We start from the raw sequence: 288358 nt of genomic DNA on the forward strand, positions 1-288358 counted from the left end.
CTATTGACCTGCCACAGCACGAATCCCTCAACATAAAACAAATACAACTTCTCAGGCTTAGTTTGTATGTGTGCTCATACTTAAGTGATTTCACCTTGTGAGAACAGCCCACTCGTTAAGGACAAGTAACCATTGCTCAATTTGAATTCTGTTTACTGAAAAAGGTGGTATTTAGACACACACTCATACACACACACACTCATGAACCCCCCCCCCCCCTCGCTCTGTCTTTTAATGTGAGGGATCACATTTGTTCCTGCAAGAAGAAAACAGTGGGTCCGCTGTGTGTGTGTGTGTGTGTGTGTGTGTGTGTGTGTGTGTGTGCGCCCAGCAGTGAACAGCATCTGAATGCAAGAGCCAATCAGAGAGCTGTATAGACACTGAGCCCCCCAAGTACTGCTGGTTTATAGGGCTCAGCTTCAGAGAAGTCACATGACTTCCCAGAGAGAGAGAGAGAGAGAGAGTGAGAGAGAGAGAGAGAGGGAGAGAGGAGTGGGTAATGTGGGAAGGAGGATGAGGAGGAGGAGGAGGAGGAGGAGAGGGAGGAGGAGGAGTGAAAAAAGGGTCAGGAGGGTGACAGGATCGCTGCAAGGGGTGAATTGAAGGTCTGGTAAATGAATGGAGCAGAAGGGAGGTAAAAAAAAAAGAAAAGAAAAAGCGAGATACTGCTGTTCTCGGAAGTGAAATTGTACAAGCTGGTCATGGTCTATAATTACAGCTGAATGAACAAATGAGAAATGACTGACTGAGGGGAGAAGTCAGTAAGTGGATGAATGAAGGATGAGATGGCACACAGGCAATGGTGGGTGCAGTTGATTACTACAGCGGGTAATCTTGATGGTCTGGTTAACCCTGCCTCATATTGTCACCACACTGCTTAAAGGGACAGTTCACCCGATTTTACAGCAAAGATTCTAGAGGTATCAAGACAACAGGATTGTTGCAGTACACGCAGTACCGTGCAAAAGTTTTAGGCACTAAAAGTAAAGTAGAGATGCTTTCATACAAAGCAATAAAACAGAAGAAAGCTAAATCAAATCCATATTTGGTGTGAGCACGCTTTGCCTTTAAAACAGCACCAGTTCTCCTCGGTACACTTGCGCACAAGTTTTTTTAATGTCTCTTCTGTCTCTTCATGTGATCCCAGACTGACTCAATGATGTTGAGATCAGGGTTTTGTGGGGGCCGTACCATCTGTTGCAGGACTCCTTGTTCTTCTTGTCGCTGGAGATAATTCTTTATGACTCTGGCTGTATGTTTGGGGTTGTTGTGATGCTGCAGAATAAATTTGGGACTGATCAGAAGCCTCTCTGATGGTGTTGCTTAATGGGTAAGACTCCAAACATCTAAAGTGACTAAAACTCTCACACGGTACTGAAATCCCACCACCCAAATACAATAGAAGTGAATGAAATCTTGTTTGTGGTGCTCAAAGCTTAAAAAAATCTTTTGTCCCTTTCCAGGAACAATTTTCTTGTTACTCTAATCCACTGAATCGGCTGTCAAGAGTTTTAATTGGGACGATTTACTGGGTAGAAAGTAGTTCCAGTAAAAACTGTTCACAACAAGTTCTTTGGACACATGGGATGCTTTTGAGTTTCGCAAAAGTAAATTTTCAATGCTTGGAAGACCATAAAAATAATTAATATCTCAAAACTTCAAAAATACAGCCAAAACTAAACAATATGGTCTGGAGTTCATGGTTTGAGTTAGGCTCCTTAGGTCCAATGAAAGGAAATCTTACTGTTACAACATACAATGATATTTCAGACAGTATTGTGCTTCCAACTTGTGGAAACAATTTCAGGAAGACACGTATATGTTTATGAGTGTATTAGTCTGGTATGGCAGAACTTGCACAGAGCCCTAACCGCAACCCTGTCCAACACCTTCAAGATGAACGAGAACGCCGACTGCGAGCCAGACGTTATCGCCCAGCATCAGTGGTTGACCTCACTAATGCTCTTGAGGCTGAATGGGAGCAAATCCCTGCAGCAAGGCTCCAAAATCTTGTGAAAAGACTTCACAGAACAGTGGAGGCTGTTATATCAGCAGATTAATGCCCATGGTTTTTGGAATGAGATGTTCAGCTCATGCTTATGGGTGTAATGTTCAAGTGTCCATATACTTTTGGCCATACAACAACCCAGTCCCCTAGAAATTACTGCAACAGCAAACACGTCTGGCTGAATAATGTCTTCTGTACATAACATAATGAGAAAATGTTGTTGCAAAAATGTTGATGCTGAACCTATGAGTGAAATGTTCAGGACAACGTATCTAGTTGTTGTTTATTTCCGACCAAAATATCTGATCTTACAATACAATATCCACTAGTAGAAAGCACAGTACAGCGTCATTCAATTTTTTATGGTTATGTTTAGGCACTGGCAGCACTTTGTTAAAGATCACCTTCAAACATGCGTGTCTGATATGGTTTTTCCATACAACAAAAGTGTAATTACCAAATTTAAGTCCTTAAAATGGCATCATCTCCTTCTCCCTCATTAAAAATCCACAATCTCTAACCATGTGGATGTTGTTTATTTCAAAAGTTTTCCTGCTGGACACAAGATGTCTCTTACTTCACTGTAAAGTCCATTCTCAGTGTTTGTGCACTGGAGGCTTCAAGTTCCCACATCACACTTTTACACGTTGAGTATTAAACCACGTTAGCTACCAAACTAGTTGTGATGTCACAAATCAAGCTTCTAGACCCACCTGTTGAAATCAGATTTTCAATGAGCGCAGAGAAACTCTCCACTTTCAGCAGATGGATGTGAAAACAGCCTCCCAGCCAAACTCTGCACATACATCATTCTGCACAGCGAAACTCAAACATTCAACCGTAGGAACAAGTACAAAAACATATTTTTGAGCGGAGGGAGACTTTAAAGTTAGGGAAAGATCATGTTCTTTGTTTAATACAGAAAAAAAAAAGTCTGCAATGACTTGAAGCACAAGCTTGTTAATATTTAAATGAAACAACAGCCTTTCACTAAACCTAAATGAACCACATGCAGGACTTGTTTAGACCCATTAAAGAACCAAAACACCACTATGGCACAGAGAACCCCCCCCCCCCACTCTGCTTTGAGAAAAAGGGAAAGAAAGAATTTGCACCACCGAGCCTCCCTGCTTCTTAAGAGCAATGTATATATATATGTGTGTGTTTGTGTGTGTGTGTGTGTGTGTGTGTATGTGAAGTAAAGCATGTCCACATGGCCCATGACATATGAAGTAGGGGGTTAGTGTGAAATGTGAAACAGATGTTACTCTTGTTTCGCAGGCACTGATGTCGACACCTTGACACTGCACTGGGAAGTGTGTGTGTGCGTCTTTGTGTGTGTGTGTGTGTGTGTGTGTGTGTGTGTGTATGTGTGTGTATGAAAAACCTCATTTGAGGGAAGGCTTCCCATAAACACCTGTTTTGTTCCGGTTAATATCTCTCGTCATGGTGAAGAAATGAGGAGAGAGAGAGAGAGAGAGAGAGAGAGAAGGGAGGGAGGGAGGGAGGGGAAGAAAAAGAAGAAGAAGAAGGAGGGGGGGTTGCGTGGGGGGGGGGTCACCTCCATTCCCCTCCATCTGTGAAAGAGAAGAGCTCATGTGGGATGAACACATTCGTTTATTCATTCAGCCCGTCTATTTTCAGCCCAGTGGGTTTATGGTTATTGGAAAGGCGTTGCCGTCTCGCTCCTTCCCAGAAGGAGTCAATATTTCTCCCTCTCCTTCATTTCTCCCTCTCTGCCTCTTTTTCTCTAATTCAATATTTTCTCCAAAACACCACTCTCCCTCCACGCACAGGCAAGGAATGCTGGAAGGCATTTGAGAGAAAACAAAACACACAACCAAAGACACAGAGAGCACATGCACACACACACACACACACACACACACACACTCACTCAGACACACATACACATACACACGTAGACAAATGTGCGAGGTTACAGAACACAGTGCCAACAGCGATCCCGGAAAACTCCTGCTCAGGACGTCCCCCACTTTCCCCCGTCTTATCGCAGTTATCCATCGCGGCTCTGTCTTGCTTACCGATGCATCTTTATCTCTCTCTCTGTTCACGGCTCTTGTCGGGCTCTTGAGACCGACTGTGGCCTTTTTACGATGCTGATGTTTGCTAATGACTTTTAATGATGACTTGTTATGGCTCATAAAACCTGGCTCTGTTACTGGCAGTATCAACTACAACATAGTGTGGCCCTGATAACACACACTGGGACTTTTATCAAGTGATTAAAATGAGAACAAGACAGCATGAGTATGCATGCGAGTGGGAAATGTATGTGTGTGGGGAGTGTGTGTGTGTGTGTGTGTGTGTGTGCGTGAGTGTGGACTGGAAAGGGAGGGAGGGAGATGGTGCTTGTGATGTGAATGTGGTCGCACCATTTGTAGGTCAGAAAGAAAAAGTGAGAGTCAGAGGGAGGAGGCAGCTGTTTTGTAATGAGCGCACCTCCCTCGTAGCCTGATCTCTGTCCACAGTAGATAAATTCCAACAAGCCTTTACCTCCAAATATTGACATAGACATGAAGGAACTGGGGCTTTATTGCAGATAAAAATAGAGGACAGGGCTGGATAAAACCAGTTTAGTTTGGGCTCCATCATGTCATGTGTGTGCGTTTGTGTTTGGGCGGGTTGGAGGGGGCGGGGGGAGATTGTGCAGGCGTGCTTTCACCTTTGTCACTCTCTACAATAAGATAAATTAAATGAGTTAGAATTAGCTTTACAGCCGAGTGCAGGGAGAAAAGGTCAGTCCAAAAGCAGGTTTGTGACCTGTGAAGAATTTGCGGGTGTCACAGTTATTTCAGAGCATTCGTGACAACATAGTGTAAACATCTCGTACACACTTGCACAGGAACAGACAGACACACACAGATGCACAGGGATATTTACGTACATACAAGTAGCACCAAAAGGGGTGGGAGGGTGGGGGCGAAAGCAGCCATTGCTGAGTGTTATATGAGGCAGTGGGTAGGAATATCTGGTACAGCTTCAAAATGGTTCCTTTCATACGTGTCAAATAGGAGGTTCTGTGTCTCCATTAATAACCGCATGTCATCTTCTGCTCCTGTCAAGTATAAGTATGGTGTCCCTCAGGGGTCAGCTTTAGGGCCAATTTTATTTTCTCTGCACATGCTTCCCCTGGGACATATTATCCATAGACACGGTGTTTCCTTTCATTGTTATGCTGATGACACGCAGATGTACCTGCCCTTTATAGCCACTGATCCTTGCGTGCTGAGTTCACTACGTATGTGATGTCAAAAACTGGATGTCACAACATTTTTCTGCAGCTTAACTCAAGTAAGACAGAGATCATAATAATTGGCCTCCAGCACATACAGCAAAACAAATCCTGCCATCTGCTGGTGTTAGAACACATTGAGCCTGATGCAAAGAATCTGTGTGTTTGGTTTGGTAGCAACTTAAAGGTATATTATACAGGATTTTCCTAAAAAACAATATATAGATTTATACAAAAATAATCCCACTCAATCATTATGACCCACTAGAAGTGTGTGGTGGTGTATTTATCTGCAGAGACTCTGCCCTCTGCCTGTATTTTCTTATTATTTTGCTGTGTTCAGGTGTGTTTCTGGGCGTCAACCTTTGGGCAGTGGGTGTGTAGCCCCCAGCCAATAACAGCGTGCAGGGTGTGAGGTCGGGACTCGTAGCTTAGCGATCAGGTTACACCGCTGTCTTCGTCTCTCTCCTGTGCTCCGCTCTGCTCTTTGTCTCTGTGTCATGGATGTATAAAGAGCTGCAGGTCCGTGTGTCTGCTTGTCCGAGGGCGGGGCTGAGCTACACACGCGCAGAGCAGAGAGGACCTTGCAATGCCGCACCCTCCCGCAGGGTTGTGCGAAGGTGTGGGCATGTTTATTTTGTGCTTTAGATCAAACTCGCCGTGAAACAATCAGAAAATATTTCATTTATCTGATTCATGGCTTAGTTCTCACTAGCGCTGCTCGCTCTCGTCATTCACTTTCTAGCTTGCTCAAGCAATGCAGCTCTCTCTCTCTCTCGCTTGTTGAACTAGGGAGGGGTCAACTTCGAATGCTGTGTGTTTACAAACACCAATCTACAAATCCTGCATGATATACCTTCCAGCAGCACACAATAAAACTTGTGCAGTCTTGTTTTTTATCATCTTAGATATATTTCCAAAATACAATCTATTTTATCTTTCAAAGACAAAGGGACCATTTTACATGCCTTCATCACCCCACGCCTCGAGTATTGCAACAGCCTCTTTACCTGCATCAACCAAAAATCTATCAGTCTGCTCCAGACTATACAGAATTCAGCTGCCAGGCTTTCAACAAGATCCAAGAGAAGTGACCATATCACACCTGTTTTAGCCTCATTGCACTTATTGTTGTCTTTTAAGGCTCTTCATGGCCTCTCTCCATGCAATATACCTGACCTCTCACATACAAGTCAGCAGGGAGCCTGAGATCCTTGGGCAGAGGTCTTTTATCTGTTCCTGAGAGGTGACAGCATTCACAATCAGAGCCTGAAGCTATGGAACGAGCTATTTAAGGAAAAAGTAAAGGTCCAGTGTGTAAAATTTAGTGGCATCTAGTGGAACAGACTTGGCAGAAATGGAATATAATATTCATAAGTATGTTTTAATTACTGTATTATCACCTGAAAATATTCCTTCCATTACCTTAGAATGAGCCTTTTATATCTACATAGGGAGCGGAGTGGCTCCTCTTCCACGGAGCCCGCCATGTTGCACTACCATGTTTCTACAGACTAAACCAAACACTGGCTCTAGAGAGGGCCTCTCGCATTTTTCGTGAGTTTTTCGTGAGAATCTCCCGATTTCATAGTGATACAAATGATATTTCTCAGTGTCTGTGTCGGGTATGTGTTGTGGTACCTTAACCAGCATGCTGTGGTTGCGTAAAACATACTGGCGGGTGGATGGGACACTACAGGCAAAGCAGTTGAAAATATCGCATTTCTACATGTTTATGCTTGTTGAACAGGTGGGTTTGATAAAGTACTTATTGGCTTTTTTACTGGCAATGTTTTTTTTGCCCAGCCCCCAAACCGAAAAAAACTCCTGTATTTTGAAACCTAAATGTTGGCAGGTATGACGGTAAGTTCTCCTACACGCTTGGGGGGTGGGGTGGGGGGTTGCAACCTAACTGCTAGATATCACTAAATCCTACACACTGCACCTTTAAATCTGTTCTTAAAACATATTTTTATCAGAGATTTTACTTGATTTTTATTGAGTGGCCTCTTGCTAGTGACACTAATTGGTTTTATTTGTTTTGTTTTCTTTTTTTTTATGATCTGCTTGATTTGAAGTTAGTTTTTGCCTTATGTGGAGCACTTGTGTGTAACGTGGGTTTAGAAATGTGCTCTATAAATAAATATTGTTATTATATATACAAAAAAATAACCAAATGCCACATAAAATATAAAGTATTCCGATAAAAGACAACTGAGGGAAAGTAGTGGAATACACCTGGGAATATTTTTTAGTAGTAGTGGCAATGGTTAAATCTGTTTGTTAGCAACCCTTAAATAAAATACCTGAACTAAATTTTACTGTTATTCTGATCTGTGCAAGTACCTGAGTATGTCCACGCTTCAAATACAGCAAAGTAATCTGAACATACCGGGGTAGACACAATAACATGATCACCTGTTCTGTATGAAATGATCCAGTGTCACAATCCTGCAATAAATATCACCTATATTAAAGTTTGCTGTGTTTAATTTTTGCTGAGACACTGTCAAAGAGTTGTTGATCTTTGTTGTTGTTGCTTGTTGTACTGGTACTTTTTAAATGTTATTCAGTCCAGTACCGTCTCAAAAAGAGTTGAATAAACACCTCCCTGACACAATCTGAACAAAATGTAAACATAAGCTTCAAGTTATTTTGTACATCCTGTGTGTCCTAAGAAATGAGGATCCATGTGTGAAGGGTTTGAAATTTCGTGGATAACATTACTTATTACAGTTTTGGCACAACAAAAGTTGTTTTGATCAATTATCCATTAAGTTGAGTTAAATTTTACATGTGAACAAACACTTTTTCTACGTAAATCAGTGTATTACTGTGTATTATAATTAGCTTTGTTTGGATAGTGGCTCCACCTTGAGGTCCACACTGCTATGTGCATGTTGATCGATCTGATCGGTCATCCATTAACTTTCCTCGCAGTCAATGATTATCGATTGCAATGATCCAAAGTTCAGCGCAAAAACACCTTCAATGAACATGATTAAAAGCGGCACATCATGTCTTTGAAAACATTTTGCTGCAGGCTTTTCTCGAAGTATTTGAACCACGGTGTCGTCGCTTCAAACAAGCCGCTCCGTGCGCGACATGCAGCCGCCGTGTTGGGACGAAGCTCCGCCAGAGGTTACTACACCTCCGGGAAGCCCAGGGACACCGGGTCTGGAAGGGCAGCCCGGGTCCAGGTGGTGGATCTCCGCAGCGACACGGTGACCAAGCCCGGGGCGGCGATGAGACAAGCCATGGCGGAGGCCGAGGTTGGAGATGATGTGATGGGGGAAGACCCGACAGTCAACGGTAACAGTAGCAGCGATGCTAAAATGAGCCTGTATGTGACCTTAGAGCGGCGGCGTTTAAAGGACCAGTTCACTGTTTTTCAAGTCAGGCGCCCTAATGAACATTGAAACAGGTTTTTCTTGCGGTAATCATTCCTCCTGTTCATACTGAGCATTAAGAACAGTGGTTATAAAACCTTTTTCATGTCAAGGACCTTAAACTGACACAAATTAGACCACAGACCCCCATCTGATAAGATTTTTGCTTTTAAATGTTTTATTACAGAAAGTCTATGAAACCCATGACCAAAATAGTCACAGATTCTGTCATTGTGTTACTTATGGATGGAATTATAGTGAAAATAAATGATTCCTCTGTTTGCTCGGGACCCCCTGAAACCCTCTCAGCCGTTCAAATGAGTTAAATCAAGTAGATATCTTTCAACGTTACAGTCTTTTTAGTGCCAAAGTCCCTTTTTTAGTTACTACACTTCCACTGCAGCTCAACAGGAAAACACAAAGAGGGAATTTGATGCTAAAAAGACTGTAAATGTGGCAGATATCCACTTGATATGACTAACTCAGACTGCTGAAGCCTCATATAAGCTTCAAATAAACTTTTAAATGCATTTTTGCACTAAATGACTGTGTGGACACACTTACATTGAAAGCACATTTGAAGGGGATCTTGTAGCAACCAGTATGAACAGGAGGAATAATTAGAGCGTTCATATGGACACCTGACTGTTGCTTTAGACGGACTTGAAAAATTGTGAACCTGTCCTTTAAAAGCCCAGAATATGTAAGAACTGTAGTGCACAAAATCATGAGTAGTGATCAAGCAGTGAATATGACACAAGATGTTGGCATAACTGAATCAAGGACTGCAGACTATTATTTTATTTATTTATGTATTTATTGGGACCATGTACAGTGTTAAACATAAATGTTACCATTTGATGTACTGTACCAGAGTTATCTTATAGCTCATTTTCATCTGCAGTCCGTTAGGCAGGTCACTATTAAAATATATAACAGCACAATAACAAACAGTACAAAGCAAAAAACACACAGGACACATAATACAAAATACAAAGCTCCACACAATATCATATTACATACACTCACAATGTCAACTAGATATAAGTAGCTTTATAGATGTTATTGAACCTGTTTGTAATGCTTTGTTCCTACTTAACCGTATATCTACATATCAAAACCCTTAATTTATTCTGAATCTGAATGAATCAATCTGTTTTCATTTAATTCTCCTAAAAGATTTGAATGATTATGCAGGTCAAAGCAGCAGCCTGAAACTCACCCAAATAGCAGAGAAGAAGAAGAAGTCTTGCATTGTTTGATTTTTGTTTTTTCAGAGTTACAGAAAATTGCAGCTAGTATGTTTGGGATGGAGGCCGCTCTGTTCGTCCCCTCTGGAACTATGAGTAATCTCATCGCAGGTGAGCTGTTCTAAGTTTGTGATCAACTGTGCTTTTTATTGTCTCGGTCAGTTTTTATGAGGTCAGAATGTTCATTTTGTGCGTGCAATTTATCGTGCAGTGATGGTGCACTGCAGGGAGCGAGGTGATGAGATGATTGTGGGCGATTTATCCCATTTACACATCTACGAGCAAGGAGGGAGCGCACAGGTGAGTTTAACGGAGCAGCAAACCCTTCACCGCATCTACAGAGTATTGTTTTTTTTTTATTTACTTGGCGGAATTCACTGTGTGTTTGTCGTGTTGACGCAGCTGGCTGGTGTCCACGCCACCATGGTGACAACCCTTCCCGACGGGACATTTGACTTGGAGCAGCTGGAGTCAAAGATCCGCCACGGTTACCCCGACCCACACTACCCCCGCTCACGCCTCATATGTGTGGAGAACACACAGAACATACAGGGAGGACGTGTGATGCCTCTACCCTTCCTGCAGCAGGTTTATTTTTCACATATATACAAGTGAAGTCAGGAATCTCAGCAAAGCTCACGCTGATAGAATAACTTTAACGCGTCGCCATGTGTGAATGCAGCAGTGATACTCGCCTCACTACGTCAGACAATTCAGCAGATGTGTTTCCGTGTGTTTCCAAGGTGCGCGCTATAGCGGACAAACATGGTCTGTCAGTTCATATGGATGGAGCCAGAGTGATGAACGCCGCTGTGGCCCAGGGGGTGACTCCGTCCACCATACTGCAGCACACACACACCGTCAGTGTGTGTCTCTCCAAGGTGGGACAGCCGAACACACACAGAATGCACCAGAACATACCTATTTCAGGAAATTCATGTGCAACTTTTGTAAAATACAAGTGAGTAGAGTCAAAACCAACAAAGAACTTTAAGACAAAGCCCATGATGCAACTGCAAATGTCTTTTTTCCCCAATAACTCAAAGATATTTAGTTTACTATCACAGAGAACTAAAGAAACCAGAAAATATTCACATTTAACCTCTCAACATCCACCGGGTCGCTGACGACCTGCTTAAGCCCGTTATAAGCAGCTTAGCGTCACGCAGTAATGAATAAAAGCAATTGGCACAATTTGGCCACTTGGAGACATTTTGGAGAGGTTCAGGGACACAAGTGACACCACAAAGTAAAAACTCACTCCCCTAAGGTCAGGCCTAGAGGTCTGGAGTTTTATACAGATGTGGATGACATGATGTAGAAGGTATGTGGTGATTTGCACAGTTCTGGCATAAAGCATGTCCTAGTTATTATTCAAATATGACTCATTATAGACGAGGACCAAAAACACTTCTTTGAGCCATATATTTGAACTGATGTAATTTTGATTGTGTTTTAGCAGCAAGCTAAATAAGCACATGTCCAGAAACTAGAAGATGTTACTTTTCAATTAAAGCCTAATACATGTATTTTGGCCTCACAGTTCTTTTGTTATAAGCTTTTCCATTTGGGTATGCGAAATGGGCGAAAATTCAAAAAAAAGGGTGGATGTTAAGAGGCTATGAAGCTGGAACCAGAGAATTTTGGCATTTTTTTCTTATGAAATGACTCAAAATGATTACTTTATTATCAAAATAGTTGGCTATTATTAATTTTCAATTAATCATACAGCTCTAGAGTCATATTATATTAAACTGTCTGGTTGTGTAACAGGGTTTAGGTGCCCCTGTGGGAACCATGCTGGCTGGACCCCGAGATTTCATATCCCGGGCAGTACGGTGCCGTAAAGCCCTGGGTGGGGGGTTGCGGCAGTCTGGTATACTAGCAGCAGCTGGAAAACTGTCTCTGCTGGAGATGATAGGAAGACTGGAGGAAGACCACCGCAATGCAAAAACATTTGCTCAAGGTGCGTAGCTCTTATTTCTCCGTAAAGGTTTATTCTGCCGTTGTGGTTCCGCTCGTGACTTCCTGTTTCTTTCTCCTCTCCCAGCTTTGCTAGACTGCGACCCTCCTCTGTTCGCCGTAGACATGGCAGCAGTGGAGACAAACATCCTGCGTTTCAGACTACAGGAACCCACTTTGAGTCCTTCTGAGTTCTGTGCCCGCATGGCCCAGGTTGGGGAGGGAGAGGAGACTGCGCTGGGACAGGGGATACAAGTCCTCATGTACCCTCATTTTGGAAATTCTGTACGGGCTGTGTGGCATCTCGGGATATCACCCGAAGATACCCAGCTGGCCATCCAGAAAATGCAGTTTGTGGCTTCTCAGTTTTTAAAGGAAAAACTCAGGGCCCAGTGAAACCTGATGTCTTCCCCTGATGTGTAATCAAATTTATAAAACTAATCTTGAATAATCTCCACAGACAAATCTAGAAAAAGACTCAATCAAAGGATACAGCACTTTGGATCACAAGTCTCTTTATATTAATACATGTTTTACTGTAATTTATATTCATTAAATTTTTACAAAACACTATATTTTGTCAAGGTTTATTCTTCCATGTTGGTTAATTTGCATACTCTGAATTTTTCAAGTCTGCCCAAAAACAATAATCAGGTGCCCCAATGAACATTGACACGTTTTTCTTGCTTTAATCATTTCTCCTGTTCATACTGACCATTAATAGATCCCTTCATAATGCACTTTCAATATGAGTGATCTATTCTCAAGTTTATCTGAAGCTAATATGAAGCTTCAGCCATCCAACTTCTTAAAATCAACTCATCATCTTTTAAAGTTACAGTCTTTTTAGTGCCAAATTCCCTCTTTTTGTTACGATCCTTCCACTGCAGCTGAACAGGAAAACACTGTCCGTCAAGATGCAAAGAGGGAATTTTAACTAAAATAACTAACTGCGGAAGATATCCCCTTAATTTGACTAAGTCAGATGGCTGAAGTCACATATTATCTTCAGATAAAACACATCTTTGCTCAAAATGGATTTTAGCCCCTATCACACCATATTGTAAGTGCATTATGAACAGACCTTCTAATGGTCAGTATGAACAAGAGGAATGATTAAAGCTAAAAAAAAAAACTGTTTTAATGTTCATTTGGGCACCTGATTATTGTTTTAAGACAGACTTGGAAAACTGTGAACCTGTCCTTTTGAAAAATATAGTAACCATGCTGCCACAAGGTGGCGCTTCTGTATCACTACCTGCTATATGGTGACTTCTAGGGAGACGCTGACAAGAGGGAAACGCCTATTTGTGTTATTTTTATCTTATCATTCTTTTTATTTCGCAGCTGAATGCTAAAAATGTATTTAGCGCTTATGTCTTATTAAGTATGAAGTAAATAAAAGTATCCTGGCAGCGGTGGGATTCGAACCCACGCCATCGAAATGACTGGAGCCTAAATCCAGCGCCTTAGACCACTCGGCCACGCTACCGATACATCTGCACTGGTAAGACCTAACTGTATTAATATGACTAGTACCCAATGTAAACAAAAATTAATTGTATTATTTTTGTGACAAACTGGACGGTTGGTTAGCTTTTCATTAGCTACAGACATTTTAGCCCTTCCCATAAGGCATTGCGTCACTATATGTTCATGTGCGGCGCCCGGCTGTTGTTTTTGATAACAGTTAACGTTAGATAATGTGAATTCAGAACTCAACTGATTAGCGGGATGAACGTTAACTAAGTTAGCTATAAATTACATGATGAATGGCAACGGTTGCTAACTGAAACACTGTTAAAAACAGTTACCAACATCGGGACGTTGGTTCTTCAAGTAAGTAACGGTTCGTAACCGTTATGTTGGTTTACTACCAAACACTTAACGTTACGTACGTTCGCTAAACTGAGTGAGCCTCATTCATACGAACAAACTGCAAACAAAATGCACGTACGAGTGATTTAAGAACATTTGTGGTATTCATCAATTTTTTCGTAAAGTTTTCTCCTAAGTATGAAATGTACGAGTGGTCCAGGTCTTGCGTACGAGTCATGAACAGATGATCTCTGCAGCAGTTCTTCACAGGGGGAAAACACACTTGTTTGACTTACAGTTATAATACCCTAATCTTAATTAATTTGGAGTTTAAATATGATACCGACATTAACAAAAAATAATATGTAAGTAAAACAAACTATATTAATGCAGCCCATCTACCATTCATCATCATGGCTGCCAATTTATTTACAATGTTTTTTTAGATTTTATGATTTTTATTGCCATATTTTGGTGCAGCAACTTCTAACCTACATGTGCTGTTGCTAGAAACTTGTCTCACTGTGACAGCTGCCTCTGTGTGTCTCTGCAGCTCTCCGTCCAGTATCATGTTGTGCTGCAGCTGACGGTGTAACATCACCTGTAGACCTATACGCTCTTCTCTAATATCTCTGTGACATGACCTCATCAGCTGCTCTGATGACATGTTAGCTGGATACATATTTTCTAATTGTTTCCGGTCTCCTTCTGTCACTCATAAATTTGTTTTGTGTTTATCTTCTGGTTTCTTAAAGCAGGAGGAAATTGTGCTGGTGTTTTTACTGTTTGGGGACTTTTTGTGAATGAAACTCGCCCACAAACGGAGAGGAACTTGGATCCTTATATGGTAATTTTAGAGGCGTGAATTATGTTAATAATCAAAACGCGCACCTCTTCATGAACAGGTGACAGTCACCTCATCAGGCAGTTAAGAGAGTTTGTTGGATCCATTCGTACGAGCAAACATCACAGAAAAAAGTCAGAGTTTTAGGATAAAAATACGAAAATGTTCTTGCATGAGGCCCATTGTTTGCATTCTGTCACCTATTAAAGGACAGGTTCACAATTTTTCAAGTCTGTCTTAAAACAAGTCAGGTGCCCATATGAACACTAAAGTAAAAGTAGAAATACTGTAGTCAAAAAATACTCCATTACAAGTAAAAGTCTTGAATTCAAAATGTTACTTAAGTAAAAATACAGAAGTATTATCAGCAAAATGTACTCAAAAGTAAAAGTACTTATTTTGCAGACTGCCTTCTTTTAAAGATCTATTATTGTACTATATTATTATTATATTGTACTATAATTATTATTAGTGTATTATAGTGCATTATATTTGTTTTTTATCACTAACAAATGCATGTAAGAACATTTTTAATGTTATAAATTATATGAGTGTATCTCTTTTATATAATAATAATAATAATAATAATAATAATAATAATAGTAATCATAATGATAATAATGATGATAATACACTTTAAACTACTTTATATACAGTTAGCTAGTTTAGTCCAGTGGTTCCCAACCTAGGGGTTGGGCCCCTCCAAAGGGTCACCAGATAAATCTGAGGGGTCGTGAAATGATTAATGAGAGAAGAAAGAAGAAAAAACAAAGATCTGATCCACAAATCTGTTTTCAGTTTTTGGACGATCTTTTTGGTGAAATATTGAATCATTTGAACATTTATTGAAATGAAACCATGTGAGAAGTTTAGAGGGAAAAATCACTATTTAGTGGAGCTGTTAACAACTCATAAACATCTGAAATGTGACCCCAACTACACACTGCTTTTTGTAAGACATCAAAAGACAAAAATATTGGAAACCACTGGTTTCATCTTTAACAATGTTTTGTATTTTAAAAGCTTGTTATGTTACCCATTGTGTCAAATCTTCATCTGAAAAGTAACTAAAGCTGTCAAATAAATGTAGTGGAATAGAGAGTACAATATTTCCCTCTGAAATATAGTGGAATGGAAGTATAAAGCAGTATAAAATGGAAATACTCAAGTAAAGTACCTTAAATTTGTACTTGAGTACAGTACTTGACTTACTTTCCACCACTGTTTATATTATAATTACGCAGGGTAAAATATTATGAAGAATAAAGTAATGGGATTATCAGTCAGACTCATCCTTATTTATTTATTTATAGTTTGTCCCTTAAACTTTAGATACATCCTTGGAGGTATTTTTACATTTCTAAGCTGAAAGTTCTTCGTCTGTTTATGTGCATTTGATATTTCCGACAGCCTCGAAGGCAGCAGGATGCAGGGGCGTGGCTGACGTCAGAGCTGTCAGTGTTGTACGTGCGGAGCGCTCACGTCGCCGTGGTGGACGGTAACCACATCCCGCTACAGTTGCCAGGCACGTCCCCGGACCTTCAGGGCAGGTTGGAGAACCAGGACCGACCCAGTCTGGTCTGGGAGGAGACAGTTGAAACTGCAGCTGCTGCATTTTCTACTTGTTTAACTTCAAAACTGAAACTGTGAGACGGAAGAAGACCGAGGTGACTTAAGTGAAACCGTCACAGTCTGTCAAGATAAAGTCATTAAAGGTGTGTCTGTGCCCCCGGGTGTAAGGTTGGTTGTTTATTTAATATGTGCATCCAACACATAAGACTCGTTTTTTGGGGTAAACTCTGCTGCAGCATGCTGTAACATAATGTACTACATCCATGGCTGCCTCTGCATGGTTTCTGTGGGAGCACGTTGTACCAACAGGAGCGCAGGAACTTAATGTATTGAGCTTTTGTTTGCATTCCTCTCTGCCAGCCAGCTGTCACTTTTAAAATCTGCAAGCATAATAACCTCTAGCAAAGACAGACAGCTGCTGTGCAAAATAGATGCAATGAGCTAAATTGCTTTTGTATGCTGATTGTCACCATTCATTGCCACATACAGTGAGTGTATATTTTGATTGAATTTATGCATATGATGGAGATGTCATGCTGCAGCCACTTCTAAGATAACACAGATAGCTTACAGATGGCATGAGCTGCAGTTATCAGCCACGATACAAGGCAGCTGCTACTGTCAGGTGACCAAATGAACATCCAAACAGGTTTTCCTTGCTGTAATCATTCCTCCTGTTCATATTGACCATTTGGACACCTGTCTGTTGTTTTAAGACACGCTTATGTGACTTTGCTTTCTCAGTCCACTCACACTCCTGTCTCCTCTCTCGTCAGCACAACAGCAGCCATCATGGAGGACGACCTGATGTTCGCCATGGAGGAGGAGGGCAGCGCCCAGAGACCCCCCGTCCAACGTAGCGTCCCCGGCAAGAGGACATCCTCCCTCAGCGACGCCAACGCCAGTGATGACGACGACGACGACGACAACTTCATCTGCTCCATCCTAGATGACTCCGCCAAAGAAATCTGTCACTACATGAAGAATCTGGTTTACAGCCGTCAGCTGTCGAGCTCTCTTCCTAAGAGCAACTTTGCGTACAAGGTGAGCCGTCGCCCTCCGGCCACAGGGAGATGCAAGGTGCACAATCTTACTAGGCGTGACAGGGAAGTGAAAAGCATCTGCTAATGTGTCAGGAGGGTTAAATTACATCGTTAAACACTTATTTTCTTTGTTGATGTTCTGTTTTGACACTGCATAATCATAAACACTCAGTTCTGCAGTTTGCTTCCTTATAAGGAGAGCTGATATGTTCACACTCACACACACGTACCAGTATGTGTGATATGTGTATCTGTTTTATTGAAGCGGAAAGCTGATCAGTCACCTTTCAACTGTACTCTCTAAAGAACAGGAAGTACCAGAGTGTGGTTTTCATGTCATGTGATGACGCTGTATGTAAACACGTCTCTCAGTGCTCAGAGTCACTTCTTCTACAGTACAAACCAGCAGTCAATTCAGGGCAGATTGCTCCTTATCAGACTGTGTTGCTGCCACTGTGTACCGGCCAACTGTCAGGATGAATGACCTTTTTAGTTTTATGTGTAGTGTTTTTATTTACAGGCAATTAATGTTATCTGAATTAATGTTGCATAATCTGTTTGCTGACGAAAAGCCGTCCGTTTTCTTTTACCCTTCTGCATAGAATGAAACAGAAACAGAAAAAGTGGCAGAACCTCGGTCGTACAGGGTTTTGTCTGAGAGCGCACGGGTATGTTACAGATTAAATTATATCTTCCTTCTTTCCCTCTTCACCAGTGACCATCTACACCTCCCTTCTTCCCTGCTCCACTCTGTAATTTACTGTCCTTTTCTTCACTGTTTTTGAAATGTCTTGTTGTTGAAATGTTTTTACTTTCATACCAACATGTTTTACACTTTTTTTCTCATTTCCCATGATTTTTTTTTTTTAATGACTGATTTTTTAAGTATTCTAATCAATGCATCTTCCTTTCCTCTAGAGTATAATCCCTTAATCAGGAGTTTATTAATCTGCACTAATAAACACTAGAAACTTTATATTGATGTTTGACAAAACTACACTGAAAAATGTGATGTTTTTGTGGATGAAATGTGCAAATCCTTCAGTGTTTTTCATCCTGAGAAATTAGTTTCAGAGAGCTGATTTTTTATCACAGATGCTGCCACTTCAAGCTTTTTTATATATATCTTTTATCTTCAAATTTTAGATCTAACAAGACATACAGAATACATACACAAACACAAACACACACAAACATGGCTCCAAATCCCCCTGCTGTCCCACCCACATACAACCTGAGAAAGAAGCTTACTCGAAAGACGTAGGTAGCAGTCAATTAAAATTCAAAAGAAAGAAAAATGTAATTAATTATAAATAAATACAACATAAACTAAGAAGAGACAGTATAAACAATGCTGACTTATTCACACACGGACAGTTTTATATCAGATCTGATACAGGCGTTGGCAACGTGTCCATATAGGTCAGATAGTTTTGCCAAATCTTTAAAAAGGTTCATTCATTTCTGAGAGTAATGTGACCTTTTCAAGTAGAATGCAACCGAAAGTTGTTTCAGGATGTGACAAAAAAATCCCAGAAAGAAATTGTGGTTAAAAAAAAAAAAGTGTATTTTTAGCATGGCTGTGTGTTTCAGTACCATACCAGCTTTACCATTTGATCCCTGTCACTGGGCTGCAATGTTTTGACAGCGTTAGAGAAGTCTCACGAATCCTGCAGGTGAGCGAGGTCTGAAACGAAAGAGAAATGTGTCGTTTGCTCCTCTTCACAAACAAGATGTGACACTCTATCAGTTAAAAACACGACCCTCACTACTGCTCTTCATGTAAATCCTTCCCTCTAAATATAAACATGTCCAGAATGCCTGCTGGACGGTGACTAGCGGTGGACGAGAGAGACGTGCTGCTGTGTGGTATAGGTTGGGTCGGGGTTGGGTTACTCGGTCAGGTTCACATACATCGCTACTGACACTTTGATTCATGGTTCCTAGTAAGAAAGTTATTTTTTGAACATTGCGCAACTGCAGATGATGACAAAACATCCCATGGTGATCACATTGGAATTCAAAACGCTTGACACCTTTTCAATACATTTATAGTGAGGTCTACTTATTAAAGTTGACCTGTTTACCTTAAATTCCCTCTTTTAATTCCTGACTCCTTCATTATTCTGTTGTTTTCATCTACCCCACCTTTTATTTATTCTCTAATGATCGTGTGCTTTCCTCCCGGTTTGTTTGTGTTTCAAAGTTATTTGTGTTTCTTCCTTCCTCATCCAGCTTTCTTGCTTCTTGATTTGCATGTTGTCACAACAGTTATAAACTAAAGATTACAGCCTCTATTTCACATTGAATGTGTCCCTGAGTTTTGTCTGTAGATTAACTGTATCATAGGCAGTTTATTTAGCTGTAAGCTGATTAAAAGCAAACACTTCCAAAAAGGAGGGGAAGCTGTTCAATGCAGACATGTGAAATTCTATTAGAAAGCACAATACAGGCAATTAGAGAGAGAAAGTGCACGTGTTGTGCAGAAAGAGCACAAAAAGACTCAGCCTTTTATTGTGCAAATTAAATTTCTCTCTTTTTTTTTGCATTGATTGGCTTCCCCTCTTTCTTCTGTGTGTTCTAGCTAATCTGTTTGGGAAGCTGACTCTTCTTTCTAATAGCATTAAAACAATCACTGTGAGCTAATAAGATGTGTTTCTTCGTCGTGACAGGAGACATGGAAACATGCGATCCGAAAGGCCAAAGCCATGCCCGACCCCTGGGCAGAGTTCCACCTGGAGGAAATAGAGACTGAACCCTGTATACGCTACAGGTATGAACAACTCAGCGTGGATGTGAGTCAACAGTACTCATTGTTTGTTTTATGGGTGGGACAATGTGACCACACAGCCTTCAGACGTTGAAATAATATCCCAAAGAGTGATACCAAAGTACCAAAACAATCTTTTTGCATGTTTGCATGAATGTAGGTCCAGAGAGAGACTTAAAGCATTAGTGTGGGGCTTTTACATATCAATGAATGTCCGTTATATTCAAGCCAAACAAGATCACACGATGCTGAAAAAGCTCATCACCACCAGGTAAATCTCTCTGTATTTCACAATATACAGAGTTTTTAAATCTGCTGTCTGTGGTGACATTCCCGCACTGGCCAGATGAATATAAACATGCTCTATGGGCCGAGCATGTGCAGTAGAGACTTCACCAGCCGAGCGGCTAACTTCCGGTTAACTCTCTGCTAACTTGAACGAGGATAAAATAATTTAATCATGCGGCTTTTCTAGACTTTCCAAATGTTATCAGACCGAATGGATCAAATTCTGAGAGTGAAACAAGTCATTTTGCGGGGGTTTTGCTGCTTTGGTCCAGTGCTGGCAATAAATAAGCAAATGATTCTCTGCTGTTGATCTGTTTACAAGTTCATACCAGGTCTGCACTGGTGCGCACTGCCTCCAGGAAAAAGTCATATGCTCAAGCTCAGAAGTCAAACACTGACAAAACCTTGCGCCCTCCCCCGCCTTATCAGCTTTTAAATTTTACTAAAATAACTACCAGCCATGTAAACGGAAGCATACACAGACTCACATCATGTTACACTCATTACTGCGTGAGAAAGTTTAGCTTGCTTTAAGCGGTGCAGGTGGTGACTAGTACATGTTTTCCCCGCCCGGAGATTACCATACTATATGTGTCCACAACACTCGAGCTTCCTTGTATTAGTTTGGAGCTGGGCGGGTAGTGAACAGGGAGTTTTTCTTGAACTGTTATGGCAGCATGTTTCACACTTGGCTCATATTTTGGTCAGTGGTGCTTATCTTAACTAGAGCTGCAACGATTAGTCTGTTAATCAGTTAGTTGCCAACTATTCCATTAATCGCTTTTAGTCATTTTTTTTAAAGAAAAATGTCCAAATTCTCTGATTCCAGCTGCTTAAATGTGAATATTTTCTGGTTTCTTTAGTCTTCTATGACAGTAAACAGAATATCTTTGAGTTTTGAACTATTGGTCAAGACAAAACAAGACATTTGTGGACGTCTTCTTGGGCTTTGGGAAACAGTGATCGACATTTTTCATCATTTTCTGACATTTTATGCACCAAACAACTAATCGACGAATCAGGAAAAACATCAAAGGTTTAATCAGTAATGAGAATAATTGTTAGTTGCAGCCTTAGTCTTAACAAATATTGCTGCTTCTTCACTGGGCTCATGAAGCACTAACATCCTTTTGTCCCATCCAGTTCTTTTTTATTTTTATCTCATACAGTGGGTGGAGTACAGTGAGTGCAGCAAGATATTGCAGCCAACAGAACGGCAACATAAACATACACATCTCTCACACAGTTCTCAGGCATCGACAGCGTTATATCAAGGCAGCCACATAACTGAATGGGCGTGGGCAAAAAGCAGGAAAAAAAAAATTCCTCTGCCTGTGTGTGTGTGTTTTAGTGTGTGTGTGTTTTAGTGTGTGTGTGTTGGGCCTGTTACATAACATACAGGGCTTGAACTCTATTACAGAGAGAGGAGGGATTGTCAGGAGCTGGGATTTGCCCTGGTGTTCTCTTTTCGTGTGCTAATTTTACCCACATGTAACCTCACTCCTCCTCCCCTTCTCTTATGCCCCCTGTAGTATGAACTTAATGGAATGAGAGTCACGGTACACCGTGTTCCCAGGCTGGGAAATGGATTGTTGGCAGTGAAGAGTGAACACTAGATTTTGGAATAGCGCGCTGCTCTTGTGTGGATACGTGAGCGAAGAAAGAAAGCTTCACGTACTAGAGTTTTCTAGTTCAATGGCGCTCAGGTTTCAACTGTGAAGACTTGCAGCTGCACCTACGGTACATGTTGTACTCATTAACTCAGGACACACACACACACACACACATCTGCCAAGCCAAACAGACACACTGACCCAGACATACAGCTCATTCACAAACATTTATCACCATATTGATTGGATGCGATACTTCACTGACTTCATGAATTCTCTAAACTCGCTCCTAAAACCCGCTCTTCACACTAAACTATCCCTAAATCGAAATCTAAGTAAGTGGGAAGAGTACTATACACACATGAAAACGCTCTCTCCTCGTTGTTTTGCGGTGTAGAGGAAACCAGCCGCTCTATGTGTGTCTCCATGATAAGAATTCATAATGGGCTGTTTGACAGACGAACTCCCTCACAGAGGCCAAAGAGTAACTTAGCTGATGCGATAGAGGCTGGAAAGTTTATGTTCCCCTTTAATAACAGAATTAGACTCTTGAGACTTTTATCTTGATGTGCTTTGTGCTGCGTTTATTGACTTTGTGACAGTAGGTACCTTTGATAAGGCAGCGAGGTCAGAATTGTCTAGTGTGAGTGATTTGTAATGTAACAGGTGTGAAAACAAAAACAAGTTCTGATAGCAGAGGAAGGTCACAGGATTTGCTCTGTGACCTAAAAAAAAAACGACCCACATATGTGACATTCGCACAGCCTCCTCTGCTCAAAAGAAGGAACTGAGTTACACCATAAGACTGAATTAAAGGATAAGGCTAAATTTTCCTTACTGTCAGCAAATTTCATGTGCAGAGCCAAACCAACAATGAACTGATCTATCCAAAGCCTATTCCTCTGTGCCGTAGACTTCCGTTGTTGTCCAATGACTATTAAAAACACAACAGAGATAACATTTTCAGTCCCAGGAGAGTAGTTCTGTGTAAGGCAGACGCCACTCCGTACACAACTACTCCCCCGAGACTTAAAATGTTGTTGCTATAATTAGTCTTTGGAGCCGTATCTAAACAAACTACGATAACCGTTATCTTTGGCGTGAAGGAACAAGTCACCCAGTGCAGCGGTGTGGCTCATTGACGGGTTTTTAATAGTTTTTGGACAACAACAGAAGACACAGGGGAATACGATATATCAGGCTTTGGATAAACACACAAATAAATAACATCAATTCATTGTTGGTTGTTGACAATCAGAACGCCATATCCTTTAAATAATAATGATAATAAGAAAGAACTGGAGCTGCAACTAAGTATTATTTTCATTATTGATTCATCTGTGTGTTTATTTTTTCAATTCATGGATTAAATGTTTAGTCTATAAAATGTGGAAAAATAGTTAAAAATGGCCATTACAACGTCCCAGAGCCAATGGTGACGTTTTCAAATAGCTTCTCTGTTTGGCCAACAGTCCAAAAGATGTTAAATTTACAAAAGAGCAGCAAAACCTTACATTTAAGAAGCTGAAACCAGCAAATATTTGACATTTTTGTTTGATAAATTACTTAAAAGGTCAATTGATTATAAAAAATTGGTGTTGACCAACTAATTAATCGTTTCAATCTGCCGTTTCAGAACACAAAAAGCAAACACTGTCATTAGATTGGATGAGGATTTTGAGAACACTCAATATTACATAATAAACAATGTAAGTGTTCATCTTTTTTTGACTTAATTCCTCTTCACAGGTATAACGCCATCACAGGAGAATGGGCTCAAGACCAGATCCACATCAAGATGGCCGCCCAGGTAACACCGCTCTCTAGAGAAGGATTGTTTGCCAATATTTAAGAGAGCCCTTCAGTTTCTTATCTCCTGACTAATTTAATTTCCCTGCCTGGTTTCTCACAGCCGTTTGGGAAAGGAGCCATGAGGGAGTGCTTCAGAACGTAAGTGGAACTATTTCTCTATATTCATCTGTTCTCATCCAGCGGTTATTGCCCTCGTGTTCTAGTACCGAAGGCTATCATGGTCCTTGTGTAAACAACGCAGAACAGTGTGGCTCTTCTGGGCTGTAGCCTATGAGTGGTGCAGGTCCACATTCCTTACATTTCTTGCTCCAACCCAGAAGAATATTCGCTGACGTTTCCACTACTCTCAGAGCCAAAGATGGTTGTGAGAGAATCACAGCAAACCAGCTCTGTAAAGTCTTCCATGACGGCACTGGGACTTTATTTTTATCTCATGGAAGCGTTGTTTCCCCCCACCATAGATCTTCACTGTTTGGTGAAACAGAATTTAAGCAGACGGTGTTAATGCTGCTCGACAGTGTTTTGGCTTTTGCATGACATCGCAGAATGAAAGAGAACAGGAATAATAGTCTAATTGTTAAGGTTTAATCCCTCAGTCAGTGGGAAATGTAAAAGAGAGGCACCCGTCCCCAATCACCCCCCCCTCCACCACCACCACCACCACTTTAGCTGCTTGTTGTTTGCAGTATCCCACAAAAAGACAAAACCCAGAGCATGAAAATAACTCCCTCAGTCCCTACAAGCCTAAACAAGTTAGATCCTAAAAAAAGAAAGTACATCTGAAACGTGGTGTTTTTCCTGTTGGACATCTGGGTTTAGAGCTGAGTTGCTCTGTGAGCCAGGGTCACTCTGGGCACATTTGAGATCTGCTCCAGTTGATGCTATGATCAAAAAAACATCTTTAATTATGTATTTTAATAAAGTTTTCTGCTGTGAGAGGGTCATAAATATAATCCAGATTCTGCTCACTGCTGTTATATCTGACTCTCGTTTCCTTTTCCCGCCAGGAAGAAGTTGTCTAATTTCTCACACAGCAGCAACTGGAAGTTGGCGTCTAACTATGTGGCCAAGCGTTACATGGAGACGGTGGACAGAAGTGTTTACCTGGAAGACGTCAGGCTGCAGATGGAGGCCAAACTGTGGGGAGAGGAGTATAACCGCCACAGGCCTCCTAAACAGGTAGAAGAGAGATGTTCAGCTCTGAAATGAACTCAATAGATGACAGAATATAGAAGAGAGAAAGATGATAACATTAATTACTGAGGACAATATGGACAAAATCAGTCATCATAATCCCTTGAAAGCACTCAGAGAGCTCAGCATCGCATAATCCTGTAATCCTTTTTAATTTAATAATGTGATGGTAATGACAGTGTTTTATTTCTAATTTTTTAAAATTTGCATCTGGAGATCTGCATCAATCACAGGATACATGTGTCAGATTTGTGTTTCAAGTGAATGCAGTAGTGAAAAATAGTGAAAATGTTTAAAAATGCCTTGTCTTGCATTATTATGAAGTCCGTTACATAAACCCTGGTACTTCACCAGAAGCAAATCCTCTAATCTTGTTCCTCTGGTCTAACTCATCAAATGTCATTTAAATCAGTGCCAGTATCCCAAACTACAGATAAATAAACAAACATGGCTGACAGCATAATGTTTTGGTGGATATAATAACATTGTGTGTTTTTTATGCAATATAAGCACATTGTACTGCATGTACTATATAAAATATGATCATTTTGATCATTAGATAATATTTCCTCATTTGTTTCATTGTTGGCACATAACTGTTGATGTTATGTTATGTTTGCATCACTTAGGACTGCAACTAATCATTATTTTCATTTGCGATTAATCTGCTGATTATGTTCTCCATTAATCATTTTGTCTGTAAAAATGTCAGAAAATAGTGAAACGATGCCTGTTATAATTTCTTGTGCCCCATGCTGATGTCTTCAAATGTCTCATTTTGTCTGATCAACAGACCAAAATCCAAAGATAATCAGTTTACCGTCATGTGTGACACAGAAACGCTTCAAATCCTCAAATTTGAGAAGCTGCAACCAGCAAATATTTGGCATTTCTGCTTTAAAAATGTATGAATCGGAGAAAGTGTCTGATCAAATCCACGATGTGTTTAACTCCTCAGGTTGACATCATGCAGATGTGTGTGGTGGAGATGATGAACCGGCCAGGTAAACCTCTCTTCCACCTGGAACATTACATCGAGGGCAAGTACATCAAATACAACTCCAACTCTGGCTTCGTGAGGGACGACAACCTCAGACTCACTCCACAGGTGGGTGTCGTTACTTTTTGCTATTAACACGTGTTCAGCTGATAATTACTTCATAATCTTCATCAATCATTCCCTTTCTGTCCGTCAGGCCTTCAGTCACTTCACCTTTGAACGGTCGGGCCACCAACTGATTGTGGTGGACATCCAGGGGGTCGGAGACCTCTACACCGACCCTCAGATCCACACAGACAAGGGCACTGACTTCGGAGATGGAAATCTGGGTACATCTCTCTCTCTCTCTGACAATTTATCATCAGTTATTAGACAGATTGATAAACTGCTGTGTGATTTTTTTTAGGTTAGAAGTGATTCAGAGAAGCTTCCACATTTGCAATAAGACAGATGCTAAAGTAAATTTTCCTGCTCATACCTGCGTTCCAGGTGTGCGAGGCATGGCGCTGTTCTTCCACTCTCACCTGTGTAACAAGATCTGCAAGAGTATGGGTCTGACGCCTTTTGACCTGTCCCCTGCAGAGAAATCCCAGCTGGACGGCACCAACAAACTACTTGTAATTTTAAAATATTACCATAATAGTATAAGTGTCAACCAGGGCCAGAAATCAGCAGCAGGTCAGTGTAGAAATACACTTAAAAATAAATAATATTACTCATTGGCATTAAGAAGGGTGAAAAAATGTCCCCAGAAATTAGGACTGTTCACAGTTTCCATATTAAGGCATGAATGTGACTGTTGTTCCCCGCTGTGGGAGCTTATGAGCGCAAATTTTCCTGTGAGAAGAATTGTTTTTTGTACAGAAAACAACAGTGTGTTGCCTAAAACAGTAGAGAGAAGAAGGAGTGTGAAATACATAAAGCCTTCCTCCAGTGTGTTTTGGTATTTTTACGATATTACGATTAGCCAAACTGTCTCAAAAACTTGATTTTGCATTCAGCTGTTGCTGAAACAGAACGATGACTATAGCAGAACACTGCAGTCACACGTCATCCTCATAAAATCTCGTTGTTTTTGTTAGTGTCACATAAGCTACTGATACAGTATCAGGCGCCTGAGTTTCAAACTAAATACTTGCTGCAGATGTGCTGCAACAAGTGATTAATGCTTAAAATAAAAATGATTTATTTCAATTAAATACTCTCCAACCAAAATTGGCATAGAAAATAAAAAACATAATGTGCTGAATTATGAGTTTAACATTTGATAAATTGTAGAATTGTATTAAATATCTGCAGAAACAAAAACCTTTCCTACTGCGCTCAGTCTCCAGTTCAGTTTTCTCACTATATTCTGCTTGTTATGCTTATCGACTTCCTGAATACGGTTTTCATCTTGTTTTGTTTTAGAAGTCAGCTCAGACAGTGCTGAGGGGTTGCGAGGAGCAATGCGGTTCTCCTCGCGTTCGCACCATGTCCGGAAGCCGGGCGCCTCCACTGTTATCCCGCCTGTCTGAGACTTCATCTGCAGACGAAAGCATGAGCGACGTGGACTCGATCCCCTGCTCACCTCTCATCTTCCCCTGCTCCCCGCTAGCTGCACATGGATCTATTGGCAAGTCCCCTGTCGGTACGTGCATGAACGCATTACTACATGAACTGTGTATTTGATGCAGTAAAGCATAGTATCCACATGGGGGGGAACTGCCAGTTGTAAATGTTTTATCTACATTTTACAGGCTTATCTTTTACTGGATCGTACGAAAATGATAGACTCAACAATAACAACACAGGTGACCACAAGGTGAGGTGAAAGATGGTGGCACTGAGAGCTCAACACACTGCAACTAAAGAAGACACAAGCAAATAGACAAAACATGGTGATAAAACGAGGAAAACAAATACAAATCTGCAAATACAGAATCACTGCAAGTTACACAGAACAAGAATTTCCAGAGAACACTATAACTGTACATTATATACACTTGGTCACACTTCATTAACGTAATCCATGCTGAAACTGTTCTTCTTACATTATATTTGGCTTTACTGCACATACTAGATGATGTTAGATGTCAATTGTTTTCACTGTGTGCTCTGTGTCTTTATGTACATCATATTGATAACCAATCGGATAAAATTCAAGTTAAAGTCGAAATGAAAGTCTTACTGAAATCGAAGGTGACTGCCGAAGCCAAGTATCACTGCAGTACTGCAATCTCGCCACGTAACTCATAAATCACTACACTGATCTCTGGGTTTCTGTCTGTAGGAACCGGATAGTGGCGGAGACAGCGGCTACCCCAGCGAGAGGAGGAGTGAAGGGGACCCGAATGACCACGTGGATGGGGTAAAGATTTCCATTTGACCTCCCACTGATTTAATTTCAGTCAGTCAGACAATTTCCAGGATTGATTTGCAGGATTGATTTTCTAGCAGTCAGAAATGGATAGAGGGAGGCCTTAAATATTGACCTAAATAACTCATACACCCCTTCCTCAGTTAACCTTAAAGAAACAGTGGCCAAGAAAAGGTATTTATGTTTGTTTCTGACATTTACCAACATGGTTAACAATAATTTATACATCTTATTGACTCATTTGAATTCTTTGTTTCCAAATTACCTTTCAAAATGTCATTTACATGTAGAACTATATTGTTTGGCTGAGTATTGTGTACTTTTAAGCAAATTTGTTAGCATATCTTAGCTACACATTCTTCTTCTCCACATTAAGTTTGACTGTTATGATTTCCTGACAGTAGGTTTCATAATGCATGTTGTATCGTCACGTAGGCCCATCACCGCTACCAAAGACATTATTCCGAGTCGGATGAGGACAGTGTCAGACGGGTAAACAAACAGTAGAGATAACAAACCTCATCCTCACCTTAATCATAATCATCCTCGCTTTAATCAGATAATCAAACTTTGTCTTCTCATTCTTGTCTTTCCTCACTTTGTCCTTCCCCTCATTACTTACATACCAATGAAAGTGGTTCCCCGCCTTTCCTCTAATTCAGCTCCTGCTACTCTTTGTGTTCCCTTATTAGAGGAAGATGGTAATTCCTCCAAGAGTCTCCGAAAATGTATATTCTGTCACTCCTGACCACGAATGGGTGATTATTTTGCATGGCAGGCCTCCATGTGCAGTCTTGTCTTTGCTGAAATATCACGATTGAGACAAAATGAGACCAAGCATGATTCTCAAGTTAAGATCTGAGTAGTTTAATTACACTGAGATGTCACTGTTTCCATTTCCTCACTGCTCTTCCGTTCAGCTGAGTGAATGAAAATAATCTGAAAATGCTAAATTAAAAGTGAAATTTGGAACCTGAACACACCATCTACCTCTCTGTTTCACCAACTCCGCCATCTTGCTCATGATTCTTGCCATAATGACCTTGTGTGTGTGTGCTTATATTCCCATGTTTTACATGATTTGGCACTGATTGACTGACAAGCCAGCAGGGATGTACTCCTCCAGCGATGAGCTCAAGGCTCATATGTGGCATTTATCAGTTCAAATTTACTTTTCTGGATGGGTACACCCCTGAGTGTGTCTGCAGAGTATGAGTTTTTTATTTTTTACTTGCACTTGATTTATTGTCATAAAATCTGGCTTTCTGATGAACTCGGTAAAGAACAGATATAACATTTTTTTCCCCTTTTTGTTTTTATCCTCCTTGTATCTTTACTGTCTATTACTATCCAGCTGTCAGAAGAGAAGTGGAGCTTCTACCATTCATCTCGCGCTCACATCCACCGACCTTCCTGTGTGGCCACTGAGGTGGAGCGACTCAACGCTCTGATGCAGAAGAAGATCGGCCAGTCAGTCCTCGGAAAGGTAAGAGAACACGACGCCTGCAAACATCTGATTGGTTGATATTATGTCAATAAAGATGATATATATGAATACACCACACACACATGTTGACTACATACTGATTTTTGTAGTCTTACCAGTCAAAAAGGAACACATATGGAATAGTTCTCCATATTGGGAAATGTGCTTATTCACTTTCTTGCCACTCTCATATCTGTCTGTTAAATATTAAATATGAAGCTACAGCCAGGAGAGGTCAGCTTAGTTTAGCATGATTGATAACAGGGGGAACAGACAGTCTGGTTCTGTCCAAAGGTAACAAACTCTTGTTTGTTTCATTCACACAAAAACTGAAATTTAAAAAGGAAAAGTTGTTTTTGTGCCATGACTTCCTTGTTTCTGGAGAAGTGTTTAAAACCTGTCCTCTACCTTTAGGCATCCTAGTAGCCTAGTGGGTAAGATCCATACCATACTGTATAAGCCAGTACTGTAATTTATGCTGCATGGAAAAGGCAAAGATGAAAGGGCAACATGGAACTTTAAAGTGTAAACTTTACAGGAAGAGTTGAAGATGAGTGAACTTCATAAAAAGTGAGCTGAACTTCAGCTGAATTGTGGCTCTACACTGATACCTTAAAAACTGGACTATCAATTAATCACTACTCATGGCAAACCACACTCTTATACTGTTTGCTTGCCTTTTTTTCAACAGTTTTTAAAGGTCCATTGTGTAGAATTTAGTGGCATCTAGTGGTGAAGTTGCAGACTGCAACCAACTGAATACCCCTCCCCTAAGCATCCCCTTCCAAGTTTGTAGGAGAACCTACGGTGGCTGCGAAACTTACAAAAAACATGAAAGGCCCTCTCTAGAGCCAGTAGTACTGTAGGAACATGGCGGGCTGCGAGAAAAGGACCCACTCTCTCTGTAGATATAAAAGGTTCATTCTAAGGTAACAAAAACAACAATTCTTATGTTCAGGTGATCATACACAGGTTAAAACATACCTACGAATATTATATTCCATTTCTGCCAAGTCTGTTCTGCTAGATGCCACTAAATTCTACACACTGCACCTTTAAATGGTCATTTCTTCCACCATGTGATGACAACAGCCCCAATTTTCCCAAATGCTGACAAGAACGACAGGCAGCAATTCATCAGGACGCCACCAAACACAACTTGGTCAGATCACCAATGACACCCAAATCATAAATATCATCAACTCAACTATCATTATTTGTGTCGCTGCCCTAAGAGATCAAGGTGATTGGCTGCTGAGAATCTAAAATGTCATGTGAAGTTTTGAATACGCTCATCTCTGCTCTGAGCTTGTTTTCATGGTTAGTTTCATGTGTTGAACATATTCTGGATGTCATTTGTTCTTGCCCAGGTCCATCTGGCGATGGTGCGGTACCATGAAGCGGGCCGTTTCTGTGAGAGGAATGAACAGTGGGATCAGGACTCAGCCATGTTGCACCTGGAGAGAGCCGCCCAGTGTGGAGAGCTGGAAGCCATCGTAGCCTTGGGACAATGCTATCTGCAGCTGCCTCATCACATCCTGCCAGACATGGAGGTGGAGGTACCACACGCTTTATTTTTCCCCCCTCTTTTATTTTTGACTTGGCTGTGTATGCACCTTTGAATTCTAACATTTGTATGTTGTTGGCAGGATAATGCAGGAAGCAGGATGAAAGGTTTCAAGTATCTGCTGCAGGCTGCTGAAGCTGGTGACAGATCTTCTATGACCACAGTGGCCAAAGCCTTTGATTCTGGATTAAATCTGCCAGCTGGCAGGTCAGTGAGAGTCAGGTTTTCAATTTTAAAAGTTTTGCTCACATTTGAATGTTTGTCGTCTATGTCCAAAACAACACAGGTATCCAGTTTTAGTAGTCAGGACAATACTGCCCCCTAGAGGGATTTCTGGAGTCTCGACTCTGCTAGTTTTGATGCTACTAAAGTCATTGATTTTTAGTTTGTTTTATTTGACAGATATTTGAGTATCTTGTTTTTTTTCTCTTTCAATCATACAGGAAGCAGGACTGGGAAGAAGCGATACACTGGTATGACAGTGTGTTGAACATGACAGACTATGATGAGGGGGGAGAGTTTGATGGGACCCAGGACGAGCCTCGCTACCAGCTGCTGGCCAGAGAGGCGGAGATGTACCAAGAAGGAGGCTTCAACCTCACTCCAGACCCACAGAAAGCAGGTTTGACTCTCTATGTTGATACAACAGATCTTACTGTGCACACTCACCACATGTAGGCTTGAAATGGGGCTCTGAAAAGTTTAGAAGTTTGTAGTTTGCTCTCTTATGGACAGCCGTGGCTGTAGCAATTACAATGGCTTCCTGTGTCAAACCTGAGTCAAAGCAAAAAAAAGCAACTGAACATCTTTTGAAACCTTTTCTGCAGCATGATCCACTGTTCACTGATTCGCATGTTCAGTATCTTTCCAAACACTCGTAGTTTCTCTTTCTCCACAACATGGCTAAATACACTATTTCCACATTGTGCTATTTTGTCAAGTCATATCTTCAAATCTCCACTGAATAAAGTGCATCCAGTGGTTTATTGGCAAAGGGATAATTAATGGAAAATACTGAAAACATGGATCAACTGCAGACAAGTGAAAACATGATGAAGGAGGGTTTAAAAGGTCATCGTAACTGCAGTGAATCCAAGCTGAGTACAGCTACAAACTTGTCTGAAAAAAATCCCAGGCAATTTCTTAAAATAATTGGGCACTGTAGTTTCAGCTAACTTTTATAAACAAGAGCAAATGGTGCATTTGCTGGGGATTATTTTCAGCTGCAGATTGATAATAGATTAGTACAGCTGCTGAAAATACACATACTGTGTGTGTGAGATTGAGTTAAAATAAACTACAGTGTGTATTCAGGAATATTAAGGAACATGTCTCCTATACAACAGTTAAATGGAGCTCTATGGTACAGAGGAATATGACGTATTAGGCTTTGGATACACAGGCAATACTTGTTGATTAATTCATTGTTGTTTTTGGTCTTTTCAAGGGATTTGTTGGCAGTAAGTGTTTTGCCCTCATTATGCGTGCACAGCAACAAACTAAACACACTTCCAGTAAAGATTGACGCATTTGAGGTTTTTACTGGAAGCAATTCTGAAACTGTAAAAACAGTATTAAACAAATTCTTTGATGGTGACTAGAAATGAGAAAGATACCATAAACAACACTCAGACCTGAAGTGCTGTTTATGGTACATCCCTAAAAAATGAGTCGGTACCGCAAAAAAGAAGCTGGATTCACAAGAGTAGACTAGACAAATTAGCTTTCAAATTAGTAAGTGTTTGTGCCAGAAAGAAACTAAATGTCAACAGTAAAGATTAACATATAATTACTCCAGTAAACATCCACAGAGTCCACAAGAGCAAAGAGCAAAAGCAAGAAGAGCAACATACCCCAAAGTTAGCCAAACAGAATGTTGCATCAGCAAAACATTGGCTCAAGATAGCTAGTAAAGTGGCTAGCTTAGTTAGCAGTAAGCTGACCATAGAAAAAAATCCTACTAAATCACAAATTACCAATCACAACGTAGCTGTAATGAAAGACTACATTCAGATAACGATCTAACATGGGGAATTTGTGGTGTAGATAAAAGACGCCTGTTAATATTTGTGTAGAAACCTGACTTTGTGATTGCTGGGTTATTTAAAGAGCTTCTGAATTAGCACATCAGTTAAAGTATGAAGACCAGAGATGAGAGCCGTTCATCAATTTATTGTCCGTTTCAAAGGATTTCCACTTTAAATAGTTAACTGTCACAGATGATTTTACCGCTAAAAGGCAAATAATATTAATTGGCTAACAAAAGGTACTCTAATATATCTTATTCAAATAGAACTAATGAACCATTAAACAAAGAAACAGCAATAACTATATATCAAATATTAATAACTTACTCAAGTATGCATCTGTGGTACAGTCAAGCAGTTCAGCAAACAAAAGGAAGAGACCGAGCAGGACCTGAACCAGGCCTCTGATCTGTTCAGGTGTGGTCTGTTAGGTTGAGGCTAAGTCCCGCCATCTAGGACTGGGCAGGAAAGTGGATTTTCCACAGCTGCTTAGTCAAAAATCTGACAAAATGGAGGACTTAAAGGTTGATTTATGGTAGGTCGCTCAACACTTTTGATAAGCGTCGCACGACTTCTGTTGAATGACACCTATCAAAAGTGTTGAGCGACCCACCATAAATCAGCCATAGCAACTGCTGTAGACCTGCACCAGTAGCTGTTGCTACAAGCATCAGAATGTTTAACTGAAACCAAACTGTCTCTGTGTGCAACATTTGATGCAAATATTGTCCCTGTCTCCATCTTAACCTCTCATACCATCCGTCTCTACAGGTGAACTGTTTACAGAGGCAGCAGAAGCTGCCATGGCAGCCATGAAAGGCCGGTTGGCTAGCAAGTACTTCATGAAAGCTGAAGAGGCCTGGGCCCTGATGGAGGAGTAATTGTGGACACATTTTTTTTTTAATGACAAAAAGGCCAGAGGAGTTATGTGTCAGCCAGGCTGGTTTTACACAGTCGTGATACAGCCTGAATGGTTACAGTTTACATATTTTTTATTACAGAATTTTTTCGCTAATGGTGCTTTGTGTGTTCAGACTTCGAGGATCAGACTTACATCTCCAGTTTTCTGTTCTTCCTTGTCTTGGTTTGTGAAACTCTCTTGACTCCTGTTTTCTTTAATTTCCCCGGTCTCTGTTTATCTTTTGGTTAAGTGAATGCAGTTGCGTGAAAGAGAAGGTCTGAAGAATTTAGAATAACAAAAGTGGCTCACTTACTTTGCCCCTAACATGAACTCACTTATATTGGAAGAATGTATGTTAAATGCTTGGAGTTTAAATCTGTAAAAAATAAAGTTTGCATTGCTTTTTATGGGTAATTATTGTCATTATTTCCTGCTCTTATCTGATTAGGCCTATAACTAGTTTCACAGTGAGACATTTTTCCCCCTTGACTTTCTTTAAATATAAGAAAATTAATCAACTCCTTTTTTCACCTGTCTTTGGAGCACATATTACAGTAAAAACTAGTATATTGGTTCCAGTTGGTTATACGTGTTTCTCAACACTAAGTTCCCTTTTTCAACACTTCAACACAGTCCTCTTTCTTACCACACAGCTCAATACAGCAGTTAATATCACTTCCAAAGTGCACTAATGCAACCAAAACACTTCATTCATGTCTCAGCATCAACTCATCCTACCAGAAGTTTTTTTTTTTTTGAATATTTGTCAGAAGTTTTTTTTTTTTTGAATATTTGTCTTCCAACAAGACTTTGTTACTCATAACACAATAACCTAAAAAACTTAAACAATAGGTAGCCTACCATTATAATATGTATCACTATTGTCTATTATGTTTTTTTTGTTGTTGTTGTTGTTCATTTTGTTGTTGTTGTTCAGTTGTTCAACATGCGATTACAAAACAAGACTGAAAGTGTGACATTACAGTGAGAAATACACCGGAAATGCTGCAATTGTGGACTTTTGAAATATGAAATTATTTTGGCGTTTTTGCATGGAGTATTTCTAAAATACACCAAAGAACAATCAAGCACTTCCAGTAATACCAAATATATTATGTATTTTCTTTTTTACAGAATATAGGCAGTATGAAATGAAGCAAAATTTGCTAAGTGCGACTTCAGTTAAAATGGGAATTAGCTGTGGTTGGTCTTTTTATGTCATGGTTTGAACTTAGAATTCATTTTTGTTTGTATGTAAACAATGGACTTAAATGGTCATTGAATGCATTTTGTGTCAAAAAAGTTACTCACAATCCAGTGCACAAAGACTGCTGCTGTAATTACATAATACGTAAAGAGTTTTGATGAAGAAGATTAGTACGGAGCCACCAAAGTCCCAAAAGGTGATACTGTTTTATCTTGTTCGCACAAGTTATTATCTTGTTGGAACAAGTTATTATCTTTTATGAACAGGTTATTATCTTGTGTGCACATGATCTGGATCTTGTGAGAACAAATAATTTACTATAAATTCATGTGTGGGAAACATTTAACCCTTTTTTAATGATTGAGTGTTAGCATTACCACCATGACAACAAATATAAAGCATTTTTTGTCAGTAGACCATCGGGATGTCTAGAGATAAGTCAGGCTGACCACTCCAAAACATAAATGATTATGAGCCATTAAAGTGTAACTGCACCCCTAAGTCTGAGGCTAACTCCAAAGAAAGATTGAACCTTTCACACTTTCTGATAAGTCATCAGGTCTGCAGTTATACTTGATAGGTCCATCCATCCATTTTCTGTTGCTTATCTGGGACCGGGTCGTGGTGGCATTAGACTGAGTAAGGTAACCCAGACATCCTTCTCCCCGGCAACGCCCTGCAGCTCCTCCTCGGGGATCCCAAAGCATTCCCAGGCCAGGAGAGATACATAATCCCTCCAGTAAGTTCTGGGTCTGCTCCAGAGTCTCATAACAGTTGGACATGTCCGGAAAACTTCCAGAGGGAGGCGTCCAGGAGGCATCCTATCAAGGTGCCCAATCCACCAAAAGTGCTTCTCCATGGCCTCCCCGAACTCCCCCCACACCCAGGTTTTTGCTTCAGCAACCACCTGAGCTTCAGTACCCATCTGCTGCTTCAGGAGACCCCTGGGTCTACCAGACCCGAAAGGCCTTCTTCTGCAGCTTGACGGCCTCCTTCACTGCTGGTGGACACCAGTGGGTTCTCGGGTTGCCACCCCGACAGGCACCGATGACCTTCCAGTTACAACTCTGAGCAGCTGTCTCCACAACTGAGGTCCTGGACATGGCCCACTCGGATTCCATGTCCTCAACCTCCTCCGGGATGTAGGAGGAATTCCTCCGAAGGTGAGAGTTGAGGACCTCATGGACAGGGGCGCCTGCCAGACATTCCCAGTCCACCCTACTCGTTTGGGTCTCCCAGGTCTGTCCAGCTGCTTTCCCTGCCACCTGATCCAACTCACCACCAGGTGGTGAAAGCTCTGCTCCTCTCTTTACCTGAATGTCCAAGACATACGGCCGGAGATCTGATGACGCAAGTACAAAATCGATTATCAATCTTTGCCCTGAGGTGTTCTGGTACCAGACACACTTATGAACAACCTTATGCTCGAATATGGTGTTTGTTATGGCCAATTCATGGCTAACACAGGAGTCCAGTAACAACACACCACTCAGGTTCAGATTAGGCAGGCTGTTCCTCCCAGTCAACTCCCTCCAGGTTTCTCCGTCATTGTCCACGTGAGTGTTGAAGTTCCCCAGCAGAACTTTGGATTTGCGGGGCTGCGCCCCATCCAGGGCCCCACCCAGAGACTCCAAGAAGGCTGGATACTCTGAACTGCTGTTCGTTGCATATGCGTAAACAACAGTCAGAGTCTTCCTCCCAGCAACATGTAGTCACGAAGAAGTGACTTTCTCGTTCTGGCGGAAGAACTCCAACACTGCTGCACTCAGCCGGGGACTCGTGAATATCCCCACACTTGCGCCTGCTGCCTCTCACCCTGGGCAACTCCAGAAAAGAGGAGAGTTCAGCCCCTCTCCAGGAGTTTGGTTCCAGAGTGGGTGCTGTGTGTAGAGGTGTGCCAAACTATATCCAGTCAGTACCACTCCACCTCCTGCACTAGCTCCGGCTCCATCCCCACCAGGGAAGGAGCTGGACCTAGTTTACAATGGCTGGGACCAGCATGTCCAGGTTCCTGCCCCAGCCTGCTGCCCGTTTGGCAACGCACCCAACCCCAGTCTCTATCCCTGCAGGTGGTGGGCCCAAAAGGGGGGCGACTCTTTGGGCTGTGCCCGACTGGGTCCCATGGGTCAAGGTCCGGCCACCAGATGCTCGCCGGTGAGCTCCCCTCCCAGGCCTGGCTCCAGGAGAGTGTTCCAGTCTCCCTCTTCTGGGTTAGGTTCCCACACGCCTGAAATGCCGCTTCATTGAGATCTATGATAAGTCTTGATAAGTCATTAATGAAAAATTAAAGTCTGCAGGAGACTGAGCTCAGGAGGAAGCACAGGTTGCCCCCTAATTGGAAGATTGGTAGTTCGATCCCCAGCATGTCAAAGTGTCCTTGGGCAAGATACTGAACCAATTTCTCCCGAAGTTGTGTGAGTGTGTGTGAGTGTGTGTGAATGAACATTAGAAACCCCTCTTGATGAGCAGCTTGACACCTTGCATGGCAGCCTCTTCCATGACTGTATGAATGTGTGTGAGAACAGGTCAATGTTGGCACGTAGTGTAAAGCACTTTGAGTGGTCGGAAGACTAGAAAGGCGCTATATAGATGCAGTCCACTTATCATTTACCACTTGTTAATAAATGGATTTTCGTCTGGATACCCTGCAGCCCTTTCGTTCTTCCTTTACATGCAGTTTCATTGTATGACATCCCCGAGGTGAAACTTTATCAGCTAAATTCTCTTCATTATATGGTGGCTGTGTGCATCTGAAATTGTCGGGTTTTGTGTTAGAGACGCGTATGAATTTATAGTAAATTAACTTGTACACACAAGGGAAAAAAAATCACCTTTCGGGGTTTTAGGGCAAAATATAAATGAGATTAGTGTAAAGTGAAAGGTGTGTGAAGAAAAACTGTGCAATACTTTTTCATATTTGACTTGTTTCGAATATTATGGTGAGATTCCTCTGCATGTTTCCATAAGGTAGCGTGGCCGAGCGGTCTAAGGCGCTGGATTAAGGCTCCAGTCTCTTCGGGGGCGTGGGTTCGAATCCCACCGCTGCCAATAGTCTTTTTCATACTCTGTGGTTATAATCTGCTGTACTCTCCACACAGTTAAATGACATGTATATACGAGACACTCAACTGTAACCGCTAACAAAAATACGACATTGCAGTTAAAATAACGGTCACTGTGCGTTGGACTTCGCTGTGCATTATGGGCACGCGCTCCTCCCCACGTGCCTGCGTGGAGTCAACATGGTACCGACACTAACTGACTTCAGCTGGGTTAGCATTAGCCGGAGTTAAGACACTCCTTCTGCTCCTTCAACGCACCACATTTCTGGGCTGAAGTGTGCAGGTGAGAGCGAAATCTAACCGGGATGCTGTTTAGGGAAAATGACGCGTAAAAACCAGGCCCGTGTGGTATTTTGACTGGCATAAGCTAACAAATGCTACGCTTAACTTGACTGCTAGTTCAAGGCAAAGCTACCACCGGCTATCAGCTAGTTTCGTTGCTCATACGATTGTTTATAGAAAGAGGAAATGTTGAGCGTGTTGCTTTTTGTCCTGCTTTCTTTTACAGGTGTTTAGATTTGTATCCGAGTTATATTTTAACCCGTAGTGTTGGTGCAGGCCTGTGACAAGTGGCTGTTTGTTTTCCAGCTTGCTAATGAAGCTAACGTAGCCAGTAATAGGACTTATTTTTAGGAACAATGATCTGCAATGAGTGTTATAATTGTCAGAAATCGTTGCCTGCCGTGTTAGCTATATATATAACATTTGTTACATAGTGTTTGCATGATGAAGAGTCATTTAATGTGGATTACATGTTCTTACATCATGTGAGATTTACCTCACAGACTGCTTGATCATGGTCTTGCTATTGACTAACTTAAAGGGGTTTTCATGGTTTACTTTCTATAATTGGTGAAATAAAGATAGAGGACTGACAACCTGAAACACCCAGACAAACATCCTAATGAGATCTGATGTAACCTTGATATGTTGAGTCACATTGGTGATGTTCTTGTTACTGCAGCAGCTGCCTGTCATCTGTTTTCTTTGTTACCAGTCTTTTTTTTTGGTCTGGTAGGAGCTTGTGTTTGTAGAATACAATTCCTGTGACTCTGACTTTGTGTTTCGTTGTTTCCAGGTTGGATCTCTAAGATCTGCTGCCGCTCCTCTCCTCTTTTATCTCCTCTTCCCCTCCTCGCTCTGCTCACATCAATATGGCCAGCGGGGATGATGATGACCCCATTATAGAAGAGGTACGTATGGGCTGGTTAAAGGAAAAGACTGGATGCGCTATAGACCTCCATTGTTGTGCAAAAGTGTACTTAAAAGTTTATCTGAGGCTAATATGAAGCTTCAACCATCCAAGTTAGTCAAATCCAGTAGATATCTTTCTCAATGTTAGTCTTTTTAGTGCTAAATTCCCTCTTTTCGATACTATACTTCCACCACAGCTCAACAGGGAAACACGGTCAGAGGAAACACAAAGAGGGAATTTGATGCTAAAAAGACTGTAAATGTGGCAGATATCCACTTGATATGTCTAACTCAGACTGCTGAAGCCTCATAAAAGCATCAGATAAACTTTTAAATGCATTTTGGCACCTAATGACTATGTGGACACACTGTGGATTTTGTCCCCCATCACTTACATTGAAAGCACATTTGAAGGGGATCTTTTAACAGCCAGTATGAACAGGAGGAATGATTACAGCGAGGAAAACCTCTTTCAGTGTTCATATGGACACCTGACTGTTGTTTTAAGACCCTTAAACACATAAGTAAACCACACCATATTCCTGACATATTCCCTCATTATTATGAACATGGGCACTGTAGTTTATTTGGAGCCAGAAATACTCACTAGCATACTAAATATGTCCCCAACAAATGCACTATTTACTCCTCTTTATGTAACATCTTAAGAAATTAAGCCCTTTTCAGACTAGAGTGGAATATGTGACATTGTTGGCTTAATCAAGTTGTTCAAAGTGATGGCATCTTGTCATTCGGACGTACTGTAGATGATTGTTGTGTTAATTTGTGGAGTTGACATGAATTAAAATTGAAAATATCATTATTACTTTGGTTATAAGAGGTTTTTTTTTTCTTCTGCTCCAGTAGAAGGTGAAACAAGATGTGCATTACTCTCTCTGCACGTTTTACGTTGTGCTGCTGCAGCCTTTACATTAACCTGACTGCATTCAATTCAGACTTGTGTCGTGTTGAAAGTGGAAATGTTACTCGGTTCGACCCACGTAAATGTGACCAGGGCGCTTATTCAGACGTGAGACCGACATGGTAAATTTCCAGTGAGACTGATGTAAATGGGTGCGTGTCTGAAAGGGGCTTTAGTCAGTATAGAGAGACTAAAGCACTGTTGGTTTCATCTTTTCTTGGGATTTATAATGCCAGTCTTGTCCTTTTTACATTAGTTTTTAGGTGTCACTTCTGGCATGGAGCGAACATGTGTCATGTGATCGAGTTTTAGACTGTTAGTCAGACAAAACAGTACATTTAAAGGCATCACTTTAGGCTTTCAGAAAATGTGACATGCCTTTTTTAAATATTATCTGACATTTAACACAAATTTGACACTATCACCATGTTTTCTTGCCACCAGATGCAAAAAGGTTATTTTACATTTAAACTTAAATATTTGTAGTTTTTGTCCTATTTTTTCCATCCCAGCCACTGTTTCCTGCCTTGATCTAAATTAAGCACGAGAAACATCAGTGATTTTGTGGTCATGGCTTCATGAATGAGAATATCTACCAGTTTGCAAACTCAGAGAATAACTTTGATCAATGTGTCTTTCAGATTGATGTGTATCTTGCCAAAAGCCTCGCAGATAAGTTGTATCTTTTTCAGGTAAGCGTTTCCTTTGTTGTACTTAATGCTGACGAGGACAAGTCAGTTTTTGAGCAGCTTCTCTAAAATTATCTAATGTCATGAGTCACTAATCACCTGTATTGTTTTTTTCTGACGCAGTACCCTGTCCGACCCTCCACTATGACCTACGATGATGTCAGCCACTTAACTGCTAAGATCAAACCCAAACAGCAAAGGGTAAAAAAGGCTTTTTTCTTTTGTTACAGCTCATCTTTTAAGGATTTCTGTTTCCTCTGAAAGTGTTTTGTAAATGTTCTTTCTACCACACGTTATACAGGTGGAGTTGGAAATGGCCATAAACACAATGAGTCCCAACTACTGTCGCAGTAAAGGAGAGCAGATCGCTCTGAATGTGGATGGCACCTCCTATGATGAAACCAACACATATTCAGTGTATGTCCACTGTTAAACCTTCGTATAACATTAACCCCTTGTATGCCGGTGTCCTATTAGGTCACTTTCACACCTTTTTAGTTCAGTTGATCTGCTGCCTTTTAGTCTGGTCTGGTTTGTGTTCATACGGACTTTTTTTATTTTTATTTTTTACAAACTAACCAAGAAGAGTAAATATAAAGTCACATAACCTGACAGGTAACTCATTCATTGGACAGGTTGGCAAGTCATGCAACACTTTACTGAACCTAATGTGAATCTCTGGTGTTACAAAGAGCTCACAAAAATAGTATTCATGACTACAACTGGACTTCATATGTCATAAATTACATCGACAGATATAAACAGAACAAAAAAGAAGCATCCCTGGATAACTGTAATTAGATAACATGACTGCTCTTGATCTTGTACCATATCACAGGAGATAATTACTGTGTGGTCGCTAAGCGTTTCACACTCTTTTCATTGACTGCCAACATACACGGAAGAAGTTATAAGCACAATTCACTGCTGTTTTAACTCTATTCGTCTTTGTTATTGATAAGAGGAAATCCTTGCACTCATGTGGTGATGTGCATATGATTTACCAAATGATCTTGTATATTTATATCCTTTCACTAATGGTTTATACAGATTACTCTCTTGATGATCAACAGATAGATTTAACAGTAGTTTAGCTCTTGAATTCATGCTTCACATGTCGACTACAACAAAATCCTGTCGTCGGTCTGCTTTGCTTTCACTCGTAAATGAACCGAACCAACCAGGTGAGGTGTGAAAGGACCCTTAGTCAGTGTGATAAATGTACGGTCTTTAATGGCATCAGGCTCGGCAAAATGGACAAAAGTTTTCCAGGATTTCACCCTTCTTGCAGCAAGATAGACAGCACAGTTAATGACTCTTCTTCTCTTTGTTTTTTTTTCCACAGGAAAATGATGGACAAACAGACGTTCTCCTCCATCCAGGCCACCACCAACACCTCCAGATACGCTGCCGCTGTGTTCCGCAAAGGTCTGATTATTCAGTCCACTGTATCGCCATGTTTGTGTTTTGGTTTAGCTGTATCTCTGCCTCTTGTAAAAAAAATCCACAAAGGTCGCCAACATGTTGACAGAGTCCATTTGAATCTTTATCAGTGTTAACGTTTCTTATCTTTTCTTTTTTTAGTGTTCTGTGTTTACAGTGAAGATAACAAAATATGTCAATATGACCGACTTCATGACTTACTAACACGAGTCCACAAATCAACCACTGCTGTCATTATTAATGCTCAAAATCAGGATTTAGGTCTTTAATTGTTTTCCTAACGATGTCAACAGGTGAGCTTCATGTCACACCTCTGACGGGAATCCTGCAGATGAGACCCAGCTTCTCTTACCTGGACAAGGCCGACAACAAAACCAGAGAGAGGGAGGCAGCCAATGAAGGTGAGTTTGTTTTTCATGTTTTCCAGAATAAAATACAAGACAGAGATAAGTGTATGTTGCATTTATTTGGTGTGATAACAGAAAATCATCTGCTTGAAACGATCTCACTTGCCCTCCACATTATCCTCAGATAAATAGAGCAAAATGCATTTATAAATGTTATTATAAAACTAATTTAGCAACAGAAATCAATTTCTTTTCTTTTTCCCATTTTCTTCAAAAAATAGCACCAATACTCATTAGTTAGGCAAATCCCTTGGTTGGGCAGATTTATTGACACTTTTTACACATAAAACAGTCGAGTTTGATGCTTTTATCAACTTTACTCGATACAATAAAGGTGTGATGACTGTTAAATGACCAGAGTCTTCTGTCTGCAGGTGGAGACTCCTCCCAGGATGAAGCTGAGGAGGAAGCCAAAGCCATTACGGTAAAAAAAAAACAACAACATGTGCACACATTCACTCTCTCAAACTCACGATCGCTCTGACTTCGTGCGCACATGTAAAGCCGTCATATCTAAATTTTTCTGCGCGTTTCTCTCCAGGTGAGGTTTGCTCGTCCCGAGTCGGAGCAGGCCCGGCAGAGGAGGATCCAGTCGTACGAATTCCTCCAGAAGAAGCAGGCAGAAGAGCCCTGGGTTCACCTGCACTACCACGGAGTCAAGGTAAGGGCCGCACTCACCATTAGGACACCACACTGTGTACTAAACTTTAATGTAATCACCTTCACCAAAATACATACTTACCCCATGTAATATCAAAAGTGATGGAGCTTCTACTTTCCTCTATTTAGTTTAACCTATATCTTCTGTTGATTGGTAATAAAAGGCTGCTGACATCTGATTTTAGTACTGTAAACATTATCTGATAGTATTGTAGCCGTTCTTCATCTTCAGGAGACGTTGACATGAAGAGTTGTCTCAATCAGTTGCATCTTTGTCATGTTTTTTAAATTCAGGACAGCCGTTCAGAACATGAAAAGCAGTACCTGTTCTGCCAGTCGGTGGACGCCTCAGAGAACTCTGAACTGGTCAAAACTCCTAAGTGAGTATGAACTTTACATTACTTACACTCTATATTATTATTTTTAATAGTTGTCTGTACTGTATTCTTTTGATTTTGGTAAAACAAAGTCATGATTGTCTTGCCTCACTTTAAAAATCTAACATTTTCTGCCACCAAACTTCTGTTTTTTTGTCGGGTTGCAAATATTATATGAATTAAAGTAAATGTTTGATGGTTAGAGGTGTTTTTACTGTGATTGGGTATATTGATGCTGTTTTAAAAAGTAAAAAATCTACCAAAAAGGATCATTAGTTCTTTTTTTGTCATTCTTTCATTCTTGATGCTTTCCTTCTGACCTGCTTTATCTTTATTTTCTTAGGGAGTATCTCGCAATGCTGATGCCACCTCTTGCAGAAGAAAAAGTGTAAGTGTTCCTCTTTCTTCTGACAAAAGATGAGAGTTTGTTAAACAGGTTCAAAGAGTCATTGACACTGTTTTCTCTCCAACTGTCCTTCTGTATATTAGTGTGAGGCCTGTAGGTCCGAGTAATGTGCTTTCAATGGCTCAACTCCGCACTCTGCCGCTGGGCGAGCAAGTCAAGACCCTGATGAAGAACGGTAGGTTAACACATTTAGATAGTAGGGCTGCAACGTCTGTGTTTTTTTTCAGAAATCAATCATTTGTGACATATACTGTATTTCCGATTATTTAAACAGCAGATTGTTAAGTCAGTGCAGTTTGTGTTTGTGCCAGACGGAGGCATCAAAGTATTAGTAATGATGAATACAGCTGCTTCGTTTCCAAGAGGATGGTTTTTCACTCTTTTTGGTTTAGGTTTAAAGTAATTGTCACCCAGCGGACTCTTTTTCATGTCCTGAACTGCATCAAATTTACACCATTTTAACATTCAGGCTGTTTGACCTTCCGTTAACAGAAATGTTTCCTTCTCATTGTCTCCACTCATCTTTAGTCAAAGTGATGCCATTTGCGAACCTGATGGGCTTGCTCGCCTCTGGTACCGACTCAACCGCAGTGCTGCGCTGCATCCAGCAGGTGGCGCTGCTGGTTCAGGGAAACTGGGTTGTCAAAAGGTGAGACAATGCAGCAGCTCCAACACAGATTAATTTAAGACTAAAATGTCAAAAAAAAAAAAAAAGGTTCACAGCAACTTTTTAAATGAGTGTAAATGTTTAATCTGAACTGCAGCCCATGCTGAGATGTAAGGCCTGTGTGCTCTGTGATTTAACATATTCATATGAAACACAGCGGCCTGGCAGATGTGTGATGTTTCTGTATGTTGTTTTTTTTCAGTGATGTTCTGTATCCTAAAAACACCTGCAGTCCTCACAGCGGCGTCCCTGCTGAAGTGCTCTGTCGTGGCCGGGACTTTGTGGTGAGCTGCTGTCACTGATTTTATTTTTTTGTTTGTTACTGAATTACTCAAAATTAAACCAATAACAGGCCTGATCATGTGTTTTGTGTGGTCAACATGATGCTGACTCATTTGTTTGTTCCTTCTTAGATGTGGAGGTTCACTCTGGAACGCTCTTTGATGAGAAAGGAGGTTACGTCCATCATCAAAGTAAGGATGAACATGACTAAAATAATAATTTACCAGAATATTCCTTCTTAGTAAAACTTAACACGGCCTAAGAGCTTGTGTTTTTTGAGCGAGCTTTGCATCTTAATCAAGGAGCCTCACCAGCATCTCAATGTTCAAATCAAATTTAATGTAGCTTTTTTTAATGAGTAGTTTGCAACCATTTTCTGTAATTTTTAACATTTTCATGGTAGAATTTTGTCAATGTTGTTAAAATCGTCTTGCTAAACTTTATTGAATGGTCACTGGACAAAACCGACCAGGGCTCTGTCTTCCGTTCAGTGTGAGCTCCATGTTGTGGCTGGTGAATTGATCCGTACAGCATGAACATGAACATTGCCTGCCGAGTTTAATCACTCCGCTTCACAACATGGGCTGCCTGGGAGGCTAATTTTATAGCAAATTAGGCCCTTGGGGTTTTTAACAGGAAGTTTTCTGTGGAGATGTGATAAACGGAAACATTTCACTTGTTTTTGGACCCAATCAATTTGTGTGCAAAATTGCATTTGCTTTGTCACATGGCAAGCGTATTCTTCTTATTTTAAAACTTATTGCAGACATATTACAGCTACAGCCGGCGGGGAGTTCTTTTGGGATTGTGGTCTAAGCAAAAACAAACTCCTCCACCTGGGAGATGCTCATTGTGATTTGCACTGAGCGTCTCCCAGGTGAAGGAGAGCATCTTTGAACACCTGCTCTAGCTTGCTTCTGTCACCTTGAGGCTACATTAAAACGTCTCGTTCATTCAGGTAAACTGAACTAACAAGTTCCTCCTCGTGTCGCTTTCAGCTTCCTCCGGAGGACGTGAAGGAGTTCTTGGAGCATGTGGCTGTGCCTCGGATAAACCGGGGCTGGGAGTTCCTGTTGCCTACTGATGAAGACTTCATTAAGAAACACCCAGATGTTGCCCACAGGCAACACATGCTGTGGCTTGGCATCCAGAGCAAGTAGGTTATACTCAGAAGCCAGAAGACTTCCTGATGATTAAGGAACAAGGAGTTTTTTTCTAGATAAGCCTCCATTCGCCAGTATATTCTTTTGCTATTATATATTTTGTGGACTGTTTATCAAGATTAATTTGTACAAATCTCTTCTCTTTTCCTTGAAGGTTGGAAAAGGTCTTTAACTTCTCTAAAGAAGACTTCATGCCAAAGAATTCCCCTCAGCCTGGTGTGTTGTACTGTTAATATATTGCAAATTAAACACGCAGCAGAAACGATGTTGCTTGAGCTGATGTCTTTATGTGTCGTTTTTCAGATGCTGTCCATGTCAGCGGGGAGCAGCGCCTGAAGATGGCTCAAGATCGTGCACAGGAAAAACAGGCGTCCCTACAAAAGGATCTGGACGCCAAACGAGCGGGAAGCAGCATCCACATCAAACAGGAACCAGTCAGTGACAGGGAAGACGAACCTATGGACACCTCCTCTCCCCCGTCCTCCTCCATCCCCAACGGTTCTATCAATGGTTACCCCAGCGCTACCTCCCCCAACTTCGATCATACTAACGGTAACGGAGGGAGTCCCACCAACACGCCTTCCCAGGAGCTGCAAAACTTTGTGATCAAGACTTTCAGGAAGCATTTTGTACTGACGCTGAATGAGTTTAAGAGGCTATTTAACCTCCACCTGGCTTCCATGCCGGCGGGGCACGGTGTCTTTAACTCCATCTCGGACCGCATGCTACAGGACGCTGTACTGTCCTGCCAGTGCAAACAGATAATGGTGCCTGTGAGTATTCAAGGAGGAAATGTGGGCAAAATTCAGGATTTACAAGGTTTTTGGATGTCCAGAGTCCAGTTGGAAGTCCGGATTCTCCTGTTTTCCTTCCTTTCTTCAGTCTTTTGTGTTGTTTAGTCACATGTCTATAAACCCATCTCAGCATTTGGAATTTATGCTGGCGTCGCTGTGTTTAGACTGACAGTAGTCCAGAAAAACATTGCGAAGGGCTGCATTGGTGAGGGTGTGTTGCAAAAGGTATGAGTTTGAAGGATTATCAGGTGCCAAATCATTGCACAGCGGTTTATATCGCTTTGAGGCAGGAAGTTACAACTCTGAATGGCAGCAACAGTTTTCTCTGTCTTGAAACTTTCTTGTTAAACAGCGTAGTTACCACTAGAGCTGCAACGATTGGTCGATTAACTGAGTAGTTGATCTGAAGAAAATTAATCTGCTACAATTTTGATAATCAGTTATTTATAATTAAGTTTTTGGGGTTTTTTTTAAGCAAAAATGTCAAAAATTCCTTGGTTCCAGCCTCTCAAATGTGATTTTTTTTTTTTTTTTCCTGATTTCTTTCTCTTATAATAGTAAACTGAATATCTTTCTTCTTTTTTTTATCTACTGCTGCGGCTGTAAAAAGGTGGATAAATTGTTTTGAGTGTCACACAACCCCCGTGAAATGTCTTGAAGAGCCACATGATTAAATTAAATTATCCTCGTTATTATCCTCAAGTTAGCAGAGAGCTAATCAGAAGATATCTGGAAGTTAGCTGACTTGGCCGATGGAGGTCTTTAGTGCACATGTTCCGCCCATGTAGCATGTGCTGTATGCATTCATCTGGCCAGCGCAGGAATGTCAAACCCGACACCAGATTAAAACCTCTGTATACACCTGTGATTATACGGAGGATTTACCTGACAGTGATCGGCTTAATCAGCATAGTGCAAACTCGTCCGGCAACGGCTGGAATGTAACGGACGTTCATTTATATGTAACAGGTCCGCACTGCAGGTTTAATATTGAAGCTTGTAATAATAGATATTAAAATAAATTAATGTAGAATCAACACCAAGGAAGTACATTTAAATTCAAATACTACAGTTTAATAGCATCTTTTTAACTTTGAACACAGATTCTCTCCTGTTGAATCACAGATTTCCAGTAGAACCATCAAGGCCGTTGACTGTCAGCTCGAAAGCCGTATTTCTTATATGCACTTAACGGAAATAATAACAAAACCCAGGACTATATGTTCAAGTGCCAGTTGAATTTCAAAACCATTGAGGCCATTATAATTAGATATAATCTTAGAAGGCAATAATTTCTTATTACTTATTACTATTACTAATATAAATGATTATTAACAACAATAAATGACTACAATAGTCCTGCAAATATGAAAAAGAGAACAAGGAAAGATTCTGACACAGTGGAGCGTTACTCCAGACAAGGTATCATGAAATGGTACCAGTGGATGCCTTAGGTCATCTAGTTTCATATGATACCAGTATGTTCACTCTAGCTTTAAAACTGAGCCCTCCTACAGCCTCTGAGAGACAGTAATGCATTAATCATGTTAATGTTTTTAATGCCTTAAATATTTTAAATTATTTCAAAAATGAACGCTTTAATTTTGACAGCACTAGTGTATTTATATCAATTTATATATATTGTGAAATAGCAAATAGTGTGATCATTCAATTAGAAACTATTTATAAAACAGAAACAGTATAGAACTATTTCTACTTGTGGACAGATTTCTATCTATCTATAGATATCTATATATATGTATATATTATCAAAACGCTCTACCTGAAGCAGGACCCTGTTACATCAAAGCGGCGGTTGCAATTAAATAAGGAGGCTGTGTTTTTGGACACAGAGCTACTAATCTGACCGCAGTCATTTCTGAGGCTGGATTATGTAATGACTTTCATCCCGTCTTGCTGAACTGCAAACTGATTTGTTCAAATAGGCTTGAACCAAAGGTCGCACCTTAGGAGCAGAGCAGAACTCATGAACCTCTTTAACCTGCACAAGCGTGTTTTGAAGCATCAAGATTACAGTCTCCCCTTTTGTCTTGAATGAAGAGCTGCTGCCGCTGCTCCTACTCTGGTCACTGTCTCGTTAAAAGTGCCTGCGGCTGCTGAATAAGGGGGTTTTCTAGCCGGCAGCTTGAATGCAGATATCAGTTTTCTCAAACAGAATAACGACATTAACGGTCGATTTGCTTGTGAGTGCTTTGTTGCATGAAAAGGAGTCGGTGCACTGAAGCAACGCAAACCCAGTTCTCAGGTTCCAAACGAGTTCTTGGAGCCACCTGATCCGTCTGTGTATTTGAGGTCTGCCGGTGTGTCCTCTGTGTTTTGACTAAGGTCGATGTTTGTAGGCTTAATATAGATTGATGTGGTCTGTTATCAGTCGTCTATTAGATGTGTTTTTCTTGGTGCGGTGTTTGCTTTTAGGGAGGGGAGTGGCGTGGTCTGTGCCACGTCCTATTGTTTCATTAAGCAGCCAGGTCTCTGCCAGGACCAGGCCTGTCCTGGCTTAGGTCTTATCCCATCTCTATCCTTGACGTTAGAGGATTTGAAGCGTCTTGGGGGGAGGGAATGGACGGGCGCCATCTTTGTTACGCAACAGCTTGTTAGCCTCAAAGCAAAGCTCATTACTGCTCAGCGAGGGGTTCAGCCAGGAGGTTGTTTGCAAACGTAGGCAGATCTGGAATCGGGTGACTCCACTTCTGTGCCGCTGTAAACATTATTGTTAAGATGCCAGACGGTTCATAGATCAGTTATAGATCAGTGGGTCGTGTCTGGAGGGTTAATCCTTTATTTTGGGGATGCTCAGTGGTCCTTCTGGTCACAGCAGTGTTTGGCCTGTTGTTGTTATGACTTCTCGTTTGGGTGAGAGATAAAATGAACAGACAAAGCAGGTGTCTGAGAACGGAAAGCAGTTTAACATGCAAGTAGCTATTAGTTAAAATGGTATGTGCACACTTGAATCAAGGTTTCGATGAGTAAGCTTTTATTATTTTATGTTATAAACGCCGTACACATCATTTGAAACAGAATCTCTTAGTTGTGACTGCTGAGAAGAGAGACTTTTACTTACTTCCCTGCTCAAACTCAGAGCATGTTGTAGTTTTGTGTGGCAACCTCCTGGTCAAATGTTTTTCTAACTTTTGCTGTTTCCCCTCTAAATTCAGTTTCCTACTCAGAGCACAGCATCCCCCGATGAACAGAAGGTGTTTGGTTTGTGGGAGACCGGAGAGGAATTCGACAAGGTAAACACACAGCTTCCTGTAGTCGTCTTCATATCCTCCATCTTGCACTGCTTGCAAAATTTTGCAGCTGAAACACACCCCAGACCACATGTCAAAACCTTCAGCGATCACTGAAATTCACCTGAATTTTAAAAAAGCCTTCGCAGCGTGTTTCAGTGTTTTGTTGTGGTAGGCTTGTTGCATCATTGCAACGTAACACAGGAGAAAAGAGGACACCTTTCTGTTGAATCAGCATAGCTTTGGGGTTTTTTTTTTTTTATCTCTCTCTCCTGTTCGTTTTTCTTCTTTAAATTGCAAATGGGAGGAAATGACAGTTGATGCTTTGTGGTCTTCAGTGCATTTCAGCTGCAAACGTCTGCAATAGACTTCCTTCTTTATAATCATCAAGGTGACTAAAGATGACTTTAGACAGAACTTGTTTCTGTGCGGTCGTCTGTGTTGCTGTTTCCCTTCAGACATAGTTTGTCATCACACTTATTTGCTGAGAGAGAGTTAGATGAAAAGACTGATGTCAATATGAAGCTACAGTAAAGAGATAGCTTAGCAAAAAGACTAAAGACTAAGATAAAATACTATCCTGCGCTGTGTGTGTGTGTAGCGTACACATGGAGGGCTCAGCCGTGCCCGCGGTGAACCACAGAGAGCAGAGTTAGAGTAGTGTGATCATAAGTGACAGCAAAACACAGTACAGACTATGTTTATTCACGTTATTGACCTAATTTATGTGTACTGGTTTCATTTCCTCTCAGTGAGAGTCTCTTCTGTGTTACTACTCTCCTCTGCTCTCTGTGGTTCACCACGGGCGAGGCTGAGCCCTCCCTGTGCACCGTTTCTTGGCGAGACGCAGTCCTGGAGTCTTGTCAGTGACACAAGGTTGAAAAAAAAACTCTTTTTGTAATGGTTTTTGTAATGAGTTTTGTCGTCTTTGGACAGTGTTTATTTTAGGCTCATATTTAAGGGACTTATGAGAGCAACATCTATCTTCTCATCTAACTCTCTGCAAGAAAGCGACTAAGCGTATTCCCCAAAATATGTAACTCTTCCCATAAACTCATTCATCGGTTTCTTTTCCTTCCTGCAGCACCGTCGGCTGCTGTTTGACCTGTTCACGAAGAACTACCGCGTTAGGAGGAACATGGTACAAGCCAGACTGGCAGAGGAGTTTGGAGACGTCTCAAAGGCCGAGATTGACCGGCTGCTCAAGGTGAGAGAGCCCAGAGGACTGCTGGTTTTAAAGGATAGACTCACTAGTGGCATCTAGCGGAAAAGGACTTTAGGAAGGAAATGAAATATATATATTCATAAGTATGTTTTAATTAATTAAAAACCTATGTCAATGTTCATTCGGGCACCTGACTTGTTGTTCCAGGAGTGCTGCAGCAGCCACGCAGGGATGTGGTACCTCAAGGGAACGATACAGTCCTGACACTGAGAGCCTGCCACCCTGCGGTCACCGTCAGCCAATCAAATCCTCTCCCGGGTGTCCAGCTGGGAGGGCAGTCTAAGAGATGAGAGCCAATCACAGCTCGCCCAGCTCTGAGGTCGGGGCGATCGGAGGACAAAGATGTCAGCCGTCTGCTCAGAACACGAAGCTTTTTCCTCGTCTCAACTGAAGCATTTCTGACATTTAACACGAGCACTCTGATGCAGCGCGGAGGATAGAAACTCCTCTCACACTCACACTGACAGCTGGAGTGTGAGCGGAAACGATGAATATTTAAAAAAATAAAATAAAAATGAAGACATAGCAAGTTACATATACGGTTTATCAATAGATTTGGGATTTCTGACTTCATGTTTGATGAACTTTATTTTTGAATTAAGCTTTTACCAGAGCAGGATGGTGTTTACTATTGAAAGCAGCTGCGGCTCAGACTGCTTTCATTTTTCCTCCTGATTTGTAAAAAAGAAAAAAAATGTGTATCACTTTTTAAGTTGTCACCAACGAAGCAAACGTTGTTTAAGGCCTTGTGCGTAGAAAACCTCAGAAGAAGCAAACCTGATTTTCCCTTTTTCATCCATTAACTTTACAAATATGACTCAGTTAAGGCATATCAAATGAATACTGTATTTATTCCACCCTCAACACACAACGGCTTTAACGATGGATGCTGCAAGCGCTTAATTAAAATGTGAAGAGTCAACATGAGAAGAGGGGGGAAAAAAAACCCATCTAGTGATGCAGAAACAAGCAAAAAGCCCTAAATGTCACTATGCTCGTGTTTATAGAAATTAAATCACTTTATGTTTGGCAATCATGGACCTGGAAACTGCTACATCAAATGTGGCTTTTTCTCACATTTCTGTATTATTCAGTCTAATGTGTAGTGAAATATAAAATTTAAGAAGAAGTGGATTAAATGGCTTGATGTTGAGGTTTGTTTTTTTCTCAGTTGAATGTAAAAAGTTTCAATTGGGTTTTTCTTTGAGAGAAACTAGAGTGACTTGATTTCGATCGCCAAATAAAGATGCAATTTGGAGAAAAGTTGTCATATTTTTATCATAAATCTGTCAGGATTTAATCCATTATATTGTAAAAGGAAAAAGAAAGAAAGAAAGGAACCGGAACTGACTCGTTCATTACTCAAAGTCAATAGGTGGATCGTGGGTGATGGGGGAGGTGTTGCTATGGATACGTTGGTGTATCGCCATGTGCTGCTATCTTGAGCCTCCATCTAAAGTGCCTCTGCCTCACAAGGCATTCAGGACAAACTCCCACCCGTTCATAAACGCCATTACAAAGACAGTAATGCTTTGATTCTCGTTGAAATACTTCAAGATGTTTAAGACCTTTATGAGTGGAAATGTAAATAAAGGCTTAATCAATAATGACACTTGCATTTTTTTTTTCATTGGTTTGTTACTTTGCTCAATAAATATTGTAATGTCAGCTTGTCTCGTATTTTTTTCCCGCATTTTACACTAAAATACCATTAACAGTGACGCTAAAATCTTATTTAAAGGTCCAGTGTGTAGAATTTTGTGGCGTCTAGCAGAACAGACTTGGCAGAAATGGAAAATAATATTCTTAATGTTTTAATTATGTGTATAATGAGCCCTTTATATCCACATAAGGAGCTGGTCATGATATTTTTTTTTCCTAGGGTGGTGAAGTCATGACCCGCCTTATACTGCCTGATTTGTTTACCCTGATATTTTTAACCTAATCCTAACCAATCTCACTCCTCACATTTATACCTAACCAACCCAACCAACGAAGGCAATGAGTACTAGCCGATCAGAGGCAGAGTAGGGCAAGTCATGACTTTGCCATCCTAGGAAAAATAATTGGTGAAGGTCTTCTTCCATGAAGCCTGCCATGTTGCTACAGTAGCCCAGACTGGACAAACCAAACATCAGCTCTAGAGAGGGCCTTTCGCATATTTCAGGGGTATTCAGCTGGTTGTAATCTCACTGCTAGATGATACTAAATCCTACACACTTGTCCTTTAAGTCACTCTGGATTTTTTTTTCATCATTAAAGTGGTGCTCTTGGTTCTTGATAAGATATGATACCTAGAAAATCTGCTTAATTGATTTTGTTAATTGATTGGATTCTTATTAATGGACCATTTTGATATGTAAAAGTACAGGTTTAAACAATAAAATCAATGATGGCTGAATACCATTTAGCATTATGTTAAGCTAACTGTTGTTATTTGGTCATTTAGTTTAATGTTATTGGAGTAAAGTTTAGTAATTTGAGGTTAAGAGTGTTTTTTCTGTGAACTTCAAAGTGTCAGGTCAGATATGTCGACTATATTCAATATTACTCCTTTTACTCTTCAATCTAAACAGGTCAGATATTAGCAAGCTAACGTAAGCTTTGTCAGTTGGTTCATTCAGCTAGCTAACGCAACAGTAGGTGTTTGTAGGTGTAAATATTTAGTAAAAACTAATCTCTATGTAAGAACTACTTCGTTTAGTACAACTGTCGTCACAGTGACCTTTGACCATCAAATCTTATCAGTTTGTCCTTGAGTCCAAGTAGACCTTTGTGCCAAATTTGAAGAAATCCCCTAAAGGTTTTCCTGAGATATCGTGTCATGTGAACGGGATGGACGGACAACCTGAAAACATAATTTTATAAAAAGCATTTTCTCACGGGTCTCAATGAGGATTTGATTTTAATTGTTAATAACTTCTTTTTTTCCTTTTTAATGATTTCCTTTAAGGCCGATCGATGTGTTGGGTGTGTTTAAAGTCCAGCAGGGTGTCTGGACGGCTGACATCAAAGCGCTTTTTTTTTTTTTATAACATCACATGATAAAAAACACATTATGCAACTCACAAAGTGTATCAGAGATTTATGATGTTCAGGTTTAATTGTGACACTGACTCAATAAATATGGTTCAATCACCATTTCACAATGCAGCGACTAAGCAAATAAAAAGACACAAACTTGCCATCTCAGCTTACGTCATGTTTTATGGCTCAGAGCAAGAGGTCCAACCATGAAACAGGTAAAAACTCAGCGTACATACATTCAGCAGGTTATTCAGATTTAGAAGATTGAAACAGTAGCACGTCACACTTTAACTACATATGACAGTATTATAAAGTGTCAGGGGAGCATTGATAATGCCTGTGCAATACTAAAGTGCATTTCAATGTGATTTTTTTTTTTTAGATATCTACAAACTATGTGCACAGTTTTAAGCTTAACAAGGACACAAGAATTACATCAGGCAGCAAAAAGCAACACAGAACTGCTGCTGTGGAAAAAGCTTCCAATCATACATGGCTTCATGAAACAACTGGCTAATATATCAGGAGGCCGTTACATGATCAAGTACATAGAGAGAGTTAATATTTTGGTAAACCTCAGAACTTCCCTTAAATATAAACATTCACTCACATTCACCTAACCTAACATACAATAATCAAGTATAATTTCATAGAGAGATGTTACAATTTCAATAATCCTAATATTTTTGAGCACCTTGAATCACCAGCTACTCACCAATATACCATTACACGCTATATTGGTCGCCCTTATAGGCAGGCAAAACTATTCCCAAAAAAAAAAACTTTTTTTTAAATAGTTGCAAGGAAAAAAAAAATTAAAGAGTTCACATTAGATCATAGGAGCTCAGTAAACAAAGCAAATAGCAGTTACAGCAGATAGCACTTTATTTTACAGACCTAACAGACCTATTTTCTAATAATTTTATAGAAAGTTTCCTGGAAAGAGATGTGTAATTTGGTACAAATTACAAAGAAAACAACCGTATTAGTTGAGTTTATAAGCAGTAGTTGATTTCCAGATGAATTACTTGAAATAAGGACATTTTATTCTACATATATATATTAAATTGTTATGCAACTGTATAATTGAATTTAGGTTTAAGTTGCAGTTACAGCTACAACGATTGGTCGATCGACAGAAAATTAAGCAGCAATTACAAGATAATTAATGAATTAACCATTTAAGACAAGCATACACACAAATCATGTGTTCCAGCTCCTCAAATGTGAACATTTGCTGGTTTTCTTAATCGTACAAATACCTTGTGCTCTGGGAAAAGGACTTTTTACACTATTCTCTGACATTTTACAGACTATACAATTAAAATAATCAGCAGATGAATCAAATGTTAATTGCAATCTTTCAAACAATTAATTGGATTTATTTAATAGAAAGTGTACCTATTTTCTATATAACTGGTCCCAATTTACATCCTTTCCAGGAACCTTCCCAACATGACAGTTACATGTCAGTATTTTTCTTAGAAATTATAGGAAACTACGAGCCCTGTAAAATAAAAGTGTGACAGATACAGCTTATGAAAAGAAAACTAGATTATTCCCCAGATATTATTCCTCAGGAGCTTGTTTCGATGAGGTAGAGTGATTGTACAGTGGAGACGGCGGCGTTAGGCACTGGTGTTTCTGTGCATCTGAGACGTGAGCTGGTGGTGTTTTGGCCTTCTTGTTCCTGCATCACTCGTATCTCTCAAACCCTTTTTTTTTTTTTTTTGCATAACAAATTACCATTTCTGGGCAAATAACATACAGTTAAGAGTAAGTTAGCATCTTTCTCTGCTGTGAAGGTCTTTCCGAAGTTTCCTCTGTAACTGGAAGACGATGATTAATCTCGCAGCAGGTCTGTTTTTCCTTTCTTTTTTTTTTTTTTTAAAAAGTAACTAATGCAAAATAGGCATCACTCCACCAGCCGAGGGTCTCCCTCTGTTTTCAATCAGGTCCTCTTTGGTTTTCTGAATGCGGGAGAAAATTTCCCTAAAAAGTTCCTTGTACTCCGGCTGGTGAAAGTCATCCTCAAAGTCCTCCATGTCTGCTAGAGCTGGACAAGCGGAGGCGAGGGATGCGGTCTGGACGGACTTGTGGGTCTGCCCGTCCTGCTCCTCCTCCTCCTCCTCGTCCTGCAGCCCCAGGTGGAAGCGGCGCAGCAGCTCATCGTACTTCACCTGCAAGGCACTGTACTGGGCATCCACCTCGTTGAGCAGGGAGATCCCGCGATACTTCACCACCTCGGCTCGGCGCACGCAGGAACACTCGTGGTCGTAGATCCTGTCGGGAGAGTCGGGTATCTGCGTCAACTTTATCAGACGCTCGCTGTCCCATCGCTTCAGGGCCCGGGGGCTTTTAGCTGCCGCCTCCCCTTCGTTCTCCTCCTCCGGGTTGAGGAGCATCGAGTCAGACAGCAGCCCGTGCAGCAGGTTGGACCTGGTGGATCTTGTGGAGGACTCTGATTTCCAGAGCTGACGCAGCTCCTCGGCCTCACGCTCCAGCTCAGACACTCGTTCCTGAAGAGAAATCAAACAGAAAAAGGGACTTTAGAGAAGACGAACTGAACTCTGAGTGCAACTGACATGTTTCATTTGGCCATGATGATGATGATGATGAAGCATCGTTGTGCTTCCACTGCTCCTGCCGATTTACTTTATTTAAGAAGACAATAAGCTGACAGTAAGAGTCTTTTTCATTCCTTTGAAATGATGATGGGTTTTATTTTTAGATCAAAGCCTTACACATGACCGTATTATAACTGCTGGGTGAAAACTGGGACTAAAACCACGTTGCATATTTGAGTTTCCTCGTGATTTTAAAAAGGTTTTCATGAAGCAAAGAACAAAACTACAGAAATAATACCCAAATTGTAATAAACCAGGATAACCAGATAGTTTCCTTACAGTCTTTCAAATTTAAAAACTCAACAAGTGTAAAACTCACATGTTGCTCACTTGACTCGTCATGTTTTTGTATGTGTGCACTTTGCAAACAAACACAAGGTGAGAGATATCTGTCAAACGTACCTGACACGCCTTCATCCCCGCCAGCTGCTGCTCCAGCGCTGCGTTCTCACCGGCGAGCAGCTCCGCCTCTCGCTCCGCCTCCTCCCTCCGAGCGCGCTCGCTGGCAAACTGGGTCTGGAGGGTGCGGAGGGACTGTCGCAGGGACGCCTGCTCCTCCTCGCGCCACGACACGTCAGAGGACTCCGGGTCTGAGGGTTCATCTGGGTCGTATTCAGAATACCTGCACAGAGTCACAGACAGTCATATTTATCTTCTTCTATATCTTTTATTATAGTTTTTTTTTCTGGTTCTAGTAACGTGTGCTAATAAAATCTACTGTCAACTATACTATAATTAGTCTATTAAAGGAATAGTTCAGCATTTTAGGAAAACCATTCTGATATCTGTATGCTAACCATTAAGCTCCAGACAACTGGAAGTTAGCTTAGCTTAGCTCAAAGACTGGCCACACGGGGAACAGCTAGCGTGGCTCTATCTAAAAAAAAAAGAAAAATCTGCCTACCAGCTCCTCTAAAGTTCACTAATTAACATGTTATATCTTGTTCGTCTCATACGAACAAAAATTGAAGTGTAAAAACAACAAGTACTGGTTTTACTGGGTGTTATGTGCTGGACTACTTCTTGGCCGGGCGCAGTGGCTTCCTGGCAAATAGTTTCCAAAATGTCCAACTATTCCTAAATCGATCATTCAACATAAAATATCAATGGGTGTACAAACAGAGCTGATGATACTAACAAATTATTCTTCAGTACCTCCAAAAGCTTTTTATGATACTTTTCACACTTCAACACAGTTTCTATTTAAACAAACATGATCAGGAAGTCGTCCAAAATACTCAGAATAACGGGAAGTTTGAAAACCTTCAGTTTCATGAAAACTGAGGAAATTTTATCAGTTGAGAAAAACCATGTGACAAAGTTTAAAGAGCTGACGAGTAAGCGGACACTGAGTGGATGATTTAAGACTGCTTGGGATAATTATTTGTGCCTCATGTGGTTTTTCCACAAAAAAAAGTTCAATTACATATTTAAAAATTCTTAAAATTACATTTACACAATTACAAATTGCTTCCAAAGTAGTTGTGATGTCAAAATCATGCTCTTTAACTGTTTATGGTGAGTTTTAAAAAGGTGAGAAACTTTCTCCCTTCAGCACATGAATGTTAAAACAAACTCTGAAGATCCAAGTGAAGTAACAAAAAGCAAAACTTTGGAGTGGAGAGGGACTTTATCTAACTATTACCTAACCTTAATCATTTTTATCTAACCATGCACGCTGACATTTTGTAATCTCTTTCACAACTGGCTTTAGTATTTTATCTGTGACGTGTGTCTGCTTAATTAGGGAAAAAAAAGTGAGAGGTGGAAAAATAAAGCACAGCGGAGAGAGAGATGACAACGGCATGTGCTGAAGGTCATGAACCAGGTACAAACACATCACACTGTGGATGCAAAGTATAACGTTTTATTATTTAATTCATCACTATTATTATTATTGGTGACTGTCTAGCAATCAGCATTTAGGATTTAAATAAATTAAACAAATATTTTAGATTTTATTTCTTGCCTATACATATTATTGTGTATATTTTTGCAAGTATGTTGGGTATGTATGATTTTATACCAGAATAAGTCAAACGACAACAGACAAAAACACTAAAACTGATTATGTAAAAACAAGAAGCAAGAGATAAGGCTGAGAAAAGAACACCAAGCAGAGAACTCAGCACTTATCAGCAGAACAGAGGTGATTAGAAATCAGCGCAATAATCAATCAGCAGCTTCAGGGGAGATATTGAGACACATTTGAGTCCTCCAGCTCAGACTCTGACCTCTTTCCCTCCAACCTCACCACTCACTCATTTATCTGCTGTGTTTATCAGTAAGATTTCCATCCACATGACCTGGATGTTTTGAGGGAGCAGTCCAAACAGGATTACACACACACACACACATACACACACACACACACACACACACACTTTCACACTCACACACACACAGACTAAACTCAGGCGGTAAATGAACCTGTCACACTACAGGCCAAGAGGAAGTTAACTCTGCGTGAAACAGTCAGAGTAGGACTGCTGTGAGGTAAATCTGTCCAACTGCCAGCAGGTAGGATTAGCACACATAGTGAGGCAGCGCTAATGCTCGGAGGATTTACTGCTTCCCTTTTTGAAGACACGTCTTACAAAAGAGCCTCTGGATCTGTGACAAAGCAATCATGATGGTTTTTTTTTTTTTAAACCAAGTTAAGGAAAGTGTTACAGTACAAAAATCTCAGGAGGTGTAAAGACATTTTTGTCCAGAGATGATTCTCGTTGGCTGAATCCAGCAACACAAGCGACCTGAACTGATAATTTCCTGCCATAATCAGCATGAAACATGATCAGTCATGTTGATGTGGCTGTTAACAAGTGTCTGTGCGTTAATTAGCAAGTATTAGGAAGCATGAGTGGTGTTGATACAAATTCTTGCAAGGCTGCAACAAACCATTACTTTCATTATTTATTAATCTGCTGATTATTTCTACAATTCATCAATTAATCGTCTAGTAGTTTACAAAATCCAAGTTCCAGAGCTGAAGGTGAGGTCTTTAAATTGCTAGTTTTCTTTGACTTATCGTCCAAAATACAAAGATATTCAATTTGCAATGATAGAAAACAGAGAAAGCAGTAAATCTTCACATCTGAGAAACTAAAACCAGCAAACAATCAGCATTTTTGCTTCATAAATTAAACAATTCTGTTAAACACAAAATTAATGTTGCTTAATTTTCTGCAGAACGACTAATTGATTAATATACGAAGTCGTAACATTTTTCAGTCTGTCTTCTTAATACATTTTTTCATGCAATACTTCATACATCAATCTGATCTGGACCCCATAATGGTCTTCACTGCCTGTCTGTCTGGTGTGTATAATATATCAGGCTGCAACTAATGATTTCAAGTTCAGATTTAAATGGTATCAATTAATCTTTCAATTATTTTTACTAAATAATGAAAAATCTCCAACACAATTTTCCAAAACCTCAAACTGCTTATTTTATCTAACCAACAGTTCAAAGATTTTCATTTACTACGATTAAAAATCTGAAAATCTTCACATTTGAGAAGCTGGAACCAGTAAATGTTTGGCATTTTTGCTCAATAAATGACTTAAACTTTCAATTAATCAAAACTGTTTTCAAATTTACCAACTGAATAATCCACTGATCTTTTCAGCACTAATGATATAAATAAAGTATTCAAGAGTATGCTCACCTGTTTTGCAGCTCTTTCAGGCAGGACACGCTCTGAGTGCCGCGAGGTGACCACATCTCTCTGTGCGGAGGCTTCTGAGGCTGAGAAGGACTCAACTTCATGTCTTCAACCTGATGTTGCAGCTCCTCCACCTGCGTCTGCAGCAGCTCCACGGTTTCTGTCAGCCTGAACAGAAAACACAGAGCTCTGTTAGGACACTAATGAGGGACTAAGATCTTCAGGTAAACTGGAGGAATCCAATCACTGTCTCACCCCTGGATCTTCTGCTGGGCCGTCCTGTTGTCCAGAGACAGTTTGTGGTTGTTCTGTTCCAGCTCTCTGGCCGACACGTCCAGCTGCTCGTACACCTTAGCATGCTGGTCGTTGACCTGCCTGAGGAGGTCCACCTGCTTTGTCAGGTACTGGAGAAGAGAAGATGAGACATCCAGATGTTTAACTGACATTATACGTCACACTATGATGATTGTGAGTTGAAAGATGTCATTACCTCAGCAAAGGGAAATAGTGTCTTAAACTGACAATTCTTAATTAAAAAGCTGCCTTGATGAGTTTTCAAAGTTATGTTTCCATTCAGTGTTTCTCATCTAAACACACTGTGTGTTTCCTTCATATCTGACAAACATGTTGAATCCTTCCTCATAAAATATTTAAAGTGGAGTTCAGGTGGCGTCTTCTGGGGTCTTGATTTGTCTGATCCAAACTCCGGAGCTCAAAGATTCTCAGTTTATCATAGAGAAGATTAGCGAGTATTATATTAGGGGCTAAAAATTATCAAATGTTTGGCATCTTTGCCTTTGAAAATGACTTGGACGATTGATCGACTATCAATATAGATGCAGATTGAGTCTCTATCGATTGATTGGGAAGCTGATTGTTTCACCTCTAATTTTATATACATCATATTTGACTAACGCTGTATCAATGTGCTACCATTAATGTCATTTACTTTTTTTGTTTGTTTTTTCTCTATAGTGCTATGTGCAGTGCTGTTTTGATATTGATGTGGTCATATCTTGCTAATTTTCCTTTTATATTTAGAAAAAAAAAAAACAGTATAAATATATTTGAAGAGTCTAATTTTTGAATACTAGTAAATTCTGCACAGTTTGCATTCATGTTTTCTTGCAAGCAATCTTCTTCACTGCTACATGTCTTTGTGCATTACCGCCACCGCTACTTGTTCAGCAGAATAGCGTGAAACGGTGTGCACTTTCATGTGTGTCTTTGAGCGTTATTGTGTTCTGTAGTGCTACTTGAAGTCGAAAACTCCACAGGGTAGCTTTAATCTGAACGGCTAAATGTAATGTTTTTGCTATATATATATACTTACATATCAGGAGACTCAACAGTTTATACTGATGAATATGGTGCTCATAAGGGAACCAACCCCTTTTGTTGCCATTATCAATTAGCTGTTTTAGCTGCTATGCTGCTAATTGCTACTTGCAAGGAATCTAAAAAGACAAATCTGAACATTACTGTAGATTTTGTTGCTTCTCATCAACACAAAGATCTCTTAAAGCTTCATCTGAGGTTCCTTTAAGTAACAGTTTCTTAAAGAACAGGTTATCTTATCAGTCATTGCAGACGGGAAACTTTGAACCTTTTGTCATGTAATCTGTCTGCTGAAAGTCAACAGACAGGAAAAAACAACAAAAAAAACACACTGAGAATCAACTTCAAAGTGACCACAGACCTGCTGTCAGCTCAACAGTTCAATGTCAAACCACAGAATGAATCCTGCACAGCAACACTGAACATAAACAGTACAAAGTCAATGATAACATGTATGTATGTCAACGATCGTTCTCACGACATTTCTGCTTCATCAAATGCCTTCATTCCAGTCAGTGGTGGAAGAAGTACTCAGATCCGAAGTATTATGAGCTTGATGTAGTGAAAGTATTGCAGTAAAAGTACTTGTTTCTTCCCTCTGACTGATATATTATTATATATGACATCATTAGATTATTAATACTGAAGCATCAGTGTTAGAGCAGCATGTTACTGTTGTAGCTGCTGGAGGTGGAGCTAGTTTGAACTACTTTATATACAGTTAGCTAGTTTAGTCCAGTGGTTCCCAACCTAGGGGTTGGGCCCCTCCAAAGGGTCAGCAGATAAATCTGAGGGGTGGTGAGATGATTAATGGGAGTTCTGATACACAAATCTGTTTTCAGTTTTTGGACTTTTTCTCTAATCTTTGATTTTTGCTGAAATATTGGATCATTTGAACATTTATTGAAATGAAAGCATGTGAGAAATTTAGAGGGAAAAATCACTATTTAATAGCTTTTTATATTATCTATTGTGTCAAATCTTCATCTGAGAAGTAACTAAAGCTGTTAAATAAATGTAGTGGAGTAGAAAGTACAATATTTCCCTCTGAAATGTAGTGGAGTGGAAGTATAAAGTAGCATCAAATGGAAATACTCAAGTACAAATACAAGAACCTCTAAACTGTATTTAAGTACAGTCTTTTATTGTCACTCTTTACTGAATCCAGTAAAGAGTGACAGTAAACGAGATGGGAAGCAGCTAATTAATTGTATCACAGGTCATGAGCTGGAGTCAGACCTGTGACGTCACACGCTTACAGCACAAGTCTTAAGAGATTAATTCTGTATGGCAGCAGTGACATGGAGGGACAGATTTAATGCCAGACATCACAGACTGACTCGACTACTCAGGGAAATTAAAACAAGTAGACAAGAGATCTGAAAAAAGCTGCAAGCTAAATATTGAGTTTCTATTTTAAACTAATGCGCGCAGACTTATAAGTCTGTACACAAGAGGACAGAAAGAAAACAACTATACAGGCTAAATAAACATGTGATTGTACAATTTAAAACCGCATTTAAGAGGATGTCAGTTTGACCAAACCAGACTATTCATGGTATCAGTGAATTTTAGATTAAAAAGACACAAAAAGTCAGTTTAGATCACGTCCAGGCTCTTTACCTCGATCTCTTGCAGTTGTTCCTGGTTGTTGGAGTACATCTGCTGCAGGCCCTGCTCCAGCTCCCGGTTCCTCTCCAGGAGAGTCTTCCCGAGCTCGGCTGCCAACTGCAGGTCTGCGGGAGAGACGGAGTGAGGAACCACAACTGCTACAGCCTTCATGGTTTAGTCTCACTGAGACACATCGACCTTTCAGTACAAGCAGCTTTGTGCGGTTTTGCAGTTGTTGGCAAGAATCCAGTAACCCACTTTTTCAAATTTGTGCAAACAGACATGAGATCAAATCAGAGCAGAAACACACATTTTAGTAAGTAAGGACTTCTGGTCATATCTGAAGCACCTATTACTTTACACTATTTTTAATGCAAATAGTATATTATAGTTATGGTTATATCTATAGTTTAGTTATTGAATTTACTGAGTTAATCTATTTAGCTGCTGTATATAATTTAGTGTTTAATTGGCTTTGTTTCTTTTACCTACCTCATTGTTTTTGTATTTTGATTTATGTCAAGCAGCTGCTGTTACACTTTAATTTCCATTTGGGATTAATAAAGCATTCCCTCCATCCATCAGTACTCTATCTATCTATCTATCTATCTTAACTAGCCTCTTGTTGTTTAGTCTTCCAGGCAGCCCTCTAAAGATTATTATTTAAAAATCACTAATAATTGGTAAAAAATGACACAACAGTGACGCAAATATGAACAATTATAAGGGACTAGTGCAGAGACAAACCCATCCGAAGATATGCAATAAAGCATGGAGGTGTGAATGATATCAAAGCCACTTCATTTTTTTTTCCCGCTTTGCCGCATATGTGAGTCCTGCTGACTCCTTTCTTTCTAAGGTGCTTCATTTTTTTTATTACTAAACCAGCTTATAGAACATCCTGACTGGAGAAACAATACATATCATGTGTTCACAAACCCTGATAGAAATTCCTATAAATGTAACCTGCTGTGCACCTGCAGGGCTCAGTGTGTGTTTTTAATGTGATGCGTTAATTAAACCTGCAGCTGTAATGTTTCTGATTGTTATTTGACTATAAAAGGATCGATATCTGTCAGGCTGCAGGGACAAAGACTGGAGAGGAAACGTTACCATGCTCAAGGTCTTGCTTGTCGTACCACGGTTCCTCCTCCTTGATCTCAAATTCTTCCTCCACGATCATGTCTGTCAGCATGTTTGGGGTCTAGAAGGAGCCGCGCGGCGTGAAGATCCTCCGGTACCGTTACATGACAGAGTCCGGGTGCGGAGACGGGTTCAGTCTGCCCGCCTGGAGCAGCCGGCGCCGGGCGGTGTGAGCTTCATCACCGGGGACCGGACAGACATCTGAACTCACTGATGATGATGATGAAGCTCATATGCGTTAGTAGCAGGGTTCCGGTTTGACATTTCTGAATAAAAGCCGTGTTGGTGAGCAGCTCATTAACTGAAGATAATTTAATTAGAGATAATTATGAATAAATGGAGGAAAATCTCGCATATAAATGCAGAGGCTTGAAAATCAACGTGATGGATTCACATCCAGCCCAATATTTTACATATTGTACCACATCAGAAACCCATACAAATTATATTTATATGTTAAATTATATATTTACAATTCAAATTGTGATGCATGCATATATACAAGCCATTCAAATTAAATCAATCAATCAATCAAATCAAAATTTCTGTTTCTCAGCATTTTTATGTTTTTGAATATTAACATATTATATATACTATAATGATATCATATATATAATATAGTGTGGTAGCACTTTTCAACGTGCTTTATACAATACTTTAAAACAGTGGTTCTCAAAGTGGGGTCCAGGGACCCCCAGGGGTCCTTAAGGAGGTTCCAGGTGTCTCCATCAAAAAGGGAATTCATTTATTTTCACTATATTTCCATCCATGAGTAAAACAATGACTGTATGACTGTTTTGATCATGAGTTTTATGCACTTTCTGTAATAAAACATCTAAAAGCAAAGTTCTTATCAGATGGGGGTCGGTGGTCTTTGTGTCAGTTTAGGGTCCTTGATGTGAGAAAGTTTGAGAACCACTGAGTTAAAAACAACATAAAAGTGACAATCAAGACAAAGCACAATCAATATGGGATCTTTATCAATAAAGTAAATATGACAAAGATGACACATAAAACAAACAACGAGATAATAAAAATTAAAAAAGAAGTTATATTTAAAATAAGTCTCAGTCAAATAACCTTTACAGTCTATAATTAACATATATTTTAACATGATCTCAGTGTTTACGGTCATTCTGCTTTCCTTGGCTTTTATGTTGAAGGTCAGTTTACGCAGTTTCCGGTGTGGTTTCCTCTCTCTGACAGTTTGAGCACCTCCTCCTCACCACACCTGCTCCTGCTCACTGGTTCCTCCCTTTGAAACCGCAGCGCACAAACTCTTAAGTGACCACCAGGAGGCGCTGCAGATAATTTCACCACCACATGAATATTATGATGATATTTACAGAATATTAATGAGCTGATGGTTTCAAAATGTTAATGATAGAAAAGATAATAACAAAGTCTTTCAAATCCAATAGTAGTAAACTGTACAGACACTGAATTTGTTCTGTTTTCTTTAATATTTATATTGATAAGAACAGCTGCTGCCTGTCATCATGAGACAACAAGCTTCCAATATACAAATCTTTTCTTCTTCTGGGTATTTATATTATAGATAAGAAGCTGGTAAAACATTTTGTAGGTGAAACAGTACTAGTACTCAGAGTAACATTGGTATTTGGTGCAATTTTACACTTGTTCTCTACATTTCAGGGAGAAATATTGTACGTTTCACTCCACTTTGTTTATCTACTCTGGAAAATCTACATGATAATTTTACATATGAATTGTATGATAAATTGTATGATGAAATATGAAGCATTACATCAAAATACATCAAATATTGTAACTTTGGAAGCCATGACTGTTTAGAAGATGACAGTACAAGCTGCTTCAGTTTTGTGTTATTTAACATTTTTTTATATTCTTAATAAAAATACTATTTCAGAGACGACACATATTTTACAGATTTGTAATCTCACAGAGCTGCTTTTGTTCTCGCCGTCAGGACGTCTGGAGGCGGTGGCTGTTAAACAGTCGAGCTGCTGACTGGGAGACAGAAGGTCATTACTGTCCAAGGAAATATAGAGAGAGCGGACATGTGTTTGTCACATTAGAGGGCCTCTGCTGTAGCTGATCCTTTAAAGGACGGGTTCACAGTTTTTCAAGTCTGTCTTAAAACAACAGTCAGGAGCCCAAATGAACATTGAAACATGTTTTTCTTGCCATAATCATTCCTCCTGGTCATACTGGTCGATAGAAGATCCCCTTATAATGCACTTACAATGTAAGTGATGGCAAAATCCACTGTCCTACTTCTGTGCAAACATGTATTTAAAAGTTTATCTGAAGCTAATATGAAGCTTCATTTGTCCAAATGAGTCAAATCAAGTAGAAATCTTTCAACATTTCAGTCTTTTTAGTGCCAAAGTCCCTCTTTTTGTTACTATACATCCCTCACAGCACAACAGGGAGACACAAAGAGGGACTTTGATGCTAAAAAATGTGGCAGATATCTACTTAATATGACTAACTCTGGATCACTTACATTGAAAGCGCATTTAAAGGGGATCTTTTAACAGCCAGTATGAACAGGAGGAATGATTACAGCGAGGAAAACCTCTTTCAGTGTTCATATGGACACCTGACTGTGTGAACCTTTAATAACAAGCAGCAAACACAAAGACACAAAGCTCTTCCAGAAAAAAATATCACTTCCTAATTTCCTCTTGTTTTCTCCGAAAGTAGTTGACTCAGACTGAGAGGCTGTAGGACACCAGCGGCTGAGTCATCTCTCAGAGTGGGAGAGTTTCCACTGTGAGTGGAGGTTTCTGGGCCTCAGAGGGCATCGACAGAGGCGGAGGAAGAGCTGCTCTCACATATTTTTTTTTCTGAAATCACTGAAATCTGCTGACAATGAGACGTTCCTCAGAAGCCGAGACATTTATCACCGCTTGTACTATTTATGGTGATATGCATGTGTCAGAATCATCCAAAACAAACCCAGATGAAGTTAATTTTATCTTTACAACCACTCACATAAATACAAATAAATATATATATAAATATATCTTAGAAAACTGGATATACTCAACTGTTTAAGCTACATAGTACCATTTCATTTTTCAAAGGAGGATTTAAATGGAAAAGACTTGTAAGCTGCAGACATGATGCTCCATCAGCTGGTGGCAGTATAGTCTCATACTTTGCTCTGAATCCCCTTTTTTAGCACAACGGATCCAACATAAAAGAGTCTTTTATCCAAACGAAGAAGACAAGTTACACAAACACACGCTGCTTTACAGTAGATTATTCATTTGAACACATTAGAAAGAAGGAACTGACATGAAATTAACACATTTTTCATGATTTTTTAAATTAGTTTCATTCAAAGAAATGAAAAATGATCAGATAAATTAATATATAACAGAGTGTTGATCCACACTACAGATAAAATCAAGTATTTGATCAGCTGCACAGTCAGATTTCATTTTCATTTTATCTGATACAGACACATGAAAACATTTTTCTCTGAGAAATATCCTGCCAGCTGATGATAAATGATGAGCTGCTCTGCATCCAGAAGATGATGATGATGAGTACAGCATCAACTTCTTCACCTTCTCTTTGTCCTTCTACTACTTACTGCTGATACTTTAATTTTCCCTTTTGTAAAAAAAAGTGTGTTGTAAGGTTCTTTCTTTCTTTCTTTCTTTTAATTTTTTTTATAATGTGTTAGTGTGTCATGCACATACATGCTCAGCCCAAATGGACTTAAAGCACCAAAATACAGTTGCAGTGGTGAAATATTTGTCAAACATAGACAAGAACAAAACATTACATTGCAAACAAACAACTTTGTCATCTGTACCAAAAGCTCTAGAAATAAAATCAGCCACACAAAAGGTTCTTAAAATCCTTCCTGAAGCTCCTGAAAACTCACCAGAAATTAAGGATATTTTACTAAATAGTGCAGAATTTAAATCGTTATATAATGAGCAATAAAACATAAAATGGACTTTGTCTTCAGTCTGACTTAAATCACATAACAAACAGTGTTTTGTCTTCAGGGAGATCAGTAAACCTGCCTGTTTCTGTGTTTCTGTTTCACAGAGATCTTCAGACTTTTGGATATATTCTGCATCACTTAAGGCTGCACACTGTTGTTTTTCATCAGACGATACGTCCTTAATTTAAGTTTGTACCAAACATTAACAGAACATCTTTATTTGTGCACCAGGAACAGTTTGTACATCATGAATGTTACACTGTAATCTGTAGTAAACTCTGTAATTTTACTGTAGTTTTGTCCCTTGTAGGGTTTTTTTGAATCTGTGGTTTGTGATTTATACGACTAATTTGTTTCACATAGGCTGCTGAAGACCTGTAGACTCTTTACTTGAACTATTTAAAGTAGTTTAGGTATCTTCATTTATAAGGCCGTGCTATTTACTCTCTACTCTTCTACACTCTTAAAGCTAATAACCATGACACCAGATCACAGAGCAGGTTGGCTTTAAAAGTTCCTCATATAAACTCTGAACTGGGAGGGAACTGGTTTCAGGCACTATACACCTCACTACTGGAATGAACCGCAGCACAGCTGGAAGTTAGAGACGCTTGTTCCTCTGAGGGACTTTGACGTATTACTGGATGATATTTTTCATAATGTTCATGATTTTTTAAATTAAATTAAATACACACAGGATCACAATAAATAATTGTAATATAGGATATAGGATTATATCTATATATAGGATTTTTAACAGTTTTATGTGTGTACAGTAGACACACTCTCATTCAAGAGAATGGGGAGGTGTGTCCAGATGTTTGACTGGTTCTGTATATATATATTAAAAAGGCTTTCCACAATATTTTGGAACCTGTCTGCAGGAATTTTCTCCCATTCAGCCACAAGAACATCGGTGAGGATGGACACCGATGTTGTTGGAAAGCTGTTGAGGCCAGTAAAGTTCACCCACACTAAACTGGGAAAATCATTTCACCCACTGTCATGTTGAAACAGTAAAAGGGTCGAACTGTTCCTACACAAGTTGAAGCACGATGTCGTCTAAAACATCATTGTATGCTTAAGCTTTACGATTTCTATAACTGGAACTGGAGGTGGCCTAGCTCAAACCATGAACACCCCCAGACCAGATTAGTTAATGAATCGATCAGTGAATCAACATAAATAACTGACAACTATTTTAATGATTGTTTAGGTCACGGCAGTGTCAGTTGGTTGGTTCACCATTTTGCTTCAGAGTGAAACATCTCAACAACTATTGAATGGATTGGCATGAAAGTTCGTACAATTATGATCCCCAGAGGATGAATCCTGCTGACTCTGGTGACTTCAGGTTGACGGTTGAGCAAAACTTGACAAGTATTAGATTAATTAGCAGACATTCATGTTCCCTGCATGTTTCTTTTCCACCTGAAATGTGCTAAAGGAGGACATTCATTTTGATTTCTTATTCTCGTGACTTTTTAGTCTGGTTTTGGTTCAGACTGAAATATCTCAACAACTATTGGACAGATTGCCATTAAATTTTATACAGCCATTCATGATCCCCGGAGGACGAATCCTAACGACTTTAGTGATCCTCTGACTTTCCCTTTAGTGCCACCAGCAAGTCAAAATCTTCACGTATTCAGTGAAATACCTTGAAATCTAATTGATGCATTGACACAAAATTTGGTACAGACAGTCATGTTCCCATTAAAATGAATCCTACTGATTGTGCTGATCTCCATCCTCAGCTGCTACACTAAGATGGTGAACATTGTAAACATTTATATCTGCTAAATATCCGCAGGTTAGCATTGTGATGTTAGCAACTCAGAGATGTTAGCAAGGCTGTGGAAGTCGTGTTTAATAGTTCATCTGCAGATATTAAACTGAGACATTTTTATGTGGGAAACCTGAAGGGAGATACTGGAGGTTTTCCACTATCTGACTTTATTTTTGCACCAGTTTATTCATCATTCATCATCACTACCCAGGATGAAGAGTCCAACTGTACATTACTATGTGTCACTTCAACCCAGGAACTGAGTCAGACCATATTCTTACAAACAGATTGTGTGAGTAGTCGTCGGCCGGAGCTTTCACTGCTTCTTGTAGGTGTTGGGACAGAAGTCACTGTTACGTCTCACTTTGTCATCAACCCCTCAGGCCAGATTATTCCAGCCGGGTCGGGGGATTAGAAGCTGTAACATTAGAAGGCCTCTTAGCTTCAGACATTTCAACTCTTAGATCAGTAACTTTTTCACATTAAGGACCCCTAGACTGACACAGATTAGACCACGGACCCCCATTTGATAAGAATTTTGCTTTTAGATGTCAGAAACTGTATGAAACCCATTACCACAATAGTCATACATTCTGTCATTGTGTTACTTATGGATGGAATTATAGTAAAAATAAATTATTCTCCTTTTCCCCTTTTTGCTGGTCCGCAGACGCCACTTTGAGAACCACCATCCTTGAGTTTGTGCTCTCTCCTTTTTTGCGCTCCACCCTCAGCGTCTTCCCTGTCTGTCCTCCACCATCCTGATTCCTCCGTCTGTGTTTTTTTTTTTTTTGTGTCTGTCAGCGAGATGAGAGAAAGGGCAGAGCAGGAAGCAAAAACTCTCTGCGGGTACTCGGCTTCTCAGAGCGATAAAATAACTGTGATCTTTTTTTTCCCCCCGCAGAATCAACACGCTGCTTGTGTTTTCTCCTATCTACACTTGTCACCCGTGGCATTTTTTTTTTGCTTTTATTGATGCTGTATTGCCTTTTTTTTCATTTCAGATTACAAGGGCTGTTAAATGCCAAAAAGACGAGAAGAACAGGACCCCATGTGCTGCTATAGCCTTACTGTTATTGAAAAATGATTACACGTGTATCTCAAATGCAAAATCATATTTTCTCTGTGGCAGTCAAAGCATCTTCAAGCGTAATGCGTCTGCAGCAATACAGAAGTGAAAGGAAGTCAGATAAACTAAGGAAGGAAATTGAAATATTACAGGAGAGAGGGCAAGCTAACAGGATGATTACCACTGTGCTCACCAACCCGTCCACACATTCCTCCTCATCCCTGCAGCGATCTGGGTTAGTGATGGTGTTTCTCGCTGCCTAGAGTGGAAGCAGTGACATTAATGGGCGGCAACAACCGGTAATGAGTCGTTAAAAGAGAGATTTGGAGCTTTACTGATCCGTTTCCATACCAACTGTCTCAGCTGTGGGGATTGGATCCTCTCGATTGTTTGGGGGGGGGGGGGGGCTGGACGAGGACAAGCTGGGGAGGGGTGTAATGGGATTTGAGGAAGTGCTTCTGGGAAGAACTTTAACACATGCACGCACACAATACATATGACAAAACCTCCGAGTGTGTGTGTGTGTGTGTGTGTGAGTGCTTGTTTTATCTTCAAAGCTCTTCCGTTTTTTGCAGAAATCCACCATGACAGCAGAGAGCACAGAGCCCGCAGCGATTTTAATTTGTTGAGATTTATTTTTTTCTTTTTTACTGATTCTTGTCCTCTTCCATGATTTTTTTTTTCTTTTTCTCCTACTGCCTTTTGTTCTGGAGTGTGTATACACAAACAGTCAAGGATGGGAGATATACTCACACTGAGAGGAGCCGCTGTGTTGCCATGACAACCAGGCGTTTGCAGAAATCAGAGTGATGCCAACTCTCATCCATGATTGCATATGGGCTGTGTGGAAGCAAAAGAAAGAAAAAGGAAGAGAGACAAAGACTCTGGCAGAAGCAAGCAAGCACTCCTGCACGTATGTGTAGCAGATATTACTTCTATAATGCACTAGTCCATCCACAGCGACCGGAATACACAGAACATGGAAAATTATAGGGCTGCAACAATTATTTTCATTAATCTGCACATTATTTTAACATTCAGTCAATAAAACATAAGAAAATGGTGAAAAAGAGCTCAACAAAACATGCTGGAGTCGGCTGGAGTCCAAGGTGACGTTCTTAAATGTCTTATTTTGTCAAACCATGTGGTCCAAAACCCCAAAATGGAATTAGTAAAACAAGGCAACAAATTCTCAAATTGAAAGCCTTGAACCAGCTAATATTTGGATTTTTTGCCTGAAGAATCACTTAAACGATTATTCGATTATCAAAATAGCTGCAGATTAATTTTCTGTCAATCGGTTAATCGACTAATCGTTGCAGCTCTAGAAAAATGACGTGGGAATGAAGAGACACAGAGAAAACCAGAGAGAGAGAAAGATGGTGATAAGAGAAACTGGATTTGGGTTAAAGATAGCAAACTGTTATAAGTGAACACTGACATCAAAGGCATAGTTGTCAGGGGGAATCAATGAAACTTTAAAAAAAAAAAAAAAAGTAAGAGAAAGAAGTTTAATTTCACAAGTAATCTCCCACCCTGGGGCTTGTGGGTAAAACAAAACTCTGTGAAGTAGATGAGTTTTGCTAATCTCTCTCACACAGCTTCAGGGGATCACGGAGGCACAGGGATAGAAAAGCACACTCGTTTGAGCTGAAATTTTATAAAACAGAAGCGTCTTTGCTTCTGTGCATGCATAGAGGATCGTCTCTCTGTCTCTGCTCTTAAACACAAGAACAAAAACATGTTTTTTAACAAGGATCCACAATCAAACTGAGTCTGAGAGGATGAAAGGCTTCGGCACTCACAGGCTGAAAAGAGAATGACAGACAGCTGTCTGCCGCTCAGATGTTTCCTGTTGTGAGTGAGCGGATGGAAAGAGACGTGGCTGATGTTGCATCAAAACACGGTGCTGATGCAGCAGACAGGAGGGATGATGGATGCTGTGTGAGTCTGGGAGATGATAAACTCCTGTTTCACTAAAGCCATTCAGTTTAGAGCTGAAATTATTAATTGATTAGTTTATCAACAGACAATTAATCTAATCTTTTCTGTAATTATTATGGCAACGTCAGTCGGTCCACCGCAGACTGAAATATCTCTTCAACTTCTGGATGGATTGCCATGAAATTTAAATTCATGATCCCTTGAGGATGAATCCTACTGACTCTGTTGATCCACTGACTTTTCCTCCAGCATCACCATGAGGTTGATGTTTGTGGTCCAGACTGAAATATCTTGACAGTTTTTGGATGGATTGTCATGAAATTTGCTGCAGATATTCAAAGTCCCTAAAGGATAAATTCTATTAAACCTGCATTAACTCATTTTGGCTATTTGGGTACAGAAGAAACCACATCCAGCAGTCACAAAGCATCATTCATTTGGACATTTGTTTCTGTCCACCTGGTGAATTTAAGTCTATTCCATCCATCCACCTGTTTTCTGCCACTTATCCAGTACTGGGTCACAGTGGAATCAGAATGAGTAAGGAAACCCAGAGATCCTTCACTCCAGCAACACCCTCCAGCTCCTCCTGGAGGATCCCAAGGCGTTCCCAGACCAGAAGAGATATGTAGTCCCTCCAGTGTGTTCTGGGTCTGCCCCGGGGTCTCCTACCAGTAGGACTTGCATGAGGAGGGAGGCATCCAGGAGGCATCCAAACCACTTCAGCTGGCTTCTTTCGATGCAAAGGGGTAGCAGCTCTACCCCGAGCTCCCCCTGAATTTAAGCCCAGTATTCACTCTCTTTTAGCTCTGTTTTTGGTCTCCACCAACTCCTGAGGGAAATATCCCAAGGTAGGGTACAGAGGGGTTTTTAGAGGTTTTTCTCTGTTGCAGTCGGACCGCTAAACAATGAGCTGAAACTCGCTATAAAGCTCTGTAAAGCTGCAGAGTCACTGATAATTCTCTGAGGTTCACTAAGAGCGATGCCTCTGACATTACACACTGTCATTTGATGCAGTGTTAATATAAAAAATATTGATTTCAGCCACTTCAACTTCAGTGCTCCCTAAACTTTCCATATATATACTTTCCAGGTCAAAATTTTTATTTGTCCGACACTTCGGTTTATGATCAAATTCCTGCAAAACAAATGAGATTTCCATCAGCCTCGGCTATATTTTGTGTTTGGTGCTAATTAGCAAGTTGTTGCATGCAACCTGTTAAATATCATCATGTCAGCATATGATGTTAGCACTTAGCTCAAAGCACATTGTGCTCTAACAGACTTTTTCAAGCATAAATGATAAATGATCCGGTTGCAGCTTCTCAAATATGAGGATATTCTGCTTTTACTTTGTCTCATGTGATAGTAAACGGAATAACTTTAGATTTTAGACTGTTGGTCATACAAAACAAGCAATTTGAAGTCTTTAGGAAATTGTTATGGGTATTTTCCCACAATTTTCTGTAATTGTAATTTACAATTAATCAATTAATCTAGAAAAATAATCAGCAGGGTCATCTGTAATGAAAATAGACCATAGTTGAACCTAAAATCCATTTCATTTCTGTTTTTTCTGAATGATTTTGCTGTGCTCCCACACACACTGCACCTTTCTTTTGATTGCGTTTTTTGGGATCTGATAACACACAAGCTAGAAAAAGCTGAGCTGACCACTTCTCTGCAGCAGCAGAGTCCAACTGCTGAGCGAAGACAAAACGTCCCGGCAGCTGGCTCTGTGTTTTTAATCTGTCCTGATCTGAAATGCTTCTTCTTGGATCATCTTCAAGCGCGACATTCTGAAGCGACACATTCAGGCAATTTTGTCAACAGCTATAATCAAAATGTGGGTGTTTTTTTTTTGTCACTGTCAGCCAAAATCTTTGCTATGCTGATTTTTATTTCACAGCCAGTTTCTGTTTTGGATGTTTCCTCATAAAGCTGATTATATTTTATCAGTTTTACAAAGAGGAGCTGCAGCAGTTAAGAAAATATTGGACTAATGGAGAACTAGAAGTGTTTTGCCACAGTAGTTTTAATTATTGAACGCAGACAGTGAGCAGGCCTTTGTAGCTCACTTTGGTGAACAGATATATTTACAAATGGGTGGCAAAATTTATTATGTTTTCTCCACTGATTTATTCATTGTTTCCCTTTAATTTGTCACCAATTTCTGCATATTTTCATAAGTTAGTCTCATGTCTTTTGTGGCTATAAAGTCCTGTTTCAAGTCCAATTCATGAACTTTTTGAGTCTTTAACAAGTCATTCATTACGCACAAATTTACAAAAATTCACTGTAATTTTAATTTTTTAACAGAGTAACAGTTATTGTAGTAAATTTACAGAAATAATGAATGCTTTTTAAAGTTTGTAAATGTCAGTTTCAAATAAACTTCATCACATTTAAGAGTTGATCTGATGTGCCATAATTACAGTTATTTGCAATTTCTGTTTTGCAGTTTTGCATGTTGCTAACCATTTTTTGCTGATCACAGCAGAGTCTTTTCTAGAGCTAGACTGATAAATAGGCCGGTGCTGATAGGTTACAAGATTTTTCAGGACAGAAATGCCAAAGATACAGTTTATATTTGAGGTAGGTTAGAAACATTGTCATTGTTAAAGAGTTTGCCCACCAGAGAGATGTGAAATATGTTGGTCACACTGCTGTAATAACCAAATTTAAAAGAATCTTTATCTAAAATGTTTATATGTTGTGGTTGTGTTTTCAAGAGAGAAGATAGATATAAGTATCAGCTTCAGGAAGCCAGTATTGGTCGGGTTGTTGTCTTTACACCTGAAAGTGATAAACCGAAGCATCATGTTGTTTGTTTGTTGGTCTGCACGGCCAAACGCACATTTCCCTCCAACATGACGGGCTGCTTTAGGAATGATTCAAAGTACAGCTGTTGCCAGGAAGATATAGAGTTTATTTGCTGCACATTTTTTAAAAGCATCGTTTTTCATCTTTGGACTTCTGGAGGATTCAAGTTATTCCAAATCAGAAGGCTTAAGTCCAAGTGAGGTCTTGAGTCATTGGTGTTAAAGACGAGTCATTTTTTATTTTAAAACGACGTCAAATCAAATCTGAAGTCATCAGACTCAGGTCCAAATCATGTTAAATTATGAGTCCGTTCCTCTAAACATGTGTAAGATGAGGACTGGAATGATTTCATGTTAAACTCATCATGATACCAACATTGATTTTATCCTGAAATATAATTTGGAGTATTTGTGTTGATTCCTTTATGCTCCGTATAATGTATAAAGTATGTGGTCTAGTAGGTTGCAAATGCACACGAAATATAGACTCTTGACTTTACCTTTGCATTTATTCCCACTGTAATGTTTAACATTACAGTATGTTATAATAATCCTATGGGAAAAAAGCCTCAATTGTTATCTGTTTTTCCTTTTGTTTATTCTACTGTTAACTGTATTTACCACCTATGTTTTCTTTTACGTTACATAGTATGTTTTTCAAGGCTGAATGCTCTCAATGCTCATATTGTCTCCACGTGGTCTCTTGAACTGTTCTGCAATCGTACGAACACGAACGAGCTACATACAATATCAGGAGGCGTAGAGGTCGAAGAGAAGGTGATCTATTTATTCAAGCTGAAAAAGATGCCGCCTTGTATTGTATATGCTGGAAAAACTGTTTGTTTATCATCGTCTTTACTGAGGAAAGCCACTGGCAACATGTGAGGCATCATATAGTGATGTTTAAAGGATAAGTTCACATTTTTTAAAGTCAGTCAGGAGCCCAAATGAATATTGAAACCGTTTTTTCTTGCTTTAATTATTCCTCCTGTTCATACCGAACATTAGAAGATCCCTTCATAATGCACTTACAATGTAAGTGATGAAGACAAAACCACAGAGCAAAAACATGAAGAAGAAATGATGCTTCAGTCATCTGAGTTAGTCAAATAAAGTGGATATCTGCCACAGTTAGTCTGTGTTTTCCTGTTCAGCTGCAGTGGAAAGATTGTTACAAAAAGAGTGAATTTGGCACCAAAAAGACTGTAACTTTGAAAGATATTGAATTGATTTGACTAATTTGGAAGGCTGAAGCTTCATATTAGCTTCAAATAAACTTTTAAATCCATTTTCTGCACAGAAGGAAGACTGTGGACCCATCGCTTACATTGAAAGTGAATTATGAAGGGAACTCTTAATGGCCAGTTTTAACAAGAGGAATGATTACAGCAAGAAAAACACGTGTCATGACTTGAAAAATTGTGAACCCGTCCTTTAATTTGTCTCAAAGCAGAGTCGATTATTGAACACTGACTTTGTTTTCTAGTAGCTACAAAACTGTGATTCTCTGTAATTCCAAGAGAGGAGCGAGGATGGCATGAATTCCCACAAATCAGGGTCTCTATGTTGGGAGAGGAGGTCAGTGGCAGAACATTTGTCCCAAATTGTCACCTGAATGAACAGGAAGAGCCAAAGTGATTAACCTACCGAAAACAAAGTCAAATTCATCAATAATTACTCACCCAGGTGACGGGATGTAGCCTCTGTGTGTGTGTGTGTGTGTGTGTGTGTGTGTGTGTGTGTGTGTGTGTGTGTGTGTGTGTGTGTGTGTGTGTGTGTGTGTGAGGGAGAGAGAGAGAGAGATATGCTCGTGGCTTCAGGTTTTTGCAGAGCTCAACACTATTTCACCCAGCGTTGGATCCCTCTCTCTCTCTCTCTGTGTGTGTGTGTGTGTGTGTTTCCATCCCGTGAAGCGTTTATAGTGCCGCACCCTGTCTTCTTCTGCGCGTAAAACCTCCCACGTACATCACCATCATCATCACCATCATCACACAGCACGCTTCTTCTTCCGAGCAGCGGAGGATAACGGCTCACCTCGCGGACAGGTCGGACTCATCAGAGATGGGAGTGGAGCGGCGGCTTTTCTGGCTATGACACGGACACACCGGGCGGGAAGGATGGCTCTAACCAGCCGGGAGATGTTGTGCTTGATCGGAACCGCCTGCCTCTGGCTGCCGCTGTTGGCTGAGGTACGTACCCTGAGTGTGTAGCCTGTCTGATGATGATGATGATGATTTTGCAATGTGGCCTGATTTTGAAGGCTTTCCTTTTTTTTTTCTGGAGGCATGTCCCGTCACAGTCACGCGTTGGTGACCTGAGCTGCATTTGAGAAAAAAATAAAAAAACATTAATTAGATTGATACTAATCAGATTGATAACCCAACAAAAGAAATCAGGGCAGTGCAACCAAGCTGTGATGTCTGTATGTTTTTATGCTTCACAATTGATTTAATCAGGATGCTTTTCTAACAAAGCAGGTGCAGGTCGGGCCGTTAAAACAACACCAAACCCTCTAAACTGTCTTTCGGCCAATTAATGGCGTCATCAAAGCGCATTGTCCAATTAAGCGGACATTACGCTGTCGCACGCAAACACAGACACTCGTGCATGGGTTTCAGTCACAGTCCCTCCACCCTCTTCATCCTCATCATCCTCATCCTCCTCCTCCAGCCCCCCTCGGCGGGATATCATGAGAGGAACCCGTCGCTGGCTCCTCTGCCCCCGCGGTGTTGGGGGAATGAACCCTGTGCGGGCGGCTGGTGCTTGTCACAGCAATTCAGTCAACTCAGGCATGTTGAGACCGAAAACTGCTGAAGCAGGTGTTGTTCTCAGGTGTGGGTCAAAGGATCCTGAGTCTCAGCTGGACTCCAGGTTCAGTAATTTATAAAACAGAATTATATAGTTTTTATAGGTTTTATTATGTCAGATCAGGAATGAACTGAGATTAATGATCAGCTGATTCATTAAGCGTTAGATACGTTCATTTTTTTGCTCTTATGTTATAGTATGTGTGTGTTGTGCTAATGTGAAGCATATGAGCCTGTGAAGTCATTAGTGGGGTGATGTGCAGGATTTAATTAGACCCACTAACACTGGAAGCAGCCGTGCATGTAGCACAAATAGCAACACTGCAGATGAGGTTTTTTTTTTCTTTCTCTCTCCTTCATTTCAACTTCATTAGACAAATATTTTCATCAGGAGAATCCTGCTCCGCAAACGCAGCAGCACATCCAGTTTTTGTCAGCAACAAAAAAAACACATCAAAGATGTTCACGTAAACAGAAATAGGAACCAAACTGTGGGAATCAGTCAGTAACCTGCAAACTCTGCTTTACTCTGAAGCATACCTAACATTTCTCTTTTTATTTTTTCTGAGATCAAAAGGCTTCAAAGAGATCATTTCAAAAACAGTAAGTTTTATGCACACATGGACGCATCCACCATCAGAGAGTCCTGGGTGCTCGCTCAAGGGCCTCACATGCACCCTGTGGAGAAATATATGTATAAAGAGTAAATCACCTGCAGAGATCAACTACTGTATCTGCTGTATGCATTTGTCTAGATGCAGTTTCACCAACCTTGTCTCCTAGAAACTGTGTTTAAAAGAAACGTAATGGCTCACAGATGATCCTTTTTTAGTTAAAATTATGAAGAAATATTGTTAATTAATGAATCTGCCAACCTGCAAAATGTTGATACGAAACGTATTTAGCAAAATGTTCACAGACAACTTAACTAAACCATGATTAAAGTTTTTATGGTTATGTTTAGGTTCTCAGAACTAGGCTTGCAACTAACGATTATTTTCTCAATGAATTGATTAATTGTAAATTGCATTCACAGTTTCTGTCTTCAGTTTGCTTGTTTTGTCTGAGTAACAGTCTGAAACCTTCAGATATTCAACTCATTGTCAGATATGACAAAGAAAATCAGAAAATTATCACATTTAAGAAACTGCAATGATGGCATTTTACTTAAAAAGTGATTAAAATGATGATTGATTATCACAATTGTTGATTAATTTTCTGTCAGTTGAATAATTGATTAATCATTGCAGCTTTGCTTACAGCACTTGGTGAAGGTTAGGGAAAGATATCGAGGAAGCCAAAAGCAGGACATGTTTAATTCATTAACATTTAACTGAACCCACGATGCGTCACTAACCTTAACCAGAGTGTTGCTTAAATCTGACCACACGCAGGATTCAGCATGTGAACGTTGGTCTCTGGTGTCAAAGTCCTCCACGATGTGTGTTTGTAGCACTTTCTATACTAGAAAAAAACACCAAGGATCATAAAATAAGCAGAAACAGGGCAGCTTTCATATGATTCACATCTTTTTCATACTCATCAACCCCTTCAGTGACCCCTCGTGCCCTGTGGATGGGGGTATCGTCCCGTCCCCATCAGGATGGAAATGTTTCATCATAGGATAAAGGTGATGAGTCAGAACAACTTTGTATTGATTTGCAGTGACCCTTCCCTCTAAGGGGACAAGTGGAACCAAACCATGCCAGCAAAATGCCCCCTAAAGCATAACAGAGCCACCAGACCCCCTCACTGTAGGGGTCAAACATTCAGACCTGGACCAGTTTTTCCTTTAATTTGTCACTTGTCTGTATATATATGCATACCCACACACATGCAGATACCCTCCCACCCCAAAATACATTAAATTAAATTAAAATTAAAAATAAATTTAAAAGGAATGAAGGTTATGGGGTAAAGAAGATAAAGACTAAGGTGAAAACTATTCAACATGTTCCAGGGAGCCAAATGCAATCAAATTTAAACGTTTCCTCGCAGATGGGACTTTATCTTTTCTAACCTCATAAAATATCTTCAATCCAGCAGCTGTGAGAATTCATTCATCAATTTTATTTAATAGGTGCCACAAGGATCAGTGGGTTTGCTTGCGGAGTGCGGTGTTGAGTTCAACTTTCCTGAACTTTGACATGTAAAGTCACGCTGCTGACCAGCTGCAAACCATCTCGTTGGTGCTTGACTTTGAGGGCTCAGAGAGAACCAAAGAGACCAAAATGTAGGAAGCTATCAGACTGTTTGTTGCATCAGAACATTTTATATAACTCTGGATGCAGTCAGTCATGAGACAAGAGCAGGGCTGCAACTAATCATTATTTATACGAGCGATTAATCTGTCAATTGTTTTCTCGATTAGTCGTTTAGTCTATAAAATGTCAGAAAATGGTGAAAAATGTTAATCCCAAAATCCAACATGCAACCTAAAACGTCTTGTTTTGTCCTGACCAACAGTCCACAACCTGAAGATATTCAGTTCTATCATAGAAAGATAAAGAAACCAGAAAATATTCACATTTAAGAAGCTGGAACAAGATATTTTTTCTTATAAAAATGACTCAAAACAATTAATCAGTTATCAAAATAGTCGCTGATTGATTTTCCGTCGATCGACTCATTGATTAATCGACTAATCGTCGCAGCTCTAGACAAGTGTGGGTGGTTTCAAATGTGTGTAACTGTTTAAACACGTGAATGAGTTTTATGGCGCCACTTTCTGGTGCGACACACATAAAAAGTGTTTTAAAGCTTGTGAAGCTCACATGTAACGACAGGCGGCAGGAAACAGCAGCTAAAAGCACTTTAGCTGTCAAAGATTCTGGTTAGAGGTCCTTTGAAGTTAAATAACCTTAGAGGTAGGGTTCAAACCAAAAAGATAGGAAGATCAGCTGAGGAAAAAAAAAGGTAATTTCCTCAAATTTTACCAGCGACAATCACATTTAAGGCTAAAAGCTAAAAACAGACTGAACATCACTTTGGAGCATCTTCCATCTTGCAGTAACGTCTTTATTTCTCCCTGTCTATCTGTACACTTCCCTGCTCTGTAGTGTTTGTGTGTGTGTGTGTGTGTGTGTGTGTGTGTGTGTGTGTGTGTGTGTGTGTGTGTGTGTGTGTGTGTGTGTTTGCATGTCCGTGGACTGGACGCAGCTGTGAGAGCATCAAAACTGATTAGCGCCATAATCGAGCCGTGTGATTGATATGAGCGGCGATATCAGCACCGATGTTCACTAGCACAGGTCACCTGTTCCTGATCTAATATCATTAGACTGAGCAGTGCCTTGTGGGAGGATGTGTTTGCATTTTGGGTTCACGTGTGTGTGTGTGTGTGTGTGTTAGTGTGTGTGTGTTTGTGTGTGTGTGTGTGTGTTGGCTGTTGTAGAGCGACAGAGACAACCAGAGAGCAGAACTCACCTGTGTGAAGGTGAAATGTGTTGTATTTCATTGCCCTTGCCACACATATTCCACAGCCGCCGCAGTGTGCACGTGTGTGTGTGTGTGTGTGTGTGTGTGTGTGTGTGTGTGTGTGTGTGTGTGTGTGTGTGTGTGTACGTACATGTGTGTGTTCTCCTCCTCTTCTGTCAGGTGCCCTGCTGTGTAGACGTGTGACCTGATTTCTGGAGAATAAAACAAACACTCTTCTGTCAGATATCGTCAGACACTCTCTAGTACTATGTGTGTGTGTGTGTGTGTGTGTTTGTGTGTGTGTGTGTGTGTGTGTTTCTGTGTGTGTTTCTGTGTGTGTGTGTGTGTGTGTGTGAGTTTATTCTGTTTGTGAGCTCTCGTAACTGGGTGGCTTCAACTTGTCATATTTTTTCCTTTGACTGGTGATCTCTGCTGTCACTGAATAAAGTCATTCAAAGATGTGATAAATAGAGCTGCAATGATTAGTTGTCAACTATTTAACTAATTGCCAACTATTCTGATAATTGATTAATTGTTTGGAATCATTTTTAAAGATAAAAATGCCCAAATTCTCGGATTCCAGCCTTTCAAATGTGAATATTTTCTGTTTTCTTTAGTCTTCTATGACAGTAAACTGAATATCTTTGAGTTGTGGACTGCTGTATGGATCACACAACCAATCGATTAATCGAGAAAATAATTGACAGATTAATCAGTAATGAAAATAATCGTTAGTTGTGACCAAACTCATTCACAAATGTGAGAAAATGGTGCAAATATCCTTCAGTTAATGATTTTACCTCTTAACATCACAGACTTTTCTTTGTTCTCTGGTTTCTGAGAATATTTCATATTCAAGAATAAGTAGAAGGAAGTCAGAGAGCGCATAACTTCACCAAGAATCAGAATCACAATCAGCTTTATTGGCCAAGGATGTTTATGTGTACGAGGAATTTCTGGTCTGGTTTCTAATGGCTCAGTGTGCTCACACACAACAATGTTCAGGAAGATACACATGGACATACAGCCAAAACAAGGACAACAAAGCTGAACAAAGATAATTAAATAAAATGAAAAAAAGGCAGCAGAATCCTCTAAACTTGTTATTTAAATAATAGAAAATGTTCAGAAACCTTTCTATTTAAATGAATCATCATGTAGCACCACCTTCAGGCTGAATACCATCAGACTTCACGGGGTCACTTTTATTTGATTTGTGCATGTGTCATCTACATTTGACTGCAGTTGATACATTTGAGGAAACTGTCGTCACCAGAAAAATGAAAACATATTTTTTTCAAGCTTAAACTTAAAACAACCAGTGATTTTTTCCTGGCGAGGATTTCTTGTGACCTCGACAAATAATTGCTGCTGCCTGTCAGAAGCCACAAAGCGTCTTGTCGACGGCCATCAAGAGGAAGAGGCATCTGACACAGAGATTGCAGTTTCTGTTTCTTCCACGTTTGACCACAATCTCTCTCTAATCAAAAGGTTTTAGTCACCTCAACCGAACCAAACCTTGAACATAAAGGTGGCAGTTAAGAAAATGATGACATGAATTATTTTTGTAATTGCCATTTGCACTTGTTTTTTTTTGAAGGCCTTTCATTTCGGGAAGGCAACAATGAACAAACTATGTCTTTATTCAAATTCAAACATATTTCAAATAAACTACACCTGCAAGAACTCGGCAGCAGCTACAGGAAGACAGTTTGGAAGATTCAAAAACAGATGACACCCAAAGAAATGTTTACAAGGAATTCAAAAATTAGTTATAGCAGAAGCGGGCGGCGCTTTTAGTAGTAATAGATTCCCACTGAACCAAATAATCTAGTCAAATAATTGTTATTATACCTCAGAGTTCAGGAGGAGCCTGATAATCCGACTGAGGTGTTGGTGATGTTAGCTGATTTCTTGTTGGGTATTTTGTTTTGTTTTGCTCGAGCATATCAGTAGTGAGTGTATCTTGCATCCGTCCTGCTCATCTTATTTTCAGTTGCTGCAATTGTGGTTGCTAGAAGCTGTTAATCAATTAATTTAGTAGTTGTTATTTTTGTGGATGTGGACTTACATTAACTTGTACAACTGTGTCGACCTTCCCCACGCTTGCTGCCATTTTACTGTCGCTGTTTTTCATCAGTGTAGCTAGTTAGCAAGCTAGCCATGTGGGACAGTGAAACCCACATTTTTAATCCCTCCTACTAAGCTTTGATTGATTAATTGTATCTCCAGCCGATGTAAATAGTCGTCAACGGGCACCAGACAAAACCAGTTATGAGCCAAAACAGTGTAAGAAGTGCTTAATAAAAATGGAGACAATTAAGTCTCAATACTGATGACCAATCAGGTTTCATCATACACAAATTAAAACAAGGTCTAGAAATGTGTAGAAATGCCAGTTTGTGAATTAATTATGATGATTTGATTAATGAACACTAAATTGGAAATATATAAGCCCATGTGGAAAACATTACATTTATTCAGGTGTGGTGGAAGATGCATCTGTGATCAATATAACTTAATATAATTTAAACTTAATATAACTCACAACACATTTGTAAATCATGTTCGTATTTGTGTATCATGACACTCACATGTGTTACTAGTATTGCAACGTACTGTATTTCTTCCCATGTATGAATGGTTTAATGGAAGCACAAAGTATCGATTAGTTTCTTGGCTCAAGGTCTATGATTACCTCAACATTCAGTGAAATCTGAGATATTCCTGAAATATTCCCTAACCTCCCTGGCAGTCTGTCTTATTGTTTGTCTCTTCTTCTTACAACGACATGATGGTTCTTTTTCAAATAATTTGTGAAAAACTGAGATTATTAAGTTAAATTTCTGGTCCTTTGTCTGACTTGGTGCATCTTTCTCTCTCCGTCTGCAGGTTGTGGCCGAGGACAGTTACTTAAACGAGGTGCAGAACTCAGGTAGGTGGGAGGTGATACTCCGAACACGGCGCTCTCATCCCGTCTGTACGCCTCTCCCTCCATCCTGCCTCCCCTCCCACACCATCTCATCCCTTCCCTTCTGCTCCGTCCATTTTTTCCCTCCAGTTTAACCCACATTCTGACTCACGAAACGTCTCCCTGTTTGCCGCCTCTCCTCCTCTTATCTCTTTTATTATCCACCCTGCCTCAGCCCTGCTGCTCCCACACTCAGTCTTACCTCTCCTCCTCCCTCCGGCATTCATTTCATTTCTCCTCTTCCCCCCCCCCCCCTGAGAAGAGTGGAGGCCATAACGGGGAGGAGAGGGGGTGGGGCGAGGAGCTCCTCCTTTCCTCATTTCCAGCGCTGAAATATCTGTGCTTTAACAGCCGAGCGCACGTTCACAGACAAGTAAAAAAATGACACGTAATTACAAACACACCTCTCGTCTGTGAGCGGAAGCAACCAAACCGGGTGTGTTTGATCGCGTGGAAACCACCTTGAAGCTGTTTTAAAGTGATAATCACCTGGATAATAGGTTGACATCTGCAAACGTTGCACAAGATGCTCGTATGGTTCCTCTGACTATATCAAAATCAGAGGATGTGAGGTGAGGTAAACAGTGAAAAACACAAATTCATTTTCCCCGTGTTCCCCCGGATTTATTCATAAAATGTGTGTTTTGTGTGGAGGATGCCGTCGCCACACACCCACCCCCCATACAGCGAGCCTCGAACCATGTCAAATACTCATTGTGGCTGGGAAATGGATTATGGGAGCAGGGAGACTGAGTGTTCCCATGGCGATGGGCAGAGTACCGTTGTCGTGGCAATGAGGAGGGTGTTAGCGGCGAGTGTTGTGTGTGTGTGTGTGTGTGAATGCTGCGGGTGTTGAGATGAATTACAGAGCTTGATCTCTGTTACATACTGTCACAATGAGACATACAGGACGGGACGGAGGAAGTGAAATTTAACAGCAGTGTGAATTTAGGATGAAAAGCAGACAGAGATCAAAGTATAAACAAAAAGAGAGACGCTCATTTGAAGATGTCCTGGTTTCACTGAAGAGGAAAATGAGGGTTAAGACAGGGATGAAAATGTTACGTAATGCTTTTTTTACTTTATTAAAATTTCATCAAGCTGACTATAAAAGTTTCATTCCCAGTACAGAGTATATGCAGCTTTAAAGAAAATATTTTTATTTATTCATTTATTTACTCATTTTGGTTCATTTTCATGTAGTGCAGGATTTCTAACAATCTGATTTTGGGGGGAAAAAATCTGCACATCTCTCCCTAAATAAATCAACATCAACACAGATGACAGCAAACGATACATGTTCATGAAATAAATATAAGAACAGGCACGACTTACAGTGATTAACATAAATATGTTTGATATCTATCTGAAATATTAGTGTACAGGATATAAAATAAAAACATGCTGATATATATTTGCTGAAATATGACTTCACATCAGCTGCTGTTCTTGTGTCACAAATACAGATTAGTGTTTTTCACCTGTTACAGCACAGATTCTAGTTTCAGTCTCAAAATGATTAAAAGGATAAAAAAAACAAATAAATCAATCACTTCTAGTATTTCAATTAGATTGATTTTTGCTATTTTTTGCTTTTTTTTACTTGCAAATGTTATTACTCTTCAGGCTTCAAATTAAAGAATTTGTGAAATTAAAAACACTTGTTTCTCATACTTCATGTCCACACACTATGTTTATAGTCTGGTGAGCTTCACTGCCAAAAAAGGAAGAAAAACACTGTTTTAAAAGCTCAAAAACAAGCACGAGGGCTGCAAGAAATGTGTTTGTTTTTCTACTTGATTCTTCATTTTTGTGTTTTCTGCTGCTTTAACCATCCAACATAACAACCCCCTTCACTGCTCTACTGACTCCACTAATGTAGAAACAACCATTATTAGATGAATGATGAGTATTAGATGAAACCTTTAATGCTGATTGATTTATTTTCCTAGATTTTCGCCTTGTAGTAGAACACATAGGCCCTTTTTTTTTTCACACAAGCCATTGACTTGTCATAATAGAAGAGCACAGGTGTTACTAATAACATTAACGATGGCTGACTCCCATTCAAGTGTCCCAGTAAGCCGTGACAGCGTGACGCCTGTGTGAGTCAGCATGAACAATACCGAGACCCTGAAAACTGGAGCAGCTAAATGAAACTCAGCCATCACTCATTTTATTATTTACACCTGTGCTTTTCCTACTGGGACATGCCAAAAACGTCTTCTGTGAAAAAGCTTCGTTATGAGTTACTGCGTGGCCCAGTTCCGAGCACTTAAAACTGACGTCACGACGTGCGTCATCGTCGTAAGTGCCCGAGTGAAGGAACGTCTCTGAGGGATGAGGCAATACTTTGTGAAATCACATTACCTGCACCTGAGACGTTTCTGTGGACTGTGAAATGTGAGGCTGATATTTCATTTGTAGTTTAATCAGTGTTTGTTGTTGTCATCCTGCCATCGTGAGACAAAAATAGTGCCGGTAACTGTAAATCATGCAAAGATATTCCAGTAAAGCCCAAGAATATAAACATGTGCATGATACGTCCCACTGAAACTGAATTACTTTCGGCTCTGGGTGATTATAATTGGCATTTTTTTGTACTTTAGAAGCAAAACAATAAAAATATTTGGGGAAATAATCAGCAGATTCATTCATAATGAATATAATCATTGGATGCAGCCCTACGTACATGTGTTTATACTTTACTTACTTTAAGATCTTTTTTTCTAATTAATTTCATGTTTTGTTTTTGTTTCTTTTTTTGACATGGGGGAACTCCAGTATCACTTCTGTGAGCCAGCTGGGTTTCAGACCTATGAAAAGGGCTCAAAAGGTCAACCGGAAAGCTTGCTGATTTCAAAGTGAGCTAGCAGAATCAGAAAAAAATGCTTTATATATTCAGTCACTATGAAAAATACAACACAATGTTTTTTTTTGCATTCTAGTAATTAAGCCATCAAATCACTGAAGCCTCAATACGTACGATGGACAGGAACAATTATCATCGGATCCAAGTTTGAACCATATTCATCATCACAAGGATTCAAGTACGGATAGAGTTCCTCAGTAAATAAACACTCCATGAATGAGTAAATATGAGTGGCTGTATCTACATCATAGAATGATATCTGACCTCCGTCACAATCCACAAACACCCCGACCCTCTCCACTTTCCCAAAGTGCACCGGTTCATTTGGTGAACTGAAGTCCTCAAACTTATTTCCTAGGAACCAGATGGCCCAGAGTCCAGAGTGAGGACCCCGAATGAGTGCGCCTCTCTTCTGGATCGACGCCGTGGCCATTCCCAGACACCATTCAGTCTTTTTACCCACGAACACCTCGAAGTAGTACTTGCATGACGAGAAGCCTCTTAGTCCCAGAACGGCGAGATGTACAGTAAACATGTTCGGGTTCAGGTTCTGGTTCAGCCACAAACCCTCATTGTATCTCACCTGTTTGCCATCGTCTGATAAAATGAGCAGAGGGTGAGCTGTATCAGGATCGAGCCGGACGTCCACTTCAAACCGCTGCATGTGTCTCAGCTCGGTGTCGTCCGACACGTCCGCGCCTTCGGAGGATTGATTTATTTCTGTGTTCATTTTATCCAGCAACACTCGCAGTTGAGACACTGATTTGCTCAAAGATTTGCGTATGTGCTGTATCCCCAGGTGGCGGTCAAAACTAAAAGTGGACAAGTCCATGGTGTGTGGTAGGAGGGAGGACACTGGGAAGCTCTGGAGGAAACGCACCTGGTCATCCATCTGCTTTAGATCCCTCAGATTCACCGCCGTAATCTCCAGATCAACGACCTCCCGCATCATACCGCTGATAAAACCATCTGCTTGTTCCTCTGCTGCTTTCTGCTTCTCCTCAATCACCTTTACAAGCTCCTCCTTGACCTTCTGAATCTCAGACACCAGCGCCGTCAAGTCACGCACGCTGCTTTCTATCACATCCCTGGTGTCCGTCTTGCTTTGCTCTACGGACGCCTTCATGTCTTGCACTTTCTGTAGCCTTTCCTTGATCATCTGCTGCACTTTGACCTCCGTGTCCCCCACCAGAGCCTTCCTCTCTTTGTACGCCTGCTGCACAGGAGCGACGCTGTGGCTCACGTGGCGCAAACTGGCGCAAACGTCACACAGCAAAACATCGTCCTTTCTACAAAACAACATCAGGAGTCGGTTATGCTCCTTGCAGATCCTGTCATCCAGGCTCGCCAAAGGCTTTACTAGCGTGTGTCTCTTCAGACCGGCAGCTCTGTAATGAGGCTCGAGATGAACGTCGCAGTAGGAAGTCAGACACTCCAGACAGGATTTGACAGCCTCTTGCTGGGTGTCAGTGCAAATATCACACTGTACCGTATCACCAGAGCCAGCCTGCTGTTGGTCTAAGCTCCAGATGTGAGCGTCTGTCACTTGAAGCGACATGAACTGCGATTCGAGCTCGGAAATGAAAGTGTTGACCTTGAGATCAGGTCTCGTTTCAAAAGTTTCCTTGCAGACGGGGCACCGGCAGACTGGTATGTCGTTCCAGTAGCACGAGATGCAGGACATGCAGAAGTTGTGTCCGCATGGAGTAGAGACGGGTTGAGTGAACATGTCCAGGCAGATGGGACACAGAAACTGCTCCTCAGATAACAGACTGCTGCTGGACGCCATTTCTGAAAAAACAAACAAACTGTTAAATAAATATTAACACACACACAAAGCTCGTTCTTGATCTCAACAGGGTCTATTTAGTAGCTGATCTGGAGCTTTCGATCACACCACACTGTCTTCATCAGCAGATGGAGTTGTCATAAAATTGTAGATGTTAAAATTTCCATTTTTTTCTGGGCACTTTTAAAGGTACCCCGTGGACTTTTCTACCAAACAAACTTCTGTTTACGTTCAGTGTTTCTAACTAAATGGCTTTGTGTGTGTGTGTGTCCTTGAGGACTGACAGATGTGTTAAATGCATTTCTCTCTACATAAAACATTTGCAAAACCATTTAGGGAAATTTTGAAAATTGCATCGGTGAAATATATAAATAAAATCCTTCAGATTTGATTGGATCGTTCAAAAGTGGCTGTGGTTTAGCAAAGACAGCAGCTGTAGAGGACAGTTGGTCTTCCTCATCCAGGTTGTTAGATCACGAGTTGGAGGACGAGGGAGTAACTAAACATTAACCACATTCTTTCGAAATTGTCGTTGAGGTTTGCTAACTGATTTTTACACAGCTAGCTTGTACTACCCACAATCTAACTGTCAAGTCTGGTTTCAAGTGATGAGCAGGGTTTAGCTAGTCTCCCCTAATCACATTTGATTGGATACATGTATGTATATGCCCGAGAACAGGATCAATCATCAAAAATATTATAAAGTTTTACAGAGAGGGACCTTTATTTGTCATAAACCAAGAGATAACTGGCTTAAAGTCTGAAGTTACTTGGCAACAGCAGCTGACAAGAAATAATCTCACCACAATATCATGCATGTTATGATCGAAAGCTCCAACACAGTTACTAAACGGAACTTGTGATGAGTTTTTTTTTCCTTTGTCAACTTTCCAAGGACAAGAACGATCCTTTGAATCTCAACTTTCAAGCCACAATAAATCCTTAAAGAAAATGTGAACGTCTACGTTTCCATGACAACGGGGCACAAAGCATCAGCTGATGAAGATCAGGTGATGTGAAAGCTCACTAAATAAACCTCGTGGTGGGGCTACTTTGTCAACTAGACAACACATTTGTAACTGTGTCTTAGTAAACAACAGTGTTTCTCAGCAAAAAAAGGGCTAAAAAAAAGGCAGGAAGTGGTATAAAACTACAATTTACAACATAGATTACACGTCTTAAGAGCTCTTGTGAAAGTTTGTCTTATCAAAAGCTGCTTACCTCTGTTGGTGTGGGTCTATGAAAGAGAAATAATGACGAGAGAAAGAGTTTGGTTGTTTCTAAAGAAGGATCTTAACTTTCGGTTTCTTCCTGTGTCATGTTTCTTAAAGGGACAGACGCCTTTTTCACGCCTCTCCTCGTTTGTAGTCAGAAGCTCTTTTAGGTTTAGATACTAGTCGGGTTGTTTATGGGCATTGATTCCCTGTTTCTCTCCTGTGCTTCCCTCTTCTCTTATCTTCCTCCAAATTGGACCCAGTGTATGTGTGTGTGTATGTGTGTGTGTGTGTTTCTGTCTCAGCCACTATGCAGCAAATCTGTTGGTGTATGTGTGTTAGGCTGCAAAGTGGGCATGAGGGTTGCACCACGTAGATAATTTTCCAGGACGGCCAAGCTGTGTGTGTCGAAGAGATAAGACTGGTTGGTGGTTACTGAAGCACCTCTGCATTAATCATAGTTTAGTAGCCGCTTGGCCTCAAAACCCCCTGGCAGAGAAAAAAGGAAGTACCGAAATCCACAAGAGAAAGTAGCAACACCGCAGAGGGGAAAATACTAAATTACATGTAGAAATTCACTGGGTTTTTTTTTCTTCTTCTTTGCTTTCAGGGATTTTTATCCTTTCAGTTCAGTCGATGAAAGAAAAATGAAAGATAGAAGGATGTAAAGAAACACATAAGGCGAAAAAGGAAATAATAGAAGGAAGGATGAAAGAACAGATAGATGAAAAAAGACAAAAAAAAAGAAGATATTGATAACATTATTTGTTTTAATGTAAAATTTGAATCTGCAGAGTTATGGAAGTGTTCGACATTAAATAAACGGATGATGGGCTGCATTTATATAACACCTTTCTAGTCTTTCGACCACTACATACCGACATTGACCTGTTCACACACGCATTCATACACTGATGCCAGAGGCTGACATGTGAGGTGCCAACCTGCTCATCAGCATCTAATCTAACACACACACACACACACACACACACACACACACACACCACTGGAGCAGCCATCGGGAGGAATTTCTGGTTCAGTATCTTGCACAGGCTGTCATGTGGACTGGAGGAGTCCGGGATCGAACCGCCGATCTTCTGATTAGTGGACGACCTGCTCCACCTCCAACCGCCACCGCCGCCAAATGAGATATACAGTATAATATACACCCGTATACATGTAGCCTATTATAAAGTAAATAATCATATGAAAAAGTTAAACGATACATTTTAATATAGTTTTGTTGGCTGAGAGATGACGGGGCGGTGACTAACGACAACAAAAATGACATTTCATAATAATTAGTTGAGTTTTAATGATTTATTAAATCATTTAATAATTAATTGATTCATTTATCTATTTATTTATACAATCATTGATCTCATAATCTCTTATTGATTTTATTTTTTAATATTTGGGCAGGGCTGTTGGAACTATTTTCTGGGAGGGGGTGCTGTAAATATGGAGGCATAGATTACTTCACTTCTTTCATGGTGCTCCACCCTGGACAGCGCTGCCAAACAGACCAAAGGCTTTCATTTTGAATAATTTAAGAAGTATACAGCTGTTAAAGAAGCTAGAAAGTAAGATTTAGATGCTCAAAAAGCATCTTTATTATTATGACAATAAAAAAATGGTTCATATCAAAGAGGCCTGTGTCACATATGCTCATATAAATCATGAAACCTTAATAAAATCCTTTAATAAAAAGTGCAAAATCAAAAGTCATCAGTCAAAGGCCCTCGAAGGTATAAATATTTGCAGCCTATGTGAACAAGAGACCACTTCTGAATGAAGGCTGGCTATTCTATATAGTCATAAATCTCAAAAGTAAATTGTGTGAAACAGAACATGAGGCCAAATGTAACTAAAGGAAAATAGAAAAATAGGTACCTGCAGTCAGCTCAGCTGGTGCAGGGAACCTTCAGCATATGTTGAATTAAACTTTATTAACGTGGGTCAACAGTTTTTCTCGCCAGGTTGTTAAGGAGCCTTTCTCGACTCGAGAAAGGCTTAAAGACGCATTAAGTGCTTTGAGCAGGCGACATTTATCATCTCTGACAATTACATCACCGGGCTATGAAAGTATATATTCTTTATGTTGTAAGGAAACGTGACAGAAATGAAAGTCATACAAATTTAAACACCAATTCTTCATTTTGAAAAGATGTTTGGTGCAGTAAAGGGAAGCTCCAGCTGTCAGACAAACATAGAGGAGTAAAAAGTGAAATATATCTTTCTGAACTGTAACAGATGAAAAGTATAAAGTCTGCCAAAACAGACAAGTGTGGTACATTTATTTATTGATTTATTTGATTAACTTATTTATACATATGTGTATTTATCATATTTTAAACATTAACTCGTGTTTTTCTGCTATATCACATGTGATATATTCACACATACTGTAGGCACATGTGGTTTTTTTAATGTGATTGTGTTGTGGTCTACGGTGGTTGGAAGTTGTTTTGATTGTTTGATTGTATATCTGTAAATAGTTCCATAAAATTTGCATTTATGGTTTTGTTTTTGGTTGTTAGACTTGTGGCATTTAAATGTTCTGAATGTTTTGTGCTTTAGACATTTCACATGTTAAAACATTCTAACAGGCACATGTGGTTTTTTTGGGGCAGTTCAGAATATCATATTTCACACGTCAAAGCAAATTTTTTTGGTCTCAAGACACTGAATAAAAACAAAAACAACCAAGATGATTGTGCAAGATGATTGTGCAACAGTTCCCTGCACATTTCAAAAGATACATTTGGAAACTTTAACAAACCATTTTGCACCTTTTGCACCAACTTTGCACCTCTGAACACATTAGCACGTCTTGTGTCTTTATGTGTGTTTGGATGTGTGCAGCTCTGCTTTTTATGGTCTCCAATATTATTATTTTTCAGTAATGTGTGAATTTAATAGGACGCTGCTCTATTTTATTTTTTTTGCCCTAATTTTGCTACACTTTCATGTCAGCAGTCTTTCTAAGCTTCTCTCTCTCACACATTTCCTCTTCACAGAGAAGATTACTGTAAGTATCTGGTCACCACCATGTTAAGTGAGAGTGGTTTAAGGTTATGGAAATTTTACCAGTTCAACATGAATCAGTGAGGGTGAAGGCATTAATCAGGATCCTGCTGTGGCAGCGGCCAGCGTATGAGAATCTGCCATGTAAGCCTTTATGTTTAGATAAAATGCAGACATGGGGATAATGTGATTTCCATGAAAGCAATTCCACTCCTCTTTCCTCTCACTTCTCCCAAACTTTCCCCATTTCACTCCCTTTTACTCACATTGTCGTCTCTGACCCGAATCCTCAACATCCTCCTTTCATCCAAAACATCTTATTCTCCCATCTCTCTCTCTCTCTCTCTCTCTCTCCTCAGCATCCACTTATTCTCTCCCCTCCCTCCTTGTCTCCCTGCAGTGCCTCTGTCCTGCTCTGAGGGATTCACTGAGTTGGGATACTACAACGGCACCGTGTCCCAGACGGACTCTGGCGCCCCCTGTCTGAAGTGGACAGAGTTTCCAGACTACGTCATGCAGTACCCGGGCCGAGGGCTGGGAGACCACAGCTACTGCAGGAACCCAGATCGAGAGTCCAACCCCTGGTGCTTCTTCAGGCAAAACTCTGGAGCCATCGGATGGGCCTACTGCGACTGCCACCAGGGTACGACTGTGGTTCACCAGGATGTGACTGATCTAGGACCATTTATTACATTAATATACTTTATTTGTTTAATACGTCTCTAAAACAAGGTTGGAAAGTGTTTTACAGTGTAGAATAAAACAGATAAATAACAAAACTTTTATCAAGTATTGAGGGAATTAGTCATAACAGTGTAACATGGGAAGAATCGGGGCTGACATTAATTTGAAAATGAATTAATTCAATTATTGTTTGATAACCTGATCAATCACTCAGTCCATTGGTTCCCAACTTGAGGGTTGAGACCCCGACTAAGGGGCCCCACAATTAATCTGAGGGGTCTTGAGATGAATAAAGGAATAAAAAAGAAGAAAATACATGTCTGCTACACAAAATGATCTTTATTTATTCTAGTTTTTGTCTAATCTTTCTTCTCTCCTCACACGTCTAAAATGTACTCAGTTATTATAATATAATTATAAGAAAGTACAATGACTCTTTGGTTCAACTTCCTGCAACTTGTAGACATAAACACAGATAAATGTAGACAGTGTAAACACCACACAGTCCATAAGAGTTCAAAGTGATGTCTTCAAACTGGTCGCAACAATCCATACAAACGATATAAAACAGTTAAATGACTTAAAGCTGCACTAATCAAAAATTTAATACAGTATGAACACAATGAATCAAATGACTGTGTTTAATGTGAAAGGGGATGTTTTTAGTCATGAAGCCACAGAAAATTATTACTCTCTTAGCTCTACAGAGTGTTTAAATCTATTTTGAATCAGTGTTTTGTTTTTTTTGGCCCACAAACTGAGCTTTCATCAACCTCATTGATGAAAGCTGGAGATACTGGAGATACTGTGATGGAGAGAAAAAGCTCTGATAAACCCACTGTGCGCTACCCGCCCAGTATTAAACAGCATGTAGACAAAGTTAGCGACTAGCAGGTGAACACAGTGGAGCGTTTAGCAGCCAAAGAAGCAGATATTTGTCTCAGGAGGAGCTAAAAAGAGAGTGAATATTGGACTTAAATTCATCAGCTGACCGGAAACACGACACTAAATGAATGATAATGTTGCTCTTTATCTGTTAGATGTGTAAAAAGGCAACTGTTTACTAATTTGATCATCATATGAACTTCACAAGGTGATAATATGTGAGTATAGTGTTTACAGCTTCTAGTGCTGCCCCCAAGTGGAAAAAAAAAAAAAATTAATGCAGTTTTAAACAGTTAATTGTTTATCAAAATTGTTGATTTATTTCAGCACTAAAAAGAGAACCATAATAACATTCAGCACTGTATGTTTATGTGACTGTTGTGTTTGACTGTGTGTCATCATTTACACAGTGAGGCAGGTTTCTGAGCATTTACCTGTTTGTCTCTCTCTAACTGTCAGGTGCTGCTCGTCTGGTCGGCGGCTCGTCCTCCGGCAGCGGGCGGGTCGAAGTCTACCTGAACGGCCAGTGGGGGGCGGTGTGCGACTCTCACTGGACAGACAGAGACGCCAGTGTGATCTGCAGGCAGCTGGGCCTGAGGTAGGAGGAGATAAATACACGTCAGACGTTGCAGCGACGTCTCAGCAGCTTGATATTTGCTCTTACTGGTCAAGTCAAGGGTTGAGAGAGAAAACGGGAGGCAGAGAGGGGAGAGAGAGACACAGTGAAGCACAGCAACAACAATAATAACAATAATAACAATAATAATGATATAAATATGACTAATAATAATAATGGTGATTTTTTATTAACAGTGACATTGGCACGGCGCTCCAGCACTCACAGTTCGGCTCGGGCTCCGGCCTTTTCCACTATGAGCGTCTGGGTTGCCATGGAGACGAGAACACCCTGAGTACCTGCCGGAGCAGGACTTTCGTCACTGGGGACTGTAACCATGGAAACGAGGCAGCAGTGGTGTGTGAGCCGCCGGAAGGTCAGTGTGACTTCCTAGACTGTCATGGCAACCAGACCTGAATAATCCCCCCCCCCCCCCCTTCACCTGAGAGAGACAGAAAGGAAGAGATTATATTTGAAGATTATTTGTTTTTCTTTTATAATGGACTGTATAGTATGTGTTATGTATTCCTACTGCAGAAATAACTATTTTTAATTACAGTAAATTTGTTTCCCTCCTCTCAGGCAGCGGCACTCCTCTGCGATTGGTCGGAGGCGAGGAAGACTTTGAGGGTCGAGTGGAGGTGTTCCACGGAGGAAGGTGGGGCTCCGTCTGCGATGACCAGTGGGACGACAGAGATGCAGAGGTGGTGTGCAGACAGCTGGGCTTCAGGTACTGCATGTACTTCAAACCAGGTCAACATCTGTGTGGTGACATTTTCAAACCAATCTCTTCTTACTCGCCCTTAAAGATCCCCTCCAGATGTGTCTTATGATGTATATAAAATGCACTACTTTGAATAATAGTTTGTGTCTAATGTAGTTTTTTCACAAAAAAGTTTAATTATCTCATTAAAATCCTTAAAATGATCCAGAATCTGTGACTATACAAATATTACTTTAACTTTAACTAAGGGTTCACGCATTAAATCACACTGTAGTTGTGGAGGAGACTCTTATTTAATATTTTTCTTATTATCAACAAATCCTAAACACCAAAACCAGCAATTTGTTATTTCATTTTTCAGTACTTTCTGATTCCCCTTCTCCGTCTGTGGCATTAAGCCCTATTTGTTCCTTCCTTAAATCTTTAAAAACAGGGTACAAATATATGGTTTCGTTAAAAAAGGCTCAGTAATTTTCTAAATTAGCTGCAGTTTTTAGAAAATGTTACACAAAATGAAGTAAATAGTGCATTTGTTGGGGACTATTTTCAGCTGTGGATTAATACACATTTGTTGCATTTGGATCATGTCACCCGGTGCAACGTTGTGACTCACGGATGTGTTTTTAATAGTTTCTGAGAGCTCTATGGCGCAGAGGAATAAGATATATGAGGCTCTGCGTACACAGACGATCCTTGTTAGTGGCATCAATTTTTTATTGGTTTTGGTCTTTTGATGAGATTTGTTGACTCCGGGGCACAGATGCCACCATGAGCATGAAACAGACGTCACCATGGATACCGACAGATGCCTCGCTCGCTCAGCCAGTGTGTTGTATTATGTAGTGTTGACCAGTGAATGTACAATATCCCCAAAGTGAGCATATGTGATAGATGGTTGCGAATTGAAGCCTGCATTTACTGAGATACTGGAGATACTGTGACTCTTGAAGTGTTGACGAAGCGACTGAATTATCATGACATTTCCTCTTTTCCTGCACTTCTGTTTAGTGGTAGTGAAGTTTGATTCATCAACGCTGGTGGAGACTTTCTGTCAGACGGTTTTATGTCCATTTCCTCTCACCTCTTGCTGGTTTTGTGAAGGCCCTCAGTTGGAAAAACACTTCCTGTTATTGCTCAATCAAAGGTGAAGTGGAGAGAGACTGAGCATTGGACCCAAAGTGACCAGTGTCCAGTACCAGAAAGTATTTGGGTCAAAATTGGACACTGAATCAGTATTTTAAATAGACAAAGAGGAGCTGCCTCTCTCCTTTAAAGCCTAGTAGGAAATAAAATTGTGTTATTTATCTGATGCTCTTGGGTTAATAACCATTAGTGAGCTTGAAGAGTTTGGTAAAGAGAACATGGGTGTTGTTTGGATCACGGTTTTTCTCACAAAAGTGAGGAAAAAATGAGCAGGAAACACCGCGATGAAGGTTTGAATCTTTGCAGGTGTTCCCTTCGTGCAGTGAGAGACTTCAGCCCCGACAGAGGAGGCGAAGCAGAGAACTTTGACTGTCTAACAGAGATAAAGTTGTAGCTGTGAGGGGAGAGAAATTCTTCCATGTTCGACATAAAGGTTGCATTTCATCTCCTCGAACATCGAGGGACGCCTCATCATCTGTGTTTGTGCCTCTAAATAATAAATGCCCTGACACTGACGCACAGGTTCTCACACAGCTGCACAAAGGCTCTGATGTGATTTGACACTTGAAGGCAAAACTGAGTGAAAATTATTTGTTTACCCACCAGGTTTTTTCCTTTTTTTCCCCTACAATAGGTAGGTGCATCAAACACTTACAAGCTTTCTCATATTTTTTACAACTACCACCCCTCCCAGTAGGAATGTTCAGATTCCCCAAACAAATATGATTTTTTGACAACAACCATCCACCTGTTCACAGCTTCCTATGTGACAGCACAGAGGACAAAACAGTCTTTCCATCCATCTTCTACTTCCTGTATTCTGATGTCATTATTCTTCTCTAAAAATGGTCTGTGCCTCACTGTGCTTTTAACAAACCCTTTGCATGTTATTTTCAGTTTAAACATGAACTTCAACTGTACACACAGTACAGGAGAAATGTACGGACACACAAAAACATACACTTTAAAGCATTTCAGCATCAATAAATGATCACAACATGATGCAACAGCATCCTTGTACGAACTATTCATTATTTATTTGGAGTATTTCAGACATTATCTTTATTTTTAGAGTATTTTCTTTTGCCATTTCTTTGCTTTGGTTAGAACTGGGCAGCATTAAAAACAACTCAGGTTTATGTTTATGTCAGTCGGTTGTTTGGTCAGTCCACCTTTTTAGTTCAGACTGGCGTATCTCAACAATTATCGGTTTGATTGCCATTCATTTTAGTACATAAATGTTTATCATAGGATGAAACCTAATGACTCTGGTGATCTCCTGACTTCTCCTCTAGCGCCACCATGAGGTTCACATTTGCGGTTTTTAGTGAAATATCTCAACAACCACTGAATGGATCGCCATGAAATTTGGTACAGACATCCTTGTTCCTCAGGATGAATTGCAATCACTTGGTGAACTTTTCATCTAGCACCAACATTAAGATTAAATCAAAAATCATAATTTAGTGTGACTAATCTCATTCCCATCAGCCTCAGCTGTACTTAGTCTTAAGTGCTAATAGTAAATGTTAGCATACTAACATGCTAAACTAAGGTGAAAAATGCAAACATTAGACCTAAGATATTATCATTGTGAGCACGTTAGCATTAGTATTTAGCTCAAAGCAGCCTCAAAGAGCTGCTAGCATGGCTCTTTAAAGCTAGCATGGGAAAAGGGTTACTATTTGTATTTTAGTGAATAAATGTACCAAGAATAAACTGTTAATTTGACAAGAATATACATCTGTGTTTGAATTACTAAGCAGCAAATATTCTGAGGCATGGAAGCAAGTCAAACTAAAAAATCACTGGGTTAAAATGCCCAGTTTGAGGAACCCAGATCAGTATAGCACTAATACACCACTGGGTTAACTTGTAGCAGTCTGTTATTTTGACCCAGTGTTACACACAACAAGCTTTAGCTAAAAACTGTCACAAATGTATTGTTTCTTGTACAAAATAATGTGCACATGACATTCAAAAGATACATTTTATTTTATTAACAATCAATAACAAATTGTGACATGTAAGTTTAAAAAGAGCAGAGTCGATAATAAAAAAGTTTGAGTTTGGGTAAATAACCCAACAGTAAAATAAAAAATAACAATAAAACTGGGTCAAAACACCGTTTTGTCTTGAGTGGCTTTCTGGGTAACATTAACCCAGTATTGTGTTGGTGCAATATTGACCTAAACTGGGTAAAATTTGAGCCCAGTGAATGAATGTGCGTGTTCAATCCTCACATATCTACAAATACAGTATCAGAAACTAAATGCAAGTATCAAGAATTCCTTCAGATATTTCAACAAGATTTCCAGTTTTTCCAGTTCCCTGAATCTTACAGTATATCTCTGTTATAAAAAATAGAAATTAAAGTCCCCTGTAGTCACCTTTTATGTGTGTGTTTCAGTGGTGTGGCGAAGGCCTGGTCGTGGGCTCACTTCGGTCAGGGTTCAGGCCCCATCCTGCTGGATGCTGTGAAGTGCACAGGAAACGAGCTCATCCTGGATCAGTGTCCCCATGGCGACTGGGAGCAGCACAACTGTGACCACATGGAGGATGCTGGGGTCTCCTGCAGCCCTTATACAGGTACATGTACAGTATACACACACACACACACACACACACACACACACACACACTACTGTACACACTGATAGGCTTAAAGCTGTTATTTTTAGCCTCTGAACATCAATAAATTATTACAGTATGGAGCAGTAACATCCTCTGTGACAAGCAGGATTTATGAGAATTGAGAATCTCTGCTGTCATGATCGTCTAACTTATTTATATTTATATCACAAATTAATAATTAATGTGCAAATTATATAATAATGTTTAAAATATTACATGCAGGAGCTGTAAAATGTAATCTCTGGCCTTACGGCTGCATAATTGATTTTGTTTCAAGTGTATCTGCCTTTAATCACATCTACGTCCCCAAAGGAAGTTGTTATAATGGGACACAATGTGAAACTGTTTCAGACGGTGTGGTGCGTCTGGTCGGAGGAGACAGTCCCTGGGAGGGTCGGGTCGAGGTTTTCCACAACGGTGACTGGGGGACGGTATGTGACGACCACTGGACCCAGCAGCATGCCGACGTGGTCTGCAGACAGCTGGGCTACAGGTACGGAAACAAACCGACACACACGTTGGAAGAAGATGAAGAACTAGTTTGCTTTGGTGCAGAACTCCACAGAGATACATTTATAACAGTTACATTACATTACAGTTTAATCAAAGCTTTAATCAATATGCTTCTATTACTCAAACTTAATGATATCAGTATAATTTAGTCTTCTGTTTGGAACAGCATGCTAATTTTTTTTCCAAATCAAATTTCCTTTATTAAGATGACTGTAATTAAATACAGTGTTATGTAAGTAATACAGTAGTGTAACAGTTTACTATACAGAGAAGACATAATTTTCAACAAATCTCTCAACAAAAGGCGATTTTATCAATATCTAAATCAATCAGAACTATTTGTATAGCACCTTTCATACAGGTCAGTGCAATTTAAAGTGATTTACAGATGACTTACAAGCTGATAAAACAGTACAAATTGATAAAAATGAAATAATAAAACCAATACAATATATAAAATATGATAACAATAGTAAAATAGATAAAGACAATAAAAAAAATAAAACCTCGGTCATTATACTGATTACTGTACATCCTTGTTTACATGAATGTTTTATATTTGTATTCATAATTTTATTTTGGACTGTTGCAGAATTTCTTTTTAACTCTAAATCTAACTCGTTTTTATCTTTTTATCTAACTGCCTCCTCTCAGACACTCACACTGACCAGTCTCACACCAACACTGCTTTCCAAACACCAATCAGAATAAACCAAATTATAACACAACTGGGAAGAAGAAACTAAAAGCCAAAGTAGATTAGAACGTTATCTGACCATAAAAACAGATTATGAATCGGCAGAATATCTACTGTCAAAGATAGAAAGTAGAGACAGATCCTCACCAAGAACAAACTCAGTGATCACAAACTAGTGATCGAAAAAGGACGATCATGGCAACTAAAAGAAAACAGAATATGTGGTCACTGTTTAATAGATCAGGTTGAGACAGAGATGCACTTCCTCCTACGATGAAAAACATTCAATGAAATAAGGAACATTTATTTTTTTAGTTGAACTCTGTGATTTCAGATTTTAAAGATTTTAATGACCTCTCATAATTAAAAATACTCCTTAGAGAAGGAGACGGGTCATATGTTGCTGCCAAATATGTATCAAAATGCCACAACCTGAGGGACAGTGAATGACCTACACACACACACACACACACACACACACACACACACACACACACACACACACACATTTGAATTCATTGTTACTTAGTTATATTTTATCATTACAAAAATATGAATTGTAGTAATTTAAGTTCATTCTCTCTTGCCTTACAAAATTTTTAGTCCCTTCCTGGGTCTAATTTACTGCCTTGTCATGTTGCCGTTGATTATTTGAAGAGAAACTGCAGAAACATCTTATTTCCCTCGAGTGACTGGAGTACAATTAAACAAGAATTCAGGCTTAGAGGGAAATAACACATCACTAACATTAATGATTTTGAAATATCACTTTAAACACACGACGGTTAGCTTAAAAACTGAAAAAATCCACCTGTAGTTTTGAGCGTTTTGATCTTCTTTATAATGTAAAACAACACAAAATATCACTAATGAGGTAAATCCTACTTCACAAGAGTAGACGTTCACCTGTTCTGCACCTGCAGGGGTCACGCTGAGGTCGTGTCAGATGGAGCGTTCGGTGAGGGCGTCGGTCTGATCCTGCTGGACGACGTCCGCTGCGAAGGATCTGAGACCTCCCTGCTGGACTGTCGCCACGGGATCTGGGGTCGGACCGACTGCTCCCACAGTGAGGATGTCGGGGTGCGCTGCAGGGCCAGATCCAGCCAGGAGACCAATGAGGTGCCAGTTATCGCACCGTCCACAGGTAAGAAATGTGAGATGACTGAAGATGGGGGGGCGGGGGGGAACCAAAAATTCCTTGAAGCCATGGACAGCACAGGAGTAGGGTGTAGTTATCGGATTTGCAGCTAGGTAGCGTCGGCCTACAGCTTAGTGAAACTATAATTGGGACTGAAGATGACTGAAACAACAAACTATCATTTCACTGCACTGCAGAAGTTTGGTGACTGTGCATCTGCAATTAATTTTGTACCAAAAAGGGCAAACTGTCCCTGCAGACTGTGGTCTTACACCAGACTATGAGGTATTTGCTTTATACTTGTAAAAGTGTCCACTTAAGACAAATTTCTAAATATAATAACAATAAAAACAAGATGCACAAGAGGTTTCTATCCATCTATGTCCCTTTAGTAGAATAAGGAATGAAAAAAAACAAACAGTTGTTGCTCCTTTCGTGTCTGTGTTTTGTCCAAAGAGTTTAAATGCCACATGTTGACAGCAGACAGAATAAAGCAGTGTTTACTGTCTCAGCACCCCAGAGGTCCTGCGTCTCCTGTAGACACACAGTCCATTACAATGAGAATAGAGGCTGAAGAAAGAGACACCAGGCTCCGGATGACATTTAGTCCTGTCAGCAGACATTTAACGCGCTCTCGGTGACTGCAGACTGCAGTATGTAGATGCACAGATATGAATATTAATAAGAGTTGTGTTTGTTTGGGGGTTTTTTTCTTTCAGGTCCCCTGGTGCGTCTTGTGGGCGGCAGCAGCAGGAAGGAGGGTCGAGTCCAAGTGTATCTCCATGGTGACTGGGGAAGTATTTGTGACTCTGGATGGAATGACCTGAATGCAGCCGTCGTGTGCAGACAGCTCGGACACAGGTTAGCGTTTATGTCTGCATGAAAAAGACTTACAGATAGAAAAAAATGGCACAAAAATTCATATTTTCTAATCCACGCATCTTCTCTACAGCGGTGGAGCGGTAGCAGCCGGAGGGTTCGGTCAGGGGAAAGGACCCATCCACCTGGACCAGGTGAGGTGCACAGGGAAGGAGGAGTTCCTGGGAGAGTGTCCCTCTCTGGGTCAGAGTATCCAGGGCTGCAGACGCAGGGAGGATGCAGGGGTGAGGTGTGACGTCACGCCGCAGGAGTCAGCGGTAAAAGTTAAACCGGAAGAGCTGAGCTGCGGCCTGAGGAAGCTCGGGGAGGAAGAGAGCAAGAGGAGGAAGCAAGGAGAGGAGAACATGCTCAGGTAGGATTTGGAACCATATTTTGTATTTCAGATTGTCCAAATCTGACTCTGCATCCTGGTGACTCAAGAACTGATGATTCAGTTCCAACAGTCACATTTTCATATATATATAAATGATCTTTTGAATTCTTTAATTCAAAAGGATTGATCATGATCAACATTTTAGGCCCCTAATAAACCCCCACACCCTGCCATCTTTGCATTATTTTAGAGCTGCAACAATTAGTCAATAAATCGATTATTGACAGAAAATGAATTTGCAAGTATTTCAATAATCAATTAATCGTTTCTGTCATTTTTTAAGCAAAAATGCCAAATATTTGGGAATTTGCTGCTTTTCCTCATCTTGCATTATATTAAATTGAATATCTTTTGGATTTTAAACTGTTTGTTAGACAAAATCACTAATCAAACGATTAGTTGCTTAATTGAAAAAATAATTAGAAGATTATTGGACAGTGAAAATAATTCTTTGCAGCCCTAAATTATTGATCATCTTAATATTCATTATTTCCTCACAGACCCAAAAACCAACTAGTACTGTTGGAATAACACCACCAGGTCTCAGGTTTTCTGTGTTTCAGTAATTTGATCAAAACTTTATTGAAGAATATGCAGCATGTGAGCAGGATATCAGCTAAAAGGTGTTAAAACTAGATTTTCCAGACGTCCTGATGGTCGAATGGTTTAAGACATGAAATGACGTTCCTGATTCATTGATTGTGTCGCCTCTCCGTCCATGTGTTTCCTGTTTCACTATACTCTCACAACTAATGCAGAAATGCTATAAAAAAGGACTTAAAATGCTGACAGAGCTACAGGATTACAAATAATGCAGGACCTATCTTAGTTGATATTTATTGGTGCGAATTTCCAATTAATCAAATTACTAAACAAACAACACACAGTAAACCTGCCATCTTTTAATAAATTAAATATGGGACTGTTTATTCATATCTCACACTAAACTGTAACTATTCTATTTTAGCTTCTATTGTATCTTATTTTTTTAAATTTTAATCTTTTAAATCCTAAATGTGTCTTTTTATATTGTCATGTGTATCTTCTGTTAATGATCTTTATGTTTGATGTAAAGCATTTTGAATTGCCTTCCCTTGAACTTATCTCACATTTTGAAAGCTGTTGTCTTTGTGTGTTGCTCCAAACCTCGGTGTCAGGAGGGTCTTTCCTGATTAAAATCCTCTCGCGCACAGAAAAAATAAAAAATGATTTCCTGCAGCAGCTCTTTTCAAATAAATAAACGAAGAAATGTACAGTCAGCATAAGCAGTGATACAATAACTCCTTGTAGAAGGAAAAAGATGTCAAAGCAGCAGATAGACTTTTTTTTGATGGTGATCTTTTCCTGTTCTGTCTCAGGACCACGTGGCCGTGGCAGGTGTCGGTGTGGCTTCAGTCCCAGAGTGAAGATGGTGGTCCTCTCTGCAGCGGCACTCTGATCAGTCCCTGCTGGGCTCTGACCTCTGCGTACTGTGTCAGCAGGTAAATCAGACGTACAGCTGAGCTTTACATCAGTTCTCTCACAGGAGGAGGTGTGAAGTAATAAATCCACCTTAAGTTTCCTCTCTCGTCTGTCACTCCCTCTCTTCTTCTTCCTCCCCCAGGTTTGGCAGCGATCCGTCCAGGTACGTGGTGCGTGTCGGGGCCTCAGAGCAGACTCTCACCCCGGAGAAGGTGGTGGTTCACAGGAAGTTCAAGGGTCAGAGCGGAGGTCATGACCTGGCTTTGTTGAAGCTGCCCAGCACCAAGGGTCACTGTATGACCTTTGACCGCAACACCAATGCAGCATGCCTTCCTACTACAGATGCAGCATCAGGGGGAAGTACTCCATCTTCCTGTGTTGTCATGGTTACCGCTGGCTGGACAGGAGCAGGTATGTGTATTTAAAAATATCTTCTAGATGCAAAACCAGTGCAGAGCAGTAAAAAATGTGAAGATTTAAGATTTTATGAAACAACATGATGTTGATGAGAGCAGCTCTTATGTAGCTACAAAAACAAAAACAAATTATAGCACTGGGACGCTTATGTCAGAATTTTTTAAATGCTCATATCTATGAAATCACACATAACAACAACAAGAACAATGACATTGCAAACAACTCTTTTTTTTCCATAAATTTTCATCAGATTTACTTTATAAATAAATATTATAATATATTTAAAGGTTAGAATTTGACCTTTGTGGCAGGTTTTGGCTGCTTGTCTCAAATGTTACAATGAGTAGTTCATAAAAATATAAGAATAACCTCTTATAATTGTAAATTTTGTCTTAATAAAGTAACTTTGACTTTCAAACTTTGATTCAGGGCATGTAGGGCTGCAACTAACGGATACTTTCATGACTGAAATCTGTTAATTATTATTTTTGATATTTATTTTTTGATGTTTTTTGATCATTTATAAGATGTCAGAAAATAGTGAAAAATGCCCATCATTAGTTAAATATATTCAATTTGCAGTGATATATATATAAAAAAAAATCAAACAATTATCTGTTTTAAGAAGCTAGAACCAGCAAATGTTGACATATTTGCTTGATAATTGATTAAACGAGTAATCGATTATCAAAATTATTGCTGATTAATTTCCTGTTGATGGACTAGTCATCTAATTCCACCTCTTTCATCATCTCGTCTGCCCTCTCTCCTAGATTCAGTTCTTGCATCCTGGGTCCCTCTGATGTCGTCATGGCAATGTAAGAAGCGCTATGGCGACAGCTTCTCCAGCCACGGCACCCTGTGTGCCGGCAGTCCTCCAGACACCAGCCTCCTCCATGGCGACAGTTGTCAGGGCAACTCTGGAGGCGGCCTGGTCTGCCTCGGTGAGGCAGGTCGATGGGTCCTTACCGGGGTTGTTGCCGGGGGTTACGGCTGCTCTGACCCCTCCTCTCCTGCGCTCTACACGAGGGTGAGCCGCTTCAGGAGCTGGATCGACGAGGTCATCAACGCACGAGCGCATCGAGAGGAGCGAGCAAAGACAAATGAAGATCTGACGCACGTTGACAATGACCTAACACACACCCGTGAGGAGCGCACGCACAGCGAGAGCAAGGATAAAAACCTCCACGTGCACGGCAAACACACACACGAGCAACAACAACAACAACACAAGAATGTGGAAATCAACGAGATTAAACACACACACACTCATCATTCACACACTAATCAACACGTCAACACACACACCAAGAGTTCGCGTACCCACCATGTAGGGGACGCTGACACAAACACGCAAATTCTGGTCTGATTGAGGCCGTGCCATTGGCTTACCATCTGTGCCATGTGACCGCCAGAGGAGGAGGAAGAGGAGGAGGGAGAGTTAAAGGAAGACGAAAGCAAACTTTAAAAGCAAAAGAAAAGAAAGACGCTCCTAACTTAGTCAGTACAAAACGGCCGTCTCTCTGTGCTCATTTCAAATCTGAACTTAGTGTTGTGAATCCCAAGTGTTTGCGGTTGCTAATCGTCGGATGAGTACAGCAGTGTGGGCAGATCTTCCTGAGCTGCCAGGATGACAGAGTGTGTGGGTGATTTGTGGTGCTTACATGTGAGTTGCAGCCTGTTAAGAAGCAGAAACAACGACTGAAGGATCTGCGTCGTTTAGGTTCGAGCCCTGCAGATTTATCAGCATGCTGATCAGGGCCTTTCACTGATACTGAAAATCAAAAAATCAGCATGGCATGTATTTTAAGGACAATAGTGTTAGCATAAAAAATATCTGGAGGTTATGGTCACACGAGAATCTATGCTAAAAAATCACCTAACTCACCTATTCACCTTCTGTGCAAGCTGTTAGAAGATTTCTGTTAAGTGACAAAAATCAACAAACTAACCACCAGAACATCCAGTATAAACGCTGACTGTATATCATTACCGTCCCTCTAAGATTATTAATGTAGAAGAACCTCAAACATCCTGCATCAGGTGACGCTCATCCCAAGTTAAGTTTTGATAGAAACTCAGATGTGGGTGATGTTGCTTTTTCAAAACAGGGCTCGTCTCAACCTTTACTGGTGAAATTGCTGTTGTTTATTTAGACCCATGACTAAGCTACTTAAACTTTGGGCCGTACCAGTGTTTTTACATTTTTTTTTAGGTATTTATTACTAATGATGTATACTTGCTGTTGTGTTACAGGCTGGCTTGTTTGCACTTAAACATTGTGTCATGAGTGTCGTACTCTTCTCAAAAGTATTCCTTTCTTTCCAGGAAGTAATTGGTTTCCATTTGTTTCTGTGCAATATGGAAATCAATTAGCTTAGACTCTTGGAACAGGTTGAGCAGCATATTTCCTCACAATAGATGTTAAATCAGCATTTATTTTTGTCAAAGTTTGACTATTGTTGAGTGTGTTCAGATCAATTAAACTGCATTACCCCGCAACAATAATGGACGGAAAAATCTTGCGGACGTGATGTCCGCTGTGATGGGTGACGCAACTCAAGCAGGTTTAAGGAGTCTGCTAATTGATTTCTACTCCGAGTAGAAAACAAAAGGAACGATGGCTGCCTGCAACGTAGAAAAAATATTTAAATATCTGAAACACAACAACATCAGTCGTTATATGAAGTATATATATACGCTGTAGTAAAGGAGCTAAAACTTGCAAAAACACTGGTATGGTCCTTTAAAAACTGTACAGGACAGTTCTCTCCTTTCAAAGCCATCTGAAGCTGACTGTCGGGTCCTAATTAAATATCTTTTTGTACTGAATCCAGCAGTTGGCTCTAGATAGATAGATGAGTAGGCAGATAGAAGGATAGATAGCTACTATTCCTGAGTTTAGATAGTATGTGTACTGCTTCATTCTTGACTGAATTAGATAGCCAAACTGTTGAAGTTAAATGTTGTCTGTTCTGTTGTTCTCTGAGCAGATGTGTGATTTTAACCAGAAGATGGCGACATTGCTCTATTTTCACAGAGCCTCTAGTTGGATAATGCGGCTCTGACGGTTCTTTTTATACTGTTGCTATAAGTGTTCGGACTTGACTTGTGCTTGGTGTGCTGTGAATCATTGTGTCGTGACGCATCTTGTAAACCTGCAACTGCTGTTTCTCCAACATGGACATGTCCGATGCCTGTTGTTATAATCCTGTACATAAACTCGAGCCTGTCACTACTCCTCCCTGAGACTTGATGTTTTGCCATGCAGGTCCTGTAGGTTCATGTAAATACTGTGTGTCTCTGGCTGGACAGTGAGGGAGCAGCGTAAAGTGTTTAAGGTGTAGGCCTACTTTATCTGTGTTAAACCCATCAGCTGTTCCTCAGTGTAATGTGCTAAATCATGGTTGAGTATTAAACATATACTTAGTGAAAACAAGTCATCAGTGTTGTTTCTCTTCTCTGTTGTTTTCCTACAAGCTCATTCAACTTCCAAGTAGTCAATAATAAGCTTTTATTAACAGTGTTTTCCCTTAAGTCCAAACATGCCAAATAATGGTAATTAAATGGTAATCTGCAGTTCATTTCAGTTTTTATACCCTTTTTGCACAATCTGGATTCAGCATGGAGACAATGTTTATGTCTGTGTTTACAAAAATGTGTTGGAGGAAATGAGCAAAACACTGAATCCCTTCTGTTTTTCATCATAATATGAGTCGGGTATTTATTTGATCAAATAGAAAGACTCTTAAAAGCCTTTTTCGCTGTCAAATACATGGATTTTTGTAAGTTATATGTATAAAAGATTGCTTACAAAACCTTAATTGCTTCCAAGAAAAAAAAAAAAAAAGAGTAAATCTGCTAAGCTGCTGCTCTCAGTCACCCATGAGCCATGTTAATCTTTTCTTTTGTTTGGATGGGTTCCCCTCTGAAAAAAAGGGGGGATCAGAGGAAACCCTTGTTGCAGTGGATTGGCTAGTACTGATTGAAAACCGTAAAAAAGGGATTTGATATAAGCATAAATGAGTCAGCTTTTGGGATATAGCTGACTAGTTATAAATGAATCTGGTTGAAAGTAGGTTTAGTTGCTAAAGGTTTCTATAAATTGGGACAACAGCAGTTGGTGTTAGCTCGTCCTTCGAAGGGTTAATTCACATCTGTCTAAAACTGGATCTACAGCATAGCAGTGTGAGGGGTGGCAGGACTGTCACACAAGGAAGATATTCAGAGTTAAGATGATGGACTAAAGAGAAACATGACATCTGAATGGAGGTAATTGCTGCACCATTGTTTAATTGAAGCTAGCGGAGCACGTGGATGGGAAGTAATCACACCCTCAGGTGAGAAAGACTGAAGACATCTGTGCGTGCTGGTAAATATGTGCTTCTTTTTTATGTTGCCAGATAATAAGTTTGTATGTGCACCTTTAACCCAGAGTGTGCAATCCAATGACAAAATACAGTTAGTCTAAATTAATCTGGCTTATTCAATGTGTCAGAGTATTAGAGGGGAGAGAAAACACAAGCTCACATATTGGTCGGTTGGAGAGATGAAAAACAAATGCTGACATATTTTTCCAGGAAGTAATGTTTGTGGTTTACGTAATGTTGCAGGCATGTCTTCCTGCAGCAGTCTCTTGTGTGAAGAACAGTTTCAGTGCTCGATCTGCCTGGAGGTCTTCACTGAGCCCGTGTCCATCGCATGCGGCCACAACTTCTGCAAGGCCTGTATCAGCGGATACTGGGACAACAGCGGCCAATGCCAGTGTCCACTCTGCAAGGAGACGTTCACGAGGAGTTAAAAACCAATACGACAATCCGAGAAGTCTTTGATGAATCTGCTGCGGAGCATGGAGGTGAGGCCTTCGACATCTGCATTTTGAGGAAACCGAAGGCCGCAAAGTTCTGCTTTAAGTGTCTGACATTTTTCTGTGAAATCCAACTCGGGCCTCACCACAGAGGCCTGAAGAGACACACATTACTCGACCCTGAGGTCAAACTGGACAACAGGATCTGCAAGAAGCACAATGTCTGCAGGACGGACAAAGAGTGTGTTTGCCAGTTCTGCATCAGTGAAGACCACACCGCCCACAACATTGTTCCACTGGAGGCAGAGTGTGACGAGATAAAGATCCTTCTCAGAGAGACGGAGCTTGAAGTGTGACAGATGATCCAAGAGAAGCTGCAGAGGGTCCAAGAGGTCAAATACCTGGTGGAGCTCAGAAAGAGGGACACCCAGAAGGACACATCTGATTGCGCACAGGTGTTCACCGCTCTCATCGCCTCGATTGAGAGGAGCCAATCAGAGCTCATTTGGGAGATTAAAAGAAGCAGAGAGCAATTGAGAGGAGGGCCGAGGGCTTCATTAAAGCTCTTGAGCAAGACATTAGTGCACTACAGCGCAGATGCACAGAGCTGGAGCAGCTCTTACACACAGACGACCCTCTCCGTGTCCTCCAGAGATCATCGTCGCTGTCCAACCCTCCACACATGAATAATCACCAAGAGTTCATCATCCAGAGCAGCCAGTATGAGCAGAATAACAGGAAATCTTTGCAGAGTGTCATCTCTGAACTCCAAGAGACTGCGAGGGGAGAACTTTCCGACTTAGAAGGCAAGTTCAACAAAGAAATGGAGAAGTTCCCCGATCAGAGGTTGAAGTGGATTCGGCACTACGCTGTGGATGTAACTCTGGACCCCGACATGGCACACTCACCATCTCCGATGATGGGAAGGAGGCGAGGGAAGGAAAGTGGCAGAAGAGACCTTTTAACCAGAAAAGATTCACAGGGTTATTGGGTTCGTCGGTCGTAGCAAAGGAAGGATACTCCTCGGGGAGATTTTACTTTGAGGTGCAAGAGGAAGGGAAGAACAAATGGGCCATCGGAGTCGTTAGAGAGTCTGTAGACCAGAAGAAACTGTATCCAATATCAACTGAACATGGATACTGGACATAGAGCTGGGAGACATGTATAAGGCCAACACTGCTCCCCCTGTCCTCCTCTACCCACAGAAGCTGAGGAAGGTCGGGGTGTTTGTGGATTACGAGGAGGGAAAGGTCGCCTTTTATGAAACCGAGGGCAAGTCTCATATCTACTCATTCATTGGCTACAACTTTACTGAAAAACTGTACCCATACTTATACTGCGGCATCGATGATAGTGCTCCATTGGTGATAATCCCTGTAAATCTTGAGGACTAGGACTGTAAAGGGATACATCTACGACCTCTAGTTCGTTTGTTCCCACTGAAGACGTTAAAAAAAACAAAACGTCACAAATATATAGCGTGGTCTTTACAAAATGCTAACAACTGCTGGGCACTGTAGTGTTTTAGCAAACGTTACTCAAACAGGAGTAAATAGTGCATTTGCTGGGAACCATTTTCAGCCGCAGCTCAAAAACTGTAATGAGTATTCACAGTAGCAGGTCAGTGTGTTAGGGTTTGAGTGCAACAACGGGGCACATTTATGTGTTTTAATAAGTGTAAAAACAATGGCACTCTATGGCACAGAGGAATAATCTACATTCAGCTTTGGTTACACAGAAAATATGTTTTCGTTGATTTGTTGACAATAAGGAAAATACAGAAGCTGTTCCTCAGTTTTTTTTGAAAACAATTTAACTGCTTGCGGAGGAAACTCTCAAATGTTGCATGCTTCAGTAGCTCTGCTGTGATGTTTACTGAGATCCTTTGTTGGTTTTCTTTCACTTCTGATTCAAAACACTTACACAATATCACTGTAAGAAAAAGGAGAGTTGATGAATGTTCAGTTGTGACAAATGTGTTTTTATTAATGAAACTTGTTAAATTTCTTTAGACTTAAGAGATGATGACGTCTGTCAAGTTGAACAGATTTAAGTTTCAATCTCAATGCTGAACTAAGACATCACATATTATCCACGTTTTATGGAATACAAATAATCCACTACAACAACTGGTTTATGTTTATTATTGTGCCTCTTTTGTGACACTTACACGACTCTAATGAAAATCCTTTACAGACAGCGATTCTCAGGCTCAAATAGCACGTCTGCCAAATGTCATAGACCACTGTACTGAACTATATTAGACCCAGTTTTGTATAAACCACGTATTTATGAAACCAAAGACCTCAGTCATCAATCATCAACATGTAAGAAGTCCTAATGCTGTAAATTGTTGCTGTCATAAACTGGAGTTCTCTCCACATTGAGAAAGTCTGCAGACTTCATAAAAGATAAGAGATAGATTCACTGTTTTTGAAGCCAGACCTCATTGAAAAAAAAAACAGTAAATATCATCTTCTGAAAAGGAAAGTTCACATGACGACATGGTTACATTTGTGATGGAAAGAAGGCTGGAAAAATAAATAAAAGCTGATAGATGATGTGATGATGATGATGATTTGTGATGATTTGATAAAATTAATTGTGAGGTTTCCGTTTCCCAAAGACTATTTTTAATGCTTTTCAATGACCACATTGAGCAAGAGCTATTGATAACCCTGTGCTATGTGATATCATAACAAATATTTGGATTAGCTCTGTGTACTTGTCCTTTAAGATCTCAACAAAGTCAAAAGTAATTTACATTCAGCAGTCGTTCTGGGTCAGCTTTTCTCCTCATTTCATTGACACGAAGAGTCGAAGGTCAGAGAAAGCTAACAAGACACATTCCCTCAAGAGTTTCTGCCTTTTCGTGTCTTTGAGAAAGTAAGTGTCAAAGTTAACCAACTGCTGAGCTCTCCTCATTAATCACACAGAAAGCAGAGGAACCAGAGGGAGCTGTCCTACATCCCAGGGACACACACACAGACAGATCCTTAATATAACTGGGACCATCATAAATAACACCACAAAATCGTTTTTAAATAAGGCTGCTGCATTACTCAACACTTCACTGTGCTCGATACGGCTAAAATAGGAACACTGCAAGCAAGACAGAGGAAAGGCCGGAGTGAGTGAGACGGGGACGATGCACGAGCTGTTGAGTGGCCGGTGGTGATTGTTTTATCCTGTATGTTAAAGGTGTACTATGCAGGATTTGTTGCTGTTTGTAAACAGCATTCAAAGTTGGCCCCTCCTCCCCGGCTCAGCAATAGAGAGAGAGAGAGCAGCAGTGGTCGAGCGAGCTAGAGAGTGAATGACGAGTGGTAGTGAGAACGAAGCAGTGAATCAGATAAATAAAATATTATTTTCTGATTGTTTCATGGCGGTTACATTCTAATGCACAAATAAACACGCCAACACCTCGGCGCAACTGGAGGTGCTGCGTTGCCAGATTTTGTGTGAACGAAGAGCTTCATGTCTACTGTGGCCTCTCTGCTCTGCGTGTGTGCGGCTCAGCCCCGCCCTCGGTCAAGCAGACACACAGACAGAGAGCAGAGCGGAGCGGAGCAGAGGAGACACAGAGACAGTGATGTAATCTAGTCGCTATGCTACAAGTCCCGACCTCACACCCTGCTTGCTGTTATTGGCTGGGGGCTACACACCCACTGCCCAAACTGTCTTGAACACAGCAAAATAATAAGGAAATACAGGCAGAGAGAAGAGTCTCTGTAGATAAATACACTGCCACACACTGCTAGTGAGTCATATGTGATGATTGAGAAGGATTACTTTTGTATGAGCCTATACATTTTCTTTTTTTTTTAGGAAAATCCTGCATAGTATACCTTTAATGGCCTGGAGGCTATGCAGTGTTATTTAGGGCTTAATCTGAATTTGTTACGTGATGACAGACAAGTATGGAGGGCAAATATTATGCCAGCTGTGATGCCGGGTGGTGTTCAGAGCAACCAGCTGACCACAGAAACATGTTATGGTTTAATTGTGGAAAGATCCAGAGCCGGTTTATTTCACTCGGCTCAAATCAAAACCAGTAACATCATGTCAAATGTCATCTGAGACACACTAGTTTCCTTTTCCTATAATTGGACATGAGACTACATGGGTAGATATTCAGCGTGACTAATCAATTTTGCAGTGTTATATAATCTGTAACATGTGCTGCATCTCTATGAGCTCCAAATTTGGTGATTTCCGGTTGAGACTGCTGCTGCTGCTGATGATGATGAAAAAGAGTCTCAAAATCTGAAAAAGCAGAGTGATAAGGCCAAAAACAGGTTTGCTATGTATCGCTAATATTTCATTTCAGGGATACATTTTTTCCAGACAGCAGGTATGCAGCACAAGACAAGTGTTAAAGATCATCAGTCCAGAAACTGTGGTATTAAAAAGCACCCGGGGTAAACACAAAACTGTTTTGGCAGGTTGTTAGGTCCAGGAATGGATGGAGCGCATTTCCAGGGAGTAGATGCCTTTCCAATAAGATATTCATTGGAGAAGGGACAAAAAAAACTAAGTCGAACATGGGAGAGATGGCAACAAACATTAAGAAATAAACGAGTCAAGAGAGGCAAACCAGTGCTGAAATAGTATTTTTATTAAATACTTTCAAGATCCAAGTTTGAAGAATAACAAAGCTATGATGAAGACCAACTAACACTCAGACAAACACTTGATAGTCGTCAATTCATGGTTGTATTTCATTGTACATCATGATCATGCAAAAAAACTCCAGCATCCATGTGAAGGCTGGGGGAGAAAGCGCAGCCCAATATTATATCATTACAACGCAGGGAAAAAACGGTAACATCGAGGGCCTCATACCAAGCTACGGCTCCTGAATCCTTTTTTTTTTTAATTTTTTTTTTTTTTATTATTTTTAAATTTTGCAGTTTTTTAAAATATTTTGTCATGTCACCTATTCAACATTCTGGATGGAGGAAATTTTTATTTCAAAAGATGCAAATATCATATATTAACACTAGCTCCATCCTTATTCAGGTAGGTACATGGTAGAAATGCGTAACTGAAACATGCATATAACTAGGTCTCCCGCTCTGGTTCGACAGTGTAGGTCACAGAAACCTGCACACCCACACCAAATCATTCTCTCTCTCTCTCTCTGGCTTTCGAAACTCCTCTCAACTGAGCAGGCACGATTTAAAACCACCAAGGGTAGATTACATTTATAAATAATTTAGTCCTGATCAATCCATGATCATTCAATCTGTAATTTTGTGTTGTCTTTACTTCCTCCCTCTTTTCCCTTTTTTTTTTAAAATTCTTTTTTTTTTTTAATCTTCTCTGTGTTGCGAGGGAGAGTGCAGAACTCCAGCTTGGCAGATCGGCATATTACCAAACGACAAGTTAACAGCAACAGCGACGACAACAAATTAAAACTTAAACCAGTAACACGGGAACAGAGAAACAACAGAGAGAGGTACAAATAAACATCTCAAGAGCAAGGACTCGTGGGGAACACGGAGGGGGGGGGGGGGGGAGAGATATCTGGGGGGGGTTTAAGATACGACTGTCGCGGATGGATGGAGACAATTAAGCAGCACAGCGAGGGTGGTGCCGTGGTCACACAGCAGTGGTGCAGATATGTTACAAAGCCTAAACACACCACCAGGCGTGTGTGTGTGTGTGTGTGTGTGTGTGTGTGCATATGATATGAAGAGACGGCTCACAGCATTGTGGGATCAGGATTTTTAAGGACACTATGATGGAGGTCTTCATATTTAAAAAGTTGTTGGGCAGAGGGGAGGGGAGGGGGGTCAAACTATTTTCAACCTGTTATTTCTTTTTATTCCCCGTCTCCAAAAACAGTCTTACGGCCATGGGACTAGAGCTGGTAGCCGACACAAGTGTGTATTCACGTGTTTTATATTCTTGAGGTCAAGAGCTACCAATATTTTTAAGGAAGTATTTTAAGGAGGCAAATCGAGATAGGTGTTGGAAAAGGTTGCTCCTAAATTAGATCGGGGTCACAGAGGTCATGAGATAGTTCCCATGCCCAGGTGCACAGGATGAGTGTCTCTTAGATACATGTACATATAATACACTTTTCTACATATATCTATACATACACTGTATTTACACAGTGATTATAAACAAACCAGACCCTTGCAGAAAGCAGAGAAAAGGAGAGGGGAAGGTAGGTTTTTAAAAGGGAATGGTTAAAGAGAGAAAAAGGGGACGGGAGGAGGGGAAGGACAAATGAGGGAGAGGCGGCAGGCAAACATGCAAAACGCAGACGCCTTTTCCCGGCTCGCTCACTCCCTCCACTGCATACAGACACAAACAGAACATGTTACACGCGCAGATAGCTTTAAACTTGCACAATAAAATCCCTCTTTTTAAAAACTCAGCTGCTTTAAAAAGGAGCCTCAAATATAGGATCAGTCAGACGACAAAAAAAAAAAAAAAAAAAAAAAAAAAAAAAAAGACCAAAAAAAAAAAGAGGCTCCGGTTATTCACAGGAACGCAAACGGAACAGGACGCTAAAAACACAACAAAAACGCATAACTTCAAATCAGGCCCCCCCTCCCCTCCCCTCCCCTCCCCACCCACCCCAAACAACACCATTTTCCATTCTCTTGGAAAACAAGCACACAAACAAAAACACATAAACACATAAAAAGCCTAAAGTTCTACACTTTGGTGCTTCATGTTTTTGATATCAGGTTTCTCTCGTCATCAAGTTCTCTGACTGAGCCCACTTGATTTTTTTTTTTTTTTTTTTTCCCCCTCTAGAACGCTGATTGGGAAAAATCTCCCTACATCTTTTACATCAACGTCCGGGTAACAAGCACAACACTTTCTACCCGGTAATCCCTAGAATGCCAAAATGTGTCCAAAATCTCAGCTGCTAACTTCACACTCCTCTCTGTTCCTCCCTTATTAGATAGTGAATATAAATGCTTGGTTGGGTTTTGGTGGTTTCTGGTACATCTAGTCATAATTTACACAGTATATTCATAACTCATACTCATAAACTGTCACAAGTTCAACTGTAAATCCTCTCCTCCCCCAGGACGTCTCATCTTGCGCGGGCAGAAAAAAGATGGCTGCCAGGGGAGGGATAGAGGGCAAAGACGCGCCCTCCAATCAGGCGCCAGATGCATGCATCATCCCATGGGGGCGGTGTCTTGTGTTCAGCCGGCCCCCAGCAGGTCAAAGGAGGGACAGGATTGGTTGGTAACGTGGAGAGGGATGCGATCTCGCCCGTCCGGGCTCCTGGCACTAGCCAATCCACGCAGAGGACGTGCCTCTTAAACACGCTCGCTGAAAAAAACTGCCCCCCAAAACACACACTCCAGTAGACTGGAGGCTCAGGACCACTGGGGGGGGGGGGGGAGAAGAGGACGGACATATTAGTTTTTTTGGCAGTTCACCAGTGGGCTGAAATTAACCCAGTGCTTTTAAAAAGGATAATTCCAACTTTAACTTCTATCGCTAACAATAACTTTGTACTCACCAAGTTCATTGAGAGATCTGGGAATGGAGTGATATCAGGGCTGCAACTAACCATTATTTTCATTGTCGATTAATCTGCTGGTTATTTTCTTGATTCATCGATTAATGATTTAGTCAAGAGAAATGTTAAAAAATGGCATTCACAATTTCTCAGAGGCCAATTTGCAGTCAAAAACAGCCAAAAACCAAAAAGATATTAAATTTAGTGTTAGAAACAGCAAATAATTACATTTGAGAAGCTGGAAGCAGAGAATTTGTGTAATTTTTGCTTGAAAAATGACTGAAACGATTAATCAATCATCGACTAAGACATGAAACCACCATGTAAGCCAAACTGTAAAATGACTAATAGTGTGTCTGTTGTAAATATTGTCCACAGTACTAAGATGACAGATCTGCTGGTTAAACTTTAACCTTCAGTGTTTGCAGTAACAGTTTTCCTGTCCAAACATGGATTATTACCACCGCTACGGGAGTGTTTAATTCATTTGTTCTGTTTAGATCATTTGACTAAACTGTTTACTGGATTGATCATCTTACCACTTGTGTTTTGAGCTCCATCTTGACTGAAATGTCGTCATGATCTCAGCGGTTCACGTGGTGAGTTAAATGTTATTATTACCGATAGAAACAACGGCAAAAATGACGTAATTGAGTCGTAATAAACCAGAATCGGAATCAAATAAAAACAAGAGAGAAAATCAAGAGTCACCGCTGTCAAAAATTAAACAGCAGTATTGATTGGACTTTCAGTGCAGGGACTCACACTAGACAACAACTTAATCTGTTATTGATGCTTTCTGACGCTGTTAAAAAGGTTTGATTACAGCAGTAATATTTCTAAACAAGGGATTAAAACAGGCCTGTATTGATCTATATGATTGGTTTTCTTAACACAAAATGTAAATGTTTAAGTCAAACTCGTCATAGAAGATGTAGTGGATATACTTCATATTTATGTGATTGCAGCTTTTAAACAAATTGTACTCCAGATGATGTTACAGGTCGGTGTAGTTCCAGTAGATTAGGTTGTCAAAATCCACTAAAATTTCACTTGTGTTACTTCACATTATGAGATTAAAGTTTGTTCCAAATTAATCTGATGGCAGGAAGTTTTTACTTGTAGAAAACTGGACAATGCAGATGAAAATTGGTGCAGTCACTGTGTTGCTCTTCAGCACATTCCTCCCAGTGTCCTGAGTCTGAAACGTGTTTTGTTCCACTTGTGTGAAACTATATCTGTGTGTGTGTGTGTGTGTGTGTGTGTGTGTGTGTGTGTGTGTGTGTGTGTGTGTGCGCTGAATACCTGATCACTGTAGTGGTGCAGCAGGAGCTCCTGAGCAGTGGAAGTGAACATTGAGCCACTTTCCATCGCGACGATGCCACACCCTGGTCTCCTCTGACTGGCTGGAACGAGGGCGGCCCGTGGAGTCCACAAACTGTGTGAGTCGGATGTAGGCGATGCACGCCGCATCCTCGCCGATCAGGTGCACGTGTGGGTTGAGCAGGGTGGTGTGCACTGGCTTGCTGTTCTTACTCAGCACTGGAGGGATGAAGAAAGAGAAACGATGTGTTCACAGTCATCTTTAAATACCAGAAAGAGGCGTTTTGTTTAGTTCACATCTAGTGGCTGTTCAAGCCATATGAGAGAAACATGAAGCTACAACTACAATCTTTGTGTGACTCTGAAGGCTGCAGTATAGGTGCCACTAAAGATTATTTTCATTATTGATGATCTGCTGACTATTTTTGCGGAAAAAAAGGCATTCAGAATTTTTCAGAACCCACGATGACGTCTTCAATCTGCTTATTTTGTCTTACAAACGGTCCAAAACCTTAAGATATTCAATTAACTGTCAAATATGACCAAATAAAACAGTAAATCATCACATTTGAGACACTGGCATCAAAGAACATTTTGCATTTTTGCTTGAAAAATGACTGAAATGATTCATCAATTATTCAAATAGCTGCAGATTAATTTTCTTTCAATCAACAAATCGATTAATCGACTGATTGTTGCAGTTCTGTTCAAATACTAAAATTCAAAACACTCAAATTACTGAAGAAAAACAGAAAAAGGTGGAAAAAGTAGAACAACAACAACTAGAAGTAGAGCTGAAACACTTGATTCATTGATTACTTGATCGACAGAAAATTCTTCTGCAACAATTCTGATAATCAATCAACCATTTGTTATTAATCAAGGAAAAAATCCAAAAGAAACTGCTGGTTTCAGCCTTTCAAATGTGAAGATTTCCTGCTTTATGCTGAGAATAGTTAAGAACGATAGCTAGTAGTGAACCGTAACCACGTTGAGACATTCAGATGCTGTCAGGAATGATGTCAGCCAAAAAGAAAAATCATAAATGTACAGTTTCTGGTGATCCTCATTCTGTATTCTGAGCGGATTGAAATAAATGTACCAGGTGGAGACTCACAGTTTTCAAAGTAGAACTTGTGAAAGTCCATTCCCTCCACCAGGTTCCCCAGGGCCTCTGGTTCAAAAGAGGTGAGTCCAGGATCACAAATCCTCCTGAGAAAGAGCAACAAGAAAGAAAAGCAGAAAGAGGAAAAGGAGTAAGAGTGAGAGAAAAGACATTAGAGCAGAGAAACAGAGTCTTGGAGCAAAAGTAAAGACAACTCAAATAAATTCTGTTCTGCTATTTCACTTCATGCAAAAAACAAAAGAACTCTGCTGCTTTCATCACACACATGCAGTCATACTCACGTGTAGGCATCGAAATCTCCGTTGTTGATTGCTTCAATCAGTTGCTCTGTTATCTTGATGATCTCCTGTTTACGAGCTACAGAAAGAACGAGAGACAAAGAGACAAACAGATGGTAAATGATGAGCAGAACGAGAAGTCGGTTAGAAGGTGAGAAACAATTAACTATGTGGGGATTTCTCTTGATGACATTTTCTCTCATCGCTTCGGCTCCTGCCTGCCTTCAGGCTCTCTGTGCGTCTGTGGCTACAGAGAAACACTCGTCTTTAACCTCAACACTCGGCCCGAAGCAGCTTCCTGGCTGCGGCTCGGCCTCATCGCTGTCTGACGCTTTGCTCGTCACCTTCTGTACGACACAAAAACTGACTCCTCTCTACTGCACGAGCACACGCTGTCACCAAAACAACACGATAACTTATGCTTGTAAACACCATCAGCTCAGTTTGACTAAAATGAACTCAAGGTCCACTTAGTAGCTTCTTCTGAGGCTTTCAACAGCATCTTCCTGTAATAATCACCATCAGGTGACCAAAGTATGTTGGTCTGGTAATGTCAACTGACCTATCTCCATGACAACTGAGTAAACTCATCAAAGTCTGACAGGTTTGTTCACTGAGCCAACTGTGGAAGACAGCAAGATGTGACTGAAAGCTCCAAAAAAAAGTTCAGTTTCAAGCTCAACCATAAGCTTTATTTTGCAACTAAATGGCTTGATATAAACTTGTATTGTATTGATGCCTTCTTCTGACCAGGTTTACCGTCTAGTGATATTTTAGACTGTACTTGTTGTCAATAAATCCCATGAAAAGACTAAAACATTCATCAATTTATCCTACTAACATCCATCACATGTGCATCCAAATCTAGATATACTGTAGCTCACTATAACACTCCACTGTTGTCTAAAAACTATTAAAACACATAATTAAGCCACACTGTTTGACATTCTCCTTCATTATGCGGTTTATTTTTAATCAACCCCATATTTCCTTCAGTATCAAGTGTGTTTTAATCCACGGCTGAAAATAGTCCCTAACAAATGCACTGTTTACTCCTGTTTGAGTAGTAGTTGCTAAATTTGATTTGTTGACAATAAGACATGGGCGTTATCCTTTAACAAGTCACTTGATCAAGTGATTAGCCCTGAAATCTTATTGTAGAAACATTCCAGCCACCCGTAATTGGTTTGTGATGCATGCGGGGTGATCAGTCTCATTTCAAGATGCTTTTAAGTCTTGAAACAAGGGTGCAGCTCACGATTATTCTCTTGATTAATCTTTTGGTCTGCAGAATGTCAAAAAAATAGTGAAAAATGGCCGTTATATCATTTCTGACGTCTTGTTTTGTCTGATTAACAGTCTAAAACCCAAAGACTGTTTGTTAACTGTCTTGTTTGACAAAGACAAATGTTAAATCATCTCATTTGAGAAAGTGACACTGGCAAATTTCTGGCATTTTTGCTTAAAAAAAAAAAAAGACTAAACTGATGAATTGATTGTCAAAATAGTTGCTGTTTCATTTTCCGCCGACTGACTAATGGATTAATCTTTGCAGCTCTTCTTGAAACTTAAAGTGAACAAGAAAAAATAAAGTGTCTCAAATGAGACTCTTAACACCTGACTAAATGACTTATGATGTCATGACATCATTTACGGCCTGTTTTCCCTCATTCCTGGGAAAACTGCCATTTGAGAGATGCGAGGTTTTAGTGTGCAACGGCTAGTGAGTAGACAGCAGGGGGAAAGCTGAGGTCAGTTAGTGCAGATGTGTTCTTACTCTGCTTAGTGTTGCTTTTAGCAGCGACAGTGTTGCTCCCTAGTGGAGCGGCAGGCATGGAGGACTGTGAGAGCTCAGAGTCGGGGCAGGAGCTGTTGCCTGTGCTGTTCCATGCCATGCGCTTTACGTCATGCGGTGGAACTGAAACACATAACGGATGGTCAACATACAAAAACACACACACATACACACACATAAACGTGTGGATGGACAACAGACAAGATGACAGAAATGTACATGTGATCATCCGCACACGTCATGCAGTTTAAAAAAAAAACAAAAAAAAACTGAACACGACAAATCTGATGTGGGTTAGTACGCAGTGTAATTAGAAATAAACAACACTCAGAGTTAGTGTGGCTTTATGACAGACATGCAGATGGGTGACATGAGGACAGGATGGCAGCTGGAAGCAAGATCAGTGCGGCTCTGATCGTGATGCTGTGTGATGTGGAAGTCACTTAACTGCCTGCTCTGCTCACATCTACTCTACTCTTAATGCTCATATACATTCACAAAGCATCCTCTGATGAACTGCAGCACCCAGCAAAGAGGATCAAAGCCACTGTTTGTTATTAGCTCATGTTATGCCTGTGGGGGGAAACTTAGCATGTTTAGGAAGGAAAGGAACAAAAAAAAGGACACAGGAAAGGAGTAGAGAGAGAGGAGAGAGAGAGGTGGAGAGTTTTAGACTAGTGCAGGTGTGTCTAACAGGAGGAGAAGGACAAGGACGAGAGGTCAAGAGACGAGAGGAGAGATTATAGAGGAGGGGAGATTTCTTAGGAGATGAGAAGAACGGTGTATTAGAGAGAAATGGATAATAGATTACAGAGGAGATGAAATAACAACGATGGAGGATAAAGAGAACGGAGGAGAAAAATGTCGAGGACAAAGAGAAACATGATGCTGTATGGTGCTGCATGGATCCAGTAAAGTCAGACAGGGCAGGGTCTGTCGGACTGGGAGGCCAGTTTAGGACACACAGCTGCAAGGTAAGCAAGGCTTCCTCCAGCTGGAGCTGTCACATTAGGAGGACAAGGGGATAGATGCAGTGATATCCAAGAACACACACACGCACGCACGCACACACATTTCAGGGTTCCCACAGTGGCCCTGATGAAAAATTCCACGACTTTTTCATGACTTTCCATAATTAGGTCACAGACTGCTTCTGTGGCCTAAAAAAAAAAATTAGTCCTTGCTGGTTTTTTTTTTATTTTTTAAAAAGTTTGTTCTGAGTGAATTTCAGCTGGTGAAGCAGTCAAAATCTTGTCTTGCTCTTGAGAAACAAGCACACGATGTACTGTGGTATAGATATACACAACAGGAAATGACGGTCTGCAGTCAGTGTGTAAGAGAAGTTGTTAAATGCTTTCTAATAATGCATCCCTGTTAAAGGGTAATTCTGGCTTATCATAACTCAGGTCTTATTTTTGTAGTTTAAGCCAATCGGTTATAATGATACTGTATTGTTCTCACAGTAATTGCTGAGATCTGGGATCATTGTAACGGTGCTAAAAGTCCAGCAGAGCAAGAAACACAAGCTGTCAGAAGATCAAACAGGATCTAAACTAATTATTCATTGATCCGCTGGATCGGTTCAGGGCTGATGCTGACCTTACAAAGTGGATCTGCTGTTGGCTGGATGTGACAGAAACACTTTAAATATAGTTATTTCCCAGTTGTCATGAAATTGTTTCCCCCAATACTGAGATCCATACAGTGAAGTGTATAGATTTAAAATTTGCAATTTGCAGTGGTATCAGACTGGAAATCTGTATCAGCAGAACCTCTCAGTTGAGGTGCTGGGTAAGAAGAAGTCAGATTAGTGCATGTCTTATATAAACAGTTTAGCCAGATTATCCAACCGTTTTATAGTTATGACACAGGAACACACAACTAGAGTATCTACGGTGGGTAAAATTTGGGGAACAGTTTATTTTACAGGTCCTTTAGTTTCCTACAACTTTCCAGGAATTTTTTTCTCAATTTTCATAAAAAGGTGGCTGCTACTGTATGTAACTATTCATTCTTTCTATAAAAGGGTTATGTCATAAACCAACAGTTTTTCCATTTTTCTTATAATTTTACCAATTTGCACCAACCCCCTCTCTGTAAAATGTCCTAAGAATTAACCGTTACATACCTGCAAATTACTGGAAACCAGTAATTTATCAGGAAAATTTGTATAAAATTAAGGTACCTGTAAAATAAACGTGACAAAAAGTCGATCTGTGAAAACTGTGATGAATGTTTGTTACAGATATTTGGGTGATCATTTTACTGTCAGTCTTTGTTCTCTAACCTGGTGGTTTGTTTAGCCTGTATGATCGTCTGATTGTTCGTGTTTCTTGTCCCGTCTGACTTCTTTCTAGCAACGCTGCTGCATTTCACATTTCAGAAATTAACTTGGTGAGTTATTCTTACCAAAAAGGAGTGATGGCCAGAACTAAGAAAATAAGACCAAAATAATTATTGACTGAAATTATACTTCAAATAAATCAAATCGATACTAATATCAAATTCTATGATGTTCCCTGACTTTCCTGAAGAACTTAATTTCTGATTTTCCCTGAATATTCAACAAACAAAAAGTCAATAATGTGCCACAAATTCCAAAACCAGTGGGAACCCTCAAAAAAAGCTTGGTGGATCAGAGTGAGGGAGCTTAAAGATGTAAGACATCATTGGCAGTGACTACAAAAAGCCAGGGTGGGAGTGGGGGTGGGTGGGTGGTTGGGTGGGGGTGTTAGGTCCTTGCCAGGGGCGACCGTATAGCTTCTGGTTGCCATGGATAAACTTACTGGCAGGTGAACTTTGAGGTGAGGGCAGAAGTGGGGGCATCTCCTCTGTGGCGCTGCTCTGACTCAGCGCTGAACTGTCCGCTAGAACACACACACAAAACGCAGCCAGACACACGATAAACACATACATACACACACACCACAGGCAAACGGTCAAGAGCGTGACAGACACGTGTAATATCTCGGCACACCTGCCAGTCACTACAGTCAAATACACACACTTCACTAGATGGGAGACAGAGAAAGAGAGAGCGGATAAGAACAGGAAAAAGGGAGTAAAACACTTGAGTACCTTTCCTACCTTTCATTTCCTCCTCGTCATTGGTGGCGTTGCTCTCCGTTGATCCCTGGAGAGCAGAGGGATGAAGAGAAAGATACTGAAATTAACAAAGCCGGCGTCTAGTCTGAGAGGACCGAGACTGAAGGAGCTGCGTAATAACTCCGGCTTTCAGACAGACAAAACACGCATCTCACCTTGACTCCATCGGGAGGGTTGTGCACCACTGTGCTCTGAGATTCCTGTGACGCAGAACACAACAGTCAGTCTGACACGTCATAATCCTGGACCAGTGCCTCTCAACTGGTTTTCCATTGAGCCCCACATCTTACCACAGCCATGGGTTCATGACCCAACACAACATCTCCTTACTAGTGGTTAGTTTCTCTTGTGATGAGATGATTGTTTTAATTATCGATTCATCTGCAATTTATTGTCTTGATTAATGGCTTTATTGTTTGGTCAATGAAAAATATGAAAAATGCTTATCACAATTTTTTTTTTTTTTATAAAATTTTGTCCGACAAACAGTCCAAACACATTTGAGAAGCACATATGTTGCTTAAAATATGACTTAATCTATTATCAAATTGTTTCCTGTTGTTTATCTGTTGATCAACTCACTTTTCACTGGAATCATATCGTGATGATATGATCACAATGTGTTCTCTGTTTACAAAACCCTGCTGGCTAGATTGATACAATTCTGAGAAAACTAATTAAAATCTAAAATTTCTTACTGAAGTTTTTTTTTTAACAAACTATTATCTGATGTATATTTTAAGTGTGATTTCGCATGTTTGAAAATCTATTGGAAAATTTTTTTTAAGATTAATACATAATCGCCTGACCCTATCCCATGGCCTACGTCGGGGTCTCACACCAACAGTTGAGAAGCACTTCCTTATCAGACCAGACTGTGCATTATGTAACCAAACCACTACGAGATGAAATATGTAATGCGTGCTATTAAAGCGTGTTAAAAATCACAACATGCCACTACTGGATGAGAACACGACAGTCAAGTTTGGTAAAAGATGTTAATGATGGCGAGATAAAAACAGGTTAGAGTGAGAGAGATGGTTGTATGAGCTAAAAAAATTTGGATGACAAAGTAAGATGTTAGGACAGATGGCTTGCAAGGCGGTGTTTACTTTAGAGAGAAGGTTAAAAGGATAGCTGATTAAGCATGGGAGGGGATGATTATGTACAGAGGTCATTATATGATAGGAATAAATTCTAGGTAGCTGAACCAGGACTCTATAGTTCTCTGTGCTGCCACTTTAGAGGCATATAATCCTGAAGATAAGTTCATGCTCCTTAGAAATCTAAACAAGGTGCACATGTGCATCCTGAGAGTCAATGTTAAGGATGACCATTGTTAATATTTTAGTGTCTCATATGCTAGATTTAGAATTGAGGACCACATGTGCACCTTGGGGGGGGGGGGGGGTAAAAATGGAGGATTGCTGGGACAGGGAATGTTATGATGCAACATCTCCTGGATGGTGGATGAAGGATAACAAGCAAAAACTATGACGATGGAGGATGAGGCACAACGGACTACTATGCAACTACTGGGGGCGGTTAAGAGGCGGTAACCGACACTGCGGCGGCCTACTGTACCATCTGGGCGTTGGTTGCCATGTTGGTGTCTTTCAGGGCATTGATGGCGCTCACTATACTGTTCTTACTGTTGTTGGTAGAAGGCTGGGACGAGAACGCAGACACTCAGAGTGAACACATACGGTACCGCACACACACACACATACACGCGCACACACATACTCACACAGATGCATTAGAATTATACGCCTTTCAGGGAATGGGGCTAATATTGGTTGAGGCTCCCAGGCTGTTGAGAGCTAACAGGGCAAATGAGAGGGTGAGTGCCACAGAATGGCCTCTAGATCATCCTTTTTACTGCCTCACTAACTCTCTATGCCTCCGCCACTTAACTGCACAGAGAGACCCCTGGGGCAGAGGAGAAAGAGAGGGAGGCAGGAGGCAGGAGGAGAGAGGGAAAGGGATGCTTAATAGCAGCAGAGACTGCTCGGAAAAGAGAGCAGCGAACCTCTGACTGAGCCTGACTCAAAAAGGTGAAAAAGAACAAAACCAACAGTGAGAGGAAGAAAGAAAGGACTGATAATTATAAACAGGGGTGTGACTGGAACTAAAGACTGGAAGCAAATAGAGTTTCTCAAACTTGTGGATGGGACTAGAGGAATCTGGGGGTTCTATAAACAGGCCACAAAAGATTGAGAAACCCTGGAGGTAAAGCATAACCCCCTAGGAAGTTTTTAGCCAAAAAAAAACAGAAATCTGGAACCTTGAAATAAATCATTTCTGGATGAAAAAGATATTGCTCAACATAATACAAGGAAGAGAAAGTGAGCTAGGGCAGAGAGAGAGACAGTGAGAGGCACAGAAAAGGAACAGAAGGCAGAAAAAAGGGGGTCAGCTAACAGAAGAGACAGAACACAATGTAGGAAAACAAAAGAGGGCAGAGAGGTGATGAGACAACCTTACCTTAGCGGAATCTGACTTCTTGTTGAGTAAACTTTTGCATGCTGTAAAAAAAAAATAAAAAAAATAAAAAAAAGATGATAGAAAGGGAGAGAAACAGGCAGAAAACTGAGTTTCACGTTTGACTAGAGCATCCATGCCAATCCACCCAGTTCTTTTTCAGCTTTTTTTTATTCAAATCTGCAAATTTAGCAAAAATCCGGATCTACAATTCGTCAGATCTATGAAATCCCAAATCCTGAGCCTTTATGACAACGTAAGCTTAGATGTTGCCAGAGAGAGTAACATGCATTTTAATGGATTTCTTGGGCATTTTTCCCCTTGGCTGTACAGTTTGCTACACTCTGCAAAACCCATTCAGATCATAATCCATTCATTGCCACCTGGGGATAAAAGAGAAACCTGAGAGCAAAGTAAACTTCCTCAATCCATTTCCTGTCTGGAAGACCCTAGCAGACCTAAAAAGAGAGTGATGGTCAGACTCAAACTGCCGCCAGGACTGATGGCAATGAGTTAGGTTAATGTAAATCATTGATTTCCTTTAAGGGCCCCAGTCACTTCTCTACTCAGTCTAAAGCTCTCAACTGTCTGTTGTTTCCTTGTCTCTTTTTTTTTTTTTACTGACAAAAACACACACATACACACACACACAGGTTCCAAAAATCTTATCTTGTGTTTCTTACCTTCCAATAAGAAATGGGAGAGGGAAAGAGGGGAAGGGGGGGGGAAGATTGAGAGAGAGGGCTTAGTATTTCAATACAACAGAGAGGAGATAAGGGGCACAGCGTTTAAGGCAGCAAACAATATCAAGAGACAACTCATGCTCAATAATCTTGGCTGTTGCGTCGATATGCAGGTTCTATCTTGGCCTGGCCATGCAGCATCCAAAGAAAAAATAAAAAATAAAATAAAGAAAATAAAGAAAAAAAATTCCTTCCACAACCAGGGAAAGGAGAGCTGATTGTTTAGAGCGCAAACATCTGCTCTTCACTTCTACCAGACAGCCATCAGGGTGCCAATAGTGACAGCATGGGACCACCACGTTCACATGCTCTCTAAATACACCCTTCCCTCTTGCTCCTCCAAAGAATGATCACCGATTCCACATGACAGGATAAGTAAAGTCGAGATGACCCCACAGTGAGAGGGCTACACCACTCAAGCAATACCAGCTTAGTGATGAAGAGGGAAAGATGGATTAAAAGCATATGAAGGTGCGCCTCCTGTGAACATTTTTTTATGAAATATAACCACACAGGACACCCACATGCGAAAGGCAGCAAGGCAAACACCTTTCTAAAAACATACAGGAATGCCTCAAACACACACTTCTGTCACATTTTTGCTATAATATAATTAAAAGGGAACATCATGAGCAAACTGCCAAGCCTTGTTTCAGCCATTATCTTTTACTAAAAAAAGGTGCAAGGAAGCAGTTACAGTATTAAGTGCTAAGATTTTACAGTGATGAGTGACATCATCAGAGGACCAAAAGCTAAAAAAAATTACAGCTGGACGATTACAAAGGAGGAGGAGGAGGGCTGATGAGTCCAGTCTGGAGCGATGATGTCACACATGATATTCACAAAAAACTTACAAACAGGCAACTTGGTCCAGTCTCAGTGAAGAAGCCCGCAATCGGAGGGCTCTAGCTGACAATCAAACCACCACAAACACCCCGAATCTCAGCGCACCAATCACACATAACAGGAGTAACACCTTCCACTGAGGTAATTTCCCCTTTTATATTTGACCTTTATTCTGCCTACACAAATATCCTACTTATTATGGAGATTAATTTACACTATAGAGCAAAGAAGATTCTCACGTCTGAAAAGGTGACAGAGAACCCAGTCTGCTCTACACTGTCTGTTTCTAATGTACTGAATCCATGGAGCCACCTTCGGAATCGCCGACCTTCACCACCCGCCACCACCCGGCAGGATGAGAGCATAGCCTGATTTTAGTACTTTCAAAAAAGGTATTCGCTCCTCCAGTAAGTGATGGACTATGTCACTTGGTATTTTACGAACGTGGCGAAAGGTTTGCTGCTACGTTGGCCTGTGGCATTCCTTTGAGGAGGCACGGATGCTTTTTTGAAAAGTACTAAAACAGACCTGAGGAGGGGGAGATGAGACGAGGGATGCCTTTAACCTCGTGGGATTCATCAGGAAGGCTGCACAATCGTGATTGTTTCAACAGTTGACTCCGGTAGCAGGACCGAAGGCAGCACTCCCATCCTCCGTCTCAGTCCAAACCTCTCCCTCTCCGACTCCTCAACATCCGCCTTTCCCCCTCCCACCAAACCCAGGTCTGACGATGGCAGCACGCCAACCCAGCTCTTGCCGGCCCCCTGCAGTGTCAGTTTCCCGCCCCCAGGATACATGCCCCTCCTCATCCCCTGCCCCAGTCCGCCCTGTGCCCATCCTCACTCAGAGAGAGCACAAGGGCGTATGGGGTCAGTTGGAGGTCAGGATGGAGCTTGCTAGAAGTGACGACTTAATTAATTTGGGAGATGAAATGGAGGTTACAAGGTTGAGCCTGAGCGATGGTGAGGTGTAAATGTAAAAAGCACTTTGGAGTGCGAGGTTGAATTGAATTGATTACCATTAAGTGATGCTGATGACGACTGTGTGCATACAATCTAATGTCTTTGCATTACAGCAAAGACAACACACATTCGTGAGACCCTAAATGAACAAAATTTGTATGAGTGTGCATGCATGTGTGTGAATGTTGATGAAGATGCTGGCAGAGGCTGCATGCAGGAATTTTGGGTGTGCTAATGAGGGCCCACCCTGTACTATGAACCAAAGAAGTAGCTGTGTGTGTAGAGAGGAAGTGGATGGGCGTGTCTCTGGGACGTACCTTCCTGAGCCAGTGAGGCCGTGGAGGAGGCGGCAGCAGCAGAGTTGGTATGCTGCCGGCCCACTATTGGACAGAAATGCTACAGTTGGGAGGGGCTATGCAAATTATTCAGGTCTATCTCACGCTGTTCAACCGTGGGCCTAGAAAGCTACAGGGTGTGCTGGCTACACAGCCCAGATATATCACACAGTTTGATAGAAATGGGCTAAAAGCAAAGACGTGCACCCCTGTGGTTTCCTAGGCCTAGGGTCGAAATCATTAACCATCGACTGACCAATTACTTAGAGGCTGGGAACAAGGCTTCAGCGAAAACAAGTCACTCTCAGCAGGCTGAGATAAAAAAAACACAGAATCTTAGCAGTCACCTGTTTTTATAACACCACACTTGCCCCCAACATAAAAATCTCATTTAAGTCTAGGCTTCCCTCTCTCAAACATGCAAACGCTCCATGGGCAGCAGAAAAGAAGGACACACACACACACACACAAACTCATACATACACACACAAACAGACACACACAAACACACAGGGAGAAATATATTAGCATGGACAAGGACGAAACTGACGCCCACATATAGTCTGGTACAGTAAATGACAGAATATCACAATTAAGGCTGCTCACTCATTATCAATACATTATTTCTACCATGACTCAAAGGAGCTTCATGTCTCAAATCAGTTTTAATGTTGTAAGCAAGCAAACTCCTGTGCACACATAAAAATATATTGTTATTTTGAAGATGAGTGGGTGAGTGTGTGTGTGTGTGTGTGTGTGTGTGTGTGTGTGTGTGTGTGTGGTGAGGGGGGGGTTAAAAGAGGTGCAGAGGACTCTATCCACTCTCCTTCCTCCTCTCCCTCTGCATGTGCTGCGTGGGAGGCGGAGGGTGGAGGGCACACCCACCTGAGAAGTTTCTGGACACCAGCATGGTGGTGAGAATGGCTCCCTGGAGGAGGAGAGGAAGGAGGAGAGAGAAGTGAGGGAGGTATAATGAGTGCTGGGAGAATTGTTTTATTTAACAGGATTTCAGTATGTCTTCTGGGCTCACTGCTCTATATTCATTTCTAATGGGACAATAGAATTTTTATCTTTCTGCTATTATAACAGTGGTGCCTCCACCACAGTGCTGTTGTCTTTAACAGCCAAATTCAGCCAAGGCTGAACGTTCTTTTGTTCTTTGTCAAACAGTATATAATTATTAAAAGGCTGTGCATGTTGTTTTATTGGGCAGATGCACAATTAACTGTAAATCTTCACATCTCCAAGTCCCATGATGCAGTCTTCTATGCAAATTAATTTAAATGATGTGACAAAACAGAACAGCTGATACTTCATCCATTGGTTAGCATGTATGGCTGTGAATGCAAACTACAGCAACTAGAGGCGGGTATCGTTTGACATTTTTCAACACGGATGCAAATATGATCCCAAAACAACATGTTTTTTTTCTATGAAACCATTTTTTCAATAAACAAAAGCTGTATCAAAACAAGCAGCCATATAAAGAAACCTTGGGTAAATAAAATTGGTAAAATTTTGATTACATCAGGAACCATCTGATCAAAAAAATAAACACACATAATTGACCAGATATCTGATGCCAGCTTTTGGTACTTTGGTACTTGCTTTTGGTAACCCCAACTGCAACATACATTACAAAGCTTAATACTTAACACTTAATCTATTTTTAAACTATACACAGAGCTTCTGTATATGTGATGTATGTTTTCAAATGGTTGTTTTCAAATTTCACCAAAGGATTGCACATGATTTTGTTCGACAAGTTCATAAAGATGGAGGGCCGAGGATAAGCAAGGAGAACTTCTAACACGATGAAAGGAAGACACAACAAAATAAGTAGTAATTTACTGGACAGTAGCTAAAGGTGAAGCAGTGAATAAATCAAGAGGGATGGACATATAGAAAGATGGCAAATCAAAATTTAGAATAAGTACCTTGAGTTTTCGGCGAGCATTGAACTTGCGGAGACACTCCACAGTCTCCTGTCTGTGCATCATGGATGCCACTGTAGAACGATGCTGTAGGAAGACAAAACAAGAATTACACACATTACAAACTCTAAGTGTATGCATGAATCTTGTGCTGAATGTTTGAAGGCTTTAATATAGTAATTATCAAGGTAGGTTGAGTGACTACTTATGCACACTTTCTATATCAGCGCCTTCTTTGGTAATTTTGTAATTTGATTGAATACTTACGCAGACCCATGGGTGTTTGAGGGCCTGTTCAGCAGTGATTCTCTTAGCTGGGTTGATGGTCAACATCTGGTTAATCAGGTTCTTTGCCTCAGGAGTCACTGTGTCCCACTCTGGGGAGGGGAACTGTGGAAAAGAGGGAGAAACAAGTCCTGAAGGACTATCCAAAGAGGGTTGAACCGAGGGCAACCGGACTTGGTTGAAGATACTTGAAAGATATTAGGTCGATACTTCGAGGCTCCTTGCATAACCATGACCGAGATGACAATCTTCACAGACATCTTCATGAAGGACTAGTTAGAAGTCTGCATGGTTCTGGCTAATCCACACCATCTGGGCACCAGGTATTTAGTTAATTTCTCAAATTTGGGCTGATATGAAAACAAAACTGCAAATTTTGGGGGGATTAACAAATGCATCTGCGCCTGGTCTTTAAACTTTCTTTTATTATGAGCTTATTCACTACAAACAGGTTGCCTAAGACTTTCCTTCCCTCTGGAAACTGCAACGTGACTTGATTATCACAGACTGAGAAGGAAGGATACCCCTTCTCTGATTCTCTGTCTCTCTCTCTTTCTCTCTCTCTCTCTCTCTCTCACACACACACACACACACACACACACACACACATACACACACACACACCCCTCTGCAATGCGTCAGGGAGGCTCTGATAGGATCAATAGCTTTGGACCAGCTCTCAATTGGACACTATTAAACATTCAAAAACTGCTTAGCAAAACCCTGCACTGCACCCTTTACAAATATACACCTCACACACACACACACACACACACACTTACTTTTACTTAGGTCACTTCTGGGGACATAACAGACTTACATTCATTTCCTATAGACTTACCCTAACCATTACTTGCCTTAACCTAACCCTTATGCTAACCTTAACCACTGAACTCAGCTTTTTACCAATTGGGGACATGGCTTTTATCCCCCATTGGACAAGACGCCCCCAATTAACTGGTCTTTAGTCTGAAATGTGTCCCTGAAAGTAGGATAAGTCAGACTCCCAGACACACACACACACTTACATCGTATGCCCCAGCTTTGATCTGCTGATAGAGTTTGTGTTGATCTTCATCCCAGAATGGAGGATATCCAACTAACAATATATAGAGAATAACGCCTGACAGAAAACAAGTGGGGAAAGGAGAATGAGAAAGAGATCATGTTACAATAACTTGCATTCATTTCCATTCAAATTAGACAAGGCAAAGCTATTTTATCTATATGGCACATTTCATTACAAGCGAACTAAATGTGCTGTACATTCAAATTCACACAGCAACAAGTAACGCATACAGAAGAGTATAATAAATCAAATACAAGACAGTGCGACAGCAATTCAAGAACAAACATCGAAACATGTTTTACTTGTAATGTCCAGGTTATTTCAACACTTTCTGTTAGTCTTCACTCTGCTATAGGTTGGAGGTTTTCAAAAATCATCCTGTCAAATTGGTTAATTTGATTGAAGACAAGACATAGACAGAATCTGGTGTTTGTTTCCCACCAATGTAGAGTAAAATGCTGATTGAAAACAGGTTAATTGCCCAAAGGTGAGGCTCAAGACTCACCACAAGCCCAAATGTCCACAGGCTTGCCATAGGGGTCCTTCCTTAGGACCTCAGGAGAGAGATAGCCAGGGGTGCCCGCAAACCCTGCCGGACAGGAAAACCAGATGACACAATTAACCAATGTCTTTTATTACATTTCTGATGAGGGCTATTTTTGTGCAGTTATGTGAATGGTTCAGACGACATTGACCTGTTGGACTCCAATGCAAGACCAGATTATGACAGTGTAGAGTCACAAGCAAATGCCCATTAATCATCTCGTCCCCGCTGGAAAGTCAGCCAAATGTTCGCAGCTCGGCTCTTTGCCAAGACACAATGACCTAAGCATGAACTGGAATGTGTCTGTGAGCCTCTTAAAGGTGCAGTGTGTAGAATTTAGTGGCATCTAGCGGAACAGACTTGGCAGAAATGGAATAATATCCGTAAATATGTTTTATTTAGTGTATAATCACCTGAATATAAGAATCGTGTTTTCGTTATCTTAGAATGAGCCCTTTATGTCTACACAGGGATCGGGTCGTCTTCCACAGAGCTCGCTATGTTGCACCGCCGTGTTTCTACAGTAGCCCAAAATGGACAAACCAATCACTGGCTCGTGTTCGTGTTTTTAGCAGCCACTGTAGGTTCTCTTACATACTTGGAAGGGGAGGGTGAGGGCGAGGGGTATTCAGTTGGTTGCAATATGCAACCTCACCGCTAGATGCAACTAAATCCTACATGCTGCAACTTTAAGCAATGCTCACACAAATGTTTTATGGGCTTCCAAGTTGGCGGGCAAATATGTATCTATATAGGCCTTTATGAAAGAGGGTTTATTCAGCAGTGATTCACATACTTAAGTATAGAGACTATTCAGTGCTTAACATCTATCCAGACATATGAAAGAGAAACCCATTCAGTAGTGATTCATATGCTGAAGTGTGAAAACTCTCCAGTGCTAAACACCTAGACGAAATATCAGATCATGTAATGGTCAAGCATGTTTAAAGGGATACTATGCAGGATTTTCCTGAAAAAAACAATGTATAGACTACTCAATCATCACCTATGACCCGATAGAAGTGTGTGGCGGTGTATTTAGGACGTTTCTGGGTGTCAGCCTTTGGGCAGTGGATGTGTAACCCCCAGCCAATAACAGCGCACAGAGTGTGAGGTTGGGACTAGCGACCAAGTTACATCACTGTCTCCGCCTCTCTCCTCTGCTCTCTGTCTGTTTGACTGACAGAGGGGGGGGGGCTCAGCTACACACAGGTGTGGGCATCTTTATTTGTACTTTAGAGTAAAACCACCGGGAAACAATCAGAAAATAACTTTTTATTCATCTGATTCACTACTTTGTTCTCATTAGTGCCACTCCTGCTCTGCACTGCTGCTCTCTCTCGCTCTGGTGTCGTTGAGCCGGGGAGGAGGGGCCAACTTTGAATGTTGTGTTTACAAATGCCGACTAATCCGACAATTCCTGCATAGTATGTCTTTGATGTGTGTGTCACTGTTTGTGTTTTCTTACCAAACCAAGCCTGCTGTTCTCCCTGCACTTCAATAGCAAGGCCAAAGTCTGCCAGCTTCACTGCAGCTCCCTTCATCTTACTGGCCAATAACAGGTTCTCAGGCTAAGACAAACACACATACACACACATACACACGGTGAAGCAGAATGTAGGACAAGAGATCAAGACAGTGAGAGACAGATTGTGACAGGCACTCTTCAGTAAAGCTCCTTCTCAGAAATATTTATATTTGACGTATTCAACGCGGCTTGTGTGGGGGTGGGGTAAAGGTGTGAGAAAGCGATGGAGAGACGGAAGAACTAGAGAGAGGATGGGTGGTTGAGAATCTCCACAACACCTTATATGGGCATGGGTTCGTAGCCATAGAAACCACTCGGGAGTCATTTAGGCAGCGCTGCAGACTGCATGCTAAATGGAAAGTGTACTTAGCAAGAGGCAGCGTGTGTGGCAGCGTTCTAAATGGCCGTTGTTTGGGCAGTAAGACATAAAGGGCCGCAGTAAAAGCCCACTCAGGATAAAAGGCCAACAAATCAGACAGGCAGCGCTGGAGGTAATAGCGTTATTCTCCGACACAGAGCGCACACATACACATACAAAAGCCGCCCACACACGTCTGAGACATCCCTTGAGATTGTTTTTTCCACACGTTGCGGTCTCTGCTTGAAAAAGGTACAATTTAATACATATCATTATTGTCCAAACCTATTAAACCAGGTTAAGTAGAAAACTGGAGGTAGCGGAGAAGCTCTCTTCCTCTACTCTTTGCATTTGAGCCTATCAGCAATTTGGGACAACTCAAGCCCCTCCCCTGCTGTTCCATGGGTGGTGTGATGTCAAATGGGTTGTCCTGGCAACTCCCGAGGTTCATCTATGCCTTCACCTCCTCTCTCATAATAGACCCCCTTCACGACAGCACAAAATTGTGTGTCTCTGTGTGTGCATGTGTGTGTGTGTGTGGTGTTTGAGTCCTTGTCTTTTCCTTGCCATAGGTGATAGACAAACTCTTCCACGTGATCATGACTCACCATCTCTGTGCTCAACATGAGCATTCATACACGTGTGTGCATGTTCACATATACAGACACACACACACACACACACACACACACACACACACACAAAGAGATCTGTCAAGGACAGACAAGCTGACAGATCTGAGAACAGATAGAGGAGTAGAGGGTAAAACAGTGGATGACAGAGGGATGCAGGGGAAAAATAAAAGAGATGGCAGCAGAAATGCAGAGGAAGAGAGAGAGAGAGAGAGAGAGAGAGAGAGAGACAGACAGATAGAGAGAAAAAGAGAGACAGAGAGAGAGAGAGAGAGAGAGACAGAGAGACAGAGAGATGGAGCAACCGAGAGCCATCTCTGTGTTGCCATGGCCACGAGCAGAGGTGTGTGAGTGTGTGGTTGTCACGGTAACGGGCAGCCACTCACCTTGAGGTCTCTGTGCACAATATCATGCTGGTGGATATGATTGACACTCTCCAAGATCTGACTAATGCAATGACTATGGAGAGAGAAAAGGGGACAAACGGAAAGAAAGATGTGTCAGTCGCTGCCCTTTCATCACAGAAAACTTCACATACACACATCATTTGTCAGTGTGCATGGTCTGGTTACAAAACTGATGCATTTCATTTCAACATTTTTTTTAAGCTATTATCAGGAAGAAAAACCTGGTATCACTCTTGTTCACAAAATTATAACACTATGAAACTAGAACTGTTGTTCTGTCACGTTTTAAGTGCTGTTAAAAGGTTGGATTGATCAAATGCTGCTTCAGACAACTTGTATATATGCACATAGTGGGTAAAAAAAACAAACCTTTAAAATGAAAAATGAAGAGCTGAAACAAATTAATTGGTTCGACTATTTTAATGAATTATTCATTTGGCATTTTTGCTTAGAAAGTGGCTTAAACAGCACATAGTTACAGCTTCTTAATTGTGAGGATTTGCTGCTTTTCTCTGTTTTAGATCATTGTTAAATGAGTATCTTTGGGTTTTGAGCTGTTGGTCGGACAAAAAGCAATATGAAGATGTTACTTTGGACTTCTTTAAATTGTTACGGGCGTTTTTCATATCTATACTCTATAATTTTATAGATCAAAAAAATGAGATGGAGAAAACAATCAGTAGATTAATTGATAATGAAAATCAGTTGCAGACCTATTAGGATGCATAAAAGCATGTAAAAACAGAAGAGAAAAATCATTTGAAGCCAATGGATGTTGAATTTAATTGTAAGTTGCATAACAAACGTTTACTATACAATGACTATTCCTTTTCAAAAGCATAATACAGGCACTGTAGTTTAAACAATCAATACTGAGGAACTTGTGTGGGAGGCGTACACCACAGAGTCAATAAATCTCTGTCCCAGTAGCAATTTTAATAATGGGGGCGTCAATTCAGCTGCCATCAATACCATTGCCATTATTTCTCAATTCTGGCTGGTGAGAATGTTTTCACACTAGCCTGGTGAGTGTGTTGGCTCATGATGGGTCTTGTAAAAAATTTTCCTACAAGCCAGTATCCAACCACCTTATTAATGTCCTACGCACTGTGGTGTCAGGCTCCATGATTCCACCGTTTCAGGCTCATGTTCGTGTCACGTCTCTGGAAAAGGTTAATGGGTCGAAGGTCGGGCCAAGCTAGAGAAAGTGTGGCTGAGGCTTAATCCACGTGGCTTGGTTTGTGTGCGTCTGTGTGTGTGTGTGTGTGTGCGGGGGGGAGGTTTCTGTGTTTCTAAAGCCCCCCCAGTGTGCATGAACAGACAAAGACCCCTAATCCAATTGTACAACAGACTCCATAAGCTGCACACCACACAGCCACAGGGAAAAAAAAAAAAAAAAAGAAGAAAGAACGGGAACTGGAGAAGGAGGAAGTAGCGAGGAAGAAGAGAAAGCTTAAATGTCACAATGTCAAGAAAATGTCAGGAAATAGTGAAAAATGCCCGATACAATTTCACAGAGGCCAAGGTGACATCTTCAATTCTTGTTTTGTCCGGTGAACGACCCGAATCTTAAAGACACTCGATTTGAAATAAAACAGAGAAAAGCAGCAAATCTTCACGTTTGAGAGGGCAAAACCAATATTTTTAATATAAATGACACTATCGATCAACTGATTCTCAAGATTGTTGGTGATTTATTGACTGCCGATTGACTGATTTGAGTAATCAACTAATAGTTTCGGCGCTCCTTAAATGTAGAGCGAGGATGGAGAGTGACGCATGTGAAACGTACAAGGATGGCAAATGAGAGACAAGTATATTGATGCACTTGTCGGTGGGGGTGGGGGGGGTTGCATTTGCTGACAAGAATATAAACAAACCAATTATATCCACCACTGTGTGTGTGTTTATGCTCAAAGAATGAGAGCCAGGATTCATATATTTAATGGAGTTACTCTGTGCGTCTGCAGCAGAGTGTGTGCGCATGTATGTTTTAGCGACATACGGGGTGCTTACCTGGCATCAGCCTCACTGTAGTACTCCCTGGCTACAATATCTTCAAAAAGCTCTCCTCCTGTCACCCTGGGAGGCGGAGAGAAGTATGGAAAGAAGGAAAGAAAGGAAGAAAGAAGGAAAGAAAGGAGCAGAGAGAGAGAGAGAGGTCAGAGAGAGAGAGAAGTTGTTAGCATACACAAACAAACTGCAGTCACGCACATGGATAAAATGTCACAGCGTGTGTATGTGTGTGTGTGTGTGTGTGTGTGTACACAGAATATACTCACAGGTCAAAGACTAGGTAATGAAAACCTTCCTCTGAAATGCTGTCATGGAGTCTCACTGCAAGAGAGACGGTGAGCAGTGAGACAGAGATATATGTAAATACTGGAGTCACAGTTAACAGAAATAAGAAATTGTAGTTGTTGACGGTTAAAAAACGCCCCATAAATGAAGGCTAGAACGAAGAAAAAATAAAAATAACTGAAGAGAGAAATGAACCAAGGCAGAATTGGAGAAATCACTATCAATTATGGCTGTGATGTATTGATTTTTTTCCCCTCACTATGGTGATATGACAGCGCAGCCAGTGGTTAGGTGGTTAACCACCATTTAATTAAAACCCTCACACACACATGCTATGATTACTGAAACTGAGTGATGATGCTGGGAGTTTTACTCGGGGACAAGTAGTTTTTCAAAATTCATCTTTAAAACAAAAACACCCCTAATATGACAAATTTCTATACAGTTCGGCGTAGCGGCGCTGCGGCCAACTTGTGAGCGGCGGGGATTGTGGTTTATGATGCGGCACATGACATGAGCGATATTCCATACGAGAGGAACCTTAGTGACGTACTGGAGGTTTTATGTTCCTGCGAATGCCTGTTACATGCACACCTTCATCAATCAACTCATTATGGCTGTTTCTTCTTTTACCAGTCCTTCCTGCAATATTCAAATGTATTCACTGAGAAAAAAGTGTCCAAAATATTAATGTAGGGATATTTATCTAGGCAGTAAACACAGGGACCAGCCACATGTAGCAGCATTATGGCTAACTGCATATGGAACTTCATCTGGGGCAGTTTGCACGTCGGTTTGTTTACGTCTGAGGCTGTGGATGGTTCGGCGTCTGTTCGTGTTAGAGAAGCAGTAACTTAGCGGATTAAATAAAACGGTTCATGTCTGCGAGTTTCCAAATGGCAAAGATAAAATGACGAGCTACACGCTGAGCAGTTTTCATGGACAACTGCTGGATGATAGACTTACATACTGTAATTCTTCACACAGTTGGGTGTTGTAATCACATTTTTCTTACCATGTGGAGCTGAACATTTGATCCAGCTGGCCTCGCTCTTTTCTTCCAGTTGATTGTGTGGAAGTGAAACAATCTCCAGGACGACAATGTTGATAAATGCTGTGAATCCACGTGTAGTAGTTACACAGCTGGGATTACTCTCATCTGTGGACACTTCTAGATTTTCCGAGTCTGGCAGCGACAGGTCCGACTGCAGGAGAAGTTTTCCTCTTAAATCTTCGGGAGAGTAGTGACTGAAGTAACACCGGCAGTTTTTCTGAGGTAACCGTTATAGTATGTTGTTTTTCCTGATGGTCCTGTTGCCTCTCTGCCTCCATTCTTTGTTTTTTTCTTCTTTCACTTATTTGATCTCCTCTCTGTATACTCCAGATCAAATAAATACGCTTGGCCATTCAAAGTGAAACGGCTCACGATCGTCCTCATAATAGTCCACAGGATAATCTGTCATCGCACTTAGTTTTTTTTTAGTTTATAAGCATGGTGAAAGTCAGCCTAATACACGTAAATAAACCAGCATGCGCAGATGAATATGTGGGTGGTTTGGTTAGCCGGCAAACTGCCCCGGCTATAGATTAAAATCTCTATGCGGTTAGCCGTAGTGCTGCTACAGACGGCTAGTTCCTGTATTTACTTTCATTCAGACTCAGACACAAACTTTAGAAGCAATTCATGTAAATTCTATGTTCTGCTGACAGGAAATACACCAATATAAACTCATATAAAGGCCCAGTCATGCAAAAAAAAAAAAAAAAAAGTGCTACACTGTGAAGCTGCCTGAATCTTAAAAAATACTGCAATACAAATTTTTACAGCAGAGCACTACAATCTGTAGTTACTGATGTATGTGTCATTTTTACATCATTTTCAGTTGACACAGAAGCTGTGACTGGCGAGCACTTACTGTTTCTCATGTTATTTACAAAAAAAATCTTGCATGGCTGCATTTGTGTGACAATTTTTTCTGTTACTATTTTTTGAGTTTGACACAGAAAGATGATTTCTTCAGTTTTAAACCTTCCTACAAAGCTCTGATTGGTTTGGTTGTTTTTCCAACAAGGGAAACAGTTGTCAAACAGCACGATACAAGACCTATGTGAATCTCTGATTAAAAACCAAAACATGCAGGCATGGGCAGCAATTCAGAGGTTTAAGACCAGGCTAGGAAATGTAATGTTTGCAAAGAAAACTCTTGCTACCAGTAATATTATATGAAAAAATACCGCAGTGATTACAGTAATGAACTCAATGCAGTAGGCACCATAATACCACGATACTGCGGTGAAGCGGTAACCATCACAGCTCTACTGTCGACTTAACTAAACAGCTACAGAATGACGAAGCAGGATCCAGGCAGCAGGGGCCAGGCGTTAGAACAACGGCCTGAGATACAGCTTAGGTTTGGTGTCAGGGGAGCCACAGTTATCGTTATGTAAAATGAATATCAGTTGTATAATAAGATGAAGTAGGATGGCCCTGCAGCAAGAAACAAGAGCGACTGCTCTTTCCTCCTCCTCCCATCTTCTCGCTCTCCCTCCATCTGTCTCCTACTCCTCCTGCTTTCGTCTCTCCATCTGTCTCTTTTTTGTGCCCTCTTTTGTCCAAAGTTTGAATGCGGGCGATGCCAAAATGTGTCAAAAAAGAGGAGAAAGGACAAGAAAGAGAGAAAAATCTATACCGAGTGGGGAAGAGAACAGGGAAAGAAGGCGAGGGGCGAATGAGTGCCTGGGGGGCCCAACAGAAAACTAGGACATGAGGAAAAGAGAAATAAGAAGGAGCGCAGTGGGAAGGTGTCATTGATTTTGTCATTTTCCCCCTCTCTGCCCTTTAACACCCATCTCCTCTGGACATCTCCATTAGAGCTGCACGATGTATTTTATTTTTTTAATCATCAATGCAATATGAATTTCCACAGATGACACAATATTACAGGCTGTGACATCTGAATGGCCGAGAGTCAAGGAAGCAGTCGACATTTTTCACAAATCTGTCTGACAGAAACTTAGCGAGGAGAGCGAAGATCTGTTCTCACCATAGTCGGCGAGAGGAAGATAACCTTCTGTCACCTCTCGTTCTGACTGCGATCGCTTATTTTGTGTTTCAGTATCGTGTTTAACACAAAACCAGTGACATAATCTAGAAATATATTTGGCTGGACTGCAACAGCGAGGCCAGCCCTATAACTGTGTCTGTCCGTCACTGACTGACTGAGTGACGAAGTTACACCGCTGGTTGGCTGACGGTGGGCCGAAGCCAAGTATCCCAGAACGCATTTCGCATCAATTGACAGCAATGGCGGAGATCAAGCTGATGTAATTTTCGCTGTAGGACTGTTAATGTCACTTTATTAAGTTTTAATATTGCGCAGGCGAGAAAGCCATTTAGATTCAAAGTATGTGGTCAGTTTATCCAAATATTGGAGAAGAGAGGATCTGTGCCAGTGTAACTTCCTGTCAATTTTTGCATGTTACACGCGTCGGATACATTTGCCAATGCAAACTTTACACATGAAACACACTGTATTGGGGTGTTTTACACTCAGCATTAATGATTAACTTGATATAGTTACTGCATTAAAACTATCTTATGGGTTGTGGTTAAGTGAAACCATAAATAAAACATATAAACATATACATCTGAACTCAACCCGTCTTACAGCATCATATAGTCTACACCCACAATCTGGTGAGATGTACTTTAAATATTTTAAATGTTTTTCTTATGTGTACAGCACCTTGAGTTACAACTACTGTATGAAAAGTGCTACACAATTCATTTTATATAATAATAAAATAAAAAATAATTTTATGCCTGCACCAATGTTGGCACATCAGTGATGGTGTGAAGGATTTTATGCTTTAAGCACGAGCGACAATACAGAACCACGCATCATACATTTGATCACATGGCACAGCAACTCACCTATGTTGGGATGCTTCAGGAGACGGCAGATACGAGCCTCTCTCTCCAGCTTCTGATGGTCTGAGAAGGAAAAAAAAAAAAGTGCACAGTTTAGACAAGTTATATCACATCATGACACCGTCAAAACACTGCTCGACAAGATAAACATATAACTCCACCTTTAGCAAACTATCACTACTGTAGAGGGCGGACATAATATCTGAAACAAATATATATACTACTAATAATTCCATATTCCTGTGGTACAGTTATATAAAAAAGCTGATCACTAAAATATTCCTGCTGTACGTTTTATATTATGTATTTGGTATTTCATCTTTCTTTAACAGTGATAGTAGAGAGACAGACAGGGTAGGACATGCAGCATAGACACATATATGGTATGTGTCTTAACCAGTAGGCCAAAAGCCCAATATGTTGCAATTTGGAGAAATTCAAACTCTAAATGTTTAAAGCTGGAACTCTTAAATTGATTATTCGACAGTTTGGCATTCCATCATTTCATCATTGTCACAAGAGGCAAAAAAATGCTGGTTTCAGCTTTTATTATTTTCTTTGTCTTATATGATAGTAAACTGAATATCTTTGTGTTTTGGACAGTCGATCAGACAAAATAATACATTTAAAAGAAGTCACCTTTGACTTTGGGAAATTAGAACAGGCGTTACATTTTATAGATAAAACGATGAATCAACATCGAAAATAATCGTTAGTTGCAGCCTTCATAATGTTTGTTTTTTAATGAGGCTATCAGAGGTTTCAGTTCACTCATCGCCATTGTTAAAACACCCTTTTCAGTCAGTGGAGACTGTCTTCCTGTGTGACTCATGTCCACTTTTACAATGTCCTATGTATGGCATATGTGTGAAAATTCTCTCTGTCCAAAATAAAAGTGTGTGAGACTAATGCACAACGAGTGAATACTTGCTGATTGCTATCGCTTTTGTAGTTTGGTAGTTTGAACTTGGTGCGTCAGTCACAAATAAAGCCAAATTATGTGGAGCGATGCGGCATGTGAACGCAAACATTTATAGGTATGAGGTTATTTGTATCACAGATATAGATCAGTTTTGTGTACATGAGGGCAAATATTTTAGGCCATAGCGCCGACAAATTAATAATACAAACGCTGAAGCGGCAGGGTTTGCCTCTGAAAGATAATAGTCACAAGGTGCATTTAAGCGGAGCTCTACTGATTGCATGTATGGTTTTATTTAAGGTAATTAAGCTGTATGTGAAAATTAATGAGGCTGTGTGTTGCAATGGATGCATGAGTTTCAGTGTGCATGCGTGTATGTGTGTAAGGGGGTTGGTGTACAGCCCAGTTATAAAACATTGCAGTGTTTGCACTTCTGGTTGGGAGGGGATGGCAGCGAGAACATACACACACACACACACACACACACACACACACACACACACACACACACACACACACACACACACAGATGTCCAACCCAAGATCCTTGTTTGAGGATTTTACTCAATCCTGTAGCAGTATGTGTGTGTTTGCATGAGATGTGGGTGTGTAAACCACATGACACATTTAACTGCACCCTCCCATCACTAAGAGGGCGCGGGCACAATCATACCACAGCCATGCGGCTGAGGTCAGAGGTCACATGGTGAAACTGAAGTATGATGATCCAGTGTGTGTTAGTGTATGTTATCGTTGTGGTGAAGTCAGCTCAACCCCAGAGCTCGATGGCGATTGCACCACACAGAGGGAGCCTCACTAAGATTTGCATTCATTTCCCCAGTGCAGCAACAGCCTCAGATAAAATTCACATGCTGTTGCTGAGCAATCAACTATCACCTCACCCAACTGTTCTTCTACAAATGCAATGCAGTATGTACAGGCAGAATATAAGAGGACGTTGCTATAAAAAGCAGCGTCACTTTAAAATATAACAGCCACCAATCCCTCCTCCACCTCTCTGCAGTCATCGACCATCATATCTACCTTTTCTTAGTCTTATTTTGTCTAAATTCTTGCTAGCTTGGTCTAGTTTTAAAGCTGCAGTTAGCTGTTCTGATGGTCTGCCTTCTGTTCTCTAACATGGTGCTTAACTCTCTACTAGGGTTGGATCGGTTTTCAGTTCTGCCGGTCTGGTCCAGTGTATGAGCTTAAACCAGTTTGATTTTATGCGAGCCAACAGAACCAACATTGGTCATTATGAGACATCTAAGCGCCTCACATGGAGGCTCCGACATTGACAGGGCTGGCTGCTGCTGCTGTCCACCCAGCTGGATGCCAAAGATGAGCTGGAGGAGGGAGGCTGACCTGAGCTAACAGTGCAGATCTCACAATAACCCAGATAAACCCGGCCGAGCTGCTTACAGTTTCAAGCAGTCTGAGAGCAGGTTGTGTTTTGAAAACAACCTTGCGGATACCAGCCTGCACGGCAGCTAGTTAGCATGGCTAGCATCGTTAGCATAGCATAGCTGTGCGTAACCACGGTGTTTCTGGTTTAACAGCCAAAAAGCGACACACAGCACCCTCGCACAAGAAGAAAAGTTAAGTTGAATGGTTGTGAGAAATAAAAAATGATGTGTCACTCAGTTGTCCTGACTGTGGTGCCGCAACACTCTCATTATGTTCCACTCTGAAGTGGCTGAGTCACATATGACAAAAAGTGGTAAAATTCAGTATTATCAGTGCGGTCTGGTATTTGGATTCATATCAAACCGGTTTGAAAATTTTTTACATTGGCCCAACCCTACTCTCCACATCTAAGGTCCTGTTCACACCTGGCATTAACATGTGTCTTGGGTGGTCTGATCACGTACGTTATTTCCATTTGCAAAGACCAAATGCGTTGTTGTTTTTAACCGGCGCGAGGCAGCAATGCACTTCCTGTGCCTAGTCTGCCGGAAATTGAAAGAAGTTTGCAAAGACCTTGGCGCAGGGGCAAAATCAAAAAACTCTTTGGCCCAAATAGAAATCAGACAGCGTGTTTCGCGTGTACTTCATTCACAAGAATCCATTTGGACTGTTGTTGTGGCTTCTTCTTGTTGTTTCGCACTTTAACATGCATTTCAGAAGCGTCCCAAGAAGCGGCTCTCTGCTCTGCTACGCTAAAAATATGCACCTAGTCTATTTTTGAGAGCAGATTGAGCCAGACAGGAGGTCAGACGCAGGAAAGGCATAGAGCATCCCGTCAATTTATAAAATAAAATAAAACACCCTGTGCAGACTCCTGAATGTATATCACACTTTACATCAACATTATGTCATAACCGGTGGCACCAGGCGAGGAGTCAACCGGTCAGAGGATATGTGACACCATGGACAACAAAAGGTTCATCTTGGAAGTGGAAAATCATAAGATTTCATATGACATGGTGGAAGCACAAAAATCAAGGAAAAATGACCAAATCAACAGCAACGTTAACGGTTGACAGTTAACGTCGGGCAGGCAAAGTAACCTTTTGTTTGGTTGTTTTTCTCTTTATATATATTCATGGTTGTTACACAGATTATCACATGATCTTGCAATTCTCGTGTAATCTCGTGAGTCCAGATGTGTTTCAAGGTACAGGCATCGCTTCTGAAACGTTCCCAGTGGGGTATGACGCCACGCGGAGGACAGGACAAAACTGCATCGCAGCCGAAACGTCGCGCCTGGTGGAATTGAGGCGTGAGCGATCGGATCCCGATGCGTTTTCAATGCGTCTTGGGTGTGTTCACACCTGTACTTAGAGCTGTCCACTTGTGATTGGATCACCCAAGACGCATGTTAAAACCAGGTGTGAACAGGGCCTTTCTTCTTCATCTCCCTGCAGGTATAGATTTCCCTCATTTGAGCGAAAACAGAGAATAAGGGAGACCTGAACCTCCTTCTAATTACACCAGTGACGCAGGACAGAGACAGACAGAGAGAAGGAGGGAGGATTACACGGAACGTCCATTTGCTAGAAGAGGATCACAGCTCCCCGGTGTGTGTGTGTGTGTGTGTGTGCGTGTGTTTGTGTATAGCCGTCTACCCTGGTGCAGTGTCACTGCAGCACTCACTAATTCATTCAATCTCCTTATTTGTTGGTGCGAGAGTGTGTGGTAGAAGAAGACAGGAAAGAGAGGGCTGGAGGGCAATTACTGGCACTTCCTGCTGCTCTCTAATTGGCCATCTGCTTTGCCATGGGGCGGGCCTACAGCTATCTTACGTCACTGACAATCTGACTGAAAGCTCGTGTATCCAGTTCAATCTGTTTCGGGCACGTTTACATCCAAACTGGAAATGGGAAGTACTGACAAAATCAAATACTTTATTTTGTATCTCGATATCGATAATGTAACAGTGTTTTGAGGATGAGGATATTTTCTAGAGTTGGCTATATACCGTCTGCTTTCACGCGCTTACTGCAGTAGTGTTGAACTTGATGTCTTCCCATTAGATAGTCTAGTTGTAGTACAAATAAAAACCGATTTTTTTCAGTTTTGATTAATCTGACAATTATTTTCTCGGTTAATTAATTACTCCTCGTCTATAAAATGTCTAGAAAATAGTGAAAAATGGGTGTCAAAGTTGACATCATGTCTTAATTTGTCCAACCAAAAGTCTAAAATCCAAAGATAATCAGTTTTATGACAAAGAAAATCATTAAATCACATTTCAGAAGCTGAGACCAGCTAATGTTTAGCATTTTTTACTTTAACAAAGACTAACACGGTTATTCAATTATCAAAACAGTTGCAGATTAATTTTCTGTCGATTGACTAATCGATTTCTTGTTGCCTTATTAACAAACACCAGAATTATACTTCTTGATATGTCACATTGAAGGAAAAAATGCCTCAGTACTAAACCATTTTTTCTATTTAATGAAATAAATCTACTACTCAAATACATCAGTGATCCATTTTGTCATAACAGAAAGCAGCTGTACAAGAGCTTTGCCACAATAAAACGCAGTCTAAAATTAACTAAATTATCATTTAAATCAGGAAACATCTAACCAAAGAATGTGTAAACAAGACCAAGAATCTGACCAAACTACAAGTACATTATGGGTGGTAATCAAAAAATATTTCAGACAGATAACTTGCCCAATAGGAATATGGCTAGTCTTATCACACTAAGATGACAGTCTGCGCAAAGAGTGACTATATTAACACATTTCAGGATGTATTTGTCAATGGTTTATGTAGAAGTAACACCCACCCACCCCGAATACTTACACAGGAAATTTTTGATAACAGGTAGAGGTATTTATTTTCATATTTTCCTCTGCTAAAATACTCTAGTATCTTCCTTAGACTGTTACTGAACAACAGCATCCAAGGAGCCAAGAGAGACATTATTTCAGCTTTAGTAATATTAGAGAAATTAAGGGAACGTGAAGACCTTTTCTAGTGAGGTGGAGTGGAAAAGCTGAACACTCATGACTCACATGAATTTATTTTAACAGATGAAGATCAACGTTTCGGCAAACTGCCTTCCCTAGATAGATTATAACCACTCTAGACAATAATGTCTCACACAAATGTTATCAGTTCTACTGACAGCGCCTCCCTAAATATCTGTAACGTATCTGACTCATTGGGAGAAAGGTTCCACCCACCCATCTGTCAGTAAGATATGTTGAACATATCAAAATGCTCATTTAAATTACACAGTATGTGTACTCATCCAACTGTCCACCTAGTAAGAAATGGGGTTTTCACAGTGTAACGTAAATGCACAAACTGTTGCCATTATGGTCACCGTGTGAAGCACTCGCTGTTCACTAGAATTAGTTTTTGATCAGTGGCAGGAAACACATTCAACGTAGCCTGATAATCACACTGAACCGCCATTTAATTTCACTTCATGTTCATGTTGGCTGAATTCTTGTTGGGAGGAGGGTCATTTTGTTTTGCTCTAAACAATAAGTAATAAGTGACATATCCGTCCCGTTGGCGTCGTTTTCAGTCGACACGGAGGTTGCAGCAGTGGTTGCAACATTCTCACGATGATCAAAGAAATATGTTGATTAAAGAGTTGTTACTTCAGTAAGTCAACTTATGATGCTTGTCGCCACTTTTCATGGATGTAGGTAGTTAGCTACCTATATATGAAGATGACATCCCCATTCTTAATCCTGATTTACAAAGCTCTGATTAGTCGACTACTTCTCCAACCGTGGAAAAATAGCCATCAATTAGTGCAACACCAGCCCCGTTTAAATGACTGATTGATTTGAGATTGGGGCACCAATTCAGAGCTCTGGATTTAGGCTACACTCAGGGGGGACAACTGCTAAACCTGAGTGCTTTAGTATTAATACTAAAGAGATACTTTGGACAGGAGGTGAGCAAGGAACCAAGTGAACTGAAGTGGAAATGTAGTTAATTGATTAGCAATATATAACATTATTATATTGCAGAGTAGCAGAACATGGGACAATCATACAGCCCCAGCTCCAGGTCCATACTGTAGGACAAAACAGCCCTTGAGGAGGAAAAGTATTAGGGCAGCGCATTAAGGTGGATAGTCTGTCACACTCTGACTCTCTCTCTCTCTCTCACACACACACACACGCAGTGTTGCAGCAGACAATGCAGCAGCCATCCACATTCCAGTCACTTCACTCATCAACAACAAAATAAAAACGTCATTCATTCAGTTCACCAATTAGCAGCGATTCAACAGAGCACTGACACTCGCATCACACTAATGGTGAAGACACACCAGAAGCGAACAAAATGCACAACATTGCCTCTGCCACTTCTCGCTCGGCATTGTGGGTGTAATAAATGCTTGCAAGCTAGCGAGGACCTTGCTTGTTTGCAAAAAAAAACTGCTTTTTACGCAACCTTCGACATTATCAGACAATTATATAATATGTGGCTTTGTTCCATGATGCACTTGGTTTCTGATTGTGTCTGCAATCTTGGGATCTTCCAAACTACTGCAATAATCTCCTCCACAGATCAACAGCAAGTAAAGACTAAACGCTCTGTCCCACCACTACGTCATTTTTTTCCCTTTGTTGGTTTTTCAGCAAATCTCTACGGAGTTTGAATTTCACCCTTGTTTGCATAAAGTTACATTTTTTCTACTTTGTGCAATATGCCATTTAAAGCTTATCTACTAATATACTCATTTACAGAATTTCTATGTGATTTCATTTGATCGGTTCTTTTGAGTGATTTGACTTTAGTTCATTGGGTAGTTTTGGACAAATTCAAATCATTTAGTAGCTTTTCATGATATTTTGATTTCGATGCATCTTGCTCTTTGGGTGAATTTTTAATCACTCATTTTCATCTTCCTCGTCTTCAGTCCCTAAAAAAGCTGCATTTATAAACATCAGTTATAAATGTATAAAATTGGCAAAGCAAACCACTAAAAAGTAGATGCCTGAACAGTAGCATTAATGACTCTTGATTTTCAGGGGTGAGAATCAGGTGTTTTTGTGCGTGGGTATTGTGTGCCCTGCTGCCCACTCGCAACTGCCCCTCAACTGCCTGTAGGCAGGACTATCCCACAGCCAGCTACCTACAATCAATCCCTGACCTCCCATCCTCCCTCACTTCCTTCCTTCTTTCATTTCCTTCTTTTCCCTCTCTGCCTCCCCGTCCCCCTCCCCCCTCCTCAGATTACTGCAGTGTTTACCAGAGCTTTGAGAGACTTACCCACCAGGCCACGCGTGAGGTCACACTCGCCCCGTCAGGCTAAAAAAAACTCACTCAAATCCTACCGGGCAAGCTGCCTGCTCACGCACTGGCTGCCTATGTGTGTGGACGTTGTGTTTTGTGTGCATGTAGGTGCATGTTGCGTCAGCCAGACGGCCTACCACAATTCTTCTCTTAGCACAAAATCCTCTTCCTCGGCTCACTCTATCGTGTCTCTTTCTCTGTCTCAGTTCACCTTTCTTTCCTGGTGTGGAGTGTCAATGATCTCCTTGCAAGACTATACTGTTAAAAAAAAAAAAAAAAAAAAAAAAAAACTCCTCCTCTCCTGGCCGGCTTTCTTCTTCCCTGGCAAACACGCACACGTACACAGGCCTACATTGTACTCCCTGCTTCTGTGAAGAGCCAACAGTTTTCTGCTGAGCCCTTACTTTTCCTCGGTGGGACATTAATACCAGGAGCTGCCCTATGTGGACACTTGATGGCAGGGACAGAACAATAACAGCATTACAACACACTCACAGATGCCTCACAATACAGACATGCTCTATTAGTGTAACTCCTTGCTCTCTCTGTCTCTCTTTCACACACACACACACACGCACGCGCGCGCGCACACACACAACACGAATGCCATCAGACACAGACAACAACAGGGCAAACAGGGAGGCGCCTATGGAATCCGTGGGGTCTTAGTGGTTGATGAGATACATTTAGTATAAGTGGATTAGCCTCAATACAAACCAATCCCCCTTTGCAGAAAGACAAGAGAAAGGCAATGAGGGAGAGAAAGACAGACACAGAGTAATGAGACAGAGAGAGAAAGAGAGAGCGCAGGAAAAGAGAACAAAGGAAGCCAGGTGTGTGTGTGAATGTCAGGAAGGAGTGCGGGCCTAATTTGTCAGATACAAAAAAATGAGAAAGCAATTAAGTATCTCAGTCTGAAGCCAGGGGAGGTTCTGACACACTGACATGAGCGTCACGTCATCGTTACGACACAGCACGCCACACCAGACGTGCGCATGTAGGTGCGGAGCTATGCAGAGACCCACGAGTAATGCAACAAACCAAATTCAGGAGTGGACTGCAGAGCTACGTGAATACAACCGAGGCAACAATCAAATTGATAACAGACAAGAAAAAAAAAGCCTTCATGTCCTGCCAGTCCCTTCCGTGTACCCTTTCCATGAAGTGCTTTTTAGGAATTTGGATCAATTCATCGTACAGCGGTCATCTAATGATATCACAGAGGAGCGATTGGGAGTTATTTAATACGATGTTTAGTGAGAGGGTCATTAAACCATCAAGAGGTTGCTGATGAGAACTCCCCGCAGACACGGTGATTGAATAAAAGATTTCCTCTGCTGTTGGAATTATGGGACTCCTGTTTATGTGCATACTTTCCAGTCAGGGTGGGAGATATGACGATATACACAGTTAGATGAGAGGACAGATTTCAATGTATGTGGTAGGTCATAACGGGCAAAGTTGCAAATCAATAACCCGAACAGCTTTATGGCAGTATCGAATTTACAGGATTTTACCTTGATTTGCCAAGTTCTTAGTTCACAACCATAAGCGGACATTTCCACTTGTTATTTATTATTTTATCTGCGAACTGTTTCTCAGTAAGAATTTTCAGAAACGTTAACTCATCGGTAATGAAGCCCCATTTTCCGATATTCATCACAAAAAAAGCAAACATGCGAGTATTAGAGTGTGTCGGTGTGCAGGGTGTTACCGTACCTCTTGCAGACAGCTTCTTAGTGTTGATGATTTTTGCAGCATATTCCTGTCCTGATGACTTTTTTACACATCTACGCACCACTGAAAAAGCTCCCCTAAGAAGAAAAGAACAAACAACCAAAAGATCAGTTGCATTTCACATGCTCTCTCTCTCTCTCTCGCTCGCTCTCTCACACATACACACATTGTGACACAATTGAAAATGCAAACACGCGTGTCGCAGCAATTTGTGTATACTGACAACCTGGGTCTCTCTCTTTCTCTCTATCACACACACACACACGCACACACACAGTTTACAGTCATTACTATCACAGCATCAGCGTGCACAAGCTGAAAAGGTGAGCAACAATCAAGAAAACCAGCACCAACATAACAAGCTTCTCCAGTGTGAGTGATGATATCAGCTCAGCTCTTTGATTACGAATGAATGGCTGAGTACTTTTGCCAATCTTTGATAGCCACACAATACAATGCAGCCTCCTTCCCCAAAGGAAATTCAATTTGTAACGACCCGGACAAAGAATGGGCTGCACCTCACACAAAAATGGGCAACACTTAATACATTCACAAGGTAACAACGTTCAGTTATAAATCTGCTCAAGCAGAAAAGGAAGTGCATAGCGCACAAAGCAGTGTGCTCCATATAAAACAACTCCTACTCCGAGGAGTTTCATATTGACCTAGATGAATGCTCCATATTTTCACCTGCTAGCTGCTTATGGCGATAGTTCAATTTTGAGCATCGCAGAATAAGTAATTATGCATGTTTTCATAGTGCCTACATCACACTCTGTACAACCTGCAGTATCCGGCCCTCTACGGTTTTCCTGAAAGAGGTCGGCCAGCCTTTCACTTCTAAGGATGATATATTGAGGCTTGCTACTCTCAAGCCTGCTGCACTCCCGCTCCCAACCACTCTGCTCTTAGTTTCAATTATTTACCAGTAAATGAGAGGTGACAGGTGACAGAAGTACAGGTCAGTGCCTTGACGTTAATAACCTATGACGGAGCAAAATGCATCGACAAACGGCTGCAGAAACATAAGCTGAACCGAGTGGTCAGTCTTGAGCAGAATCAGGAGCAGGTGAGCCCCGATTCACTATGTGGAGGATGTGTAGGTGTGCGTGTTGCATTGGCTGTGCAATCAATGCCATTGATTACTGTCAATTATTAGGCAGAGAGTGGAAATGGCAGCTGGAACTGAAGGCCGGTGTATCTTTATAAGGCCGATGTCGCCCTGCTGCCGCTGGTTTGGGAACATCAGGGGGAAAAAAAATGCCTTCGCCGGCCAAGAACAACAGATGCTGCTGCTGCCGCTGCTGATGAGGATGATGATGATGAAACAGAGGAGGTAGTGGCCCGGTTTTCTTGCCGTCATCAAAATACCGAGAAAACACGTCATTCCCTCTTACACAGTAAACGCTAAATCTGCCGCCGTAAGTGCCAGTGTAGAAGATTACCTCCGACACACCGCACGACAATGCGTTTATTGATAACATGATGATCCGGCCAGCTGGTGAGCGGAGCGTACAGGCATTAACAGTGCAAACATAAAAACAGCGCAGCCTGGACCGAATAACTTCCTCATTAAGTGATCTAGGGGTACGTAACGTTACTTAACACGGTTACACAAATCATCTGCAGCTGCTCGGAGAAAAGGGGGAAAAAAAAGTGGTCGGCCTAGTTAGCTAGCGACCACAGCCTCTGGTCTGTCGAGCCCGCAACGGAGCTGTCAGACCCGCGGGTCGGTGAAATGTCACACGGCTACGTCTCCGGCGTCTCTCGGGGCCCCGCTGACTGATCCAGCAGAGCAGAAAATACCGGCTAGCAAACACGGAAGGGCTTAACAGCTGTTAATGCACCAACCTCTGGCCGGTCTATTCATCACCATTAGCGACTAAAAGACGCAACGCTAGTGGGCTAACTCGGCTAGTTTATCAATATCAGCGTGGTAGCTCGCTGGCTAGTAACTGAACGTTAGTACGCCCGTTACTGCGGGAACAGCTAGCCGTTAGCAGCCACTAACTGCAGCACGACACCAACTGACAAATTATTACAGCCTTCACCCTGATGAGTCTTTCAGCTATTTAGGGTAGCTACCGCCTGCTAGCTGGCTAACTAGAAATAATGTGAGGCGAGGTTGCGGGGGTGGGGGACAAAACGACAAGACAAACACGATGCACACTGTAACCGTTGCGACTGCTGCTTACTTCCCGAGCTCCTCGTACAGCTGGTACTCGTCGGTGAACCTGGTGGAAGTAGCGGTGGTTGCCATGGTTGGAGCCCGAGCCTCGGGGTACGACGGCGGCTGGCTCTCGTACAGGGGGGTCCGGGAGGAGGGTAGCCTAGCCTCCAACACACTGGAGTACCTATCTGACAGGCAAGCAGGCAAGGCTGAAGAGGAGAGAGCCGAGCAGGGACGGAAAGGGAGGGGCTGGGGAGAGGAGGAGGAGGAGGACTGATGATGATGGTTGTGTGTGTGTGTGTGTGTATGTGTGTGTGTAGTAAAGGGGAGGAATCCTCGCGAGAATAGGCTCGTGCAGCATGAGACCAAGGCCTCTAGTTCAATGAAGTCACTGAAAATGGGCTTAAGGCTAAATAAACCAGCTTTTTTTTGGAAAGGGGGGCAGTAAATCATAATTAGGTGACATATTGTTTAAAGGTACAGGAGCACGCGATGGTGCAGATGGCTAAAAAAAACAAAAAACCCAACAAAAAACAGCTTTGACATCCAGTTGCTGTCACTTCTTATACCTTCCAAATAGTGCAGGGAACATCTCAGCAGCATTTTTTACTGCACTGGTTGGGATACACCCAAGCCTGGGTCACACCTCACTGCAGCAGCAAGGCAAATTGTGACACACACACACACACGCACACACACATACACATACAGATACACACTCCAGGGATCAATATTGATTTATGCAGGTCTTGCTCTCAACACAGTAGGCCTTTCTGAGCCACAGATTTTGTCTTTGCATTGAAGAGCGTGCAGGAGGAGAGAGATAGCGACGGGTAGGGGAATAATACCACTGCTGTATCAGGTTTCCACCGACGAGCATGCACCTATGTTTTTCCACAGTGTGAGGGGCTGTTAGCTTGGCGGCACTAAAAGATGGTGTCACACAGATCCAGAGTGCCTCACTAAATGTTTAATGTGGCATGAGTGGGAGGCCATCAGAGGACAGGCGTGTGGGGCTGGAGGGAGCCATAGAGCTTGAGAGTTAGAGGCCCTGTGTGTGTGTGTGTATGTGTGTGTGTGTGTGTGTGTGTGTGTGGCTGCCTGCTCAGCACGCTTGCTTAGAGGTGGGACGGCGAACAGCACATAGACACTGTCAGAGAGAAAGAGAGCAAAATGGTGATTTCACTTGGAAATCTTTATGCGTGGTAGTCAGCGTGGGAACACAAAGCTGCAACGCTGAAAAAGTTCAAATATTATGAGGCTGTATCTGCAAGTGCAGCCTGCTGAATGCGTGATGGAGAGCAGGAAAAGGAGGCCAGCATGCGTGTGTGTGTGTGCGTGTGCATGTTTGTGTGTTATGTGGAAGACAAATGAGCACTGCAACGTAGGCTACTGGCCCTCTCCTGCCCTCCTTTTCCTACGTGCTAACCCTGCTGCCTCTCCTCCTCTTCCTCCACCTCCTCAGCCTCCACAGAAGTTATATAATGCTGAACTCCTCAGCCTTTGTTATCTCACACCAACCACACACTACGCCTTGCCCGCTTGATGAGAGACAGAGGAGCAGAGGAGGGAAGAGGAGTGAGAGCACGGGGAGGCCGAGAGAAGAGAAAGTGGGATGGTTTCAGCTGAAATCAGCTCTAAATGAGGGAAAGAAATAAAGTCTGTGTGCGATTTTCCATATTGTAATATCATTACTGTCAGACCTGTTGTCATCTTTTAGCAACCTTATGGCCATTTTGCACTATGCACACGCTGACTACGACTTCACAGTGACACAGAAAAGAAGGCCAGGCATCTCTTTATGTCAACCTCCCTCTTGATTCTGCAATGGAAAAAGCACACGAGGATGGCAACTATTTACGTTGCCATCACTTGGTGTTCCCATGCAACGCTGCTGTGAAAAACACTTCTAAAATGGCATGTTGGTTCTTGCACCTTGCAATGTGGATCTACCCTGACTGAGAGAAAACTCTAATTATGGAAACTGATGAATGAATTATGCTCTCACAGTTATTTTAGCCATGCTGAGAAACTGAGTGTGCACCTCCTCAAGTGCATCTCACAAACTTCCGTTATTCAATCCAGCTGCAGGCAGTAGAGGAAAATTATAGTGCAGCATAACATATCACTTGTCTTGAATGGGTTCAATTGAAGCTAGCAGCCGTACACCCATGCAGGACTTGAATTTCTACAATACCATGCCTTTTTGGAGCTAAAAGAGGCTTATGGTATGATCTGCAGAGTCGAAATATCACATTTCTGTTTCTAGCAGACTCCTGTGGCTGACTGAAGCTGTGTTTGTATCCAGAATAGACTAATTGTGCAATCAGAGCGTCAGTAGCTGCAAAACATTTAGGCATGACTTTTCCTTTGTTGTGACTAATGAGGGTGAATATGCCATCTGTTACATCATCACAACTGAGAGGGCGGACGGGGCCAAGAGCTGAGTCATGACACTCTTGTTCTTTTCTGACGACGGCGATACGCTGCTTTGAAGAAATAATCTGACTGGGGGAAGTGAATGAGTAACACTCTTTCCTTCTTCAACAGATACTGTCGTGATGCCCTGCAGCACTAAGCTACTGACCTCCAACTGCTCAGCAGTCACAGCGATGGTTGTGTTGGGCAGCACCCAGGCGTTTTAGTGTGTGTAGCTGTACGCAGAGGAAAGCATGGTGTTGCTGATGAAATGCCAGTGTTCTCCGTCAGCTCGGCCAGGATAAATACACAATTGTGATTTTGGACATCACAGCAAAAATCAGAGATGGCATGTACTCAGCTCCTGTTCTTGATGATTAGTCATTTAGTTTGGATTCTCCTATTAAGGGAAATGTAGTTGTATATGCTGTAGAGAATCCCAGAAAGCAGATCAACAATATTTCTGTCAAATATATATAATAACTTGCATGTTTAAGGGCCTCTGGTTTCTCAGGGTGCCTCTGAAAACTAGATCCATCAGCTGTTATTCCAAATTAACAATAACAAATATCTGCCACATCAAATCTGCTTTGAAAAATTAAAAATGAAGAACATTTAACATGAGTTAAACATGGATGTAAGCAATGCAGGTTTCAGAATTTAAAAAAAGGCAAATGTCTCAAGAGGAAAGAAACACATTCAACATGTTACTTATACTTGCACACAAGGATACACACAATTCACAAGAAAACTCAACAAGGCAACTTTAAGCTTCTGTTCCTCCTCCCCTCTTTGTACAGGATTCCTATGATGAAATATTGCATCCATGTTTTATCTGTGTGGTAATTTGACTAATTACAAATTACTGTAATTTATAAATTTGCAACACAAAAGCAGTATCAGCTGAAATAATGAAGGTTTTAAATCTGTTTTGATATAGAGCTCCCCTTTCAAGACATCAGGATCAGGATCAGGTATTAAAGCAGAATACAAACAAACTCAATCAACTTAATCAGGTATCCCACCTTGCCTGGTTAATAATTTTTTCCTGTTCTGTTGAGGTGATGTAATGCAGTAAATGGCTCTCACCACCAGTGGCCAGTCGAGAGCAGTGCTGAACACCAGCACCTGACACCGGTAAAAGTGAAACAATTTGAAGTCATTGATAGTTGGCCTTTTATAAGCGGCACCTACACAAGGACATAAGGAAGAAACAAGGCCTCATAATAGTTAGCTAAATATTTGTGAATATATTGGATTTAGCCCAAAGAACAAAGGTGAGCAGCAGATGTTGCTACTAAATAATTAGAATGTTTTGATTGATTTTGATTGAACTTGATCAGCTAACAGTAGTTTACCTGGATAGGCTTTACTATATTTAGCCTATTCTGTAATCATGTAACTAACTGTCTTTCTCCCCACTGCAGTTTCACTTTATTTGTATGATGCTCTCTTTAGTCCATATTTAATTTGTTTTGATGTGTATTCAGGTTAATCTCAGCCCGTGTGTTGTAGGAAACTGCAAAATCAGTAAAGCATTCCAGGCCACACTTCCTTGTGTTAACAGAACAGTCATTTTGTCTTGAACACACTGTATATATAGACTGTATCCAATCTGTAAAGGTGTCATCACTTTATATTGTATATGTGAAACCTAGTTCTACTATGTGATTGCCACCTTTGTGACAAAGTGAAGCCATCTATTTATATTATACAATTGATTAGCTGTGTAAAATAAATGATATTTACATTTTTACTATATTTTTTCTTAATTTAGATTTACCCATTTCTGTTTTACTGATAAATTGCGCTAATATTTTAGTCACAATGTCATAATTATGATAATGATCAGTGTTATAACTTCCCTACATAGCCTATAAGCAGTTTGTTTTGATTAACTTTTACGAACAGTATATATTGTATGATCTATTTTACTAGAAGCACTGTGGAGATTTCCTAAAAAAACCCCCCCAAAACCCAACAACAACAACAAATATTAGTATCAGAATCTTCTGTGAAAACTCAAATCTGTCAAGGTATGTAATGTTCTGTACATGAAGGCGATAATACCAACATAGCAAAACTTGGATTTTGCTTCCATCTTCTGTTCAAAAGGCACAACTACAGCAACAGGGTCTGAACTGAATACTGTAAAAATTTAAACTTCGACAGCATTTGTTCAGAGGACTGGTGCATGAAATTAGTGATGCCACTTGAATGATAATTTATTTTTTATTTGCACTGTTATTACGTTGTTATGTAGCGTAATTCAATATTATAACAGATGGAGAAGACTGAGTAACAAAACTGTATGAAAAGCATGAGCAGAAAGTAAAGTGTTGACCTTTAATGGAATGAATCATTTGTGTTTTGGTCTCAGTTGTTTGTCAGATAAGTATGTAAAGATATTTTTTTTAAGGCAAAAGGGACACCGAAAACAACTTAGACAGACAGAAACTTAAACCTAGATATGAGAAATATTGGCTGTTTTCCCCCTACCAATGAAACATTATTTAGTATTTATTTTGAATAAAGCTGTGTTAACACATCCAAGTCAAATACGCTCTTCTGAAGGAGGAGGCATAAAGACTGGAAACAAAGGGAAACAGCTAGCCTAGCCAAAGGAAACAAAATCTGGCCTACTGGCACCTCTCAAGCTCACTAATTAACATTTTAAATCTTGTTTGTTTAATCTTTACAAAAACCAAAAGTGTAAAAATGACAAGTTGTGGTTTTATAGTGAGATATGTGCTGACAGTCTTTTTAGTGCTCTCTGTTTCCACAAACAGTGGATAGTAACACAAAGAGGAAATTTCGTAACCGTAATTTTGGGAAAAACACACTTTTTTGACTAACTCAGACTGTTGGAGCCTCATATTAGAGTAGCTTCAGCTGTACTTAAGAATGCATTTTTACAGAGAGTGAAGATGGTGGATTTTGTCTCCCCAGCGCATTGTAATAGTGCCAGGAATGGATCTATGACCAATATGGACAAGAGGAATGATTATAGTGACCAATAAGTCTTTCAATGTACATAATGGAATTTTAGTATTGTTTCAAGACAGGCTTAAAAAATTGTGAACATATAATTTAATCTGAACATCATTAAACACAGTGAGATTTAAAATATCTCTTAGTTTTTGGGTTTTTGCAGACATTTGTCAAACATTTTTGGATTTGCGGATGATTTAAAATTCTCTTGATCCATTTGTAACATGTGGAATGTGAAATCTTGATGTATCAATGTGTGTGTTTACATGCCCAACAGTATCCTGGTTATGATCAGGTTTTTGGAGTATCCTGGTTAAGTGTTGCACATGTAAACATCGTACCCTGGTTTTGAGGAATCTGGATATGCTACCCAGAGAAAACCAATAGAAAACACTGTATCTAGGTTTCTCAGCGTTCTCTGTTGGCAGAGAGATTAGCGGTTTAGATTAGATGAGACAATGAGAGATGGATGATCGGAAATCTGGATACTGTTGGAATCATGTAAACAGGGATATAAAAAAACAGGTTTCTGATGTTCCATGTAAACGCCATATACCAAATATGATCAAAACCAGGATAAGACTAAAACCGGGATACTTGCATGCATGTTAACACACTCCCTGTAGTGAATGAGAATTGTGAAATCCTTATGTATTGTGAAATCCTGATGCATCTTTGTAATATACGTTAAATGGGAGTCATGATAAAAAAAGAGTTTTTGATGCAAAATCATAAAAGATCATTGTCTGATTTTACAAATAAATAAAATCAAAACATTTTTGGAAACTAAGGTTCATTTTATAGTAAACGAAACCATTTTAAGAGTTGCGGTTCATTCAAGGACATTTAAATAATGATAGACTGCACAAAAGAACAAGAAACCCCAGCTTCCTGTTTTCTGCACCATTACTCAGGAAGGAAGCAGCAGACAGTTTTCAAATATCTGTGCCAATCCCCCTCTGCTTTCAAGTATCTGCTGTCACTGTGAGAATCAGATGGTAATCACAGTTGTTATTGAATTAGGTAAGCATTTCATTCATATTTTTATTTGTTTGATTTTCACATTAACCTTGACTGGACATAGTCAATCTGTATCTCACTGAATGTCAATTTAATGTAGTTTATCTTTTCAGCTATTTGATTCTCTGGATGTAAATGACTCAGAGTGTGCAGGAACGCCTCCCTCTCGTGTCCAAGACCCCAGATGAAGAATATCAATCGATATAAACCATGTTACTACAAGGGAGCTGATGAGGGGAAAAAATGGAGCAAAAGAGTACTGCTGATAAAACAAACGAGGTCTCTCCAGGTAAGGATGTTAAATTAAGAATAAAAAGTTCATATGGCAGGGAAATGGACTCAATATCACAATCATTAAGAATGCAAAGGTGCAAGAGTTCAGTTAAAATACTGTAAATATATGGTTTGGCAGTTCAGTTCACAGTTACTTAAAAATGGCCAGAAATTTCTTGATTTTGTAACTCTCATTTTTTCATGTATTGTGTTTTCGTGACAAAACTGCTGAAAGTTACTTGTGTGGTTTCTCTCAGAATCAGTTCCTTCTATTGAAGTTGCGATTCATCATTTCCAACCCAGCTACTCTGCTCAGAGTGGAGGCAATGTGGTCGCTCCTTCCATCATCGGCTCTAACGTTGAAAACATAAACATCACTATCATCTCAACTGCCCAAGGTAGATTAATATAAATTGAGAGAGTAAATGGAAATTGGATTTGGGCTCTTCTGATGGTTTTCTTCTTTTGCAGGGTCTGTCATTTCTTCAGAAGAAGCATCAAACCATGACACTGCAGACATCAATGGTGTTCTGCAGCCCCAGAGTGAGTCCTTTGTCATTCCCTGTACTTTTATCACATTTGGACATATGACATATTGACAGAATACCTTAATTCTTCAAAATAACTCTCAAATGGTATTGTCTACTCCAGATAATAAGATCGCAGAATGTCAACAGCAACTGAAGGCTACTCTGAAGAAGAAGTTCAGCCATTTGCTTGAGGGTGTGACAACTGAAGCGAACAAAATACCTCTCAATAAGATCTACACAGAGCTCTACATCACCGAGGGAGGAAGTGGTGAAGTCAATAAGGAGCATGAGGTGAGACAGATTGAGATGACATCCAGGATGCAGGTGGCCCTGGAGAAATCAATCCACTGCAATCACCTCTTTGTTCCTCTACCGGGACGAAACCACCAGATAAGAACTGTGATCACAAGGGGAGTCGCGGGCATTGGAAAAACTGTATCTGCCAATAAATTCACTCTAGACTGGGCTGAAGAGAGAGCAAACACAAGCCTGGAATTTGTATTTCCCCTCTCTTTCCGAGAGCTGAACATGATGAGAAAGAAAACCTTCAGTCTGGTAGAGCTTCTCTGTGTCTTTTTCCCTGAAACAAAAGACACAGGAATCTTTACTAATGGTAAGAACAAAATGCTCTTCATCCTGGATGGTCTGGACGAGAGCCGTCTGTCTTTGGACTTCCACAACAGTGAAATAATGTCTGATGTGACACAACGAACCACGATAGCCATGCTTCTGACCAACCTCATCAGGGGAAGACTGCTTCCTTTGGCTCTTGTTTGGATAACATCGCGTCCAGTAGCTTCCAGTCAGATCCCTATGGAGTTTGTGGATCTTGTGACGGAAGTTCGAGGGTTCAACAACCCCCAGAAAGACGAGTACTTCAGGAGGAAAATTAGTGATGGGGGCTTAGCAGACAGGGTAATTACACATGTGAAATCCAACAGGAGTCTCCACATCATGTGCCACATACCGGTCTTCTGTTCGATGGCAGCGAGTGTTCTTGAGAAGAAGTTGGCGATGGCAGACAGCAAAGACATGCCAAAGACTCTCACTCAAATGTACATACACTTCCTGTCCTTGTATGTGGAACCCATGAAGAAGAGGCTGCCTGGAAGAAGAGAGTCAAGCGCTGACTGTGTGAGAGCTAACCTCATGTCTTTGGGTAAACTGGCCTTTAAAGAGCTGGAGAAGGGCCACCTGATCTTCTATGAGAAAGACCTCATCCTGAATGGTATAAATGTTGCACAGGCATCTATGTTCTCAGGAGTCTACACACAGATCTTCAATGAGGAGCTGACACTGTGCGAGGAGAAGATGTTCTGCTTTGTGCATCTGAGCGTCCAGGAATTCTTTGCTGCGTTGTATGTTTATCTCGCATTCAACAATGACAACATGAACGTCTTGGTCAAGAAGTCGTCCACTTCAAGACGTTTCCCATTCAGAGATTCGTCAGAGCTCATCCTCTACAAAGAAGCAGTGGAAAAGGCTTTGCGGTGCGAAAATGGACATTTTGACATCTTCCTGCGCTTTCTTTTGGGCCTGTCTCTCGAATCCAATCAGACTCTGTTAAAACATCTTATGACCAGCAACAGAACAAACCCAAGGACAAGAACAGAGATCATTAAACACATCAAGGAGAGGATCAAGTTAAGTCCATCTCCGGACAGATGCCTCAATCTCTTTCACTGCCTGAATGAGCTGAACGACCACTCTCTTGTGGAGGACATTCAGAGCTACCTCAGCTCAGGAAGTCTTAACAGTGACAGACTTTCACCTGCCCAGTGGGCCACTCTGGTCTTTGTGTTACTGACTTCAGAGGAGGAGTTGAGTGTGTTTGAACTGAGCAACTACACCAGGTCAGAGGAGGGTCTTCTGAGGCTGCTGCCTGTTGTGAAAACAGCCACAGTGGCAAAGTAAGTACTTTCTAAAAGCTCTACAGCTTTTTTTGCCAATGATGTTAAAGATTGTTGGCTCCAGGGTTCAGTTTTTTTTTGGCATGAGGAAAAAGTGAACCAAGAAACTTTAAAGAGTAATTCCTCACTAAATAGATCTGTTGAACCTCTGACCACAGCCATGACCACAACTAAGTGTGGTCTGTTCTACCTGTGACCAAACCCACCTGCACAGGGAGTATCTTGTCACCAGTTGGCAGTGCAAGCAAGATCATTTGCCTGGGTCAAAAAAAAAGTTAGAGGATAATTCAGAGTACAAAATGATTCTATTTGGCTATACAGTGTAAAAAGGTTCAAACCTGCAACTTAAAGCAGCTGTTATCAATATTTTTACATTGACAATCGATCAAATCACTATTTAATGCCAAATTTGTTGCTCTTAGTTACAAATTATCCCTTGAATGTGCAGTTCTTCTCAGCTCTAAGGTGTGTTTTAATGTCTTTCAGCTCATTGTTTTGGTTTTCTGGCTCGTAATTTTACTGTTGTGGTTCACTCTGCTCTTGTTTTCAGCTGCAGCACACTACTGTTTTAAGCAAAAAAGCTCTAAAAGCCCACCACTCACTACCTACGCAGAACCAGACAGCAAACAGACACAGTTAGCAACTAGCTGGTGAACATAACGGAGCATTTAGCTGCTAAACAGCCAGATGTTTCTGCTGGTGGTTGGTGGAGAACCAAAAACAGATATTAAAGAAAAAATAAAAAAAATCAGTTTTTCAAGAATGGTGATAGATTTTTAACCTGCATAGTTGCTTTGTCACAATGCAGTTGTGTTTTCATTTTTGTTCATTTTTGTCTACTCTCAACACAACAGGGCATTATTCACCTTTCTCTCATTGCCTTTCCTATCGCAGTCTAAATGCATGTAACCTCACTGTAAGGAGCTCTGACATCTTGGCCAATGTCATCCGCTCATCCCAAGTTAGAGAGCTGGATCTGAGTAACAACAACCTGACAGATGCAGGACTGATGCGGCTCTCTAGTGGACTGAAGAACAGCAAACTAGAGATATTCAGGTCAAAATTAATTGTATCCAGTTATGTCAAATTATTTGCCAGTTATAAACAAATCTGGTGCTAGTTTTAGTATTTTCTTTAATTTTTGCTTGGTTTGTGTAGACTGAGGAGCTGCAACCTAACAGAACACAGCTCTGATGTCCTGGCTTCAGCTATCAGCTCAGCCTCCTGCCAGCTGAAAGTGCTGGACCTCACTGACAATGACTTTCAGGACGTAGGAGTCAAAAGGCTCTCTGGTGGACTGGGGAGTCTGCACTGTAAACTGGAAAAACTCATGTGAGTGAAATTCCATCCCGGATGAATTATTTAACAGTATAGTATCATGCTTGCAAACTCATGTGTTGCTGTTGTCATGGAGATCAACTGAATTAAATGTCTGGTGTTTATTTTTTTGAAGTTTGTCCCTATGCAGAGTGACAGAAGAAGGTTGCATTTTCCTGGCATCTGCTCTAAACTCCTCCCATCTGAGAGAGCTCGACCTGAGCTACAATCATCCAGGTAACTTGGGCCTGGAGCTGCTGTCTGCCCTGCTGGACGACCCACAATGCAGTCTGGAGAAACTCAGGTAGTCTTGGCGTCAACAATCAGGATTCTAAAACATCACTCTTCATTGATTTTGGACAAACTAATTCTCCAAGATAACCTTCTTCCTGCATATTTAAGTTTACCTTTTAACATTGTAATGGTCAGAAAACTATGCTCTTCTTTCATGTTTTAGTGTTGAACAATGTGGTGAATCCAGAATTCAGCCAGGTCCAAAGAAATGTGAGTGACCAGTGACTTCTTTGTTTCCTTCTAAATTCATAAAACAGCATTGTGTAATGTACATCACTAATCTTCTCAATCTGTTGGTTACTTCAGATACCAATAAACTCACCCTGGACCCAAACACAGCACACAGAGACCTCTCTCTGGACGAAGGAAACAGGAAAGCAACACGTTGGACCAAGCAGCCATATCCCGATCACCCTGAAAGGTTCGATTTCTGGAGACAGGTGTTGTGCAGGGAGGGCCTGACAGGACGCTGCTACTGGGAGACAGAGTGGAGTGGGAGAGCTTTCATAGGTGTCGCCTACAGACGCATGTGCAGGAAGGGAGAGGGTCATGAAAGTTGGTTAGGCCGAAATGACTCCTCCTGGGTCCTGAGCTGCACCAAGGATGGTTACAGGGCCTTTCACAAAGGCATCAACACTGCTGTAACCACCCCATCCAGCTCCAATAAGGTGGGAGTCTATCTGGACTGGTCAGCAGGAAAGGTGTCCTTCTTCAGCGTCTCTTGTGGTGCACTGACTCTCCTCCACACCTTCCAAACCACCTTCACCGAGCCTGTGTACCCAGGGTTTCATCTTGGCTGGGTGGACTCCACAGTGTACCTGTGCTAAATATTATCTTCTGTGGACCTTCATATTGCCCCTGCTTTACACTGAGGACTTCTCACATGATGTGGTATTTTATTTCCTCCACTGCACTTGAGCCTGAATCTTAAAGATTGCCACACACACACACACACACACAATTTTTCACCTATAGTGGTGTCAAACCATGTTTTTTTGTCTGACTAACAGTTCAAAACCTAGATATTCAATTTACGATGATATAAGACAGAAAAAAGTAAAAAAAAGTTTGTTTGGGAGGCTGAAACCAGAGAATGATTGGAGTTTTTTTGCTTAAAAACAGATTTATTCAATTAATTGTCAAAATAGTTGATTCATTTTCTGTCAATCAACTTGTCGATTAATAGACTAAATTTTTCAGCTTTTACAGAACAAACATTTTTGGGTCATTTAAATGTGCTTTTTTAAAGAATTGTGACCAAGATCGGTGCTCTACAGGATATTTTACAGTTGAAATGTAAATTGTCAGTGTAATAGCCACACTCGGGTATCTAAATGATCTCATATGTACTTTTTTTCTTGTTGCTTATCACTTGACAGACATACCACCATCTGCATTATGTGGGCCAATATATCAACTTGGACAAGTTATAGGTCTTGCTGTACCCCTATACAAGGAAGGTCAATGGAAACTCATTTGTGGGGCTCTCAGCAACATTTTTCTTACAAAACTATAGTTGTTGTTTCTCTGGATAATCTACAGAACACCATTTTTAGGGACTATTTCTTTCTTTCAAACACTAAGAGGAAGTGAGAAAATATTTAATTTGGGTAAACTGACCCTTTAAAAACTAAAGAAAAAAACCCTCTTATGTGATCTAGATAATTTGTACAACAATATGATGAATGTACTTTGATAAAAGATTTTATAAATGTTATCATTTGTAATAAAGCTTTTCTTCGTTGGAGTCACAAAAATAAACTTGGACGGGAGAACCACGATGTCGAGTTTCACTTTTAACAATCATTTTATTAGCAGTCCCAAGAGGCAATGAAAAAAAAAAATCAAAGAAAAAAAAAGGAACAGAAATTAAGATTACAGTCCAGACGGTGGGTCAATCAAAACCAGTGAACATAAAGACAGGAACAGAGGGCTACACACACACCAAACAAACACAAAAGTCACGTTGTTAAAAAAGGAACAGAAAGTGATAAATGAAGAAGACTGAATTTAATCTCATGGGTAGTGTGTGTATGTGTGTGTGTGTGTTGGCTGATCCCTCTGTTCCTCAAGAGAAATTCACCAGGACCTACCCCACATTCACACACACATACACACACTCTCTCTCTCACACACGCATATCAAAAAGCCAGTCAAGGCATCTTCCCCTCTTCAGTAAAAGCCATGATTTTATATTTAGGCTATTTTGTGACAGAGAAACCAACCATCAACAAACCACAGCTGTTCAGGCAGGTCTTTAAAATTGTTATTTTCTATTAACGCTGTACAGTTTATATTTTTTTATTTACACACTGAATGTTGTCACTGCAGAGACAACTCAAAATTTAAGTGATGTCTATTTATCCGCTGTTATTCTGTGCTCATTTCTGTCTGCTGGAAATTGCTTTTTATACAATTCTGAACATCAATATAAAGTCTGCAGCACTACATGTCAGCAAAAGACAGAATCATCTCTCATCACTGTGATGCTGGCATCAAAAGTTCACATGCCTCCTTGATTTTTTATTCTTTTTATTTATTTCACAGTGCTGCATAGACTTTGAACGAATGAGAGCTTCCTCTCAAAACAGAATCACGACAGCAATTTGAAATGCACAAGTGGTTCATCGGTGAACAAACATCTGAGCCAGATGTTCACATTAACAAAGAACTGAAGCCGATGTAAACAAATCTGGGTCATACCAATTACTGTAATGATGGTTTATCAGCCCCAGAAATCATGTGCACCTGTATTTTCTTAATATTTAAGGACTTTGAAAACAGATTTTTGACTTTAAGATATTTCTTAAATGCAGGTAAAAAGGTCACCAGACTCCCCTTCGAGCTATAATCTAGGGTTTAAACTGATGCACGCACCTGGAGACATACCAGGAAATAAAAGACTAGTCCTTGCACATCTGGAAACAAAATGCACACACACGCACACACACATATTAAGGATGATTGGAGCAGCATGGGGAGAGGGTACTAAGGCCATGATTAAAGGGGAGAAGAGACAGAAAAACAGCATTTATTTATTTAATTCCATTTATATCTTGGTATGTAGTTGTCCTTCACTCTATTGGGATTCAATCATATAAAAGAGTTTGCTATCAGAGGGTCATTTACACACCCAAAGCAGCCTTTCAGTGCTAGTAATACAGACAGTACACCGACTACAGTCAACATCGGACGCCTCCCTCACTCACTCAGTCTGTTGCATACATAATTGTTCACTTGTGTGTATATATACATTACCCTCCCTCGTCACTACTCATCATTATTTTTCTCCTGCTATGTTGGAGCAGTAGATTTGAGGCAGAGTAAAGCTCTATTAACATCAGATTCTCCCTATCTCTCTCTCACTCTCACACACACACACACACACTCGCTCTATCACACACACACAACGAGATCTGCCAGCTAGTCTCTGGTGCTCAGCTGACAAACAGCAAGGAGAGCTTTAGTTTATTAGGTAAAAAAAAAAAAAAAAGATAAAGCGCTTTCTTTCTTTCACAAGGAAGGGTGAAAGGTGACCAGGGAGGGTCAGTGGGGGGGTCATACAGGTGAAAGTGAGAGTTTGTGGGCCTAGCTGAGAAGCTGGCGGATCTCCTTGTGCATGTGACACAAGAAGTCCACGTATGATGCTCCCCCACTGTTGCTCTTGTCCTCGACCAGGAAGTGCCTGAATATCAGCTCGGCTCTGTCTTCCTGTTTCACCACCATCAGCTGCAAGCAAAAGAGGAGAGAGAGAGAGGTGAGGAAGAGGGAATAGGTGTGAGAAAGCCAGAGGAGGGAGTGGAAATAAGGCGAGGAGAACGCTTACCTTCATGTATCGTGATCTCTGCGCTCTGAAGGAGTCGACAATCTCTCGGAGCCTCTGGGAGAAGGGGTTGTCCAGCACTGGCAGACTTGTCTGGAAAAGAAAGCAGTGACATTCAGAAATGACACAAGACTTTGACAATTATGTGGATTATGAGGATGGAAATAAGGTTTTGACACCATGTGCATGGTTTAAACAGTGCTAATATAACCAAAATTCACATTTGTCCCTCAGTCACTGATAAACCATGAAATAACTGGTCTTTAACTAGGAGAATGATAGAAAAAATACTCAACTAAAGCAACTAACACTTATCAGAAACTTTGCCTCCATGTTCCTGACAGTTATACAGTTAGTTACATGACAGTTATAGGTAATTTTCCGAAGAAATACTGAAAAATCGACATTCAACCATTTTTATCCCTTGATAGGTTGAGATTAAATATTGTGTTTTGTTCTAAAAGAGTGGCTGTTATGATTTGTATTTACTGTATAACATGACAAATTGATGACCTCCCCTCCAACCTCATATACCACTCTGATGACGGTAAAAGAGTAGAAAAGATGGATGGTATATTAGAGAGGGGTTGTGAGATGAGTGAAATTTGGATGGCCTTGTTAGAAACATAAACTAGGATTAAGCTGCAGGCAGTGGGCATGTCAGCCAAGTCAAACAAGCATTACATGAAAGCAGATCTGTTTCCTCTCACCATGCTCGGGTCGATCTGGCTGAAGCTTTGCGTGCCAAAGATGTTGAGCAGCAGCTCTTGCTGCACGCTAGCTCCTACCCACAGGAAGAGGTGGAGGCCTGTCTCCAGTAGGTAAACTCCGCCTTTCGACAGCCTCTCCTCTGAGTCCCTCACTGCCACCGGCAACGAGCCGCTTTCCAACTTAGTCTGAAAAGTTAAGGAGAAGTACTAGTATTAGATTAATATATTAGCTGCACCATCTACTGATCAAACACTGTATTTCATTTCAACACACTCACTGCAATTGACTATTCAAGCACAACAATATGTGCTCATGTTGACCCAATAATGCACCTTTGCTGTTTTTAAATCATTCATAAAAATTAAAAATTGACATATGTGTCAACAATCACTATAGAGATGTTTTTTTTTAAGTTTGCAAAATATGCAGCTGCAGACTGTGAGTGCTCTTTTCTTCCTCCTCACTGTTTGAAGACCAGAGCGTGCAAAGCTTGCAGGTTTTATTTCCGGTAAATCACAGTTTGCAGTTCTAGTGAGTCAGACTGAAAAGTGAAGATGTCAGCACAGGTCCAGGTTTATGAGCTCAGAGACTTCGATGTGCCTCCCCAATAAAACCAGAGTTCGGCGGCTTTTCAGAGTGAAATCTGCAAATGCTTTGAGAGCTCTTATAGCCATTTTGAACCCTTTCAAGCAAAGTCTGCATGAAACCCATTATTATGTTGATTTGCTTTGCCTAAACAGCAATATTAAACATTTACGACTGTGACTGTATAATGTCTGTGAGCAACAAACACTCAGTTTCATTCAACTAAACATCAAATATTAGAGTTGCATGTTGCTGGCCACAGAAAAGCTTCTTCCCATGTAACTAAGTGACAAGACCAGAGCTTTATGCTGCCGTGTGTGGTCTCACCAGGGGCAGCAGGCGAGGGTAAAAGAAGACGTGGGTCTCTGCGACGTCCATGCAGCTGATCAGCTGCCTCAAGTAAGCCCGGTCGTCCAACGAGATGTCGGCTCCCGGCATCAGCACGTCGCTCTTCAGCACACAGTTGAGATAGACCGGTAACAGCTTCATGCACTCTGGGAGGATCAGCTGGAAAACACAAATTTTTATTTTATTTCAAAACTATTCTGTTTTTGTTTTTTTTTTTTTTTAATAAAATGAAATCTAAGTGGAAGTCTCAAATTGAGGTCAAAACCAAATCAAGTTGAAAAAAATCTGGATGAAGGCAACACAAAATCTAAAAAGCAGGAAAATAAAGTTGCACTTTTCTTAAATCTCAATCCAGAAATGTGTTTAATGTGTCAAAACATTAAGAATATTTACTGTTATCTGATGCCTGATGTGATGTCATGTACTGTAGTTTAGCTCCCTTTTCTGTTTAATGCTAAATGTTTCTTTATGTGCTATTGATCATAATATTACATGCTGAAGTTTTCAGTACCTGACCAGCTGACGAGGGGCTTGCACAGTTCTTGCGGTAGCAGGCCAGAATCTGAGCACATTGGTTAACCAGAGTGTCCCTCACTGCCTTGGTGGGGTTGTTCAGGATGCCACGGAAAGCTGTAGCACACAAACACACACATACATATCAACTGTGACAGGCACAACAAATTAGTCAACCACCAGGAATTGATTTTATGTAAGACAGCAAGGGGCTTGTTGTAAGTGATTTAATAAAATAAGGTGAACCACACTGATCTTTGAAAGAGGCGCCGGAGCGGCAGCCTCAGATATGTGCAGTAAAGTCTTTATCTTGTGAAAGATGAATGAGAAATGTTCTGCTTCAAATTTACAAAGCTGCATATCTTCTACAAAGAACAGCTGCGGCTTTCTATTGATGGCTAATTTGCAGCTCAACAGGAGCAGCTGAGGATAAACCGCCTTGCTTGACAGTATTTTTAGAGACTGATACGTCGTCATTTTCTCCACTCAACATCTTATTCAGACTTTTAGAGTATATAATGCTGCACATGTGAATCTGCCTCTGTTACACCACACAGCCTGACACTGAATGTAACAATGAAGAAACCGTTCTGCTGTGCGAGCTGGTCCTCACCATATTTGGAGAAGAAGTTGATGATTGTGTCTGTCTCACAGTTGCGGTAGAGGTCAGCCAGCTGAGAGCAGCAGTTGACCGCCATGTTGTGGATGCGGAGGCGCCTTTGGCCGCTGCAGCTGGTGTACAGCACCGCACACTGCAGGAAAACAAATGACACAGGCATCTTTTTTTTAAACAATTGAACTTACACTATTTTAACATTATTAGTCTATTAAAATGCAGTTGAAGCAGCACCATCCAAAAAACCTTGTTAGTACTCAAATTTCTTGAGGTTATTTTAGAAACTGACAGAAATTCAGTGGTTTCTCTGCTTTAAAAACCACTCAAATGCATCACCTTGTAAGATATGAACACAAGCAGAACTCTGATTCCTGAGTCTGATCACTGGAGTTTGGATCTACTCCAAGCAAAGACTATCCTAAAATGGCTGATTTGAAAGCTACAAACAAAATGTGTTCCCCTCTTAAAAAGGATTCTGCTCAAAGGGAATTTGTTTCACACACTAATGTGCACACCTGCATAAGCGCTCCCGTTTCCTCGCTGAGCTTGTCATCGTGTTTGAACTCGACTGTGACCGCTTTGTCACAGTCCAGGCCCGCCAGCTCCACATCTGTGGTGTTACTCATGAAGAAGGAGCCAAAGAAGTCTGTCGCTCTGATACCTGAGGAGGGGGGGGGGAGAAGGTGATGACGACAAAGGTGACAAGGTGGGAAATGAGGAATAATGAAGTCGGTTGTCACGTATGTCTTGGTGTGACTGTTTTCTGTTGATGAAGAGTGAATGAGACTAACCTGTGCTGGTTCGCACCCTCATGACGGCGTCAAATCCTACTGGTTTCTGAACGTCTCGTCTGAGGTCGTTCAGGAATCGCTCCTGGTCTGACTGAGCCTGAGATAAAGAAAACACACCATGTGTTACGCACAAGTTACATGTCGCGTAGTATTAAATGATCCAGCTGCTGATGTTTTAACGACAAGCTTTCAGAGATAGAATCCATTACATCTTTGTTTATTATCAAAAAACACTGAAGGAAAAAGCTGGCCACAGTAACTCCCAAACAAAACCTCCTTGAGTCTAAATAGTTTCAGAATAACATTGAATGAAGAGAGTTTTTCTCACCTGGAAATAAGTGTATTTGTAGACTGAACCTCCAGTGGAGACAGGAACCACCCCTAACGTGGCCACGTCCACATACTGGTTGGGAAAGAGGAAGAGATCGACGCAGCAGCCCTGGGCTACGCACTCCTTAGCCAGGGTGTTGTAGAAACCCACCTGAGGCTGAAACAGAGACTGAAGGAAAAGAGGGAGAGTCAATCTGGACTCTTTTTGCTAATATTAGTGTTCAGTTTTTATCATATTTAGTCAACCTCATCCTGTTTTTTTAGGTCAAGTTTTAGTTGCCTAAAAGTCTCTTAGTCAAAGAAAACCGTAACATTTTAATATAGTTTTAGTCTTTTTTAGCCTTCAGATTATATTGAACATTTCAGTCAAACTAGTCGAGCCAAAACTAATATTTTTTGTCATTTTAGTCAAATTTACTTATTCTACATAAGATTGTATCCTATTATCTGATGAAAAACACAGGATGAATGATTAAGAATGCAGCTTTGCATAAAGTGTCTGATGGTATTAGTTTAAGGAATTCATCCAGACATGGAACATGTTCTGATTTGCATATTTATTTTGAACCAACACGATTCAACAACTGGGACTCAATTCTCTCTTTAAAACTATTCTAAAACAATGAGAGCTGTACAGCAACAATTTTTTGGTTACCCACATTTGGATATTTGGATTGTAGAAAAAACTGTCTATAATACTTTGTCTCCTCTTTTTTGTCAACGAAAATGAAAACAATTTTTATTTTTTAAACCACATTTTAGTCTTGGTCTACAACACATACTTAAATCACACAGTGACAATACAAATGAGTGAAAAATAAAGCACATCTGGCTACAGTTGTGTTTACCTTCTCCTTATCTGTCCCAATGAGCTTCTTGTCCTCTCTGTTCTTTAGTTTTCCAGGAGCCTCAGCGATGGGCAGAGAGGTGTGAAACACAAACAGCTTCCCCGCACAATCTGCAGCCTGACAAAAAACAAAACAAAACACAGTGACATGCAAATCATCAGCCATGTTAGCGACACTGTACAGGCCTCGTGTCATGAATCTGGATGTAATAAGACCGTCCAGAGCCTTCTGAGTCATTCCTACAATATTTTTCTTGTATTTCTACACTTTCTGTTTTTAATATTTAAATGTGAAATTAATATATCGAGACCTATATGAGCTTTCCAGACTTGGGAAACCTGCAGGAAGAAGTGGTTACCTTGAGTGCTTCCAGTCCTGCCTGTATGACGGGTCCAAAAACTGTCTCTGTCTCCCTGGTGTCCGCAAACATCTCTGGAATCTGGTCCAGCAAACTGGAAGACATAAACCGTGCATGTCACCAAACTGGACCTTTTGTGTGCATACACACCTCATGTATCTGTTGATATGTGTGTGTGTGTGTGTCTGCTTTATGTCTGCTAACCTCTCAATAACTAGCCGGCTCTCGTTTACGTTGACCAGGAAGCCGTCTAGCAGGGGTACAAACATGTCCGATACGTCCGACACCACCAACATCTGGGGCTGGGCCAGGCTCGCCTTGACATTGTAGAAGTGCAAAACCTTGTTGTAGGTGACGAAGCCCACTCGCACCACAGAGTCCATTTCTGGGTTCTCTCTGGACACAGAAAGAGAGGAAATGGGAGAACGATTATGTTTCCTGACTTCTGTCGCTGTTTTGTAAATTCATTTAGTGATTTCCCACTTTGAATAGTAAATGTTTTTGCCTTCCTCTCCTCCTTCCCGTCTGATTCCCTTTGCTTCCTTTCTCCTTTACTCTTTGCTTCATTCTGTTTTTCCTTTCATTTCTATCTTTCTTTCGTCCTCCTATCCTTCCAGACCCCTCATCCATTCTATCTTTCTCTTAATCAATCTCTCCTTTGTTGCTTCCATATGTCTTTTCTTCTCCTCTCCCCCCTTTTTTTCTATTCATCCCTTCCATCCCCTGTGTGTTTATGTGTTTGAGTACCTGGGCAGGTAGTCTAGGAGGGTCTTGAGTTCCTGGCAGACGATGCTGACCATGCCGCTCTTAACGGCGTTGTAGGACACGTCAATAAGGAAGATGAAGGCTGGAGGCTGAGGAAGCTTGTTGTTCTGTTAGAGACAGGGAAAAAAAGCAACATATGAAATTCATACCTGTCAACATTGGGCTTTGAAAATAAGGGAGATTTTCCAGGACCCCACCTGACCGTAACTTTTACATTATGAAAAGGGTTTCCTCTCTCGGCTCCAGAGATGTAATCGCCAGGTGCTGTAATTGAACGGACGGTTGATGTGTTTTTTTGTGGCTTCTTGGGCGCGCTAATGTTTAACAGACCTAGCATGCTGGTTAACATCATTTTTCCCACCATGACCAACACTGAAGTCCACCGTACACACCTGTACGCAAAACGCATGGTTGTTTCTTAACATGCTTGTTGTCAGGAATAGGAAAATAGTCTCCCATGTATTTAAATATTTACACAGGGATTTTGTTTTTTTTGGCTAGCGTCTCACTCTTTTTGTTAAGGTATAGTTACTGAAGTCAACAACAGTTTCACAGCTTAAGAAAACATGATGTTAATCGAGTGGATTTGTAGTGTTAGTGCCTGTATTAAAAGATCTTATAGCAGGTTTCAATCTTGTGCTTTGACTTTTGTTAGTGGGATGCCCTTTAGTGTACATATGGACATTCTGCAAACAGATTGTGCCTTTAAAATATTTACCAGAACACTAATTCATCTAGATACAGGTGCAAGTTCCTTACCAGTCTTCCTGCTTTGAATTTGTCTCTCCATCACCTGACACCTGGGCTGCTTCTATGTGTTTCTCTTTCCTCCTTAAAACCTTTTCTTTCAATCTTGAATCAGTTCCGTCTTCTTTACTTTCTCCTTGTTTTTCTTTCAACACCATAACATCCTGCAATTCTTCCTCGCTTCTGTCTCCTCTCTCCTAATTCCTTCACTCACTCTCTGGAAATGTAAAAAGCCTTCCTTTTAAAAGTCTGACAGAGCATGAAGCGGTGTCAATAACAGTGATTGTGGACAAACAACACACAGCGGGAATGCATCAGCAGTCAAAACCAGCCAAACTATCAGTCTACATTAATATTACTGTAATGTAAAGCGGCAGCAATGAGCGCTGCTAGAAGCTACGACAGAAAGTTGCGGTAGGAAGCCGGTATGAGCGCACTGACGGCTGTAAAGTGATCAAAGTTTGTGTGAACGCTACTTCAGAATTTGAGAGGTTGGTAAACGGCATTTACATGTGTTTAGTCTCCACTAGAGCTCTGTGTGTAACTGTAAAAGTAGGGAAATACGGGAGATTTATGGGGAAAATAACGAAATGGAAGCACACGGGAGAAACCTGGGAAAAACAGGAGATTTGACCAGTCTGGAAGTTGTGAGCAAATTATAACTACTTAATAACCATCCAAATGAAATCACACTTAGTCATCCCTTTTTGCAGTCTAAAATAATGTTAATGTGTTTCTAAATGTATTATTAATTATTAAAGGAAAAAAAGAGGCCTTTTGGGAAATGCTCCTTTTCGTCTTAGCTGGAGGGGTGTGTGGGTGTAATCTACAAGTCGAGGGTAGACGGTGTGTTGTTAGCAGTGTTATAGAGGAGTAAGGATCACACCAGCATCTTAACTGACGAAAGCGACATTTGCAGGTACATTTTTATGCTGTTTAATGTGCTGCAGCTGACTAGCTAAGTATTATCCGGCATGCAAACGTGTTGTTGATGTAACTTTTCCTGCTGAATATTTGTTTGGTCGCTCATTCAGCAAAATAAGGTGCAGGAGAAGATAAAGAGACATTAGTGGGTAAAGCTGATGTTAGCTGTTGTTTTAAGTCTGCGGCTCTTGTGTTGTGTATTCTGACCAAGTAATACAAAACCATCATGCAACCAAAAAATATTAAATAGAAACTCCCTTTTGGTTTCAGATTTTTTTCTCAATGGACACCACAGAACATGTGATTTATAGAGGAGATATGTATGCTGTAGCGAAACAAAAGAACGACACGAAAGACAAAATCCTGCAGACTTCAGTCCACCACATAGATCCCCTTTCAATCCCAGGACTTACTTTACAGTAGTCAACAGTGGCCAGAAACTCGTAGCTGCCCAGCGAAAGCTCTGGTCTGTCATAGCAGTCCACTCTCTTCCCAGTGTGGTCCAGATGCTGGAAATAATGTGGAGGAACTAGAGGAGAACAGAGGAAGAATAAACAGAGAACATTAATACAGTGAAGTTAATTTAGAAAATAATTGAACAGTTATTTGCTCGCTGCACATAAACACTCTAACGCTGACTCACCCTCTGTGACGCAGCTGCAAAAGCCACACTGGAAGCGGCGTCCTCCCTCTATGAACTGCATGTATGGACACATGTAGGCCTTACAGCGGTTGCAACGGATTGGGCCGCCCTCACCATGGTCCACCAGGTATGGAGGGGTCTGATAAAAAGATAACATGAAAGGAGTAAGAGAGAATATATATGCACCCATATTGGTAAAACGGCCAAAATACACTGCTGCCCAACGGCATGCATCAAAACAGCCGCCCCTATTATATTCTATGTACAACCCCACACTGGCAGCGGCTATCCGCGCAGGCGCTCTTTCACATTCTGCCCCACGACACTTTGCACCAATGTCCTAATTCCTGCCTCACCGCCCCTGAAAAAATGCATTTTTTCCAGAGAAAAAACTGCTTTGTACTTCAACACAATGTTGGCCCAACTATAGACGTCATTTACCATTTTGTTGCCTGCTTTTCACCGTAGTTTTAACTATTTCACTTGTGCCTGTACCCACAAGGGTACCCACAAAAATTAAATAAATGAATTAATAAACTCCACTTGCTCCCTGCTTGAACATCCCAGCTCCTGTAGCAGCTGCTCCTCTCTTCACCTCTTACTGTCGCTGTCTCTCGTGTGTATAGAACAATGGATGAGATAATAGTTGTTGAGGTTGAGAAATATTCTGAGCTTTAAGACCCACAATCCCGTCATTACAAAGACAATGGCAGAAAAGATATTGCCTGTTGAGCCATAGCTCTGGAGATTGGCTCTTCAGGCGTAAAACTAACCCAGTCCAAATGGATTTTGGTTGAACATGTGACAAGTGAATGAAAGCCGATCCCGTCACTGTCATTTTGAGGCAATCATCCTACCGGCGTCCTGTGATAACTATTACATATCAGGCAGCGCTATGAAAACTAATCTTTTTTCAAATCAGGCTAAAGGTGAAAACTGTCCAACTGTTATGAAAATCTCAGTGGAATATACATCTGCAGTGTGGAGCACAAGCATGAAGAGGGTGAGAGGCAGAGGAGGCTTGTTGTTGGGTCAGATTAAGCCACAATCTATTCTAAACACCCAAAGGTTTTTGCTGCAGATTAAATTCTTAGGTAGCCATCAGCCAAAAGGATAATATGCTTTATATATTTTTATATTCAGAGCTCTTTTGATCGGCAATTTATTCCACCCATTGTCAACCAAATTCCTTCGTTCACCATCTGCTAGCTTTCCAGTGAACACGGTTATATCTCTGAGGATATTGTGTCATGCATCAACATCTACAGATCGGAAAAAGTCCAGTAAAAAAGCAGCGTCTATGTAGGGCAATACAGGAGGGAGAGGAGGGGGCATTGCTCACCTCATCTGGCGGCAGCGTGGCGAGGGGCTTGATGACGGCGGCGAGTGGCACCTGAGACTGCTTGGCCATGTCGGATGTGCAAGGCATGTTGTAGGCCGTACAGCGGACAAACCTGGGACTGGCGTTCCCTTAATACAAAACACAATTCTTCCATTGATATCACACAGTCCGTAAACCTTTGTCAGATTGAAAGTGTGCCGATATTTCTGATTTGCTAGTATTTCTACTAGTATCTAGTTGGAGAAAGAAGGGAACATGTAAAAGATAATTCTGTGAGATTTAGATCAAAAGGTCACAACTTCGACTCGCTGAACCCTTTTGGAAAATTAAAAGAAAGTAGAACCTACCTTGGTCTTTGACCTGAAAGTTGGTAGTGACCAGTGGTGGGGCCTGACCCCTAACCCCCGTAGTGAACGGCTCAGTGCTCTTAGTTTTGTCATCTTCGATTACTTGGATCTACAAAGAAGAGAAGGGGACAAATATATCCCAACTTTCATACATGTTTACATTGTAAGTAAGTGCACATGACACATTGTCCCCCAGGTCTCCCAAGTCTAAAAGAAGACACCCATGCAAAAGAAGACTTTCACACAATGCTACACACATCTGCAGCTACTAAACTCAAACTGAACCAGTCATCGTCTTTGGACATTTTACAGCTTTTAAAAATAAATACTTCACAGTCAAGGTGACATATGGTAGATTCATGCTGAAGATGCTTGTGTAGATTCACAAATATGGTAAAAACAAAACTTAAAGACAGAACTAAATGACATCTCCTGGAAAACAGGAAGGATTTATCCAGGCATGCCATTTATGCATGGGAGTGTGGGAAAGTCAACACGTTGTAGGTTAACATGCAGCGCACAGAGATGGTTATGAGGGGAAGAAGTCGGAGCTTTTTGATGACTGACAAACTCTGAAAACTAAAAAGTACTCTCAGTTTGTCAAAACAAAGATGGGCTTCCTCAAAATCCTGGTCTAACACACAGAAACAGTGAGGTAGGAGTGAAGTAGCAGTAGGGATAACCAACACATGGTGACGGGATCCAGTGCATGGTAATGATAAGTATAAGGGGATTGCCTTAAATGGAAAACTATCTGAGGACAATCTCCTTAATATGGATTCTGAGAAAGGTCACAATTATTTCACTTATCATATCATTCAGAAACAATGCCGTGTGTTTGTACAGAGTACATCAGACACCAAAGTTTCCCAGAGTATCGTTCAAGTCTTGCTTGATAGGAAATAAATTAGTCTAAGTTGTTAATATTTCCAAAAGGAGCCCATCTTTCACATTACTATCACTGACTTTGAGAGGTTAGATGATAAGGACAGGAGGAGGTGGAAGCGGTGGGTTAGTGCACGCGAGCAGAGAGGACAGGATGAAGCAGAGGAAAAGGCAGGCACACAGGAAACTTACTGGGCTGGGGATAGCGTCTGGATCTATTCTATGTCTTGATTTCTGCACAGCCGGCATGTCAGACGCTTGCTTTACATTCAAAAGTTTGTCCAGCAAATTGTGCAAAACAGGACAAAATACATGAATACAAAGAGTGAAAGATATAAAAAGGGAGTGTGAGAAGAGAAGACTCAGCGAGATGGTGCTGAGTAGCAGGCAGCATTGTTGTTATTCAAACAGAAACTCATCGGTAGCATTGATTATAGATTTATAGCACTGTAGAGTATGACAGTTGAGCAAAAGTAAACATAAACTAATAATATCAGTAGCCTGTTTGACACACATGCTAAGCAGCTCTACATGTAGAGTAAAGGTCACACACAAAGTTGAAATATTAGACTTTAGTGGTGGATATCAGGATAATCACGGGGACATGTTGGATATCATTCAGTCTTATGTGTGAAACTACAATTATTATTTAAAAGTCTCGCTGAGATTAAAATCTGTCCTGGCCAAGAGAGCAGCATGTAAACATTATGACAATTAATATAGACACATAAACAGGCCAAGAAATACTGTCTACTTTATACATGCTTGCCATCAAAAATCTATATGACTCAACTGGTTATCTGGCTAAATATGGAGGATGATATATAATAATATTGCACTATCGCCCAGCCCTAATTGGCATGCACACTCATATACATCTCATTTTCACACTCACTCAGGCAAATGTCTTAAAGTCAACTTTCCTCACAAATACATCTCAAAACACGGCGTGTGGAGCAATTAATAGACAGAGATCAACAGTCCGTAACGGTGTCATAAACATGGACATTTGGAGTTGAACAGTGTATGTGTGTTTATATCTGCTCACCGGGCTAGGAATGGCATCTGGGTCGAGTCTTTTCTGTGCAGGTGGAGCAGGAGCCGGTGCTGGTGCAGGAGCTCCGTAGTTGGGTTGCCCGGGATAAGGGCCTGCATAGCCAGGCTGCGGGCCTCTCGGCTGCCCGAATGCACCTGAAGTGAACGAGAAAACAGCTGAGCAATGGAGAAAACTAACAGCAGTCAATTTAATTTCCATTTAGTGGTTGTCTCCTCACCATTCTGTTGAGGAGGGTATCCTCCCTGCATGCCAGGCTGAGAGGGAGGCTGCTGCATGGGCCCAGGAGGGCATGTTGGGCCCTGTGGTCCTGGAGGCAGGTGGTTGCTCTGGGCCATGGATGTGGGAGGCATCTGAGCTCTGGGAGGAGGTGGACCGGAGAGGTAGGGGGGTGGCTGGGATGGAGGGGGCTGCTGTTGGGGTGGCATGGGGCCTGGGTACTGGCCAGAGGGAGCTGAGGTTGGAGGAGGACCAGGAGGAGGAAATGACCCAGGCTGAGAGGAAGGAGGGGGTGCTTGAGATGGGAAGGAGCCCTGGGCAGGGGGAGGTGGGCCGGACATGAAGGCAGGCTGGCTGACAGGTGGAGGTGCTGAAGAGAAGGGGGGCTGTGTCGGAAGGAAGGACTGCTGTGGTTGGGACACAGGGGGAGCAGGAGCTTGGGTGGGTGGAGGCACGGGACCCGTGTAAGAGGAAGGAGAAAAGCTTTGCTGAGACGAAGGAGGTGGTGGTGCAGAGGAGGTGAACTGCTGTTGAGAGGTAGGGGGAAGAGAGGAGTTGAATGGCTGTTGAGAAGGAGGCGGGCCTCCGTAGTATTGCTGAGAAGCTGTGGGGCCACTGGGAGTTGGTGGCTGGGTGGGAGCAGAGGACGCTGCAGGGGGCGGGGCTTGGGTGTAGGAGGGTGGAGGAGCGCCGGGGAAGGCGGTACTGACAGGAGGCTGGGAGCTGTGAGGTGGAGCTGAGGAGAGAGCGACAGACAAGTGTGATTATCTCAAGGTGACATGAAGTATTGATGATAGACTTGTTCCTTTAATCAATATGCTCGGTTAAGCCTATGTTAAGAGACAACCGCACCACTTGCCGTTCATCAATCACATCATCATATTAGAGTAAATAACACTGCACTTGAGTATAAATCCATCTGAAGTTTACCATATCCTGGCCCCGCAGGGGTGGGTGGTCCAGAGGTGATCTGCATCCCAGACATCTGGTTGGTGACGTGCTGCATTGAGGGTGGAGGCCCGTAGTGTTGGGGATAGGAGGGGTGCGGAGGCCCTGACAGATTCATAGCTCCTTGGCTGTATGGCTGAGACACAGCAGGCCTGGAAACACACAAATTTATTCCGTGAGTTTATATACCAGGGTTTTCCTGCCTATCCAACTCAAAAGCAGGATGCCTTTGTTGAAAATTCCGGCCTGTGATGTTGACGGAACGAAAAAGGTGGAACTCAACTGCGAGGGCAGCGCAGCCCCCGGTAAGTCTACGGCGCACAAGCTAGAATTGTCTTGTAGTTCATCTATAAAAAATGCTGCGTTTGCAAGCGTTTTTTTAAATTTAATGACTAAATAATTTCCTTCACGAGACGTTGTCAGTCAGAGACTAACGTTAGCAGAGCGGAGCAGCGATCAGCAGTAACGAACGAGACCTGCTGACCAACACACACTGCAGCATTAAACAACTTAAACCAACTCTGAGGTGAAGAAAATAACTTGGTGGTCAGTCTGTTTCACCTCAAAAACCCTGCGCCCGCTCAGCGTGTTGGACAGTGATGTTTTTTCCCCGGAGCTAACGGGCTGCTCTCCACTGCTGGAGACATGACGTTAATAACAACACAGCGGAGCACTCCGCCTCCCCCTCAGTTTGTTATTCTCATATAGGCAGGAGACTGTAAGATGCTTTGTTATTAATTAATTAATTAACGCAGTTAACTTTTTAAAATAGAAAGGCTGTGGACCATTTATCTTATCTGCCAGTTATGTTTCATATTGTATTTCAGTGGAATAAGGACACCAGTGAATGATTTGGCACAAAGTATACTGGAGCAAGAGACTGAAAATAGTGCCCCCTTTTTCTATTCATTCAATCAATTCTGAATCAAACTGGCACCCAAGTATCATGATAGTATCAAATCTGGAGATAAGCACACACACGCACACACACACACACGCACGCACGCACGCACAGACATACAAAGAAAACGTCATGGCAGACCATCTAATGCAGTTAAAATAAGAAAGCCGTGGTTCCATAATAAGGTCGGGGGTTGCTGAAATCTCATTACTGACTTGATATGTGTATATGTGGATTTACAGTAACCTGATTACTTAAGTGCATGTAAACGCACTGAACAACATGACATACTTACTGAACCATCTGCACGCAGCCTTGCTAACTTTTTCAGCCTGATAAAGTTTTGTGCAGCAATTCTAGTCACTATAATATTATCCAAGCATGATGAATGTGTATAGTCTCTTTGCAGCGCTTGACCTTCCGTAATGCTTAATACCTGCATTAGAGCTACAACGATTAGTTTATTAATCGATTAGTGGATGGACAGAAAATTAACTGCGAACAATTTTGATAATTGAACAATCATTTCAGTGATTTTGTTAAGCAAAAACGCCAAACATTTGCTGGGTGGATCTTCTCAGATGTGAGGATTTGAAGTTTTTGTGTGTCATACATGACAGTCTGTTGAACAGACAAAACAAGACATTTGAAGACGTCACCATGGGATCTTTTTGTTTTTCACTATTTTCTGACATTTTAAAGATTATAAGATTAATCAAGAAAATAATCGTAGTTGTATCCCTAACATAATTCATTTTGTTGAGCTATGTGTTTCAAGCACCAGTGTGTTTTGAATAACTTGATTTGGTTTATGTGAAGTACATTTTCTCTCCTAAATAACCACATGACAGTCTTGGAGGAGCCCCAAGTTCTACGGTTTCAAATAGTCTCAGTGTACCTACCTATTTCATGTACACCTTCAAATAGAGCCTGTCAAATTGGGTACATTTATGCTTAAAAAATAGTGTCTTATAAAACCTGATACCTTTAGGGGGAAAAACAATCAATAAACATGTAATTACCTGGGTGGTGCCTGTGTCATAGTTGGTGGTCCATTCTGCATGTCCCCCTGACTATGACTGTACTGAGTGTACTGTTGAGGGGCTGATACTGGAGGAGGTCCAGAAGTGGGAGGGCCCCTGCCAGGACCTGTAATGCAGGGACAAAATATTATACACATACCTGCGAAAAGCATCGTTCCTGCTACAAATAATCCTGGATCCATTCTGATAGAAATCTTTCTAATTTGATGAAATTAGTGCAGCAAGCTCAACATGGCTATATGCTCCCGTGGTGCCCAAACTCATTTTTAGAACTAACTGATTACCTTCCCAGATTTTATCTCTGGGATTAGGAGCACAGACGATAAAGTGAAACCAGGCTGGCAAAGACTGTGTGCTAAAAAAGACCAGTTAGATTAATGGGAACAATGTTCTGATCAATGTTCTGCAAATAAACACCACATATCTGACAATTTTAGGGTGTAGCTGATTAGTCTGTAAAATCTTCAACTTCTCTTTGTTTTTACTTTAAAAAAAAAAAATTGCAATCATGAGACATTTTTAGCGAAGTAGTTTGTTCATGAAAAGCGAGATGTCCAGACTCCACAACACATTCCCTACTGGAGACTGGAATCACAACACAATGTGTGTGTAAAAAAACAAAACAAAACACAACATTGACAAATTGACAGAGGCAGAGACTAAATATGAAACATGTATCTTACATAGTAAAAGCTTAGTTCACATTTGTGGTTAATACAGACGTTTGAAAATAAAAAAGGTTAGTAACAGTCACTAGCTTTAGGTAGAATTAATATATTAATATCTATTGTGCTTTGAGAAAACGACGTGGCAGTAAAAAATAATGCCTGCAGGTACAAAGAGGATTCGATGATTGCAGAGCATGTGGAGTGTGAAATGAGCAAGAAAAAGAGAGGAGGCAGTTACCTAAGTCAAGAGGAGAAGAGAGGTCAGAGACTGGGTTGGCTGCCACAGCCTTAGAGGGAAAGCTTGTGAAAGGAGAATAACCTGAAATACAAGAGAAGAGGGAAAGAAGGCAAATATAGAGAGGTGTAGGGAAATGTGTAAAGCCACATGAAGCCATGACAGGGCAGTTGAGATTTAGATTAGTATGCAAAAGGCACAGTGCTTTTCTCACACATACATGAACAAGCACATGGCGGGCAGCAGGTGGGACACTCCAAGGTTATAGCTCTGCGAATGCTTGAAGAGCATCACAGCTGACCCAGTGTCCTTCTCTCTCTATCATACAAACATTTGTCCAAGAACATGTGGGCAGGAGCTTTACGTTAACTTAGCAATACTGAATTTTACCACTAGGTCTAGCTGCTCCTGAGTGGGACATAATGAGAGCCAATGAATGAGAATGTGGCGGCACCACAGTCAGGACAACTAAGTGACACATCGTGTTTTTATTTCTCACAACAATCATTCAACTTAACTTTTCCTGTTGTGCTAGGGTGCTGTGTGTAGCTGCGGTGTTTCCGGTTAACAACTGGAAACCCTGCGGCTACACACAACACGGCACAGCTATGCTATGCTATGCTATGCTAACGATGCTAGCCATGCCAACTAGCTGCTAGCCGCCGCGCAGGCTGGTAAAATGATCCATCCCGTCCCTTTGTATCCGTGGGTTGTTTTCAAAAAACAAGCTGCTGTCAGCAGCCCGGCCGGGTTTATCCGGGTTATTGGTGAGATCTGCACTGTTCAGCCCGGGTCAGCCTACCTCCTCCAGCTTATCTCTGGTGTCCAGCTGGGTGGACAACAGTAGCCGGCCCTGTCAGTGTTTGAGTCTCCGTGTGAGTCACTTAAATGTCTCATAATGACATCTAAGCGGTTCAGTCAGTTCGCATAAAATCAGTTTAAGCTTGTATACTGGACCAGCAAAATCGGAAACTGACCCAAGCCTACTTTACCTTGTGGCGGAGCTCCAGGCTGGTAGGCTGATGCAGGGCCATTGTAGGGTGCGTAGGGGGCAGGGTATCCCCCATCCAGGGGAGCATAGCTGGGCTGACCATAGCCAGGCTGAGGCTGGCCATAAGGAGAGGCCATAGGAGTGTGCTGGTTTACATTCATCCTCAGTTCATCCCTAAATCTGGATAAAATTGTGACACAATCACAAACAATTACTCAATATAGTTATTCAAGACTTAACTTGTTTAGCCTGCTTCCAGGCTGTAAACAGAGATTTTACTATCAAGATAGTTGGAGTATAAAAGCCACAGAGAAAGAGATGTTGATAGTGATAAAGATTGCTGGTATAGTCTTGGGTTGAGGCTGAAGGGAAGGCCTTTTGACAGAACTTCAAACAACTGATCTTGGAAAGAATGACTGCTACCAACACTCTCTTTTAAGAAAAAATGTTGTTCAATTCAGTTAAATGTTCTTCAACCTGTAGGACAGTCTTTTCTTTTCTGCGTTCAACTATTTCATCACCAAAGACAGAAAGAGAGAACTGAAAGCAGTGCTAAGACGACATATTTAACCCCGACTGAGCAGAGTTTGTCTGCACCACGCACCTGAACTAACAAGCGAGAAATGTAGTGTAAAGCCCTTCGAGCCTGCACGCCTTTTGGCTCGTCAAGTTTCTGCAGTCAGACACAAATCACATATTACTTATGACGTTGTTATTTCCTGGTTTAGTCAGTGACAACACCTCTATTGGCTTTTTATGTTTGCTTTGGTCACACCCACAGAGTGCATCTTAGTCATAGACTTTTGAGTTTACACACTGTGCAACAATAAAATAATTGACATTAGAACTGTTTACAAACACACTGTTCCCACGCTGATTTTAACACAAATCAAAGTTAAAACACAACAAAAACTATTCCAATAGTTTGAAGCACAACAGACACAAACCACAAGACTTGTAACTATTTCTGAACTATAGGGACACGATCAAATGCTTGCTACTGTGAAGACAGTGTATACTGGCTACTGGACTCCAGCAACTGTTTAAATAAAGTGTTTTAAGGTCTTCACATTTCATTTGAAGTAGGGTTGGGCAATATATGGATAATATAGCGATATTGTGATATGAGACTAGATGATATCTTAGATTTTGGATATCATAATATCATGATACGACATAAGTGTTGTCTTTTCCTGGTTTTAAAGCCTGCATTACAGTCAAATAATATAATTTTCCATTTTCCTTACCAGACTGTTCTATTATTTGCCTTTACCCACTTAGTCAATATATCCATATTACTGATGATTATTTATCAAAAATCTCATTGTGTAAACATTTTATGAAAACACCAATGGTCATCCCTACAATATTGTTGCAATAATGATATCGGGGTATTTGGTCAAAAATATTGTGATATTTGATTTTGTCCATATCACCTAGCCCTAATTTGAAGACCCCAAAAAGTAACTTAATGGGGCTATCAACCTTATGAGCATGGTTATTTCTGCATATCACATGTAGTCTTCGACCCTGCTCACACAACTCAAAGTTAAAACATACCAAAAACTACTCCAATAATTTGAAGCACAGCAGACACAAACCTCAAGACTTGTAACTATTTCTGAGTTATGGGGTCACGGTTAAATGCTTGCTACTGTGAAGAAAGTGTGTATTGGCTCCTGGACTCCAGCATCTGTCTAAATAAAGTGTTTTAAGGTCTTAACATTGCATTTGAAAATCCCAAGAAGCAATTTGATGGGGCGATCAACTTTATAAGCATGGTTATTTCTGCATGTCACATGACATCTTCAACCAAGTGGGGATGTTTGTACACTAACTTGGCTTACGGAGACTGACCTAACCTATATGACAGTGTGATGAGTATCATCTATCAGACTAAACGAGCGGGGCCTTTGAATAATTCAGCAGTACAGGTGCCACAACGAGAAATACAATCGCTGGAGCCGCACAGCTATTTAGTATGTCGGGCCTACCGAGTGACCCACACCTGCTGCCGTCGCTGTGTTTCACAATTAAGAGACTTAAAAAGGTTTAGCAGTTTCAAAAAACTCACAAAGAAAAATATTATCCTAGTATAAGAAACGTGTTACTGGCAAATCAAATGCCAGCTTCGTAGGAGTAAAGTATGGCAAAGTGAGGAGAAGATGTACGAGTGAGAACAACCTCAGTGCCGCATTACAGTTAGCTAGCAACACCACAACCAAAACCTCAAAACACCAGATCGGTCAATACACACGGCTAACTGTGGCGAGAATGACCGAGACACAATATCTTCGATTTAACAACACGTCCAAGTTGTGGGAGCTAACTTAAAAATGCTAACCGGGCTACTTGGATCATGATGACAGCAGCAGTGGTTGAAATCAGCTGTGACCAAATCGCCACAACCGGAGCTAGCTAATGTTAGCCTCATAGCTAAGCTAATGACTTCCATTCCATAATGCTATTTCTAAGAGCGACGCTAGCCGTGCTGTAGCATTAGCTTTAGCATTAGCATTAGCTACGATAGCAAAAATCCTAGTCCCCCTGTCAAACCGGGGTTAGGGGTGTCACACATTGACTGGTTTCAAATAGAAACCTACCTCCAAAGTGGTGTAAATAGTAAGGCTCGGGGCAAAGCTGTTAAACCCGGTTGCCGACAAACTGTGAAGCCGACGTCGTCCCGGGGTGTTTCTCACTAATCCCTTCTTGCTATCAGAAGCGGACGTTCAGCGGAACTGCTGCAGCGCTGTGCCACGTCCACTTCCGGACCCGGCGGAGGGACTTCCTCCACACTCACCTCCACTACTGTGGTGGAGGAAAGCAGCTCAAAGAACTGGATGTAGGTTTAATACAACAAAAATCAACTACGCACGTCTCATCAACTATTTTTCTCTAGTTGTTGAAGAAAGTAGGTTTGTAATTGGTACAAAGTTAAAAGACAGGTTCCCAGTTGTCTTAAAACAACAGTCAGGTGTCCATATGTGCACTGAAAGAGGTTTTCCTTTCTGTAATCATTCCTCCTGTACATTCTGGCTATTAAAATATTTCCTTCAAATGTGCTTTCAATGTAAGTGATGGGGGACAGAATCAATCGTTTTGTGTGTCATTTTGTGCAAAAAAAGTTTATCTGAAGCTTATATGAGGCTTCAGCAGTCTGAGTTAGTCATATCAGGTGGATATCTGCCATATTTACAGTCTATTTAGCATAAAATTCCCTCTTTGTGTTTCCTGGGACAGTGTTTCCCTGTTGAGCTGTGGTGGAAGTATAGTAACAAAAAGAGGAACTTTGGCACTAAAAAGACTGTAACGTTGAAAGATCTACTTCTACTTGCTTTGACTAATTGTAACTGAAGTTTCATATTAGCTTCAGATAAATTTTTAAATACTGTAAGTGCATTATGAAAGGATCTTCTAATGGTCAGTATGAACAAGAGAAATAAATATGGCAAGAAAAACCTATTTCAATGTTCATATGGACACTTATTTTTTTAAGAAAATTGTGAACCTGTCCTTTAAGGCAGATTCGCGGCCCATATGCAACACTTTAGGTGTTTCCATTTGAAACTTTAACACTTAAAGACACTTAAATATTATTTGCATATACCCAGCAATATATTTGTTTTCACACTAGCTTTGCAATAAAAACTTTATGGCTCACTGGCTATCCTGGCCCTTCTAAGTGTTCGCTAGGCTGAGAGCCAATGGAGCTAAGATGTCCTCCCAGTCATGTATCAAATAATAATAATTTGACAAGAGGTAGCCATCTGAATTGGGCTAATTATGCCAAAGTGTCAGTACATGTGGCTGTCTTCCAGCACCATCAGATGTGAGCCAGCTCTGGCACACACATGACAGCTAGATTTTAGCTGATTTTGGCAGTTTGGGCTGAGAATCACCCCCAATTTTTGGGACTCGGACCAAATAACTTGAGGCAGAATCCCATGGGACTCATCCCAAATTTGAAATTATTCAAATGCGCTATTCATCACAAATCTGGCAGGAGTTAAATCAGGTGATCAGATTTAGGCCACTGATGGGACAAACCATTTGCCGTCCTCCAGCTAGGTGAGACATGGTAGCTGATGCACAGCAGTGTCTTGCCCAACACTGCAGAAAGGTACATGCTTGCCAACATTAAACCTATTTTATTGGACTATCTCTCTAACGAGAAGTCCACTACCACTCCTCCCAACTGTATAGGCAGTAAACCCACTGAAATTCCTAAAATATTTCCTCCTCACCAGTGGTGGAAGAAGTGTTCAGATCCTTTTCTTAAGTAAAAGTACCAATACAGCGATGTAAACATACACCATTACAAATAAGAGTCCTGCATGAAAAATCCTACCCAAGTAAAAGTACATTACACAAGAATTATCAGCTTAATGTAGTTAAAGTATTGCAGTAAAAGTAGTGGTTTGGTTCCTCTGACTGATATATTATTATTTATGACATCATTAGATTATTAATACTGAAGCATCAGTGTTAGAGCAGCATGTTACTGTTGTAGCTGCTGGAGGTGAAGCTAGTTTCAACTACTTTATATACAGTTAGCTAGTTTAGTCCAGTGGTTCCCAACCTAGGGGTCGGGGCCCCTCTACAGGGTCACCAGATAAATCTGAGGGGTTGTGAGATGATTAATGGGAGAGAAAAGAAGAAAAAACAAAGTTCTGATGCGCAAATCTGTTTTCGGTTTTTGTACTTTTTCTCTAATCTTTGATTTTTAGTGAAATATTGGATCATTTGAACATTTATTGAAATGAAACCATGTGAGAAATTTAGAGGGAAAAATCACTATTTGGTGGAGCTGTTAACAACTCATAAACATCTGAAATGTGACCCCGACTACACACTGCTTTTTGTAAGACGTCAAAAGCCAAAAAGGTTGGAAACCACTGGTTTCATTTTTAACAATGTTTCGTATTTTAAAAGCTTGTTATATTATCCATTGTGTCAAATCTTCATCTGAAAAGTAACTAAAGCTGTCAAATAAATGTAGTGGAGTAGAAAGTACAATATTTCCCTCTGAAATGTAGTGGAGTGGAAATATAAAGAATCATAAAAATGGAAATATTCAAGTAAAGTACAGTACTTGAGTAAATGTATTTAGGTACTTTCCACCATTGCTCCTCATACCCTCCACCTTTGCTCTATGGTTGGAGTGCTTCGGGGAGATGGAGACAAATCTGTGAGCTGCGGCTGCTGGCCAGGCCGGCTGATCTGGGTGTTGAAGGGGGAGTGGTGGTGGTGGTTATTTCGGGAAGGTATATCAGCAAGCATCCCCCTTCTGTACAGAGTGTTTGAGACTGACATGGCAAGTGTTGAATACAGGAAGATGAGCACACGTGCTCACATACACTGACACACACACACACACACACACACACACACACACACACACACACACACACTTTTTCCCCTTCTCACCCTCCCCACTGCCCACCCTCCGACACAGCATTCCTGTATAAGCAGATGAAAGCCAGCCACCCCCTGTCTCCTTATGGGTGGAGTGATTTAGTGTGGTCACAGAGAATAGTGGGGGATACTCGCAGAGTGTGAGGAACTGAAGAAGGGGAGAGCAACATATATACACCGTCACACACATACTGTATCAGGCTGTGAGCTGGGAGCAGGGATGGTAGCGGAGGAGATTGTGGTCTCCCTGTCAGGAGGATCCCCATGGGGTTTCAGACTGCAGGGAGGAGCAGAGCAACAAAAACCTCTACAGGTGGCAAAGGTATAGTGGAGCCAGTGTGTGTTTATGTATGTCACAGAGAAGACGTTACTGACAAGGTGATAACATGAGTAGACGGGTTTAATAGAGACAGCAGCTGGTAACTGATGGAAAGGCCTTAATGGTCAGTCTTGTGGTTCGCTGTGATTGTAATTCAAGCTTTAGTCGGCACTAAGAGCTTAAATCTCTGGTGTTGGAGGTATTTGTAGGGGGTGGAAAGTAACTTATTAAAAGTATCAGTGTAATTGCGTACCTTTCTGACACACTTGAACATTTGTGAGTACTTTCTATAATCAGTATTCACTGATTTTAATCAGTTCAAGCATCACTGAACTTGCTGCAAGAAATCATATTGAAATGCACATAATCAGGATTTCACATTTGCTTTTTCACATGAACCTTTTATAACTAAGCAATCGTTACTCAGAGGAGTAATCAGCAGTCTTATTTCTACTTTTACCTGTGCACTTTTGAACACAAGAACCGTTACAGCGATGTAGGACTTAATGAGTTTGGAGTACAATTTTCTCATAGTCATTTTGCCTCAGTCCAATTCAATACTGCAATTGTGATTCAGTTGGGTTTGTGGGTCAGAGAACAGCATGAACACATGTTTGGGGGATTGATCTTGACTCAGGTTTCATCACTGCGTCCTAGTGGCGACTATACAGTAGCAGAGATTAGTATTTGTTTCTTTTAAAAAGGTTAGTGTACAGTACATGCATGTGTGTGCATGCATATATATTCTATATTATAATGATATTATATTCACACATACTGTATGAGTGGCTGTGCACATGAAAGTGTGTCTACTGTACTGTGAACACATAACGGAAGTAGATAATGAACTTGCCTCAGATTTGTCATTATATACCTATTAGACTTTTAAAATCAACTTAAAGCCTCATAAGTTTCCTTTTACTAAGTTTGGTTCCTCCAAAGGCCTTTTGTGTCTGTGTTTATATTTGTTGACAGACCAGAATGTTCTCTCTAATAAGAAAAGCTATTCTGGAGAGGAGGAATGTGACCTCGCTCACACTGAAAAGTTGGCCAGTCACTCATAAGCTTAATCGTAACCTCTTGTTCAAAATGGAGGTGGAGAACATGGTTGGGCACCAAAGAATACTCTTTACTCAAGATCTCCAAGCAGATAAGGTCATCATAATGAGGGTTTGATCAGTGTGTGCTTCCTCTCGTTGGTGTGTGTGCGTGTGTGTGTGTGTGGTTGGGCATACCTCAGATAAGCCTGGTAGGGAATGGAGCACAAACTAGAGGATCAGAATAGCTCATTTAAGAGGTGCTGGAAGCCGGGCATGGAAAAAGGTCTCTTGTTCACACACACAAAGATACGTATATGCACACACACACTTTCCTGTCTCATTAAGTATTCAATTCTTAAACTGTACTGTAAGTATTCTTTTCTTTGAGTTTCACCTCACACAAGTGTCTGTCTTTCTTCGTCTGTCTAGGAATGTGGTTGATTTTCCTGTGAGGTTTTATTTTGGGTATGTGGGTAACATATGGTGAATGATAGGCATGCCCCCCTGGTCCAGACTGGTGATGCAGCTGTTCAAACCCCCTCTTTCATGATGCTCACTTGTGCTGTGTGTGTGTGTGTGTGTGTGTGTGTGTGTGTGTGTGTGTGTATACTGTATGTGTGTGTACATTTGGCAGAGTGGGGAAAGTGCAAGATAGAGTTTGTGCTCTTGTCCTTCAATGTGTTTGTGTGACGGTGCAATGGGATAACTGGGTCAAGAGATACTGATAAAGGCAAATACTGTGTCCTCTTACGAATCCAAGTAGGTGCGGGAACACACTTTACTCCACTCAACATTTTTGCAGTGATAAGGTGTGTGTGTATTAGTGTGTGTGCGTGTGAGGAGAGAGAGGGGAGGAAACTGCAATCTAGTGGACAAGAATAATCGCCTTCCCATCTATCATCCGACCCCCACAGAAATACTTCCTGAAGGATCCTATGACATCATCTCTTAGCGACCTTCAGCAACAGCTGCATTAAAAAAACACTTGGCAGCATGACTTAAAGAGTTATTTTCTGATACATGGACAAACATGGCTGCCAGTAGAGGAAGGCTACTGTTTGTCAGTTGTTCTATAAATCGCCCTAAAAATTTGTCATTTGTCTATAACATTAAGTATTCATGACTTATTAAGCAACAATTAAAGTAAAAAAGTTCATAAAAACAATATCCTTATTATTCATTAAGAGTTTAACACTCTAATCTGTGTGGGGTTTGATCTGACTTTGGTCTGGAAACATGAGCAAACAGCCTCACCGCTGTCGTCGTGTTTCATTTCAAATGTTACTAAATCCTGTTTGGTGCACAGTGACCACAATTTTTCAACTGAACTCCACCCCTCTTCTAAACAGTGAGAAGAGGAGTACAAATAATACAGAAGTCACTCATGTGAAATAACCAACAAGTGTTGTTGTGGGACCTCATCACTCATAGAAAGAAGCTGATTGATATATTTTGTGATTGTAGCGTATTTAAATGCGCCCATTTATTCTCAGTGCTCCTGGGTTGGATCCATTGTTGGGAGATGAATATTACTAGTAAGAGTTGCCAATGTCAGATTTTCATATCCCAAACAGAGGAGAGTTCTGAACTCTTACTGGAGACAACAAGATAATTACTCATTATTCTGCAAGAAAAAATATAGTTACATACATTTTGAGAAGCATCAAGGAAGAAAGAATCACAAAAAGCTGTGCAAGACTGTTTTTGGGACACTTACACAATATGGTTCCCAATTCCCACAAGGGGTCTCAAGATAAAAGTTGCAAGACAAGAGATAGAATGGCAAAGCAGATTAACAAAAAACATATATTCTACGAAATTATTCAAATAAAACATGGGGAAAAATCACTCTTGGGTTAACGTAATCATACTGTATTTATATAGTGCTCAAAGCTTTTTACAGTCTTGCCTCATTCACCCATACACACACATACACACACACACACACAACTGATGACTGCAGGCTACCATGCAGGGTGCTGGCCTAACCACTGGAAACAGTTGGGGTTCAATGTTTTGCTCAGCGTCATAACCCACAGACAGACATACTGTACACAACAGATGATGATGGATCACAAGTATTTCTTGTTTTAATGGTCACAAGCCAAAAAGGAACCACTGGTCTAAAAAGTGAGATGACTAATGTCAGGTAAAGGTTAGGTATGACAAAGCAGACCTTGTACTGACAAAATGGTTTATCTAAGGTGACTTTGCCACAGCTATGAGTATTAATGTGTTATTAACTCTTTTCCTCTCTGCAGGTGCGCAGGCGCAGCAAAGCGTGCAGAGCTGGACTGAAGGAGCATGATGAGCTGGTTGCCATTGGCGACCATATGTGTGCAGAGCTCAGTCATGCTCAGGCCATGAACCTCATAGATACACAGAACACTACACTCAACCTGAGGGTTAAAAGGTCAGATCATGGCCTCACACTTACAGTACGCCACACACATTATTTACATGAAGCCAAACTGATGCATGTTTTGCATTTTCACAAGTTGTCAACCGTATGTTTCCAGGGCCCCTTCTGGATTCCACTCCTCATCTTACGCTGGTCGCTCCGCATCTCCCCGCTCCGCGATGAGAGTCCTGTCTCCCCCCTCCGCCCCCTTGCCCTCCCACCACTCCTCCATCCTCTCCCCAACTGGGATACCCAGAGGCATCACTTCTCCTCCAGACAGCGAGGCCTACTACGGAGAGACAGACAGTGACGCAGACACACAGTCACACACGTACCGCCGCCAGCGTCGCACACCTCCTCATGCACGCTCACCTGCGCGCTATGACAACCAAGAAGAGGAGGAGACCTCAGAGATGAGTGGGTAAGAGAGATTGAGCACCACTTCTGGTATTTAAAAGGTTTCTGTAATCAATCTTGTTGTTAAATGCCAACAAAATGATTGTTGTTTTATCATAAACAGACAAATGTTTAAATTTAGAAGCATCTACATTTCAGTCTCAAATGTTTATGCATCAAAATAAAAAAAAAAAAGATGAAATAAATGAAACTATGCTCTCCTCTGTCTTTCCTCAAAGGTATGAGAGCGCTACAGATGGAGGGGTTTCCATGACGGGGCAGTGGGAGGGTCAGTGTCTTCCTGGCGTCCCCCGCAGAGAGCTCATCTATCAGCCCCCCCAGACGGAGTGGACCACTCCAACTCACACCCCACACACTCTGACCCCTCACACTCTGACGCCTCACACACTCACCCCGACCCCTGATCAGGGTTTGGTGGAAGCGGAGGGAGAAGTGGATAGCGGCTTCCAGGAGGTAGGGGGCAGCATCGGGCTGGCCTGCCCTCCGCTCGTGTCTCCCGAACGGGCGAAAGAGGCTCTGATGCTGGGATCTGCTAACCAGCTGGTGCCCATGGTGGGACCGCAGCAGACCCCTGTCAGTGATGAGCTGTCCACTACCTACATGGACAAAGCACGGCAAGCCAGTGAGTATACATCTTTGTACAAAGTGACACCATTACAGACAATAAATAATAATAATATTAATGAAGTTTTCAAAAACTGAAACCAAGGATTTAAAAGTAACATACATACATATACTTCATGTATACATGATTACACACATGCACACAAATTACCCACCTTGGGATAAAAATATGTATTCAGAAGCAAGTTAAAGGAGCAAATCTCAATTTGTGATTTTGTTCCACAGTGGAGGTGCTGTGTGTGGCAGCATAAGCATCAATAAATCATTACTACCTGATTGCTGATGAAAAAATACTGTAAGAACTGAAAACAAATGAGAAAACGTGCAGTTATATTGTCCATAGTCGTGTGCCATCAAGTCAGAGTTTCTGTGGAATAAGTAAAAGCATGATGGAAATATTCCCTTTTGCCCTCCGACGTGTTTATTCTCTTTTGTAAAACACAAACAAACACCAGAAGTGATGACAAGAAATTAATAACTTATTGAGGAGAACATGATTTTATTTGTGTACGGTAATTATACTGATATATCACAATTATTTTGAAGATGACATAATTAAACACTAATTATAGCAGAGCTGCAATGATTAGATGATTAATTGATTAGTTGGTCAACAGAAAAATAATTGTTTAATTGTAATTTATTTTGATCAATTGATCATTATGAGTCATTTTTTCAAGAATTTAAATATTGAATATATATTTGGTATCTATAGTCTTCTAGTAAACTTTGTGACAAAAATATCTTTGGGCTGTGGACTGTTGGTTGGGACAAAACAAGACATTTTAGGTCACATCTTGGGCTTTGTGAAACACTGATTGACATTTTTCACCATTTTTCGATATTTTATAGACATAATATATAGAAAATAATAGACAGATTAATCGATAATGAAAATAACTGTCAGTTGCAGCCCTAAATTCTAGTCCTGCACAGCATGCCATGGATGTGTGTGTCCATTTTTCGACAAATAATTTTTGCTAATGAAATAAAATTTGGATCTTGGATGTCAGTTTATCCAGTTGGATCCAAACTTATGCAACTTTTGCAACTATTAAGTTTGAGGATAATCCACCAGCTGCAAACCAAAAAGAAGCGCATCTCCATTTTCTTACACTAATATAACTATTGACAACCGTGTTTTTACTTTTTAATTTAAAATTTCAAAGATTCCCTCGGTGTCTCAAAGGCAGCAGCGGTCCTTGAGCTTGCTGTATATCTACAGCTAGATCACCATCTAGTGGTTACTTTCTGTAACTGGAGCATTATGTTACTTTTACAGGCCGCCCTTAATGGGGTGATATATACCAGATACTGACAGAGGTATTCCACCTCCCTCCTCCTCCCCTCTCCTGTCCCCAGAAACAGCAGTCTATCTCTTCTGTCAGTATTCGAAGCATCTGCCTCACTGACTGTATTTATAGGTATTGAAGATTCTGACAGACAGACTGGATGAGACTCTGACTTACAGGCCACACAGCTGAATGTGTGTGCGTGTTTCTGTATGTGCACATGCAAATTCTGGCATGTGTTTACGTTAGTGCTGAAATGATTAGTCGGTTTCGCTGATTAGTCCATTAACAACAGCGAATGTGATAATCAATAAATCGTTTAGGTCGTTTAGCAAGAAAAATGCCAAATGTCTCCTGGTTGCAGCTTTTCTAACATTAAAATTTACTGCTTTTCTGTCTTTTACATGATTGCAATTTGAATGTCTTTGTCTTTTGGACTGGTGAGTGGACAGAGCAATCAATTTTATAATCTGAACAATTGATCGGTTAATCTGAAAAATAGGAATTAATCCAGTGGTTCCCAACTTGAGGGTCAGGATCTCCACAAGGGGTCACGAGATAAATCTAAGGGGTTCGAGAGAAGAATGTTTCAGTCGGATAAAAGAAAACTGACACTGCTACATAAAATTATGTTTGTTTTTCATACTTTTCTCTAGTTTTTGTTTTTTTTCTTGTGAAATATTGCAGTTTTAGCTCTTAAGGCCCCAAAAATGTATTCTCTTGATATGTGTCTTATAACGCTAGATTTCACGCTAGAGGGATTGAAGTAGATGTTGTTCATAGCCTTAGATGATTACAACAGTGATGTTAGGATTTAATTTTAACTCATAAAGTTTTATTAACCTTGTCTGGTTAACTTCATCATCATTAATCATTTCAAAAGGCAATAATTATCAAACTGAATAGCTATGCACTGACTGGGCCGTGACCTCATGTGGATGAGTGTTACAGTAATGAGAGGCCTGTTGTCCAGTACAAGAGGCTGAAAGCCAGAATGACTTAGGTGAGGGCTTTACTATAGGACGAATGATGACTGAGATGTCCAGGGACCTGCCCTTTCTCACATTACACACACGCACACACATGCGCATTGCCTTTGGCTTTGGATGTGGGATTGTTAGCTCTGCTGCTTTAGAGTTGTGTTTCTGTGTGTGCAGCGGTTGTTAGGTGTGAAGTGTCAGCAGCAGAGAGTGACATCAGCAGTAACCTATAACCTATAATTGACTTTATGAACTCATATACACAAACACACACATATATGCACACACACTCAATGACACGACTGTCTAAATATCCTCTGGTGAGGGGTCTCCCCGTCCTTGTGTGTGTGTGTGTGTGTGTAAGTGTATGAGACAGAGACTGGACAGGTGTTTGATGTCTGTCAGACAGACAGGAATAGTGGGTTGACATCATGTGTTGGTTTGGGTTGCTGGACAGAGACAAAGGTCTTTACATGGGCTGTGCCCTGAGAGAAGAACTGGGAGACAGAGACTACACGGTTCCCCACTCAGAACAGAACTGGACACTGTGAGGGTGTGTGTGGGAGGGTCTGAGGGAAGTTAAGGACACACACACAAACATACTCACGCTTGTGAGATGAGGGACCTAACTTCTAAATCAGGTTCAGACGCAGGTGGACACACAGCCTCACACACCGTGTACGCAGGTAAGACAAATTTAAACTCGCTCATGTACATATAACTTTATTTACACACAGATTTACTCACACTAGTAAAGTGAAAAGTTGTTTTTCTTTTTCAAATTAATAATTATACCATGGCTGTTCTCTGTCTACACTATAGAAAGTTTTAATTTAATATTATGTTATTGTTCTACTTAATAGACTTGACTCTTGATGAAATGACTTGACATGAAATTAAACTTTAAGGTAAGTTAGCAATTGAATAATAACTACATGTGGCTGTAGATATTTATTCAACGTGTCTATGCGCTTTATAGGCTTTATAGGGGTCTGAAACTCATTGCAGAAATTTCATGGCACAAAACGCATTTTCCCTTTCAACCTTGTTATGTCAAGTCTTGTGCACGGAAAACTACAAGCAGAAATCGTAAAAAACTGAAATATCAAGTTAGATATTGGAATTTTATGTTTTCACCTTCATGTTTTCTCTGTTTACACTAATTTTTGTTGCGTCTCGAAAAGCTTGACTCATCTGTATAGGAGCTATATGTGGATATGTGTGCGCACATACTGTATCAAGCTGTAGTCATATATTGAGGATATTCATGTGAGGTGAGCCAAGATACTAAAAAGACTCAAATAGCCTTGGACAACACAGAGATGCACACACACACACACACACACATAGGCACAAACAAGCATTTGTGCAGGAGAGACACTCTGTTCTAACCTTCCCGGCGTGTGTGACTCAACGCTGGAGAGCAGCAGGAATTCTTTGTTGTAAATCCACAACACACACTCCTGTCTGTCAGTGGTAATCCTCATAGCAGCTCCTCACTGTGATAATACTGTATAAATCAGCCTCTGCTCACAGTCAGTGAGAGCCATCACACTGTTTTGTTTCCGTTATTTGTCGCCTGTGCCTTGTTATGTATTCATCAAAAATCCCATCACCGGTTTTCTCCTTTGCTTCCTCTCTCGTTCGTCACATTTATTTTGGTTCCCCTCTCTTTCCTCTTCCTGTCTTTCAGAGTTACAGCGTGGGGAGAGTGTGGTAGAGAAGCAGGTGAAAGAAGCTCGTACTAAATGCCGCTCTATTGCCTCCCTGCTGACTGATGCTCCCAACCCCAACTCAAAAGGGGTGCTTATGTTCAAGAAACGCCGGCAGAGGGCCAAGAAGTACACACTGACCTGCTTTGGCAAAGCTGAAGGGGATAGAGGAGGGGAGACCGAAGGGGACACAGGAGGGGAGACAGAGGAGGAAGGAGGCAGTTCCATCCTGAGTGGCTCAGAAGTTGATGAAGAGGGATTCTCAGGATCATTTGACCCCACGTGGGATACTGGTTATTTAGACCTGCTGGACAGGAGAAGCTCTGCCTGCCCCTCAACCACACCGACTACTCCAACAACGCCGACAACCAATCACAGCTCAGGGCTGGATATCTCAGCCTATCAGAATCTGGGACTTGTGACTACTGACAATCAAAGCCCAAGGTTGGAAGTCTCAGGGCTGGAGGGCTCAGCCTATCAGGGCTCAAGGCTGGAGAGCAGCATCACGAAGCAGCCAATCAGTCCCCATACTGCTCCTAAACCTGCGCCCATGTCTCCTCCAGCAGTGGCTCTGACCAATGGGGGGTCGTTAGCTGTTAGTCGGGCTAGTGTTGTTTTGAGCCCGCCTTCACAAACGCCCCTACCAAGTCAAAACGGGCAACATGTCAACCTTAATCCTAATCCTAACCCTAATATTAGTCCTCACCCACTCACAGACTCAGACCATCAACTGAACGCCAACTTTAGTCCTAACCCATCTGTTCTGAACCGCACTGCACGCCCCTTCACCCCTGGCCCGACCTCTTCTCGTGCATCTGTAACCTCCGTGATGTTTCGCCCTCCCCAACCCAAACCAACAGCCGTAACCACAGCGACCAAGCCTGTGGCAGCCATCTCCATGGTGACTATCCAACCTACTCGCCATCAATCAGGGCCAGATGCAAGGAGAGCAGTGTCTAGCACCTCTCTGTACATCCCTCCAAGAAATAACAACAGTAACACTCCCCCTTCTGGTAACTCTCCCCCCTCAATTCTCTCGCCTCCCTCCTCTCTGTCGTCTGCACCTTTCTCCCAGCCTCCCCCTAATCCACCAACATTTGCTCCTCACCCCCCAGTGCATGCATCTCCCTCAATCCCATTCTCTCCCTCTGCAACCCAAGGTTCACCTGTCTGTCCAACACCTGCTCAACCCTTCTCTCCCTCTGCAACTCAAGGTTCACCTGTCTGTCCAACACCTGCTCAACCCTTCTCTCCCTCTGCAACTCAAGGCTCACCTGTCTGTCCAACACCTGCTCAACCCTTCTCTCCCCCAGCTCCGCATTCTGTTCCCCCTCCTCCTGCTCCTGCTGTTTATCCACCTCCCTCCACTGGCATGTCTGCTCTTTCCATCTCCCAACCACATCCACCTAATATGGCCCAGGTCTCCATCCATGCCCAGCCCACCCCTCCTCCTCATCCTCATCCTCTCACCCAACCCTCTCCATCTCCATCCACCCAGCCCTACATCAACATGACAGGTGCAGTGACTCCCGGCCCCCATGCTGCCATAGCAACTGCACCCACTCCCCAGGCTCCTACCGCTGATTCACTGGCGACACGTGAACAGAGAATCTCAGTTCCCGCTTCTCGCACCGGCATCCTGCATGATGCCCGTTGTCGTGGCAACAAGAAGCCAATGTTCAGTGCGATCAGGAGCAAAGATGTTTCTCCAAACCCGGCCTTGATGTCGATGGTCCAAAATATGGATGACCGTTTTGTGAGAACCCCAGGCACTGAGTCTGGAGCTGCACCCAGTGGTGAGGCTGGGCATGAGTCAGGACCTGAGGAAGACTGGCTGAGGCTGGGGGCGGAGGCCTGCAACTTCATGCAGGCTCAACGGGGACCCAGGCCACCTCCTGTGGCCCCCAAACCACAGACCCCTCAGGCGCCACAGCTGGGAGGAAAGGGAGGTCAGCTGTTTGCCCGCAGACAGAGCAGGATGGATCGTTATGTGGTGGAGCGATCTCCCTCTGTTGCTGCAGCACCTTACTCCCCGGCTCAGACGAGGGAGCCCTCGCCCACGCCTTCCCTCCCTGCCACCTGGAAGTACTCGTCAAATATCCGTGCTCCACCTCCCATTAGCTACAACCCCCTCCTCTCTCCCTCCTGTCCTCTTAAGGCCCAGAAGAAGGTTGAGGTGGCAAAGTCTGGACCAGCTAAACCTAAAGGGCAGAAAGCGGGCATCAAGCCAGTGGACATTATGGGCCACCAGCCCTACCAGCTCAACTCCTCTCTGTTCAGCTATGGGGGCGGGGTTCCCCAGGACACCTCCACCTATCAGCAGCAACGAGGAATGGTGGGTGGTCTTCAGAAGACTGCACGGGTGTATGAGGTGAAGCGCTTCTCAACGCCCCCTCCGATAGCCACAGGGCCCGCCCTGAAAGTTATCGTACCTCGATCAGCCACGACGCTCGGAGAACCCCTGTGGCGTTCTGACGTCACTTCTCCTCCGCCCACAGCTGGCCCCACCCCCTACCAACCCTATCAGCCTCAACCTCAACCACCCGCCACTCCACACCAACCTCTATGGGCAACCTCCCCTCCGTCTTCCGCACCTCCCCCTGCCCCTACCGCCCCGCTCCCTCAGCTCCCCACCTTCTCCTCTGCTGCTGCTCCAAATCTAGTCCAAACCCCTACTTTCTCCCACCTTCAGTCCCCCAACACTGCACAGGCCAACAGGCAGTTTAAGAGTGCCCCAGATCTGAGTCCCCTAGACCCCATTGGAGTCTCTCGGCCAGCGTCCAGCAGCGCTCAACCTACCAGATGTCCCAGGCCTAGATTCAGTACTTCCAACATGGGTCTGCAGCCCTGCGTCTGGCGCCCTGGATCCACTATGCACTGAACAGATTCTGGTCTGGACATAATAAAACAGGGCTCTATGGGAACAAAGAGCCACATTCTTTAAATAAGTCCATGTGTTTTTAGTATCGCAATATTGTTATTCATGGCTGCGCTTTAATGTTTTATCAACCACATGTTTTATCACAAGATCAGTTTGGAATGGCCACCCATGGTGCACATTTTATCACTTTAATGTAATCTTGTTGACTCATTTATCCAATGCATTTGGTTATAATTAAAGGGAGCACTGTGTTTTGCAAATGTAGTGTGGAAACCCGAGAAAGGTTAAAAAATGGAGAACAACGTGAGATTGAAAGCGCAGAGAGAGAGAGAGAGAGAGAGATGTTATGGAAAACTTAAATGAGGTTCTGTAAATATTGTATTGAATGATGAAGAACTAAGTTTGAACATAAAAACAGAAGAATGGAGGATGTGAAAGAGACAAGCCTGTGGTGAGAGAGAGGTAGTCTTGGATAGGAAGAAGATGAAAAGGAAGGAGGCACTGATGAAGTGACATAATAGAAACATGTCTAATAAGGTGTAAAAAGTGCAGATTTGACTTATCTGTAAACATCGTACAGTACCTGTGGCCATCCAACAATATCAAATCAGTTGCTTTACTAAGAAATTTGAATCGTCTGCTGCAAGTTGCTTCTGTTTCTGTTATATATACAGTATATATCGTAAGGATTTGTGTTTTGTGATTTTGAGTTTTGTAGTTGCACTCTGCAGTGGTGCATGCTTTTTCTGTAGTTTTTCATAAGGCGAGGAACACAACTGTCACGTAAAAGGAAAGCCTCTTACAGTAGATTCGATCTGTTGATATGAAACAAGAGAGGTATAACATGTGTGTTTAGCTGTGATTCTTTTCCACAGAGACATGCGGCTGAATAAAAATAGACATGACTCACCTCAGCTGTCACTCGGTTTCTTCCTGTGTCACCCACGTCACCACCTGCTTCCACACCGGGGGTCCGGTGCGGTGTTTAGTTTTTCCTTCTTTATCCTTCAGGCTTTTTATTGACTTGTCTAATTGCTGGATTGTTCTAAGCAAATCTCAGGATTTAGGCAGTTTTGAGATCAATGACATGGAGTTTGGGCATCAAGAAAATGTTTTTTAATCTTTCACCACATGGAGGCACTGTAGGATTTATTATTCAGACATGTTGTACAGCTACAGTTTATGGTCTGCTCCCTGGTTTCATCACAGATTTTACATCAGCAAAATGTCAGTAACATTTATCTTCACAGCAACACACAAAAAATATGGTTTGGTATTTTTTCCAATATTTTTACATCTTAAATGATCTTTTTCTAGATTGTAACTGTATATCTGGTACCAGAGCTGAATGAGAAAATGAAAAATAATTTAAAATATACTGTACACACACCACCTCTGATTCTTTTACTTTTGCTTAAACATCTTACTATAACAGTTGAAAATGTCCTTGTAGGATTGTTGGCCTATATTTCACAGCAGTTTAATGACAAGCACCTGATGGCCTTGTAGCTGTGAAATCCAACCATGGCCTCAGAAAGGGATCTGACCTATGACCCTTGACTGGGATCAGGTGACAGAACGTGCTAACTTTAGCTGCTAACTTTAGTCCTGTTCAGGTCTGCTGGTAAGCTTAGCTGCTGCGCTAGTGGAAGGTACAACAAAAAACTACCCCTTACCCTCCAGTGTGTAGCATATTCATTTTTCTACCAACTGGGTCATTAGTTTTTAGAAATATATAAAAGCTCCAACTACACTTATAGTAATGATAGAAGTGGCTCTTTTAACTTTCGGCCTTATTACCAAATTAGTTCTACATTTCTCCCTCTTTCTGACTCGCTCCTCTTCTCTGTTAATTCTCCTCTCGCTCAGTTGCACACATACAGTCCATTACACCTATTTTTGGAGCCGTTAATCTCCAGTTATTCGGCTCGGTGCTAAACTCTTAATTCTGATGGCCTTTTTACAATTTGACTGGGAGCGGATGGGAAGCGCTATCTCGTACATCCTGTCTTCCCTCACTGCTCAGAGCCAAAGAGGCTCTTTCCTCACATAGTGCTTCTGGGTCAACAGAGTAGAGTGTTTGGGGTTAAGGGTCAAGGTTTAGGGGCAGGTCAGATCATGAGTAAATAATGGTCATTCTCATTCTCTTGAGACTTGATTATTTCAGAGTTATTATATTGGAAGAGAAGAGCTCTTTTGCTGTTTTTAGCTCATTGTTAACTGATCATTTTTGCTGAGTGAAGTATTAATAGAAGATAACATGTAATAATCAAACTGCTTGGTGATAAACCTACTCACTGGTGGATTCCCTGATGGATTTACAACCCTGCCACACACATCTCTATCAAGGCCACCTGGCCGCTCCAATATCAGGATGGATGGGATTGAAATGCTAGTCTGTCATTTGAGTCACCACTTTGGTCCTGACTAAAATATCTCAACTAATAAGGGATTGATTGCCATGAAATTTGGTACAGACATTCATGATTTCCAGACAATCACTTTGGTGAACCCCCTAATTTTTCCTTTACTGCCACCATGAGATTGAAATTTGTAATTTTGAGTTAAATATCTTGACAATTATTGGATAGACTGCCATGAAATTTGGTACAGACTTTCATGTTCCCCGAAATATGTATTGCAATAACTACTGCCATCAAAATCAAAATTTTAGTTCGTCCATTATTTTGGTTTATGACCAAATACCCTAAAAACTATAATAACATTCCCATCAGCCTCTGCTAAATATCAAATGTTAGCATGCTAACACACTAAACTAAGATGGCAAATAACCTGCTAAACATCAGAATGTTAGCATTATCGTTGTGAGGATGCTAGCATGCTGATGTTAGCATTTAGCTCAAAGTAGCAGCCTCACGGAGCTGCTAGCATGACTACAGACTACGTATTGTTTCCAAAAATACATTTTCCTGTCCCTGTTGTTGGACTTATCACAGACCCAGAGATCATCCAACCCATTAAGGAAATTCTTCATATTCCAATTGATAAGGACTTATCATTCGGACAGAAAAGTTGACAGAAAAGTTGACAAACTGACAGATTTACATGAACTACTGCTAAAACCAAAAAGCAGAGGTCTGACAATGAACTGACAGCTAACTGCTGCCAGGCACAAACAAGGCTTGAAGTTGCAATACCCAAAGGTTTCCTCGGTGGAGGACAATGAGACTATGAGAGGGAGAGGAAACACATCAACAAGAGCATAAATGCCCTAAGGCGCATACAAACTGAGTGACAGGGAAAGAAAGTAACTGCTGTAAAGATAGTGTGTATTCTCTTGTGTTGTCTGTCAAGAGCCCCTGTTCCCCAGGAATTGGAAGAGGTGGTTCAAAGAATTGTGGTGTTCAAAGCTGGATGAAATATTTAATATTTGGTGTCTGTTCTGATTGTTCAAAATTTAGGCTGAAGACCAATGGTGCCCTTTGCATTCAGCCCTGATTCATCACCCTGATTTTTTCAGAGGAGATGAGTGTACTTTAGTCAATTTGGTCTCTAAATCTTCAGATTAGCTTATGTGTTTTAGCTTTTTTTTTTTTTTTTTTCGTGTTTTAGAATCTTGATGTGTTAGTCTCATTATCTTTTAAGTCTTTCTCAATACTTTACTCACATGCCCATATGGACATTGTAAGGGTTACTGATCACTGTAAAGTTGTTCTTCCTGCCCATACTGGTTTGTGTAAAGACACCTTAGAAATGTGATTCCAATGTCAGAGATGGGGGACAAAATCCACAGTCCTTATTCTTTGTGATAATGCAATAATTCCAAATGTTAGCCCCAGTTTGTTCCTCTCATGTATTAGCAATGTTTGAGAAACCCAGGTCTTCAACAACCTTAACAGCTGTTTTGAAGGTACACTCCTTCTGACCTTCTGGATGAAAAAAATATTCTGTCCTCTGCACAATAAACAAGATTTTCAGCCTGTGACTCTGTTTTGTAGGAAACAGCTGTATGTATCTTTTAGAGAAGCAGATGTTTACTACTGTGATTCAAATGGAATGCTAATACACAAGAGGCATAAAACTGCTGCTCAATAATATGGGTATCTTCCAAAGTTAGTGCAAAATTCCTTCATTGTATTTCCCCAGACAGTGTTTCCTTGCTGAATTGCATGTGGGGGATAATAACACAAAGAGGGAATACTGTGTTAAAAAGACTGTAACTTTGGAAGATTCACACTTGAGTTGCCTAACTCTGACATATAGCTTGGAATGAATTTTATTATGCATTTTTGCACAGAGTGTGTGGATTTGATCTGTCATCTCTTACATTAGGGTTGTGTTAGAAAATGACACAGCTAGTATCGACAGGAGGAGCAATCACAGTTACCAAAACCCATTTCCACCAAGTTCTGGGACCAAATCTTACATATGATTGCATTAGAATTTTATAAATAATTGCATTTCTGTTTCATTTTGTGGTAGATATTGTGTTATCTGTGTTTTGTCTGTACCTCATTGTTATTGCTGTCTATCTTGGCCTGGATGCTCATGAAAAAGAGGCTTTTAATCTCAATTATGTTTTCCTGGTTAAAAAAAGGTTTAAATAAAGAATAAAAATGAAAATATGATTGTCTCACAAAGAAACTTGATATATAAATAAAATAAATGTATCATTATTTTATTATTGTCACATATCTTACCAACTTCTTAACTCGAAACACCACACCCACCTCCCACTATACCCCCTACTCATATCACCCCACCCCCCTTCCCACCCTCCAGGCCCGGTCCACTGGAGCAGCCCTGCTGATAGGGTTTCACTCTCTCCGGGGGCGAAGAGGAGGGCAGGCAGTACAATACAAGCTTGGGAACACAAATTTACTTGGGAATCTATATTCCTCTTCTTCCACGCACACCTATTCTGGGACCTTCTGGGACCTGTGTCTTCCTGTGGATACCTAGGTCTTAGGTAAGAGAAATGAATGTGTGTGACAACAGCGATACAACTCAGTCACACAAAGAAATCTCTCTCCTACATGCCTTGAGTGTTTGGGGATTATCTGCTGCTGATGGTAACTGAGTTGCTAAATAATTCTGTCCAAGGAGATATTTAGAGTCAAATTCATTTGACTCCAGCGGTCAGCAGATTTTGGCATGGCCCTGCAGGAGAAACCCATCTGTGGCCTGAGGAGGCTTCTGCATCTACATGAATAAATGTTCGAGGGAATAAGGAGCAGATGCTCAACAGTATATTACAGAATGGACAGTGTATTTAGCTAAAATGTGCACTTCTTGCTCAAGACAGGCTTTAAAATCATATCATATTTAATGTAGTTTGACATTTATATTGCTGACACACAGCTTTTTGCTAATTTAAATATCAGTTAAACAACTATGAATGATGAAAGCCAGCTGGTGGATGATTTTCTTCTTCCTTGCAACTTCTTCTTCTTCCAGAAGCTCTTACCTAACACTGTGGTGGGTGAGGAATGTGGCCCGCTGCAGTAGAGTTTTTAGTCCGCGAGCAGGGTGCTTGGGGATGGATGTATGTGTGTATTTGGGAATGTGCTGACTGATGCCCTTCCTCCCCAGCTGTCTCCTAGAGATTTATCTGGGAGCTAAAACAGGCTGGTCATGGGGGACAGGAGCGCCTCTTCGTTCAGAGAGGTGGTAACAGGACCCAGGCCGTCGCACTGCTCCTGTAGTCGGCATCAGCAGCACTTTCCCTCCATCTTGCCTTTCCTAGAACATCCAAAAACACCTGTAATCCCTAGTCTTTAATCTATAACCACCGACTCACATTAATCATAAGAGAAAAGCTATTTGAGTGTGTGTGTGTGCTTGCCTGTGTTCATTTGTATGTATGTCCTGTACTGATGACAGTCCCACTCACCACGGTGCTATAGAACATGGGTTCATAAAAATAGCTCACACAGGACTGAATCCCAGGCTAGGAAATGAGCTTCAATTACAGCGGATGAAAAGCAATTACATTAACTGTCTCCCTGTAGACGGGCCCTCCAGCTTTTTCTCTTGTACTGGGACTCACCTCCAGCCTTACATAATTGCTTTCGACCTGTGCAATAGACAGCGACATACTGCCACCCCCCATCTGAGTGTTAGTCGAGAGAGACACGAGCTGCCACTGGGAATTAGTGTCCTTAAGGGCATGCAGGGGCATATACACTATGTTTAAAGAGTGCTTAACTTAATTAGGGAGCCTAGCAAGGTTTCTGCTGGAGCTTGCTAAAATTTGGAACCTGATGTGCAGCTTCATCATAAACAAATTGGAAATCTCTGTAGACTTTCTCATACTATAGATATACTATACATAAGTTTAACACTTTTGTTGTATCACATTTCACTGCCAGTCTTGTTGCTAATTCTGTCATGCTCTCTACTGGACGCCTGACAAACCAAATACCATTCAGCGTTTGGGAAATAATTCTTAATATTTGTTTGTTTCTTATAGTATAAGATTAATTCAAACCAAATCTATTTATTGAGGAAATAATTGTCAAGTCAGGTCAGTTTATTTACAGTATAGAGCACATTTTAAAAGAAACATTGAACAAAGTGCTTTACAGAAAAATTAGAAGTACAATTAAAAAATACTAAAATGAAAATTAATAGATAAGTGTAATTAACGGACTAAAAGTAATCATGTTTTCATGATAGTAATATGGTTGCAGCGAGTAAACTAATTTTATATGATATGATTTAAATGTCCCACAGCAGTTTGTCCCTTTTAATTTAGTGGCTGAGAATGTATTTTAATTTATAATTTGACGCAAGCTGGTGTATTCATTGGTGCTTAGGGTATCAAAACATTTGAAACAGCCGTACGGTGAAGCTGCTTTCTGCAGTTCCAGACCCAAATTCACATAACAGCAACCTGGATGCTTTTAAGCAAAAGACAAAGTGTGCTAGAATCGATTATTATTATAAGTCCAGTGATGATTTATTTTGTACATGTCTGCTCAATTTTTAAACCTGCATTAATACATTTTTTGGCCACTTGGCAGTAAACACAACACTGACGTATGATATATCCACCTTGAAAACTTGTTAAAGCAAATCCGTTAGCAAACAGTTTCCTATTGACGCCTCCAGCAGGCACAGAGCCACCTGATGAATGTAATTCCAATATTCAAATATTAGTGGCTCTTGAGTTGCAAAATGCTCCACTATGTTCACCAGGTAGTTCAGAAGCCTGCTGGAGCTGGAAAATTAATGAGAACTGAACCAAACGGTAGAATCATGGGCCGTACCCCCCCCCCCCAAAAAAAGAGCTGAAAGATGCTCAGTAGAGCTGCAGAGTTTGATGATAAGTCTCTTTCATATTAAACACAGTCATTTGATCCGTCACTATAAAAATATTGACGAATGTGGCTTTAAATTTTAAAATCTAAATACATTTTAAGTTTACTTAACTTTTTAAAACTTTCTTTTACATCTTGAGTTCCTGACCATCAAAGTTCTTCAGTAGTTTGACAAAAAGTTCTTATAGTAACTCAAGGATGGAGTTTCTCAGCAGCAAACTCAATCCAATAATGTAGACCGTTAGATTTGGTTAAAAACTCAGGAAAAAGCAAGTGGACTGGACTCTTTTTGGACTGTATTTTTCTAACCAAACAATTAGAGTAATCATTGCTCTTTTCTGTCCTTAGCCATGCCTCTGACAACTCCTGCCCCTCCTAACAAGAGGAAGAAGGCCAACAAGATCATCACTGACCTGTCCAACGTCAGCCAGAATGGTAAGACACACACACAATCACACACATGTGTAATGAACACACATTCACACACAAAATTGTAAACAGGAGACATTTTGCCGGTCCTCTTCATCCTCATTCCTTGAAGACCTTTCTTTATCTCCCATGTGATCTGATTATCCAGTCCAGTAAATGTCAAATCCAATTGTAAGTTTCGCTCTGCGGTGTCTGCTATCTGCACAGTCTGTGTGTAAATCGAACTGCGTGGGTGTAAATCGTTGCATGTGGTCTTATGATATTACAATTAAATAAAGAGACACACACACACTTGTTCCAAGCAGTAACACAATATCTAACATGCATGTGGCATCTCCTGGAGGGATGTGGGTCATTATCAGATGGCAGAGCAGCCACAAATCTGTCACCATTAGATGCAACACAAAATACCAGACGGTGATTCTCCTCCTGCTATATTTGTTAGAGGCTGTGTGTATGCAGTGACTGAACTGGAATCGATGCAACTTGTAAAAACGTGTCTAATAGTTCACGTCTTGGCCTTAAAATCCACAACCGCAGAATTTATTTACATGGTTTATTTGAGCAACATCTTGGTTTATTTGCTGTGGTGTATTTCAGCCTCATTTATTCCAAAAAACACTCCCTTTGCACCACAGATTTTACCCACCAGACCCACCAGACAGAGAGTGTTAAATGCATTTCCCTTTGCCAGACTCTCCAGTGGGTCCATCTGTTCAAACGTTTGCTGTGCAGTTGGATATTGTTCAAACTAACAGAACTTATGTCTGAATTTTATAGTGGAGATCCCAACGTTTCCAAAAACACCAAAATCAGGCTGAGTTTTGGGAAAATGTATACCTCTGCTATTTCCATTATGAGTTGGTCTTGTCATAATAGTAAATAGTTAAGTATGGTAAAGTAAATAATTACATTTACTCAACTATTGCACAATGCTTAAGTGCAATTTTAAGGTATTTATTTTGTACATTACGTGAGGTATTAAACTTTTTTACTCCATTGCATTTATTTAACATCTATCATTAGTAGTTGCTTTTCAGATTCAGTTTTTACATATGAAACATGCAATGAATTTATAAAACAAAATGAATTGTTCTATATTAAACTAGCAAAGAGTATATGACGCAGTTAGAAAGCGCTACCTCAACCGGCTGCAAAATGAAAATGCAGCTTAGTAATTAATGTGTAAATAATCAAATCTGATATATAATAATCAAACAATCTACAATACTGAGTTTTTCTGCAAAAAGAGAATTTTTACATTTGACAAGTACAATATTCTGTTAATACTAAGATTTTGAATGCAGGACTTTTACTTGTAATGATGTACATTTACATTATATGTAAATTACTCTTATATTACTTTTACTCAAGTTAAGAATTTGGATACTTCTTTCACTGCTGACCATACTGCAGAAAGTTTTTTTTTAACTTTGAAGGAACTTGAAATTAAAGGTTCCTTATGAAAAAAATGCTTGTTCACAAACATGAAGGCATTCTGAAGGCATCGTTGCACAAGTTCCACACATAAAATAAGTTGCAAAAAATTGTTGACTAACCATTCAGAAACATCCTGCTGGATTCGCAACGTTTGAATTTCTGGATCAAATGTATGATTGAACTCCTGCGTTTCTGTTAACAGCCATGTTGGATAATTTCATGGGGGGGGGGGGGGTAAACTCTCAACCATGGTATCAGGTCCGGAGTGGGGGGTGGGCATCAGCAGCTCATTTTCATTTAAAGCTACACACACAGAAACCGAGGGGTATAGAAGCATGTGAGAATGCGTAATCTGAATGGTATTTTCAGCAAACAACTTCAAAGTTATGTTTTAAGGACCTCAGAGACCTATTTTAACTTGTTGAAAAGGAGTCTAATATGTGACCTTTAAAGGAGATAATATGTTGTGTTTTCTATCAGAGTAGACATTAACTTATAGGAAAATGTGTAAAATTGCTTTTAAACACCAACTTTAATAAAATATTTTCACTGGCGATATCCTGACAGCACAGTTAGAGCTTTTCTCTGCATGTTTATATCTGTCATTCAACAATCTGCTGATGTCTTTTCCAATTTTATGTCTTTTCCTGTTTTTTCCACTCGTCCTTCTGCTGTCACATCTGCAGCCACATCTGTATCTTTCCACCAGTTTGTTTTCAGTCAGTCATTCAGGAGCTTATCCTGCTTATCCCTTATTTTGCTCCAGTTAATGCCCACTCATCTCTCCATCATCCCGGCCACTGTGTCACTCTCGCTGTTTGTCCCCTGCCTCTGTCAGTCTGTGTGTATGTTGTCCGTCTGTCCGCCCTCTTGCCTCTGTCAGTCTTTCCAATTTCCTCCCAGTCAGCAGCCGGCTCCAGTTTCACATTCTTCTGAATTAACACTCTAATCAATATCCCCATGGGAGAGTTCGCTCTGCTCAGCAGCCTCAATTATTCTCTTTCTCTCTCTCTCTCTCACACACACACACACTCACTTAACACACACCCACTTGCACAAGTCTGATTTATGAGGTACTGCTAACAGCTCTCCGCAGCATTGCAATGCCAACTCCCCGCTTTATAGATGTGTTCGTGCGAGTCTGTGTGTGTGTGTGTGTGTGAGTGTATGTTGGTTTATGGCTGGACTCCAGGTGTTATGAGTGATATCAGAGTGTATGTGGTGGATGAGAAGAGTGTTTTATGAGGAGCTCTGTGGAGCAGTAAAATCCATCAGATCTCTCCATCACAGAGAGAGAGGAGGAGAGAGAGAGGGAGAGAGAGAGAGAGAGAGAGAGAGAGAGAGAGAGAGAGAGAGAGAGAGAGAGAGAGAGAGAGAGAGAGTATTATAAGGATTTCCCTCCATAAACAGTTCCACCAGAAAACCTGCAGTGACAATCCCCAGTGGCCTTTTCTTCCATATTGCTTTGGCCTAGTAACCCCTACAACTCCCCTGGTTTTACAGACACTTATCCTCTAGCAGTGCACAACAGGTTTCAACTCTAATTCATTTAAACAAGGATGGTATGAAGCCAGAGGATAAAAATGCGTCTTTTACAGCCTCAAACATCCTTCAGTCAATATCAGACATGTAGTGGAAGGTAAACCCACCCTTTAATTTGCAAAATGGGTTTAGTTGAAAAAAACTAGAAAACACTCAGAGGTTGTATAACTCCTCCAAGTCTGCACAATCCTCCAAGCTGCTATTTTAATAACAAAAGATACTTTGGAATTGCAGAGTGATAATTAACTGTGAGTCAGGTTTATGTGTAGGTGCAGGAGTTTAGAAAGTAGAGAAAATGTTTTAAAAATATCTAATCTGATAATGTTAACAAATAACACATATTCTTTACCTGCTATAAGTTAATATATATGTCATAAGCTAATATATGCATCTAAAATATAATATGTAAAATTATTTTTATTGATTTTATTTTATTCTCTTTATTCATTTCCTAGTGTTCCCACTGCTGCTGTCTTCTGAGTGTTGCCACACAAAATTTCGATGTATTGCGTACAATTACAATAAAGTGTCTGATGTGCTTTAAAGGAATAATTCAACATTTTAAGATTTACTCTTGTTGGCTTTCTTGCTGAGATTTAGATGAGAAGATCAATATCAGTCTCATATCTGTCCATTCAATATGAAGCTGGAGTCAGGAGATGGTTAGCTTAGCTTAGCATAAACCCCAATAAAAACATAATTTGTTGTCTGTTTTTTGTCCACAAGATATAACGTGTTAATAAGTAAGCTTTAAAGGTGCTGGGAGGCCTCACAGAGCCAGACTAGCTATTTCCACCTGTTTCAAGTCTTTACACTAAGCTAAGCTGACCAGCAGCTGGCAGTGGCTTCATATTTAAACATGAGGGTGGTATCACTTTTCTCGTCTGACTCTCGTCAAGACAGCAAATACACGCATCTCCCAAAATGTTTGTTATGTCTATTACCTTCAAGTATTCTTGGATTTTCACCAAAAAGTCGTCACTCATTTCTCGGCCCGTGTCTGAATTTTCCACCAAATTGTTATTAAAATCTAAAATCTTTTTTTTAACATATCCTGCTAATAATAAATAGATAATCAGACTGAATTAAAAACATGCCTCCTTGGTCGAGGTAATAAATTAACATCTGGAATTCTTGCATCAAATGCAATGTTTTTTAAGTTTAGTGCTCATCTTTAAAGGCAAGGTGATTTAATTCGTATGGCACTTTTAATTTTTGAAATACAGCTGCCTTTATTAGATATTAGTGGTACTTGAACCAGGGATGGTGGGATGCATGTTGCATGGTTTCTATGTGGATAGAGGATCTTATTGCAAACAGCCTTCTAATACAACTTAATGATAAAAAAATCTGGTCAAAAGTCTGTTCAGTTGACACTTCATATCCAAGGAATCTTACACCAATGTATCATCACATCTTTTTCTCTGTATGTGTGAACGAGGATAATTTCTGCACGCACCCATCTGTTCTTCCATATTCAGTCGATTAATTTTTACCTCTTCCTCTTCCTCTTCCTTCCTCTCAGATGATGAGTCAGACCCCGAGGCCTCCGAGTTCGACCTGGGCACCAAGATCAAGACGCCCAAGGATGTGATGCTGGAGGAGCTCTCCCTGCTCACAAACAAGGGCTCCAAGATGTTCAGGATGAGGCAGCAGAGAGTTGAGAAGTTCATCGTGACCAACGAGAACATGGTGAGTCATGACGAGAAAGTGTGTGTGTGTTTTATGTATGTGTGTGCGCTGATCAGCCTGTATCTTCCTCTTTTTTCTTCCAGCAGAACCTCGAGAATCTGCTGATGTGCCCTCCCCCTGTTCCACCAAAGCCTGAGATGCCAAAGGAAGAAGGTCGGTGTGCAGAGACGCACTTTGTATATTTTCTGACAATTTTCCAGTCGTTTAACTTTGTATTTCATCCCCTCTGCCCCTGTGTCTCTCAGTGGTGGAGGAGACAGTGGATGAGGAGGCGGAGAGGGAGAAGAGGAGGAAGGAGTATGTACGCACCTATGTATCGCCATGGGAACGGGCCATGAAGGGCAACCAGGAGCTGACAGCCACCATGAAGGCCAGCATGCCAGGACCTATCTATGCGCATGTAGATATGCCCCACTACAAGAGCTTCAACAGGTACACATACACACACACACACAGAAAAAAAATGAATGCAGCTGCATCTTATTTATCTTATTTATGCACAAACACGCACAGAAGAGAGGTATTAACAATAACTTGACTTGACATAATCTGTCGGTGATTTCTGTGATTAAATGATTATTTGGTCTATAAAATGTCAGAAAGTATTGAAAGAATTTCTCTGTGAACAATAAATTATCTAGCTTTGTATTAAAAGTTTTCAACCTGCCACTGGGCACATTATCTTGACACTAGTGGAGTGACATTAGCTACTGTAGAACATCATTCTCAATAATTACTGCTCTTAGTGAAATAGTTCAGGGAACGAGTGAAATTGCCTCTCTGGAAGACCGTTTGATTTGTCTTAAAGGGACACAACTTATATGAAGTTGGGGGACTTGTGAGACACAGATTTTAAAAAGAACAGTCAAAATCAATGCAGCAAAGGTCAAGATACTCTGACCTTTAGTCCCTAGAATGAGTCAAGAAAAAAGCTCCCAAACCCTGGGTCCGTAATGCCCATGGATAGGCACACTGGATTGTCTAAATTTGCATGTGGTAGTCATAATCTGGCAATTTATGTTCCAACACCCTGAGCTTAATGTTTGATAGGAGATCAATGTAATGACTATCATTATGTATTAGTTTGTCCTATCTTGATGATAAGATAGATTGAAGTATAGATAGTTAAGGTAAGTTACACGATAAAATAGGAGTCATCCAAGCACTATTAAATTTGAAAAATGATTAACTGCCAAGTACATCAAAATAATAATGGCTACTTTTAAGTTATTACTGAATATTTACTACAGTTTTTCTTGTTTTTTGATTTGTATATTTGTTTGTTTATGTATGTATCATGTTCTTCTCTAGGTATTGCAGTTGCCTCATTATTGGGCAAAGTTTTAAAAGTTTTTGCTGCAGCACCGGTTTCTCTAACCCACTCCCATAGAGCCTACATCACTATGACAACCAGCTGTTTGCTGTTTCATCAGCGGTACAAAGCTGCCTTCCTTCTTGGCTGTGTTTCCATGGCTTTACTCAGCAGCAGCTACAGACCATGCACGCCACAGCACTGACATTTAGAAATGAACACACCTATACTACTCAGGCAACATTTTGATCCAGTTGTAATTATCTTAATCTTATTTGAACCCTTGATCTCAGTGCGCTGTAGTGCTGTTAATGGTTGTTGTGGACTCCGGTAAGAGCAGCTGTATCCTTCGTAATTACTGATGGGTCTAAATAAGCAATAAACAACTAACAAACTATGATTAACAGGAAATTCATTCAAGTATTTGAGCAAACAAGAGTTTGTCAGGTTCTGTCCTACATGGTAATTTGTAATCAGTCATATTAAAAGAGTGTGTTGCTGTTTTAAAGGGGACATATTAGGCAGTTTCCATTTTGCATTTTAAGTCTATATCTTGAGTCTGGGGCTCAACTGGAATATCTTTGCATGATTTACAGTTCAAAAAACTTCTTATTTATCTTGTACTGACCGTTTAAGCAGCCCCTCACTTCAGCCTCTGTCTGAAACAGGCCGTTTTAGCACCTGTCTGTTTAAGGCCCCCCTCTCGATGAGCCCACTCTCTTCTAATTGGCCAGCTCTTGGAAGCTGCATCACATGGGAGACTACGTCAACAAACCATGAAACAAACTATAGTTGTAGGAACTCACTACTTTTTCTCATTCTCTCCTCCAAATGTCAACTTCTCACATATATACTATGTACATGATCGAGCTGGAATCTGATCCAAAATATGGGAATGGACAAAGCAAAAAACACATGGAACAACCTTAGCAACAAAGGCTTCGTAACAGACGGCCATTTATGGGCACGTGCAGCTTGTTAGCAAGATAGAAAAAAACACTGCAAATGAAGCATTCAGAGCAGTTTGAAGCCCTGGTTTTTGACTTGCAGGCAGCATTTCTACATATGTTAACCTCAAATTTTGGAACCCTGAACCGGTTTAACGTAGATATCCGACATCATATAAATAATATAAATAACAGAAAACCAGAAAAAGCATAATATGTCCCCTTTAGTAAAATTTGAAAAGTGAAACCTGTTGTGCTGCAATGCACAGCCCCAGAGATGCTCCTCATGATGGTGATGATGACGATGCTCCCTGTTCTTTCCCTCTTTCCTCTCCAGGACAGCGTTGCCCTTCGGTGGCTTCGAAAAGGGGTCCAAGATGCTGACCTTCGAGATCCCAGACATCAGCCTTGCCCCCGAGGAACCTGAGCCCCTGCCTCCCCTACAGGCCGACATCCGCTCACGCCCCTCGTTCAACCGCACGCCCATCGGCTGGGTCTGCAGCGAGGACAACTCAAACATCCACATGGACCTGGACAACATCCCCTTTGATGGAGAGACAGATGACCTGTGAACACACATGCAGACACACACATATTTAAGTACATGCACTGGAACTCATAAACATACATGAAGAATACACCCTTGCATGAGAGCATAAGTACAACACATACACTGACAGCACAAGCACTGCTACATCTGCTGATTCTCATATGAAAATGTGTTGAAATGTACTTTAATTGCATGGAAATGAAATTGACTAAAAATGTCTTGATGAAAAAGGACAAATGATCTCCCCTGGTCTCCTTTGTGCTTTCTTACCTTTTCATCCCCGACTATGAATGAGTCTTACTATGATTTTGCATACTGTGTGCTAATATGAGACCTGTATGAATAGAAATAGATAAAGCACTCTGCACTCTTAAAACAATGTATTTATGCAATAAAGTTCCCCTTTACAGAATGTGTGATTTCTTCTCATGTAGCACTGCACTGTGCTAGTCCAGGAGACCCTCTATTATACACTCACCGAGCGCTTTATTAGGAAAACCTGTGCAATCTAATGCAATCCACTACAACAGCTCTGCCATGAATTCTCAGAAACAGGTTCACTGCCAAGTAGGTTTGCACATACAAGAAATTCGCCTTGGTGTTGTGGTGCATAATTCAAAGTGTAAACAGTATATGCAGTGTGCAAATAATAATAATAATAATAATAATAATAATAATAATAATAATAATAATAATAATAATAATAATAAAGTGCTTGGTTAGTGTATGGGGTCTGTACAATATCACATCATAAAAAAACCATTTAAGTACTTTTGATGAAATGATGTAATTTTAAGGTTCGCTCATTAGCTCTTTTCCAGAGCTTTCTACTGCATCTTGTGGTCATCGTCAGCTGATGGAATTTGCTCAGGTGTCATCATGTTTGATGCCAAAGACCATCCTGGAAATGTGACCTAAGTTGGTCCACTTAGCCATCTCCATGACCACTGAGCAAACTGTGCTGATGGAGATGGTGAGATGTAGTTGAAAGCCCTGGAAAAAGCTAGTAAGTGGACCTTGACTGAAGATGTAAAGCTATTATTTTCTAGCTCAAGCACATGAATCTTGTAAAGATTGCAGCTCTCTGTGTCAAAGATGACCAAAGAACCAGACAAGTGCTATAAGTGAACTAAGCAGTTCTTCAGAGCCCCAAAGCCACCAAGAGGCCTGTAAACAAGCTAATTACAAATCTTTCTTGTCATTATTTTAGTGTTTTTATGAGCAAGGAAATGTAGTAGACAGATTGTTACCGGGGTTAATTTGTTGTCTTTTTTTCAGGGATTTAAGTTAAAGTTCATATGGCACATTTGTATATCTCAGTAAATTTTTAAGTTCTATAATTAGGGTGTTCTGGTGGTTGAGTGGATTTAGACTTTTCTTTATTCAACAATGACCCCTAGAGGAGTTATACGTACTGTAGTTACACGTAAAAATGCTTAAGACACATAGCATGCAAAGTTTCCGGTTTGTTTTCAGCTGGGAACCTTAGTAACATGTCATCAGAGTCTCTTTCTCCCTGTGTTTACTGTCTCTATACTGTTGACCTATCAAATAAAGGCCAAAATCTTTTTTTAAATGCAAAAATTAGCGGTCTTAAGGGGCACGCAGTAGTTATCAGAATTAAAAGCCTTCTATGCTGCTTTGTTATGTTACTATTTTAGTAGGCTCTGCCACATTTCTAATGCCACTTTCTTTCATTAAAGTGGTATTAAAAACATCTCAACACTAGGAGGGCAGGTGTGGAAAAACTCTGCCTTGAGCCCCAAACATTCCTGAGCGGTGAAGATGAAACCATCATCAATGAAAGATGCAGACTAAAACATTTCACAACAACAACAACAAAAAAACATGCTTCTGAACATGCACCTAAAAAGTTTGAGTTGTTCTTGAAAGCAAATTCTTGTTCGTGTCTCTTGCACACCATCGGTGACAAACTCAACAACGTCCCCATGACCTCTCACCTGCTCTATGAATAGTCAGCGTGTTCAGGCTGTGACTAAACTGGTGCTGGCGGGTCTCCAATAAGAGCAATTATACAGATGTCCTCTGCATGTTGCTGACAGCAGGTTACATGTGACAAACTGAGACTGAGTGTGTGTGTGTGTGAGAGAGAGAGAGAGAGAGAGAGAGAAGCAGTGGAAGAGATAGAAAGGGAAAATGGAAGAGATGCACGTGTGTGTGTGTGTGTATGTGTGTGTGTGTTTGTGTGTGTTTCCCTGGACCTTCACTGACAAACAGGTAAAGCCATACGACTCAGCCATGGGATGACATCATCACCATCCTCTCTCACTCTTTCCGCCTCGCGCCCAGAAGGCGGCGGCATCGGGTTGAGCAAAGCGGGCCGCCTGACAAAACCGCTACGTCACACAAGTGGTGGAGCGGAGAGCTGCGACCATGGCACGGTATCGCGAGAGCGGCGTGCCGCGACCGCAGCGCTGGATGGCGCTGGTGGGGGCTGGATGCGCCCACGGCTCGCCCTCTCCTCTCTCCCGTTAAAATCACACGGTAGTACACGCGATCGGACGGAGACTGGCGGCGACAGCACCCGGGGTGAGTAAAAAAACCTGCACACTGGGCACTGCATGGGGTCCATCACCGCTCGAGGGACCCGGAGTGGGGGGGCGGGGGGTGGGTGGGGGGACGCGCATGTGACAACACCGGACAGAGTACACCATCAGCATGTGTGTGTGTGTGTGATTATTGTGGGAGGGGGGCGGGGGGGGCAGTCAACGTGTCGGCCAGATGTGGTCCTCTCCAGATGTGTTCTCGTGACAGTCTCTGAGGATAGCTGTCATCATCTTCTCCATCATCATCATCATCATCATCATCATCATCATTATCATCTCCATCGTTATCATCATTACTATCATCACCAGCACGAGCCCGGGATTGATGCTCGTGCTGCTCTTTCTCTTTCTGTTGCTCTGCATCTTGTCAGGTTCAGTCTGTTATCAGGTGGTCTTGGGTCAGTAGCCTAAGTCTTCTTCTACGCAGCTATACGGACGACAGCACCCCCCCCCCCCCCCCCCTCTTCAAGTTCAACCCGGTTGCATCACAGTTGGGGTTCGTGTCTCTCAGTTACAGGTGTTATTGTTCAGGCCGTCCCGTCTACATACCGTAACTGCGCGCGTGGCTTCTGTGCTGCCCCGTGCTGCGTGATTTGGGGTTGCGCGGGTTGCGGTGTTTGGTGGACTGTGTGGACTTGTTGATGAATGGCCCAGAGACCGCACAGCCTTTTTACCGAGGCGGATTCACGCTCCACTGTCATCGCTCCCGGGGGGCCGATATTGATTTAACGTTGCGGTTTCGATCCGCGTGATTGATGACTTTGGCCCCTCACCGGGCACGCGTCACCGCCGGCCTGTACCGTCACATCAGCGTTGGTGACACAGCTCTTGCTGCCTCAGGCGCGCGCACACACACACGTGAATACATAGCCTACAAAATGGGGAAAACAGGAAACTGGCCAGCCCCTCATTTTCCTAGTCCACATCATTAAGCGGGCACGCACTTTTGATTTGTGGGCACGTGTGAGGACGTTACTTTTTTACAGTGACTCTTGGAGGCTTATCCTAACCTTAACCATGGCTGTCACGTGCCCAAACTCAAACACAACCATATTAACTGAAGCCTAAATCTAACAGAGATCTTAAGTGAACAGTTTACCTTGCGTGGAGCAGCTTTCTGTCCCTACATGGATCGTGAGTCCCCACAATACAACACCACACACACACACACACACAAACACACACACACAGCTACAGTAGCACACCTTCACCCTCCCAACTGAGCTGAAATGTCGCCTTGACATTTAAGTTGGACTTACCTTCAGTTTTAGTTTTTGGAGATGAGGCAATATCTGCTTTGTATTCTTTTTCTGTAGTTTCCATACTGTGGTTAAAAGTGTCAGGAGCCCATAGGAACACTGTGCCATTAACAGATCCTTTCCTAAAAAAGTGCTTTCACTCCTTCCTCTATGCAAAAAATGTATTCAAATGTTTATGTGAAGTTTTGAGTAAGAGTTACAGCCTTTTAAGTACTTTTTAAGTTACTATCGTCCACTGCAGCTCAACAGGGGGAAACACAAAGAGGAACTGTAGCTTCGGAAGACTTGTACTTGATTTGACTAATTCAGACTGCTGAAGCCTCAGATGCAACTCAAGCAGCAACTGTGGCTTGAGGTTGAAACCAATGTGGAGGTACGTTAAAGTTTAATATGCCACTGACGGCTGCTAGATGCCGGCTCCAAAAAGTACCTGGCTCCAACTGACTCCCATTCAAAAAACGTCAACTTTTCTCTAGAAATACAAAGTTTTTTTCTAAGAGTAATTATGGTCTCAACTGCTAAATTCGGGCCCTCTAATAAGTGCACTGGTGGTCATTTTGGAAATTATTGCTCCGTTAATAAGATCAGAAGGCTTATAGCAGCTTTCATGTTTGCCGTGTGGGCGTTGATTGACAGCTTTGATTGACAGTTCGCTCACCTGCTGCTCTCCTCGGCTCTGGGACTCACACTGAGTCTTGTTGCAATATTTCAGTAACCTGCCCTGTTCAGCCAAGTGTGTGCCGCTCGGTGTTCCCAGTAAGCTAGCGTTCACTTCAGTCTGAGGTAGGAGGGTGTGTTTCCAGGGGCAACCATGCCACAACCCTTACCTGGAAGGTCCTGGCTCCAAACGGAAAAGATGGTGCTGACCACAAGCTGCAACTTTGGGCTTCAATGTAAACTAACGGGTGACCTCACATCTCGCCACGTCCATCTTTATATACAGTCTATGCTTCAGATAAACTTTTGAATGCATTGAAAACACAATACAAATGGATTTTTAATAGCTAGTATGAATGGGAACTTATCCTTTAATGTGAGCAATGTGCATTTATTGAACTGTATGTGTGCACATGACTGCCTGGGCCATAACCATTTTCTCTATTTTAGATTCAAAACACCAGATATTTAGTATGTCACATCCTTACATACACTGTTGTTTCCATATTTTATGACCTGTCACACAATGGTATTCTTGTCACACAACCTTTTTGTGTGTACAAGGAGTAGAGATGTGCTGGAAGGTAAACTCACATAACCTTTACCTACAAAATAGTTTGTCCTCAGCCCCAGTCGGGTTGAACACGCTGCCAAAAAAGCCTGGCTTCCCCCTTCCCTCTCAGTGGGATTTTACTTTGGGGGAGGGGGAGGGGGAAGGAGGGGGGGGGGGGGGGGGGGGGGGGCATTATTTAAATACTCAAACCAATCAGGACGATTTATGTGATGTCGTGCGTTTCTGTGGTGGACAATCGAGGCAACTTGACACGTGACATGAACATCCTCACAGCCGAGGAAGAATATCTCCGTCCTCAGGATTTGACTTGGCTTGGATAATCACTGTGGAGAATTTGAGTCTATTTTTATTTTTTTTTTTTTTTTTTTTTTGCCAATTCTTTATGTGATTGTTTGGGTTTTACATGATAAAGAGCAATTTTAGAGTTACTTGTTGAAAGTAATATCCCTAGAATGAAAATAAACAGCTTCTGTCAACTCATCTCAAGGTCTTATTGACGCATTGCATGTATTTGCAGACAAACCGTCATGTGGTGGAACAGTTTAGAAGATAAACCCATTAAATTCACTTAAAATTTGACTCGAATTCACTTAATTGGTTTAATTCCTCAGAGTATTCCTTCCTTTTCTAGTCATGTGTGACGGATTCCGGCTTGTGTCTCGGTTTTTCCCAGGGCATTAATCTATTGTTGACATTTCAGTTAAAGTCTTTCTGCCTCAGTGGTCAGAGTTGGCTCCACATGTGTGGGATTATAAGAGGTTGAGGTATAAAGAAGAGCAGATTAAACGACAGCGGAGGATGAAGACGGAGGAGAGGGAAAGAAAGGCACGCTCATATGTCTGCTTTGACCTTTAACATCCGCTGAAGAGCTTTTTCTCTTTTCCTGTAACCGGTTCTCTTAGACATGTGGTTTGTTATTCAATCTGATGTCCCACGTATTCCTCCTCTCCTCTCCTCTCCTCTCCTCTCCTCTCCTCTCCTCTCCTCTCTTCTCTTCTCCTCTCCTCTCCTCTCCTCTCCTCTCCTCTCCTCTCCTCTCCTCTCTTCTCTTCTCTTCTCCTCTCCTCTTCTCCTCTCTTCCCACTCCCTTTCTCCTCTTTTGTCTTCTTTTCTCCTCTCCTCTCCTTTCTTTCCTCTTTTCTTTTTTCTCTCCTCTCTTTTTCTTTCTGTAATTCCCTCCCTTTTCTCTCCTTCTTCCCACTTCATTATGCTCGTCTTTTGTCTTCTTTTGTCTTCTCCTTTCTTCTCTCCTGTTTTTATTTTCCTTTCCTCTCCTTCTTCCCCTTCCCCTGTTCTCCCACTTTCTTATTTTTTGTCTTCTTCTTTCTTTTCTTTTTCTTTCCTCTCATCCTTTTCTTTCCTTTCCTCTCCTTTTTCTTTCTTCTCCTCTTTTTCTTTCTGTAATTCCCTCCATTTTCTTTTCCTTTCCTGTCCCTCTTCCCACACCCTTGTTCTCCTCTTTTGTCTTCTCTTCTCCTTTCCTCTCCTCTCCTCCTTTCTCCTCTCCTCTCATCCTTTCTTCTTTCCTGTCCTCTTTTTCTTTCCTCTCTTCCTCTCTTCTTTTCTTTCCTTTCCTTTCCTTTCTTTTCCTTTCCTTTCCTTTCCTTTCCTTTCCTTTCCTTTCCCTTCCTTTCCTTGCCTTTTCTCTTCTCTCCACTCCTCTTTATCTTTCCTTTCTTCTCCCATTCCCTCTCCTCTCCTCTCCTCTCTTCTCCCCTCCTCTCCTCTCTCTTTCTTTTCATCTCCTGCAAACCCTGTTTCCCCCCCGTCTCCTCTCCGTCTCTGACCTGAACTGTAAAAACCTTGCATGATTCTCAGCATACATTGTAAATAAGGATGGTTATGTAACAGTCTAAATATTAAGCAAATACTCTCACACCTCTTTATATTTCCTACTAATAGGATTTGATGTGCACATGTGCCACGGTGATAATGGGTTGCATCTAGGTTATAGCGTGCATGTATGTGTGTGTGTGAGTGTGTGTGAGTGTGTGTGCGTGTGTGTTCTCACATGTATACTTTAATGTTACACAGTCTGAGCAGGGAAATGACCTTGAAGGTTGCAAAAAAAAAAAAATTGTCAGTCTTGGCAACATGCGCACACATGCTGCTGCACGTGTGCCTACTGTATGTTCACACACACACACATACACACATGAAACACACACACATACAGTATAACTTGTGATGGTAAGTGGGAAACGGAGGGAGAAAGAGAAGCACAGAGGGGAAGATGAACTCTGGGCTCTCCCTATTGTCAAATAGAGCTATTTGAAGTTACACATAACCCAGTTAGAGGGAAACCACTGTGTGTGTGTGTGTACGCGTGTGTGCGAGCACATGCATGTGAAATGAAGTTTTTCGGAAACGGAAAGGAAAGAGACAGAGATGAATGGGGGGAATAAATGGAGGGAATGAGAATGGAAAATAGAGGTCAGTGGCAGAAAGTGAGAGACAGAGAGCAGGAATGAAGTGAATGGGAAGGAGGGGAGGAAAGTGCAGCCGAGGAGAGAGAAGAGAAAGATCAAGACTTTTACAGGGATGTATAAATAATACTTCTAGTCTTCATGTTTGCTTTAGAGGGAGGGAGATGGTGTGAGGGACAGGCTATTGTCCTCGGGGACAGTATCAGCTCTTTGTTCAGCTTGCTTGACACTGGTGTCACTGTCACCGAGCCACACTGACCCACAGCAGAGAGAGAGAAAGAGAAAGACAGTGACAGTGAATTCAAATTCCAAAACAGTGTCATTAGTTTTATTTCCATCCAATTCTGAGACCAGTTTTGAATTTCAAAATGAATTCTCCTCAGTTGGGGAATAAATAGGATCATAAAATGGAGAACAAAGCAGCAACCAGTAGAGAAAAAAACCTAATGAGAAGTGGGCACGATGCTGATCCTTTGTATTACTGTAGATAATTTTGGAAACACAGTGTCTGAAGATAAAAACAGAGAAATTTGTGACCTTTCCAGGTGATCATATTTTAAATGTTGGACATATACTACATGGCCAAAAGTATGAGGACATGCCTGCCCAAATACTTTTGTGTGCTTTTGGTCCAGGGTTGTTTTTGGGCTAAATCCATTAGTTATAATTAAGGGAAATACTAATGCTACAACATTCAGTGGTGATATTAATAATATATTTAGTGGCTTTCAAGTTTGTGGCAACAGTTTGGTGTAGGTCCTTTCCTATTTCAACACAACAGTCCGCCCATGCAAAAAGAAAGCTCCATAAAGAAGTGGTTATGTTTGGAAGGCCTTGACTGGCCTGTGCAGATCCCTGACCTCAACCCCATCCAGCATCTTTGGGATGACTAACAGCAGTGTCTGACCTCCCTAATGTTGTTTTTGCTTACTGGGAGTGAATCCTTGCAGCCAGGTTCAAAAACCTTGTGGAAAGTCTTCCAGAGGAGGCTGTTGTGGTTTTGGAATGAGATGGGTGTAACGTTTTAATGTCTACATGCTTTGTTTGGATGTCCACATACTTTTGGCCATGTAGTGTATTTCAGGACCTTGGTTCCTAACGTGGGGCTCAGAGCCCCCATGGTGCTGCAAGATAACTCTGAGGGAGTGGTGGGATTATTACTGAAATAGGAAACAAGAACATATTTTTTCTACACAGATTATCTTCATGTTTTCTTTAAACTTTGTTTTTATTGTGAAATACAGGATCATTTGACCTCTTCAGGCCTCTAAAATCTATTTAAACTCTTGTAACTGCTGATAGACCCTTGACATGGGGTCATGAGTATACACGTCACTTTAAAGGGTCACAAGCCAAAAAGTCTGATTTAGACAAATGTTGGTACCTCAGAAACTTTAACATGACTTATCTTAAAAACATTAACAGCATAATTCAGCATGAAACCCTTCACTTGATGTAGAGGAGGTGCTTCCTAAATCTTTTTGAAAATACAGACCACAGTGAAACAGCCTCACGGTAAAACCAACATCAACGAAAAATAAAATGACCTCAATTTTAAGAATTTATCACTAAAACATCCCCATCAATGCTCTGTCCAAAACACAGAGAAATGGAAAGAATATTGTGAGAAATGAGTGAGAGAGTGAAGAGAAAGATAGTAAACAACATGAAAAATAAGTAACGGGACTCAGATTAGGAGAGTAAAATGGGAAGAACGCTTGATCCGTGTTTCATATGGAGCGCCGTTCCTCTCCAATGTTGATCTGATGGAGCGACAGAATGATGGACGGATGTTTGTGCAGAATGTTTACATTCATTCAATGTGGATCAGAGAGGAAGCGTCACAGTGCACCGTGGGATCAAACAGGCATCACGCCATCCTTCAGATTCTGTCCTCGGTTCAACTCCTGCAAACCTTTGAAGTTCTGCGTGTTGCTTGATGAGCTCAGAGAAAAGGAGAGACGGAAGAGTGAGTAAGGAGACGAGGGAGGGAGGGAGGAAAGCAGTTGGTGTGATAGTGACGGTGGAAATTAAAGATGGGATGAGAAATGGGACAGGGAACAGTGGGGAGGAGCGAGAAAGATAAAAAAAAAAAAAATAGGCTGAGAAATGACAAAGAACCTGGTTCTGATTCTGATTCCTCAAAACAAATGTTTCTTTTCCTTTTTGTTTGTTATTTCTCAGCCTATATTTTTTTAATCTTCCTCTCCCCTTCCCACTGTTCCCTGTCCCATTTCTCATCCCATCTGTTTTCCTTCCTCCCTCCCTCGTCTCCTTACTCACTCCTCCGTCTCTCCTTTTCTCTGAGCTCATCAAGCGACACACACACACAGAACTTCAGAGGTTTGCAGGAGTTGAACCGAGGACAGCATCTGAAGGATGGCATGATGCCTGTTGGATCCCCGGTGCACTGTGACGCACTGTGACACCGAGGAGGAAGAAAGAGTAACTGATGTAATAATATCTATGTAGTAATTGTCACCACAGAACCAGCGGCGAGATGAGTCGTAGAAGAAATAGTCGCAATAGTGCAGGTGTAAAAGTAGCGTCAGTATTTGCAACACTAGTAGCTGTAAGAGTTGCAGTATTAGTCGTAGCAGCAGTAGTGACAGTAGAGTGGCACCATGAAAACAGCTGTCTGTCCTCAATGCTCCCAGCTGTGCCCTCACTGGCTCCTATCGATCCACGAGTAATCATCTCCCGTCGTACTGACACACACACATCCATTTAGATACAAACCGAAAAAGATCATTTTAACGTCCAAGCCCATCCCTTTGAAGTTTGACTTAACGTACTTTACACCTAACCTATCTGAGTCTGAATCAATATGTTTCATTACGTCTTTTAAAACTTTTTTTCCACACCTTTTGACATCCCATGTACTTTCTATATCTGCTTATTCCATCACAAATCCCATTGGTTCCTGTAGAAGACGTAAATCTTTAAAGAAGGGTCACAAATACATAGTTTCAATTTAAAATGTCATTTCCTTCAACAGCTGTAGTTTTTAGCAAATATTACTCAAACAGGAGTAACTTGTTCATTTGTTAGGGACTATTTTCAGTGGTGGATTAATACACATCTGGTGCTTTAGTGAGTATTTACAGCAACAGGACAGTGTTTGTGTAATTGAATCAAAGTAAACAATGTGCTTGTGTTAATGGTAATGATGGAGCATGTCACCCAGTGGCTCACTGACGTGTTTTTAGTCATTTCTGGGAAAACAATGGAGCTCTGTGGCACAGAGGAATAATATATGTCAGGCTTTGACTAAACAGAGAATACTTATTAGTAAGTTTTGGCCTTTTTATGGGAAGAAAAATATAGATTATCATCAGCCTTTAATTATTGTGTCAACTGTGGTCATTGTTGCAGTTTGCAGTGTCATTTCTATGAATAGCATAGTATTGTAAGGTATTTCTGCTATTTTGCTCCTTCCAGTTATATATGTGAATAAGTTGGTCGCTCAGTGTATTAAACCACTACACTATTATATATTTTATACAGTATATGTCCTTATAGTTCAGTCTAACCTGTCTGGCTACTTCAGTAACCTTAAGACCTTCATTTGAATATACAGTAATGTTCAGTGGGTTTGAACAATGCTGGTCTTCAGTGATGAACCTGCCAAATGTCTGTGGAGTTGGAAGAGGTTAAAAGGTCGGTTCATTCAAACAAAAAAGAAATCAGATTTCTTCACTTACTTCTAGTGATATCTAGCCATGTGGATAGTTTTGGCTCTGCTTACACTGGTTTTGAAATATCTGCCTCTGCCTGATACAATAAAGGTGAAGACACTTTCATTTGTTGTGCTCACAGCTGTGAAAGTGACATTTAAAAAAATCACCAGCAGTTTTTACAGGGACTATTTCTTCAGGAGAAAGTAGTTCCAATAAAAAACTTTTCTATCTATCTGTGGATTATCCAGAATAACAACAACATGACATTGTTTCACAAATGTCATTTTTCAAAGCTGTGAGCACCAAAAACTTAATTCCATTCAACTCCATTGTACTGGGGTGGCAGCAGAAAACCTACAGACAAATATAGCAAGACTAAATAAGACTTTTAAGAAGTATTTTTTGTAAATTGGGTGTACTGACCCTTTAAATATAACCTAAACTGGCTCCTGATTGCACTCTTGATCCTAAATTCACATCCTAACCCTGGAAGAAGTCGGGACCTCACTCCTCACGCTTCAAGTCAAGCTAGGAATGATTTTCACAGGGTTAGATGAAGACACACACACACACACGTACTGTGTCTGTGCCTGGATGTACAACCAGTGTCCTCACCTCAACATCACATGTGGAAAATGTCTTCCATGTGTGTTCGCTGTCTGGGCTGCGACCACAGGTCCTGGTTTCCTTATGCCTGCCAGCGCAGGGTCAGAGAGTTTGATTGACTTGTGCCTTGACTCAATCTGGCTTCCAGGAACTCTCCACCATCAATACACATCATCATCACTAGCCAGCCCCCTGTGTCTCTGTGTGTGTTTGTCTGCGTGTGTGTGTGTGTGTGTATGTGTGCTTTCTCAACCAGTGCGGCACAGTGTGTCTCTCAGTTAAATCACATGGTTCGGCTTTTCCCCCGCGTGCCTGCTGCTTGGCCTATTTCCATGGTAACTAGCCGAAGATGTAGACAGACACACACACTCACACACACACACACACACACATATACACACACAGGCCACATAAATAGTGCTTGTGTGAGGGCTTGCCAGAGCGATCTCGGTTGTGTGTGGCTGTAGGGTGCAGTCAGAGAGAGGATGTGTGATCACACACTCCACACGGGCTCAGCGGGAGACACACACACACAATCACTCGCACACATACACACACACACACTGTATGTTGAGACAGAAGCTCAGGATGCTGTTCTGTAGAGGAAAAATGGCACACAGGGGCATGCCAGCCAAATCCCTTTATAAATCCTCTGGCAATTTGGATTTGTTTGTTTATGGATGAGTGTATCAAATGTGGATTTCTGCTTTTGTCATGTAGATGGATAGATGAATGGATGGATGGATAGACAGACAGATAGATAGATAGATAGATAGATAGATAGATAGATAGATAGAGAGATAGATGGGATGTGCACTGACTTTGCAACGTTGCCATCTAACAGTTGCATAATGTTTCCGTCCATTTTCGCTCTGATGCATTTCGCTTGCCATCCTTGTCACGACGTCCCACCCTACCTCCATCCCACCCCCTCATCACCTCATCTCGCCACCCCAATCCCATGTGGCCATCGCCATAGCGACAACCCACGCTGCTTGCCTGCTCGCCGCAGCATCCCTGTGCCCTCTGGCCTTTCGCCAAAGGGGGGTGCTGTGCCGGCAACGCAGCCCGGCAACCAGGCGAGGGAGCTTTGCCAAAAGTAGGGAAGCTATAGGGGAAGGAAGAGAGGGAGAGTGGAGGGGGCACTGCGGATCTGTTCGCTACTGCCCTGTGGTGTTATGCAACTTCATGTACACACACCCACACACACATACTGTAGGGTGACAAACAGAAACACACACACACACACAGACTGCCTCTTTTTTCTCAGTCTCCCCCACACGCACTCACATTCAGAAGCTGTGCACACACAGTGATGCTTGAACCAGCATAAGCTCCAGATAATGTCCCTAAGTACTGACTATGAAATGACATAACAGATTTCACCAAGCGGTCCCTGTCTCATAATTCCACTGATGCAATGTTACCCCGACTAACACATGTTCATGTGATGATTTACACGATTCATGGTGCAAAAGCAATGAAATGATACGTTTAAATAAATTTTGGCCATTAGGGGGCAGAGGAACATCACAACAAGCTGACAAATACACAGCTACTACCTTAGCTTGTCATGGCTAATGTGTTACCAAACATTTGCCTGCTTAAATATCCAGCAGACACAGAGCAACATTAACATTTATATGCAGTCATGTTTGTATCTACTTGATAAATGTAAGACCAGATTCGTCCTCCTTTGAACTCTGGTTTGGTCTCCATAAACTCCTGAGAAAAACATCTGGCACTTCATCTGCTAGACGTTAAACTTTCTTAACCAGCTAGTCGGTAATTTTCTCTGTCTGCTGTTTGATGCTGGGCAGGTCGTGAGTTTATTAGAGGTTGCTTGCATAAATGAAAGTTGTTGAGAGACTGAACGATACAATAAATGTGTCGTAAAACCAAAACAATTTGCTAAAAGGCTAGAAGGCTACATAACGCTGCAGATTTGGGTGTCATTTTAGAACTACAACATAAGCCGCCCTTTCACACTACATATACAGCAAGACTTATTGATTAATTCAGGTTTATGTTGGTTTGCATCAAACCTTAAAGGCAATGTAAGGATATTTAAAATGTAACAATGTCTCCTACACACATTTGAAAATAAACCAAATTTTTGGGCTATGCTAGGTCAGTAGCACCTACAGTTAGGAAGCTAACACTATAGAGCTGAACCTGCCTGCTATCAACATTTTTTGCCCATTTAAGCTACCTTAAAATCTTCATCATCAATCAACCTAGCATTTAGAGTTTTTATTCAACAATTAACTGAACTCTCCACACACAGTCATGCAGAATAGACAGTTAGCATTGTATGCATTTAAAGAGTGACTTAACACCAGACTGAAAAGCAGTGTTTTGCTGCCCTGAAAGTTTCAAGCTTGTTTCACATCTGACCATACCTGGCTGGTGGTGGTGGTTGGATGTGGTCAGTGTTGCACATGTAACCGCACCCAACAGTGATGTCATGGCGTCCTGGAGTACACCTGTACATCACTGCAGCAAGGTGAAAAGTGAAACCACTGGAGGTCAGCAAAAACTAGATTTTCAGGTGGTGTTCAGTTACTCTTTATTTAGTTTTTATTAAGATAGACCTGGCTAGCTGTTTTGTGTGAGGAGGCCTAACAGGTTGGTCTTTGTGTCTTTCAGGCGAAGTAAAAAGAGAAGAAAGCATCGAAGGAGTCCCTGCATGGGAGCAGCTGTGCTGCCTAATCAACATCTGACAGAATCTGCCAAAGGACGCTTTGGACACACTCTCATGTCCTTAAACACAAACTGTTAAATCCAAGGAGCTAAAAAAAAGAAAAAACAAAAAAAGCCAAGACTGGCTCCAGCAAGTGGACAGATTCTAAAGTGAAACACGGCTGGAGAAGGGGAGGGTTGTATGGGTGCCAAATTCCCATCCAAGACACACCGCATCTACCGCCGCCGCCTCCGTCCTCTTCCTCCCTCCATTTCCTCCTCCTCCTCCGCTTTTCTCTCATTCTCCCTCTTTCTCTCTCATGGGAGTGACATAGAGGCCGTCGCTTTGTCTGCTGCCCCACCCCTTCCCCGCCTTGCCGTGAAAACGGGGGCGTCCAGGTAGTGATGTCGTGGAAGAGGAACTACTTTGCATCGGGTGGCGGAGCAGTAGGCGGGGTGCAGGGGCTGGTGACCCCGAGAACCATGACCTCTATCGCACCCAGCAAAGGCCTGAGCAACGAGCCGGGACAGAACAGCTGCTTCCTCAACAGCGCTCTGCAGGTCAGTCGGAAAAACACGTACAAACACAAATTCAGGGTAGTCAGAAAGTATTCGGACAGCGACATGTTTTTCATGGAGTTTTTTAGGACCATGTGGCGGTTTTGACTGGCCAAGTCAGTCAATTGACCTCAATCTACCGCCATGGGTCAACTATTTTCAGTTGACCAAATGAATTTTCACAAAAGTGGTTGAAAAAGTCAAATAGATTTTGACATTTTTTAATTAGCAATTTTATTTCCTAGAAAAAATTTAAACAGCACTGTTTTTGGATCCAGTTTAGTGAATGCAGATGTTTTCTTTTACACTCACTGAAACCAGACTGAAAGCAAAAAAAACCCCCTCAAAACAATACAGAAGCAAAGATAGCTGCAGTGCAGGCCTGCAGAGCATCACAGAAAGTGTCTGCTCATGTATTTGTATCAGAGACTTCAGTTTTATGCTACTGTAACTTGTCCAATTACTTTTGATCCCCTAAATACAATTTCTACAGTGTTGATCTGTTGTGGATGTAAACACCCTCACATTAAAGCTGAAAAATCTGCATTTTAATCTCATAGTCATTGTTTCATTTTTAAATCCGATGCGTACAGAGCCAACACAGCGAAGAAATATGTCACTGTCCTAATACCTTTTGACTGCATTGTTAAAAATAGACAAAAACAGTTATTTACAAATAAAAATGCATGATTGGAGTGCTCTGCCAGAATTATCGCAGTGACAGAAGTTGTATCTCTATTTCTGTTCATGCTTGCATACTGAGGATATTTAAAAAGTTGATGATTTTGTCTTTCCAGTGTAGCATTTTGTGATTTGTGTTTTGTGCATTAGAGTATTACTCGCCACTTACCATTAACACATACTTTTAAGCAGCTTAGGATATGCTATATTTATATTATAGTGGTTTCCACGTCATGCACAATGCTGACACACACTTGCCTGCACCCACTGCTCACGTACCCCCTCTCACACTGCAGTAAAGTGATATTTAAGCGCGACAGGGATGAGATTAGCGCCATATTAACGGGTGTTTGCGTGTTTCGGTGGGTTTTGGCACTGCTGCCGGTCTGGCCTCAGTATGGACGTCCAGTCTGTGTGTGGAGATGCTTACACTGCGCTGCTACTGCTGCATCTCTCTCTCTCTTTACACACACACACACACACACACACACACACACACACACACAATTACAATCTTCCCTCCTCCCAAGACTTCCAGCTGGCACAAACATACCTACACACACACACGCACACACACACACACACATAAATGCCTCTTGACTACTGGCTTGAAAGAGAGAGAGAGAGGGAGAAGGAGAGAGAGAGAGAGAGAGAGGGAAGAGGAGAGGAGAGGGAGGCTGGAGGAAGCTGAGGAGGAGGGGGTGATGGGGCAGAAGCCTAGGGAGAGTTGAAGAGAGCAGAGGGGAAGAAAGAGTGATGAGGAGTGTACAGTATGGAAAAAGTTAAGCGAAGAATAAAGGGGATGCTGCTGGGAGACACAATGGAATTAAAGAGTCAAATAAGGTAAGAGAGAGAGAAGAGGGAGAGATGAAAAGACACAGTGAAGGACATAAAGTTTATTTTTGAAATGAAGAAAATGCCTCAACAAAGGCATGTAAAGCAGCTTCAGCGGGGAGGGGGGAGAGAAGTGGGCCACTTCAAGGGCACACACACACGCATGTACACACACATGCATAAACACACACACACGCACACACACAGAGAAGAGAGGATGTTTATCAGGATACAGATGAGTGAGGATAAACTGAGGGAATGTTAAACTATTTAGATGCTTGTCGGCTATTTTTCTGTGTATTTCTGTTTGTGTGTGTGTGTTCATTTGTACACATGTTTGCTTATATAATTTCAATAGAATAACGCTTCCGAGTGTGTGTGTTGGCGTGTAGCTGGTGGCAAGTTTGAAGTGAAGAATAAGGGGTTCTGGTTTAGGACAGACTTGCTGTATTAGCAGTATGACTGCAACTAAAGATCATTTTTTAATTATTGATTAATTTGTTTTTACAATGTAAGAATGTTAAATGCTGAACAGTTAGAAATCACATTTTCTCAGAGCACAAGATGACATCTTCAAATTGCTTGTTTTGTCCGAGTCCAAAACCTAAAGATATTTAATCGAATCCAACATTTAAGATGCTGAAACTAGTGAATGTTTTGCAATTTTCCACAAAAGATTCCTGATGATTAATCAATTATTAGAATAGTCGTAATAATTGTTGCAGCACTGCGGATCCAGGCTCTGCTTGTTTACTGTAATGTTTACTGTATAATGCAGTATGTGAAAGACTCTCTCCTGCTTCCTCGCCCCCAAGGACCCCTTGAGCAAGGCAGTTAACCTCCCGCTGCTTGGTGTCAGCAGCAGCAGCAACATCAGAAGCAGTGTGTGTAATTTAATGAGAGCGAAGGAAGGTGTAAAGTGTACATGCTCAGCAACTTTTCACTGCGTAAATAAAAGTGAAAAATAAATATCTAAAAGGAGTTATACTGGCTTTGATGAAGCAGAAACACATGAGTTCACTTGTCAGGCCGTAGCGTGTCGTGTGTGTGTGTGTGTGTGTGTGTGTGTGATGCAGCGGTACAGAAGAGAAACTTAAGAATATGGAAATAAGCAGTGATATGTAAGATTTATTGTAGACGTCCCATGTTTTCTGCAGTGTGTTGTTATCAAAAGCTAAATGTAACTGTAAGTTTAACAACAGTGTGCGTTCAAGTGTTTTAACCTCTAAAAGGGTTTTCAAATACTGATGAAGTTAAAGGACATTACTAATGATGCATCCAGAAACTGTGTTGGATTGCTTGCAGAGGACTACAGTTTGTTATAAAGTCACTTACTGTACAGTATAGTAATCTGAAATCATCATCATCAATCTTTATTTCAGTCTGCAACACATAAAGAAAAATGTAAATGTTGTCAAACCGGAAAAACATACCGAAAAAGCACATTTAACAAAAACAGTCAACAAATCCTCTTAAATAAGACCACAAAGTTTATTATGCCTACCATTGTTCATTCACCAAGACACCAAGTACTTCATTCTGTTCTCTACTTCATACTCATACAATTAAAGTAGAGCAGCATTAAAATAAAATACATCAATTAATAAATGGAAACATCTTCAAACAGACTGTTTTACTTAACAATGTAATGTCTATAAACACCATATTCTTGTACTTTCTTCTAACATTTTCTTAAACACAATGATTGTTTTACACATTTTTTATTTATCCTCAAGTTTGCTCCATATATTCATACATCTGTTGTTTTTTTTTCAAATTTGTTCTGGTGTTCCTGAACTTACAACTTCCTTTAAGGTCATATCGACTTTCTCTCATTTCAAGAAGTATATATAACATGACGTTAGGCGCCACTGCGGTCGAATGAACAGTTTTTCTAGCCAAATACCTTTAAGTACTTTTGCTGATGGTGTGCATTAACATTTCTGTTAGCAACACTTACATTAGAGGATACAGGACCATGTACTGCATAAATTGTTTTACACTTTCGTTTGGCAGAATAGATCTTCCTAATTAATCCAAGCAACAGTGCAGGATTTAGTAAGAAGAACAATAAAACCGCCAGGGCAACAGAATCCAACAAACCCTGCAGTTGTAACGTTTCTGTTAGGTGCTGTTTGGACTAAAAACAAGACTCAGAGCAGGTAGGATTTAGATGATGTTTACTTGGTCTTGATTCATAGGTAGGGGTCAGCAGCGGAAGGAGGAAAACAAATCCAAAGAAGGAGCAGGCAGGCAAACAAGAACAGAGGCCACATCCTATGGCTAACATATATGGGATGGATGAGCGTGAAGGTCAGGTGATGATGGGAGGCGGGAAACTCTGAGGACAAGTGCAAGGCGGGGGAGGAGTATGAGGAATGACAACTGAAGTAATGGCTGGCAGACAAATAATAAGGTAAAAGCTGGACAAAAATTACAACAGTATCACACGATAAACAAAATGCACTGGAAAAGACACGCCATCATCAGGTCTGGTAATAAAAGACTAGAACAGGAGGAACTGGGGTCATGCAGGGCAGAAACCAATGAACACGGCTGCAAGGACGTGCAGAGGATGTTAGAGGGGCAGGGGCCCAAATTCATAAAAGGCGATTTTTGCAAATAATTAAATAAATATATTCCTGGAATGACTACTTTTGCAGCACTGTAATAGGGATATTAAAATGTATGTCATTAAAACAAACCCATGACTGAGGTTGGTTCAAACGCTGCTACATGACATGTTAATTAATGATAAATGCAAAGAAATGAAGTGTATTTTCAGTAGATTCTCCTCACATGTTAACCAGCCCAACTCTTACCAACTGTAGCCCTCTGACTGACATCCTCACTAGCAAAAGCTCAGCTTAATACTGCTGACAAAGATGCACTTCCTCTGGCTGCCTCTCTCACCTCGATATTCATCTCTTACCAACTCTCCATAGAAGGCATAATTGCTTCAGTAATAACAGGCAATAAGAAGATGCTGATATCGTATGGCTAAGATACTATTACTATGAGCCAACGAATTAGTTTAATATAATTCATATATCATTATCATAATACGGAGGCTTGGAAGACATCATGCATTTAAGCCACAATTCTAAAAAGCAGCACATAAGCTTTAGATAAGGCGTATTAGACACTGGACTATAAAAGATTTTAACAGTTCACTGTCCTTCATCCCTCCCTCCCTTCAAAAATACTGAAAAAAGTGCTTGAACTTACCTATTTGCCTAAATATATAATAACAATTAGTAAAAAGTTAACATTCAACAATCAGGTAATGTAGCTGCATTCACTGTCCTTATACACACATTCACCTGTTGAGCAAAAATAACACATAAAATACAAAGAAAGGAAATATGTATGTTTACTGTACGTTAGGCGTTACTTTAATGTCTGACATTAACAACACAAACACAATGGCAACTGCTGACTTTAGTTAATGCTGGTCAATTTGACGCTAGAAACTCAGATTAACTTAACTAACATTGAACGCACCTCATTGGCTGCTTGTTACAGAAGGAGGAAAACATCCTTAATTTCGTCGTATTTCTTAAGTGTATCATATCGTCGTTATCTTGTAGCTTATGGAGGATAAAGATGCAAACATTTTCCACAACTTTATAACTAAACAATTTGGAGAAACGTGTTACGTGACAGTATCCGTACCCGCTTTGCATGGGATGTGCAATGACAATAATAATCCCCCTCCGAACGTTAGTTCCACGCTACTGAGTTCTGCAGTAAACCATTAACCCTAACATTATTAATATAAATTCTCTGTCAGCTACACTCAGAAACAAGATGAGGTACTGAGTATATTGTTGTGTCAAGCTGGATGTAGCAGGAATAACAGGAATTTATTTATTTATTTAGAAAAAACACCCCAGAAAAGAGGCACTTTCTCTCTAGGAGGCCAAACGGGCAGGTGCTGAAGCCCCCTTTGAGGTTTATCTGTGCACGTGCCTATTCAGCTGCAGTGTGAGGCAGGTAGGAGCAAAGCATAACGTGCAGTTTATATGTCTGAGAGTAAGAGTTTGTCAGATTATAAAGAGCCCGTGATGTCTTCATTGTGCTGCTCTGCTGATGTGCACGACTTCAGTGATCTGCCAGAAACTGCAACATTTCACTGTGACAACAAAAGTGTTTCCCATCAAATGTCATTAATAACTGAAACCGTGTCTCTAATTCTCTTCATTCTTGACTGGAAAGATGTTGTCTTTTTTATATTAATATGCATTTACTTACTTACTTACATACTTATTAATATGTATTGTACTTGTGTGCACAGATATCCTTTCCAATAGTACCTACTGTACTACAAATAATAGGTATAGTTTTATAATAACTAACCAGTTAATCTTTAATAATTTGTTAATGTTTTACAGATAGTAAGCCATAAATAAGAACTTAGGTAGACCTGTAGATCATATGCACCAAAATCTATTTATTTGCAATTAATTGACATTTATAGCTCCAGACCATTATGATAAAAAGCCACCAGTCACAACCCATAAATCCATAATGATGTATGCATCATGGTGCCAAAAATGATTTAAACTTAAAGAAACAAAAAAAAACATTTGTCAAGCTATTTACAACTACAAACCAGTCTTACAAATAAGCACACAACTGAATCTGTATGTGCTCCGAATTCTGGTATTTCTTGTAATTTAATATTGCACCCAACTTATATGAGCCTATAAACAGCTGACTTCACCACATCGTCTCAGAGTCGTCTGTCACTCAAATCACAATGACGACCCGCAGCTGGAAAGATGATGACTTCCTAAAAACATGAGCTGATGAGGTCAGATAGATAGATAGATAGATAGATAGATAGATAGATAGATGGGTAGATGGATAGATAAATGGATAGATAGATGGATAGATGGATAGATAAATGGATAGATAGATAGATAGATAGATAGATGGATGGATGGATGAATGGATGGGCATGGAGAGAGTGTGCCCTCCTTGTGGCTGCTGCAGTGCTGTGCAGGGCGCCGATTCATCACGACCAAATAAACTACAGAGTGAGGAGGGGAAACAGAGAGGGGAGAAAGATAGAACGCGTACACTGGCGTCAGCATGCAGTCTGTCATCCTCCGCCCCCTCTTTCCTCCACCTATCACTCTCCTTAACACACACACACACACACACACACACACACACACACACACACACACATACAGAGTGCAGACCTGCTGTATTGCTAAGGTTTCCATACATATTGGTTTTGTGTGTATGTGTGTGTCTCTTGTACTGTACGTGCCTACTGTAACAGTGTGCGGTCCTTTGCATGTGTGCTGCGGTTCTCAGTCGAAGCCTAAGGGACAGTGTTGTGTCAATATTATCTTTCAGCATGGTGAATGAATGTACTGAGAGCTCTTTCCCCTAATTATGCACTAAGAGACAGAGAGAGAGAGAGGGAGAGAGAGAGGACACAGAGAGGTCTACCTCATGCAGCCCACTTAGTTTTTTATGTGTTCTTCCTCATCGTATGCGTGCTGCTCGTTTTCTGTCTGTGCGTCCTTCCCGCAGAATCTCTCGCTCTCTTTTGTGGCTGAAAATATACAAAGTAGAAATCACACTGAGTGGGCGCTGTTGGGAAAAACAATTAGCTGAAAATGGCTGAAAGCCACACAGAGCTGCAGACTGTGGTGTTGATTCTCAGAAACCATCTCACATTACAGGAAGTCCTTTGATTCAGTGTTAATATAACAAACATTGCTTTTTTTCGCTTCTCTTAAAGCTACAGGAAATATGACTGAAAGTCAGAATTTTAGCTTCAGAATTAGTTTTGTCACAAACTTCAGGATGTTTTTGCAGCGGCGTTTCTCTTACATGCAAATGAAATCAATCAAGAGCAGCTAAGAAGGCTCTACACATCAGCAACAGATCAATGTGGACGAGGTTGCCATGGCAATACCTGAACTGCGGTGCACAGTTTAAAGTTAGCAGATGAATCCCTCACTACAGCCATAAACTGTTTGTTTGAGCCAGTGAAGCTTTTAACCCCCTGAAGTGAAAGTATTAGAGCGTCTTTGTCACTTTCAACCCAACATGAAACTAAATGGAAAGTTATTTTGAGCAGAAACACACTGGTTTGTGTTTCGGCTCGCGCTGAGATGAAATGCAGCTTATTTGCTCTCGTGAGAAATGTTAAAAGAGGAGAAGAAAAGTTTAGTTGTTTGTTGACATAAATATCTGATATTTGCCATAAATTGTCCAGATTGTGTGTCTATGATCAGCGGTTAAACTGTTGCACCCCATCATGAAGACTTTACCTTTCAAATCTTCCCATCACTCTGTCAGTTGCTATTTGTGACTGCTATGCACCTGGAAAATGTGTAACTATGGCAACCGGCAACCATGAGCAGTCATGTCACCAATCTTAGCCGTGGCATAACCACATATTTAACAGGCTTTAATATGTTGATTCCAATGTTAATTGCTTATTTCTGTTTTATAAACTGTGACATAGAAATGAAGCTAATGCAAGTAAATATTGGTGAAACATTATTAACAAGTTAAAATAACAAAAGAAGAGAAATGAACATGTCTTGTGGCACCATGGCCCATTGTTAAGGTATATATATAGATATAGATCATCATTTTTAATGCGTAAATGGGACTTTTGGATCAATTTACAAGTGGGCCGAAAAAAAAAGTTTGCCTGCTTATCTGGTATAAAAAACAGCATCACAAGTTGCAAACTAACCAGAAACAATGAATACACTGAAAACCCTGTTAAAATCATATTTATATGAAGAGCCTGGAGTGTCACTATCCCTTGTGAAACACAGGATGACAAAAGAACAAAAAAAAGAAAAGCATTAAGACAGATCTTACAGTTGAAGGGATTAAGAATCCGTTTCAGTGGGACCTGGGACAAAACATCATTTGTATGGCTAACTAAAGTAACAGAGGTTGATCCACTTGCTTTATTTAGTTTTTCTGTGTGTGTAAATGTGTGTTTTGTCTCTCAGGTACTGTGGCATCTTGACATCTTCCGCAGAAGCTTTCGACAGCTGACCACACACAAGTGCATGGAGGACTCGTGTATCTTCTGCGCATTAAAGGTAAAAACACTTACGCTTTGTGTACTGACGGTTTGAGGAGGACTTTACTGCAAACCTGCAGCAGCGGTTATTACTCTGGTGTTTTTCTGTCTTACACTTCCCACAGATCACTTGTCTGTCTAACAGCACCGTGATATGGGTTTTCTTGGATTCGCTGCTGAAGAAGGTTTAGATTCTGGTGGTGTGGTTATTGATTGCAATGCTGTCTATCATTTGTCTTCTGTTTATTCCTGTTTACTCTTTTTGTTCAACACACAAACTGTGGTGGCGTCAGGAAAAGTAATTCTGAGGTACAGGAAGTTTACTTGAGTTTGACCTTTCGGTACTTCCTGCTTTTACGTCATTACATTTCAGAAGAAGATATCTTTTTTCTCCACTACGTTTATCTAATGGCTTGAGTTATATGTACAGGTTTTGTATGAAGTTTCTTCCCTATACTTTCCTTACTTTTTTTCTATGTGATTAACATTTTTTTAATGACCTTTTCCAATATATAAAGACCATAATGCGCAGAAAACATCCTAACTAATACACATAGTGGTGCTCCTGCCTCTTCTAAAACCAATAAACATAAAAAGTACAAATTAAATACAATACACAATATAATCACAACTGAAATGGGGCAGAAATATTTACTTCATGTTATGTTTACTTCTTGATATAAATTAAAAAATAGACTAAACTTCTAAATAGTTTTTATTCGTTGCATTTAGAAAACATGAGAAGCACAATTAATTTGAACCATTCAGCAAAATCAAGCTTTGTCTGACACTAATAAAAGCAGAGAATAAGCCTCGAAGAGCCAATAAAACCCTCCAATATTAGTCCAAATTCCTGTTTGGATGTACTGGGTGGTGGGTGAGACCTGTCTCTTAATAAACACAGCTGGGGAGATTCTGGCAAAGGTTTATGCAACCACTCGCCAATACTTCTCATTACTTGATTACAAAAGAACAAGTTTATCTGGCATATAATACTAGCTGTGTATAGTTGTGTTGTGTGTAAACGTGTCCAGCGAATTTTTAACTGACCACCTCGCTTTTCCCGCTTTTCCTTTTTGTTTCTTTACTTTGTCTCTTCCTTAATTCTTCAACATCTCTTCCATTTTTCCTCCTCATTTTCCTCCATCCATCCTTTCGTGCTTCCTTTCTTTTGTCCATCTTTCTTCTATTTATCTAAAATTCCCTATAATGTTTTCACTTGGCAGCAAGATTAAACTCCACTCTTCCTCACAATAAGTACTTTTATTCTGAAAACTATATATTTTTTTACATGTTCGCATGTAGACTTTCGAATGCAGGACTTTTACTTGTAATGGTGTATTTTTCCATTGTGGTGTTGCTGCTTATTATTCTACCATTGTGTAAAATGCATCATGTACTTTTACAGCAGAGGATTTTTTTTCCCCCCTAGTATAGAGCTGCCTCACAACACAATGAGCGTTTAGAGCTGCACACGTAAAAGCTTTTGTAACATGATTACAGATTGAATGGCTGCTGTGTTCCCGCAGCTGCTGATAGAAAGTAGCCAAACAGAAGATGAAGATCTGTAACATCATGAAACCCTCATAATGAACGAGCCTTATGCAGCTCTGTTCCAGCCATTTGTTGCATCAATGATGACAAATATGTGTCTGAGTGAAGGGAAGTGTTGTGTGTAATGCGCTGTGGTGTAGTAGTGTGTGTGTGTGTGTGTGTGTGCGTGTTTGTGTGTAGCAGTGTCGATGTGTGTGTTCTACACGCTGTTCTGTCTCCAGCGCTTCTCTGTAATTAATTGGCTGACTGAAAGCGCTGAGCTAGCAGAGCCCACGCTGGGATGCTACACACACACACACACGCACACACACACACACCTAGACATGCACACAAATCTTACTTGCATGCCGCACACGTTAGGCTGCTACACACATGCGCTTTGAGATGCACACAAATCTTTCTTACCATGCTGGGATGCTACACACACACACACGCACACTCACGCAGGCTTGTGGGCGTGTTGTGTGTGAGTCAGCTGTGGGTTTACGAATCAAAGGTATTGTCGCCGTGTTAAGTGTTCACATTTTCCTGTCAGTTTTCATTAACCGTCCTGTCACTGCCGCTCTTTTGTCAAAAAAAAAAGAGGAACAGATGTAACGTTGTTGCTACAGTCTGTTTGTAGCTGTATTCCCCACGGCGAAGAAGATAAAAGTCTTGAAATAACAGGGCGAGACACACCAAATGAACTTTAACGGCATGTTAAATTATCAAATATCCATATTAAAGAACCAAAGAGATAAATTATGATTATGGGGGGGCTTTTGTTTATGAGGGGAATGTTGAAGATTTTGTGTGAATTTTTTGTTTATCCGCAGCAGATAAAGACGCCTGCCTTCGTAGTAAACAGAAGTTCAGAGGCTGCCTGTGGCTATCCGTCTAGAAATCACTGCAACACTTTATCTCTCTCAACAGCAAAACACTCACACACATACTCAGACGCGGATACCTGAACACACACACACACACACGCACGCACGCATAGTGTGGAGGGAATAGGAGGAGAGAAGAAGAATAAAAAGGAAAGAGGTGGAAATGGAGGAGAGGGAAGGAGAAAGATGAATGAATGTGGGAGTTGGTGTAGATTGCGCCTGTCTTCACACTTAGACCAATGCGTGCTCGTGCTGGTACACACACACACACACACACACACACACACACACACACACACACACACACACACACACACACACACACACACACCTCCTTCTCTTACTCTGCCTCATCCCTCCCTCCCTCTCTCTGTAGGGTATATTCCCCCTCCATTCTCCTTGGCGCATTGCTGCAGTCAGCACAGCCACCATAACACACACACACACACAGACGTAGACACACACACACTCATGCACGCACCCTATTGCTCACACATTCCCCTTTTTTCCTCTTCTCTCTCTCTCTCTCTCTCTCTCTCTCTCTCTCTCTCACACACACACACCACACACACACTCTGCTCACTGTCAGCATGACTGCATTACCTTCCCCATTGCCAACCCTCAGCCTGCACACACACACACACACACACACACACACACACACACAGACTGAAGGCATATTGTTTTATAACATTTTCACTCTACATGATCACAGCCATCGCTGTAAACCGCTTCCAAAATGTCAAATATGACGTGAAATTTAGAAACAACCAAGCACATAAAGATGCAGAATAATAAGAGGGAATAAACTGTGTGACCAAGTCCAGGCAACACCAGGAATTGTTTACATGTCTGAATCTCACACAGATTTAAGCTTGACTTGTGTTGGACTCTGTGACCTGTATATCAGATCTCATATTACTGAGGTTTAAACAACTTAGTGTGAACTTCGTGTCGAGTGTTTAGAAAGTAAATCAACCTCTGTGGAGTTCTGGCTAAGAAAAGAAAAGCTTTGGCTAATGTTTAGGTTTGGTAATCTGTAGAAGATGTGAAGTCTCCAAGAGGAAACTGGCAATGTTTTATTTCTAATTCAGGAAATGTCTGGATTGTCAGGGTTGGGATGGCTGTACAAAGCACTGCACAGTGACACCAGAGATCAAGGTTTGCCTTCTGTGTGCGTTATAAAGTTTTATCTATTAAAACACTTTGGGAAAGACAGTAGTTGTGGTTAAACGTGCTATGCCTCAAGTCAGTGTTTGGACAGCCGTGGTCCATTATCTTTTCCTAACATTCACCATCTATTTTGAGATGCTTACATATGACTGTACGAATGATAATCATGCTTTAGTATCCAGAGGCGGATAGTAAAAGTAAAAATGGAATACACTGAAGTGAAGATTTTGCATATACTGTATTCATATTTCAATGCATATTTTAAAGCGGCGCTCCAGAAATATCAAACACTAACTTTTTGAAAGGGCTGTTAATAGTTGGTAGTTTAATCCTTCATAAAGAATAGCGGCTTCAACGGGGACAAAAAAAGTAGCAAAACATCCACATACATTTCTCAAATCACCCTTAAAACACGAACCAAACTCTCAAATGTCTAAACAAACAGCTTCACTGCCTCCGCTCGTCGCTCGTGCCGTGAGCTGCTGTGGATACAAACACACGTGTGCTGCTTTTATGTGACTGTTAGAATATCTTTCTGTCACTTCATACACTCCTCTCTCTCTCAGTCCTCAGGACACGGAGCACCTGCTGGTTTTCAGTCCAGCCCTCTAATCAGTGATTGAATTACCGCTGGGACAGAAAAACCAGCAGCGCGCTCAGTCCAGAGCACCAACCACCGCTCTGACATGTCAGACTGACTTGTGTTTATTTCTGTTTTTACCGTCGGTCAAAAAATAGTTTGCTCGGTTTTTTTTTTGCTTTTTCCGGCTGAGTATTCTTACCAACAAAAAATTAGGTCATTTTTATCCGTTGGCAATGTGAAGAAAGTCAGCAATGCTTTTATCTCTCTTTAGACGTCTGCAGTTCTCTCAAAAGTTACTCGCACTGCCTCTGCTTAAACCGAGCGTCATGTTTAGACTTAGATCACTGTATTTAAGGTACAGATTGACCTTGATCTCTCAATTTTCAACTACTAATAGCCTTTTCCAAGAGTGCAAGGTGGGATACAACTGCTACTACTATAATAACTAACTGAGGCTGCACAATACTCCATATGTGTAGAAATTTTCATTCTGCGTATGGATGCAGATCTGCATCAGAATACACACAGTGATAGACAATCATACTGACTGGCTGATGGCGTCCATGACTTTTGCAGGAATACTAGGACCTTGTAGGATGATTTGTACAAAGTCTTAAGTTATTTATGGCCATTTAAATGAATCATGTTGTCATATCATCAGGTTTTGGAGGATTTAATTGAGTGCAATCGTCATCCAAATTTGGCTGTAAGTGCACAATGCATTTATGAGTTCAGGCGTTTCAGTTAGACTACACATTTATAGAAACAAGTACAGAAAATATCAAAATGATATTTTATAATTTTTCAGATCCTCCAAATATTTTATGTGCCAAATTTGTTAAAGATTAGATCAAATTTGTAGATTTTGTTGTTCCAAAATGTCAGAAAATTGTTCTAAGTATAAATGTGTGTAGCTCTAAACAAATTTGAAAGATTATCTCTAATCTTTGCTTTTTGTGGAGAGTTTTCACCTCTTCATGTTTTGAACATGAACAGGTATCAGAATCTGAGACATTTAGAGGTGAAAACTCTCCACTCATAGACTCCTGACACTTGTGACGAGTGGTTATATGTAGAGTGGTTTATAAAAGTAAGCAAATGATGGATCTACAGTATCTACAATACACTTTCCTTGGATAAACTTTCCACCAAATTTCACAGAATTGTGTTAAGTATTTTTTGAGATATACTAACTATCGAAAACAGAAACTCAAGCAAATACGTCCAAAGTCATAATTCTTCCTCCTACACATTGAAATGAAGCAGCAGTATTGGAGCAAAACAGAAAACACTCAGTGGTTGTATATGGGGTCACAGCTGTGATTACTGGTCTGTCAGTTTCCTGGAACCTGCATGAATGTAAACAGTGTAAACAGCTCTTCAAACTGACTGATCCTCCTCCTCAGGCTCTGAAGGCTGCCCTCAAAACACACTTCAGTGGCCTAGCTTTCTGTCTGAGCCCGCTGAAAGAGTTTGATTTGGTTTCTATTTTACTGCTACAAAGCACTTTAAGAGCTGTTTTTGTCAGAGAAAAGTGCACTACAAACGCCATTTATTATTGATATGGTCTGATATTGAGGCCAGCTGTGCTGCGGCTCGGCCGCCGCGTTTGTTTTAGTCCAGTCTGGGTTTGTTGTGCAGCACTTTTGTCCTGACAAGTTGAAAACTAGTTCCACTGGTTCTATTTTATGGGTCAGTTGACAGAACAAGGTGCCCATTTTGTGTCGTGAGAGTTTTTTTTTCAGTCTGTAAGAAATACAGTAAACACATAAATATATATATATCCATGCACTCTAACAATGCAGAGGTCTTTAAGGAAAAGCATTTGTGGCGTAGTGTGTATATTTGTAGCAGCGAAATAAAGAATTAATGAATTTCTGTGTGTGTGTGTGTGTGTGTGTGTGTGTGTGTGTGTGTGTGTGTGTGTGTTTGCAGAGTATCTTTGCTCAGTTCCAGTTCAGCAGTGAGCGTGTGCTGCCATCAGATGCACTGCGGAGCGCTCTGGCCAAGACTTTCCAAGACGAACAACGCTTTCAGCTGGGCATCATGGACGATGCTGCCGAGTGCTTCGTGAGTGTGCAACACAACATGGCCACACACACACAGACACACACACACACACACACAAATGGGTATGAGCTGTAGAGCAAAGTCAGATTGCTTTGTGAGTGTTTGAGGAATTCTCAGATCTTTACTGCAGTCAGAAATCCAGACATCCAGCACAGCAGCCTCACAGGAAATTTGTCAAGCTTAGCGTTCAACTTTTGTTTAGACTTTGTGTGTGCGTGTGTGTGTGTGTGTGTGTGTGTGTGTGTGTGTGTGTGTAAGTTGGTGCTATTAGTATATACACTGCATTATCATTATCCAATCACTGTATCTCTAAGCTGATGGAGAGTACAGGCCTTCAGCCGCACAATTCCAATAACCAGTACAAAAGACACTGCAGACATATCCAGCTAGTTTGTTGTTTAAGATGATTTATATGAAGTTATTAAGTTACATTTTATTTAAGCTGTGAAGAATATTAAATTAAAACTGACTAGCTTGATGTTCATGTGGTTATTTTGCAGCGGACAGGTGTTGGTTGCTTATTTTTTAATTTGGGTAATCACAATGCACGACTGCACTTTATGATGCTGCACTTTGACAGTTTGCGGCACTTTTTTTCAAAATCAGAAGCAGATGTCTCACAGAATGTGTTCTTCAGATGGCAGTAAGGAGTTAATCACATTGTACTTTCATGTGCTGAGATAAAGCTAATACATTTGATTATCTCTGTGGTTTTTACTGGATAAAACCATGGATGCAGATAATTAAGTGAGGAAAGAGATTGTATCTTCTTCTATTGCTATATGATATAGGGCTCAGTGATGTCAGCATTTTATGATTTTGACTCTTCACAAAAAAATCATGAATCATGATAATCACATATAATCGCTACTAAAAGGCTAAAAGAAATCATTTCTGAACTACTAGGAGTTCTCAAAACCCTGAATGCTTTGAGAACAACTCCTTAAAAGTTACGTTTACAAGAATCAGAAGAATACTGTCGTTGATTTTTCAAGGCATTTTTGTCACATAATGATGAAATTCTAACGATTTTTCACATTCTTAAGAATATAAGTATCTGAGTTTTATAGGAAGTGACACTATGGTCCCATTTACACCTGGCATTAATGAAGAAAAACACATCTTAATGCAAGGCTTGCATTGTACCAGATCTTAGCCAGGTGTAAATGCAATCTGCACAGTGTGACCACATTCATAAGAAAAAAATTGTCCCAGTAAGTTGAAAGGTCACCTTGCTAACTAGAAGTCTTCTCTCGTAAAAAAAGTGAATGATGTCCGTTTGTAGCAGCAGTTTCCTTGACCTGGTTCCTGGCAGCTACTTTGCATATCGAGATCCGATAACAATGTGGATGCAGCTGAGAAAACGAGAATGCGTTTTAATACCAGGTGTACGTGCAACGACCCATTGATTGGTTGTCATTATCAAGACACGGGTCACATGATAATACAAGGTGTAAATGGGGCCTAACATGTGATCTGTATCTGGATCTGTATGCATGGCTCTTTGCATTTACACCTGGTATTAAAATGTGTTTTTGTTATCTCAATTGTACCGGATCGGATCTTGATATGTCCCAGGTCATTGGAAGCAATGTCGTGGATGGACGTTTTTAGCCACTGTTGCTACTGGTAGCTTTTGCCAGGCTTGCTTTAGCTGGCAGGAAGAAGTTGAGTTAAGTGACCTTACAACTTGCCGGGTGGATTTTTTTCTTATGAATGTGGTCACGTTGTACGGATTGCATTTACATTTGGCTGAGATCCAATCACAATATGAGCCTGACCACCTCCAAATGTGGTCTGGCTGATCCATTCCGATCCGAATGCGTTTTGTTTGCATTTACACTTTGCATTAACATGTGTTTTCCCATATCTAGATACAGATTGCATGTTAATATCAGGTATAAAAGAGGCCTCTGGGTCGGTTTATGCTCAGAACTAGTTTATACGACATGTTGTTTGACCTTTTCAGAAATCAAAAGTGTTTATAATTGTTAATAAAAAAAGACTTTCATAATGTTGCACTCGGTTGTTCACGTAAAAAGTGACAGAGACTCATATCAAGTTTGAAAAAAAAGAGAACTACAGAGAGAAGTTCAAACCCTGAGTACTTTCTCACCTCCGCACAGCTGGCCATCAATTGTGAAGTGGGTGTGAATGTTGGATATTTGCTTTCGGAAAGTTACAGAAATGGCTGCACACAACCCCCCCAAATCTGACGTCAGAAAGATGTGAGGGCGATGGGGTTTTTCCAAAGCTTTTCGACTACCCGACAAGCAGTTCTGACTCAATACTAGACCCTTAACATGATCTGGATGCACTCCCCTTCAATTTAGTGAGAATGACAGTCACAGCTTGCCACAGTGCAATGTTACACATCAGTAACACCCTGCTGGACAGGCTGTAACTCCATATATAAAAACAACACTGCTACCTCATGGCTTTATATTACGTATTCCCAAACTACTTCCTCATATGCAAAGATCTTAAACAGTGAGAGAGCTTTGCATTTTTCAGATAGTGTCTAATTTTGTAATTAACCTTATCATATACTGAAGGTGAAGATTAAAGTGGGACATTGTCATTAGTCACAGGTTTTTATTATTTATATCTTCCTCTCTTCAACCCTTCCTGTTGCTTTCTCTCCTCCACTTTCTCTGCCTGTTTCTTTCTGCCTTAAAGACCTCCACTGTATGTGTGTGTGTGTGTGTGTGTGTTTTATGTGTGTGCCTGAGAGGCGCTGTCTGATCGATTGGTAGTAAATGTGTTCAGTCAGGGAATCAGTCGGCTTCTTATGAAATATAGATGCTGCTCCCACGGTCAGATTAACAAGAGCACCAACAGAGAGGAACGATCATTTGCACACACACACACTCACACTCACACACACACACACACACACACTGTACATATGTATACAGTATAAACAAGCACACATACACACATTAATTTAGGTCCATTTTGCTATTTGTGTTTCTCAGGAGAATCTTCTGATGCGTATCCACTTCCACATCAGCGCGGAGAGTAGAGAAGACATCTGCACAGCCAAACACTGTATACCACACCAGAAGTTTGCCATGACTCTGTTTGAACAGGTGAGACACACACACACACACACACACACACACACACACACACACACACACACACACACAAAGACACTTAGACACATGATGTTAAGCCCCTCTGTGACTTCAAAAAGCTACTCCATAGTTCAGTTTCGGGGCTGTAATTTAAAAAAAAACAACAACCACACAAGTAATTTTTAAGAACACGATGTGCTGAAATGAACCTGCGGATGTATTTGTGTTTGCAGTGTGTGTGTAACAGCTGTGGAGCCACATCAGACCCCCTGCCCTTCATTCAGATGGTTCATTACATCTCCACTACATCCCTCTGGTAAGACCAGACACACACCTACACACACACACACACACACACACACACCACACACTGCAGTAAATCTGGCAGCAAGCTGAGGCTGGGTGGCAGTAAAGGAAGGTACAGCATGTTCTCTTCTTCCCCGCACCTGCTGAACACTGAACTGTGAGCACAATCACACACGTACATGCATATATACACGCACACCTTATGCACACGCACACGTATGTTCATGCATATGCAAGAGAAGGTGAGCTTGTGCATGATATGGCTCCTGCGTACAGGTAGATGTTAGCGTGCATATACGCACGCAAGGAGAAGTGTGTGAGTGTGTGTGCATCCTCAGAGCTGTTACATAAAAATCGCACACGCTCCGAGTCAATGAAATAAGGAACAGGGGAAGTAATCAATCAGCTGTTTGATTCAGTAGACCCAGGGGGCGACATAAATCTATAAGTGGAACAGTGGGTCGGAGAGACTATGAACGAGAGGGAAATAAGGGGATATATCGCTCCATATCCTGCTTGGAAATGGAACACGGCAGAGGAAATAGAGGGATGAATGGGGGGCAAAAGTACAAATAAACACAGTGTGTTAAGGTAGTTGTGGGGCACAGCGGTGCCACTGCTCTGTGTTTGTGCCTGTTAGCACTGCCAAGCTATTTTTACCCTTAGCGGAGTCTGTTGTTTACAGTTGAGATAGCCAAATATGCAAAAGTCAACATGAGTAAGATAATCAGAGGGCAACAAAAAGACAAAACAAATGTCTGGTTCAAGCAGAATTCAGACGTACGCCGGGATTCTGTAAACAGAGGTAAAAGTGCGTTGTTGTTTTTTCTGCTTTCTTAGTCTCGCATCCGCCAGTGCATCTGAAGAGGAGAGGGCGATCGTGTAGTTGAAATTGAGTGAGAGAGTGGAGGGAAGAGGTTCAGTTCATTTCGGGCTAATGGGAGGGGTGAGAGGAGAAGAGAAGAGGAGAGGAGAGGAGAGAAGAGGGGGAGGCGGGGAGAAGGAGGAGAGATTTTGGATGGTTTTTTAAAATCGTTATTCTTAAAGGAATACTTCACCAGAAAAAAAACAATGCTGATTCATCGCACACATAATCTCATACATGGCACTGAGCTGCAGACACAAGTTAATTTTGTATTCACAGATAATAACATATATTTCAGTTTGTCCTTCAGAGGACAATTGTGCTTAAAAGGAATAAATGCAGCTCAGTATTAGAGCGTCATTGCTTTAAACCTCGTTGAAGGACATTGCCACAAACACTTTTGCTAATAAATTGTTTTATATAATTACTTAATACCACAAGAAGATTAAATCAGAGATCAAAGATCAAATTATGCTAGTTGTGGATGAACTTATGTAAAAATAATCTGTAAAAATAACAATGTTTTTTTTTTTACAATAATCGCTCCCTGTAGGAAAATCTTTCAGCTCAACCACTTCTGGAAGGTCAAAGATCACGATCGGTCGGACAGGATTAAGAAACTTGCTGAGAACGACAGCATCATTTCCTTGACTGTATAAAGCCTCTATTTGTTCTTCTTACTTTTCCTTATTTTGTTTTCCCTTCTTCATATTTTCTGTAGTAACGCAGAGGAGAGAAAGAGTGAGGGGCTGACTCAGAGGGCCACACATCATTTACAGACAGTTGTTTCATTTCGTGTTGTACTTCTGGCTGAACGTGTCGAAAATCTTTGAGTCTTTTTCATCAGAAGCATCAGTACCGAAACGCAGACCAAGAAACAGACAAACATAATAAGTTAAAAGAAAGAAAGATGTTTGAAAATGAAATGAAAAACGTTTCTGATGGCCACAAATCACATTTGGATTTCACAACAATCCTTATTTGTTCTGCTCTCAAAAGCTGTGTTGTTGTTTCCTGGGGAGCGCACACATTTATTGAGTTACTGTATTTATTGTGTGTGTGTGTTTGTGTGTGTGTGTGTGTGTGTGTGTATCCAATGCTGCAGTAACCAGGCAGTGAGGATGCTGGAGTGCAGAGAGAAACCCACACCGGACATGTTTGGAGAACTGCTCCGCAACGCCAGCAACATGGGAGACCTGCGCAACTGCCCTGTGAGAGTACACACACACACACACAACACACACACACATGCATTCACACAACACATATACACACATTTCAATGTCCACTCAGCAACTTTATACTGTTACTATCAGTGCAGGAATAAACTGCGCACACACAAAAATGTATGAAACAAACGCTGATCTTAAAGCATGTATTTTTGTTCCATACCATGTTATTTTTTTCTTTTTTGTCTAATCCAATATGAACTGAGTCAAGAAAATGAAAAAAAAAAAAACACATTATATTTGTCTTTCCTATATTAAAAGATGATGAAAAAAATCAATAATACCAAAATCAGGGAGAAAACCAGATTTAAAAGATATAATTTGCAACATAATCACTTTGACAGTTTTACCATTTCTTGTTTGGTTTCTGTTTGCTACTTAGTGGGTCTGTATTACATAATCAGCAACTCATTTGCATTTTCTCCCATTTTTCTCTTCACTTTCTGTTACCAGAAGCATTTTCTGAGTTGTCCTCATTGACCTCCTTTGGAGTAAACCGTGGTGCTCATCATCTTCTTGCAGCAGGAAAGAAAATTAGGATGTTATTTGGTGAAAGTCGGGGGGAAAAAAACAGAAACAATGAGCCTCATATATGCTGTATTTTCATAGTCAAGAGAGAAAAGACATAGACTGAAAGAGAGTGAGATAGAGAGGTGTGAAAGTAGGTGGACAGAGTGTGTGATTCCTTTGTTCTGCAGGTTTGTGTGTGTTGTGCTGCCACATGGGAAAGTGCTGCTGCTGAATAGCTCCAGCTTGGCGCCGCTCTCCCACCCCTCTCTGCCAAAGTGTCCACACAAAGAGCCTCCTCTCTGGGCATAGTCAAGCAGCTGCCCCCTCTCTTCACAGAGCTCCACCATCGCCTCCACCGCTGCAGGCTCGCTAATACACACCATCAGCTTATCCACGGTCCCAACGCTGACGTCGTCGTGCGCACAGTCCTGCACGACCTGTCTCTGTTTTTCTTCCATCACTTCCAGCGCTGATCTTTTGTTAATACCACCTTGAGCTTTGCTCAAACAAAGTATTTGGATGGGAGTGAGGCTGCTGGAAGATATTGTAGGTGCCAGATTGAGGATAGGAGAGTGTGAGGATGTTTGCTTGGTGCCAGAAAGTCGACAGAGGAAACTGTGGGAAACATTCTGGGTACACAGGTTTGGGATGTTTGGTCAGTTATTGGTTTAATTCCAGCTGATATATAGATGCAGTGGTGTGCATATGTTTTTTTTTTTTACCGAAGTTCCCAATCAGCTTCCTATGAGCAGTGTTGTCCTACATGAACAAACTATTTTCTGCCAGATTTAGAACAAATTTGCTGTCTGTAATTGTGTTTTGTGCTTTTCTCATTAGCTTTTAGTCACATATAATCTTATACTTCAAATACCAAGATGCTTTTAGGAGAAATATTTTCATGTTTTAGCTGTTTGAGGTGGAGCTGAATTTAACTACCTTACACACTGTTGGACAATTGAATTCATAACTTGCTGTGCATTTTTTTGCATGTATTTAGTCTGCAAAGTAAATAGAGTTATCAAATAAATAGAAGAAGTATAAAGCAGCAAGTACAAGTACCTCAAAATTGTACTTAATGATTAATTCAGTTTGTCTTCAATTTTAATCTTATTTTCATAGTTTTGGCCATCATTCCTTTGATATAGTAATGACACTGTACTCACAAGTTCATCACTAAAATCTGGGAAAACATCACTAAGAGGAAGTCTTACAGGGCAAGTGCATGATCATACAGGTCCCAGGTTATTCAAACCTATTAGAAAGATGAAATGAAAGTGAAAAGTACAATTATTACCCAAACTGTCTATCCCAGTTTAAAGACCAGCCTCCTGGTTTAACGTCGACCTAACAAACTGCTGTCTTCTTTACAACCTTTACATACTTTGGTGATTTATAATAATTAATCAGTAATCATAGAAATGAGTTGCAATAAACCATAATGCTACTTTAAGTTCAGTATATGCACTCAGTTGCTTTCCACTTGTGTATAGATGTACTGTATGGTAACTATACAGCGCATTCATCCTACATCAACAGTATGTTTACGTCCTCAGCTGTCAGAACATTGATAAAAGTGGGACTGTCTCTTTATTTCAGCAATGTTTGAGTCGGGGGGGGGGAGCATAAGCACAAACATTTTCCTAAAGTTGTTTCATTTTGCTCTGAAGAATGTCACGATCAGCATTCTGCAAACCTACAGTATCCTTTGACCAGCAGCGCTATTATATAACTCACGCTCTCATGGAAAGGTCTGCATAGCCTCAGCAAATAAAAAAAAAAAGAAAAAACAAAAAAAAAAAGAATCTTTGCATATAAAATACAGAGATGAGAACTCGCCGATCAATGTTGTGTTATGAATCAGACCGAATCTGTTTGTACGATCATTTGATGAATGATGTTGTCACCGACTGTTTTCAGCAGTGAGACAGCACAGAGAGCTAAACTGAGGCCATGTGTCCCGTCAGTGTGTCCTAAGCTAACAGATAGCCTATGTCTCAGTGCTGCGCTGTTTGGCTGCTGCTCCCCGGCTTGTGTTTGTGTCCCTCTCTGAGAATTGAGAAGCAGACCCTGGCAAAATACCTTCCTGCCATTTCTGGTGCCAGCGCAAGACAGCCCGACGCCCACAAAGGGAGATTTCTGTGTGTTTGCGCATATGTGTGTGTGTGCGCGCGTGTTGTGTTTGGCAAAGTGTCTGGTTGCCGGGGTGTTCTCAGGCTGTTTCCGAGGCCCGCTCTGCCAGCACTGCATGCATGCTTGTGTGTGCTCATGTTTGTAGGCCTGTGTGTTTGTGTTTGTGTGTGTGTGTGTGTGTGCACCAGCTCCGCGGTGGGTCATGACTCAAAGGAAGGATTCAGAACACACGGTTCTGAACTCAACAGAAGGCCCAAGGGACATATACAACTCAGCACAGTGCTTCTTCCTCTGTCATTCTCTCTTACAATCCTTTCATCATCTCTTTTGTCCTGCCTTTTAGCTCATTCTCCTACTGCCCGGTCTGTCCGTTTGTGTATCTGCATGCGTGCGCGTGTCAAATAAAGGGATGGTTTTAGCAACGTGCACCACGGTCAAATTCTGTGCCTCATAACACAGGCTGAATAAACCTGTTTGATTACATGCTCTCCTCTTCCCCCCCTCCCTCCTTCCATCACAGAGTAACTGCGGGGAGGTGTTGCGTATCCGCCGGGTGCTGATGAACTCGCCAGAGATAGTGTCCATTGGCCTGGTGTGGGACTCAGACCACTCTGACCTGGCGGAGGACGTCATACACAGCCTGGGGACCTGCCTGCGTCTGGGGGATGTAAGGGGATCACTCACATATTATACACATTATATGCTCATTATAACACATAAACACATGTTATGTATGTCTACGTGAGCAGCCAAGCATGTACACCCAAACACTGACATAAATAAACAAACACATACAAGCACAGTGGTCTAAATTTGTTAATGAAAAGAGCAAGAGGTGCTGGTAACTGCAAGATGTAGCGTATTATTGTCAGAAATAATAATTTGTGGTAGTGGCTACGTACTAAAAGTGTCAGTCAAGAACCTTTTATCCTTATTTCCTATCTTATGTCCTCTAAATTTGTGACAGAAAAATGTTCAGAAGTTTTTAATCTGCATATGCATTTGGATCTACATAAAAAAATCATATTGACAATCAATCATGGGATCCATGTGCCAGGTTTTTAGCCTTGCTGGTGGTAGAGCTCTAGGGATGTCAGTGTCAAGTTGTTTGGTCCACCAGTTTGGTCCAGATTGAAATATTTCAACAAATATTGGATGGATTCCCATGAAACTGGGTGCACAAAAGCATGGTCTCCTGTAGATGAATCCCAGTGACTTTGTTTGTCCAATACTTTGATTTACGACCAAATACCTGCAAACTACTCTGTGTTTAGTGCTTGTGCATGCTAACACACTAATCTAAGATGGCAACAGTGGTAAACATTACACGGAAAACATGAGCACGGTAGCATTATCGTTGTGAGCATGTTAGCAAACTGACATTAGTATTTAGCTCAAAGCCCTCTGCTTGCATACAGCTTCATAGAACTACTAGCATGGCTGTAGACTCCTCATTTAAGTAAAGGTTGTATTTCATGAGAAAATTGTGAAAATGCTCAAAAAGTCTAGCCTGATAATCAGACTGAATTTCACTTTATTCATTCAACCAGGCATTGTGTTCATGTCAGTTGTTTTGTCCCACCGACGATCCTCTAACCTCTTGAACGAAACACCTTTTCAATCCCTTCATTTCCAGGCATATGGCTCATACTCTTACTTATCATTTTCGACATGGGAGGTCAGGTATACAATATGTTTGGCATTTACAGTAGGTGGTCTAAGTCTAAATGAGAACACAGTTGCTAGGTGACAATGAAAACAGAGGATGCCTTGTTCTGTCCTCAAGAACAGCAACTGATTTTGTGTTTCCCGTATTTCACTGTGTGTGTTCCTCTGGGACTCTTACATTTTTAAAAACACCAGCATATATCACAAATTGGAGTTTTCCAGGACAGTTTTCATGTAAATTGTGAATACCACATCAGGGGTCAGTTCTCACAAACACTTTGAAAACAATCCCATTTGTAGGCACCATGAATACTTTTCTCAGCCAGCCATGTTGTATATTCTTATCTAAGTTTGGTTACTCAGAATTACCATCATTTGGCATGAGAGTGGTGTTATTCATGTTCTAGGATATTTGTTATGGAAATTTCTGGATATGCAAAAAGGAAATCTGTTTGGATTCTTTGGCACGTGGCTGAACCTTCCATCTGTTATAATTGAATTGAATTTTCCCAACAAGTTCTTGCTAACAGCTAACTAACATCTAACGCTACCAGACACATACCGCCTGGTCAGAGGTACAAATACAAAAAGTATTCAAACACACTCATGCTCAGATCTTCAGACACATGCAAGGACACACACACAAGTAACTGCACTTGCACAAACAAACCCTTAATGACAAATGCAAATAGGGAATACAAATATGTGCATGCTGCAACGCCCAATAAACTCAACCGATCCTGTTCCAACACACTCAGAAGAACAGCAGATTATAACTCACATGACAGTAACATCCACTGACCTGACTTCTGTTACTCTAGAACTCAGGATGCTGTTCCTTCATCTCTTGCTGCAGTTTTCACACCTCACACACACACAAACGCACACACACATACACGTGTTCGACCCCTGATGCTCCGTGTCATGACTGAGTAATGTTGGTGCATTTTAATGCCACTGTAACATCTCCAGCCGCATTCTGAAGTGATATCTATGAATAATGGATCAGTGAATATGAATATGTGTTATAGTGAGTCAAGTTTTTCCCCTCCATCCTCTGTCTTCTATCTCCGCCTGCTGTCTCTCGTTTTTTAATCCTGCTGCTGTGAGATGAAGCTAGTTGTTAGATACGAATCAGAGGCATAATGTATTTTCTGCTTTTGTGTTGTCATTATATCAGAAAAAGTGAATCCATCTGCCTCCCGTTTCCCTCCTCCTGGTTCACCACTTTCACTTTTTTTTCTGTCTGTCTTTTGCATCTGCTTCCCTGCTACTGTTTTATGTTGTTTCTATTGTTAGATTAGATTATTATAGTGCTGAAACAATTACAATAAATAGATAACAATTTTGATCATCGATTAGCTTTTACTGTTATTTATCTAACAAAAATGCTGAACACTCTCTGGTTCCAGCTTCTTTAACGTGAGAATTTGCTACTTTTTCTGTTTTATATCATTGTACACTGAATATCTTTGAGTTTTGGGCAATTTGAAAATATCATTTTGAGCTGCAGAAACTTGTCATGGGCTATTGTCTAACTAAATGATAAATTCATTAAAAAACAGTATGTTCAATAATGAAAATAAACTTTGCATAATTTGTAATTTTCTTGTATCGAACCGCGTGGTTCTTTGCAGCAGCCAGCATGAATCACAATACTGTAATTCCTAAACCAACGACTACAGTTATTTTATCACAATTGTCTGTATAATGTGTAAATAGCAGCAGCTGTATCTGCAGCAGCTGACCTTACTAAGGCATCAGTGTGAGATTTGTGCATCATTTCTGCATGAAAGGGTGCAGGATGTATGCAGAACTGTACAGTGTGTGCAGTAAACAATGAGAGGAGAGTGAAGAGTTTGAAGGATTACTGCATACAGCATATATATACTAGGTGAGCAAAAATGTGCTTGTATTCACATTAACTCCTCTGTCTCTTTCTTCCCCCTACCGCACACCTCTCCCTCTCTCCCCTGCATCTCTCCCTCCCTCCCTGTCTCCTCCCCCTCCCTTCTCCCTCTCTCTCTCTCTATCTCTCTCTCTCTCTCTCTCTCTCTCTCTCTCTCTCTCTCTCTGTAGTTGTTCTACCGTGTGACAGAGGAGAGGGCTCGCCAGGCGGAGCTCTACTTGGTGGGCATGGTGTGCTACTACGGCAAGCACTACTCCACCTTCTTCTTCCAGACCAAGATACGCAAGTGGATGTACTTCGACGACGCCCACGTCAAAGAGGTGAGACACAGTTTGGACTCTGCATGCTGCAACACGGGGAGGATGTACTGTACAGTATCTGCTGCAGCTCCACTTGTGCCTCTGAGAGCAGGAACGGCAGGAACTACGCTGCATCTTAGTTTCAGTGCTGCATGGTCAGTTCTTTTGCAGCGGTGGCGGCTTGAGATTGATTATGTGTTTAAGGTTTAATCCCTGTCTTGGTTGAGATCTTAGCGCAGGTTTCAGTGCTAAAGCTTTTCTCAGTGTTGTAATACATTGTGATTTAAGCGTGAGTTATGTGTCAGAATGCAGGGAAATGATATGAATGTTGTGGTGAATGAATAGAGGAAGCTTGGTTGTGTCAAAGTGTGATATAAAGTGAACCTATACTGTATGTCCTTGACATCCCCACAGACACTGTACACACACTGTACATTCTATTAGATTATTGAGCTAATGAAAAAGTGTGATAAAATGATATCAATAAGGACACACAGCAGCACAAGATGTGTTTGACCTTCTGCTTTGGGGGGAATATGCGTAATGTTGTAGCTTAATATGGATAGATTTACTCTCTCTATGTGTGTGTGTGGGTTTATATGTATGTTTATGTGTGTTTTTATGTGTGTGTGTGTGTGTGTGTTCCCCTGCTGCACCTCTAGATCGGCCCTAAGTGGAAGGACGTGGTGTCTCGCTGTATCAAAGGCCACTATCAGCCCCTGCTGCTGCTCTACGCTGACCCCCGTGGGACACCGGTGATACTGCAGGAGAGCCCCAACCCCTGTACCAGCTCCAACCCGCAGCTGGAGCTCCAGCACTGCAGCAGCAAGGCTGGTTACGACAGCGAGGACTCCGGTACAGCAAAGATGACACACTCTGCTACAGATCAGATCAGATTACTCAGTGTTTATCATCCGGGGGCATGCGAGGTCACAGCTTTAAAGCTCTGACCTTCAACCCTGTAATCCAACTTCTGCTTCTGTATACTGCAGAGCCTGAACTTATTTTTCTGCCTTTGACTGTAAACAAATAGGGATTCAGGATTAATTAAAAGGTCATCTCTCTTTTCTCTTGTTCTCTCTCAGGTCGGGAGCCGTCTATATCCAGCGATACTCGAACCGACTCTTCGACGGACAGCTCCAGCCACCGCGCTTCTCGCAGCCGGTCTCTCCACCAGTCCACGGGCAGCCACCTCTCCAGTGAATCCCAGACCACAGTGGTCTGTAATTACGACATCGGCACACCACCACACGGTGCTGACGCCGAAGGTAATGCTGCATATAAGTCCAGGGGCAAAGTTATCTTTACTCACAAAGTACAAGTGCACCTTCAGCTCCAAACAATTGCAAATACACAAGTGGCCGCAGTGCTTTCAGGGAGTAAGAGAAAATACTAAACTGCGGTACTTGTTTTGGGTACAGTTAAGAGCAAACAAAGGTCAGTTTTTAGCGGAAATAAGTGAGTTCTTTGTTCTTATTCTTCATCACTGCAGACTCTTCTGGTCATGTGCTTTATTAGTGGTTACACTCATATTTACTTGCACTGCTGCCTACATAATTGCCCCCTGTGGGATAAATAAAAATGATATTGGTTTTACTGTCTCTTTCTTTCTCCTCTGTCCCCTCAGAGTCAGCAGTGGAGGGTCCTCCCCGCCCTCCCTCTCCTCCCCTGCAGGAGTACAAGGAGACGGCCGTCTTCCTCCTCTCTTCCCGCCGGCCACTCACCTCCTCTTCTTCCTCCTCTCGTCCCCTGTCCTCCTCTTCTTCTTCAGGAGTCGGGGGCTGTGAGGGTGGGGTTGGGGGACCCCACTGGGAGGATGAAAGCACCAGCAGTGAGAGCAAGTCCAGGTACTGCAGCACTGATATACACGGACACATTGACTTCAGACAACCTGCAAGCGAATGGATTTTTTCATGATATCAGTGTCTAATTATTCGGCTGCTTTTTAAACATGCAAAAATGAGTTGAGATGAACTAATTACAAGTAGACTCATTAATGGAGCAGGTTCTTTAAACTTTCCAATAATATTGGACCACAACTTACTAACACTACTTTAGGTCGTCCATATAAACATTTGGCGCTCATTCTATCTTTATACACCAACATTAAGCTTTGCATCCTTGCTGCTACGCCACTGCTTGCTTTTTATCTTTAATCTTGCAATTTATTTACATTGTGCACATTGTGAATTTAGAATTTAGAGTTTTTATGAATGTTTCCTCCAATATGTGTTTATGTTAATCAAATGTTTGTGTCAAGCTTGCTCATATTGTTCCAGAGCATTATTTTTGCAAGAAATGGTTAAAAGCTCTACAGTCTTCTGACTGAACTGTAATGAGGTAGTTTTATCATGTATTTTAAGTCTGACAACCTTCTAAAATAAGTCATTTCTATTTTTGTCACTTCAGTAAATCTTAAGTGAAGATTCTGCACATTTGAGTAGTTTTTATTACACTATTCTTTCCACTCCTGAATTCACGAAACAGCCTTTGTAACATTCTCCTCCTTTGCTCTCTAGTTCTTCCGGAGGCCGCTACAGGCCAACCTGGAGGCCCAGGAGAGAGGCCTTGAACATCGACAGCATCTTCACCCGCCAGAGAGGTTGCTCTTTGGGCTACCACACCCCACCTGGTCCCTCTCTCCCTCCGGAGCCCCAGGACTCTCTGCCCTTGGCGGGACCCGCTCCACCTGCACAGCCAGGGTTGCAAGAGGTAGAGGGGAGGGAGGTTGGGGAGTTGGAGGCAGGATTTGGGCTGGTCGGGCAGCCCAGGTCTCTGGGCAGTGGGCGGACGATGGGTCCCCCTGCCCCTCCACCTCTGAGAGGGGTGGAGCACCAGCCACGTCTGATTCAGAGGATGGAGAGTGGCTACGAAAGCAGTGAGAGGAATAGCAGCAGCCCCGACAGGTAGGAAACTCAAACACACAAATAACCATTAGTGTCTCTTCTTTTCTCTCTTTGTCATTCATCGCCTTTCTCTCTCCTGGTTTCTCTGTCACTCTTCAAAGCTGCTTTATCAGCATGAAACACGAATGTGACATCAACAACAACAAATGGTCCAGCAGTAGTGGTCCATAACAATAACTCAATCAGTGGACACATCTGTCTAGAGATGTATGATCTGCACTCTCAACATTTTTTCCCTTCTGTCTCATTTTCTTGCTCTCTGTTTTTTTGGTTTCTTTCCCCCGTCTCTCCTTCCCTCCACAGGGAGGTGGGGCAACAGAAACGGGTGCTGATGTCAGGACCTTCATGGCGCTCGGTGCCCAAGTCAAAAAGCAGCGGTGCCATCCTGCAGGAGCTGCCCTCCCCCAGCTGGGGTGGCGGCACCAACACAGGTGTCTATTTGTGCCTGTAGATGCATGTATCTACATTAATTTGCATTTGATTTGACTGTATTTTAAAGATGTATTCATCACCTGACTCTCCTGTATGTGTGTGTGTGTGTTCAGGCTCAGGGCGCAGTGAGCTGGACGAGCTGCAGGAGGAGGTGGCGAGGAGAGCCCGCCAGCAGGAACAGCAGAAGCGGAGGGAGGCAGAGCGGGAGGCGGCCATGGGATTCAACCCCAAACCCAGCAAATTCATGGACCTGGACCAGCTCCAACACCAGGGTACGGATTAAAGAGGGGGGGGCAAGAGAAAAACAGAAAAGTTGTTTGGAAAAGGGTGGAGGAGAAGGAAGAGATGTATGGAAGTTTAGAAGTTTGTGAGGAGAGTAGAAATTAAAGGGTTGGTTCACCCAAATTTAAACATATTTATCTCTAGTGGCACCTAGCCACGCACATAGTTTTGGTTTTGTTTGCCCAAGTTTTAAGATATCTGTCTCTGAGATTTTTGTCTCCACTCCAATACAACGGAGGGAAATGGATTTTTAAGAACTTTTAAGTGGGACTATTACTTCAGTAGAGATTAGCTCTAAAAGTGGGTTTCTCTTTTTGTGATTTGGGTGAACTGACTCTTTATGAAGAAGCCAAAATACAACTGTATTTAAAGCTGCACGGGGCAAGTTTGTAGTTTATATCCCCAGATAGCAAAGAGACGTAACAGGACTAGACATTCCTTACACATACCTTTGAATCTTATGGAGACAGTTTGGGGGTTCAGTCTTTGAATCCTGCTTATTCTAGCCTGAAAAATATATCACTTTTTGGACGGTTACCCAAAAAAAAAAAAAAGTTTTTGGCATTAAATTTATGACATCGCAATTGGAAGGATGTGAGGCGAAGAGATTTAATGTTGCTGTATCATTTTGTGATGCAGGTTGCGAAAGTGTATTTTTATGTAAAAATCTTGCCCGGTGCAGCTTCGAGGTCACATTATCACCTGTTGTCTAGTTTAGCGGTCACAGTGACTTGTATGTCCATGTTTCTGTCTGACCTCCTCTTTGTCCTCACTCCCATCTGTTCGTCTGTCTCTCAATCTGTCTCCCTACGTCATTATTTTTTTATTTCTCTGTTAGTTTGGTGTGTGTTACTCCGACTCATATACATTATATATATATGTATATATATAATGTATATGTATATGTATGTAGGCTTTTTTTGTGTCATCTATGAGTGTTTGTCAGAATGTGTGTGTGAGATTTTACCTGAGCTTTAGCTGGACAGTACAAAGAGTAAATCCCTGATTTTTAACCTACATAGAAGCTCCTGTGGGATGTTTACTGACCAGAGTGACCCCCATTTAAAACCACAATCCCAGTTCAAGTTCAGAGCTCTGACATCTAGGCCAAACTCTTGGGAGTTCACAATGTGTGTGTGTGTGTGTTCCTCAGTTCACAAAAACTCACTCTGTATGTGTGTGTGTTATTCTGTTTTCCTCTCTTTATATATATGTGTATATGTGCTTGAATATGCTTGTATCTCTCTATGTTTATGTTTATATCCATGCACATACAACTATACATTTTACATATAAACATACATATGAATAGTCATTTATGTACCTGGTGTGTACAGTGTATCTTCGTGTGTGTGTGTGAGACTGTGTGAGCTGTAGACTTGACATTTGGACTCCAGCCATACTTATAGGGGCACTCCACCAATTTTACATGTCAAAGTCAATTTACTTGTGTATAATGTCGTCTGTGACCCAGGAGGAGCTTTGTCAGGTCCGAGAAAATTACTCAGCTGACATCAGCTGAGGCTCGGGGAATACAAATTTATGTTACAAACCGGTGGCATAGAATCTTGGGCATATACAGTACTATGAAGGGAGGGTCTAACAAAAGATAGAGTTGCTTTATGGGAAATGTAGTGTTTTGGGTGCTTTACTCATCCTAGGGACCAAAAGTCAGGATATTTTGGCCTTTGCATCAATTTTGCACATTACTTTTTAGCCATGTAAGCTAGGGATGCATGATAATATCGGCACGTCATCGGTATCAGCCGATAAAAGCTCTAAAATTAAATATCGGCATTGGCCTGAAAAGAACATTTCTACCAATTATGAGAGGCCAATTTGTTGCCTTCTCCTCCGCCGCCTGACTGTGCTTCCCTCCATGAACTGTTTCACCCTCACGGTCCCGGTGCGGAGGAAGCACCAGGACCCAAATCACAAAAACAGGTGAAACAGTTCGCGGAGGAGCTGCTATGTTTGGCTGCACAGATAGGAAACACCTTGGCTGACAGGATGTACCACTCTTTCTTGATCATACTTAGTACAATCTATGATTGCGTGCATAATAGTCTCCTCAGCCAGCTGGAAAAAAATATGTGATAGAAGAAAATAGAAATGTTAGCATGCTCATACGCTAAACTAAGATGACAAACCATGCTAGCATTTAGCTGCGCAGCCTCACAGAACCGCTGAGGTGGCTGTAGACTCTTAGTTGTGTTTATTCTGTCTAGCAAGTCCCCCAACTTTATGGATGTGCAGTAATAAATCACTCTACTCTTTCCAGTGACAATTATCAAGACTTGAGACTGGACCCGGACTTAATTGCTGTGAGACTTGACTTACTTAACAATGAAAGGCAAAACATTCACAAATTTCTCAAAACTCTTCTCCGTCTTTCTTCAATTTTAAACCCTAAAAATGTCAAGCAGCATTTGCATCGCCACTCACACTATTTTATAACATGTGCATTGAAAAGACTCCATTGAAACGATCTCAAGGACACCAATAACAGCTTTAATTAGGTCTGAAAGAACAATGTTAACACGCTGTATCATCAGCATTCAGACAGCTGAAAGATTTGCATCTTGACTTGTAGACTTGTGGTTTGACTTGGACCAAATGACTTTGAGACTTTGCCAAAATGTTTGTCCATATTTCTGTATGTGTGTGTTTTCATGCATACAGTATTTAGTCCATGCATCCACAACTCATATTTGTGCGTTCCTCTATTCAGAAAAAGTGTGTGTGTGCAGTATTATGTTTGTGTGTGTCTGTGTGTGCAGTATTATGTGTGTGTGTGTGTGTGTGTGTGTGTAAGAAAGAGTCTTGTATGAACTGCAGGTGTGCAGGTTTTCCCCTCCAGCTCAGAACTAACTAAATCTATATCAGGGATTATTATGTTGTGTCCTGTCTGTCCTACTGTGTGTGCTTCAGTGTGTTCAGCCTTGACACACACACACATACACACACACACACACACACACACACACACACACACACACACACACAGAAACACACATGCACCCCTGTGAGTACACTCAACCTTGATGAAGTGAAAGGACGACTTGCGAACAAACAGATGGCATCACTACCAGTGTGATTACGTAACAGAATTTGGTTTCCCACATCCGTATCGATGGTTTCAGACGGGCTCCAAACAATCTGCCTCAGTGTTTTAGAGGACATTTCAGCCAACAACAACAACAGAGCTGCCATCAGCCTTCCTTTATTCTGTCTCTATCAATCAAAAGTCTGTAAGCTCTCGCCAAATGGGTGATGGCTGCTCTTTTGTTGTTCTGTTTTGCATCTTCTTTTAACAAACTAACACCATTCAGGGTGCGTTCAAAAGCTGCGCACCATAGAAAGCTTTGTCTGACAAAAATCTTTTGTCCTCTTTTCCTCTCTGGTGTCTATGGCTTCATGAACGTAACCTCAACGTTACTCCTCACGTATCTAACCTTGACTTTTTGACTTACTAACAAGTTTACACATTGATGTATTTACAATAGAGTTGCAAAGTGGGAGAAGATGCAAGTTTTGGAAACGTTTTTCCCCACTGTAAAGTCTTCCTCGTCGTAGAAACACAAGTGTCTCCTCTGAGATTATGTAACGTTTTTGACACAAGTGGCAATAGAAAGAAAATGGTAAATGCTAAAATGTACTTTAACCGTAGCACAAGTAGAGAGGAGTCACAAAGTCAGCAAACTGACTCATTAATGTCTGTTATATAGCAAGATAAAGTTTGCTAACATTAGTCAACATAAGCTATTGGTCATTTCAGACCAAGTAAGTGCAGCAGCAAAGTTCCTCTGTGTGCTGCATCGAGCAAGGACGCGTTTTATTGCTAACGAATTTAACTTTTCATTTGCAAAAGAATTTATGTGCTATTTCGTCTTTCAAATTTTAAATAAGCTCGTTTTAAAGATAGAACAAGTTTCTAATATAGTCGTCAGTGTTAATTCATCTTTTGTTGTCAGTCGCTCGTCAGTAGTTTTAAATACTATGATTCCCATGAGCCCCAGCAGCTGTAGCTAATGGAGAAATCAGAGCTGCAGCAGTGTTTCTAATGCTTTGTTGTTGTAATTGGGAACAGCTCACTGTTACTTTAGTTGATAAATTCATCAAAAAAAATATCAAATTAAAAATTAATTGAAATAAAAAGAATCAAATTATTAACTGACTTAAACTGCTAAATGTTTTATCAGGTTTCCACAAAGTGTAATATTTAGCTTCAGCTCGCTGTTAGCAGCAAACGAGGCAGATTTATAAGCTTGATGATTTGATGTTTCTTAATAAAGTGATCCTTGGAAGTCGTAGCTAACTTCTCTCCTTACAACTTTATGAAGAACCAGATATTTTCAGGCACCGTTGCTAATATTTTGCACTGATGATTTAACCAAATCATCTAATGAAGTGGATGTCCGAAATAACGTCTCTCACTTTGCAACTCTATACATGTATAAAAACACACATTGACTTACAGTAGAGGAGCGTTAATGCATGCCGGCCCCCTCATAACCACTCCTTCTGCTCTGCTTCTCTTTTCTCTGTCTCCTCTTGTCTCACCTGTTCTTTCATCCTCATTTATTGTCTCTGTCTCCATCTCTTTCCTTCTTGTATTCTGTCTCTTATTTCTCGTTTCGTTTCCTTTTCTCTGCCACTCTGTCATTATATCTTTCTGTCTTTTCTCCTTTTTATCTTCCGCTCTGTTGTTAACATCCTCAGCTGTGCTCAGACCCCTGCATGAGGCTAACGCTCATAGCGGATTGGCTGTAGCTGCGTGCATGAGGAGCACTGGGGTCCCAATCAAACGCAGGCAGGAACAGGAAATGGAACGGGAGACAGGAAGCGCCCGCCCACAGGGGCCTCGCAGGTACCACCACTGTCCCCCCTTTATGTGTCCGCAGCGGTGCCTGTCTCAAAATCACCTCAGACCCCCCTTCCTCCCCCTTTTTTTCACTTCGTGTGTGTCCTCAGCTCAAGCTGTCCCCAAAACCGCCTCAGGACTACTGTGTGTGTGTCCTCTGGGTGCTGGCTGTCCAAAAAAACGCCTCAACACCCTCATGTGTGTGTCTTCAGCTCTGGCTGCCTAAAATCCCAGAACCCCTGTTTTTTGTAACCCTTACACCACTGCACTCTCACATCATGCTCTATGTGTGTATGCGTGTGTCAGAATGTGTGTGTGTGTGTGTGTGTGTTCTCAGACACACACACACTTGACTATATACAGTAACATCTTATCCCCTTTGTGTTTGTGTGTTTGTTGCAGTGCAGTAAAAACCTGCTTTGCTGGGCTCTTTGCTGCCATTGAGGATAAAAAGAGAGAGTTGCTCTCCGCTTTTCCGTGCTTCACTGCTTCCCTTCATTGTTGTTGTGCTGCTCTTTGTAGCTGTGTGCTGCCAAGGCTTCCCTCTGCTCTTTGTGTGCCGCTGATCTGTCCCTCTGTGCACTGTAAAGCTGCAGTCCGTCACTGTGTTTATGTCCTGTGTGCTGCTGTGCAATTGCAGACACAGATCCTGCGCTGCGGTTTGTGTTTTTGCTCTTTGCTGTTGTGTTTGTGTGTTACAGTAAATCAGTCTGTTTCTCTCCTGATGTGTTAGTTTTGTTGTGTGAGGAGGGGAAAGTGAGCTTCTGCCTTTTTGTAGTTTTTGTATAAGAAATGCTGGGGAAAAAAAACATCAGATTTAATGTTTAAAGAGTGATGTAGCACATCTAGAATCTGAGATAATCCCATTTAATACATTTAAATGACAACAATAATAAGAACTAGACTTATAAGCTCGTATAACAGGGTCCAAGCACCCCTTACAATTTGGAACCAAAGTCTCACTGACCTGTAGTGATTAGAAAGATTGTTGATTCATCGATCATCAGAAAATTAATCGGCAGCTATTTTGAATATCAATTAATCATCTAATTAATTTTTCAAACAAAAGTTTGAGACATTCCCTTGCTGCATTTCTTTGTCTTATGTGACAGTAAACTGAATATCTTTGCATTATGGACTGTTGGTCATTCAAAACAAGCAAATTAAAGACGGCATTTTTAACATTTTATAGACCAAATAATAATCAGGAAAGAAAACACATAGATCAGAGTGAAATAAAATGTGAAAAAATAAGAAAATAAAAATGTAACTAATAAAATTAAAAGTACAATTGCATTAAAAACACAGAGAATTTTGAAATATAGAGTTTTAAATTCCACAGTTGCAAAGGCCTGATATCCTCTGAGTTTTAGGATCGAGCTAAAGACTAAACTCAGGCTCTAAGACGATCGTTAAAATCTTAAAATCTACTTTATTAGATCTTGTCATGCTGCGAGACTCTGAACCAGCTGAATTTATAGTAATGACAGAGGTAGTGACAATGATTGAATCTGCTAAGTCAGTAATGTTAGACATTTTAGTGGAGCAGAATTTGGCAAAAATTTATAAATTGTAAACTGTTATCAGCAGAATCAAAGAGAAAAAGGTGGTGGTAAAGCTCAGCACTCGGCCTCTTTTATTACCTTCCTCCTCTCCTCTATTGATCAACTCAAGCCTCTGATTTATAGCTCGCCGCTGCAAAGCCTGCTGGGTAATTACTAAGGCTGAAAAGAGACAGGAGAGTTAATGTGGGGGATGGGGGTCAGCGCTCGTGGAGACACATACAGGTCTGCGCACACTTACATAAAAATAGACAAACGCAAATTTACAGACTTGCTGTTCACACATACAAATGCACACACTCGCTGCTACACTGATAAGAACCGTGTCTCTGCAGATAGGATCCACTAATGTTCAACATATATCATCTCCTCACATATCAATGTATGTAAATCAATAAAGTAATATAGTGGCCCGGTGAGAGACAATTACTCTATACTGTAGAAGCCACAGTGTTGATATACTGCACCGGTGCTCGGTGCTCTAAAGGGGAAATTGCGGTTTTGCAAATCAGATTAAAGTCAAATCTTTGGTTGTTTTGAGTCGGATCTGGTCGGATCAGAAAGTTAAGTTTGGTGAATCTGCAGCGATCTGTCAGTCAATGAAGCCGAGCTTGTGCCTGACTCATAAACAGCATGGCAGTGAAATCCCATACATGTTAAACAAAGCGATGCTTGCATAAGGCTGGATCATTGTGTAGCTGTTTGTTCTGTATGTAGGTGAGCTTGTGTGCGTGTGTGTCTGTTTTCTGCTTGTTTATCCTGGTATGCTGTTGTGACCTTCCCTCTATGCAGTAACTCACCTGACGTCAGAGCAGCTGTTTTTTTTGTGTGTGTGTGTGTGTTTTTTTTTTTTTTTTCCTGCTGCTGGCTGACTGACACCCTCCTTCCGTCCCTTGTGTCCTCCAGTGAACAGCCTGGCCCGGTCCAAGTACTGCTGACGCCCAATCAGGAGGAGGAAGAGGACCAGGCAACGCCCAACCAGGACGCTGCTCTGGGCCTGGACCCGCCCCCTCCACCCTATCGCCCTGCTCACTCTCGACCCCCGCTCACCCTCAGCATCCCTCACCCTTGCGCCCCTTCTAGCCAAGGAGAGGAGGAGGAGGGCGGATGCTTGGGGAGGAGAGGGGAGGACGGGGAGGATGGGAGGGAGGGGACGGGGGTGAGGCTGTGTGAGTTGCTGCAGGCAGGGGGGGTGAGTGTCAGACCCCTGGGGAAACACTTAGCCATCTCTCTGCCCTCACTTCCTCTGCGTCTCTGGGATACACACACCACACACACCGCACACTCCAAACACCTTGAACCCCCACACACACACCCTCCCCCTCCGCCCTCCACTCCTCCCCCGTCTTCCCCTCTGGAAGCCTCCGGGCAAAGGAAACCTGTCACACCTCTCTGGCAGTCCCCCCAGCCCCACTCCCCTGCCGGTGCCGCTCAGCATTGGCCGAGGCACGGAGTCGCCCCTGACAGCGGCACACGTCATTGGTCCTCCTGGAGTTTGGATCGCCCCGACGCTGTGGTGACGCCATATGACACCCCCCCAGACCGCTGTGTTCCCATCAGGCCGCATCTGTCCAGCCAGAACTACAGCTACAGTTGCCAGTCCTCTCCAGGGCACTACAGCTTCCAGCATGCCCCAGGGCAACACAGTGATCCCTGCTGTGACCGTGAAGAGGCTGAGCTGTCTGAGCTTGACTCCCTTTACCAGGCCAGTCTGCTAGCTGGAAAGACAGGTACACACACACACACACACACACACACACACACACACACACACACAACTCTAAAACATTAAGTTCAAACAAGTGACATATTTTAGTTGGCTGAAACCTTTACCTTGACATACATTAGTAATTAAAGTGTATAATTTGCATATGCATCTGTAAAATATTGTATAGTAAAACTTAAACGATTAGTTGATTAAGTAATATATCAAGCAAAAAAAATACAAATATTTTAATTGTTGTAGCTTCTCAAATGTGAGGATTTACTGCTTTTCCCTTTTTTATATCATAGTACATTGAATATCTTTGGGTTTTGTACTGTTGGTTGAACGGACGGTTAGAAAGTTTGTAAATGCAGATTTCACTATTTTTGCACATTTTATGGACTAAACGGTAAATTGATTAATCAAAAGAATAATCGATGGATTAGTTTATAATGGCAATAATCATAAGTTGCAGAATTTCACACGGAAATTCACATTTCTACAGTATGTAGTATGCACCATGTTATTACTGTAAGTTGGAATCCTTTTATGGACAGTAGAGCTAATAATAAACACAGTCTCACATGTGAAATATGTTGTGTGCAGTACTTAAATATCACAGAGCCGTGTGTATGAGGATGCTCACTATTCAAACACACACAACTTCACATAGAAAAGGGAAAAGCAGCATCTCCCCGAATCAACTACCACAACTTAATGTTTGTTCTGTATGTTCAGAAAATACTTTCTTATCATTAAAACAGTTGCTGCAGTTGATCTTGGGATCTAGTGCTTTTTGCTTTTTATTGTTTTTTTTTTTTTTGCAAACACCACTATTCTTGAAGAGTGATTTTGCTGTACTGTCACATCACTTAAGTAAGAACTTTATATTAAATTATTGACAAATTTCAAAGTTTCCAAAGACAAATTACAGGAAAATGTTTATAAAATGATACACAAGACAAGAAGAATTTTTAATTTGCTGAACCATAAAAGAATTGCATTTTGTGTTTGAATATTTTACTCAATAAGTGTGATACATTGCTTCAGTGAGAGTCTGGAGCAGAATTTATATTGAATATATAAATTAGGTTGTCAACAGGTATGGGACAAAATGTTTTAACCTAAGCTAAGTTAGGCAACCTTTAAGGAGAATATTAAAGTTCAAGTTGTTCAAAAGCTACCAAGGAGTCGCACATGACATGTTCTGCTCAGCATCCTAATATGTTTGTGTGTGTTTGCAGGCTGTAGCCCATCAGAGAGGCTCATATCCAGGGTGGGAGGGCAGGCTCGCTCCAAGACCCCCAGTGCAGACATGGAGAGGAGTGTGTACGGGGCGGACTGCACCAGCACCCCCACCTACCTCAACAAGGTAACACTGACTAAGTCTTTTTTTAACAGAATCCCCTCACAGGTCGTCAGTCGGATCCATTTTTCCGTCATCTGACAGTCATTTTCTCGCTCTGCAGCCAGTGACGTTGCAGGATCTGCGTTTAGGGGTGGAGCCTGATGACGGGGAAAACCTGAGGCGAATCGGACGCAGCCTGAGCGGCACAGTAGTGACCTCGCACCGCAGCCGCCTGACTGCAACCCGCAGCTTTGTGAGTGTGACTTCTTGTGCTCTGCTGCCTCCATGTGGCCGTGCTATTAATCTGCATCTGCCTGATGTCCCGCCGTGGCACTCCCTGTGCTTTTCTCCCCTGCTGTTTGTCTTTGTTTCTTCCTTTCGTCCTGCTTTCCGATTTCCAATCTGTCCTCCTGCTCTCTGCTTCTCTTCCTTTTCTTTCCTCTTCTTCTTCTTCTCTCTCTGTCTCTTTCTAAGGTGAAGCAGGCTGATGTCAGTGCCTCTCCTTGCTTACTTCCTCTCTTCTGAGTCCCTGTTGCTATTCCACCACTATCATCTTCCTCCATCCTCCTCATCACAACACCTTCTCATCACCACCTCCCTCCACTGCTTTACAGGTAAACACCGCACTGAGTTATATGACGTTACACTTCTTTAAATCTTTAATGAAAAACACAAGTCATCTGCTGCAGAATGGGAACAGTCTACATATTTTTGTGCCAGATGAGTTTGCTTCTTAGCTAAATCAGGTCAGAATAGCAAAGGAAAAGTCTTTTCCTGATGTTTTATACATTTTCTGGTGAACATTTTACTTTCTGGCAAACTAGACTCATCAGGCACAAAGTAGGCTAAGCCCCTATTTGCACGTAGCTATATCCTGGGGATGTGCACTGATTTGTAATAACTGTGGAGAGCCAAAGGTGATTTTCATCCTGTGCAAATCTGTCATGTGTCAAATTTATTTAAAGATGCAGCAGAAATCACAAATGCTAGAGAGGGGAATTTGTACATTGCATGAAAAAAAATCAAACTGAGATTTCCTTCTCACTCAGGAAGACAGACAGACCTTCGAAATATTGGCAATGGTTCCTTAGTTTGGAAAAAAATATCTGCAGGCAGCAACTAGATCACAAATTAGCTGTGAACAAATACTGAGATGAGTCATTTTATGTAATCAGAGCTTCCAGCAGAGACAATGAGGTTTATTTCCAGCTTTCCAAAATGTCTGGTTTGTTTGTGTCTTTTTAGAACTTAAAAGGTGAAAAACCTCTGACAAGCTGAGGTGTCAGCTCCAGGTTTTTAACACTTCTGCAAGTGTAAAAATCTCATCTCACTGTGGGAGTTGAGGCTAATGCACATTGATCTTAGATGTTTTTTTTTTTACAAGATGATATCATAAATGTGGAATGTCAATATTCTCACATGTGAGGAAACCAGGAAACGTCTGGGATTAATAATAATTCTTTCTTTAGGTGGCCCCATATGACTGGCAGCTCAGAATTTGACAAAATGACTGCTGAAAACTGAACATGTCGGCGCCCCTCATGATACATTGACAACGGGAACTACTTTTTCCAAAACAGATATATAATAGTTCAAACTGAAACTCTTTATTTGGCGCGTAGTTGCTTGTCAGTCAACTCTCCGTTTAAAGTGGAAAAGTGATGTTTGTGGGGGACGGCGCCAGAGGTGACAACACACAGTAGTGTAATGCTGTTGGCACCTTAATAATAACCAAACCAGGAAACAATAATATTACGAATACAAAAGAATACAAAACAGCAAGTAGACACTGACCCTTTAAATCTGTCAGATTTATTTTCAGTCTGTCTCGGATGTGAGTTGTGTCCAAATTAAACAAGTCACACAACTCTTTTGCATTATATTTTGCTTTCTACCTCAGATGTTTTCAGCTATCTCTGTAGTTTTAAAGAGTTTTTACTCCTTCAACCTCACTAAAAATCCCAAAATCTATGAATATGCAAATATTGTTAATTTCAAAAGTTGAAAAGTCCATTCTCAGTGTATGTGCACCAGTATTGTAGTACAAACTATTTGTATTGTCACAAATGTCACTCCTTATGTTCAGATTTTTGGTGAGCACAGAGAAACTCTTGATGAATGTGAAAACAGCCTTCTAGTGTCAAACTCTGCACAAACATCATTCTGCACAGTGAAGCTCAAACACCCAACTGTAGGAAACAAAAAGCAAAACATATTTCAGAGTGGAGGGGGACTTTAACATTTGTGCATAGCTCTAATTTCTTTGTGTTCAACGTGTTTCTGATAACAAATCCTCTGAAGTCTTAAATGTTTACACATCTAGTTCCTCACGCCTTGGACTTGTACTGAAGCTCACACTGGTTTGCACGTTGTTGCGTGTCTCGCCTGTTGTTCATTCTCTCCTCTCTCGTGTCCAGGAGCTGTCGGGCAGTGCAGGGAGCTTCTGGCTGTGTCTGACGGGGGTCAAGCTGTCTTCTGACCAGAGTCCTGCTCTGCTTGATTAATGTCTCAGCGCGTCCACCTCCACACGTCACGGGGCAGCAGCGCCGGCGTCCTTGACGACCTCGCCTCGACGGACCTGGAATTGGCTCGGGAGGATCAACTAAACTCCTATCCTGTTCCTCCTCCCTTCCTCACACGACATGCACACGCAAACACATGCACGCACACATGCACATCTGCACTGACGTAGAGCCTCCCTCAGCGCCTGCAGCACCCCGCTTAGCCCCTCCTTGCCTTCCTCCCTTTCTCCCCCTCCCCCAGCCCCCCCCCTTGACCCACTATTCTGTCTATGCAGTCACTCTGACCCCCAACTACAACCTCAACCTTCCCCCCTACTTCCCGGGACTGTTGTTTCTCGTCTCCCCCTGGCTTTTCAGAGGGTTTCCCTGTGCAGTCAGCCTGGCGAGCATGCCGCTTATAGTGGTGTTGTTGGCTTGGTCGCTCACTGGCCGGGTCTGACTGGGACCTGAGCCCTCGGCAGACTCGTCCTCCACCTCACAGGATCCTCAGCTCAGGGGGAGGCCTCTTACCAAGTAGCCACGCCTCTTCCTCTTTCTTCACGGGCATTTCCTGTTGGACGCACACGTAGCCGAACTGGGTCTGTTTCAGATGGACAGCCATATTTTTTCTGTTTTTGTTTTTGGGATTTGTTTAACTTTTTGTTTCCTGTGTGCGCGCACAGTAAATCCGCCCGAGGCCGAACTCTCTAATAACTAAAAGTCATGTACAGAAAAACTCATGTATGAAACCTGTATGTTAATTAATAAGACCTTATGGAATGTTGATAATGATAATTAACGAATATTGATAAACTTAAAGTGGTACTTCCTCATGTCTGCATTTCAAATAGAAGTGGAGTGCACTTCACAAGTGTCTAGCTGGAGTTTCCGCCCCCCCCAAACCGCTCGCCGACCTAATGACAGCTCTCCCGTTTCTACCGGGAGATTAAACAAGAAAAGCGCTTCCTTTTTCTCTGCTTCTTTCCTTGTTGCGTTTTCTTTCTTTCTTTCTTTCTTTCTTGTTCTCTTTCATTCTCGCTTTCTTTCTTTTCTTCCAAAACGGGAAACAGTAGCACCAGAAACAGGCCAGCAGGGGAGGAAAGTCGAGAAGGAATGAGAGAATGTAGGTTAGGGATACCCTTCTCTTTTGGCTTTATCAATGAAAACAGAGATTCATAAGTGCGCTTTGCAAGGTTGCTTGGCAGAAGTGCACTTTCTGAAGGCTTTTTGACTGAGAGGTGCTCTATCTAACTTCAGTGGCACTTATGAATTCACACTTTATTAATTCTCCCTCCCACTGAAACTGGTTTTGAGACCTCAGATGTGAATAGAAAATGCCCATCTTCAGCCTGAGACAGTGACATGTCTAATATGAATATGCTTTATATGATATATATGTATTAGAGGTATATTTTCAGCCAGTGAGCTATCTTCTTCAGAGATGTCAACCATTCCTCAGTTGTAACGCAATTATGAATATACAGTAATGAAAAGTTAATTCACACCCCCCCTTTACTGAGTAGCATTCTGACATGTGTAGAGTACATTTATTATATGCTTTATTATATTAAAAATCATATAAAATAACAAAGTCCTTATTGAAAAACTGGCCAATGTAAAGTTCTTCAAGAATTTACTGATGTTGATTGATCGTTGTAACTAAACCAAAGGTTGGCACTTAACTCAGAGAGCGTATTTAACATTGCTGTTTTTATTTTCCATTTAGGTTCAGTTCTGATCTGTTTGTTGTTGTTTTTTTTGTTTGTTTGTTTGTTTCTTTTTGGGGTTCTGGATGTGGGAGAATGTAGCCAATTGTAGCGCATGAGTCCGCTATGCAAATCAACCTTCCCTCACGATCCTGTATCAGAGACAGTCAGGAGGCAGACACACCCACCCGCGGGCGCTCTCATGGACTCTGGCAGAGACACGGAGAGGAGGAAGGAGATCTCATGTTAATGCTGCTGGTGAACTTTGTTGTTCTGCATCTACTACTATGTTTCAACCAATGGAATGCAAAAAGAGAGCAACAACGAGGGAGAGAGAGCGAGAAAAGAGAGCGAATGAATGTAAAACTAAAGGATGAGAGTGTGTGTTAAGTGTGTGTTTGTGAATGACGGGCAGAGAGAGAGAGAGAGAGAGAGAGAGAGAGAGAGAGAGAGAGAGAGAGAGAGAGAGAGAGAGAGGTGGAGAGGGGAGATTTAACTACTGCAGGTGGTTTATTGTTTGTGGGTGTGTGTAGACTGTGTGTGTGTCAGTTCTGGGGTGGTGTTGCTCGGGGAAAGAGGGAACCTGTATTTTTGCAATAAAGTTATTACCAATGCACTCCCACAGGGGGGCGTAACCACCGTACAATGTCTGTGTCATTATTGATTTAAAAAAAAAAGGTGAAGAGAATAGCATCCTACCAAAGCTGTCAACTGGAATATTGTGTCAGTCTCAATACCCACACATATAGTATTTGCAAGTAGTCAAACGGCTACTAGTATGGCGTATTTCCAGTAACAGTCACGGCGCCTAAGTACCTGTTAAGTCCTCAGGAGTGTTGAGATTTATCAGAGCTCACTGGGACACTCTTGTTACTCTTAATAAGAACATCCCGTTATTAATGCAAATACAAATACTGTTCATGGCCCAATCGAACTCTGATGATTTGTTGAAGTAGGAGTTGCTTCAACCAAACAGTATTACAGTTACAGATGATAGATGTCAGATGACCATAAAAAGGAGAAATACAAAACATCACATAGGCTTTCTGCAAGTAGGTTTACTGCACAAAATAAGAGATATAACACATATTATTTTGGATGGTTTCTGTCTGATAAAACTTTTAAATATATTTTTCAAAATCCTTGATAATGGATATTTAATATTTATGTTGTCAGATAGGCCTGTGTGATATCAGTCTTATCAGTCCCATCAAAAAGAACAGATTAGTCGTTAAGATTAGGTGATAACCATCTGTGAAGCTTCTGCCCTAACAAAATGTTTGGATATTAATAATAATATTCACGCTAAATCCAACTTTCATAAACTTCAGCCTCTTCTGGTCTGTTGATTATTGTTGGTCCTAAAACCAGCCAAATAGGTCCACTACTGCCGACAACAAGTGGACTGTTGTTGCACAATATACCGTGGTGAATTGTGGGATACGCTTGGCTCGGAATATCACTTTGAAGCGGTATTGGGAGAAGTGTGCATCAAATGTGGGTTAAGTGTAGTGTATGTGTGAACTCACAGTGTGGGTATTGGGACGGACACAGTCGTCCTTCCTTCAGTCTACAGTCTGTTCCTAAAAACGTGAAAACTGAATTCCATGGTTCATTGCATCTCAGTGTTTCCCATATATAGAATTGATTTGCGCAGCCAAAACAAATACCTTTGTCTTGGACAAGAAAGATTTGTATTTTTAGCCTTAATTTGATAACTTACAGTTAAGATGCAGACAAGAGGTTTGGGGAGAGAGATAATTTTATTACACAATTTAAATTTATTTTAAAAATCTAAAACCCAAACAATGCTAGCAGGCCTGAGGCTGATATGCTCATTACACATAATAAGTTAAGATAAAACAAACTGAATTTTTTTTAGATTAATTTAGATACCACTGATTGGTATTGAGAAAAAAAACAGTTTGGTCTGATGGTGGAAAGAACATGTTGTTGTACCTATAATAAAATCACTTATCATCTGTAGAGTGGATATTTTTGTGAGATAGTTCAACTTTAATCAGTCTAAAGTTGAACTTTAGCTTTAGCCTTCACTTCATCAGACTCAGCTGTCTTTTGTCAGTTTTAGATACGATTAGATATAAACAGGATCAGACAGTTCAGTGTCCAATCAACACTTTGAGTTGAATATAATGAACTGGTTTCAGTTTGAGAAATGACCTGCAGTACAGAATGAGACCGAACACGACTCACTTCCTGTAAGCTTTTTCTGGTGCTAATAATTTATCTCATTGTTCATGGACCTTACAGAACTGATTAAGCTTTTTATCTTTTATTCGTTAAGTCTCATCCTAACAAATGTATTTGCTCACACATGGGTTTTGTTACCCTTTTGTAACTTTAAATACATTTGAATGTATAATACAGTTCCTGGACAGTCCTGTGAGAAAATATTCACACTATACACTTGTAATGTAAATCATTAGAGCTCAGAAAAAGCCTCTCATAAATATTTAGCTCTTGTACTCTCACTTCAGCTGCAACCTAAATCACTATAGATAGAGATAATTAATTCAGAGGGTATTAGTAGAAAATTTATATTTAAAGTGTCCAAATATCCAGACATATTCTCCTCAATCATACTTGCCTCTTTTTAAATTTGATACAGAACCGTTTCTCCAGAAGATTATTTGTAGACTGTTTGTTGGACATTTGCATGTGCAGAAAAAATTAAATTATAATTCAATTACACTCTCTTTATGCTACTGGTTTTAGTTGAAGAAAACAAACATATATAACATGTTTGATATAGAATATCTCATTAAAAATAATACTTAAACAACTATTGGCAATATTGGTATAGTTTGTGTGTGTGCAAAAACTGTTGGTAATATTTCTGCATAAATGAAAATGTTTCTGTATGTGTAGGGCCTTATACTAGATTTTTTGTATCATCCTCACATCAATGAGGAAGTAACTCACAGTGGATACAGCATCTTAACAGTATTACAAAATATAAAAATGCTGTAAAATGTACAGAACTTACTGTACAGAAAACCATACAGTATGTGTAAATATACAGTCAAAAGTTTGGACAAATGTTCTCAATCAAGTGAATGGAGTTTGTCCAAACTTTTGACTGGTACTTTATAGAAGCATCAATCTTTTACATCTTAACTAATCTAAATCTGGCTATTGTGGCTACAATTATATTATTCATGACTAGTCTGTGCAGCAGTGAGTCAGAACCTTAAAGCGTTGCTATGACGGCCAGTCTGCAGTTTGCTCCTCCACCACCAGATGTTAGCAGTGATACACTGACCCATCACATGCATTCACACATTGCATTCAGTCAGTTCTACTCATTCACAAAAATATTGACACATTGTCATCACTGACACAGAAACACATGCATTCTTTGCACTTGACCAGACAGCCTTTTGTCTTCCAAGTTTTCTTTTTAAGTTAAGGTGACAATTGAAAGTTCTTGTTGAGGAAATAGGAAGAAAAGAGCACAAAATCCCTGCAGAGCAGAGCAGAGAAAAAGTGGTGAATCAATAACCATTACCATTCACATACTGTACACGTCTCTCTAGTACAGGGAGATCTGATTTGATGGTTCTTTTGTACAGTATGTGTGTGTTTGGTTGATTGATTGGGGTTAGGATGTCAGTGCTAATTGGAAGCCATTTTTATTGGTCTTCCCTCCTCCCTTCTTCAAGGGCTACAATGTGCATTAAGTTTGCAATTACAAATGAATGGGCTGCAATAATAGAGAAGTTTGTACTGCAGTTGGTATGTCAGGTCTAAGACAGAACTTGACATACCGTATGAATGATAAAGGTTTTACGTGTGTGCAGGGAGACGTCAATTAAGAAGTGTATGACCTCATCCATTTGATCTTTTGGAGGCATCCCTCATTAGAGATAGAATAGTGAGTGGGATAATTTCTTATTTGATGAATGAGATGTTGCTAAGAGAAGCACACATCTCTCTGCAAAATGTCATCAGCATTTGTCAAGCATGGAGATCACCATGGCACAACTGGAACAAATGGGTGTTGTACACGTAGATAAGCATTTTACACAAGCGCGAACATGAGAATGTACTCAAACAGAAAAGTTCAAAAGCAATGATTAGCTGTCTAGCATTTGTTGGTGTGGTGTAGAAAGCAAATATAAAGCTTTGACCAAAAATGAAATGGACAGGAGATATGAAAATGGAGAATAAATTTACTAAACTTCAAACTTGTCATGGTTGTTCAAGCAAATGTCAAATCATTTTTGAGAAAGGCAAAGATAATAAGAAAGGCGCATGTGAGACTGTCACTCTATTTGGGCTCATCTAGACTTGAATTGCAGTAATTATGGTATGCAAGGGAGACGGTGGTGGAGAAAAAGTTCATACCAATATTAGGTCTAAAAGCCTGTGTTGAAGTGGGTCAATAGAATAAGTGGTGATTATGCAGTTCACAAAGATAACAACACAGATGATTCACTTTCAGAATATAAGGATGTCTTTCAGGGCTCGGGCTGCCTTGAAGGAAAAACACACCGCTGAAAGAAAGTGCAGTACCGACAATACAACCTTTAAGAAAAATCACCAGCCAGCTAAAGGGTAAAACGAAAGGAGAGCTCTGATGAAGACTGATGAGCACACTGAATGAGTGAATGCAAATGTTTTAGAAGGCAAACTCTAAATTCAGTAAAAAAGAAAGAAAGAAAAAAAGAGACACAGTGCTATCAGCCTCCAACTGTTAATGAAATTACATGCAATTAGCACACATCAATAATTGCTCAGTGATTAAAGCCCTGGTCTGTGCACATTCAACACCTCATTTGGGTGCTACTGAGATAAATTACATTTGCAATTTTGCAGGACAATAAAGGAGGTTATTAAAGGCTTGGATGGCATAGAGAGATATATTGTTGGCATACTGGCGTGTGGTGACATGAGGAAACAACATAACATGCGAGTGGATCCAGTTTTGGAAAAAGCCAGAGCAAACAATGCAGAAAAATGCTCAACAAGAACAAGAAAGACTAATCTGTACAAACGAGACCTGACGAAGGAGAGATATTCAAAATCTCAACTTCTCAATGCAAAAAGACTTGGAAAGACACTTTAGGAAACTGAACATCCATCCTAATTGAACACACGTCACTGCTCAAAGCAGAAAGGAAAGGAAAGGAAGGTGTGATTTGACACTGTGAAAAAGAGCATGAAGTGAAAACATTGTTCACCATAGCACCTGTACTGAAAAACCATGACATCAGTCTGTGACACTGTCACTGGATGTATCCGCTGGATTAGGAGCAGTCCACCTACAGGATGGAAAACATGTGAGCAGTGGGTGAAATAAAACGCTAGCACGAAAGAAAGAAAGATTTAATCAGTTTTTCAATGTTCAATCATAATCTTATCATAAACCACTGTCGTTGTAGCTGAAAAGTCAGCCTGTCTAGTTAGGTGACAAAGGTAATTAAATATCAGAGACACAGTATTTTTCCTGCAGTCCAACTGCCTTTAATAAATCATCAAGCATATGCATATAGGCTTCCCAAGCTCTGTAGCAAGGGAGAAGCACACTGATCAGCTCACACAAACATTTTATGCTTTCAGCCTCTGTCCAACACAAGCACCTCGTGTGTCACACTTCACTGTCTGCAGACACCTGTTTCCTGCAAGATAATCAATAATAATGCCATATATGGAGTCATGCCCATCCTGTACAGTTTCCAGTTCTTGCATTTAGTTCCCCTTTTCCACCGATCACTTCTTAGAATTGGGGTCACCATGTATCATGCACTTCAGATAACCTTTTCTATTTATTCTTTCCTAACAGACAAGACATTCATTTCAACTACACAAATGAGGTACGAGACATCTTGGCGAGACATTTTGCTTAAAACAGAAGAATGTGATTACAACATATAAAGGTCAATCAACAGGGTCAAGAGTGCATCATGTTCTTTAAAAACAAAAACTGATCAGTTGAATTCACTTCTACACTGGATTAATGATCACCAAAACATCAATATAATAATACAGTATTTTCTCCAACAATACACTTCTAATTATCATGATTTCCTTCATACCACCTATTACATAAAAAAGACACTCAACTGTGCTCCTGCAAGAATACAGTAATCAAAGCTGAAAACACAAAATACCAAATTTACTATATTACAGGATATCTTAGGACATTTCAGTCTCAGCTTTGCTCTACCATGTCAGACCCAGCTCGACTTTTATCCGTTTATGCTTTACTTTCTCACATTTAGTTCAACATCTGTCACCATCAGCTATACTTTATTACTCTTTATCACCTTTATCATCTTCAGCAACTTTTTCTGGTCCAAATTTTATTAATACTTATTTCAGCATTCTAACATTAGCATTAATAAAATGTGCACTATAAGCATAGGTGAATCTTCAATGCAAGTCTAAACAACAAAAAAAGGGTTGTCTGGCTAAACAGTTGAACCTGACTCAACTTTTGCCAGATCACAGCAAAATGTCATCTGGCAAGGCACTGAATCAAACATGTGAAAGCGCACATTGCTGGTAGATGACTTTGTAATATGAACGCTGTATTTCTATAGTTTACCTTGCAATCATCAGGCTGAAAGATAAAATGATGCCACTGATGTGTAAAATCCTGTCAGAGTATTATGAACCTTTGTGCAGTGTTTTGGTTTCAATCTCGTGAATCTGTCACTAAAACTGGATTTCTGGATCTATTTCATGTCTCACCTGTAGACATGAAGTAGATCATGTCTACAGGCCTTTGTGTTGTTTTAACACAGGGCTGTTTTTTGGTTTACCTTGCGAGGCTGCTGGATTTGCAAGACCATGACATCACAAGATCACGCGAGGATCCATCTCGTCAGGCTTCAAGTTATACGCTTGAGGATTCTCACGTGATCTCATGAATCCAGCTGCTTCGCAAGGTAAGACGGTGATAGACAGATGGTTCATCCAATCACCTGCCGAGTATTTTTTGACCTTTTCCAACCACTTTCCAAGGACGAATTCTCAGATGGTTCTGTATAACAAACCATCTGGTGTGTCAGGTTAGTTTTTGGTCTGAACACCCTCTAATTGCTCTCCAGAAGAAAACAAGCAGGTGAGCAAAACTTTATTTATAAAGCACATTTCATTCCAGATGGAAGCACAATATGCTTCACAGAGCAAGAGCCACCACAAAAGTTGCAGCCACAAAAACTTAGTGTACAAGATACCATTTACCATTTAGAAAGTAGAAATAAAATAAAATAATTAAGACCAGCAGCCGAACAGTAAAAAATAAGACACGGTATGAATAAAACAAAATAAAATACTAATAATTAAGACCAGAAAACCAGACTACTGAGAGGTGCAGATAAAAAGGAATGTTTTCAGTTTAGTTTTAAAAGACAATAGCGTTGGCACACACCTAATATGATTGGGTAGGATGTTCCAGCGGCTTGGAGCATAAAAGCTAAAAGCAGTTTCAACAATTTTTGCGGAGACCCAAAGACATTGGGGTACCAGACCATGTAGGGCCTTGCAAACGAGCGTTAAAATTTAAAATCAATTCTAAATTTCACGGGAAGCCAGTGTAATGACAGCAGCACAGATGCTATATGGTTGAATTTCCTTTTTCTAGTTAAAACTCAAGCATGCAGCACGTTACAGTAGCCTGGCCGACTCGAAGTAAAAAGATGGAGTATTTCAACGTCCTCCTGCGATAAAAAGCTCCTTACCTTCACAATATTTCTTAAATGATAAAATCTGGTTTTAATTATGCTACTAATTTGGCTCTGGAAAGTGAGGTCAGCATCCAGGATGATGCCAAGTTTTCTGACCCGTGTGACACTTTCCAGAGACAGTTGTGACAATTTAAAAGAGATTTCCTGTCTGTTAGCCTTCGCCCCGATAACCAGGATTGCTGTCATCTAGACATCCAGTTATCAATATCCTTGATACATTCTGATAGTGTTTCAACACCCACACCCACAGTGAGTTGGACTATTGTCACAATATTTCGGTAAGTTTAATGTTACTTGATTATGATACCTGCCGTGTTAGCAAAATTTAGCTAAAGTAGCTAATGTTAGCCCACGTGTGCAATGCTTGGTGTTCCCAGCAAGCTAACGATTGCTTCAGTCTGAAGTAGCGGGGTGTTTTTCCAGAGCATGAAAGGCAACACCTCACACTTATTTGGAAGGTCCTGGCTCCAAACGGAAAAGGTGGCTCTGACCATAAGCTGAAACTCTGTGCTTCAATTGGGCTCCAATGCGAACCAATAGTTGACATCACACCTCGCTAAATCCATCTTTATACACAGTCAATGGTTCTGATCTTGTTTAGTGTTAGGGAAAGACAATTTTTAAAAGAGGAAGTCCAACATTTTGTTTCGTTACCCATATCCATATTCCTTGACCTCATCTGTCTTTGTGGTTCTATAACGTCACACTACTTCCTTTGCTCCTGATGGACAAGAGTCATAACTTCACATAAAGGTAAACATGGCGTCTTTACTGGGCATTTGCTGAAACCACAATAGTTTTTCTTGGGTCTCAACAATGCAGATATTTAG

The 288358-nt window shown here is 41.1% G+C and overlaps 13 protein-coding genes and 2 non-coding genes across 40 annotated transcripts; 10 read left to right on the forward strand and 5 right to left on the reverse strand.

Annotated features, from left to right (window-relative positions):
- The first annotated feature begins 8149 nt into the window (after nucleotides 1–8149).
- On the forward strand, nucleotides 8150–12438 carry tha1 (threonine aldolase 1). The gene is made up of 7 exons (XM_042396972.1): nucleotides 8150–8576; nucleotides 9931–10014; nucleotides 10115–10203; nucleotides 10306–10491; nucleotides 10647–10784; nucleotides 11677–11869; nucleotides 11954–12438. The coding sequence occupies exons 1-7, from the start codon at nucleotides 8282–8284 to the stop codon at nucleotides 12259–12261; spliced, it is 1293 nt and encodes a 430-aa protein (XP_042252906.1). The 5' UTR covers nucleotides 8150–8281; the 3' UTR covers nucleotides 12262–12438.
- A 750-nt stretch (nucleotides 12439–13188) lies between these two features.
- On the forward strand, nucleotides 13189–34566 carry eef2k (eukaryotic elongation factor 2 kinase). 8 transcript variants are annotated; one of them, XM_042396967.1, is made up of 21 exons: nucleotides 13189–13372; nucleotides 14439–14530; nucleotides 15938–16267; nucleotides 16876–17143; nucleotides 17745–17810; nucleotides 19815–19915; nucleotides 23563–23623; nucleotides 23726–23763; nucleotides 24633–24804; nucleotides 25778–25927; nucleotides 26016–26148; nucleotides 26309–26436; nucleotides 27230–27449; nucleotides 27559–27623; nucleotides 28092–28169; nucleotides 28871–28936; nucleotides 29533–29664; nucleotides 31035–31223; nucleotides 31314–31438; nucleotides 31675–31853; nucleotides 34030–34566. In XM_042396967.1, the coding sequence occupies exons 4-21, from the start codon at nucleotides 16892–16894 to the stop codon at nucleotides 34137–34139; spliced, it is 2265 nt and encodes a 754-aa protein (XP_042252901.1). In that variant the 5' UTR covers nucleotides 13189–13372; nucleotides 14439–14530; nucleotides 15938–16267; nucleotides 16876–16891; the 3' UTR covers nucleotides 34140–34566. The 8 variants fall into 8 exon arrangements, with proteins under 8 accessions (XP_042252901.1, XP_042252897.1, XP_042252900.1 ...); XM_042396963.1 differs by having other exon boundaries at nucleotides 13190–13372; nucleotides 15938–16242; XM_042396968.1 differs by lacking the exon at nucleotides 28871–28936 and adding an exon at nucleotides 28614–28670 and having other exon boundaries at nucleotides 13194–13372; nucleotides 15938–16242.
- trnal-uag lies at nucleotides 13276–13357 on the reverse strand. Its single transcript has one exon. It is a non-coding gene; the product is annotated as a tRNA-Leu (tRNA).
- A 3766-nt stretch (nucleotides 34567–38332) lies between the features above and the next one.
- trnal-aag lies at nucleotides 38333–38414 on the forward strand. Its single transcript has one exon. It is a non-coding gene; the product is annotated as a tRNA-Leu (tRNA).
- Nucleotides 38415–38473: 59 nt separating this feature from the next.
- On the forward strand, nucleotides 38474–53518 carry polr3e (polymerase (RNA) III (DNA directed) polypeptide E). The gene is made up of 21 exons (XM_042396817.1): nucleotides 38474–38711; nucleotides 39507–39621; nucleotides 41186–41236; nucleotides 41357–41434; nucleotides 41535–41650; nucleotides 42579–42661; nucleotides 42970–43077; nucleotides 43458–43507; nucleotides 43625–43744; nucleotides 44038–44123; nucleotides 44464–44508; nucleotides 44610–44701; nucleotides 45055–45175; nucleotides 45396–45477; nucleotides 45607–45666; nucleotides 46474–46631; nucleotides 46793–46854; nucleotides 46942–47411; nucleotides 50609–50686; nucleotides 51768–51890; nucleotides 52056–53518. Exons 2-21 carry the CDS (start codon nucleotides 39583–39585, stop codon nucleotides 52110–52112), a joined length of 2079 nt encoding a protein of 692 aa, XP_042252751.1. The 5' UTR covers nucleotides 38474–38711; nucleotides 39507–39582; the 3' UTR covers nucleotides 52113–53518.
- Nucleotides 53519–54978: 1460 nt separating this feature from the next.
- On the reverse strand, nucleotides 54979–65544 carry LOC121886649 (cerebellar degeneration-related protein 2-like). The gene is made up of 6 exons (XM_042396818.1): nucleotides 65293–65544; nucleotides 64192–64304; nucleotides 61486–61634; nucleotides 61234–61398; nucleotides 57965–58184; nucleotides 54979–57454 (listed from the first exon to the last, which is right to left on the reverse strand). The coding sequence occupies exons 1-6, from the start codon at nucleotides 65372–65374 to the stop codon at nucleotides 56834–56836; spliced, it is 1350 nt and encodes a 449-aa protein (XP_042252752.1). The 5' UTR covers nucleotides 65375–65544; the 3' UTR covers nucleotides 54979–56833.
- A 13255-nt stretch (nucleotides 65545–78799) lies between these two features.
- On the forward strand, nucleotides 78800–110598 carry LOC121887055 (neurotrypsin-like). Of its 3 annotated transcripts, XM_042397594.1 has the most exons (14): nucleotides 78800–79087; nucleotides 86012–86054; nucleotides 95393–95635; nucleotides 97021–97159; nucleotides 97375–97553; nucleotides 97760–97907; nucleotides 101455–101633; nucleotides 102030–102171; nucleotides 103812–104032; nucleotides 104746–104887; nucleotides 104979–105257; nucleotides 106637–106759; nucleotides 106882–107150; nucleotides 107930–110598. In XM_042397594.1, the coding sequence occupies exons 1-14, from the start codon at nucleotides 78989–78991 to the stop codon at nucleotides 108523–108525; spliced, it is 2802 nt and encodes a 933-aa protein (XP_042253528.1). In that variant the 5' UTR covers nucleotides 78800–78988; the 3' UTR covers nucleotides 108526–110598. The 3 variants fall into 3 exon arrangements, with proteins under 3 accessions (XP_042253528.1, XP_042253531.1, XP_042253530.1); XM_042397597.1 differs by lacking the exons at nucleotides 78800–79087; nucleotides 86012–86054 and adding an exon at nucleotides 90761–91761; XM_042397596.1 differs by lacking the exons at nucleotides 78800–79087; nucleotides 86012–86054 and adding an exon at nucleotides 93474–93548.
- On the reverse strand, nucleotides 87230–92142 carry LOC121887056 (zinc finger protein RFP-like). The gene is made up of 2 exons (XM_042397598.1): nucleotides 91973–92142; nucleotides 87230–90753 (listed from the first exon to the last, which is right to left on the reverse strand). Exon 2 carries the CDS (start codon nucleotides 90749–90751, stop codon nucleotides 89066–89068), a length of 1686 nt encoding a protein of 561 aa, XP_042253532.1. The 5' UTR covers nucleotides 90752–90753; nucleotides 91973–92142; the 3' UTR covers nucleotides 87230–89065.
- A 653-nt stretch (nucleotides 110599–111251) lies between the features above and the next one.
- Nucleotides 111252–113636, forward strand: LOC121887353 (E3 ubiquitin-protein ligase TRIM39-like). Its single transcript, XM_042398090.1, is given in 4 exon segments — nucleotides 111252–111952; nucleotides 112117–112315; nucleotides 112737–113104; nucleotides 113107–113636. Coding segments are annotated over 4 exon segments (999 nt in total). The 5' UTR covers nucleotides 111252–111771; the 3' UTR covers nucleotides 113358–113636.
- Nucleotides 113637–116560: 2924 nt separating this feature from the next.
- Nucleotides 116561–157308, reverse strand: LOC121886436 (calcium/calmodulin-dependent protein kinase type II subunit gamma). Of its 13 annotated transcripts, none has more exons than XM_042396396.1 (23): nucleotides 157028–157308; nucleotides 154815–154909; nucleotides 145454–145513; nucleotides 141501–141555; nucleotides 141235–141300; nucleotides 139198–139270; nucleotides 137762–137864; nucleotides 136255–136338; nucleotides 135709–135803; nucleotides 134663–134785; nucleotides 134399–134482; nucleotides 133347–133389; nucleotides 132444–132506; nucleotides 129579–129619; nucleotides 128676–128759; nucleotides 127247–127291; nucleotides 127074–127119; nucleotides 126773–126853; nucleotides 123969–124109; nucleotides 122195–122270; nucleotides 121905–121999; nucleotides 120770–121006; nucleotides 116561–119327 (listed from the first exon to the last, which is right to left on the reverse strand). In XM_042396396.1, exons 1-22 carry the CDS (start codon nucleotides 157090–157092, stop codon nucleotides 120774–120776), a joined length of 1851 nt encoding a protein of 616 aa, XP_042252330.1. In that variant the 5' UTR covers nucleotides 157093–157308; the 3' UTR covers nucleotides 116561–119327; nucleotides 120770–120773. The 13 variants fall into 13 exon arrangements, with proteins under 13 accessions (XP_042252330.1, XP_042252329.1, XP_042252331.1 ...); XM_042396395.1 differs by having other exon boundaries at nucleotides 127065–127119; XM_042396397.1 differs by lacking the exon at nucleotides 132444–132506 and having other exon boundaries at nucleotides 127065–127119.
- A 2314-nt stretch (nucleotides 157309–159622) lies between these two features.
- Nucleotides 159623–170578, forward strand: LOC121886753 (NLR family CARD domain-containing protein 3-like). Its single transcript, XM_042396993.1, has 11 exons — nucleotides 159623–160697; nucleotides 163326–163434; nucleotides 163545–163720; nucleotides 163962–164102; nucleotides 164176–164247; nucleotides 164356–166144; nucleotides 167039–167200; nucleotides 167303–167476; nucleotides 167598–167765; nucleotides 167919–167965; nucleotides 168062–170578. The coding sequence occupies exons 3-11, from the start codon at nucleotides 163675–163677 to the stop codon at nucleotides 168580–168582; spliced, it is 3120 nt and encodes a 1039-aa protein (XP_042252927.1). The 5' UTR covers nucleotides 159623–160697; nucleotides 163326–163434; nucleotides 163545–163674; the 3' UTR covers nucleotides 168583–170578.
- A 601-nt stretch (nucleotides 170579–171179) lies between these two features.
- Nucleotides 171180–191142, reverse strand: sec24c (SEC24 homolog C, COPII coat complex component). 2 transcript variants are annotated; one of them, XM_042396991.1, is made up of 24 exons: nucleotides 190994–191142; nucleotides 188392–188570; nucleotides 187403–187483; nucleotides 186476–186602; nucleotides 184535–184704; nucleotides 183606–184340; nucleotides 183380–183522; nucleotides 181447–181555; nucleotides 181100–181227; nucleotides 179758–179896; nucleotides 179528–179643; nucleotides 177426–177550; nucleotides 176883–177074; nucleotides 176679–176772; nucleotides 176321–176437; nucleotides 175471–175641; nucleotides 175143–175239; nucleotides 174867–175012; nucleotides 174349–174487; nucleotides 173734–173852; nucleotides 173202–173381; nucleotides 172289–172474; nucleotides 171582–171671; nucleotides 171180–171484 (listed from the first exon to the last, which is right to left on the reverse strand). In XM_042396991.1, exons 2-24 carry the CDS (start codon nucleotides 188549–188551, stop codon nucleotides 171344–171346), a joined length of 3705 nt encoding a protein of 1234 aa, XP_042252925.1. In that variant the 5' UTR covers nucleotides 188552–188570; nucleotides 190994–191142; the 3' UTR covers nucleotides 171180–171343. The 2 variants fall into 2 exon arrangements, with proteins under 2 accessions (XP_042252925.1, XP_042252926.1); XM_042396992.1 differs by lacking the exon at nucleotides 187403–187483 and having other exon boundaries at nucleotides 171254–171484; nucleotides 190994–191141.
- Nucleotides 191143–194025: 2883 nt separating this feature from the next.
- On the forward strand, nucleotides 194026–206381 carry LOC121887076 (synaptopodin 2-like protein). Its single transcript, XM_042397624.1, has 5 exons — nucleotides 194026–194127; nucleotides 197426–197577; nucleotides 197684–197986; nucleotides 198201–198604; nucleotides 202572–206381. Exons 1-5 carry the CDS (start codon nucleotides 194026–194028, stop codon nucleotides 205469–205471), a joined length of 3861 nt encoding a protein of 1286 aa, XP_042253558.1. The 3' UTR covers nucleotides 205472–206381.
- A 3932-nt stretch (nucleotides 206382–210313) lies between these two features.
- myoz1b (myozenin 1b) lies at nucleotides 210314–221225 on the forward strand. 2 transcript variants are annotated; one of them, XM_042397746.1, is made up of 6 exons: nucleotides 210314–210401; nucleotides 213103–213189; nucleotides 217691–217857; nucleotides 217941–218010; nucleotides 218103–218289; nucleotides 220454–221225. In XM_042397746.1, the coding sequence occupies exons 2-6, from the start codon at nucleotides 213105–213107 to the stop codon at nucleotides 220686–220688; spliced, it is 744 nt and encodes a 247-aa protein (XP_042253680.1). In that variant the 5' UTR covers nucleotides 210314–210401; nucleotides 213103–213104; the 3' UTR covers nucleotides 220689–221225. The 2 variants fall into 2 exon arrangements, with proteins under 2 accessions (XP_042253680.1, XP_042253682.1); XM_042397748.1 differs by having other exon boundaries at nucleotides 217944–218010.
- A 1664-nt stretch (nucleotides 221226–222889) lies between these two features.
- usp54b (ubiquitin specific peptidase 54b) lies at nucleotides 222890–280446 on the forward strand. Of its 3 annotated transcripts, XR_006092919.1 has the most exons (21): nucleotides 222890–223216; nucleotides 235085–235678; nucleotides 244189–244281; nucleotides 250377–250511; nucleotides 253490–253603; nucleotides 253825–253907; nucleotides 255868–255973; nucleotides 259152–259298; nucleotides 262379–262528; nucleotides 263170–263362; nucleotides 263593–263775; nucleotides 264135–264354; nucleotides 265027–265413; nucleotides 265717–265844; nucleotides 265959–266117; nucleotides 270850–270997; nucleotides 273460–274283; nucleotides 275503–275630; nucleotides 275728–275859; nucleotides 276081–276220; nucleotides 278024–278109. XR_006092919.1 is itself a non-coding variant. In XM_042397744.1 (20 exons), the coding sequence occupies exons 2-20, from the start codon at nucleotides 235523–235525 to the stop codon at nucleotides 278108–278110; spliced, it is 3573 nt and encodes a 1190-aa protein (XP_042253678.1). In that variant the 5' UTR covers nucleotides 222890–223216; nucleotides 235085–235522; the 3' UTR covers nucleotides 278111–280446. The 3 variants fall into 3 exon arrangements, 2 of the variants coding, with proteins under 2 accessions (XP_042253678.1, XP_042253679.1); XM_042397744.1 differs by lacking the exon at nucleotides 276081–276220 and having other exon boundaries at nucleotides 278024–280446; XM_042397745.1 differs by lacking the exons at nucleotides 222890–223216; nucleotides 276081–276220 and adding an exon at nucleotides 223725–224367 and having other exon boundaries at nucleotides 278024–280446.
- Nucleotides 280447–288358: the final 7912 nt, after the last annotated feature.

The sequence above is a fragment of the Thunnus maccoyii genome, chromosome 20 (assembly GCF_910596095.1).
Source record: "Thunnus maccoyii chromosome 20, fThuMac1.1, whole genome shotgun sequence".
Lineage (NCBI taxonomy): Eukaryota > Metazoa > Chordata > Actinopteri > Scombriformes > Scombridae > Thunnus > Thunnus maccoyii.

What these genes read in the sequence shown, in the direction of transcription:
- usp54b (XM_042397744.1), top strand. Translation starts at nt 235,523, where the DNA reads ATGTCGTGGAAGAGGAACTACTTTGCATCGGGTGGCGGAGCAGTAGGC. An exon ending in ACGACGCCCACGTCAAAGAG is followed by an intron (nt 262,529 to 263,169) that starts GTGAGACACAGT and finishes CTGCACCTCTAG; the next exon opens with ATCGGCCCTAAGTGGAAGGA. An exon ending in ACACGGTGCTGACGCCGAAG is followed by an intron (nt 263,776 to 264,134) that starts GTAATGCTGCAT and finishes CTGTCCCCTCAG; the next exon opens with AGTCAGCAGTGGAGGGTCCT.
- LOC121886649 (XM_042396818.1), bottom strand. Translation starts at nt 65,374, where the DNA reads ATGCTGACAGACATGATCGTGGAGGAAGAATTTGAGATCAAGGAGGAG. An exon ending in AACAACTGCAAGAGATCGAG is followed by an intron (nt 61,635 to 64,191) that starts GTAAAGAGCCTG and finishes TCTCTTCTCCAG; the next exon opens with TACCTGACAAAGCAGGTGGA. An exon ending in CTGAAAGAGCTGCAAAACAG is followed by an intron (nt 58,185 to 61,233) that starts GTGAGCATACTC and finishes GACTCTGTGCAG; the next exon opens with GTATTCTGAATACGACCCAG.
- tha1 (XM_042396972.1), top strand. Translation starts at nt 8,282, where the DNA reads ATGTCTTTGAAAACATTTTGCTGCAGGCTTTTCTCGAAGTATTTGAAC. An exon ending in GGAAGACCCGACAGTCAACG is followed by an intron (nt 8,577 to 9,930) that starts GTAACAGTAGCA and finishes TTGTTTTTTCAG; the next exon opens with AGTTACAGAAAATTGCAGCT. An exon ending in AGCAAGGAGGGAGCGCACAG is followed by an intron (nt 10,204 to 10,305) that starts GTGAGTTTAACG and finishes GTGTTGACGCAG; the next exon opens with CTGGCTGGTGTCCACGCCAC.
- sec24c (XM_042396991.1), bottom strand. Translation starts at nt 188,551, where the DNA reads ATGAATGTAAACCAGCACACTCCTATGGCCTCTCCTTATGGCCAGCCT. An exon ending in ATACCCTCCTCAACAGAATG is followed by an intron (nt 183,523 to 183,605) that starts GTGAGGAGACAA and finishes CGTTCACTTCAG; the next exon opens with GTGCATTCGGGCAGCCGAGA. An exon ending in GAGGGTGCGAACCAGCACAG is followed by an intron (nt 175,013 to 175,142) that starts GTTAGTCTCATT and finishes CCCCCTCCTCAG; the next exon opens with GTATCAGAGCGACAGACTTC.
- myoz1b (XM_042397746.1), top strand. Translation starts at nt 213,105, where the DNA reads ATGCCTCTGACAACTCCTGCCCCTCCTAACAAGAGGAAGAAGGCCAAC. An exon ending in GTCCAACGTCAGCCAGAATG is followed by an intron (nt 213,190 to 217,690) that starts GTAAGACACACA and finishes CCTTCCTCTCAG; the next exon opens with ATGATGAGTCAGACCCCGAG. An exon ending in TGAGATGCCAAAGGAAGAAG is followed by an intron (nt 218,011 to 218,102) that starts GTCGGTGTGCAG and finishes TGTGTCTCTCAG; the next exon opens with TGGTGGAGGAGACAGTGGAT.
- LOC121886753 (XM_042396993.1), top strand. Translation starts at nt 163,675, where the DNA reads ATGGAGCAAAAGAGTACTGCTGATAAAACAAACGAGGTCTCTCCAG. An exon ending in TATCATCTCAACTGCCCAAG is followed by an intron (nt 164,103 to 164,175) that starts GTAGATTAATAT and finishes CTTCTTTTGCAG; the next exon opens with GGTCTGTCATTTCTTCAGAA. An exon ending in TGGTGTTCTGCAGCCCCAGA is followed by an intron (nt 164,248 to 164,355) that starts GTGAGTCCTTTG and finishes TGTCTACTCCAG; the next exon opens with ATAATAAGATCGCAGAATGT.
- LOC121887056 (XM_042397598.1), bottom strand. Translation starts at nt 90,751, where the DNA reads ATGGCGTCCAGCAGCAGTCTGTTATCTGAGGAGCAGTTTCTGTGTCCC.
- LOC121887055 (XM_042397594.1), top strand. Translation starts at nt 78,989, where the DNA reads ATGACACGGACACACCGGGCGGGAAGGATGGCTCTAACCAGCCGGGAG. An exon ending in GGTGTGTGAGCCGCCGGAAG is followed by an intron (nt 97,554 to 97,759) that starts GTCAGTGTGACT and finishes CCCTCCTCTCAG; the next exon opens with GCAGCGGCACTCCTCTGCGA. An exon ending in TCTGCGTACTGTGTCAGCAG is followed by an intron (nt 106,760 to 106,881) that starts GTAAATCAGACG and finishes TTCCTCCCCCAG; the next exon opens with GTTTGGCAGCGATCCGTCCA.
- polr3e (XM_042396817.1), top strand. Translation starts at nt 39,583, where the DNA reads ATGGCCAGCGGGGATGATGATGACCCCATTATAGAAGAG. An exon ending in TCAAACCCAAACAGCAAAGG is followed by an intron (nt 41,435 to 41,534) that starts GTAAAAAAGGCT and finishes CACGTTATACAG; the next exon opens with GTGGAGTTGGAAATGGCCAT. An exon ending in CCTCTTGCAGAAGAAAAAGT is followed by an intron (nt 44,509 to 44,609) that starts GTAAGTGTTCCT and finishes TCTGTATATTAG; the next exon opens with TGTGAGGCCTGTAGGTCCGA.
- LOC121887076 (XM_042397624.1), top strand. Translation starts at nt 194,026, where the DNA reads ATGGTAGCGGAGGAGATTGTGGTCTCCCTGTCAGGAGGATCCCCATGG. An exon ending in AACCTCTACAGGTGGCAAAG is followed by an intron (nt 194,128 to 197,425) that starts GTATAGTGGAGC and finishes TCCTCTCTGCAG; the next exon opens with GTGCGCAGGCGCAGCAAAGC. An exon ending in GAGACCTCAGAGATGAGTGG is followed by an intron (nt 197,987 to 198,200) that starts GTAAGAGAGATT and finishes CTTTCCTCAAAG; the next exon opens with GTATGAGAGCGCTACAGATG.
- LOC121886436 (XM_042396395.1), bottom strand. Translation starts at nt 157,092, where the DNA reads ATGGCAACCACCGCTACTTCCACCAGGTTCACCGACGAGTACCAGCTG. An exon ending in CTGTACGAGGAGCTCGGGAA is followed by an intron (nt 154,910 to 157,027) that starts GTAAGCAGCAGT and finishes TTTTCTTCTTAG; the next exon opens with GGGAGCTTTTTCAGTGGTGC. An exon ending in GGCCTCACTGGCTCAGGAAG is followed by an intron (nt 129,620 to 132,443) that starts GTACGTCCCAGA and finishes TTTTTTTTACAG; the next exon opens with CATGCAAAAGTTTACTCAAC.
- eef2k (XM_042396967.1), top strand. Translation starts at nt 16,892, where the DNA reads ATGGAGGACGACCTGATGTTCGCCATGGAGGAGGAGGGCAGCGCCCAG. An exon ending in ACGGCACCAACAAACTACTT is followed by an intron (nt 26,437 to 27,229) that starts GTAATTTTAAAA and finishes GTTTTGTTTTAG; the next exon opens with AAGTCAGCTCAGACAGTGCT. An exon ending in GCCAGTCAGTCCTCGGAAAG is followed by an intron (nt 29,665 to 31,034) that starts GTAAGAGAACAC and finishes GTTCTTGCCCAG; the next exon opens with GTCCATCTGGCGATGGTGCG.